The 215,933-nt window shown below is 38.7% G+C and overlaps 5 protein-coding genes, 2 long non-coding RNA genes and 2 pseudogenes across 15 annotated transcripts in view; 5 read left to right on the top strand and 4 right to left on the bottom strand.

Annotated features, from left to right (window-relative positions):
- Positions 1-1,697: 1,697 nt before the first annotated feature.
- On the top strand, positions 1,698-11,155 carry LOC148847640 (uncharacterized). 7 transcript variants are annotated; one of them, XM_088948792.1, is made up of 6 exons: positions 1,880-1,952; positions 2,343-2,403; positions 9,837-10,248; positions 10,356-10,472; positions 10,657-10,695; positions 10,919-11,155. In XM_088948792.1, the coding sequence occupies exons 3-5, from the start codon at positions 9,874-9,876 to the stop codon at positions 10,681-10,683; spliced, it is 519 nt and encodes a 172-aa protein (XP_088804918.1). In that variant the 5' UTR covers positions 1,880-1,952; positions 2,343-2,403; positions 9,837-9,873; the 3' UTR covers positions 10,684-10,695; positions 10,919-11,155. The 7 variants fall into 7 exon arrangements, with proteins under 7 accessions (XP_088804912.1, XP_088804917.1, XP_088804914.1 ...); XM_088948791.1 differs by lacking the exon at positions 2,343-2,403 and having other exon boundaries at positions 1,811-1,952; XM_088948788.1 differs by lacking the exon at positions 10,657-10,695 and having other exon boundaries at positions 1,819-1,952; positions 2,244-2,403.
- Positions 7,020-7,364, bottom strand: LOC148847641 (large ribosomal subunit protein eL33w pseudogene; annotated as a pseudogene).
- A 2,326-nt stretch (positions 11,156-13,481) lies between the features above and the next one.
- LOC148847639 (phenylalanyl-tRNA synthetase class IIc family protein) lies at positions 13,482-33,834 on the top strand. The gene is made up of 10 exons (XM_088948785.1): positions 13,482-14,006; positions 14,410-14,600; positions 20,935-21,141; positions 21,550-21,667; positions 21,800-21,876; positions 25,173-25,352; positions 25,507-25,551; positions 26,024-26,128; positions 33,329-33,442; positions 33,535-33,834. Exons 1-10 carry the CDS (start codon positions 13,805-13,807, stop codon positions 33,583-33,585), a joined length of 1,290 nt encoding a protein of 429 aa, XP_088804911.1. The 5' UTR covers positions 13,482-13,804; the 3' UTR covers positions 33,586-33,834.
- Positions 33,835-40,294: 6,460 nt separating this feature from the next.
- LOC148847638 (uncharacterized) lies at positions 40,295-40,808 on the top strand. Its single transcript, XR_016100486.1, has 2 exons — positions 40,295-40,391; positions 40,477-40,808. It is a non-coding gene; the product is annotated as an uncharacterized LOC148847638 (long non-coding RNA).
- An 11,458-nt stretch (positions 40,809-52,266) lies between these two features.
- On the top strand, positions 52,267-90,443 carry LOC148847637 (serine/threonine-protein phosphatase BSL3). Of its 2 annotated transcripts, XR_016100609.1 has the most exons (22): positions 52,267-53,156; positions 53,453-53,513; positions 53,635-53,713; positions 53,844-53,923; positions 54,005-54,099; positions 54,215-54,314; positions 63,050-63,119; positions 69,601-69,702; positions 69,831-69,912; positions 75,294-75,473; positions 77,429-77,702; positions 77,804-78,047; positions 78,163-78,333; positions 81,394-81,632; positions 82,854-82,938; positions 83,030-83,128; positions 83,242-83,441; positions 83,532-83,607; positions 88,759-88,887; positions 89,242-89,377; positions 89,455-89,594; positions 89,725-90,443. XR_016100609.1 is itself a non-coding variant. In XM_088949161.1 (21 exons), the coding sequence occupies exons 1-21, from the start codon at positions 52,688-52,690 to the stop codon at positions 89,806-89,808; spliced, it is 3,066 nt and encodes a 1,021-aa protein (XP_088805287.1). In that variant the 5' UTR covers positions 52,267-52,687; the 3' UTR covers positions 89,809-90,443. The 2 variants fall into 2 exon arrangements, 1 of the variants encoding a protein (XP_088805287.1); XM_088949161.1 differs by lacking the exon at positions 88,759-88,887.
- A 5,998-nt stretch (positions 90,444-96,441) lies between these two features.
- LOC148847636 (syntaxin-125 pseudogene) lies at positions 96,442-98,856 on the bottom strand (annotated as a pseudogene). The gene has a single exon (XR_016101476.1). The product of XR_016101476.1 is annotated as a syntaxin-125 pseudogene (transcript).
- A 7,028-nt stretch (positions 98,857-105,884) lies between these two features.
- LOC148847635 (uncharacterized) lies at positions 105,885-107,555 on the bottom strand. The gene is made up of 2 exons (XR_016100608.1): positions 106,172-107,555; positions 105,885-106,068 (listed from the first exon to the last, which is right to left on the bottom strand). It is a non-coding gene; the product is annotated as an uncharacterized LOC148847635 (long non-coding RNA).
- A 746-nt stretch (positions 107,556-108,301) lies between these two features.
- LOC148847634 (Tetratricopeptide repeat (TPR)-like superfamily protein) lies at positions 108,302-184,333 on the bottom strand. The gene is made up of 28 exons (XM_088949160.1): positions 183,992-184,333; positions 183,805-183,899; positions 183,004-183,103; positions 182,371-182,475; positions 182,072-182,234; positions 171,113-171,233; positions 170,919-170,981; positions 170,706-170,786; positions 170,480-170,574; positions 170,226-170,376; positions 159,577-159,663; positions 147,956-148,075; positions 147,728-147,859; positions 147,544-147,641; positions 147,033-147,156; positions 143,632-143,739; positions 133,365-133,506; positions 132,286-132,396; positions 132,120-132,204; positions 131,948-132,023; positions 130,140-130,325; positions 122,414-122,524; positions 122,082-122,246; positions 121,820-121,978; positions 119,872-120,099; positions 119,462-119,632; positions 109,187-109,308; positions 108,302-109,081 (listed from the first exon to the last, which is right to left on the bottom strand). Exons 1-28 carry the CDS (start codon positions 184,179-184,181, stop codon positions 108,526-108,528), a joined length of 3,945 nt encoding a protein of 1,314 aa, XP_088805286.1. The 5' UTR covers positions 184,182-184,333; the 3' UTR covers positions 108,302-108,525.
- Positions 184,334-214,245: 29,912 nt separating this feature from the next.
- LOC148847633 (uncharacterized) overlaps positions 214,246-215,933 on the top strand; it is a 1,754-nt gene continuing 66 nt past the window's right edge. Inside the window, exon 1 of the mRNA XM_088952389.1 lies at positions 214,246-215,933. This exon is cut by the window's right edge and continues 66 nt beyond it. Within this exon, the coding sequence (XP_088808515.1) occupies positions 214,396-215,712 (1,317 nt within the window). The 5' untranslated portion in view covers positions 214,246-214,395 and the 3' untranslated portion in view covers positions 215,713-215,933.

Raw genomic sequence — 215,933 nt, 5'->3', positions numbered from 1 at the left:
CTAATAAAGAAATCACAACTACGTATAAAGGGTTAAAAAAATTGGTTGTAAATGGAATTTTTTTTGTTGTTTAACTTTCAAAAATGAATTTTTAAGAAAAATTCAAAGCAATACTAGTTGCTAAGGGATACAAATAAAGAAAAAGGTGAAGATTATTTTGATATTTTTTTTCTCTGGTAAATAGAATTGTTATAGTACTCTTAACTATAACCTCAATACATAAATTAATTATTTATCAAATGGACATCAAAACGATATTTGTAAAATTTTCCGATTAATTGATTGGTTCAATTTGGTTTCGATTCGTGGTATCACTTATCAGTTCGGTTAAAAAACATTGTCTATAGTTCGATTAACTAAAACGTAAGATATGGACTGTTAAAAGAAGTGAAGTCAGAAGAAGGTCACAAGGCATTACTCTACTTTTGTGTAACACTAGGATAGGTCGAAGCGGTGAAGCTGAAAGGTCCGAAAAGCCTTTTGAGATTCTCTTTCTTTTTGTCACTCTTGCCTTTCGCTTTTAAAGAGAAGGGTTTTCTCTATACTCTTTTTGTATAGATTTTTTATAGGGGGCATTATTTTTTTTGGATTTTGAGAGGGGGAAAAGTTGGTCAATGGGATTTTGGTTCCCATTGATCAAGAATTCTATGTTCTTTTTTCAGATTTATGTGGGTGGGGATCAAGGAGAACTTATTTTATTGGGTAAGTGAGTAAGTGATACCCATTTCCTATGTGGGTAAATAACTTTACCATATAGGGGAAAGTTGCAAGCACTTGAGTGAGACAAGAATGCCCCTTTTAATAATGGATTTTTATGGTTAAAATGGTCATTGCCTTATTTACCCAAGAAATAAAAGAACATGGGTAAATACATTTATCCGAGTATTACCCAGGTAAGTAACTTATAAAAAAGCGAACAAGGTAAAGTAATCTTTTCAATTAACTTTACACTTCTGTTTTAGAGAGAATTCCTATGATCAGTACTATCTTACTTGAATTTCTCACAAGAGAGAATTACTATTCTTTTGATTATATTATGATTTATATTTTCTTTTTTTTTTTCAAGAACAGATTTAGTACTAATTATATATTTAATAATATGTATATATACATATATAATAATATAATAATATATTAATAAATACATATACATGTATATGGATTTGTATTTTTAATTTTTACTATACTATTTTATTCCAATTTTATTGTAATTTTTTTTCAAAATTATTTTATTATTTCACATAAAACAATTACATACATCAAAATTCAAATAGAATAAAATTTTAAGATTTTTTTTTTTATCTTTTGTCTACATTGATAATTTATTTTAACATTTTTATTATTTTTTAGTTTTTCTAAAAAAATAATCACCCATGACTCGTCTCAGGCCTTCTTGGGCTTGTGCTAGGCTTCCCTTTTGAGTGGTTCTGGGACAGGCAGGAATGACCCGCCTAGGCCTATTTGCCAACCTAGCATGGCCCATTACAATGTGGGTGGCCCGTAAAAGTGGGTCATGCTGGCCCGGCACAGCCTTCTACAGCACGGGCAGCCTACAAAAGTGGGCCGTGCCCGTGCTGGCCATGGATCACATTACACCTCTAGAGCAAAAACGTCATATGTTGAATCGTTCGACTCGGACGGTTGAACCGATGACTCGAAAATTTGATTATAAAAAAAATCAAAAAATTTGATGGGTACCAACCGATTGGTCACCAACCAAAGAAAGCGAAAATGCCCTTAGCAGCAACCTCTCTCGATGTGTGGTCAGCGATTCTTTAGATATTTTTTTTATTTTTCCAAAAATAACCTCACAGAATTGGGGTTTTGACACATTCTGTCCCATTTCTTTTCGTCTCATCGAACTCTGCTGCTAGCGGTCGAGCATCCTTCACGAACGGCGAGCAGCGGCCATCACTTTAAGCAGTTTTTCTTCGGCCTCTTCCTCGCTACAGGTATCACATGCGCCACAATCTGGCGCTTCTTCCCTTTAAATTCTTCTTTCGGAGTAGTCTAGGGCTTCTGTTGGAGTTTGGTTGAAGCAAGTGTAAGCTTTGTCTTATAGTTGTCGTCCATCTTCTTGTTGAGAAAGAGGGGATTGTATGCTCCTGGTTTCATAATTATTTAGGTTTGACACATTCACTCTCGTTCCCATTCCATGAACTAGACGCAGTGCTTGATTCAAAAATCGATTATGCTTGGTATCTGCCATGCTCAAACGTAATTTCCACCTTGTCATGTCTCAGTTGCTTTCCTTCCTATCAAGAGAATGCTTGAAAGGTCCTAAAGTTCACTCTATTAAGAAGCTGATGTGTTAAAATTGCTCTACTTTGCAACATTAGCAGGCATCATCCCCTTACACTGTTTTACATCGGATTGAAAGCTTAGTCGGTGACCGGAAAAAAGGTTCCACATCTTTTTTTTTCTTCTTTTTTTTTTAAGAGGTTCTACATCTTTGCTTCATCCCCTTAATAAAAATTATTAAAATAAGAACACAATGAATGGTAGGATGCATGGTTGATGTGAATGGGGTGCATGGTCTGGATTGAATGGGACTGACCAATTTACCATTCTGTACTTCAGATGTATGGCCTGGATTGATTACATAATTCTTCTATGGATTAAGGGGTGCATGTAGTAAAGGCATTTAGAGAAGTTATCTAAAATACTTGAATATTACTACTGCGGTTGTATATTTGCTAACTTTCAAGTTCATTGCATATTTTGACAGGAGATCTGCTATACACTTTTGACTTTGTTTGGTAACTTGAGTTTGAAGTGCATCACTTGGATTTTTTTTTCTTTTGTTCCATGAACAAAGGAAATCTGTTATATTTGTTTTTTTGCAGCTTTGTCTTCTTTAGACTGTTTCTTAACGCTTCCAAATCTTGTTTTTTGTTGTTCCTTGATCTGTGATATCATGCTTTCCAAGTGAATGTTCTTAGACTAGTTGCTCTAGCTGTCCAAAATATAATTGTTCTGAATCTCTGATTAGATTTACCCGATAATGCACTAGCTGCATAAATAAACAGTTTTCTTGTTTTATTTGTTTAATATTTGGTCATCCTTTTCATTGGTGTTTAGTGTATATGCCTGCTATCTCTTTCTGTTAGTATTAATATGCCTCTTTAAATTCCTTCTTCCAATGTGATTCAGACAAGAGTCAGTAGGGCTAAAAATTAAACTCTTTGCAGATTGCTCATGATGGATGTCAATGGACTGAAATTTCAAATCATAACTCCTTTCACAATCTGTTAGTGCCTCATATAAATGTCCAATTGCGTGGGTTAAGCAACAGAAATTGATCCTTGTACAGAGCTGAATGAAGAATTTGTTCGTAAATAACTCAATACATATCTCTAGTTTGACTGCTGTTTTGATCATTGGAGTGTAGAGATTTGAAGCATTTTACTGCTAAGATTTGAAACACTCTACTTGGAAGGATAGTGGATGGATGCCACAGGCATCTTTGATTTGTAATATGGTTCAATACATCACTGTTATTGCTCTTTCTATGCTTGATTGTAGTAATTGCCCTTACATAGGGCAGGTATATCTAGTACTAGAATATTAAGGGCAGGTATATCTAGTACTAGAATATTATGATGTAAAGATGTTGCTATATCATTGGAAAATGCACTGGACATAATCTTCAATCACCATCCTTGTCATCATCTAAGCCTTGTCCCAACTATATGGGTTCAGCTAAATGAATTCTGTTTGGCATTCAGTTCTACTTGGTGCCACATCCATTGTTAAACCAAGGATTCCTAATTAATTTCTTCATACTTCAACCTATGCCCTTTTTGGTATGCTTGTAGCTCTTCTAGCCCCTTCAACTTGTAAGATATCAATTATTCTTACTGATGTTGTTGGTGGCCTTCTCTACATTTTGTTGAAACCATCTTAATTTTCTTACCCTCATTTTATCACCTATTGGAACTACTCCTAGGTTCCTTTGAATGAATTTATTTTTTGATCCTTTGCTTTCTAATTTCCCCACTTATCCATCTCAACATTCACATTTCTACAACACTCATTTTTGGATATGTTGTTTCTTGACTACCCAACACTATGCTCTGTACAAGTACACATTGCTGGCCTTGTAACTGTTTTATAAAATTTTTCTTTTAGCCTAAATTGTATTCTCCCATGACATAGGACTTTGGATGTACCTCTCCATTTTTCCCATCGTACCCTAATTCTATGTGTGACAGCCTCCTCAATCTCCCCCTTGTCATGGATTATCAAACTAAGGCAATGGAAGAAGCCACATTGATCCTAAGTTTGGTGGCGACGAGATTTGATCCCAATTCTCTGCTACAACAAGCAAGAGAAATTACCAACTGAGCCAGCATCAGTTGGTAAGACTACCTTGATTTCAATTCTTATTATTAAATTTACATTGCATATATTATGTTTTAGTCCAATTTGTTTTAAAACCTAATGTTTCTAAGGTATTTGTTCTTAAATCTGATTTTGCATATAATCCAAATGCACACAACCTGCACCATGGGACCACATCCTGAATATGTTTATCCAATTCAATCACCATCCTCATGTTGACCCTTAATGGTAGTTTATCTATACTAAGTGCTGAATTTTGGATAGTTGCCTTGGCTCCATGTCAAAATAACCATTAAAAAATTTTAGTTTATTTTTTTCCTCAGAGTTTTAAAAGGCATGGGAGGTGTATGCCTAGAGGTGTGCCTCCAGGCGAGGCACCCCCAAAATGCCCTGAGGCATATGCCTCAAGTGCAAGAGGTGTATGCCTTGTATGCCTTTTCGCCTCATGCACCTCATGCACACATCATACAAAAAGACAAAAAAAGAAAAGGGAAAGAAAAAGAGATAAAAGAAAGAAAAGGAAAGGAAAGGGAAAGGAAGGAAAGAGAAGGGAAAAGAAAGTTTGGGCTGGGGGCTTCGCCCCCAAACCCCCCAACACCTTTTCAATGCAGCCCTTTTTTTTTGTATTAGGTATGCATCTTCATTCTTCTTAATGTAAGACATCTTTCATAAAAAAAAAAAGAAAAAAGAAAAGACGAGTTCCTCCTCATCCCCCTCCTCTTAAGGAGGCTTAATCTCCTTGTGTTCGGGAGGCTTACGGCTCTTACATTTTGAACCATGCCTCAACCTCATGGCTCTAGGTAGTGGAGGTTTATGCCTTGTACCTCTCTCCCCTCTTCGCTTGTGCCACCCAACTAATAGCGATATATTAATTTCTAATTTGTTCACGGACCTTACGTAAAACTCACAAACTATTTCTGAAGAAAGTATGATGTGTAAATGGGGGTAAAGTTGCCATTATTGGAAATTTATTAATTAGGGATGCTGCAATAATTCCTTGTAAGTTGCAAAAGAAAAGACCAACTTGGTCCTTGTCCCCTAATTGGCGCTTTCTGTGTAAGTTGAATGGTGAGATTGCCTACCATCTCTAAATCTCCTATCCTTTCATTTGCTGTATTTGGGAGTGGTTTTGTTCTCTTTTTGGTTATAGGTGGAACCCCCTTGTCAGTTTGTATGGGTTGTTTTGCCCATCTATCCTGAGGAGCACAAAAAAGAATGGGTAGAATTTAGTGGAGATGTACAAGAGCAGTGGTGCTTGGATAGTTAGGGAAGAGAGGGACACTAGAATTTTTGGGAAAAAAGAAAAGAGTAAGGAGACAGTTATTGAACTTGTAACCCTAATAGTTGCACATTGGGTGAAGAAACTAACCTCAGACTTTACAGTGGTCAATTTCTTTAAGAATTGAGGGGCAATAGCTAACTCTTCCTCTAGAAAGCAAAAACTTCTTGAGGTCTGGTCACCCCCAGTTGCCCAATTGGTGGTTGGATGAAATTAAACTTTGATGGTAGCAGTTTAGACAATCCTGGGCCCTCAGGAATCGGAGTTATTCTAAGGAATGAAAGGTAGTAATATTTGTGCATTGTATTTAGGTCCGATAGAATGGGGTGATTCAGTCAGAGCAGAGCTTATGGTAGCAATTTTTGGGGTACAAAAATCTAAAGGGATGGGGATTGTAAGGTTGGTTATTGAAGGGGATTTGAAGATAGTAGTGGGGTGGCTGAAAAAAGGTAAGGGGGTGGGTTGGCATTATTGAAATGAATCAGATATTTAAAGTGGATTTCAAGGGCATTGAACATTCAAATAAGATGGGTAAGAAGGCCAGCTAATTATTTGGCAGATGGTTTGGCTAAGCAAGGTGTTCATAAACGACAAATGTATTCAGTTCAATTGTAACAGGGTGATGGGGTGTTTGTTGCTGTAATGCGTTTCTCTGTTTTCACAACCTCTTGTTGTAACTTTTTCTAATTTAAGTTATTAATAAAACTTTCTGTGTTTCTGAACAAAAAAAAAAAACCAGTATATATATGAGAGACTGGGGTTGATGGGATAACTTTCTTTGATCCCATGATTTCCTCTCCTTTTCTCTCCATCTATCTATTTTCTACCCTATTTCTTCCTCTTTTTATCTTTTGTACCTGCTACAGATCAAATTGCTGGACTACAAATATTTTTATGATGATAATGCTGGTTGTTGCTCTTCAGTTTGTGGAGGAAAAATTGCCGGAGAAATTAGAGAGAGTTAAATGTATTTTGTTTGAAAGTACTGATTGTAAGGCATGTGCATGCATGCGGTATTTATAGTAGTCAGTAAAGATAAAGAGGTCCACATTATATATATTTTTCTGTGGAATACGGAAGTGAGATATTTTCTAGCATTCCGACTCCATTGTTAAGAATTAGGTTCATTTAGTTCTCTCTTTCTCCCTCCCTCCCTCCCTATCTGTGAATCTAGAGGATTCATCTGAATTAGCATTTAGTCAAGACATTTTGTATCTTCATTTGACATTTTTTTGAGTCGTTTGAAAATAAACTACTCTCCATTTAAAACCACCAAAATAAGTTCCAAAATAACTAGAGCTCCTTCATACAAAATTCTTTGAACATCTTAATCGACATCTTCATCGTTAATCGAGGGGGCAAGTTGGACTTGAATGTTGCTCGGATACATGAACACTCAAATGTTGCTTGGATACATGAACACCCGGACCTTCGATCCCATAGATCTAGGGGGCAAGTTGGACTTGAACTTGGCTTGGACAATTCCGCTGTTACCATGCGACCTGGTAACCTTTCCCCAAATGTATTGATAGTGAGTTCCGTTCTTCTTGACCTTGCCCTTGTAAATGTAGGCCAACTGCTTGCTGCAGTACCATGCGACCTCCTCCTTGGTGTTCACACCCTCAATCTGAATCAGTGACATGTTTGGGTACTGATTGGATTTCGACCTCTTGTATCCAAGGGTGGTTCTTCTCACATTCACATAGAGTCTGATTTGCTCCCCTTGGTGTCCCTTCACCATTTTCGTTGAGAGTTCTTCACACAAGTGGTGGAACTAAGAAGTAAGAACCTGCGAAGGGAAAGTTATCTTCATTTGACATGTTCATTTTCCTCAATTTACATATGTTCAGGACTGTTTTTTTTTTTTTTGACTTGTAATTGGTTGGTCTGTACTTAATCTGATCAATTGGGCCAGAGTTATAATATTAATGGATTAGGAGTTATTTGAGTTGGGAAGTCTCACTGCGCTTCCTTTTTGTTTGTGTTCTGTGTGAATTCCCTGCTCAATACCTGGCTATAGCAATGGTAAGATAAGTTATCGGTACTTTTTTTTGGTGGCAATAATTAAGGCAATTGGAATTGTAAATAATAAAGTGGATAGAAATATATGCAAGAAAGTATAGATGAAACCAAGCAAGGCCAAACAGTGGACAAGCTGAGAGCTCAGGTACTGGAATCTCTCCTATAGGGTCAAGGTCAAATAATGTGGAAAGGAATGTGGGAAACTCTTTAAGGGAGGTCAGACCTACTTTGACTATGGAAAAGGAAAAGATCACTTGGTTGGGGTTTCCTGGAGTATTATGTTAAATGGGTGGATTCCTTGGTTATACAGAGAGGATGGAAAATGTGTCAGGTTTGGATTCAGTTCTCTGGTTACCATGTGTGGAAACAAACTAACTGAGAGCAATCACTCTTATTGTAAAGCTCTTGTTTTTTTTTTGTTTTTTTTTTTTTTTGATGATTTGGTGGTCCACTCTTATTTGTAAAGCTTTACAAATAAGAGAGGAAGGAAGGAAAATGTCAGGTTTGGTAGGGCAAGTCTTCTTTCGTAGATGAATTCTGGAGCTTTACAATATTTTCTCAAACAAAGAGGCATGTTTATTTATTTCATAGGTATCAGATCTTGGGACAGATCCAAGATTTGGATAAAGAAGTACAATAATTGAAAAGTTGAGATGATTTGTTCTGGAGAGGAGATAGATCTTAATGAGGGGGTGATTATTCAGTTTGGACATTCCAGCTAAATCAACTTGGAAGTCACTCGTCTTTCTAAAATATTTTCCTTTATCTGGAGTTCTGTTGTGGATAGAATTCTTACCATGATCACCTTCTGGTAGGGAAGATGGGTTCCCTTTTTTTTTTCTCCTCCCTAGAAGCTGTGTTGGAGTTCTGAAGGGTGTTTTCATTATGCATTTGAACCATGGATCATAAGAGTGAGAAATGTGTGAATCTTTTGTGCATGACCCCTTTTTCAGTCTGTTGGTGCAGTTGGAAAGAATGGAAATCACCCATTGTTTACGATAAGACTACATTGTTAGAAGAACTGTAACAGAGAGTGGTTGATTTTGAGTATGCAATGGGAATCTACCTTGGGGAATTTAAGGATATATAGACATCTAAATTGTTTTATGATTGGGATTCCATTATAATTGATGCCACGGAAGTGCAAATGCATTGACTGATGGTCTAGCTAGGAAAGGGGTAAACAGAGACACTATATTTTGTGCTGTTTTGTAATCACTGCATGGTCAGATGTTTTTTGGGTAGCTGGGAGTTAAGAATTTTTAGCTCCCTCCCTTGTAATTCTGATTTTGTATATCATTAATAAAGTTTCACTGTTATTGATCAAAAAATAAAAAATAAAAATTCAGCCTTAACCCCAAATATTTCAGATCAGCTACACAAATCTTGTCTTGTCATTGTGAATCAAGAGTCATTCTTTATGTTTCTCAGATAATTTCTTACCTTTTCAACCCATTGTTTCTTTGGTTTTCCCCTTGTTCTTTTAGACCCTTCTACTTGCACCAATTCACTCTGTTGCAGTCATTTGTCATCTAAACACATGGTTAAACTATCTTGGTTGACTTTACCTCATCCTGCCCTCTACTGGAGCTACTCCCAAGTCCTCTTGAACATACTCATTTCTAAATTCTATAATTTCTAGTCTTGCCATTCATCCACCTCAACATCTTCATATCAGCTAATTGATTTTCTAGACATGTTATTTGTTCATTGTCTAGCATTTTCTTCTGAATTACATTGTTGGTCTTATAGTCATTTTATAAATTTTATTTTTATTTTCATTGTTAAGCATCAGTCAGACAGCACACCAGATGCATTCCTTCACTTCATCCACCATACCCTAATTCTAAGGACAGCCTTCTCTTCAATTTCTCTCTCATTATTGGTAGTTAATCCAAGTTAACGGAAGTGATCAATTTGGGATTTCTCCTTATCTTCAATCTTAATTGTCACAATTATTTCTACTAAAACTGCAAAACATGTTTTTGGTTTGGATGCTGGATGACTGTTGTTTAAATTTGGTTCTGTATAAACTGGTCCATAATCTATTGATACATACATGATATGATATCTTTTTTATTTCTATTTTGATAAAATGTTTTTACTTGAAAAAATTCTGATGATGTGTTTGTTTAGCAGCTTATGATTCTACTTTGAATTTGGGATGTTAAAACTTATGATTCTATATCAGGTATCTACAATAGAGAGAAACAAAAGTAGACATTGGGATGGCATCTGCATCAGTGCCACTATGCATTTCCAATCTATCATACAGTTCAAGAAGATGCAACCCAACGTTCTCCAAACCAAGCTCAGTAGTAAATGATAAACCCCTTGGTCTGTCTATTATCTTTAGAGTTAGCAAAAGCCATCAGAATTGTGAGACAAAGAAGTTGTCTCATAGGTTTGTTGTTTTAGCTATCACCAAAGATTCAGCAAAATCTAATGACTCAGAAGAGACAATTCCCTCCTGGGCTAAACCAGACTCAGATGTACCACCTCCTTGGGCCCAGGATGAAGGAAAAGAGATCGCTTCTCAACAATCCTTTGAGATCCCCTTCTATGTTTATTTGCTTGCCTCGACTATAACTGCAATAGCTGCGGTACTCTCTCCTTTCTTCCCTCACTTCCTTTTTCTTTTTGCTTTTTTTTTTTTAATTCTTAGAACTTGTGAAATAAATAGTTGAAATTGTTTTGAATTTCAATGCAGATTGGTTCTATTTTTGAGTATGTCAACCAGAAGCCTGTTTTTGGGTTGCTGAATTCAGATAGCGTGTTTTATGCACCCTTGCTTGGGTTCTTTGCCTTTACTGGTGTTCCAACTTCTGTAAGCTATTTGACCCTTCTTTTCCATGTTCTATCCTTTTCTTATAATATTACAACACCTGGAGTTTCAAGCAAGCAATAAGGCCTTGTTAATCTAATACAATTATATATGTTTTACATTTAAATTGATAAAAAATGTTTTACATTTATCAAGCCACTAATTTTAGCCTCTTGGAATGTGATAGGGCAAGAAAAGTAAACCAATTTGGTAAATCTATGCATTGGTTAGCTGCTCTCTTTGGACAACTATTAGATATATGGACCAAATTTTGGGTGCTCAGGATCACTGAATTGGAAGAAAATCAAATCTCTGCATATACTCTTAAGCTAATCCGTATTTTAAAGTCTAGCTCAACTATCAGAAGGCTAAGGGAGAGTTATACCATTTATAAATGTATAAGATTCATCAGATTTTAGCCCTTTATCTAATCCACATCTCTTATACAGGCATTCTTGTGGTTCAAAGCTGTTCAAGCTGCTAACAAGGCCGCCGAGGAACAAGACCGTAGAGATGGTTATTTCTAGAACATGGTTGCATGTTGCTGCATGAGCTGCTGTATTCAACCAATTGTAATTAGTATGTATATGCCCTTTGAAAAGAGGTTGTATAACCATTTTTCCATTGTATTTGGTGCCACTCTAGGTAATGTAGCATTAAGCCAGGAAAAATAATTCTCTCTCTCTTTCTCTCTCTCTTGTTTGCAACGGGAAAACTTGTATAAGATCGAGAGGAAAAAGTTTAGAGACTAGAGACCAGATAAAGTGTTAAGCTGATATAACCCCCAGCAATCCACTGTAAGCAAAGTACAACAGAAACCCCAGGCTGCGACCTGCGAGCTCTTGGCTGCTTCTGCCGAAGAATTTGCTCATCCCTAGATTGAAGGAATGGGCTGTTTGCTTTGGAAACCAAATCTAGCACCCCCACCCCCAAAAAGGTATAGATTTTAATTCCCTACTTTTAAAGGTATGCCCATCAAGTCCTAAACGTTACATAAACCCCCTTTTTTGTTACTTCATCAGCTCAAAACAAAAATAAAAGTTATATCATTTTTCCCCGTTATTACAAAGAATTTGTTTTTTTGTCGTTGTCAAAACCTAAATGGGTAAATGATTATTTAAATAAAATTAAAAAGGAAATATATTTTGGCCTTTGGAAGCATTGGTTTAAACATTGCCGGAAGGAACATCTGTGATGGTCATGGCGTCATTCTCAGCCTCTTCTATATCCCGGAGGAAAGAAGCAAAGGTCTTCTACGAGAACTCTTCCCACCAAATCTGGACAGATGCATAAAAAGGTCTGGTAATTTATCTCAATGAGGACAGGAGCGAAGGTGTAAGCAAAGGCAGTGTCTCCGATGGCCTGAAAGACCCTCCACATTTCCTCAGTTGCAGTGACCTCCAATCCAACTTCAACCCCTCTCAAACTAGTCCTTACATTACGGTTTCTCTCTGAAAAATGAAACCTATCCAAGAAAAATGAATAATCCTTTTTGGGTATCTATCCCAAGGTTCAAAGTATTTATATGTATCGCCCGATATATATTGTTTTGGGAGTTCCCCGATATGCCCCTACAGAGGGTGTATCAGGGTTCTGACCGATTCAGGGGGTGAAGGAGCCTTAAACCGTCCCCTGAACTGGTTTTGTAAAAAAAAAAAGTAAAAAAAAAAACATTATTGATATTGCACAATATGCCCCTACTGGTGTATCGGGCATATTGATATTTAGAACCTTGATCTATCCATCTTGTTTCAGAGTTTTATGAATCAGTTACTGAAAACTTACAACTTTGGCTACGAAGAGACCGATTCCTATTAGAGAATAAGAACATGACATAATAGCTGCTATGATGAATAGCCAAAGAGAGCTCGTGAAAATTGGATATTCGAGACAGAATTATTTGAATGCATGCAAAGATGATCATGAAGGGATAGTGTGATGTGTTGCATTGGCATGGTGGCTGTTCTTGTGGAAGCAGTTGGACATTTGAACTGCCCTAATTGAGAAAAGCAATACCAAATCAAAACCAGACATTATCTACAAACAATTAAAGCCAAAATTGAATGAAAAGAAGTTAAGAACAGCATTTAAAGCTTAGAAGGCATCGGATTAAATTACTTATATGCCATACTGATAGATGAGTGATGGTGTATCCGATGGTAGCCCCTACAAAGCTACTATATTGAGCTAATCCACCGAGCTGAATCATTATTCCTCATGAGAAAAAGGGAAAATTAGAAACCCCATTAGGATTCCAGACATTCAAGAAAGATCGGTTTATCAATGTTTTGAACTTGAATTCTGAAGGGTTTGTTTAATTTCTCTTAAAAATCTCACCTAGAATAGACTGGTTTCAGGAACCTTTTCTTTATTATTATTATTATTTTTTTTTTGTTTTAACCTAGTTTGGCTTTTCATGCATCCACGTATGTATAATTTCTCTTCCTGTAACAGGGTTAGGAGACCTGTAACAGTCAGCAAGTAGAACAGATGTGAACCAAGTGATGACAGGGAAGAGTATGAGAGAAGCAGGTCCTACTCTCCAATCCAACTGAGCTACAACCCAAGCTAGGGAGAGAATTCCAGATCCAATAACAGTAGTAAACATGTGAGCACTTGCAGTCATCAATGTTCCTTCATATTTAACTAATTTTTCAATAAGAATCTCAGAACTGTTTTGACAACCGGAAACAATTACCATTCCTTTTTTACGCGTCGCGCCCCTCGTCGTCCAAATCCTTATTTGATATTAGTTTTCTGGTATTACCAGTCATTTTTTTAATTTCTGGTATTAGTTTTCTTTTTAACAGCAAATTTTTCATTTACATACGCTCTGGTTTTAAATTTTAGAATATTATAAATTACACGTCTCATCATATGTATAAAAAATAAATATAGAAATGTTATATATATAATGTAAATATTATATATAATATTTTTATTTTTTATAATAAAAATAAAAAATAATTTGTATATATATAACTTTTTATTTATATAGAAAGCTTATACTTTACAGTCGAATTTAAACCAAACTCAAACTTATGAGTTTTTGAGTTAAGCGAGGTTCGAGTTTTGAATCAAGTCAATTAAGCCAAATTTGAGCTTAAATCTCTAACTCGAATGAGCTCGATCTCGAACTCGAACCCAAGCCTTATAGTCTTCCGGCGAGCCGAGTTCGAATAGGGGTCGGCTCGCTTCAATCCATCCACCCCTAGTCCCCTAGTCGTAAATAATCGACAGCCGCACATACGGGGCATAACGCCGGCAATTAGTTGCTGCGTGAAACACTTATCCGTGGTTCCGAACAAGCGTGTGAGGTGAACGGAGGATTTTCGATGGCTATCTCACTCACACACTCCATTGTCTGCAGACCCTCGTCTTTGTTCCAAAGGTACTGCTTCAGAAACTTCACTGTTCCGTTCTCTTCCACTTATGCAACATCTTCAGCTCTGTCTGCAAATAAGGTTCGGAACCACAAATGGCGACAGCCAGTTGTTTCTGTGCTAGAGATCGGTGGAGTCAAGATTGGAAGAGATGGTAAAATTCCTTCGTTCAATTCCATTTTATGTTTTTGTTCTGTTGAAGTTCTTCAATTCTAGTGATGTATTTCCTTTTTGCTGTCTCTTTCGAGTTCTTTCGGCTGGTTTGATGGTTTGGCGTTCCGTAGATAGGCAAAAAATGGTTAAAAATACCCACCTCACTAAATTGCGTTTTATGGTCTGGGCATTTCGGATTTTTTCAATTTGTGTCTTTGTTTTGTTCTGGGTGGGTAGGTTCGCAGAGATGGTACATACCCATCTTGTGAAATTGCGTTTTGTGATTTAAATATTCATATTCTAGTTATTCTGTGTTGTGTGCTGTTCTTTCTTGGTGCTTTTGTTCTCTGAGACTTTGAAGTTCTTTCAACTGTTTTGATGGTTTTGGATGATTGAGCTTGTAGATGTGGTGAGGGACGACCCCACAAACAATGTTCCAGATACAGTATTCTCGAAGCTTGGTATGCAGCTTCACCGGAGGGATCAACACCCTATCGGTATTTTAAAGAATGCAATATACGACTACTTTGACAACACTTATGCAGAAAAGTTTGATAAGTTTGATGATATTTGCCCCATTGTTTCTGTAAAAGAGGTACAACTATGGATTTGGAATACTATTATATCTTTAAATAAACTGCAGACTTCTTTGGATGTTGTTTCAATATTGCATTATGTTTCTGAAAATGTGGAGAAGTTGTGGCTTTGCATTTTGCTACTGAATGAAATATACAACTATTTTGGCAGTGCTTGTGCTGAAAAATTGTTTCTTTCTTGATCAATAGCAAAAATGATTCATTGATATGGAAGAAAATTAAGCATTAGTAGAACAAGGAGAGATAACCTCTCTTACCTCTCCCAAAAAAGAAAGAAAAAAGAAATTACAGAATGTGGGTTTATCTAGGAATGCCATTTTTTATGGATGAAATATACACTTCTTTATTAAACATGACTTTTGGAGAATGTGGAATGACTTTGCTTCCTTTTTCTTCCTTTTCATTTTGTTATCTTTCTCTAAGTTGTTCTATCTCATTCTATTGTACCTTTTTGATGGGCAAATGATTTCACTTGGTAGAAAAACCAGCAATAGAAAAAGGGAAATAATCAAAGAGAAAGAAGGAAGAAATAAGAAGAAGAAATCGGAATAAGAGAGAGGAGAAGAATGGGAAAAAAGGAGGATGGATATGTGAAGTTCGATCAGTTCTCATTCCCTCTCCTAATTAACTTTTATTAATTCTAATCACAAACTTGAAGTAACTACAAGAATGCCCTTAAGAAGGTGGCTGCTAAAGAAAAGAAATAAAAGTTGTTAACAGGCCCATATGTGTGAGGCCATTAACCTAAAATAAAAAAATAAAACCAATGCTGTCTTCCTATGGACCATCCAACCCATCATTGTTACACTCCCCCTCAAGTTGAGCTTAGATGTCAATCATGCCCAACTTGCTTACATACTATTGTCATTTTGTTTTTGGAACTCCCATTGTAAGTATAGCATCCAACTACTCTTCAGAAGCAATGAAAGTCGGTCACACTTCTCTAGATGCTGCTCTTTCCCTTATGAAGTGTCTATCCACCTCAATATGCTTGGTCCAATCATGTTGTATAAGGTTATATGCTATATCGGTGGTAGCTTGATTTGCCAGAATACAACATGAGTGGTTTAGCGTAACTAATGTTCATTTCCTTCATTAGAGACCACAATCATAATAGTTTTGACACACCATGGGCCATAGCCATAGACTCTTGAGCTCTACTTCAGCTAAAGACCTAGCCACCACTGATTGCTTTCTTGTTTCTCCAAGAAACCAAATTTCTCCCTACCATGGTGCGATATACAGATGTAGACTGCTTGCCATTAACAAACATGCCCTATTTGCATCCATGTAGGCTTCCTGTTTCATATGGACATGCTTCCTAAACAAAACCCCCTTACCTGGTGTACCCTTCAAGTAGCACAAGATCCTTTTTGCTACGACCATATGTATATCCCTAGGAGCATGCGCGAACTGATTGACAACTCACATTTTAGAGTGCACATAACAGAAAGGAAAAGTGGATCTTTTATTAGTCATTGGATAACTATTCCTACAATGCTTTGACAACTCACAAGACTCACAATGTAGACTCGATGGGCTTATTTCTTTAAATAATTTTGAAAACAAATGACTCAAATGTAAAAAAGGACAGATGACCCAAAAGAAAATGGCAAAGCATGATACAAGTGGCAAACTTTGAAGAAGTGGAACCAAAGGCAACTTTCAAAGGTGGTTCTTGGATTTCTTAGGAATATTTGGCAAGTATATACCGTTCGCCTCATGGCCACTCCCAATCACTTTTCAAGACTATAGATCCTAAAAGACACAATGAGAAGGAAAGAAGGTTATACAATAATTTAAAGATTTAACTAAGCTACTAACAAATAAAAGGTTGGTGTTAAGTTTAGGGATATGAAGGACAAAGTTGAGGGTAAAGCCATTTTTGATCTTGATGTCTTCCTTGCCTGAGATAGGGGAAAGAGAGCCATCAACTAGGGTTATTTTATCTTGTCCAAAAAGCAACTTATAAGAACTGGAGAGGGTAGAGACACCAGCCATGTGATCAAAAGCCCTAAAATCAATAATCCAAGGGATCCTATGATTTTTTTTTGATAAATAACAAAAACTTTTATTAATAGATATTAAGAGAAAAAGATACAAGAGGAGGGGTAAAAACTCTTAACCCTCCCAATAAGTACATTTCAGTTTACAATATTGCCCAGAAAAGTTGACTCTTCCCACCCCTTGTTTGGACAATGAATCTGCCAAGGAATTGGCACTCTTAGTCCATTGAAACTTGACTTCCATGTTTTGAGTGAACTGTCTGACTTTTTTTTTCTCATTCAGAAATTTCCACAAACTAAAATTGTCCTTCTGCAGCCAATTGATAGCCAACTTAGAATCACCTTCCACCATTAATTTTCTGATATTCAAGTCTCGGGCTCTTTTTACCCCTTCTAGAACAGCCAGTGTTTCAGCTCTAAGGGAATCCCCCATCTAATAGAACCATAATATATGGCAATAATTCGACCTTCTTCATCCCTGAAAACTCCCCCTATACCTGAAGGGCTTGGATTTCCCTTGCTGCTACCATCGAAGTTTAGTTTTGTGAACCCCCAAGTTGGAGGAGACCAAATTGGATTAGATGAAATCTTCATTGGAGCTGACCAAGCCACTTCTTTCCACTTCCTGATGATGTCTCCTTCTGAATAATTTTCGAAGAGCTTCATAGTCTTAGCCAATGAGCCACCCTTATAGAAATTAGTTCAATGATGGCACCCTTATTTCTTTCTTTCCCATGAAAGATCCTTTGATTCCTTCCCTCCCAGACTGTCCAACATATAGCTGTTCTTACACATCTCCATAGAATTTTCCCTCTCTTCTTCAACCCCCTAATTGAAGTAGAATGGAACAAGCCTTGTACATTTGAGGGAGGGATCCACCTGCAATCTGCTGCTTGCCCTAGATGATAGTCCCGTGTCCTAGCCATCTGCCGCTTGCCCATAAATACTTAAGACAACTTCATCCCACAATTTATCCCTCTCCAAAGTCAATCTCCAAAGCCATTTCTCCAATAGAGTTTCATTCTTTTTCTGCAAATTACCTAAAGCAAGCCCACCATCACTTTTGGTTTTGGTAACTATATCCCACCTGACTCTATGATCTCTTTTCTCCTCTCCTGGTTCCCATAAGAAATCTCTCATTAAATTTTCCAAAGTCCCATATGCTCCCTCAAGCATTTTAAACACAGACAAAAAGTAAACAGGCAGGCTAGCCAATGCTGACTTAATCAAAGTTATCCTACCTCCCATGTTAAGGTAATTTTTCTTCCAAGAATCTAACCTCTTAGTTAACCTATCAATCACTGGATTCCAAAAGCTCTTTTTACTTGGGTTATCCCCTAGTGGCAGCCCCAAATAGATCAATGGCCATTGGGCAATCTCACAACCCAAATTTGGGTCATTTCCTCCACTTCACTATCACTCAAATTAATGCCAATCACACAACTCTTATCTAAATTCACTTTGAGATCAATCACTTGTTCGAACACATTGATCACTAGCTTTAAATTACTAACCCAACTTACCTCATCCCCACCACGGAAAAGAATTGTATCATCAGCAAATTGTAGATGGGTTACTAGGACCCTATCCCTCCCTATCCTCTAACCTTTCACCAAGTTTCTAGAATCTGCCCTCTCAATGAGCTTCCTTAAGACTTTAGCAATTAGGGTAAAAAGGAAAGGAGAAAGGGGGTCCCCTTGCCTAATACCCCTATTAGCCGGGAAGTGATCTACCACCTTACCATTCACCAAAATAGAATAGTGCCATGTCCTAATACATTCTTTTACCCAACTGCAGCACTTCTGCCCAAATCCAAAAGACTCTAGGACTTCCAATAAGACTGACCAATCCACCAAATCGTATGCCTTTCCGAGATCCAATTTGCACACTAACCCTTTCTTCCCACTTCTTTTGAAGTCTTCCACACTCTTATTTGCAATTAGGATTTGATCCACAATGTGCCTATTCTTCACAAAGGCACTTGGATTCAGGGAAATTATTAAGGGATCCTATGGATACTTGAGATAGATGCATGGTTAGCAGTGGAACGAGTACCTGAATGTGCAAAGGCAGTGGACAATGAATTGCTTGAAGAATTGGAAGCTGTAATTGTGTTCTCAAGGTGATTTCCCATACTTATCAAATTTAGGCTTCATTGTTGCTAACTGCTATGCTGTCTTCTCATCACTAGAACCCTTTTCACCATTTGGAGCCATGGCTGCATTAGCATTCCCACTCTTCCCATTTCCAACCTTCTTATTATTGTTGGGATTTTTGAATTGGCTGGCAAGAGGTGTGGGTGTAGTTTCTAGCAAGTGTCCTTTGTATGTTTCAGTTTCTTGCAATACTCACAAATGATATCTTTCTTATCTTCACTTGCTATCTTATGTTTCACCCCACATTAGCAAAATGATCAGCTGTAACTGTCCCTTGAATTTGAACTTGCCTTTTGCTTTCCTCATTGCTAACCATAGCATAAGCTTGGGACAAGATCACATCATCTTTTGCTAAGATATTTTGCCTATATTTTAGATTCAACCATGTCAAGAATTCAAATACTAGAAATGATAGGATCAAAAGGTGGTAACACCAAGTATTTTCATGCAATTGCCAATGGTAGAAGAAGGAAAAATCTTATCTCTTGTTTAGAAATTAAGGATCACAGATCAAATAGAGATAGCTAAGGCTTTTGTGGTTCACTTTTAAATCAATTTATTTAAGGCCTCTGAGAGAAAGATGGACAATTGAAGGGTTGAATTGGGAATTTATTGATGCCTCTTAGAACCAACTTTTAGAAATGAGGTTTAAGGAAGATTAGATCAAGGTCCATGGACAAAGCCAAGGTTCTGGGCCCGGATGGTTTTACAATGGCCTTTTATCAAGATTGTTGGGAGATAATTAAGCCAGATATTCTTAGAGTATTTAAAGAGTTCCTTAGGAGGGGTATAATTAGTCCAGGAATGAATTCAACCTTTATTACCTTGGTGCCAAAAAACTCCAATGCAAATCATCCGAAGGATTTCAGGTCAATCAGCTTGGTTACTAGCATTTACAAAATAATTGCCAAGGGGCTTTTATTCAGGGTAGACAGATTATGGACCAAATTCTTATTGCTAATGAATGTGTGGAGGCCAATGCCCAAAAAAGAGCTAAGAAAAAGGGGGTAGCAATTAAATTGGAGTTGGAGAAAGCTTATGATTTGGTGGATTGGGAATTTCTAATTAGCATTATGAGGACTTGTGGTTTTGGAGATTTGTGGTGCAAGTGGATCAAAGGCTGCTTGCAAACTAGTCATTTTTCAGTGATTGTGAACAGTTCAGTGGAGGAGTTTTTTGAAGCTATTATAGGGCTTAGATAAGGAGACCCCCTCTCCCCTTTCCTTTTCATTTTGGTGGCAGAGGTTCTAAGCAATGCTTTAAAACGCGGAGGCATGATGCAAGGCATTCTACTACCTAGAGGCGTGAGGCGTAAGCCTCCCAAACACAAGGAGGCGTAAGGACGGCTCCTTAAGAGGTGGGGGTTCAGGAGAAAGGAGGAGGAAGAAGAGGAAGGGGGGATCTCATTTTTTCTTTATTTTTAATAAAAATCTTTTATTTTAAGAAGAACAATGATGCATAGCACTAGTTGAAAGGGGGGGGGGGGTCCAAAAATCTTTTGGAGCCAATGATTAGTGTGGCTTTTATTACCACAAAAAAAAAAAAAAAGGTTAGTATGACTTAAAAAGTGGAGTCCTAGGGAAAAGTGCTTTTTGTTTCTTTGCATAATAGAATTTATACCACTACCATGACCTAACCAAATCTTATTGAATCCTTGAATGCATTTCTGATAACTGCCCCTCTATTTTATTTTTTTTCTTTGGTTCAATACAAGTTTCCTATTCATTCTTTTTTGTATTTGAACAATTGAGATTTGTTTGACTACAAACTCTGAATTTGGTTTTACTGCATAGAAAATTCCTGAACTATTTGTACAGAAAGGATCAAACTTTGTTAGATTTACAAGGCATATTATGAGGTGCAGTGACTAAGAGGGCTCATCATGTTGATCTTCCATCATTTATGATTTTTTTTTTGTATTCATTTAGTTTTAATTGCATTTTGTTTCCAAGATATCACGTGCATAAGCATGTGTCTTGTGTCTTTCTGAGTTTGGTCTCAGCATGATATTAAAAATTGTTTTTTTCTTGTTACTGTGTCATACCATTTATCCTCCATTGTTGCTGTTGATCCTTTATATTTCTATTTGAATTCCTAAATTGTTGCCATTGATGGCTGACATGATCTGGAGGTCATATTTCTTCTTGTGATGAGCGGTTTACTTCTTGCAGAACTTTGATGATGTTTTGGTTCCCGCTGACCATGTAAGCAGGAGCTACAATGATACATACTATGTTGATGCACAAACTGTCTTGAGGTGCCATACAAGTGCTCATCAAGCAGAACTATTGAGGAGGGGACACACTCAATTCCTAGTAACTGGAGATGTTTATCGTAGGGATTCTATTGATTCAACTCATTACCCAGTGTTCCATCAGGTGTTACTTCCATTTGATTATAATAATTTTTTTATCAGAAATGATAACTTTCATTAGAGATAAATTAAAACTGAAATGCAGAAGTCAACCCTTTTTAGAAAAGGTTTATTCAATAAACATCAAACATTACAGCACTGCCTAGTAAAGTCTCTCCCTTACAGTCCCTTGTTTTGCTAGGGCGTCAGCAAAACCATTTGCTGATCTCCTTACCCACTTGAAACAAACACTCACACCTCCCTTGTTATGCTAAGTATTTCCCTTATCAGTTGTCTATACTTCCAAATTCCGAGCTGCCCTGATTGCATCCACCCAATTACCAATTGATTATAATAATCATAACTTTCTATTGGTTTGCTTCTCCAAATTTCCTCTTTGTTACCTTGATGTGTTTGTGTTATAACTATGCAGATGGAAGGAGTGCGAGTTTTTAATCCAAATGAATGGGAGGAATCTGGTGTGGATGCCACATCATATGCTGCTGGAGATCTAAAGAAATGTCTTGAGGGTTTAGCAAGACACTTATTTGGTAAACCTGGAACCTTGTCTTGTCTATAAACTTGATATCAATTGGTATTTTCTTGGTCTTTAAAGTAGTATTTTTAAGATATATTTATTTGCCTCTTGAAGTATCTTAAACCAGGTCTTTCGAAATTTACAGGTGCTGTGGAAATGCGCTGGGTTGATACTTATTTTCCCTTTACCAATCCATCTTTTGAACTTGAGATATATTTTCAGGTTAGTTGTTGAACCTGAAAGCATGTGAAGTAGTATTGCATTGTCAGTTTGAACTTCTATTAACCTTTCTTCTTCCTTGATTTGGGGGGAGGGGGGAGGAGTACTGGTACATCTTTTATCTCCTGTGCTGAAGAACTGGGTTTGTCCTAGTCAGGGAGAACAGGGTTTTCCTTATGCCCTTTCTTCCAGTCAGGGAGGACAGGGGTTGCCATTCATGTGCTGCATATGACTCATTTGTTGTATATTTTTGGCAATGTAGCTTTGACCTTTCTTTTATTTATGTACTTTTTGGGTTTGTGCAGTTGCCCTGTTTGTGGATTTTTTTTTTTCGGAAAAGGTAAAGTAAATTTATTCAACGCAAACAAATGCAATTCAGACCCAAATAGGCAGTCTAAAAAGCAGCCGAGATTGCAACTTCCACCAGGAACAAGATTGAAATAATACAGGCAAGCTAATATTCCTGAACACCCCAGAAAAGGAAATCCAAGAAATCAGCTTACCCACAGCTTTCTGAATTACATCATCCAAATCCTTTGGCCTATTACAGAAAATTCTACCATTTCTTTCAGTCCAAATGGACCACAACACAGCAGCTGGGATTGTATTCCACATAAAGCTGCTTTTATCAGACAGATTTGAATGTAATATTTTTGGGATAATAAAGAATATCTAATATGCTGCTTGTATGGAGGATTGTGTTTTGTCATTTATAGATGCTTACACATGCTTCATATTCTAAAATATGGTTTTCTAATATGTGACTCGATGCATGCAAAAGAAAGGTGCCAGCTGGCTCAGCTGGTAAATTAAATGGATGTAGTTCACACTGCCTGATATTAATCCTGTCGTTAACACCCCCCCACCCCCCACCCCCCCTTGGGCCAAAAAAACAAAAAAAAAGGAAGGTTTGCCTGAGAAAAATGATAGTAGATGCAGAAAAAGCAGGGGTAAGAAGGCTCTGTCCAGGAAAAAAAGTGCAAGAAATCATCATTGTTATCATTGTCCAAGCCTTATCCCAACTATAAGGGTTGGCTACATGAATCCTGTTTTTCCAATCCATTCCATTGTTAAATTAGTGGTGCTTAAATCATTTCTTACTACTTCTACCCATGTCCTTTTTAGGCTACCCCTTTACCTTCTAGTTGACTGCCCAACTCTGCTCCATACAACATAGCTGGCCTTATAACTGTTCTATAGAATTTTCCTTTTAGTCTAAGTGGTATTCACCTATCACATAAAAGTCCAGATGCACTGCTTCATTATTGCCCATCCTTCTATAATTCTTTTGAAAATTTTAAAAAATCCATAAAAGTCCAGATGCAAGAACTATGAAGAATCAAATCTGCACCTGACCGAACATGACAATCTAGGTTAGTAGAATCACTAAGATGCCATGTAGCAGAAAGCTTAAGAATTCCAAACTAGCTTAGAGAAGCTACTTAAGTTGGCAAGGCCAAACTCCATGCTACATTACAACAAGAATCTCTACAGCTACAAACACACACGTGAAAATAAAAATGGCCACAAGGAAAAGCCAAGAGGAAGACTGATGAAGAGGATTAAGTTTTCTGTAAAAGAAGAATAACAGGGCCAATCCCCTATTCTATTGATTACTATTTTTTTGGGTGATTTGATCTCAACTTGGATACTTACACAAAGGTGAGATGAGAAAGGTCCTTCATATGTCAGAGTGCCATACTTTTTTTTGATGAATATCTTAGAGTGGAATACTGGGCAAAAAGTCTGAAATTTATTTTCAGATTTTAAGGTTGGAGACTTTTTTTTAGATTAGGGCCTGGGGTGTTATTGCTGCCTCATCATATAGAAGACAGAAATCTGTTGAGAAGTGGTCACCCCCAATATGCAGCTGGAAGAAAATTGAGTTTTGATGGAGTTGTGTAGGTAATCCGCGCCCCTCAGGCATGGGGGGCCATTAGGGATGAGGAAGGAAACATCTTAGCTTTATACTCAGACCTGCTGAGCAAGGTGATGTGGCAAGATCAGAACTATTGGCTGCAGTATATGGGGTTGAGAAGGCTAAAGATTTGGGTATTGATAGATTGATCATCAAGGGTGACTTGAGAACTGTTGTGAACTGGCTGAAGAAGGGGGAGGAGTCATAGCATCTGAGAAATGAATTCAGCCAATTTAAATGGCTCTCAAAGGGCATGACAGTCCAAGTTAAATGGGTGAGGACTGAGGAGAACTGCCAACAGCTTGGCAGGTGGTCTAGCTAAGCAAAGGGTACAGAGAAGTGATCTGTATTGGGCTCAATTGTAATCTTGGGTTGGGTCAGCTTTTCTAAAGCTGTGTTTTTTCTTTTTTCATGACCTCTTGTTGTAACTATGCTCTCTTTTTACTAATGAAATCATTTTTGTGTTGCTGATAAAAAAAGTCCTTTATTTATTTGTTTTTAATCAGGATGATTCTTTTATTTAAGAAGTATTCTGATATCAGTTTGCTTTATATGTAATTAGAAAGAGAGAGGAGAGAGTGGAGAATCTGAAAGAAGAAAAAGAGAAAGAACAGAATGATTAGAGCTTATGAGACTCTTACTAGATGACTGATATTTATAGACTTTAACCAAGTACAATGACTGTTTGTCCCTAATAAGTTTTGGGGACAGAACTTAAAACATAACCTAAACAACTTAAGATGAAGCAACATAAATACCCTTATGGGACATACTTACATACACTCTTAACTAGGGCTGTCAACAGACTTCAAAAGTCCAATTGCAAAGACAATCCTGCTTAGTATATATATACCTAGCAGGTGGCTGGGTATATATATTAATCAATAACGATGTCTAATTGCAATGACAATCCTGCTTGGTATAAAATAAGGATAGGAGTGTCCTAAATCAAAGAAGAGAAAAGATTAAGTTACTTTCTGCCCAATAACACATAAACAACCTATAAAAGGACATAAAAAGGGAAGAAATAAAACACCAAAATAACTCTTGGCAACATCATTACCGGATAGCATATAAATTGGTCATTACCCAATGTTGGTGAGTTGGTCCTGGCTATGTGGGATCTTTGGGGGTGGAGGGGTGGATTAGATTCAATACTTCAGCATATTTTGCACACAGTGGCTGCTATCAGACACGAGCCCACATTCTAACACTTGTCAGCCTGAGTTCAACTAGTTGGTTATAGATCAAATCAAAGTAGCATATTTACTTTTTGGCCATTCATCCAAAAATATATTTACATATTGTCACTTTGATATTGTTGCATTGTTTTTGTAGTACTTTATGAGCCTTATTATCAACTATCTGCCAAATCTTATAGGAGAAATGGTTGGAGGTCTTAGGTTGTGGAGTGACAGAGCAGGAAATATTACAGAGAAGTGGTAAAACTAATAATGTTGCTTGGGCTTTTGGACTTGGTTTGGAGCGGCTTGCAATGGTTCTATTTGAGATACCGGATATTAGGCTTTTCTGGTCAACTGATGAGCGGTTTACCTCTCAGGTATTTCCTAATTCATCACATGATCTCTATATAATTTTGCCTTATTCTGTTCTTCTATGTATTTGTTTGCTGTAAACAAATTCAGCAGACAATTAAAATTCTTAAAAGCTTTAGTATCTATTAATATACCTGATATGGAACTTCGTGTATACAGTTTTCTGAAGGTCAACTCGGGGTCAAGTTCAAGCCATTTTCAAAGGTTAAGCGCCTTAGCCCTTGTCTTTGGACAATGCCATAGTTATACTTGTAATACTATATATTTCTGCAGTTTCACTTGCTCATTGCTATGCCATCACTGACTTATACTGACAAAGTTGTATAGTTAACTCAACCCTTGTAGTTTATGCAGACGAAATTATAGAAGCATCACTTTTATTCCATCGGGTCAGTTATTCTAATTCTGATCAGAGATCAACTCAACTCAATCTTAACCCTAACTATTTGGGTTCCCATATACAAATCCTGTCCCGCTGTTGTGCTCTATCATAATTCCGATCAGAGCTATGTCCTTTACATGACATACAGAAAAGGGTTAAGATGGTTACAGTGCATGGTTAGGCTTGTTTACAGACATTGTGGCATTATACTTGTTATCTGAGCTTCCTAATGCCCTGGTATTTGAGATTACTTTACCTTTATGCTCTAAAAATTGAGAGTACTGTCTTTTACAGTTTCCTCCTTGTTACAAAGACATGAGTTTTTGGATCAGTGACTCATTCACCGAGAACAATTTATGTGAAGTTGTTAGGGGAATTGCTGGGGATCTTGTGGAGGAGGTATGTATTAAGATATTTTTTCCATTTATTTTTTCTTCTGGTTTGTAAGTTATTCATTTTTCTGATTGTAGTTGTTTCATTCTTTCTTCTATTCGAATTATGAGATGCTATAAAATTTACTTCATATGAAATATTAGGTTACCAAACTAGAGCTGATGCTTCAACTCTTTATTTTTTCTTTTAAACTTTCTTTTGGTTTTAAAGAGTCAATGCTTAAGGGTTTAAGATGTTTTTCAATCACCAAGTTATTGCAATTTTATTTGTTGTGAAAAAGAATGGGAAAGAGAAACATGTTTAGAGAGTGTTCACTTTTCAAGCACCTCTTTTAAGGTTTAGCCCCTGATACCTAACCCTTGATTTTCCTGATGCTTTTGCTTACATTAAGACATTCATATCCTCCAGGCGGATAATGCCCAATACAATTGATTTCAGTTCATTAGATGCATTGACTGGGCAATATCAATGGGTCCATGTAAAGGATGTTCTCACTTCTTAGATCCCTGGCCAAGCATCTAACTTATCTCAATATATGTCTGTACTGCAAAGATCTTCAGTCTTTCTTTTTGAGCCATTCTACCATTACCCAATAACCACAATATCTCTGTAATTATTGCATCTTTGTAATTTGTATATAACTTTTGTTCTTATATAGGGACCATTGCCTTGAAGTTTAAACAAGTGGAGGATGGGTTTGAATCGGTGCTTACCAATGTATATGGTCCAAATGATTACAGAGAGAGAAGGAAGTTGTGGGAAGAACTAACCGATATAAGGGGAGTATGGGAAGGGCCTTGGTGTCTTGGAGGTGACTTTAATGTTATAAGATTCCTGGAAGAGACAAATAGTCCGAGGCGGAGATCGACCTTGAGTATGAGGAAATTCAATCAATTTGTGGATGTTTACGAGCTTAAAGAGATCCTATTATCACACAATTGTTTTACTTGGTCCAATCTCCAAGTGAACCCGATTTGCTTTAAGCTGGATAGATTTCTATTCTCAAATGACTGGGAAGAACATTGGGGGAATCTAAGCTCTAGAGCATATCCAAGGGTGACTTCTGACCATTGGCCCATTGTAATCTGTAGGGAGGAAGTGAGAAGTGTTGGTCCTGCTCCTTTTAGGTTTGAAAACATGTGGCTAGGACACCCGGGGTTCATAAAGAAAGTCAAAGAGTGGTGGCTAGAAAGCAATCCAACAGTGAAATGGAGTGGAATGAGGTTTCATAAGAAGCTCTAGTATCTGAAAGGCAAAATCAAGGAGTGGAATCTATTAGAGTTTGGGAGATTAGAGGAAAAAACAAATAGTGACTACACAAATTGAGGACCTAGATGGCAAGGAAGAAAGGGGTTGTCTTATAGAAGAAGATAAGGAGCTAAGATGGAAATTGCATAAACAGTTAGAGGATTATCTTCTTCAGGAGGAAATAAGTTGGAGACAAAAATCAAGGTGCAAATGGTTGAAGGAGGGGGATAGGAATACCAAATTTTTTCATGTGGTGGCAAGTGGAAGAAGAAGAAGGAATTTTATATCAAGCCTGGAGATTGAAGGGGTTACAATATCCACCCAAAGAGAAATAGCAGGGGCTTTTGCAAATCACTTTAGGTCTATCTTTAGAAAACCCCTAAATAGTAGGGTGTGGATTGAGGGGTATGGAATGGCCAACTTTGCAGATGGAGGATAGGGATTGGTTGGAAAGGAAATTTGAGGTGGAAGAGATAAGGGAGGCAATGTTCTCTATGGATAGATCAAAGGCATCGGACTCAAATGGTTTTACGATGGCCTTTTATCAAGATTGCTGGGAGATATTAAAAGAAGATCTATGGATGTGTTTGATGAATTCCACTCTAGAGGGGTGATCAACTCAGGGCTGAACTCCAATTTTATTGCACTAGTTCCTAAGAAGAGGAATGCATGTCACCCAAAGGATTTCAGGCTGACCAGCCTAGTCAACAGCCTTTATAAGATTATCACCAAGGTGCTGTCCATCAGAATAAGGAAAGTGCTCCCAACAATTATAGCAGATAATCGAGGAGCTTTTGTGAAGGGGAGACAAATAACAGATTAGATTCTGATAGCAAATGAGAGCTTGGAGGAGTTTAAGAGATCCAAGAAAAAATGGGTGATTTGTAAACTGGATTTGGAAAAGGCTTATGATTTGGTGGATTGGTCTTTCTTGATGGAGGTGATGACCAACTTTGGTTTTGGGGATAATTGGTGCAAATGGGTCTTAGGTTGTATCAGGAACCACCATTACTCCATACTGGTAAATGGGATAGTGGTCGATTTCTTCCCAGCCTTGAGAGGGCTTAGGCAAGGAGACCCCCTCTCCCCCTTTTTATTTACTTTGGTAGCTGAAATTCTGGGGAGACTAATTTATAGAGCATATTTCAGGGGCTTAATCAGAGGTTGGAGAGTTGGGAGGGAGCTTGTGCCACTCACACATTTGGAATTTGTAGGTGACACCATACTCTTTTGTGAAGCAGGGGACCCTAATAGGATTAGAAATTTGAAGCTCACTATACGACTTTTTGAGCAAATGTCAAACCTTAAGGTGAATTTTGAGAAGAGTTGTATAGTTGGGGTAAATATGGGCGAGGTGGAGATCTCTGAGGCTGCAGATATCTTAGAATGTGCAATAGAAAACTGGCCCCTTAATTACCTCGGTTTGCCATTGGGTGATAACCCTCAGAAAGGTGAGTTTTGGGTTCCGGTTATGGAGAGGTTTGAAAGGAAATTAGCAAATTGGAAGAAAAATTATTTCTCTTGGAGGGAGAACCACTCTAATCAGTTCTACTTTAGCTAACCTTCCTGTTTACATTTTGTCAATCTCCAAGATTCCGACAAAGGTGGCTAGTAGATTAGAAAAACTAATGAGAGACTTTCTCTGGGAGCCGGGGGAGGAGAAGAAGGACCATAGGGTGGGGTGGGAGATGGTTTGTAGGAGTAAGAGGGAGGGAGGTTTGAGTATCGGGAACATAAGGAATAGGAACTTGGCTCTTCTGGGGAAATGGCTTTGGAGGTTCTCATTGGAGAAGGACAAACTTTCGGTGAAGATAGTGGGAAGTATTAATGGGGTTGCAGCAAATGGATGGGACTCCGGGATTCTGGCAAGGAATACAAGAGCATCTCCTTGGAAAGTTATTCAAACTATTCTACCTTTGTTTTCTCCATGGATCAGGTATGACTTGCACTCAGACAATCTCATTAATTTTTGGGAACATGTTTGGATTGGGGACTTCACCCTAAAAGACCAATTCCCAAGCCTTTTTGCCATTTACACTTTTAAAAATGAACCGGTGCCTTCATTCATTGTTCCTTCTAATTCTATTTCCGGGGTCGGCTGGAGCTTGGGCCTGCAAAGAGATATCAGGGACACAGAGCTTGATGGGGACTCCATCCTTCTAATTCTTTCACTTTTGCCTCTTTCTTTAGTGCTCTCACACATTCTTCTTCTTCTAGCTTGTCTTTCCTTATTAAAGAGGTGTGATGTCATCCTATACCTCCAAAGGTTGGGAGTTTCTGTTGGGAAGCCTTTATGGAAAGAGTTAACACAACAGATTTACTTCAAAGAAAACAACCCAATAGTTGTTTTTGTCCTCACTGGTGTGTCCTCTGTAAAGCTGATGGTGAGTCTGGATATCACTTACTAATCTCCTGTCGGTTCACTAACATCATTTGGGAGTGGTGTACTTCTTTGTTTGTGTGTAGGTGGACCCCCCCCCCCCCTTCGAATGTGCAAAGCCTATTCACATTTCTGCCGTTTCAGCCAACAAAAAGGGCCAAGTTTATGTGGAGGTGTATGAGAGCTGCAGTCTGTTGGACTATTTGGGAGGAGATAAATTCACGAATATTTACTGATAAGGAGAGAAGTTTGGATTTGGAAGCAATGCTGGAGATCATACACATTAGGGTTATACACTGGCTGAAAACCTTGGCTCTGTTCGCAGAATTCTCAGTTGATGAGCTGCAAAGAAAGTGGAAGAAGATAGCAGAACTTGTTCCAATGAGGAAGGCCTGAAATGTTTGTTGGATCCTCCCACCCCATGACTTTGTTAAACTGAACTTTGATGGCGGCAGCTTGGGCAATCCAGGGCCATCCGGAATAGGAGGAGTAATAAGAGACGAACAAGGGAATCTGTTAGCTATGTATTCTGGACCAGTTGGGGTGGTAGATTCTTTGAGAGCTGAGATTCTTGCATCTCTTGAAGGGGTACAAAGAATCAAGGATATGCATATTAACAAGCTGATCATAGAAGGAGATTCTGAAGTGGTGGTAAACTGGCTGAAAGAGAATAGTCTTAGACTTTGGAATTACAGTAATGAAAAGAGGAAATTCAAGGGGCTGACTAAGGACATGGAAATCCAATACAAATGGATTAAAAGAAGTGCCAACTCTTTGGCAGATGGTCTAGCTAGACAAGGGGTGAACAAACATTCTATTTTTTGGGCTGTCTTGTAATTTTTGTTCTTTTGATGTGTAATGGTTGTCCTTGGGAGCTAAGATTGTTTAGCCCCCTTGCCCTATAATTTTCTCATATTTTTAATATTAATTCAATCCACAGTTATTGATATATATAGGGACCATTGCCCCTCTACTCCAATCTTTTGGATTTTTTTTTTCTTTTTTGTTTTGATAATCATATTGAGGCCAATCTCACCCTTGCACTTTCAAATTTATCAAGGGCAGCAGTAGCAGGAACCCAATAAGAACAGCAGTCCAATCATTTACAAACTTCGATTATTCTGTGATACTCGAGCCCAATCATTTATATAGACAACCTTATAACGATGCTTTTGTACATTCCAAAGTTCACTGTCCATCATTTACATGTCTGTGCTGGCAGCCAATAAACCCCTTCAAACTCTCATCTTTGACTATTGCATGATATGAGTCGATCATATACATAGACAACCTTATAACAATGCTTTTGCCCATTTCAAAGTTCACTGTCCATAATTTACATGTCTGTGCTTGCAGCCAATAAACCCCTTCAAATTCTAATCTGACTATTCACTATTGCATGATACAAGTCAATCATATACATAGACAACCTTATAACGATGCTTTTGCACATTTCAAAGTTCACTGTCCATCATTTACATGTCTGTGCTTGCGGCCAATAAACCCCTTCAAACTCTCATCTTTGACTATTGCATGATATGAGTCAACCATTTACATAGACAACCTTATAACGATGCTTTTGCACATTTCAAAGTTCACTGTCTATCTTCATCTCAAAAGCCTCTTTACTAGAACTCTGCATTTTACCATAAACTCCAGAATTGGATTGGTGGAGGAAAAACAAAGATAATTGTCATTGATAAAAAAACAAAGATAATTGTAATCAAGTATAAAAGCTCCTGCAACTCCATTAATGGCTTCTTCAAAGATACTCTGTTGTGACTCATAGCAGAGGGAACCCTACAAGAAAGCAAGATAAAACTGAGGGGTATTAGGATTGAGGTAGAGGTTGAACTGTGGAAGGAGTGAAAGCACTTGAGGTCAACACCGTGGTCCCACAAGACCCTTCTTCCTCATCACGGGCTTGCTGCCAGTCCTGTTCCCAAGTCTTCTTGTTGTCCCTGTCCAATTTGGATATGCACAACAAACAAACAAAGCCGACATTGGTTTTCCGGTTTTCCCTGTGAGAAACGACCGGAACTGATATTTTCCATCTGGGTTTTCTGAAGGTTTATTTATTTGGATGTTCATTTTCCAAGTCACTCCACTGTTCCAATAAGTTCTAGCTTCAGAAATGCTGGTTTCCAGGTTGAACATGGTGACATTGAGTGAAAAAAAAAATCTTACTTTGATGTGAAACCAGTGATGCAGGGTATTTTCTACTTTCAATGATTGAAGGGTACAGTTGGAATTATGATAAAATATAATAGGCATGTGACTTCACATGCAAACAGCCCTGAACATTTTCTAACAGATGGCTTATTTGCGTGATGTTGGGCCATCTTTTTTTGAGAAAAGTAAAGTATAATTTATATTAACTGAGAAAAATGTACAAGTATGGTCCTCTGTACAAGAGTATTTTGTACAAAAACACCTTTAAGGACCTCCAAAAAAATTTACACTCAAGAAAATTTAAGGCCCAATAGTATTTATCAAAAAAAATTTAAGGCCCAATAGGTGTGGGGGACTCGCTTAGAGCTGAAGTTTTGGCGCTCCTCCAGGGGCTCAGATGGGCCAAGCAATTGGGTTTCCAACAATTGGAATTGGAGGGGGATTCAAAATTAGTAGTAGGATGGCTGCAATCAAACAGTTTGGGAACGCGGTCCCTTAGACAACAGGTAAGGGAATTATTGAGCCTCAAAAGGGAGCTGGATGCAAAAGTGTATTGGTTTAGGAGGTCAGCAAATGCTTTAGCTGACTACCTAGCATAACAGGGGGTGAATCGGGAGTTTTTGTTTTGTGCAGTGTTGTAAGATTTTTGTTATTCAGGGGTCACCTTTTACTTTGGAAGGTGACAGTTGTTTCTTATGGTTTTATCTAATGAAAGCTACCGTTTCCTATCAAAAAAAAAAAAAAGGATGAGAGATCATCGGGACTGAAACATGTAAGAGTGCCATGCTCTCAACATGCCAACTGCAGAATTGATAACCACCTCCTCCGGATTCGACTTCTGCTAAAAAATTCTACTATTCCTTTCAGACCAAATTGCCCACAACACTGCTAGGGGAACCATACCCCAACAAGCTTTCCCATTAAGTAGTTTCTAAAACTACATATAAGTAGTTTCTAAAATCCATACAGGGTACATATAAGTAGTTTTTTCAAATTTCAGGGCATATATAAGTAATTATAATTTATCCCATTAAAAAATTAGCAAGAAAAGCAAGACCTTATGGATTGTCATCCAATTAGTCATTATGGGGTAATTTAGGGGGAAAGAAATGCTAGAATTTTTTACATCAGGGCATTTCCCATTGAAGCTGTTTGCATAAGTTTGTGGATATGGTATCCTATTGGCTCATAATGAGTTCAGGGAAGTCCTCGTATTTTTCTTTTGAACCCTTGAATATAGATCTTAGTTTTTGGCTTTGTTTCTTGGCAGCCTACTGCTAGGCTTCACAAACTGTATGAGACTTTGTTGTACAGGGGCTTGTTGTTTACACTCACACTCTTTCATAATCTCAATATAATGTGTTTCTGTCCAAGCAAATGGTCCAATAGACAATTTGATCTCTCAGGTACAACTGATTGACAATTTCACAAACAAGAAAGGAATGACCAGTCATTGTTATAGAATTGCATATCGATCAATGGAACGCTCACTTACTGATGAGGAGATAAATCAGTTGCAGGTAAAAGTAAATGAATAAAGGGTTTAGCCTGCATAAATGTTTTACAAATGGAATGACCAATAACCCTGATACTTTTATTGCTTTTGATGCAGTGGAATGTCAGAGAAGAAGTGCAGAACAAGTTGAATGTTGTTCTGAGATGAGATTTCTGTCCCAAGTCCATGAAGCTGTAGTTTTGTCATGTATATTTTATTCATCTGTGTTTTAATTTGCAGGCCATGTTTCCTTGATTAGCCTTTTCCCCAACTTAATTTATCACGACTATTACTTACAATAATAAATTGTTGTAGATGGTGGCTTTGAAGAGAATAATTATTTGAAAGGATTTTAGCCGATAAGGATAATATCTAATTGTTTATTCTTAAATCAAATCCTGTGCTTTTATGTAGAAATCAACGAGGCCTTGGTCCATCATGGTGAGTAGCTACACAAATCATGTTTCTCCATCTCAGATGGGTTATATAAATTATTTTAATATTTTCTCCTTTTCTACTTTAGGATAATGCCTTTGGTACCTTGGAAAATGTAGATCTTGAAGAGTAAACCCAAAAAAAAAACCCAATCGGAGAAATTGCTCTAACATGTTATTTGAGGGATTCAGACCGTTAAAAGCAGGAAAGACTACCGGGGTCATGAATCAGACAGTCCAACCATTTTGTTGATCTAGTAAGTAGTAACCCATTAACATAAAGCTGTGTTTGCCTGTTTGGTTTGATAAAAAGGTAAGAGAGAACGTTGAAGTTGAGGGAAAGTCCTTATTTTCTGTCAAACCAAACATAGCCTAGTTATCGGGTGACATTCTTTGTTGGTTTCCATTGCTCAAGATTCATGTCTTATAAGTAATTTTTTTTTTTTTTGTTTCCAAAAGTGTTTCATCATCTAAGCCTTGTCCAGATTGTACGTATACAATAAACAAAAATGAGTATGACTTGACAATCTATTCACATGCCTGGGTTCTGGCCCAGCCCATGAATATTTTCACTGCTTCAAGCATGGGTTCCAGGTTGGATCCTTTCAAAATTTGACAAAAGTAAAATCCAGGCCCGGCCCATGAATAAGTCTTCCTCTGGTGTGTGTATATATATTATTGACCTTTCAAATGTCAAGTCTAGCAAAAAGAACTAAACGTCCTCAACTGTTTATCAATTTTTCAAACATGCCCCACTTGAGAGTTGAGACTAAGGCCATGCTCTGAAACTGAAGCTGCTATTGCCATGAAGCAGCAAGTAAAAAATACAAAAAACACAACCGGAAAAAAAAAGGAGACAAACGGAATTTAAGATTTTACAAAATTCCACGGGAGATGGACGGCCGAGCTAGTTGAATAGATCATCAATGGGCAGACATGACCTTTGGCTAATTGGCTTCTTACCAATGAGATGTTTAAGTTTAAGTTTTAACGCCATGCCCATGTCGTCAAAAGTAAGTGAAAGTGGTTGGGGAAAAGAGATCAATGGAATGGTTGACTTTAGAGTCAATTGTTGAACTAACTGGTGCCACTCTAGATTCCTCTGGATGTCGTTTTGCGGTGAGATGACGGTGAACATCCTGCCATTAAATTTAAGGTGAGAAACTACAGAAGAAACAGAGGCCTAAGCAACGGTGGTGACAAGTTACCCATGATTTTCACCAAACTCTGAAACTTAAGGGTCCATTTGGCTTGCAGTGGAATTGGAATCAAAATCTCTTGGAATTGAAATCGGAATGATATTTTCTTATAATTTTTTTTGGTTCAGATCAGTGTTTTCAAACTGCTGCTGACCCGGATAGTTGAACCATTTGACCCAGGAATCATTCAGGCAATCAGTTCTATTTCACCTTTAATCCGGTCCTTGGCCAAAAACAATTGATTTAATCAGCGACCCACTGACTCGGGCAGTTAAGGCCATGTTTGGTTCAATTTTCATTCTTACACAAGATGAAATTCTAAAATGGAAAAGAATGGATAAAAATAGGCAGAATGAGAAAATATTGTTATGAACCAAACACTTTTTTTCTAAAATGAATTCTTTCTCATTTGTGCGAGTGTTTATAAAAGTGCTTTCATAAAAATGTTTTTATAAAATTATTTTTGCAAAAGTGCTTTTGTACTTTCATAGGAGTGCTTTCATAAAAGTATTTTTGTAAAAGTGATTTTGTATAAATACTTCCATAAAAGTACTTTCATAAAAGTACTTTCGTGAAAGTGCTTTTATAAAAGTATTTCTGTAAAAAGTGCTTTCATGAAAGTACTTCCATAAAAGTGCTTTTATTAAAGTACTTCCATAAACTTTCATAAAAGTCCTTCCACAAGTGTTTTTATGTAAAAGTACTTTTATAAAAATGCTTTCGTAAAAGTAAACATCTATGACAATAGTTTTATAGGTAGAGTTTCCTCAAAATGAAATGAGTAAGATGGGGTATGATTATTTTTCATACTGCAGGCTAGTCAACTTTTGTGTTATAGTGTTGATTTTTCATTTTAAAAAGAATGTGACCCTTGGCAAGAATTTTGTAACCAAACACTCTAATGTTATTCACTCTTGTCCATTTTTGCCTAGAAGCAAGAATTAAGAGAATGAGGCCCACAGCCATGGACCAAACATGACCTAAACCATTGATCTGTTCAACTTGTTTAATAGTTTTTGGCCATTTTTATTTTAATTATTTTTATATTTTTTATTTTTTAAGTTGAAATGGACCATCCATTTAAACCATCAACCTAAAAATCGGTGGCCAAAACAGCTCTAATTCTGGATCGACATTTAAAACCATCAGCCCAAAATCAGAATTGGAATAAAGTAAAATGGGATTTCATTTCCAAAGAAAAGGGATGGAATGACCATTCCCTCAATGACAATGAAATTCAGATTCTACCCAACAGTTGGGACCTGAATTCCTTTTCCAGCATCATCAACATTACATTCTTCGGTCATTGGTCCTAATCCAATTTCTCCTTCATAGATGACTTTGAAAGCATGGTGGTTCCACCGTTGTCGGTGCTAATCTGATTTCTGGGAAATATGATCAGCCATCATCGGAGAAATATTTGAACCTGACAACGCATCACCAATTCACCGGAATCCTTATTCATAATGGTGAGAATCAACAATGAAGAAACCAGTTCTGTTCGAATTCGATAAATCTATGGGTAATAGTGGTATTACGAAAAATCTAATCTTAACTATTAATGGTCCGCTGTTGGGAAAAAAAAAAAAAACTCACTCCTTTTAAAAAATAATTTTGTAACCGTCATTGGCCCGAATGGTAGGACCGTTCAACCCGGAAACCATCCAGACAATCAGTTCTATTTTATTCAGTGTTTAGAAAACCAAACCGGATGGGCCAGTCAAATCGGTTGAATAATGACCGGGGACCAGGCCGATTCAGTCACACCCCAATAACTGGATTTGCCCAAAACCTCTTATTTCCACAGATTACTTAATTACCACTAAATCACTTCTTTCCTTATGCTAATTAATGACTATTTATTGTACATATTACATAATTATGCACATATCTATGCATAATATCTATAAAAGTATGAATAGATGTGATTGGCTTTTGGAACTTTTATTAGACGTAAATGCCCCATTTCTACATTTTGAATCGGAGAAGGATCAATGGTAAAAATGTGATTTTGCCGTTCCATTTAATGCTTATTAGGAAATGATTTTTCTTTCTCATTTAATGCTTATCACCTATATTAAAATTAACAGTTTCACTCTTTATGTTTTCTTAATGATCCAATTTTTTTTCCTTTCCACTCTTTACTCCCATAAATTCATTCTTCCCAATTCCATATCCATATATTTATCAACATAAATACCTATACCGATATTGAAAATGACAATTTCATCCATTCCGTATGCATTTTCATCCATCATTTCCAATTTGATTCCTATCTTCTTTCATTTTTTAATTAACATCTACTTGCCTCATTAATCTACTAATAATAATCTAGGTGATTACTGGCTAATGAGTGGGGATCTACACAACTTAGTGTGGCTGTTAAAAAATGGGCTGGATTTGTACCATGAACAAACATCAGAGCCCAAAACTTTCTACGTTTGAGTGCCTATCTACGAACCTCAATTTTGAATATTTATTTTATGAAATTTAGGATAGTGACTTCGAAGTTAGAATTGGATTGAGTCTGACTTAGTTGAGCTTAAACATATTGGTTAAGTTTATAGAAAATATGAATTTATTTTTGTATAGACATCTTTTGTTGAGCTTTATAGTTCAATTTAGGAATTGAATTGATTAAAAATATGCAAAAAAGTCCAACCCAAATTTAGATCAGACCCAAGTTTTCTGGCCTAGATACAACCCGCAACCCAAAAACTCAGTCCCAATCCATGCAAAAATTAGGATTGGGTGAGGTTAGTCCCGCCCAAGTTGCAGCACTAACTAGGACAAAATATAGTTTGATTTGAGTTGAATCAATTAAGTGCAACACTGTAAAAAAATGTGCAACCACATTTGGATGAATAAGTATATATTTCTACAAATATCCCAACATGTTGTCTGATAAGAATAAGAGAGATTGAGACTCAAGGTTAATCATGTATAGCAGCAAAATAGGACAACTTGCTTTACCCATTTTCTGCTGGTTCAATTTGGAAGGAATACAAATACAAATATGTAGAGTGTAAAACCTTGTATTTTTTATGTATTTATACTATACACATTTGTATTTGTTCCAAATTGAGATGGAACAATGATTATTTATTGGAAACCATAAGAGCATTTTTTAAAATTTTCCCATAATAAAACCTAGAGATCAAACTACCAAGCTTTGTAACCATTTGTCATGTTGTTTGGGGCCATGAGAAAATGAAGAAAATTTTACTATATGGTATTAATTTGCATTCATCTTCATTGAACCATATATTTAAGGCATTTTTATTTCTTCTCATCATTAATTTCTATTGATTAAATATATACATAATAAATTAATAATTCCAATAACATAAAAACATACTTTTAAAATCTACTTGAAAAAAAATGGTGTTTTCATCTAGGCAGTGGTAAGAAATTAAACCATTTCGGGTCAAATCGGCCAACCATGTCGCCACAATTAAATAATAAAATTCAAAAATAGATAAAATGCAAAAAAATATAGAAATTAAAAAAATGGAAAAATTTTTAACATCATATATTCGACATATTAAACAATAATAAGTATGATAAATAAGAAATGATTTTATTAATGATGGAAATGGAATGTAAATTTTAAAACCAATTAGAAATAAAACTATTTTCCTATTCTCTCTCATTAAATCTCATATTAAGTTATATTCTCTCACTAAATCCACAAAATTAATTTTAATATTATAAAAATAAATATTTTGAAAATAAAATTATTTTCTTCCCTCCAAATGGTGGGTAAGTAATTCAACTATTTTTTGTCAAATGGGTTAATAAATAATGTCATATTTAATAATAAAAAATTAAAATATATACTACAAAAAATAAAAAGAATTGGACATATCCCTAATATTGCATATTCACTATACTAAATAAAAATACATATGAAATGTAAAGTAATTTTATTAATGATGGAAATTGAATGGAAAAGCTAAAATCAACCTATAAATGAAATGATGCCATAGTCAAATAATAAAATTTTAAAAAATAGAAAATATAAATAATAATAAAAAATAGAAAAAAAATTGGGCACATGTCTAATGTTACATATTTATAAAAATAAATATTGGGTATATCTCTAATATTATACATTCATTATCAATGAAAGAAATGTAATATAAAATTTAGTGTCAACCTAGAAATCAAATTATTTTCCTTTTTGGGTTATGGGTTAGTGGTTTGGGTCAAATGGATTATCCGATGATATAATAGTTAAATAATAAAATTTTTAAAAATAAAAATTATAAGTAATCAAAAGAATATATAAAAAAATATATATTAATTATGAAAAGCAAAAATTAAGTATAATAATTAAAAATTATTTATATAATGTAGATTCTATATAGTTTAAAAATAAATCCAAAAGTAAAGTTATTTTCTTACCTAGATGGTGGATCAATGATCCAACTTTTAAAAGAAACTCATGATGTCATAATTGAATAATAAATATTTAAAAAAGATAAAACACAAAATTATGTCGCATTTGGGAAGATTTATAATGTTATATATTCATCGTAATAAATAAAATTTATTTTTATTTATGGCAAAAATTAATGATATAAAATTTAGTAATAATAATAACAACAATAGTAATAATAATAATTGTTATTGTAATTTAAAATTTTCACTGTTTGAAATAGGCAGATTTTCTAGAAATTTTCACATGATGCTGGGGTTTTTGGACATATATTTAACACATCTCACATTTTCTCTCAAGCCCAAATTAAGTCCAAGTTTTGGATCGTTTTCTGATTTAAAACCGAAGGATCATAATTAAAAGGGCAAATTTGAGGTTTTAAAATATTTCAACAATACGTGCAAATAGACCTTGACGAAGTGCTTAGTCCAAGCGAGGTCTTAATCCAATTTGAAAGTAAGAGGAAGTTTCGATATATAGTAGCAGAAACCTCTAAGAGGAGGTCTAAGTCTTTGATCCATATATATGTGACAAAACAACTCGGCGGGTAAAATATTTTTTTTGATAATCCTCCACCAGAAGTAAAAATAAAAAAAAAATAATAATAATAATCCTCTATAAGAAAAAGAAAAATCACCGATTTTCAATTCTTGTACAAGGGAATATTACCTTTTCGTGCCACACAAGATAAATTAATTCTGAAAAGTCAAAATCAAAACCAAAGTCAAGATAATTGCTTGAATAGGCTCGATCTCTCGGGCTTCTCAGTACAATTTATTAGTCCAATACTGCATAGTTTAGATATTGAATCAGGATTTCAGCATGGGCAGTCTCCGGCCAAGGTCATTCTTCCCCGTACTGGCAGTAGTAGTACTCTTTCTCCTTCTAACTACTTCTCTGGTGAGTTTTATTTCAATTTCATACGGTGTTTTCTTTTTCTTCTTCTTCGATCTCTTGAGTTGAATTGTTGCTATTTCCTTGAAAGTTGATGAAGGGGCGACATGGTGTTCTTCTCGCTGTAAGGGAAATCCAAGAAAGTTGGTTCCAGGCAACCATGGCAATGTTGTTGCATGTAAAAGCTAAAATGTCTCCGGCATCAAATCCCAAGGGGGAGGTTGTCTCCGCCACCACCGCCCAAAGGAAATGAACCAGTGAGAACAAAAATGGAAACTCCTCCTCCGCCTCCGCCTCCATCCCCCACCACAACCTAAAATTTGAAGACTTGAGTTCGTAATTAAGTAGTGCACATCATGTACTCCCATCTTTATTTTGGCATCAATTAAATTTAACGCAGCAGATCGCTGCTATCTTATAGCAGAGCACCGCCTCCATAACGATTCACCTACGATTGAAAGTGTATTTGTGATATGCCGGCCTCTACCACTTCCTCCATGTAGCTACCTTGTTAGGCGGCGGTCATGGATTATTCAAGCATCCAAATTAGGAACACTACTCACTAGCTAGTTTAAGTACTTCGCCGGCCGGGAGCTTTGGGTTGGACTTGAGAGCATTTCTAATGTTATATATTCATCATATTAAATAAAAATAATTGTTAAAATAAAATCTATTTTTATCTATGATAGAAATGAAATACAAAATTTAATAACAATAATAATAATAATAATAATAATAACAATTGTTATTTGTTACAAGCATTTAATTTCTATCTTAACTATAATATATCTAAAATTCAATTAATTAATATGAAGAAAAAATTTTCATGTGCAACGCATGTGTTTAATTACCAGTTTTAAAGAAAATGCAAGTTAAAAGACTTAAACCCTAGGTATTTGTTTTGAAAGTTAAGAAACTTACCATCCATCCATCATATTTGAGTACATTAAAAGTTATAAAATATATTATATATAGTATTTATATGATCCGTAGTATATATATGTACATGTCACATCATCACGGTTCAACCTTCCGTCAAACATCTCTCTTCTCTAGTTCTATGCCTGGCCCAATTCTCTAAACATTGGTTTTATCCCAAACCCAGTCCCTAACCAAAAACCGTTGAACTGGTCAATGACCATTGACCCAAGTGGGTGAACTGTCAACTTGTTTGACCCATTTCATAGTTTTTGGTCGCTTTTTATTTTAATTATTTTTTTGTCAAAATGGGCCATCTGTTCGAATCAGACGATTGAACTATTGACCTAGAAACTGGTGTCCATAACGGTTCTAGGTCTGGATTGGTTTTTAAAACATTGGGTATAAGTGCTTTTAACGGTGGATGATAAATCTAGGTCTCCCCCATGATGATTGTACATAGGGGTGAGCATTTGGTTTATTAGATTAAAAATTAAAATGAATAAACCAAAATTTTAAAAATCAAAACTTACAAAAAGATAAAAACTGAACCAAAACCAAATTATTAAAAAAAAAAAAAAACCAAAATAACCGAAACTGTAATTTTTTATTTGATTATTTCAATTAAAACTGAATTTCAATAATATATACACTATATTATACTTAGTAAGTGGACAAGTGCATTTGAACGTGATAGATTGTCATGATAATGATTAAAGTATAAAAAATTAAAAAGAAAATTATAAAAATAAAGCAACATATATACCTCTACTTTGTTGGATTTCATTTTTTTCATCACTGATCGATTTGGACGGTTCATTTGGCAAGACAGTTTCATATGACAGATCACACCCCTCGTCCCGCGTCTTATGCAAAGATTACGAAACACACTTCTGGAACGTTGGTTGAGGATGACCTTACGACACAACCTCAAAGAACACAACAACACTCCCCAATAGGTATTTAAAGGCACACCACACCATCTAAGGTAAAGCTCCTACTCTAACATTCTACCTCTCTTGCTATCTTACTTCACTTGCCTTTCTAACTCTTATTGAAAAATCAGCTTAATTAAGGTCTCTAACATCTTGTAGTCGCAACTTATTAAAACCAATATGTTCATCCAACTCATTATTAGAACATTATTTATTGCTCGCCTACCTCAATTCTAACAAAATTAAGTATATTTATAAATAAGTAAAATGGTTGATATTAATTCTTTTAAAATTTTGGCAACCGGTCATCCCCATTGCTTGATTTAGGTGGATTGCACAATTAGTTTGGCCTAGGGTGAATTTTATTTTTCTTTTAAAGAAACTCCTACAATTTTTATTTTTTAAAAAAAGAAAAAAGGTAAGGTGGATTTTATTCACGATGAAGCAATTATACAAGAAATGGGAGGATCATGAAACATAAATCCCCAAAGGGACTGATCAAAGCTCCCACAGATTGACAGAATTAAGTTAGGATCATGAAACATAAATCACAAACATGTTTGGATTACAAAACACAAGGATGACAAAAAGCCAAGAAGCAAGTCTTGTTAGGTTTTAATCTCTATTATGTGGGCTTACATATTCAATGAAACAATTGCATTGATGGACTATTTCATAAGTGGGCTTAATTAAGTGATTCATCTATGTAAAGCCCATAGACTCTAATAAGTGAGTATGGGGGTTAATGGGTGGATACCATATTTTGACTCATATAGGCTTAATGGTTCCCAATAGGTTAAATCATTCAGCCGCCCTCTATTTTCTCCCCATCAGAGATTGAGAATTGAGAGAACCTCAAGCAAAGGAAGGATTTAACTGAGGAAAACCACACCTGTCGACACAGTCATTTGTTCATTCATTCCGCAAAGGTTCGACTGCTGCGATGGATACAGGTATTTATATTGGAACTTCCTTGATAACTGCAGCATGATGTATCTTGGGTGCAACAAAGTCTCTTGCTCTTGTATGTTCTTTGTATTGGTCTCTTTCTACAAGTCTGACTACAATTTAGTGGATCAGCACCTCCGGCTCCTTCCTCTCATTTCAGAAATTGTTGTTGTTTAGAGTTCAAGGTTGGAAGACTTCATGAACCACTCCATTAAACCTGTATATTTCCCAAATAAACCTTGCTCATGTTCTCACTAACCTTTGAGCTTAGAACTTGGCCTAATAATCAGACACCCTAATTGGGACCAGTCCATAGTTGGAGTTGTTTTCCATGATTGGTGGCTGATTTTTCTTAATTATTAAGAGGAAGATGCAAGTCAAATGGCTTCTTTATCTGATTTATCTTATTTTTAGCCCTGGAAAGCTTTGGGTAGATACAAGTTGGACACAAAATATAACTCAAACAAATGTAAATTGAGTGATTTTCCAAGACTTCATGAACATCTTGTTGAAATAAAAGTTAAAATAACATTAATTGTACCTTAGAAACCTGATGGAAGTTCTTCACTCAATTTGGTTCCGTTCAGCATCTGGATGCCTTTGATCTTGACCCGCAACTTCACATAGGCATCTGAGTCTGAGCAATGACTAGACATGTATTGACATACAAGAAGTCAATATAATGTGCAAAGGGAAGAAGAACGATTGTCAAAAGGAGAAGTGAGGGCCCATTTGATTCACAGGAATAGGGGTCTGTAGTCGAAATCGGAATCCGTGGAATTCTAACTGTTTGGTTGGGTGGAATTAGAATATTATTCCCATTCCCCCATTTAAGGAATGGCCATTCCCTATTCCTTTCTTGAAAAGAAATGCCATTTCATCTGATTCCAATTCCAATTCCTGTTTGAATCAAACAAACTATAAGAATAGATCACTCCATTCAAAGAATTTAAACTCCAACTAAACCAAGCAGACCCTAATTAGTTTTGTGTTCACCTGAATGTGGCCTCGTTGTGGGAACCTTGATACTGCGCGACACTCAGCCAGCCTAGTAAGCTCCCTTTGCCTCTCGTGCTCCATATGCATGAGCATATCAACAATCGCTTTGCGGCCTCTCACCCGAGGACAATTTCCGGCACATGGAAATCTCAATCGTTCTCTTCCTTCCAATGCAACAGAGTGTTCATGAGATGGTGGCGGTTCAATGATGTATGAATGCTCCCCATCATTTTCATCGCTCCAATATGTGGTTGAACTCTGGATCCAATTCCCAGAAGTTAACCTTCTTATGATATCTGCCACTCTACTCTCATTTTCTCTTACATGGTGGCCTTGTGATGATGAGGGTAAATCACATGGAGCTATCTAATCAGACTCCGAATCCGCAAATAAATTCTCAGGAGCATATTATTCATCACCAGAGTCACAAAATTCAGAGCTAACAATAGAGGGTTCTTCTCCGTATGAAGAAAACTGAGGAGTCCATCTTATGAATAACACCGCCTCCCGAGTCATCTCTCATATATTCGAATTTTGCCACAGTACCACCCTCCCAGACAGTATAAAGTTGTAAATTTTGTTATTTTCATTAATTGGAGGTTTTGATTACTGTGGGGATTTAATTGCAGGAAATAGTTTGTGAGAGATAAAAGGGTTTGCAAGAAAGATTTTATGAGAGATAAAACCGTTGGTTTTACAGTTGGAGGGAAGAGTTTATGGGAGATACAACTGTTTTTTTGGGTTTTTATTACAGCGGGAGTAAAGGACATATATGTTCTCTTTATACATAGGCAGGTGAGAATAGAATGTGTCCAATGAAAATTCCAGAAAGTGAGACTATTTGTTCTTTTATAAATAGTATAGATAGATATAGATATAGATATTATAATATTATATATTAAATTTCTAAAAACTGAAGCCGAAACTGAAATATTTATAAATGGAATTAACTAAATCAAATTAACCAAAACCTGGAAAAACTAAACCAAAAAAATCAAAAATAAAAATTTCAGTTCAGTTTTTCGATTTTAACCAAATAATTATCACCCCTAATTGTACCTACAATTTAATAGGATCTCAAGTTCTCTCGTATAAATAAGCATCAAATATTTGTATCGATTCGAAGGTGATGGCTGGAAGCTAGGGCTGTCAATGATGCCAATCATACCTCATTGCACAGGATTTGGATCTGCATCTTGAGTTCCAATTACAATCGGAATGGGATTGGTTTTCTGACCTGATTGACACTCCAATCAATAATGGTTATAAAATTATTATCTTATAGGAGATATATGATATATATTAGCATATGACAAAAATACCCCCAATATTTTATATACATTTCTCAGATAAGATAAGATGTTTAAAATTATCATTTTATAAATGATACTTTCTGGTCAGAATTAGAATTGGAATGGTCTATTCCCATAGTTTGATTGATTCTGACTAAAATCTAAATAAGAATTGGAATCAGTTACAATGGGATTTCATTTCCAAGGGAGGGAGAGAGAATGACCATATTTTTAAATGGAAGAATGCCATTCCACCAAGAATAGGAATAGGATTTCAATTCTGTCCAATCAAACAGTTGGATTCTAATTCCAATTCCAATTCCAAACTCTATTGCAGTGAACCAAAAACTGAAAAAACAAATGATTATAGTAGATTTATTGTCAAAAAGACCAAGCAAAATGCATGTCAAGCGCGATTGGGTCTTTACCAAATAAGACATCGGTTCTTGTCTAATACTTACATGGTTTAGGTTTAAGTGTGTGAGTTTTCTTTTGAGATGGGTCCAGCCAGACCCGGCTCAGACCCACAACCCATTTACAAGCCTAAAATGGTTCAGAAATTATTACCCGGCCGGGTCAATTTTCCAATGAAGGAATCATATTTATAGGTATACTATTATTATTAGCCACAAAATGCATAGATGAAGGGGTCTTTGCTTATGTTGGAATTATCATTAAAGTGGTTTTGTAGGTTTTGGGTTTTGGTCGGATTATGGGTGGCAAGGGGGGCTCCAAATATGGAGATGGGGCCTACCTAAGCTCGGTTTTTTTTTTTCTTTTTTTTTTTTAGCAGGGCCCGAAATCACTGGTGCCCGGCATTGTCTTGGTCCTGTACGGGCGCCTATGATATCATGGCCCGGCCAAGTCGTACAAACAATTGGATGGCGTTTTATACTTTTATTTAGAGCATGTTTAGTGCTGTGGTAGGTGTTTTGTACATAATTCAAGGCATAATTGTTTTATTGTAGTTTCAAACGCATCAGACATCAACACCACTAGGCGCTACATAAGACACTAGACATAGAAATGCCCCCATGAAGAAAGAAATATTAATGGGTGTTTTTTTCCAAAAGTGACTTAAACATAACTTATGCGTACAAGCATTTACATTTTGATTTTGTTCAACCAAAAATGGTTATGGTTGGGTAAAGCCAAAATGCCTATATCGCAATTTCTCGTAGGTGGAGGCTCAACTATAATGGAGTATAAATTCCGGTTCAGAGTAAATTTGTACTTTGGTTTATTTTTGTTTATGTTTGGCAACATTACATTTATACATTGAGAAATGATAGACCAATGTATATTTAAATTGATAATAAGATGTAAAAGTATATCGAAGTAAATTTGCATTCAAGTGGGCTTTTGATAAAAAAAAAAGTATATGCTTTATTGGAATTTATATTTGCATCCATTACAGCTAAAAGTCTGTTTTGGTAAGAAGATAAATTTGTCAGTGCAAAACTAACCCAATTTTGCAATTTATATGAACCGTTTTACGCTACATATTTGCATTCACACTTATTTGCATCATTTCTAAGCGCAGCCTTAATATTTTCATTTTCATAATTAATGTTCTAATTCCTTCCCTTTGTTGTATTTTCATGTATACTATATCCTTTTAAGGCTTAGTTTGGGCAGAGTGAAAATATAAATATGTACAGTGCAAGAAACCCTCTGTATTTGTATTGGCAAGAAATCCTTTAGGAAGAGGGCAAAAATGAAATAAAATAATGCAAATACAAATATGTATAGTCTAAACCTTGAGAAAATCTATGATATGGGAAGAGTTTTGACCAATCAAAACCAACCCATGAATTTTGATAATCTCATTAGCTACCAAATTTATGATACCAGTTGATTGGTCAAAATTTTCAGATATTGTATCTTTCCATATCATAGTCGAACCCCTAAACCTTATATATGATATTGTACAACCTTATATTTGTATTGTACATATTTATATTTGTACTCCTTTCAAATGGAGCCAGTACAAATGCAAATATGTAAAGCGCAAAACCTTGTATTTTGTATGATTTTGTATGTATTTATACTCCTTCCAAATGAGTTTGGAATGAATACAAATACAAATATGTGAAGTACAAATACATACAAAATAATATAAAATACAAGGTTTTCGCATTCTATAAAATTTGATACCTGCCCTAATTACATATAGAGATGCCAAATATAGGTGTAGAGTGTATTCTTGTAATTTTCAACCCCTTAGTCAAGTTTTAGGATTTCTTTTGGCAAATGCTAATGTTTGCGATTTTTTTTCTTCCATATGATATGAAAATAACTATGAGCCACATATCACCATCGTGAATTGTAATCCAGATTCAATCCTCACAACTGAATCCGGTCACCATGAATTGGCGATGCTTCCTACTTTATGATATAAGGGCTTGTTTGGTTTGTGGGAATAGAGGTTTGGAATTGGGAATGAACCAACTGTTTGGTTGGACAGAATCAGAATCTTATTCCAATTCCTAATAAAATGGCATTTCCCAATATAAGGGAATGATCATTCGCTCTCCCTCCTTTGGGAATGAAATCTTCTTCCAACTGATTCCATTTCTCATTCCCATTATGATAAAAACCGAACAAAATAATAAACTATAAGAATAAACCATTCCAATTCCAATTTGGAGGGATCTTGATTCTGATTTCGATTCTAATTTCAACTGTGAACCAAACAGATCCTAAACTTCGATGAAGTGATAAGCTGAGGTTTTCTCTTGCCATTGTATCTTAACACCCCAGTGAAACCCTTTCTTTTATACTTGTTTGAAACTGGCACCTTGGAATTCATGAAGCAAATTCTAACTTAAACTTTGGGTTTTCAATTCTCTTTTTTTTTAATAAAAAATACAATTAAAAGATTTAGAGTTGAATGGATTTGTTGTGGGTTGAACCATACAGGGAGTTGAGGTGGGTTTAGAAACTACATGTTATTAAATCAGGTTACATTGAGTTTAGGTATAAACATTGGAGGGATAGGTTAGGGTGAAGACAAACATGTGCCTTATACCGAAGTTGATCCATTAACATCTCTAATTGTACCTCATAAAATAATATTTGGAGTTCAACCATGGTGCATTCAATGACATTTGGTTGCACATAAATTCTAGATCTTAACCAATCATGTTCAAGACGTCTTACATTTCATTGATTCACAATTGATAGTAGGGGTGTTCACGGTTTGATTGCGGCATTTTTTTGAACCAAACTGGTAGTACCGGTTTATGGAAAATCAGTAATCAGAATTGAATCGAAATTAGTTGATTAACCGGTTGACTGGTTCAGTTAACTGTGGGTTCGGTTTGTCGATTTTTTGGTTTTTTTGTTTTTACAATATATATTATAAAAACATATATAAATATATAATAAAAATTTATAAATATATAAAGTATTATATTTTAAATGATAATAATATATAATATATTATAAATATATATAATGCATCTTTATTACTTTATAATATATAAAAAATAAACAATATACATAAATATATAAAATATATAGAAATATATGTATATACCGGTCGATTTGGTTAACTGTCGGTTTTTATATTGGTTAACCAAAATCGAACTGATACCTTCGGTTTTCTAAAAATTCCAAACCGAAACCGAATGGACCGATTTGATTAACTGGTTTTTTGGTTTGATTTCAGTCGATTTTTTTGGTTGGTTCAGTTTTTTGGTTTGTTTTGCTCACCCCTAATTGATAGTGTACTTTTACATTTAATATGGCATAGTTTGATGTTTAATAAGACATGAATTAAAGATATCATTATTCCACATGCTGCTTACTGCATTGGATGCACCATAAGTCTTGCCTAATATTTATCATAAATTGTTGGGCCATTTACTAAAACACTCATTGTAGTTTCACAAATTTACTAAAACCTACCCTATAGTTTATGCTTTATTAAAACATCTCTAATATACTTTGTATTTCTATCTAAAAATGGTAGTGTGGTCATATAAACAAGGTGAAAAATGTTTAAAGGCATGAGCCTATGCCTTTTTATTCTAAAAGTACCCCTAAAGCTTCATATCAAGATTCTAGAAAGAGGTAAGTTTTGATTTTCTTATGTATCAAAAGATGTTTGGCTTTAGTATAATGAAAAAGACAGAACAATGGTATCCAAAGTTCTTTGGTAGCAATGGTTTGTCTTCCTTCTTCAAACAAACAACAAATTTTATCGAGTAGAGTTGTTGCCCATGTTTTACTAGGGACAAGAATGACATTTTCATTTTTGCTTATATGGATTAAATTTACTTGAAGTGATGTTAAGGTCGAAATTGCCAATTTTCTCTTCCATTTCATGGAAGATTGATTAAGTAAATTGGTTGCGAACTATAGGGTGTGCTTTAGTAAAATGCAAACTATAGGATAGGCTTTAGGGGATCCATGAAACTACATGGGTGTTTTATAGTAAATGACCCTAAATTGTTTTAGCCTAGCCACTAGCTTTTAGGTACAAGACCTAAATCTAGCCCACCCAACTTATGGGATAAGCTTGTCATTTAGGTTTTGTGGCCAGGCTAGACCAAACTTGGATCATCTCATCCTTGCTTGCTGCTTTGAGGTTAGACCCACACCTTTTTGAATGGATTCTTAAGAGGTCTGGTTGTGTTCCAACTTCCAAATCAATGCATTCAATTGCCATAAAGTGTTTTCAACTCGCTGTTGACCTAGTGGGTTGAACTATTCAATCGTTACTCATTGATAATTTTTATAAGATCCTACTAAAACCCAAGGATTGGTCAAAATTGTTGACCTAGTAAAAAATCATTTGACCCAAGCAATTGGCCATTGATCAATTTGACTAGGGATGGCAATTTCTACCCTACCCGATGGGTACCCGCCCCTACCTTCCCCAATGGGGAGTTTTTTTTTTTCCTTAAATGATGGGTTTTGGGGCAAGTATGGGTTTTGTGATTCTATAATCCATATGGATATGGGTAGGGTATGGTATTATGCTAAATCTGACCCTCCCCGATCTGCATATTATTAGAAAATATATAAACTTTATTTTGAATTTTGTGTGAAAGATAATTAATGGTTTATGTATTTTTTTCATTTTTAATCAAATGATTAGAAATCTTGATGTTTATTTGTGTTATTTTACTTATTTATTACTTATACCTGACAAGAAATAATAAGAAATTATATGCAGGTTTTAAACCCAACCCACCTCTACCCTTCAATGCAGAGAGGGTTTTGCACTTTCATTTGCAGAGAGAGTTTGGATTCTCAAAATCCAACCCGCTACGGTTTTTGGGGTGGGTACGGGTTGATAGATTTAGAGAGACAAGTAGGGTCTAGAATTTACAAAACCCTCTTGAACCCGCCCCTGTAAATTCGATTTGACGACTAAATCATGGTTGCACATTAAAACGTGTATGCGAACTTCTAAAAGTCATATCTTTGTGCTCTAGTGTTTGATTGAGTGATTTTTTTTTTTCTTTTTTATCTTGGATAACTCTTTTGGAAATGTTTGATTGAGTGATTTTTTTTTGTTAAAAATCCGTTTTTAACCTTATATATAATTGCAATTTGGAAAATGGATGGTTGAACCAGTGAGCCACGACCCGGAGGCAAAAACGATTCAGCCTCCCGGCCGGTTTTTAAAACATTAATAGGCAACTCTACACGTACAACCACGAGGACCATTCTCCACCCTACATTTATGCGCAAATTTCAGCCCCAAACACTTTCCATCTAATAAATAACAAAAATTAACCCTGGGTGTCTAAACACCACTCAGGAAACCAATCAGTATAAGGTGGGCCAAAGGGCTGACGTGGATTGAAGGATTCAACATGTGCTAAATCAAAAGGCTTCGCTGTCTAATTGTAGCGGTGGAATGGATGGCTCAGATTGGCCGAGTTAAGAGACCGAGTCAAACTCAGTTCACACTCCATCTTCGAAATTCGAACAAACAAACGGCAGTCTGTTCGTCTCCTGACTCCTGCCTCGCCTAATGAAAAGTCAAAGCAGCGACTCGCCTCGGAGTGACGAAGTAAAAAAGCATGGACAAAAGGACAACTGCATCCTGTCCGTTGACACACGTCAACCTATTTGTTGGAAAATGATTCCATGAAGCACTCTCACATGAAGGCTACTAGGGGCACTTTCAATCAACCGTCCTGATTGGGTTCATTCTTTTGTGGGTCCCGCCCACTAGGCAACTTGGATTCAGAACATAAACGACCATGATTGATGCACGTGGGTCCCGCTTGGGTTTGGGTAAACCATGTTAAGAAATCAATCAAATCAATAAAAACAGCTTAAAATGGATAAATAAAAAAATGGAATTACGAGGAATTTAACTACGAGATGTGGACGTGTCTCATGAGTCATATGGTCCATGCCGCCCAGCTGGGTTTACTTAGATCAAACGGATGACATTGCATCACTTTGTCCCCACAAATTTTTTTGATTGGGACCCACAAGGGGGCTTTCCATCTGCTTTGCTGCATGCCTAGTACATGGGGAGTTGGGAGAAGGAGAGAATGATCACCTGTGATCGAGGATACGTGATTCCTATGATAACTGGCAGCGACAGATGTATAATGTGTTCCCTCACTTCCATATTTGCGAAAGACCCCATTTGAAGTACGGAATCTGATAATCATGGTTATTAATGGAACCGATGTACTGGTTTAGCCGGTAAACGGTAAACCAAAAATTTCTTTTCCGCCGTCGCCCTTCTGACGGCGTTCCACGGATTCGTCGGAGTTATGTGCCGTACATATCGCAACCGGATGATTAAGGTAAGGGAGGAGAGAGAAAGAGAGAGAAAGAGAGAAAAGAAAAGTGGAGGAGAGATTGGCATTCGTTTGCTGTCTTCGTGATTTTCTCCTCCTTCCCTCCCCCACCCACACCCGATTTTTATTTCTCTCGACCGCTGCGAGGAATCGAAAGGAGAGAGAGAGAGAGAGAGGACCTAAATTTGATTTTTCCCCGGAGGTCGTCGGATTCTGAATTGTCGGGTTTTCAATTTGTTTTGGACGAATCGGTGATCCAATAGAGGGTTTCATTGCTCTTGTTGATGACCTCGGGCGTGAATCGGGGAAGGTGGGGTTGAATTCTGCGGTGGTTCGATATGTGGATGGGGCAAAGAAGAAATGCTAATCTCGCAGAATCGTAACACCGATCTCTGGAACGGGGAAGATAGCAGAATCGAAGGCGGGAAAGGATGGAGGTTGATTCGTCGATGGTGCCAGAGACCGATCATGATCATGGGCAGAATCACGACCCTGGAGCGATCTCTTCTATGGATGGCAGCAGACACGGAGAACAGCTGGGTGGGCCCGAGGAGTCTGCGGCTCCTGTGACTCCACTTGCGCAGACGCAGCAGTCTCAGGTGCAGCAGCAGCAGCAGTCTCAGCCCCAGCCCCAGCCGCAGTCGCCTCAGGTGCAGCAAGCTTCGGTTGCCGGGCCGAGGCCTGCTCCAACGTACTCGGTTGTCGAGGCGATCATTGAGAAGAAGGAGGACGGGCCAGGGTCTAGGTGCGGTCACACGTTGACCGCAATTGCTGCCATTGGGGAAGAAGGGACACCTGGATACATCGGACCTCGGCTTATCTTATTCGGTGGTGCCACTGCTCTGGAAGGCAACGCTGCAGCTTCTGGGCCTCCGTCTTCTGCTGGAAGTGCTGGCATCCGTATGTTCATTGAACCATTATTCATTATCATTGTTATAGTTATTACAATTATTATTTTTTGTCCTGAATTTTGGTTTGCTATGGCTCCTCTCTGATTTATGTAATAGAACCCTAATCTTATCTTGATTGAGCAATTTCACTTTTAAGTCTGAATTCATGTTTCAATGTAATTCAATTCCATCCACCTACAAATCTCTTCTTATCCACACTCAATTTTCTGAGAAAACTGAAGTTCGTGTTAGAAAAATAACATTGTTTCCAAGTCCTTTTGTGACCATGAGATTCTTGAATTGCAGGACTAGCCGGTGCTACTGCTGATGTTCACTGTTATGATGTTATCTCGAACAAATGGTCTAGGTAAATTTTGCAATGGGGATTCTTTTTTATTATTACCTTGCAAATCGTTGTGGATGATTCACATGTCTTAAATGATTGTAATGTGGCTCTGTATCATGTTTCTTAACGACTTTCTTTGCAGGCTTACTCCTCTTGGAGAACCACCCTCACCAAGGGCGGCACATGTAGCAACTGCTGTGGGTACAATGGTAGTAATTCAGGTTGGTGTGATGTGTGAAGCTAGATACGTATTGTTACATATATTATTGGTTAGTTTAATTGAAAATCATTTATTCCTATATGTAGTCATTACTCATCTTTTCCTTCTTTACTAACTATGATTTGGCTCAGGGTGGCATTGGTCCAGCTGGTCTGTCTGCAGAGGATCTTCATGTTCTAGACCTTACACAGCAACGACCTAGATGGCACAGGTTTTTATATAGAACCGATTGCATATTTCTTATGATTTGAGGTAGATTTTATTTGTTACAGTGAAATTCGTTTTTTTATAGAGTTGTCGTCCAAGGCCCTGGCCCTGGGCCACGTTATGGACATGTTATGGCTCTTGTTGGGCAAAGGTTTCTCCTGGCGATTGGTGGAAATGATGGTAAGGCACTTCATTCTTTTCACTGATATTTTTTACTACCTTCTAAGCACTGAATGGACATTGGGTTGTCATTTTAGATATAAAGATATTAAAAAATTTGGTGCATATTAAACAGGAAAACGACCTTTAGCTGATGTTTGGGCCCTAGACACAGCTGCGAAGCCTTATGAGTGGCGGAAACTGGAACCAGAAGGGGAAGGTCCACCTCCGTGTATGTAAGTTTATTTCCTGACTTTTCCTGCAATATCTGTCCACATGCAACATTAACATTATGCTAAGTCACTTAAATTCTTAAAGTTGTAAATTAACATAAGCTACTGGTTACCTATAAAAAAACATTAATATTATATAATTATACCAATATGTTTTGAACAATTTATATATGTGATGTTTTCCTGGTGTTTGCTGTGATAGTGAGTGATCATATCTATTGATATGTTGTTCACTGGAAATTGATACAAAATCTGTGTTTTTTTCTTAGGGGAGTCCTATGTGAAGTGGTTATCTTGTAGCATTTTTCAAATTTTTTGTAAGGAGTAGGTTACCAGTATCCTTATTTCTTCGTTTGTGCATACATGTTTGTGAATGTTTGATAAGTTGAGGCTAGGAAATTTCCCTGAGTTTTCACTTCCCATTTTAGTTAATAAGGAGAAAGTACTTGGGATGCATATAGCACCATTAATGGGTCACATTTCTCTTATTTGTTCCTTCACAAGAAGCACACTTCCCTTGCTACAACTAAACATTTTAAAAATTACCATGCACAAACCTATATCTATTTGTGTGGTTTAATCTGAATATTGTCCATATTTATGGAATGGTTATTTAATGAGTACCCTAGGATGCCTGTATTTTTTTTTGTTAGCTATGTTCTTTTTTTGTTGGTTTCTAGGTACAAGGACTGGGAGGACAATTGGGGCTATCAACCATCTTGCGTTTGATTAAGGTTAAACGTTTCTCAATCTTGACCCTAATTCCAAGGCCAAGTTTGCCCAACTAAGAAGTGGGGGTTAGTTGGTCATTAGTGACCAAATTCAGAAATCAACAGACACTTAAGATCACATAGAGAATGTGCACATAATACATGGACATAATATAGTATTAATACTTTACTAAAACAACCTGCATGATATTCTAACAGTTGCATTCATGCATGCATTCATACGTACATATACATATACATATACATACATAGATGGAAAAATGCATCCATCCATCCATCCATATGTATGTACATGGCTACATGCATGCATAGACTTGACTGTTTCTGTTTCTGTGGATGGAAGACAGAGTCACTTATGTTATGTCTCCCTGCCTCCCCCTAGAAAGCTATTTCATCTATATCTTCTCTGTTTTGCTTTTTTTTTTTTTTTTTTTCCAGCACATTCACTACGATGTTATTGTGGGCAACAAAGTGTTGTTTTGGGAGGACTTATGGTGGGGAGAGAGACCCTTAAAAATCAGCTCCCGTTGGTTTACCCTCTCTGTTCTCATAACTTAAACCTAACTCTTTTTTGGCCTCCTCTGATGTTGGTTATCTTGGGGATTTTTTCTCAGGAGTGGTTTATGGGATTCAGATATGAACAAATTATTACCATTCTAAATAGTTTGAAGGGAGTTTTCTTGGATGCTTCTCAGCTTGATTCTAGAGTTTGGACCCTTAGCCTCTCGTGTTTATTCACTTGTGCTTCATTTTTGGAACCGATTGGTCTCAATTCTCTCATCTTCTCTGACTTTCCCCTTAAAAATCTATTAGCCTTGGGTTCAGTGATTTAAAAGGCGCGTCTCAGGCACACCTAGGCGCATAGGTGAGGTGCATTTTAGGGTAGGCGCCTCGCCCAAGTCCTAGGCGCAGCCCATTCAAAAGGTGCATACTCGGTGCACCCAGGTGTGCGCTTGGTGCGCCTTGTGCCTTAGCCTAGGCATGTGCCTTTTGAAAATTTGATGCCTTTTTCCTTTTTTTGAGTCTAGCGGCTGGGCCGGGGGCTCTGCCCCCGGGCCCCCGTGCCACACCCCTCAAGGCCAGCCCAAACAAGTCCATTTTAGGGTCTTAAATTCTTAGTTTTCACACAAAAAATAATGATTTTATAGTTTTAATTGCTTTTAAGAAGATATTTTATTAGGATGAATGCATGGATAGCATTACCAAATAGGGGGTTCTCGAAGCTCCGGTGGCCTAGAGGGGCATGGCATAAAGGCGGCTCTTAGAATTAGGAATGCAATTTTTAACATTAGCTACTTGAAATAGTGTAATTGAGAAAAAAAGAGATTGTGGGTTTTATATGCTTGAAAATGTTTTATATGTTTGATTTCATTTTTAAATTCTCATTTGAATATGCTTTACATATTATGTTTATGTATTTTAATTTTAGATAATAGATTTTTTAAAACATTTATTTTAAAAATTAAGTTTATATTTCTATTAATATTATGTTTTTTATTTTATTTTTGCATTTTTTGCATTTTTTTTTGATTTTTTAGCTTTTTTTTTTAATTGCGTGCCTTGCCTCAAAAAGGCACACACCTCGCCTTGCGCCTCAGGCGCAAAATGGCCCTTGCACCTTTCGCTTTTAAAACACTACTTGGGTTGATCTTCCCCAAAATTCTTTTTGTTTGAAGCTACCATATGAAGATCAATAAGCTTTGTAGAGAAAGAGGCCCAATTGGTATTTTTTTCCCCACAAATGCTTTCTATGTGATGCAATTGGGGAAGCAACATTTCATATACTAATCTCCTATCCTCTTGCTCCTTTATCTCTGGTATTTGGAATTGGTTTCTAGCCCTTTTTGTTGTGGTTGGTCCCCATCTGGTGATGTGAGAAATATTTTCTTGCCTTCATTTTTTAACCCCCCAAGGAGAAGAGGGAAGATTTTTTTTTGAAGCAAAGGTAACTTTTTATAAAAGAAGAAACAAACAGAAGAGGGAAGATTACATGGAGGTGTTGTTGAGCTGTCATCCTTTGGTCTATTTGGTAAGAAAGGTTACTAATTAAGTGGTGCAATGAACCAAAGCCTTGAACATATTTTCAGCCAAAGGGAAAGTTCTTTGTAATCCCTTGCCTTTTTCCATCTGCTGGGTTGTATGGAAGGAGAGGATTATCAGAATTTTTGATGGTAAAGAAGCCTCTTTGAAAGCTACCATTGGAAAGATTAAATGGACACTTGTGAGGTGGCCCCAGGCATTGAATTTGTTATCATGTATTCAGGAATAAGTGGGCTTCCATCATTTTTTGATCTGAGTGTAAAAGATTATGCTATATAGTTATACTTTATGTGGATGTCTGTAATTACTCATTTTGTACAGATTGAGGGCTTCTCACTCTCTTTATGGTAATGCAATTCCTTTTACCATTTATCCAAGAAAGACCTTGGACATCTTTACACCTTTCTCAAATGACGATATTATTTGGGGTTGTCAATCCATAAGTGATGTGGGGTGGTGGAAAGAGGGTAGGAATGATGTTTCTTCAGTTACATCTTTTTATAATGCTTTGGCGAGGAACCAGGTGTTGAAATCCAATGTCATCGGGGCTCAGGGAAATCCTGTACCTCCTAGAGTGGAGGATTTTGTGTCTACTGGTCATGTTAAAGGAATATGAATTCACTTGGCTGGGAGATGTTACTTTTGCCTATCTGAAGAGCAGAGTGTGATGTATTTGTATATTGACTGTTGTTTTTCAAAGTATGTTTGGCGATGTTACTTCAGCCATTTCGTCCTTGACTTATGGAGACCAAGGTTGACTCAAGAAATTTTTGGTAGATGGCCTGTGTTGAGGGGGAAGTAGAAACACAAAGATGGTTTGGAGTTGCATCCCTTTTTGCTATTTCTTGGGAAATTTGGAAGGAAAGAAACAGAAGAATTTTTGGTGGCCAGTCAAAATGCAGAGATCAAGTTGTCTTCTTAATGTGGAAAGAGGTTCAGGGATTGGCTTTTGCTTTTTCCAGAATTTGAGGGAATTACAAATGAAGATTTTGTTTGTAATTTTGGTCTGTTTGAGATCTTGATCTTGGGAGATGAAAATCTTGTACTTTTTCCTTTTCTTTTGTTTTGGGGTGATCCCTCATCACTGACTTTGGATGTAATCTTTTTTTTTTTTTTTTGACTAACAGAATTTTATTTTTTGTTTAATACCAGAGAACATTTAAAAAGGAGCATTTGGGATAGGTGGAGTCTTCAGAGATGTCATAGAGCTATGGTAGTATTATACTCTGGTGTTGTTGGTTTTGGGGATTCTATAAGATATGGGATGCTAGAAGTTCTTTATGGAATTAAGATTGACAAGGGGATGAATATGAGAAACCTAGTGGTGGAAAGTTATTATATGACAATAGTGTGTTGGTTGAGAAATGATGGTGTGGGAAGGTGGGATAGGCTTGGTCGTCGCGGTTTGAAGGTTGGGGAATGGAAATGAAGAAACTGCAAGATTTCCCTTGAACTTGTACTGAGAATGGCAATGAGCTTGAGTGGTAAGAGCTGAGGAAACTCAGGGTTTCTCTCCTGAGGAATACTCTTACTTTTCTGAACTCCAAAACTGAAGACTAATGCTTTGTCTGAGAATGTCTAATGATTGTCCCTTTCTGTTGGGTTATCTTTTATAAGTTCTGGAATTTTCTGATTGATGAAAAGTCTTATTTATTGTTATTCTCTGCTTTTGTCTTTTCCTTTGAGTTATTTTATCATTCTGCCAGAGGAATTGTGTGGCTGGGATCATGTTTCTAAGTTGGTTACACCACGTCATATTCTGAGGTCAACTATAGGGACACTTGGCTGTTCTTTCTGTGCGTACACATGTCCAAGACTAAGTTATTTGATTTCTACTTCGCCTTTCTTTGGAAATGTCTGAATAACCAAGTTTCCCAAAGATAACCGAATTTTACATGAGCAAATGTCTGAATTCTGCACTCACCCTAGGGTGGAGATGTGGGTTTCTCATAAGCCATTCTGTACTACGGACTTATGAAAATCTATGCTCTTACAGATGGTCAAGGAACTTGGCACTATCAATATACTTTGAGGAAAATCAAGTATCAAGCAGGGGAGATGGTTCTATCTCAATAGGTTCAGCACCTACTACCTAGATTGGAAATTCACTTGCAGAACAAGGAATGAGTAGGGAGCAAATGTATTGTGGGGTAACAAATAAAAGCTATCTGTAATATCTGTAATTTGAATAGAGGGTGGGGGACCAGCCCTGAAGAGATTCTTACCAATCATTCCTACCAATCATTGTAAATACTACACTTTTCATCATTAATGAAGTGATTTTTACCAATAAAAAATGTATGTATAAATAAAATATATAACTATATTGGGTTTGAGTTGCACCTAATTCATCCCTACCAAGGTTGGCTTCCTGACTTGGATTATTGCACTAGGTAAATGTCTAAGAAGGGATGACCTAAGTAGGAGGGGGATGTCTTCAGGGGCACCAGTCTGTGTGCTGTGTGGTCAGAATGGGGAGAAAGCTGCTGATCAAAAAAAAAAAAAAAATGGGGAGACAACTGCCTGTTTGTTACTTGTGGTTTTTGTAAGGTACATATACAATCATTTCTGCAAGTTAGTCAATTACAGCTGGTGTCATCCAAGGAGTGTAGGAGAGAACTTCCTGGAATCTGGCAGGTTTGAGTCAAGCAGGCTGGATCTTATGGAGCATGGTTCCTCTTGTGGTGACCTGGGTCATATGGAAGTAGAGGAAGCATAGAGTTTTTGAGAATAAGGTGAGGTTGGTGGAAGATGTGGTGCAGAGGGCTATGGCCACAGTTCACTCATGGTTGTCAGCCCATGATCTGTTCAGTAGAATTCCTCATCAGTCATTTTCTTTTTCTTTTTTCTTTTTTATAGTTCCTTGTTTATTTAGGTGCTTAATGGATAGGAGCATTAATTGAATGTTGCAATTTGGGTTGTGGGTCTTGAATGCCTAGGAACTATGGTGTAGGCATTTGACACCTCATATGTATGGTTCCTTTCTGTATATGACTTGTATATGTAAATCTGATCTCATATGGTGGAATGAATACAATACCTTACCTTTTGCTCCAAGAAAAAAGTAACTCAATTTTCATCCCCACCTAATCCAATGTATATTTTTGTTATTAGGATTAAGCTCAAGTTGGCCCAATCCAAGTTACAGCCTAATGGATACATAATACCGACATCCAATGTCTATTTGCCCATGCACTTATAGTCCAAACTTTGGGCCTATGTCATAGATATACTATATTTAACTGGTGTAAGGGCATGTGCTAGCCCGTGTGCAAGTAAAGATCAGGGTAACTTTGGGCCTACCTCATTAGATATACTATATTTAACTAGTGTAAGGGCATGTGCTAGCCCGTGTGCAAGTAAGGGTAAGGGTAAAGATATAAGTATTGACCTTATTCGATACAAAACTCTGATTTAATTTTTGTGACCTGCATGAAAATCAAGACAAGTATTGGCATTATATATTATGAAATATGTATAAAAAATAATGTTATAACTTATATAAATATAATACTTTATCATCTTCAAAGAAATAATTTATATAAATTTAAAATAGTATATAATATATTATATGTGCCAATTTGTAATATTTATATATAATATTTCATAAAATACAAAATAAAACATATATGCATATATAAAGTCTATATATGTAATAAATAAATATATTGTGGGCCAGGCTGGGCCCTGGTCAGGCATCAATTGTTGGGTCCAAGCCTGTCCTAGAAATTATCACCCCTACTCTTGACTTCTGCCTCAGACAGATTTCCTCTCTCCTCAACAACACTTCTCAACTCATTAACAAGGGATTCCTATGAAGCCACAAAGAAAGGAATCAAATTATTCCATGTCTTAAAAAGTGTACTTGCAATGTATGAAAAGATGATTAGTTGTTTCACCTCTTACTAAGGCCTTACATCTGCCATGAAGATGCTAAAATTCCAACATCTGGAGGTTCAATCCAATTAACACCAAACAGCTTTAGCACATGAGTTCAAATTGCATATCTGAATCTGCAATGAATTAAAATATGCTGAATATTCTCTTCTGGCACACCACAGAGAGATCAATAATTCACAAGCACCATTCCCTTAAACCTCAGCACATCTATTGTTAAAATCCTGCCTTTAAGGGCCATCCACATGAAGAAGATCATTTTTTATGGAACTTATTTTTCCCCTCACATCCAACCTCAAGGGACCTTCTTTCCAATTGAGTGAGACAAGTTCATAAAGTAACTGTCCATTTGTAATGCAAAGCTCATGGTTTCAGAGCAGAGACATGCTTGAACCTGAGTCATAAATATTGAATTGCGATTCAGAAATTTTTTGACCTGTGATTCAATTTATTGATCTTCATGTGGGCCACTTTCTATCAAAAGGCCTAGTTTTTTGGTGGCATGGTTAAGGGCAGCCCATTTCAAAAGGCTCTGCCAATGCGGGGTCTGGGGAGGGATAGATGTATGCAGCCTTACCTCTGCACATACAGAGATACTGTTTCCAAGATTTGAACCCTGGTCACCCAGGTCGCAATGGAGCAACCCAACCATTGTGCCAAAGCCCTTTTTGTGGCATGGTTACTGGGTAATAATACATAAAAACATTTTTAAAGCTTTCCTGGTTTTGAAACACTCCCCAAGAAAATGCCCGCCATTTTTGTGCATAATGTTGTTTGGGTCAGGGTGAGAGATGATAGAGAATAATAGTCAATCCTTGCTGTGATAAACTATCTCTTGCAGTAGTATGCACTGGAAAGCTTCTGATTAGGTTACAATATAGATCTAACAGGCTATCCTTATAGTGATCTTATGTAAGCACCCTGATGCCTGGGAAGAGATTGGAATTTTTGTCTGCTAAAATTCTCAGCAAAAAAGAAAGGAGTCCAGCAATCAAAAAAAAAAAAAAAAGAGAAAAAAAAGAGGAGCATACACTTCCACAACAGCTGATCCCTTTTCCATGGGTGCATGGCATCGATTCTTTATCTAGTTGATCTATCCTTCTAGTCAGCTATTTAACACTAGCATCCTAACCAAGTGCTTCTGAATCTTAAGTGGAAAATAAAGGTGAATAAATGAGTTGATAAAATGATTGTCCTTTTAGCCTTGCAGATTAGACTAATGCAATTGAATTGGTATGGTTCATAAGCATTTCCTGTTATTCTTGTAGAAAGGTGTTTGATAAGTGCAGTATCTTCCTTATTGAGTGGGAGTAATGAAATGCATCTATGTTTGGCGACAGTGCTATCTTCCATCTCTTTGCTGTTGCTGTAGAAAAAACATCTGCTGCTTTGCATACAATTGGCAACTCAAATGTTCTTTGCAGTTGCTGATGGCTAGTTATGCATTAATTTACCTTGAGCTTTTATGATTGATATTAATGTACTTTTAGCTTCATTTTTCAAACTTTTGGAAATGGTATGACCAAAACATTCATGTTCCTATTTCGTCATCATCTAGGACTTGATTTGTTTATACATTCTATTTATTTACAATTCTATTCATTAAAATTGATTGACATCTTTTAATATTATCTAAATCTATTTATATTCTATTAATGAATAAAGGCCACCACCCAATGTTGGTCCTAGCTATTTGCCTATTTGTGGTATTGGGAGGGGTAGACTGGATGGGTTCCTAATTTATGGCATTTTTTTTGCAAGGTGGCTTCTCTCAGACTTGAACCTGCATTCTTATACTTACCAGCCTGAGATTTTACCAATTTTCTTTTAATGAAATAATGATATCTATTATTGTTAACATATATTTCATGAATGCTAATTCTTTTTTAGTTTGTATAGTATTTCTTGTATTTCTATTTTATTTAGATTCAATATAATTTTCTATTATTATGTAGTATATTATTCTATTTTTATTTTATTTGCCTTTATCTTTTCTGTACTATATATTCTTTACCATATTCATATAAAAAATTCTAACTCAAGCTCACCATACCTTTAATTCTTGAGCAGGTATGCAACAGCAAGTGCACGCTCTGATGGCCTTCTTCTGCTCTGTGGTGGGAGAGATGCAAACAGTGTGGTGAGCAAAACTAAATCCACTTGAATGATGTTTGATACTTACAGATGCCTGGGATAAATACATTTTGGACTTTTAACACTTAAGTTGTAGCCTGTTCATCTTTAATACTTGACTTGATTTAGAAGACATTTTTAAATAAGCATTTTGCCATGTCACATTGCACCAAATACAATTTTATAGACTACTTTTTGACACAAAATATGGAAAACCATTCTGGATGTGATATATATTCAGAGATTGTGGTACTCATTGAAGTGACATATGCTTAAGCCATCCACCTTAAATTTGTGAATCATCTCAAGAGATTGGTCTGATGGTGGAGATTTTAGGAAGTAGTTGTAGTTTTGCTTCCTAACCCTTTTGATAAACTTTTTTCATGCCTTGTACAAATAAATGAATCAATATTGCATTTGAACTTCTCTTTGAGCTATGTTGCATGGACACAAACATGGGAGTTGGAATTTGACACGCGTTCAAGAGTCTGACTCGGCAGGATGCGAAAATGGACTCGTGGAACATCTATGGAAAAATATATACTATTAAAATAATTCATATTTTTGAACCCTAACATTATATACCTACAAAAATGTTGCCTTACTAAGTTTGACACATAAGATGGATTGATGTTGTAGACTAACTGTTTACACCATCCATTTAGGAGAATCTATGCAACACTATCTTTGAGTGAGTCTGTTGATAATTAAGTGGGCTATGTCTAGTTGGAGATAAAAATAGAAAGTAGGGAATATAGTTATTTGTTGATAGGGTTGATACTTGGCTGTGGTAGGGCTGGCTTGTGGCTTCTTGTTCTCTATTGTTCCATGGTAAAGGGATGTTCTCACTTTTCAAAAGGAAACAAATAAGGTAGGTCAGTCACAAAAGGATGTGACTCAATTTATAGAATTGACAACTTGAGATGTAAAGATAAAATGATTAAATGGATATACAAAAGCTCATTGCCTAGCAACCACATTGTGTTGTAACATGTAACCATTAAATTATAACCTCCCATGAAAATTATCTGTTTTTAACCAGTAGTGTACAGCGGTGTGCATCATCATCATCATTGTCATCATCCAAGCCTTATCCCAACTATATGGGGTTGGCTACATGAATCCTGTTTCACCATTCTGTTCTGTTTAACGCCATATCCATTGTTAAATTATGGGCACTTAAATCATTTCTAACTACTTTGACCCATGTCCTTTTTGATCTACCCCTAGCCCTTCTAGCTCCTTCAACTTGCAACTTATTGCTGCTTCTTACGGGTGCTGTTGGTTGTCTTCTTTGCATGTGGCCAAACCATAGTAGTGTATAGCAGTGTGTGTATCACCCCTAATCCTAAATAGGTAACTGTTTACAATCTACCTTCCTTGGCTAGCTTTCTGTATTTCAAAATTTTAACTGCTTACAAGTTCTTATCCTGGGGGACTAAGCGCTGATGCATCTGATTTCTGTTCCCCTTGTTTTGTCAAACCAAAAGCCATGGTATTGGCTGATATTGATGTCCATCCAAAGAGTGTTCTCAAATATGAGCCAGTATTTTGGTTTCCCTTAAAATATGTCGATATTTCCATGATCCTGCACAGTTGCTTATCCATCACACAACCACAATTTGTATCTTTGGCATTGGGAAAAGAGACAGGAAGTAGCCAGGTTTGTGCCCCTAAACAAAAGGGTGGCCTAGGGGTCAGGAAAATGAGAGTCTTTAATAAAGCTCTCCTGGGGAAGTGGATCTGGAGATTTGGCAAAGAGAGAGATAGCTGGTGGAGAAGCTTGATTGCAGCCAAATACAACTCTGATAGGGGTGACTGGGTGACAACCACTTCTGTTACCTCATTGGGATGCTCTATTTGGAAGAAAATCATGGAGATATTCCCTCTGATAAGTAGGAGCTTTTGGTGAAATTGGGAAATGGACAAAGGGTAAGTTTCTGGAAAGATATATGGCGCAGAAGCTTGCCTTTAGCAGAGGTACTCCCTCAAATTTTTCAGATTTCAGAGAATCAAGAGGTCCTGGTGGCTAACTGCTGTGAGGTTCAAGACAATTTACAGATTTGGTGCCCTTCTTTCAGGAGACATTTTCAGGACTGGGAAATAGAATTGGTTTCTAATCTATTGGAGCTGTTGTCAAATCACAATCTGGATTTACTGGAGGAGGATACATGGAACTGGAGTTGGAGTAGTGATGGAGTTTTCTCTGTTAGTTCCTTTGCTAGAAAATTAGCAACTGGCCCTCAAGCTGAGTTTCCTGCAGAGAAAGTCTGGAACCTGGTAGTCCCTTCAAAGCTAAATGCTCTACTCTGGGCTGTGGCTTTAAACAAATGTCTCACCAAAAAAGAATCTGGTGAGGAGAGGAATCCAGCTCCAGAATCTGTATTGTGTGCTCTGTAATCAAGTGGAAGAGGAGAATAGCCACCTTTTTCCTGCACTGCTCTGTGTCTTATGCAATCTGGAGCCATTTCTTGTCTCTTTGGCAGCTCCACTGGGTCATGCCAGCGATTGTGTGTGATCTTTTGTGGTGTTGGGTGCTTAAGGGACAGTCCAAGATCACAAAGAGTATATGATCTTTCATCCCAGCTGCGGTATTAAGTACTATTTGGGCCGAAAGGAATAACAGAATTTTCCAAAACAAACGTAGTGAAGTGGATCAACTTATTTCCTACACGTTTGGAAAACTAATATCCTGGAATGCGGCTGTGAAAGGACTTCAACCAAGGAATTTAGGAGCCCAGCTGCCGGCTGGGGAGATCTAATTTTCTTTGTACTCTTGGTTTTGGGCTTTAGTGGAAAGGCCCTTTGTAATTTGTATGCTGTTTCTTCTTCAATAATAGTTACCTTGCATTTTTTTCAAAAAAAAAATTGTGTCTCCTTAAACCAGAATATTTCTGAAGTTTAGAGATTTTGACATCCTTATTCCTTGTAATATTGCTCAAATTTCTGTCCTTGTTGAATCACCATACCTAACTGGTCTAGAGTAAAGAGCTAATAGATTTTCTTTCCCAAATTTTGAATACTCCTTCAACTTTGGAGTGACTTAGAATTGCCATGCTGTGTCAATCAGAAATTTGATTGGTGTTTGTGAATCTGTTTTTTGAATTGGCATTACTGTGGCTGTCTATGGGTTAGGGGTGACATTCTTGTCCTGGACTGGCCCAGCCTAAAAACTTCTGGGCCCGGGCCCAGGTTTTTGTGCATAGGTCTGGGCCTGGCTGGTTCCACACCAAGCTCACAAAATTCTGGGCTGGGCTTGGGCCCAGTACTTCAGGCCTGGCTGGGGCTCAGGCCAGCCTGCAATATAGTAAACATAATGTTTTATATTATATTATAGTAATATTATATTATGTATTAAGTATTATTTATAATAAATTATATATACTCAGTATTATATATATTTTATGCTCTATATATATGTATATGCAAATATATTTATTTTATATAAAATATAAAAATTTTAACATATACATATTCATGAATTGACTCATGTGCCTGACAACCTTTCTAGTTGTAACAGTAAGAGAGCACAAAACAGAATTAAGAGTGTCTAGAATGAATAGACTCCCTCCCCAAAGAGTCTCCCTTATATTTATTTATTGATCAATATATGTACAATTACAAGAATGTCCTTACAAGGCTGAAGAGAAAGAAATAAAGAATAAAGAGAGAAAGATACAACAGGGACTACAGCATACAGTACACAAAGTGTTATTAAGTCCTAAAATCTCCACGCTCCCCCTCAAATTGATTGAGGTGCAGACATAAGTATCAATTTGCCAACAAGAAAGATGTCTAGATCTAGTCATAGCCTTTGTGAAGATGTCAGCAATCTTCATGTTTGAGGCTACATGTGGAAGAGTGATAAAGCCAGCAAGAAACAGGTCTTGGATGAAGTGACAATCTACCTCAATGTGTTTAATCTTCTTGTGAAAAAACAGGATTAGAAGCAAGTTTGATAGCACTTTTATATTTTTTGAAACGAGCCTGCGTTCTCATTCTACTTTAGTGCCATTTTGCATCATTTGTGGTCACCCCACTCTACTGAATATTTGAAGGTCAGTGATTTCCTTCTTTTGGAGTCTCCACCCCACCCCCATCTTCTTCCTGCTCCTTTATTTCTTGATCTGCAGCCTTCTCCTGCTTATTACATTCTTTAGTTTGTGATTGCCATTTACTCACTCTCCTTCCTTCAGGGGAACAGATGAACTGCTTTTTTTCCATTCCCAAAAAGTTCTGTTAAAACAACAAACCACCGTTTGTTGTTCTTTTTCCTGTCAGCAAAAAATCTTCTCTGCCCTTCATTTGCTGCTATTTCCAGTCTCCTGAGTGGACATTTGTATAGCGGCTTGCAAGTATCCTTGAAGCTATAATGCAAGCTCTCCTGGCAACATCACCATTGCCTTCTTTGTTTCTCTGATTTTCAGTACTGCTCCTCCTCGTAGCCAGACTTCTTCAAGGATAAATGATTTAACCTCAAACTTGAACTGCTCCCTCCATTTTGTTGCAGGTCGAAAATCTTCCAGCATCTGCTTACTCTCATTCACCATCTTCTCTCCTTCCTGGCAAATCAGAACTTGATGATTGGCTTTATTCCATCTTCATTAGGTCTTTGAAGGTCCAGAAAGATCCCCATTCTCATTATTTTTACTTATAAAATTCTCTTCTTTGATTGTGCTGCTGATGAAAAAGAATCAGGATCATGTTGATAAAAAAGAAGAGGATCAAGTTATGGTTATGCTTTGTGAAGTAGGGCTAGAATAAACTGACACAAGTTGGAAAGAGAGAAACATAGAGAGAGGAAAAAGGGTAGAGAAAGAGAAAAGAGAGAGAAACCCCAAGGAATCACTGCAAGGGTCCTACAACCACTGTAAGGTTTGTAGGAGTCACCCCATAAAAAAAATCTTGCAAAAGAGCTCTCAAGAAATCTTCATTCATTCATTAGCTTATAAAGGAAGAGAATACACCTATTATAGAGTGACTTGTGGTCCGGCATACCGTTCACCATAATTACAAAAATGCCACTTCTTATCTTGTTCATCAAGAAACACAATAACTTTCTACCTACTAATGCAAATAAACTGAACATTGAAAGAGAAGCCCTACTAAACTACAGGAACAAGATACTATAGCCCAGGTCCACATGAGAATGGTCAAAATGATGAAAATACACCTATCCAAAAATACAGAAATACATAAAATTTCAGAAAATTCCAGGTTTGGTTCTTTAGCTCCTGCATTACTTTGGAAAAGTTTTTTTTTTCTTTTTGGCAGGACCTAGGTGGCTTCCGTGTTGTCTTTATGTAGTTTTTTAACTTCATTCTGGTTTTGGTTAATTGGATTTTCTTTATAATTGTATTGTACATTGTTTGGCAATAATAGTGAAGGTACATATCCTTGTTTGGAACAATTGACTCAGAAATTTAATTTTCTTTTCTGACAGAGTTTGGTTATGATCATTGTCAAAGACATTTGTCTAGTCTTAATACTGCCTTTGACTCGGCTGCCTTGTAGTTGACTTCTAATATTTTGGAAAGACTAAACATGCATAATTCATATATACTGTAATTTAAGGTACGAGTAAATAGAAGGGTTGGAGAGATTGGAGAGACAGCTTTTGGTAGGAAATTGTTATGGTGACATAATGTAGTAGTCCAATGTAGCTGCTTTTCTGCTTTTCATGAAAACTGTTAACATGAAGTTTAGGTTATCAAAGCTTCAACTAGTTAACTGACATTCATATTGACTTCATAATTTTTTAAAATAGTTTATATATACTTATTTTTGTGCATTCAGTCTAGTTGCTTTAAGCATTTGTGGTGGTACATGATTAGTTGATGCTATAATAAAAGAAGAAAAGTTTTTTTTTTAATAAGTTTTCTTCTAATAATTGGTGTTTTGTCATGAAGTTGCCATAAACATTGAATAATCAAGGTTGCAAATTTTGTTTGAAATACAAAAGCTATAGCTCCCTATCCAATCCCATCTAGCCTTATCTATATTTGCTTTGCTAAGCAAAGATTGTAAACTAACTTATGTGTTTGTGTGTCTACATATATGAGATTGTGTCGATATATTATATTTTAAAACGTATCCTTGATTGAGCAGTCAGTTCCTGGCCACCAACTTGTCATTGCATCAGTTAGGGAGGACAAAATGAATTGCCTTTACCACATTAGTAACACTATTTGAAGTAGTTTTTTAATTCTTTCATGGGGCTTTTATTGGCACTCTTTCCATCCGATTCTTTATATTATGAAAGTGTACTAGGTAATGTTTATGGGTTATGAATATAATGCCTTAGATTAGCATATCATAGATTTATCTTATTACATTACACAATGTCTTAAACCTTAATTGCCAATTGAAGTGACATTCTGATTTTTTCCTCTTTTACTGATTTTATGAGCATATTTCTTTATGATTACAACAAATTATTGATCCTTTATCTTTCCTCTCTTTTAACTTTATGTTTATTGTTCTTGTAGCCATTAGCTCAAGCATATGGTCTTGCCAAACATAGGGATGGTCGTTGGGAATGGGCCATAGCACCGGGTGTCTCACCATCACCTAGATATCAACATGCAGCAGTGAGTTTCAGTTTCCTTTCCCCTTTTTGCAACAGAGCATTCTTGCCTTTTTATTTCTCTTTCTTTTTTGTACTGTTTCTCTTTGTTTCATTTATCTCTGTTTTCACCTCCATCCCACTTTTTTCTAGGTTTTTGTTAATGCGCGGCTTCATGTATCTGGAGGGGCACTTGGTGGTGGCCGCATGGTAGAAGACTCATCAAGTGTAGCAGGTATTTTCTTTTCTTCACAGATTTCAATCTTTAGGATCCTAGGATAGAGAAGTAATAATATTCTGGAGTTACATTTTTCTTTTTGTCTCTCCTGGTCCTTTCTTTCCTGTTTAATGTAGCCAGCCTGCAATATCTGTTTAATTTCATAGAAGTTTCCCAATTTTTTCTAATGTTGGTTTAAAATTCTTACCAATAAAGAGAAAAAACAAACTCTTGCCTTCATTTTTAGCCAGTCATAGTACCAAATTCTTCATATTGGTAATTATAGTCTATACAAGATGTTCCAATGGGTTTTTTCTAATGGTTGGACTTTTCTGCTTAGAAATGCTTGTGGCTTTGAAGAGGGCTTGTTAATGTAGGTTGGATTATGTGGATCAGTCTACTGTTATTACAAGACCTTTAAAGCATATTTGATAATTGTTAAACACTTTTTAAAATCAATCTCATTTAGTCATGCTTCTATTTTTTGGGCAAATAGGGATTTTCTTGGTTCTGTTTTCGCTACTCTAGGAGCTGGCTTCTACTTATGATCCTTCTATTTTACCTCAACCATGTAATTCTGAAAAGTTTGTTTTTTTTCCTTGTGATGAACAACAATGCATTTTATTTGAAGAATGAAAGAATTGAGTGTAAAGATACAAATAAACCCTCTGACTAGGTGGCCTAGCCACCTAATCCCATCTTTTTAGTCATACAAAGCCTTCCATATCATTACATGATTCAAAAAGCATCTGTTCTCTGATTACAGCCTGTCTGCCAAAGCATCCACCATATTATTGGCAGATCTCCCATACTCAGACATTCTGAAATTCTATCCCTCCCCAACTCCTGAATTTATTTCATCATATTTAGATGATGCCAAGGAATTTGTTTTCTGTTTCTCAAGGCTCACTATTGTAGTTTGTATGTCCTACAATCTGGTTAGAGAGACTTAATGATCTTGCTAATCTTAGTCCTTGCACTACTGCTGTTAGTTCTGCTGTAGTTGATTCCCCATAGCCAATTGGACCTGAATACATGGCTCTGCCTGCACCATTGTTTGTCTCAAAATACCCCCATAACTGGAAGGACTTGGGTTGCCCATGCTGCTGCCATCTTACCTTAATTTGATGTTCTTCAGGTTGTCTCTGTTAGAAGTTATTTGTTCTGTTATATATATTAGTGGCAGGTTAAAAATGCCTATTTTCTCTTTATTACTTAATCAGGGGTAGTTTTGTAATTGCATCTCTTATTATATGATTAATAAAAAAGGCGGAAGTTGGTGAATCAACTAATGTTCAATCTCCTTTTCTCTCATCCCTAGTTTCTTATTTCTTCTTCCCTTTATCTGTTCTCTTATCTTCTTCTCTGATCAGATCTGCTACTGGGACTTCTTTTATTTTCTGGTATTTTGAGGTCTGTTTTGCACAGATTAAGCCTCCATGCATTATGGTGTGCTGTCTGCTACTAGATGAATTGGCTATCAATAAACAATAACTTGTGATATCCTTCATAGAGAACATAAAAAAAGGGTGGCCTAGTGCATGAGGCTCCCGCCAATGCAGGGTCTGGGGAGGGACAGATCTATGCAGCCTTACAAACACATACAACAAGGATTTTCCAAGATTTGAACCCAGGTCACCCAGGTTGCAATGGAGCAACCCAACCTTTAAGCCAAGGCCCACCCTCTCTAACATTCTTAAAGTCGATCCAATTAACTGTCTTGATGGTTATGCTGTTAATAATCACAACTCTCTTTCATTTCCTCTCCCTAATATTCTATCGTTTCCTTTGTCCCATGCTGTCCATAGGCTTCTTTCTCTTCTCTTTCTTGGTTGGAAAAAAGATGGTGAGAACAGACTCATTCCCAAATACTAGCAAGGGGAGGAGGTTAGAAAATGGTAGGTAGACTCACCATTACCCAAGGAAGGAGCACATATGTGCAGGGAAAGAGCCCAATTTGTTTTTTTCTCTTTTTTTTTTTTTTCCTTTTCTGAATCTACTCAGAGGAATTGGTTCTCCCATGAAACACCTCCCAGAAGAAAGCCTTTATTTTAGGTGGGATTGGGTTACTCCAAATGGAAAAGTCTATGAAGAACCTGGAGAGGACACAAGTAGCTTGAACTAGGAATCCCAAGTGAATGTACCAGAGGGGTATTGACTCCTAATTTAACAGTTTTCAAGGTTGGGAGCAGTGTACAGTGTACACAGCTTCCAGTATTTTGAGAAGCTCAGATAAAGAAAGGTACCCAATGTTGGTCCCAACTATCTGGGATCTTGGGAGGGATAGATTGAATACGGTCCTAACCTTTTGGCATTTTTGGCACAAAGTGGCCGCTTTCCGACTGGAGAAACTCACATACTTGAGGAAATTCAAATTCCCTCACACCCCTTCTAAAACCAAAATCCTATGGCACCCTAGTCTGAGACCATGAAATCAGATGGGCGACAGGTTTGTTTTCTTGTGGGATAATAAAGAATACAGACTTGGAAAAATTTCCTTGAAAGTATCCTCCCTCCACAACGAACTTGGGAATGTAGTTTGAAAAAGTTTAGGTTCTAATTGTTATTGTGGATTAATCCTTTCTCATTCATAGCATATGAACTGATTAGACAATCATATGAAATGAATGGAAAATTTTGAAGTCTCTGAATCTAAATTGATAATGCATGTGATTGAGGTAAGATGGATGAATGGATGCAATTTTGTGATGTAATTTAAATGAATTATATTGATACATAAGAGACTGGAGATGTTGAGGTGGGTAAGGGGCACGGCCCGTTTTTTCTGGGGAGGAGAGGGGTTTGCTAGAAAAGCCTTTGAGGAATTTGAAAAAAGAATGAGGAAAGAGAGGGCAAGGAATATCTTAGCAGGAGAAGGTGGAGAAAGCTGGAATGAGGATGATTTAGGGTAGGAGGAAGTGTTTGAAGGGGAGGATTAGGGTATGATTGTTGGGGGGTCTCTGGAGTTTTGTCAGCTAAAGGTTTCTTTGTTTTCTTGGGCATGATGGTGTCTTCAATGATGCTCTGGTCATGGTGGTAGTGGGTGTTATTTGTGTCTATTTTTTAGGTTCTTGTTTTGGGGTTGGCACTTCACTTTACCCATTGAAGCCTCACTTCCATATTCTGTGTCAGCCATCTAAACCTTCTTTCTTCATTAATATAACTCCAGAAACCATTTTTCTCTTGTTGCAGTCAATTAATCACCAGCTTGGAGTCACCCTCAAGGCATCAACTACTAGCTTTCTAATATTTAGCTCCTTTTCCCTTTGCACTCCTTCCAAAACAGCCATAATCTCTGCTATGCGTGAATCACCTGTACCTATTGGCCCTGAGAATAATGCAACAACTTTTCCTTCTTCATTTCTGAATACACCTCCAGTCCCTGAAGGACTCAGATTACCCTTGCTACTTCCATCAAAATTCAGCTTAATGGGACCTTCCACTGTTGGGTACCAAAGAGGCCTGGTTTCTGCCTTAAACGGAGTTGAAATCAGCCACTTCCTTCCAATTCCCAAGCAATGATTTATAGATATACCTTCAAACAGCTCCAAAGATTTTATCCACTACAACACTGATGGAAATGACTTCATGGATAGAAAAATTTTGAAGTCTTAGTCTCCAGTCTTGACTTGATAAGGCATGGGAGTGGGACCAAGCTGTGGTGGATGAGTTATGTAAACTTTATGTGAGAGGTCCATTGCCATGGTAAACAGGGTTGTGAAGCAATGTGCAATGAGTACTTTGTATGAGCAGTCCTAGCTCATGAAGATTGTCTAACTTAGGAATTAGGAGGGGTGGACAGCATGTAAACCCAACTTTAGGCAGTTTTTGCACAAAATGACCGCTCTCAGACTTGAACCTATGTTCCAACTCTTGTCAGCCTGCAGGCACCGTAATAGCCCATTTCAGTGATGATTTGTTTTCTCTTTTTTTTTTGATAAATAACAAAAACTTTTAATAGTAGGTATTAATAGAGAAAGATACAAGAGGAGGGTTAAAAACTCTTAGCCCTCCCAATAAGTACAGTTCAGTTTACAATAATGCCCAGAAAAAATTGACTCTTCCCACCCCTTGTTTGGTCAATGAATCTGCCAAGGGATTGGCACTCCTCTTAGTCCATTGAAACTTGACTTCCATGTTTTTAGTGAGCTGTCTAACTTTCTTTTTCTCATTTAGAAATTTCCACAAACTAAAATCGTCCTTCATCAGCCAATTGATAGCCAACTTAGAATCACCTTCCACCATCAGTTTTCTGATATTTAACTCTTGGGCTCTTTTTAACCCTTCCATAATAGCCAATATTTTAGCTCTAAGAGAGTCCCCCCATCCAATAGAACCAGAATACAATGCAATAATTCGACCTTCTCCATCCCTGAAGACTCCCCCTATACCCGACGGGCCTGGATTTGTTTTCTCTTTTTAAAATGGGATTTAGATTCTGGGAAACATGATTATCTCTTTTTGGGAAGATTGATGTAAGCCATCATGGTGGAAGATTATATTTCTTTAGGAGTTGGGATTTGAAGAGCAGGGCAGGGGTTTAAATGTTCATTTTTTTTTTTTTTATCAATGGATATTTGGTCATGCATGCACTTTCCTCTGAGATGACTGACTGGCATATTTTTTTTTCTTTTCTTTTACTTTTTCCTCCTTTTTGTTCTGAGGGGAATGAAGGGTGGTGGGCAGCCCTAGAGTACCAGGAAAAGGTAGCCCTACCACAACGAGGGTCTCTTCTGTACATGTACGGGGAATTGAGAAAGTACATTTATGTCAGCATGTTAGGACGAGAAAACAAAGCTTCCACTCTTGTCACTCCCCTTCTGGATAATCTGTCAAAAAACTGAACTAGGGGATCTCAGAGCCGTTTTGCTTGAGGGTTCACTCTGGAAGATAGACTCTCTAATTTGATAACATTATAACATCATATGGCCCTATGGCATACTTTCTTACCAGTACAGACTCTCCCCATGAATGAAAATGTACAAGTACAGAGATGTTCCCAATGCACGGTTGCAAGTGTTGTGAGTACGGTGTGAGGACCAACTCTATGTGACCTTACTCTCCATTCCTCAAGACTGCATTCTGTTCCTTGTATTCCTTGCTTGGGTAGCCATGTTGTTGAATGTATTATGTTGTCAAATAGTTAATGGATCAAAACATCTCTGTTACATTGCATACAAAATATATGAATTTTATCACATCTTCTATGCTACTTAACTTTTTATAATTGATTAATCTGTACACAGTTTTTTTTTTTTTTTTGATGAATAATCTCTACCCAGTTTGTTAATCAGGAAAAAAATCTACACAGAATGTTACAACCTTTCTTTTATTTTAGCCTTTTACATTTGATCATACTTTAAACAATCAACTTACAGATACTGGCTTTCATTGTGTAGTGTTGGATACTGCAGCAGGAGTCTGGTGTGACACAAAATCTGTTGTTACAAGTCCTAGGACAGGTAGATATAGTGCTGATGCAGCTGGTGGAGATGCTGCAGTTGAATTGACGAGGCGTTGTAGACATGCAGCTGCTGCTGTTGGTGACTTGATTTTTATTTACGGAGGTCTACGTGGTGGTAAGACTTGAAAATAGTATGGTATTGTTTTGATTTTTTGTACTTTGTGGAAATATCCAAAACGAGACGGTGGATTACTCCATTGCAACCTGGGTGACCAGGGTTCAATTCTTGGAAACAACCTCTGTGTATCTGTAGAGGTAAGGATGCTAACATCTGTCCCTTCCCAGACCCCACATTGGTGGGAGCCTCATGCACTGGGCTCCCCTTTAGACTGGATTGATTTCTGGCTTCAATTGTCATTAGTCTATTAATCTTGATTCTGGTTGTGGTTGTAAGCAGTGTTTTAAAAGGTGTACCTCAGGTGCTTAGGTGGACAAGTGAGACACATGGCACCTGAATCCAAGTGCAGCCCCTTTCAGTTGTGCACATGGTGTGCCTAGTGCCTCAGTCCATTTGCCGCTTTCATTAGTTACCCTTGAATATGTCTATTTCCTATTTGCCCCTTGTTTAGCAAGTGAATTAGCGAATCAGTTTGCTGATCTATATAACCACAAAATTGAGATAACCCCGTCATTTTTTGCTTGATTTCTCTCATTTTATGTCTGTACTGCCATGTTTTTTGAGTTTTATCTTGCAGCCAGCCAACTACCATCTGTGAATCTCCTTCAATGACTATATGCCTCATATTCAGCCTTGTTACCATCCTCAATCCATACAAGATTATTTGCAGCTCGTCTATCATAGAGTCCCCCACACTAACAGGTACATAGAATAGTATAGTACATTTTCATGGCTATCTATAATGATGCCATCAGTGCCCAAGATGCCTGGATTACCCAAAGTCTTGATCCAAAGCCCTAGGGGAGGGGATCCACTCTCTTGCTATGATAGTCCTTGTAGTAGAAGAATCAATCACCACCTGCCATCCTCCAAGGATATCATCCTTTGAGAAGGGTGCAACAATCTCCAAGGTTTTTACCCAATTCACCACTGTATAATTGCTTCCTTATCTTCTTCTCTTTAAAGATTCTTGCATTTCTTTCTTCCAAATGGTCTAAAGGATTGATGCCCTCGTAAATCTGTACAAACCTCTCCCTTTTGGTTGGGTTAAAAAATGAAATTGAAAATATGCTGCTCACATCACCATGTGGGGGCCACCTACAACCACAGAGAGCTATGAACTAGTCACAAATACTAAGAGCTTAGGAGATTAGTAGATGGAAAGCAACTTCCCCAATTGCATCACATAAAAAGCATTTGTGAGTAGAAAGGCACCAATTAGGCCTTTTTTTTTTTTGTTGTAACAAATTTGCCTTGGGGCTGATCATCTTACAATGTGAAAACTGGTTTTCACATCATCTATACTTATAAATTCTTTATGGAATTTATATATTTTATGGAATTGAGTGTTTTTTGTTGGCACCTTGTTTGCACAGATTGAGATACTTGTCTATATTTTTGTTTTCTTTTGTATCCTGGAGTGCTCTATTGATGACCGACTGATGTAGGTCACCCATGAAGGGTGCATGGGTTATTTGTATTTTTTGTGATATGTAGTATTTTCTTGTCTTCTATCTTTAACTAATGTTCTTATTGCTGGTAAAAAAAATACAATTTAGAGTTATCAATAAAAAGGAAAATGGTGAAACACTATTATCTAAAACAGCATTTTGTTTCTGTCATATACTCCCTTTATTTGGTCAAGGGATACAAAATGCTATTTCATCTCTTCACAAACAATGCTTTTTATTTCTTGGCAAGCAAAATAGTCTTCATGTTGCAACCTGATAGTCATAGGATGAAAATATCTTTCTAGAAGAATCTTTGAAAACTTGTAACCAGCTTCTGAAGTCTTTGATGGCTTTCTTTATATCGGAATATGGACTTGGGCATTGCTTGCATGTGTGTACATGTCTTTATGTGGGGGTTGAATTAAGACTAATTAATGAGTGACAATACTGACAAATTGATGGCGTTGTTGCATATTTACTGAAACTTGGATTCTACTATAGGGGTATTGCTAGATGATCTGCTTGTTGCTGAAGATCTGGCTGCTGCTGAGACAACAAGTGCAGCTTCACATGCTGCAGCAGCAGCTGCTGCGGCCAATGTACAAGCAGGGAGAGTAACTGGAAGGTATTCATTTGTTGATGATAGAACAAGACAAGCCATTCCTGAAACAGTTCCTGATGGTGCAGTTGTATTGGGTACTCCTGTTGCTCCTCCTGTAAATGGGGATATGTATACAGATATAAGCACGGAAAATGCTATGCTTCAGGGACCAAGGTAAGGCACCATATACACAAAAGTATAAATAGATAGCACTTGATGCAAACTGTGAAATTTTACCATTTGGCCTTAGGATCTTAATGTAGATAATTCTTCAGGAGACTGAGCAAAGGTGTTGAGTACTTGGTTGAGGCCTCAGCAGCAGAAGCTGAAGCTATTAGTGCTGCATTAGCTGCTGCCAAAGCACGTCAAGTTAATGGAGAAGTTGAGCAAATGCCAGACACGGATCAGGAGGCAGAAGAGACACCGAGTGGAAAACAGATATCTACACTGATTAAAATGCCTGATGCTGCTTTATCAAATAATATACCTGTTCCTGGAGTTCGACTACATCATAGAGCTGTCCGTATTACAACTCCATTTGTCTTGACTATTCATTGTTCCGCTCTATAGTCTCTGGCACGAAAATGCTCTCTTTTTGGCTGTCTTTCATTTTGACTATTTCCTTTAATTGCAGGTGGTTGTAGCTGCTGAGACTGGAGGTGCTTTAGGTGGTATGGTCAGGCAACTTTCAATTGATCAGTTTGAGAATGAAGGCAGGCGAGTTAGTTATGGCACTCCCGAGAATGCAACTGCAGCTAGAAAACTATTAGATAGGCAGATGTCTATCAATAGTGTGCCTAAGAAGGTAAGTTAATGTTGTAAATATAATTGAGTGTTTTATCTGGCTGTCTGGAACAATGATCTTAGATTAGATGCATCCGTGATGCATGCTTTGAGCCTTCGATGTGCTCCTCTAGATGGGGTATCCTCAAAGTTCTCCAAGGTGCACCAATGAGGTGATCAAATTGTGGATGGCGTATGTTTCATTGGTTGAAGGGTGTATGAAGCAAATACTTTTGAGTGAAGTGTACATATTGATATGCTTCCACATTGGAAAGTAGAGATGCGGTGCAACTTGGGTGGGTTAGGGGTCAGTGCAGGCCCAACCCTAAGATTTTACACCTCAGGCTTGGGGCTGGCTAACCTGAGGTCAAGCCTGAGTCTACCAATCTGGATCCAACCCAAGCTTAACCCAATACAACTTGGGCTGGGCTTGGGCTTGGTCATGCCTGGATGAGTGGTGAGGTTTGAAATAATTTTTGAATTTGCATATCCACCTTATGTGTAGAATGGAATGAAAATATGCACAAATTCCATTAATAGCATATATACATATTTTATGCATATACATTATATAAATTGCATAATGTGTGTATATGTACATGTTTGTGCATGGGTGTTTCTTTTGGCCAATCATATACATATTGTAAGTAACTAAATAAACTGTAGGGTTTACATGATAGCATGAAATGTAAGGTACATACATACATACATACATACATGCATTATATATATATATATATATATATATATATATATATATATATATATATATATATATATATATACATAGGCATTATATCCAGTGATTTAAAAGATGAGGAATTATAATTAAACTTACAAAATCAAACTTTTGTGCATGAATTGAGGATTTAGGACACTAGCATGGATTTGTTTGACCTTGCCTCAAGGGGTTTAGTATAAAGTGGCCCCTAGAATTAGGGTAATGTGATTGGGAAAGAGAGAGAGATCAAAAGTTCCATTTGCTTGAATTGTTGAGTGCATGAATATGTTTTATATGCTATATTTAATTTTATTTTTATATTTTCACTTTGAATATGTGTTATATGTTACGTTTATATTTTAAATTTGAGTTAATAGGCTTTTTAAAACATTTAGTTTAAAATATATGTATTTTTTAAATACTATTTTTAAAAGTTTTTTATTTTATTTTTCTTGCATTTTTTTATTTTTTTTAGATTTTGTCTTTGTTCAGAAAGGCGCATGCCTTGCCTTATGCCTAAGGCGCAGAAAGCTCCTTGCACTTTTAAACCATTGGTTATAGACTTATATCGTACAATGTTAGGCAGGCTTGAGTAAGGTTGGGCCGGGCTTGGGCTACCCAAGGCCTTAACCCAAGTTTGTCAGGCCAGAGTTTTCTGTCCAGGTCCATCCCACAGCCCGAAAGCTCAAGCCCAACATGTGCAAAAGCTCGGGTTGGGCCCACCCAAGTTGCTACCATTCCAGGGTGGGATGGAGATGCTAAGTTAGGTTAAATCATAGAGTCCGAAGGAGGTATTTTAATTGTTTGGTGAAATGATATGACAAGATAATGTTACCATTTATTTATTTTGTAAAAAATATGTGTGCTTGTGGGCTCTACACTCCATGCCTTAAGGCTTTATTCCTTATGCCTTAAAGCAAGTAAAATACCTTGCTCCACTTCTCAGCATCTAAAGATGCTGGTATCAGATATATGTTAGCTTTTCTGATTCAACTACTTTCAAATTCAATAACTGCTTTATAGGGTCTCATCATGAGAATGTTTTCTGGACAAGAAAATGAAAGTTTATATTCTCTACTCACTCTTTTTGAGTTTTTTTTTGTTAATTATTTTCAATAACATTGGATGCACTTAATACTTGCATGAAAATTAAAATTTCATTCAGTGTATTTAAAGTTACCAGGCAATGCCTAGTTTTCTTGTATGGCAAGGAAGTGGATGGTTAGGTATATACACATATATAATCATAATTAGTATTATCTAGATACATTTTAATTATGAACTATTGAACTACAAGTTAAATGAGCAAAACCCTAAATGGTTGCTTATATCTCATTTTGAGAAAAAAGAATGAGAAAATTTTAAATAACTTATTACATCTTTTTGATTTGTAATAAAAAAAATGAGTAAAATATACAAATAAGTTGTTCCAAGCACTCTAATAATTAGGCTGGCCCAGCCACCTTAACCATTTGCATCCCTTTCTTTTGATTACATGCCATTGTCTTTCCTTAGGCATAATCATTCAATGCAAATGATTCATGTTACACCTTTTTTGGTTATTGCATCTGCCAATCAATTTGCTCATCTTTTTGTCCATATGAATGTGGTTGTCAGTTCCCTGGCTAATTATATTATTTCTCTCAAGGTTTGTCTGTACTGCTATGGACCTAGACTTTTGTTCTTGAGCCACCCAAGTATTTCCCTGGAGTTTTCTTCCACTATCAGATCAATGTAGTTAAGAGATCTTCCAAATCTCAATCCCCAAAGTATGACAAGTATCTCATCTCTAATTGCATTTCCTTGGCCTATGGGTCCAGAGTAGATTGCCATGATTCCCATATCATAATTTCTGAACACTCCCCCAACAGCTGAATTTCCTGGGTTGCCCTAGCTGCAACCATCAAAATTCAATTTTATTGCATTCACATGTAGTGAAGGCCAAGTGGCTTCAATGTTTCTAGCACCCAAAATGGGTTACACACTCATATCAATACATAAAATAAGAAATTATTCCTCCCCCCCCCCCCACCACCAAAGTGTTTATATTTGTGCTTCTCACCACATTGATGTTGTAGGTGGTGAGACTCCAAGAAACCTAGGCAACACTTTAAGTCTCTGCATCAGTTTCGTGCATGCTGCATGAAATTTTTTCATTTTTTCCAAGTTGGTTCTTGTTAAGTTATAAGTTTGCATCATCTCAGCTGTGTGCTTAGGGTGGGTTTGTTGGTTATACCCTTATATGTCCTGTTTGTATTTTTATGAAGTTAAACTATACTGCTTATTTTTTTAGATGGAGAGTTTCTCCTGTGTGTAATCTTTTTGTTAACATTGGTGACTAATCACCTTCTCAATTTTCAGGTGATAGAACATCTATTGAAGCCTCGTGGTTGGAAGCCTCCTGTCCGTAGGCAATTTTTCTTAGATTGCAATGAGATAGCAGATCTTTGTGATAGTGCAGAACGAATTTTTTCTAATGAACCTAGTGTGCTGCAAATTAAGGCTCCTGTCAAGATTTTTGGTGATTTGCATGGGCAATTTGGGGATCTAATGCGCCTTTTTGATGAATATGGTGCTCCTTCAACTGCAGGAGATATAGCGTAAGTAATTTTATAAATTCAGTTATCTTTACATGTCTTTCTGTTTTAAATGGTTATTTCTCCTCTTGTATATGGTGATATCTTTATGGTGTTATTTTTAAGGGTTGTACTGGTGAACTATTGGAAGATGTTTTTGCCATTGTGATCATGACTGTGCTTCCAAAAACTGAAAATAGGATCAGTCCAGGTCCAAGCATTCTGGCATTGTTTAATTATAGTGGCTTTATTACATTATTTTCTGTCACTTTATCTCTACATGACTTTGATGGACCATTGTATGGCAATGGATGCATTTCATCCAAATGTAAAATAGAAGTTAGCCTTAACATTATAGTACACTTTCATCTAATGTAAGTGATATCTGCCTATCACATAAAACTCCAGATGCATCCCTCCTTTTTTCCCATCCTGCTCTAACTCTATGGGTGACATCCTTCTCAATCTCTCCCTTGTTATGAATTATCAAACCAAGGTACTGAAAAAGGTCACATTGAGTTATGTCTTGGGTTCCACCATGTCTATAATTTTTACAATGTTTCCATTCGACATTTTTGACCTTTCTGACATGTTTCCTATATTTGGATGACCAATATTTCCACCAAAACCAACATTTTAAAAACCTTACATAATATTACAACATATTTCTAGGTGATCACTTGGATCCACAACTTGAATGTGACACCATTTTGAATGGTTATGACTGTAAGAAAAATCTTTCTGAACAGGAGCACCATTGGTAATTATTGATTTCTTCAGCTGTGCATCCTTAGGTGAGAGTTTTGCCATCCTGGGTTATTAATTCAGATATGGATTTCCATGGCTCACAACTCGACTATTGGAGAGAATTGATTGTGCATCTTTAGAATCCATTTACAATCCATAGTTCATTGGTTTACCTAAATTACCTGCTTGTACTCATAGTTTCTTGATCATAGAACCAAGTACATAGCTAAGCTACTTGCTGGATGATGTTGAAGCTTGTTTTGTTCTTTGCTCATCTAGAGGTGGCTTAGCATTACAATTATCTGTATCATTGCTCATTTAGCCACATGTTATGATGGAACCCATCTGTCAAGGTCCCTGATCTGTGTGTGTGCTAGAAAAATTACAGATGTTTGATGTCTCTTCTCATAAGCATCTCTGTGTAAATATAGAAGATGATATTATTTTTGCAATAACATACTTATCTTGTCCATGCTAATGTTATGCTCATGATTACAGTTATATTGACTATCTCTTTTTGGGAGATTATGTTGACCGGGGCCAACACAGCTTGGAAACTATAACTCTTCTGCTTGCATTGAAGGTATCATGTTCTGCCGTCTATTCTGCACTGTAAATTTTTTAGACGTTCAATTTTTTTTTCTATGCTGAATTTAGGTGATCGTTTATTACAGGTTGAGCATCCCCATCAGGTACATCTAATCCGTGGGAATCATGAGGCTGCTGATATAAATGCTCTATTTGGCTTTCGTATTGAGTGCATTGAACGAATGGTATAGATTTTTGTTCTCTCTCCCTCTGATGCTGTTTATGTGTACATGCACATGCTTGCCTTAGTTTGTGTATTAATTTGTTGCATCCATTAATTTCATCCATATGCTAACAGGGTGAGCGGGATGGGATTTGGGCTTGGCATCGCATAAATCGGTTATTTAATTGGCTTCCTCTAGCAGCCCTCATTGAAAAGAAAATTATTTGTATGCATGGTGGCATTGGCCGGTCTATAAATCATATAGAACAAATTGAGAACCTTCAGCGCCCAATCACAATGGAAGCAGGCTCAGTTGTTCTTATGGATCTGCTATGGTTGGTGCTCCCCCTTACTCTTTTTGATAGCTTTCATGTCTTATGTATATCCTATCTATTACGTTACTAATCGTGATTTCCTGTTTACAGGTCAGACCCAACAGAAAATGATAGCGTTGAAGGATTACGACCAAATGCTAGAGGTCCAGGCTTGGTTACTTTTGGGGTTGGTGCATTTTTCTTTACCAACTTAATTATTAAGTATCCATAACTATTGACCTTATGTGTGTAAATGTGTGTGTGTGTGTGTTGTACACTAAATGTCTAGTTATAACTTAGTCACTGGCCTTGTTAGGAGATGGCTAAGGTCAAGCAACTGCTTAGTCCACTGACTTCAGGTAGGCTCTTTCTATTTGTCTTTCCTTCAGGTGAAGGAAAGAGAAAAAATTGACTTCTAAGAGAACATAATAACATTTACTTTTCTTCGAAATGGTGATGGGTAGCAGAGGAGGTGTTGCTGTGATCCAAGGGGAAAGCACCAACCAAGCTGATCTAACAAGTCAACTAGTAACTGCTAAGAATTGACCGGTTTACACCTTTCTTAGGAAAATCAAAATGACTAGGCACTTCCTAATTGCCTTGACTACACTGTCTTCAACTCTAAAAGCTGGGACAGTTGAGTTATGTATGTAAGATTTAATCATTGTGGCATACTGTTGGAACCTGAGCTGACAGGCCAACCTGACAACACTTACCTCACCTTGCTCAAGAAAACCCAATTGTAGTAACTGGCTAGATGAATCAAGTGAAATTGGTCTCTTTATCTGATCAAACCACTTCAAACCACTTTATATTGACTTCAATTAAATAGCCATTTTTTTATTCTGCTTTTGGAAAGAAAATGTGTAGGTTGACCTTTTGGCCACTTGAGTTTGAATGAATTACCTATTTATCAGGTGGATCTGCAACACTGGTTCTTTTTTTTTTTTTTTGCGTTTTAAAATTTGTTCCTAGTGGACAATCTATCTCGCATATTTTGTTTTATAAGTGGTTCTAGTTTTAGTTGTTCTGAAGCTCCAACATGTTAAATAGCAGGTGAGTTCAAAGTAGAGATTCATAATTGCTTTTATCCTTCTCCATTACTAGTTCTATTTTCCTCTGGTGACATCCAGACTTTATTGAAGCTATTAAATTGGTTGGTCACATTTCAGATTTCTCCTATAACTCCTTGATTTGGCGTGTCTTGTGACAAACACTGATTAAAGGGTTATTTCTTGATGCAATGGTAAATCTCAGGCTGACAAGCATGAGAAAATGGGATTCAAGTGTTAAAGTGGCCACTCTGTGGAGAAATACCAAAGGTTATAGGTTCATATCCGGTCCACCCCTCCCAAGACCCAGATAGCTGAGACAAACATTGGGTACTGGCCCTTTGAGATGGAGTCTCTAACTAGTTCTATCAATTGGTCAGGTCTGGTCCAGATGAGGGTATCTGGTCCCAAACCAATAAGTAAATGCGCGAAACCAGTTCCAAACTGGACCTGGAACAGTCCCAATTATTAATTGGGATTCAGGACTATAGGGTCTGACCTGATAAGGCCCTATTATGATTGACAGTTGTACTTTTGATATGTAAATTGATACTTGACAATAAACCCTACTCATTTGTTAAATTGACACATTTGGAATTTGGATATAATAACATGATAGTATTACAAATTTAGCATGAGAAAGATAGGTATTAGACTGGGAGTACCTTTGTAACATGCTAATATACAAATATAATTTTATATATGTAGTTCAGAACCACCAAAACTAATCTCGATCCAATTATAACCAGGACATGTAATGCAAACCCAGACACTAATTTGGTCTGTTTGTTTCGGTTCTGTTGGATCTTCCAGATTCATGATTCTGATAAGATAATGGGCCATGTTGCTAAGATTAGATTGCTCAGTAAAAGGATTATTTGAAATGATTTTATGCCTACTGTTTCCATTGAAAGCTGTATTATATATACTCCTTTTGAAATTTATTTTTTCATTCATTTTCTTCATATCAGGTGCTTGTTTTGTTTACATCCTTTATGGGCACTTTTCTGTAGCTTTAATTTATATTGTGATTCTCCTTCCCTTGTCAAGTTTTTGTATACTGTCATCTTCTTGTACAATATGCTTCATGCTATGTTCAGACACCAGAGTTGGTTTATTTCCTACTATGTGATGTTTAAAATCTTGTCCTTATGACACATTTTCTTTATTTTATTTTTTTATGCATTTATTACACAATTAAGGGGCCATTACTTGGTATAATGGCAATGCCAGAGATTAGTAGATTACATTTATTACACAATTAAGATTCTTGAAGTTCTTGAGAAGATTCCAAATATAAGAAAGTTCAAGAGCCAAAACAACCATCAAATAGTTCAGATGTCAATTTTTTTTTCCAGATTGAGGATGGGATTATTTGGGCATGGGCCTGTTAAGAAGGTGAAAAAAAAACAGAGGTCGAGTAAGAGATTTAAAATCTCTTCTGCTCAAGCCTATGGATGAGATGTTTAGTTTGGGTATTCTTTCTAGGTGGTTTGTGGTGAAGGTAACCTTTTTTTAAGCTGTAGGGAGGTGTTAAATTCATAAAGTGTTAGTAGTGAAGTTGGTTGAGTGAGTTTTGTCTGGTGAGTTGGTTTGCCTCATTTTATGTTGGGAGTTTTACACATGTTGCCGGCGTGGTTTGTTTCCTTTGATTTTGAGGGAGAGGTTTGTGGAGGGCTTTTCTATTTTAGTGGGTGATTTCTTATAACCTCTATTGTACTCTCTTCTTTTTCTTTTAATCTTTTTTTCTTTTTTATTTATTACCAAAAAAAAAAGTGGTTAGGGCCATATCTAGCCTCTCCCTCCCAAAACCCCAGATAGCTGGGACCAACATTGGGTGATAGCCTTCTTCTCTCCATTACACAATTAGGTCAGCTGGTGCCAAACATGACATTTTGGTTCCAACGAATAACTTATTGGTAACCTGTTCTCTTTTTGTTTCAAGCAATATGGGTTAATGAATTAGTATCTCCAATATATTTCATGTATTTTATGGAAGCAAAATTCTGTTGCTTTTTGTAACCTAGTTTTGAGAATAGATGAAGTTCTGTAGTCTATTGTTATGGGGACGACATAAGAAGAGAGGGTGATGTACTTAGTTGTTAGTGGACATAGCTGCTATTGGATCTTGACATGCCTCGTCTTAGTATGCTGTTGTTTGGAGAAGATATTAAGGTGTACCATTTTAACATTAGCAGAGAACACATTGTGCCATGTGGCAGAACAATATAAAGGAAAGCTTGTTTAACTTTATTTATGTGCATGATTTGAAACACAAGTCTGATGTCACCATCATCAGCTAACTTGAGAAGATTCAAGGTTCCGAGGTCTAATAGATTAAATGTTGCTTTTCTGAAATAATGTACAACAGAATAAATTAATAAAGATAATGCATTTTTTCCAGAGAGAACTTGGCATATTTGTTCTCTTGGTTCTTTAATCTCTCTAATCATAGCCATTACTTGTGTTCTTAGATGTTTATTTTGACTGGAAAGCTTGAAAGTTTATGTGGTATTCTCTTCCTGCAACATGTTAATCATGCCCTTTGGTGTTTGATTTCTTTTTCTTTTTCTCATTTTTATCTCAACCATTATATATCTCTTTTTAGTTTTCCCTTGGAAGTATAGAGAGTGTTTTGTATAATCTCAATTTCTTATTACCTGCACTGGCATCTAGGTTGGTGGTAGACAAGAGGTGGTCATCAAAAATACTTTTGAATATTAAAGTGAATGAAATAGCTTTGTTTGTGTATGTGGATTATTAAAGGAAAAAAATGCTGTGGTTTAGGGTGAGCTTTTGGTTCAGGGTTGGTGTGAACATGCCCAGGATAATGATGTTGATATGGATGAGTTACTAGATCAGAATGTATTAGCTTAGAATTAAATGCATTGAAGAGAATAACAGAGTTGCCTGATGTTTGATAACGTTGCATGACATGGTTTATTCATGTACTAAAGATTAATGGTGGAACTGGTGATGAAAGGGATGATTTGATCCAATATGTTAATATTGAATGCACAAAACTGATGACCCATGATGGGCATAAATTGAGAAAGTGAGAAAAGATTGATGTAGGAAAATATTAGCACCTTAACACTAAAAAGTTGGGTTTAGACTCACAAAGGTACAGGTCAATCCCTAAACAGTAAACAAGCCAATAATTGGACTTTACATTGGGCTTCTAATACTGCCTACAATCTCATCCAAGATTTGGCCCAAACTCAAGCCCTTTACAAGGTTTATACCAAAGTTTATGCCCATAACCAAGTTCACATCCTTAGTCAGACCTAAATCCATTACTAGACCCAAGCCCATTGTAGTTTTATGACCCATTTAATATATCTATTACTCGTATACAAACCTATAACCTAAAACCAAAACCTAGATCCATGACTAACCAACCCAGTAACTTAAAACATGAACAAGGAAATAATGCATGCCAAATAAACCTTGGTGTTAGTATTTATTGGAACTGAAGGAAAAATGGAAAATGACAACATACATATTGGAGATAAGGGTGTCAAGTATTTTTCAAAGCTAATTCCCTTCATTAGCGAGCAAGCTTTTCCTATATAAAGGAATTTTCTAGTTTGTTTTCTGGAAAGAGAGAGAGAGAGTTGAGTAAAGTTTTAAGTACTGTGTGCCTTGGTGATGTGATTCCATCCCTTTCTTAGGAGGTCTGACTCCTTTGATTTTTAGGTGTGATTCCAATCTAGAATTAGAGTTCTAAGGTAAGATGCCAATGACTAATTCAAGGCTATGACTAGACCCACTTTTCCCTACTAAATCCTACTCCACATCCAACCTTTCTCAGGTTGCATACCTGGGGTTTCTGACCATGCTGCATCAGAGATTGAGGCTTTTAAAGGCTTGTATTTAAAGGTAGGTAAGCTCCAGTTAGTGATGAATGCAGAAACATGATGATGTTTTTCTTCTGATTGTTGTTCTATTTTGTATGTTTCACGAAACATTACCAAACTTATGAAGGAGCAAGAATAAAGTTCTTGGGCAGTACAGAACCTAAATTTTTAGTTTTCAATGTCTTTATGTGTCAATTTACTTCACCTAATATATAAAGCTATTTCTGTAGTAAGCATTTCATGTTTTGCTATGTAAGCTGTAGTTTTCTCCCATGTTATCTTATGTAAATAGGAAATTCTTCTGGATGCAAAGCTGGTTCCAGGACTTGAAATCAACTTTGGTTCTGGTTTGAATATTTAGTTCAGGTTATGGTTCCTGCTTGGGGTCTTTTCTATACGGCTAAATATTGTCTGGTTCTTGCATAGGAACTTTTCTAAACGGTGAACTATTGTGTCTTCTTCAGACTTCATTTTGTCTGTGCTGCTATCAAGGTTCAAATTTTTGTCACATGTCGGGGCACATCAGGTGTATCGTATCGTATTGGCCCTGCCCCAGTATGTGTAATATTTAAGTATTTTAAAATTTTAATGTTTTCAGGGGTAAGCCTTGCTAAGACCGCCCCCCATGTAAAAATTTAAAAATAAATGAAAAAATAATAGCACTGATGTTGGTCAAACCCCTAATATGCACATTCTGGTGCATCGGGGTGCATCAATATTTTAAACCTTGGCTGCTATGTTGTCGATTGAATCTGAATATCTGCTGGAAGCTTGGTACTGTTGTTGGGCATTGTATTGCCATAGCCAAAGGATCCTTGTGATTGCACTCAAATTTCTTTCTTCTGTTTGGAGAATGCATATGCCATATTGGGAAAACCTTGTTCTCTCTAAAGGGATTTGGTTTTGCAGCCTGATCGTGTAATGGAGTTCTGCAACAACAATGACCTCCAGTTGATTGTACGTGCACATGAATGTGTGATGGATGGCTTTGAGCGTTTTGCCCAAGGACATTTGATTACTCTTTTTTCAGCTACCAATTATTGTGGTAAGTGTATTGGTATCTTCCTTTCAATACATCCTAGGATTCAGTCTTCTAATTCAGATTCTTACCTGCTTCTATAGGTACTGCAAATAATGCAGGGGCCATCTTAGTTTTAGGAAGAGACCTTGTGGTAGTACCAAAACTCATCCACCCATTACCACCAGCAATCGCGACCCCACAAACATCACCAGAACACCATATAGAGGATACATGGATGCAGGTATATATATATTTTTTGTGCTCGCTTGTTCTGACTGGGGATGTAGTGCTTATATTGATTAATTTTCTTTATTGTATATTCTTGCATGGTGTGTGTATTAACTCAGTTCATTTGCTTGGTGTGAGTTCAGGAGCTTAATGCTAACAGACCACCAACACCAACCAGAGGCCGTCCTCAAGTTGCAAGCGATCGGGGTTCTCTTGCCTGGATTTAAGATAAGCTTCAGATTTTTTATATTCTTTGAAGGGCGTAGGCCCCCAAGGCTTGTGTCATCAGCTGAGGTTTCTGGTGATTGTCTTGTACAAAACCTGACAGTTTAACAGGAATTCTCAAGCATGTGATATTGTCCCTGAATCACGTTTGAAGATTTCCGCACAACACAGGAACCCATGGTTTCCTGACACAAGAGACTGGAGGGTCGGGGTTCATCAAGGCTACAACTTAAAAAAGAAAGGCCAAATTGCAGGTGGTGGGATTGGTTAGCGATTCTTCCTATCAAAGTTAACTGCTGCACGCGTTCCCCTGAGGGTCGCCTCCTTGTATATTGAGTCCATAGGCAGGTAGCCATTTAAGTTACAGTCGTTTCTCCCGCGGGAGTGGTAGTAATGCGTTTGTCTCGTTAGTTAATTATTCTTTTTGGTGTTCTTTTCCTCCACATTTTAACCTTTTTTTCCCCAAGTGGACTTTGGGTCTCAAGATGTGATGGTGAGAAAATATGATATATGAATGATATATATATATATATATATATATAGACTCTGGGCATCCATGTATAATAGTGTTGTTGGGTACATTTACAGTGCCTTGTAATTTCTTTTGTTGTTTATACAATGTAACGTTTTTTTTTTTTTTTGTGTGTGTGAAGAGAAGAGGTTTTTTTCTTTTGTTTTTTCGGGTCGAAAGAGATTTTGACAAAACCCTTGGGACGGGTTTTCTTTCCCTTTTTTTTTTGCCTATACTCTTCATTTCTATTTTCTCTTCCCCTCTTTTCTGATGAAGAGAATCGTCCGGACAACTTGATTTCTTAGTTATTTGTTCTTTCCTTTTGTTTCACTTGCAATGGAACAACGAAATGCCGAAATTCAGATGTTTTTAATTGAGTGGGAGTGGGAGTAGGATTGGGACATGTGATATAACCTGCATTCTGTTTGTAATAATTAATAAACCGAAAAGAAAAAAAAAAAGAAAGAGAATAAAATCATTTAAAAATTGCAAATTTAAGTGTAAGAGTATTATTTATAATCACTAAAGACATACTTTTGGTTCTCAATTTAGGCCTGGGTTTGGTTTCGCAGTCGCATTGTGTGGGCTTGATGTTATGATACTTTTCTGTACCATTTATAAAAATGAGGATGTGAATAATTGTCCCAGATTTTACTTTCCCCTTTTACCCTCTATATTTTTCGTTTTCCCAATATTTAACTACCATAAGGCCGTTCGTTGTTTATCAAAGTGGGGCAAGTACAATGGTCTAACACTGCTATACAATTCCAATAGTACCCTTGGAAATTGGATATGAGAGGGGCCAAATAACAAATGCGTTTTTATCCCATTCTCGCCCCTGCAAGGTTGCAAATGCCGGGTTGTCCGGTTGGATGAGCACCCTGATATTAGCATTGGCGAACAGAAGTTTCTCTTCTCCATTGGATGAATGGTTTTTTTTTTTTTTCTTTTTTGTGTGCTAAACAACGAACAAGAGGAAAGTAGCATTATCCTATTCATCATAGGTGATGTGGGATGGACATAGAAAAAAATAGAAAATAAGATAAAAATAACCTTGGAATTAGCACCTCAACTTTTCTATTTATCATAAAACAGGAAAAATGCTTCTTTGAGCTATACTTAAAAGTAAGCAAGTTAGACTGTTTTTCTATTCATCAGAGTTGAATAGATAAACTGCTTTGAGCTACACTTAAAAAAACACAAATATTTTGTTCACCACTCCAATGCAACATCTACTAATTCACATAGCTACTCTTGGAAACATGAAGCATTTAGAGAACTATTTATTAAGATATGTAAGTAAGATTTAGAGAATTATTTCTACCATCCCTTAACAAAGATAGCCATGTCAACAATTCGAGTACAACTTTTCTCTCCAAATAATTATTAAAATATGCCAGCATTTATTATTAATTAATGAAACTAACTACATATACCCAAACTCATCAATCTTATGTCCAATTAGCTGTCAATTCTTTGTAGGAGTTCATCAAGTTTTTTTTTTTTTAACTTTTTTTTTTTTTTGCAAATTCCAAATAGTCTGAAACATGTCTTTTTAGGTGGATTTCTTGCCCCAGTTCTGTTTTCAATTCAATGAAATCCTGATACAAGTAATAAAAGTATGGAATAAGTAGACTTTCAAATTAGTGATTTCAAGTAGAAATCCAGGAATATTTTATCCTATTTAGAATATATCTGAAAAATATTGTTTTATTTTTTATGTGATACATTAATGCTATCTTTGTATTTTGGTTACAAACTTTCTTAATTTAGACTCCCCAAGGAATTCACTATTCATTTGTATCTCCCCATAAATTTCTTATTATATTCCATTATTTCTTATATCTATTGCAACAAGATTTGATTTTTTTTTTGAAATTTATGCAGTATGAATTCATATTGTCTAAAATATCTGCACCTTCATTTATATTTCATTATGATTATATCATCTGCAGTTGATATCTTAGGCTGTATGTAAATGAAGCTAACTAGATATGCCCAAACCCATATGAAACTACTCAATGTTAGGTCCAATCAACTGTCAATTCCTTGTAGGAACTTTATTAGTACTTCTCTTTCATTTTAGCACAAAGTGATTGCTTAAGAAAATTTTACATTTTATTTTCAGCCTTAGTAGTCTTTGCATAGGTTTTTGCTAAGAAAACTAGAAAAGATACCCACATACTGATCTCTGCCCGATGCAATCCTTTAACCTATCAAAAATTTGAATTATTCACATATATATTTGCTTATTATTGAACTTTGCACAGTTACTAGCACTGGTTCAATTGTTTACGAGGAATAGTCTACACTATACAAACTCTTACAAGTATAGATATTAACTTGAGATTGCCAGATGACAATCAATTAGACAATAACAAATCTTCAAACGAACCAATCAGAGAATTCCTGACGGGAAGTCCACTCAACCTCCTTACCAACTTGATACATTGAGGTGTTGGGAATGAATGAGGACCCCAATGCTTATTGTGGTTACTCAACCATTGGTTCAAATACCCCGGGCCATTCTACTAGTTATAAATTTTTGGGATGGGCCAGACCGGGCAACGCGGGCCTGGTAGAAGGTAGAAGTGACCAACCCATTTTATCATACAAGTTGTAAGTTGGTATGTATATAATTTGCATGGTTTTTAAAACCGGAGATCGAACTGGTCAGGGGTCTGGTTATTGGGTCGAACAGTCTGGTCGTTTGAACCGAACGATCGGCCTATTCTGATAAAAAAAAATGGTCAAAACCATTCGAACGATTAATCGCCTGGATCAGCAGTTTGCTGATTAAAATCAACATTTTTGAAGAAATTCCGGTTTTGGGGAAAACTGAACCTGTCACCTAACTGATTCCTGGTTTTTCCGGTCTGGTTTTGAAAACCATGATAATTTGTGTTGATTTCACTTATAATCTTCATAAACAAGTGAACAATAGGTCCGTGTGTATAAATTTCATACTCATAGCCTTCTCTCTCACTAAATGGCAAACTGACAATCAACAGAAAATGCAACATGAAAATGCAACATGAAATTGTACACTTGCTGCCTATCCGATGAAAACCCACAACATACTCATGTCATAGTTTTTTTTTTTTTTCAATAAATTTCATTCAACAATTAGGGATATCTTAAATCTATAATACTTGAAAGATATAATACTACCGTATTAGAAGAGTTTTGACCAATCAAAGTACTCCTTAAAATTTGATAATACCATCTGATTGGTCACCATACAGGTTGATTGATTGAAAGTTTTTCTGGTTATTACTGGTATCGTGTCTTTCCGGTATAGTCGAATCCAAATTTAATTTGTGCTTATTAATTCAGCTAAGGATTGATGAACATCATCAATTTTGGAATACAAATTCAGTTAGAAAGTTAACAAATGAATGTATGTATCTTGGAGTTATTGTGCTGACCCCTAATGTCAATCCTTGCTAGGAGTTATTTGTTCTGGGGGTAATTGAATGTGAATGCAGCTTCTGAGTCGGAGACTGGTCTCCGTGGCTTAGGTTGCGTGGTTCGGAACTCCAGACGAGAGCCGAGAGGGTCTTTTGTGCAAAGTCTTTGAAATCTAAAGCTTCCTCTCAGCTGAAGCCCTGTCCTTTGCGGTTTGGCATTTTTAGAGTTGTAAAGCCGGTTTTAAAAACCGGACTGGAAACAAAATCATTTTGATCACCAGTTCTCAGGTCAAATGCTCTAACCATCTGGTCCGAAGTCCAACCAGATGGTTTTAGGGTCTAAAATCGGACCCAGAGCCATGACCGTTCCCAGTTCAACCGGTCCAACAGTACGGTTTGACTTGATTTTCAAAAGCTGTACAAAGCATTTCTTCTTCCATTATCTTGGTGGAGTTGAACAACAAGACTATGGCGAACGGGCTCTGTGCCCTACTTTGGATTTATTTCCGGTAGCGTTGATTCTTGAATAGGGCTGTAAAATTGGTTGTGCTGTTTGGCATGATTTTTGACTGACCTGGCACTATAAAATGCGGATTATGCTGGGCACAGCATGATCATGCGGGCCGTGTCAGGCTGGGGATTTCATGTCCATCAACCAGCACGACACAACACGATTGTATGTGTCATATCACCTGCAGCCCTGAAGCAGGCCGAGCGTGGCCCGCCCAAGAAACTAGTCGTTGGGGTACCCCTCCCAAGGCTCCCAATCTTGAGAAGACATGAAAATCCTCTTTCTGCCTTTCAGGATGGTTCTGTGCGGCACATTGGGAGAGAACGAAACAAGCTCACCCATGGAGTAGCTTCTACTACTAAATTCTTATCATCCATTGTACTTACTGACTTATTTTCTTCTCTTAGGCCCTGTTCCTTTACAGTAAATAAGTTTGAGAAAGTTGGTTAGTGGGTATCTTTTTTACTTTCGATCAACTTTATAATATTTTTTTAGCATTTACTAATGGATTCATTCCACGGTAAAATAAGCTCCACTTCACGGGTAAAACTTATCCATCTCTCAAGTGGATAAGTAATTTTGAGTAAATTTTATAAAGTAAAATAGGATAACTTTGCCCATTTTTATATTAGTTTTTTATCGATAAAAATATTATTCTATTACTTACCTGAAAATCTTAAAAATCAAAAGAAGACTGGATAAATTACAAAGTTGCAAGCAAACAAGAACTTAATGGCAATAAACGAGGTTTTAGTTTTAACCCATTCATCAAAGAAAGACCAAATAAGGTAAGTAATACAAGATTAAATAGAAAAGAAAGAACCTCTAGAAAGAAAGAAAACTCTGGATAAAGCACTATAGGTTCCACAAGTGGATGCTTTTCTATTTATAATCATTTGGCTTTGTTTGGTTGATTCTTCACAAGATTGTACAGCCCCTTAACTTCGTAAAAGTAAAAGCATTAAAGCATTAGTTAATGCCATCTAATCGGTACCATCAAGTTGCTTTTTTGCCTTTTTTTTTTTTTTTTAACCAGTTTTCTCTTTTTATGAGAAAATTACAAAACCTCGCTTGTATTTAGGGGTGTAAACAGTATTTGGAAAATCCAATTTCGAATTTGATATTTGATATAATCGAATCAAATTCGGATAATTCGAATATCCTATTCATATCAAATAGTTAATTGGATTCAAATTTGGGTATGACCTGATTCAATTCGATAAATATCTAAATTCGATCGATTATTTAATTTTTATATATAATATATAAAATATTTTATATAATTTATATACATAATAATTAAGTTATATAAATAATTTATATATTTTATATTTTATATTAATAAAATATTTATTTTATATATTTATTAATTATCTAAAATAATTAATTAACAAATTCAAACAAAATCGAATATTCAAATATTTAATCGGATTCAAATTCGGATATTAATTTTCAATATCCGTCGGATATTAAATTGAATTCGGTTATCGGATTCAGATTTGGATATTGCTTAACCTGATCGATCTGTTTACACCCCTACTTGTATTTTTCAACAATCCTTATAAATCTTTGTGTTTTGACCCTAACAAAAAAAATCTGAAAAAAGGGTAATAAATACCTCCCATGGATTAGTTTTCTAGATGAAAAACATTGATGTAATGCATTGATTTTTTAAAAATAACAGATTAGTTTTCCAACAAACTTTGTCCAAATGACTTTGAAATCTAGGAAACTAAGAAAGAGTAATTTGAACTTTTTTTTTGATAGATCAAGAGAACATGTCCCAAAGAATTAGAAAAAGAAATAAAACTTGGTACTCTAAGGATGAAGGCATTAGACATCACTCAAGTTAGCAAGCAAATCCGCAGCCAAGTTGCCTTCTCATACTCCATTTGATCCTCCTATCCTTTTATTTTTTTAAAAATTAGGAAAGTTCATTATTATTAACATCAAAACCCAAGAGAGGTTTATAGGATATTAAAAAAAACACAGTTTAGGTTTTTATAATTTTCCCTTTCATGGGCATTTTGGGAACCAGGTTGAGAGAGTGGAATATCAATATCTAAGTATCTACCACTTTGATGATATAAACAAGTTAGGTGGGCAGGTAGGAAACAGCCACCTGGGCCCACTTAAACCTCCGCCATTGGATTGGATATCCAAGACAAGAAAATTGAATGTTGACCAACTCCAAAGAATTCCCTTTTAAGATGATAAGTCCACGTCCTTTTCTGCCCATTTCACCATTAAAAATACATCCAAATTTTGGCTCCACTGATCATCCTCATTCTAAAAATAAAGATAATAATAATAATAACAGCAAGGAAAAAAAATCTGAGAAAATCATCAGATTACATACATCGACGCATCAAGCAACCCAAATAAAAGTAAAAAACAAAAAAAAAAAAGGTAAAATAAAAGTAGATTCAGATCAGAGAACTCACTGCTGTGGGGGTGATGGCGGTGTTGGCGTTGATGGTGCTGAAGTTACCGGGGATGCCGGTGAACCACCGCCTGAGCTGCCCCCCCAATTCCAAGGTTTGAGTGACAGAATAATTATGAGGGCGATGATGAGCAGGAGGGTGATCCCAAAGCAAGTCCATTTCCTAGTATTCTTCTGAAGCTTCCTGGCTGTAACAAGCTTCTCGGTTCCTCCCCTGATGAAGGAATTCGCCCGGGCCACTTGGCTCTCGATGTCGTCCAGCTGCTCTCCCTGTGTCTGCACCAGCACCGCCATGTCCAAGAACACCTGATGCAGCTCCCTCAAGTTCTTCTCTATCTCCTTCACCGCGTCGTGCCTCTCCTGTATCTCCGACACGATGTCCATCACTGTCCCTCTCCCTTGCTCCTGTATCACCTTCTGGAACAAGTTCTCGCTCTGCCCCGTTGATATCAAAGCATCCACCGTCCGGTCATCGGGCTTCTCCCCCGTTACCGTGAAGTACCTCCGTTCCACGGTCTCTTTGTACTCCGTCGAGATTCTCTCCCTCAGCGTGTTGAAGCTCTCCATTTGGTCCTTGAGCTTCTTCCTCAGCCCGCTGACCACGGACGTCCGCGTTCGGTCCGAGGAGCTGCCCGGTCCGCAGCCGGGGATGCTGCGGTTAGCGGCATTGGCGCGTTCCAGTGCCTCGAGGCGGACCTTGATCATCTTGGCCTTCTTGAGCGCGAGGGCGACGTCGGCATCCATCCGGGCTCGGAGGTCCTTGATTGACCTGGCGTTGTGGAGGGTCTTGCTCTCTTCATGGGAATCTTGGAGACGCTGGTGGAGCCTCTCTTCCTCTTTGAGTTCGTCTTTGATCCCCTCCACGTCCTCGAAGAACTTGTCGAGGTTCACTCCCACGGTTCCCATCTGCACAGCTCCACCACCGCCGCCTCCGCCGGAGTACGGCGGTTCATGATCTACGTCGTTGCTTCTGAATCGGGAGAAGGAGCCTGAGAATAGATCGTTCATCTTCTCTCTCTAGCTACCGAAATCGACAAGAGATCAGATCTATCCCGCGGGTACCAATACTAAACTATGGAAGATGAAAACTTTCGTCTTCCTGTGCAACAACTGAGAGAGGTGGGTAGCTGGGCTGCTTGCAGAAATTGGCTTAAACAGAAAAAGAAAGTGTTTGAGGTGGGGGTCGTTGAAACCGCGGGCTTTGTTGATTGGTCTGGTGGTGGCGCGGCCTGACTGCTGCGACTTGTCAAACAAATCCCACTCCAAGCCTCCTCATCTTTAGAATATTCAATAAAATGACTGAATCGATGAATTTCTCTTTCCTCTGTTCTTCTTGAACAGCTACAGAGGATATAGAATAGAAGGATGGATGGATCATGGAATGGAAAAAGACCAGGCTCAGCCTCCTCAGGTCAACTGCTTGAATCAGCTTATCAGCCGTGAAAGAGAAGTCAGAACTTTTCTGGGTGACCCTTAAAATTGAATATTTTAATTCGTATATACACACAATAATAGAATAGAACCAGAGGATATCTTCCTCTCGGAGGCTTACGTGGTGGCAATCTATGTAGGACCACGTCCACGTGTCTAAACCATTGGCTTATGCCAGTTTAAGAGGACTATTTGGATTGCGCAGGTGGGCAGAGTAGAGGAGTCGTTGTACTCTCACCGTGCAGAGAAAGTTTAAGATTTTATCTATCTATCATCTATGGGAGCGGCATGGGAAAGTGTCGGGGAAGGAACGAGGAAATTGGGGAGGAGAGAGAGAGAGAGAGAAGACGTAGTCTTAGGGCACTAACAAAACGCGTTATGACTACTTATGTCTGAGAATTGAGATAGATAGTGTTTCGTCTTCCAAAAGTAATTTCTAGCGTAGGCGAACCCAACCCAAATACCAGTTCCACGAGGTCAGGTTAGAAATAATATGGACTTGGACGGAGGGAGGAAGTAGATGAAGGGAGAGATGCAGCTTATACAGCTTTTAGTTTTAGGTCAGATTAGGATGGGATTCACAGTGGTTTGTGTATTTTGCTTATTTTTTACCAAGCTCTGACCTCTAGGAAGTTAAAAAATTTTCACATGTCAGGGGTGTTTGGTAAGATCACCAAAGACCCTTCACCCCCTCTCATTGACCATAGTCAATAACTTTTAAAACTTTGCTTTTGTCAAAAATGTCCTTCACCACCTCATGCTGAGGGCAGTCGGATTGCGCCGCATGAGGGAGCTCCAGCATTCTCTAAGTCACCGACCGCCTAGTAGGCAGTTCGCTACCTGGCAGTTCGCCCCGCCGACTGACGCAGGCGCCCCTCTGACAACCCGGCCCAGGCGCTGACCTGGCCGCCTGACACAAGCGCCAGCCTGACGACCTCGAGGAGTTCACCACCGTACCCCGGTTCTGACAGGATACGACGAGTCTTACCGTTTGGAGGCTTTTCACCCACCTAACCTGCGAGGACTCCGGTATATGAAGACCTCACCCCCCAAAGGGGAGGGGGAGGAAAAAAGGGAAGTAACCCCTGCTCTCTAGCTCTCTCATATTATCTTCAAAGCTCTCTACAATAAGAGTGCTAACTTAAGCGTCGGAGAGCCCCCACCGGGAAAATACCCCCGGGACCTCTAATTCAATTCTCGCAGGTCCCTCAGTTCCCGTAGCCTACAAAGGAAAGAAGACCACCTCATGCTGAGGGCAGTCGGATTGCGCCGCATCAGGGAGCTCCAGCATTCTCTAAGTCACTGACCGCCTAGTAGGCAGTTCGCTACCTGGCAGTTCGCCACTAGGCAATTCGCCACCAGGCAGTTCGCCACCGAGCAGCTCGCCACCAGGCAGTTCACCACCAGGCAGTTCACCACCAAGTAGTTTGCCACCAGGCAGTTCGCCACTGAGCAGCTCACCACCGGGCAATTCGCCACCAGGCAGTTCGCCAGCAAGCAATTCTCCACCAGGCAGTTCGCCATCGGGCAGTTCGCCACCAAACAGTTCGCCACCAAGCAGTTCGCCACCAGGCAGTTCTCCACCGAGCAGTTCGCCAGTAGGTAGTTCACCACCAAGTAGCTCATCACTAAGGCACGCCACCACCGAGTCAAATAACGAGGTACTTAGCCAAAAAATTTTACATCACAAAACATTGGTACGTGGCCGAAAACGGTTACATCAATTGGCACCGTCTGTGGGAACACGCTACAAAAAGCTAAGTTCTCATCCTACGAAAGCTAAATTCTCATTTGCCAAAACTAAATCCTCACTTTTTAGAAATTGAAGCTATCGCTTTATAGTTTACATTTTTTATGAACTCAGAGACTATGCAAGAAGCTAACGGACTAAGTAGCTCTACCAGCTTTACTTTCAATTCAGATAATGCCACATCAGTCCTCTCCGTAAGGTCCCCCCTACAAAGATGAGCTCTTCGTGGCTTCCGTGGGAGTTGGCGACCAACCGACTACATAGGCGCCCTTACTAGTCGAGCCTTCCAAGGCTCCCGTGTGAGCTGGCAACCTAAAGTTAGTAGTGTTGCCCCCGAAGGTCGAGCCCCTAGTAGCTTCTTGTAGGAGTAGGTGACCGGCATTACGAAGCTGATGCAGGTCAAGCCTACAGGCCACACTACTACTTAAGACCCGGTCGCCTCTCCGGCACGGGCAAAGTTAGAAAAGAGTAGACCACTGGTCACTCCCAAAGCCTACGGGCCACATTACTACTAAAGACCCGGTCGCCTCTCCGGCACGGGCAAAAGTCAAAGAAGAGTAGACTACGAGTCGCTCCCAAAGCCTACGGGCCACACTTGTAATTGGATCAGCACTTACTAGCTCATCGACTTACGGGCCAAAAGAAATCTACTCCCTTCGTTGAGTTACTATCAGCTCGGGAGTGGGGGGCTATTGATGAGGGCAGATTTGGCCCTCCAATGAAATTATGACACATGGCACCTCGTGACAACTAGGAAAACACCCAACCAACAAACTTACGAAGTTGGTAACCCACTCGGGCACCAGTCTGGCTGGCCTGGTGCGACCTGTGCGCGGCCTGACGTGCGCCTGCGCGACCTGCACGCGGCACACGCGACCTGCGTGGTGCGTGCGCAACACGCGCGACCTGCGCGGTGTGCGCGCGGCCTGTGCGAACTGTGCACGACCTGCACGAACTACACACGGCCTGCGCGAACTGCGTGTGGCATGCGGCCTGCGCGACCTACCCGACCTGGACCAGCCTAGCGCATGATCCGGCTAAGCCGCCCATAAGGCACCCACCGACAAACCTGGCTAGACACTGACCCGCCGACTGACACAGGCACCAGCTTGACGACCTGGTCTAGACACTGACCCGCCAACTGACACAGGCGCCGACCTGACGACCTGGCCTAGACACTGACCCGCCGACTGACACAGGCGCCCCTCTGACAACCCGGCCCAGGCGCCGACCTGGCCGCCTAACACAAGTGCCAGCCTGACGACCTCGAGGAGTTCACCACCATACCCCGGTTCTGAGAGGATGCGACGAGTCTTACCGTTTGGAGGCTTTTCACCCACCTAACCCGCGAGGACTCTGGTATATGAAGACTTCACCCCCCAAAGGGGAAGGGGAGGAAAAAAGGGAAGTAACCCCTGCTCTCTAGCTCTCTCATATTATCTTCAAAGCTCTCTACAATAAGAGTGCTAACTTAAGCGTCGGAGAGCCCCCACCGGGAAAATACCCCCGGGACCTCTGATTCAGTTCTCGCAGGTCCCTCAACTCCCACAGCCTACAAAGTAAAGAAGACCACCTCATTCTGAGGGCAGTCGGATTGCGCCGCATGAGGGAGCTCCAGCATTCTCTAAGTCACCGGCCGCCTAGTAGGCAGTTCGCTACCAGGCAGTTCGCCACTAGGCAATTCGCCACCAGGCAGTTCGCCACCAAGCAGCTCATCACCGGGCAGTTCACCACCGAGCAGCTCGCCACTGGGCAGTTCGCCACCAGGCAGTTCCCAGCAAGCAGTTCGCCACCGGGCAGTTCGCCACCAGGCAGTTCGCCACCAAGCAGCTCATCACCGGGCAGTTCGCCACTAGGCAATTCGCCACCAGGCAGTTCGCCACCAAGCAGCTCATCACCGGGCAGTTCACCACCGAGCAGCTCGCCACTGGGCAGTTCGCCACCAGGCAGTTCGCCAGCAAGCAGTTCGCCACCGGGCAGTTCGCCACCAGGCAGTTCGCCACCAAGCAGTTCGCCACTAGACAGTTCACCACCGGGCAGTTCGCCACCAGGCAGTTCGCCCCCAGGCAGTTCTCCACCGAGCAGTTCGCCAGTAGGCAGTTCACCACCAAGTAGCTCATCACTAAGGCACGCCACCACCGGGTCAAATAACGAGGTACTTAGCCAAAAAATTTTACATCACAAAACATTGGTACGTGGCCGAAAACGGTTACATCACTAGGTGACTGGATTTTGATAGGATGCAACTTCGGTTGGTCCCACCAACCCAAACCCAGCACAAACCTAAACCTAATTAAGGTAGTTCCAGACTATCTAGTGACCCAAGCTAGAAGGTGGAATGACCCGGTTGGGTTGGGTTTTGGGTCATCTATTTTCAAACCAATGCTATCAAATTGGTATTGACCTAGACAGTTGAACCATTCAAATCATTTAAATCAGACCGTTCAATCCGTATTTTTGATAAAAAAAAAACATTGATTCAGGGTGTTTCGTTCCGTGGGCGTTTATTCAATAAATGCTGCCACATAGGTGCCACTTCAATAGGTTCTCTCTCTTGTTCTTTTATACGTATTGAGAATAACAAAAATGGACTTCGATTTTTGTGCATGCCTAACATTTGGGGAAATTATTTTTTAAAGCTTCCACAAACGGTCAAACATTTTTTCCACTATTACACTGATGTGGAGCCTAGTGGCGCCTAATTGTCATTATTACTTTTCTCGGTTTTACAAATAAATAAAATACAAACGTTGAATAAACCACAATGACACTTAATGGTGCCTAGTTGTCACCGTTATGCAGACCTAAACGATTGAACCATTGAACCATCTGACATTCTGACCCATGGATTAACCCTAATGTTTCAGGTTAGGGTCAATGATCCGAAAGTGCTGATCCAACCCAACCTGATTGGGAGGTTTATTCGAGGCTACAATTCATTGAACCAAGGGTTAAGTAAGTTTGGCCTGGGTTGAGAGAGACTTATGACCCAGCTGAGAGCCTACTGGGTTGCTGGTGCTAACTGGCCCACAGACATATATATATATATATATATATATATATATATATATATATATATATATATATATATATATATATATATATATATATATATATATATATTGTAACTTGCATAGAACTAATTATTTAGTTTAGATGTAAATTATGTAAGATAATATCTAATTAGAAGAATGATGTAAGTAAAACCTTCTAATGTCATTCAATTTAAACAATTGCAAGATAGATATGTCATTATCCTCTCTGCAAGTTGAAGCCAGCCTGGGCCCTTCAGTACTGGGCACAAACCCATTGTGGGTTTACAGGGTGTTGAGTTGAATTAGGATCATCCAGCCCAACCTGATGTCAACAATCCTTCATGGCACATAGGGAGTGCCCTCAGAAAAATCTGATGGTTTTCCATAAGAAATCTAAATTATTTGTTAATTAGGTCTCTCTCTCCATTAATATCATAACATTTTCAGGCTGTATGGATATTTTTTTCAGGTTGAAATATTGATAATAATAATAATATTTGAAATATCCCAGTGAAAGTATTCCATTCTACAACAAAACAAACTTGGCCTTTTTAAAAATATATCGGTTATTCCAAAACCTCCCCTTCACTCTTTTTTTTTTTTTCATTATACTTTTACCCTGGCTTTTAAAACTTCCCGTCACCCCTGTTAGAGATTGTTTTTGTTATCTAAAACTTACCTTCTCTTGTGTCACCATTATTGACAATTAACATATGCTGTCTAGTTAGGTCATTCATTATTTTTAATGATAAAATTAACCTTGATCCTCTATTATAAATTATTAAAAAACAGATTACAAATGTTCCTTTTTCTGAGCTCTTAAAACCAAAAGGTCCCACAATCATTTAGATGAAGAGATACCGAACTCAGAATGAGGAATAGTATACTAAATTTACAAAATATATAGTTAATCTCTATAAGTGAGGTTTCTGGAGGTTTTGAAAAGTCAGGATAAATTTAAGAGAAGGGTTCGACTATAATATCAAAAAGTTATGATATCTAAAAAACTTGTAACCAATCAATCAGTATTATAAATATGTTAACCAATTGATGGTGTTTATCAAAATTCATGGGTGGATTTTGATTGGTCAAAATTCTTCTGGTATCATATCAAACATTGCACTGCTTCTGTTGTGAGAACACTCCCAAAAGGATTAAAAGAAAAATGAAGGAAACAAAACCAAGAGGAAAATTTAGGCCTGACCGGCAACTCAAGGGTGGGCCATGGAAGGTGGACCTTGTGAATTCTGATGTAAGACCATCTAGAAGAAAGAAAAATTAATATTGTTGAATAAACTGGAGAATCTCCAACTATAGAAACCTACCTAACTTAATAGAAGCCTACCAACAATTCCGGGAAATTGTTTGTCAAAATTCTAACACAAAATACGAGCCTGATCAAATTCTTTCATTTATCCTTAAGTAATCCTTCATTTTGTTCGTAAATAAACAGGTTCCTTTAACCTTGTTTCAGTTCAAACTTCTTCAGAATTTTCTGGAAGAAAAATAAACCATGTAAGAAACTTATAATTAAATTAAGAATCAGATAAGAAAATAGAGCACCTCCGAGCACCTTCCTGCTTCCACATAGAGGTGCAAATGGACCGGATCATGATCACATTCGAATTTGTATCCAATCCTATTTTATCGGATCTGGATATCCCCTAATAATAGGACCCAATTAAAATTGGGATCAAATTAATATGCTTGTATTTTTTTTCTTTTTCTTTATATAGGTTATGTTTTCCCTTTTAATAATTTGTTAAAAGTTTACAAAAAATTAAATTGGATTGGATATATCCAACATTGTTAATGGATTTGAATTCAAATTGACCTTTGTGAGATCGATCAGATTAATTAGATTCATATATACCCAATTCGAATCTGATCCGATCCATTTACTTTCCTACTTTTACTGATTCACATATAAAAGAGAAAACAAGAATGATGGACAATTCTCAACTTTGAACCCACAACTCCCAGAATACATTCACCCTTTTCCCAATTAGAGTTCTATTTTCTTGGTTTGTTCAAACAGGAATCCTTCTTCAGCCACACGAAGGTCAAGGAGCCCTTACGGATCACAAGTCACAACCTAATCTGTAACCTTTGGGACTCTAGTATTGCCACTGAGCCACCTTGGTGCAACAACCATTGGCACTTGACAAAGCTCTTCTAATGACCTCTCATCAGATCAGATTAACCCTGACATGGATACCAAATCTAAGAAGCTGGAAACCAAAGGAACTACACGGACGTCACAGTGATCGCCCCATTGGCATTTCATGTAGTTTATAGTTATTAATTGTCTTTCCTGAAACTTCCATATAGAACAAACTAGAAAAGAAATATTAGAATTAGTTTAGTGACTTGTATGAATTGTTTAATCTATTTAGAAATCTTAAGGTTATTACGAAAAAGTTGTCATTCTAATAATTTATTCCATTGATATGCTGTTGAGGATAAGAATCCTAAAGAATCTTGTCAAAGAAACATCGACTTACATACGTAGGTGAAGATTGAAGACAGTCCACTTGATCTTGATCCTTTCTAGTTTGTAATCATCTTAATTGTATATAAATAAATATAGAAAAGCTGTGATGGGTAAAGAAGATTAAATGGTTGGTCTGTTATTTTGTTTATAATAACAATGAAATGGTACGTGGCGTAGGTTTTATTTAGAAAATTTGACAATACTTAAATGGATAGGATTAGTTGAAACCTTGGTTACATCAGTTGATGGATATAGATTGACTATGGATATATCCATGGACCATTTTATTAGGGCATGGACATATCCACCACTATCAGCAAGCATTAATGGGTGTGCAAAACAGCCACCCAGGCCACTGAAACTTGGCCAAACGTCTTATGATATTGGATGCCTTGATATAGAAATGTAGACGGTGGCAAGTCACCCAGGCTATCAAAGCGATGTATTGATGTGGCCTTACCTTGATTTTTATTTTTTAAATGCAATGGCTAAATTCATTAAGAATGCTAGGAATCTCAAATACAATTCATGAGAGTACAATCAGCAAATAAAGGAGAATCCAATACAGATTACAACAAATCCTGAGCACCAGGAGAAATTCTTATAAACACTCTGCAAACGATGGAAACACCAAAGAAGAACCGACCTCCAACAGAGTAAAACTCCACAAGAAGCTCCTGAAAATGGGGATACACAGAAAAATTGCCAAAGTCACCCCTTCTATGGAAATCGCAACTAAAACTTCATATTTGAAAAGAACAGAGCCAACCATTGTCTCACCCAGGCTTGGACGTAACAATTATCTTGCAAAAGTAAACTCCTTCCAAGGAAAACCGTCCTTAGGCATGAGGCAAGAAACATACCACGTCCCCAGTAAAAGAAGATGGTCCAAAAAAAGTGCCAAAAAACAGTTCCTCCAATAACTGAAATGCTGGACAGTGCCAGAGACTGAACGGAAACGATTGGGCTGCACCTGAAAAAAAAAACGACAGAACAAAGAATAATCCTCCTCCTCACCGAAGAACAACTCAGTGGAATACACCACACCAGAAAGCATCCCAAGTAGAGGATACTCCCAAACATAATGTCGACAGTAAAGCATCCACAAATTTCTTTCTAGAACAGATGTCACCATTCAGAGTGATTTTAGTAACAACAACCTTCATGAAAATAAAACCAATGAAGAACAAATCGAAGAGGATGAACCACTTCTCAGAACAAAGATCAAACCACCGTATGTAAATCCTACAGGGAGAAACCAAAGGAACAAGACAACAATCGACCAACAAAAGAAAACACAAAAAAAAAAAAAAAAAAAAAAAAAAAAAACAACAAAAAAAACACCCTATCTTTCAAAAACCTGTCCTAACAGAGGAAAAACTCGCATCAAGCGATGCAAGAGGGAAACTTGCATCAGGCAATGCAAGAGAGAGACCCCTCCCAGACAGGGAGGGGTTTTGAATTGACTGGAAAACTCTCTGTTGCACACAAACTCTCTGTCTCAGGAGACTCAGGGCCTCACCTTGAATTAGATGAAATGACATTTTGATGGGGTAATAGCAATAAACCTAAGGCCTTGATTGTCGGTTTTAGTCTTTTAGATGCATGAAGACTTGCTAAAGATATCTAGTTCAGTACCAAGTTCACTTGGAATCAGGATCAACTCTTCGCTTAGCACGGACCTTACAGCACATCTCACCGTGCATTGAAAATATCTCCTAGTAACATACAAATACAAGAGATATTCCTGATGCAAGGCTGAGACATATTATGATTATGAGGTTGGTATGAGGAATGCTCTGTAAGAAACAGATCTGAAATCTCTCTCGTGCCTGTTTTCCCATAACTGTCTCTATTGACTTGGCATAACTAACTAATATACTTTCTGATGCAAGATGTTTCCGTTCTAATCGTGTCTTCACCTTTCATGCGACACCCGAAGAACGTACGGAAGAGTAGAACAACCATAAAATAGGGTTAAACTTTCATGGAGAAAAATAACTGAGATCTCATTCTAAACATTCTCTTCGTTACAGACTATCAGGAGAATCAGACATCTAAGAGAGGAACCTCAGAACTCTCACCGCCTTACACGCGTGGAGGGACACAACTTCCTTTTCCTTCAAAGCAAACACGGCCTTAGGGTTCTGCAACTCTTCAGAGCAGGATCCATCGCCCCACATTCATCGTTGTTAAAATCAGTCCATCACTTGGATGGTTGAGATTAATAATTCACTGATAATAGCTTTAGATGTTTGAGTTGATACGGTACATGATTTAGATGTTTGAGTTGATACGGTACATCATTTGGATGGATGAGATTAATAGACTGCTATTAGATCATTTTTTATGTTATGGATGGCAAAGATATTTCAGTGCTCTCATATTGATACATAAAGATGGTGAAGGGGTAGGGGGGGTGATAGAGAAATCTGTGAGAGAGAGAGAGAGGTGCAACCACAAGACTCCCTTATCTTATCCTTTCTTTTTCTTCCCCTTGCTCTTTCCTCTCTAATATGTGACTTGTATATTCTCCTAACCTAACCCAAAATTCCAATCTAATGGCTTGGACTTTGGATGCAATATACAATATAAATTGAGCTCACCCATTTTGACCCATCCAGCCCAGATGGTTGAACCATTCCCAGAACCGGAGGAATAAGTGGTTCCGTTTCCAGGTTGTTTTTTAAAACCTTGCTCTATATGGATAAGATCCAAGTAAAACCAACCTGGAAAGGGAACCACTTATTCCTCCGGTTCTGGGAGTGGTTCAACCATCTGGGCTGGATGGGTAAACGTTGAAAAAGCACAGATTTGTAAATTCCCCTCAAAACAAATACCAACTTGATCATCTGTTTTCTAAAATGGAATCAATAGACCATCTTCTGAAATTCTATACAAGTTGTAAGATGCTTATCAAATTGTGGGAAAACTTCATATTTATCATGATTAATTTTATTGTCCGAGAATACAGAAAGAATATGGACTTCAACCATCCTGTCTATATTGAACTCAACGTGGGTTGCTTGATTCTGTTAAAACAACAAAACCCACAACAATTTCCAACAAATATTACAATTTACAACATTGACATTAACTATTGCATTTAAGATATGCTGGTAAGATTGATGTATCTAAGGGGACTGTAGTACGGTAAGATAAAATGGACGTCCTGGACTTACCCCTGAGGATTGTTGTGAACCGTCTCCAAGTGCTTTATCCTCAGGAAATCGAAGATCCCAGTGTACTCTGTAGTTTGACAGATTGTATGTCCCAGGAGAGAAAACACAAATCTGTAGGGGAATTTCAGTAGTGGACATGGACTCAAGTTCAACACGAGTAGAGCTTGATGCACACCAAACAAATGGAGTTATGCCATCAGGTGATGATGCCTTGCTAATTAGGGAACTTGAGACATCAGATGTGATTTTAATGTCATTCACTAGAGATACATCACGCCACCCTGTTTCGTTTCCAGAAGAAACAGAATATTGAGATGCTGCAGCTACATCACTTAATCGAACAGTACTTGATGTAGCATCTGAGGTGTCAATCCGGACAGAGACAGCGGCATTTGATGAGTTGTGAATGGTCATTCGTAGTCTAATTTCACAAAAAGAGATGGAGAAGTCATGGTTTACAATCCTCGGCCCATCCATTAGAAACCATACAGGACTTGTGCTTGCAATGCTAGACCAAAAACGATAAACACACATCAAGAAGTATTAGTCAGCATGTAGGCTCAATTTAGAATTTGTAACCAAAACCAAAGTATTCATCAATACAAAGTCTTACCTGCAGAGGCATGCATAATGAGAAAACAGTTGTGTAGAATCTGACTGCCACCCAGGCTCATGATTCACACTATTTACTTGTGACTGGGAGATCAAGATGAAATCAACAGTAGTCTGATGCCCCTGAGTCAAGAAAATACAAAAATAAATAAATAAATAAAATACTAAAAAGAAATGGTACTAAGCATCATAATCAGCAAGCTTCGCTTTCTTAGCAATGATGACTGAAGCTTGGCTCAATTGGATAATCATGAACATCCCTTTCATATTTTATTTTTCTTTTCTTTTTTCCAAAGGATTCTATAGAAAAATCTGGCTAGAACTTCACTGCATTTTGTTCTCTCAGTGACCCATAGATATTTGGTGGATTTTAGTCATCATCAGGTCTTCAAGACAATTTATGCTGCAAGTAGAATGTCTCTATGCTCTTCTCTTATTCATACATATGCTACGTAGGTGAGCCATGTGAAAGGATGGTGTGGCTGAATTTAAAAATGTCTATCAGAGCATCAGATAAGGCAGGTTCAGGATTGGTAATGCGTTCTATGCATGAGCAACATCAGTGCTGTACCCTACCATATATCACAATTTTCCTTTAGAATACAAGCAATTAGGAAGGCATTTGGCAAGTCTTTTTGTGTGGTCATTCAGGCTTTTCAAAGTTTGGAAAACCAAAATTTGGTCTTTCTCTGTTTGGCAGTGAAAGATATGAAGCCAAAAAGACCTATGCACCCTAAAAAGCTCATGGGAGCCCAAAATGGCCAAAAATATATGAAGGTTCCTATCTTTCTGCACTTAAAATCTTTCATTTAAACAGCTCTGTGGATCATGGTAGACCAGGATACTTACCAAACCGTCTAGATCTTTAAACTCATTCACATGGTTTCAAAACCACCACTGACCCAGATGGTCAGACCGTTCGGTCCGGAAACCGATCAAGGTACTGGTTCCGTTTTAGTGACGAACTGCTATTTTATTAAAAACCATTGAATTGGTCAATGAACCATTGACCTGGACAGTCTGACTGCTAAACCGTTCGACCCAGACAACAGTTTGCAGTCTAATATACCTTGTTTAAAATTTTCAAAAAAAAAAACAAAAAAAGAGATAAAATAGAGGGAAGCGAGATCGGTCTCAGATCTGAGATCTGAGATCTGAGAGAGAGAGAGAGAGAGAGATCCAAGGGATATATCATATATGAGAGAGACAGAGATATCTCAGAGATGAGATCTTTGAGAGAGATCTCAGAGACAAGATGACAGATCTGCAAGAGAGAGAACTGTTGCTGCTGCAGGTCACTGTCGTCATCACCGGTACATGACACCACACCTCTGCCTTTTCCTCCTTTCTTCCATTCTCTTTCTTTCTCTCAGCCTTCTTTTTTTTTTTTTCCTTCTCTGAGCTGACAGAGCTCTCTCCTCACTTTCATTCTCATCCCCCTTCTCATAACATCATTTATATTCATCTACCATCTTAGCCTAATATTCCAATCCAACGGGTAGCATGAAATATACTGTTAAAAAGTTTGAACCATTTGACCCAGACAGTTGAACTGCTGACCCGGAAACCGACGGCCAAAACAGTTCCATTTCCAGGTCAGTTTTTAAAACCTTGCTCATTCATCTTTTAGCCATCTAATCTGTTGGAAGATCTTCCTAAAAAGAATTGCCAAACGGCACCTAAATTCTTGATAAACCATGGAGGTTTTCTCTCCCTCTCTTTTTTTTTTGATCAATAACCACATAATTCATTAAAATAGGAAAAAAAAGTTACAGGGAAGGGGAGCTAAAGATACTTAACTCCCCAGAAAAGAAGTATAACTGATTTAAACACTCAGACCCTCACAATTGAGCCCAAAACCCAGAATTTCTAAAAACTCCTTGCCTAGCCAATCCATCAGCCAAGGAATTAGCATTTCTCCTAACCCGAGTACATTGGACTTCCATATCCTTAATCAGCCACTTGAATTTTCTTTTCTCATTGCTGTAGCTCCACATCTTGGAAGTGTCTTCTTTCAGCCAATTCACAACAATCACAGAATCTCCTTCTATAAGCAGTTTCTTGACTTGAATTTCTTTGGCCCTTTGTACCCCTTCCAACACTGCTAACACCTCAGCCCTCAAGGAGTCTCCCACTCCAATTGGACATGAGAACATAGCTATTACATTACCTCTCTCATCCCTTAGGACCCCCCCAATACCCGAAGGCCCTGGATTCCCCATGCTACTGCCATCAAAATTTAGTTTGACAAAACCATGAGGTGGAGGGTTCCACATGAGATTCAAAGTCTTCTTCCTTGTAACTGAGCTAGCAACTTCTTTCCACCTTCTTAGCATATCATTTGTTGAAAAATCTGTAAACTCCTTCATTGTCTTCAGCCAGTGTATTACTCTTATATGAATCAACTCTACCAAAGTTTCCAAGCCTCTCTCCTTTTCCAAGAAGATTCTTCCATTTCTTTCCACCCATAGTGTCCAACAAACAGCAGCTCTCATGCATCTCCGCATAATTCTTGATGTTTTTGTTGAGCATTCAATAGGTGAAGAGGAAAACAAGCTTTGCAGACTATTTGGAGGTGTCCACCTGCACCCAAAAAAAGAAGCAAACCAATCCCAAATATTTTTTGCCAAAACACAAGATATTAGTAAGTGATACCGAGACTCACCAGCAGCTTTGCATAAAACACACCAGTGTGGAGATAAACAGCTATTGGGTCTTTTTCTTTGAAGTAGGTCACCTGTGTTGATTCTTTCAAGGAAAACTTCCCAACAAAAGCTCCTAACCCTCGGAGGTATAGGTTTACACCACACTTCCTTGACAGAGAATGACAGACCAAAAGGAATTTCTGGCTGTATCAGGACTTTAACGAAGGATGCACAAGTGAAGGATCCAAAGGGAGACAAAGACCAGATCCTACTATCTGTCTTCTCAAACCCAAGTTCCAAGCAAACTCGGAATTTGAGTTTAGGAAACGAGGAAACTGGAAATTGCTTCATTTTTTAGGGTGGAGATTGCAAATAGAGCCGGAAATTGTTCTTTCAAAGGGGTCTCCAAGGTGATGCTCTTGTAGCTATAGCCAGAATCCCAAAGTCCCAACCATTCTCTGCAAGCCCGTGAATACTACAAATTATCTTCGTCCACAGTTTCTCCCTCTCCATAGAAAACCTCCACAGCCATTTCCCTAGCAAAGCCAAATTCCTCTTCCTAATATTCCCAATGCCTAGCCCTCCATCCTGCTTATTCCTACACACCATCTCCCATCTAACCCTATGATCCTTTTATTCTTCCCCCGGTTCCCACAAGAAGTTCCTCATTAATTTTTCCAACTTACTAGCAACCCCTGCAGGTACCTTAAAGACTGAGAGATAATGGATGGGCAGATTAGCTAGGGTAGAACTGATTAAGGTAATTCTTCCCCCAAGAGATAGGTAGTTTTTCTTCCAAGAAGCAAGTCTCTTTTCAAACCTCTCCACTACAGGAGTCCAAAAACTTCCTTTTCGAGAATTATCTCCTAAAGAAAGATCGAGGTAAATCAAAGGCCAATTCGAAAGTCCACAACCCAAAATATTTGCACACTCAAGGATCTCACTTTCCCCATATTCACACCTACAACACAACTTTTATCAAAATTAACTTCCAGATTGGATATTTGCTCAAATAGTTGAAATGTAAGTTTCACATTTCTAATCCAATTCATGTCCCCCCACCCCTCACAAAACAAAACCGTATCATCTGCAAACTACAAGTGTGTTAGTGGTATACTCCCTTGCCAACTCTCCAACCCTTAATTAGCCCTCTAGAATCTGCCTTGAGATTAGACTCCCTAATACTTCCGCAATCAAGGTGAACAAGAAAGGAGAAAGGGGGTCTCCTTGTCTTATTCCCCTTAATGCTGGGAAGAAGTCTACCACCGTTCCCTTCACCAAAATAGAGTAGTGGAAAGACCTAATACACCCCAACACCCATCTGCACCATCTATCACCGAACCCAAAATTAGTCATCACCTCCAACAAAAAGGACTAGTCTACCAAGTCATAAGCTTTTTCCAAATCTAGCTTACAGATTACCCCCTTCTTCTTACATCTCTTGAAGTCCTCCACACTCTCATTTGCTACAAGAATTTGATCAGTGATTTGCCTGCCCCTCACAAAAACTCCTTGGTTATTTGAGATGATGGTAATGAGCACTTGTCTAATCCTAAGGGACAACACCTTCACAATGATCTTATATAGACTGTTCAACCCTGGGTTAATCACTCCTCTTCTGTGGAACTCTTCAAATACTAACATTAGCTCTTCCCTCAAGACCTCCCAACAATCCTAGTAAAATGCCATTGTAAAACCATCTGGGCCCGGAGCCTTTGATCTATCCATGGAGAATAATGCCTCCTTGACCTTCTCCACCTCAAATTTTCTCTCCAACCACTCTTTATCTTCTTATCACAACCTCGGCCATTCCATCCCCTCAATCCAAACCCTATTACTTAAGGGTTTTCTGTATATAGACCTAAAGTGGTTAGCAAACTCCATAGCAATCTCCCCCTGATCAGATAAGGCTATCCCCTCTATTTCCAAGTTTGTAATAAAATTCTTCCTTCTCCCACTTGCTAAACAATGAAAAAATTTTGTATTCCTATCTTCCTCCTTCAACCATCTACACCTTTGACTTTTGTTTCCAACTGACTTCCTCCTTGAACAATTCATCCTCCAGCTGTTTCCGCAGATTCCACCTTTGTTCTTTGTCCTCCTGTGTTAGCTCTCCCCTCCCCTCCCCTCCTTCCCATCCAGATCTTCCAATTGATCAATTACTGTTTGCTTTCTCTCTTCCAACCGCCCAAATTCTAAGTTGTTCCATTCCTTGATTTTACCCTTCAATAGTTGTAATTTCTTATCGAACCTCATTCCTCTCCATTCGACTACAGGGTCACTCTCTAACCACCACTCCTTGATTTTATTAATAAAATCCGGGTGAAGAAGCCACATATTCTCAAATCTGAAAGGTGCAAGCCTTGTGCTTCCCATCTCTTCCACACCAATCATGATGGCCAATGGTCTGAAGTTACTCTTGGAAGTGCTCTAGAGGCTAAGCTACCCAATGTTCCTCCCAATCCACCGAAAAAAGAAACCTATCCAACTTAGAGCAAATGGGGTTCACTTGTAAGTTGGACTAAGTGTAACTACTACGGGCCAAAAGGATTTCTTTAAGTTCAAAGCTTTCCACAATTTGATTAAACTTCCTCATGCTCCTGGTCACCCTCAGTCAAGGATTATTTGTTTCTTCCGAAAACCTAAGTACATTAAAATCGCCTACTAAACACCACGAACCATCCCACAATCCCCTTACATCCCCCAATTCTTCCCAAAGATTCCTCCTCTCTCTATAATCATTAGGTCCATAGACATTTGTTAACACCCATTCATATCCATCCTCCACCTACTTAAATTTCAAAGAAGCTGAGAATTGGCCTATTAATTCCTCCATTGCTATACACACCTCAATCTTCCATAAAGTTATTATTCCCCCAACAAATCCCCATGAAGGTGCCATAGCCCAACTAACCCCCCTAGTTCTCCATATACTCCTAGCCCACCTAGCATCAAACTCTGCTCTCTTGGACTCCTGAATCATAATTATATCCAGGTTAACCTTTTTTATTGCATCTTTAATTACTGCCCTCTTCCTAGCACTACCCAACCATCAAACATTCCAGCTAACAATTTTCATTTTACTGAGTTATTCTTTTCCCTTCAAACCCAAAGCCTCAATACTTTGCCCCTTTCCTTCTATCCCCCTTGATACCAACATTCTTGTCCCCTCCAAAATCTCTCATCAATTTTTCAACCTCATTCAATTTTTTCTTCCTCACCTTACCCCCCTCCTTTTTCTCCAAAATAAATTTGAGATCATATGGGTCTTTTAATTTGCACCCCAGTTTCCACACAAAATTTGCCACAGTATCCTCACTATCCACCTTCGTAACCTCTCGCCCTTCAGAGCCCCCATCCTCATTTATTTCTTTACCTCCTACTACCCCAGAAATTAAAACTTCTGCCCTCTCCTTTCGTGTGTTATTTTCCCCAAGCTTATCCACCAACCTCCTAAAAATTTCCCAAAGTCTTGTATCTCTATCTCTACCTTCCTCTGCCCCTTCACCTTTACCCCTACCCTCACCACTTCTACTCCTCTCCTTTGTTTCCTCTACTCCACCACGAGCTTCATCCTCTGGAATGGGAATGGAATCTGGCACAACAGACGAGAGACAGTCATTAGTAACACAAAACGAATGGACACAGATACATGACTTTTGCTGAAGCCGAGGAGGGTTGCAGGGTTTGAGAGTGGAATTCAGCACTCCCTGTATTGGTTTGTGAGTGTGTCCTAAACCCTCAAAATGGAACTGGGCTGGTAAATTTCCTCTCTGTTGTAAATCACATGGACTACTCTTTGTACCCAAATGTTCATTCCTTGCTGAAGCATTCCTGTTTTGCCACTGGGAAGCCTCAATTCCTTCCTTACATACATCCTGTCTAGCAAACTGGTTCGGCAAAGGCGCTTCTGTCTTTGAGAGCAAATTTCCTTCCCCATGCACTTGCTTTCAATCCGCTAACTTGACCTCCTCTTCTCCAACGGTTAGGGGCTTCTCACCAAGGACTTCATTTCGAGCTTCTTCCGAAAAGAGGCGCCCTAGGTATAGTGTGTCTTCCACTTCTTCTAGCTGCCAGATCTCTTTCCTTACACTACCTAGACTGGTAGAGCCATCCAATTCATCTTCTTCATCAACCCCCTCCACACTGCAAGCCATCCGATCAAAAACCGCTTCCTTCCCAGCAAACGCACTAGCTTGAGCACTCCTTGGAGTTCGCCAGCCTAAGACAGAATGCTCTTCACCTTGCAAAGCATCCTCTGAGTGCACAGACCACTGCAACTGGCATCTGGAGCCAATCTTCAACGTCTAGTCGAAAACAGCCCTAACAAGCTTCAGTGGAGAAGAAGCTAGACCATTGTTTCGGTCTAGTGTCACATGAGACAAGCCCCTACCCACGTGATCACTTAAATAGTCACGTGGGCCGGCTATAACCTTCAAAGAAGAACCGGGTCTAACCTTGTTTGGTTCGGAGTCACCCATGCACCCCTTATAATTGACCGACCCACCCCTTCTTTTGGCCACGTCAGCAAAGGAAAACCGGCTCACCTTCTCACCAGTTAATTTGAAATTTTTTGAAAGTTTTTCCTTAATAAGATTACTTGACATTTGGTTTTCCTTAGTTAAGTTTTCAGCTTCCCCATGAGGACTTCTCTACGCGCCCCTGTTATTCACCACCGAGTGTACGCCACGTGTGTACCAGCCCGCCACATCAGCATCTACAACCTTGGAACCTCTTCCCCAAAGAGGCGCTTCCACTTCCAAAACTAGCCACCCATGATACCAGCAACCTTCTGAAAAAACTTCAACAGATCTGGGTATCATTTCTGGTTTCACTCCCGCAACCTTGACCTCGGCAGCTACAAGATCTTGAAGGTTAAACTCCACCACAGTTCCTCCCAGCAACGTAACCAGTTTCTTCAAGTTTAGCTCACTCCACAAGTGAAATGGAAGGCCAAATAACTTAAGTGAAAGGCTTCCCAAGTGCTGTTCCATTTCATTACAGAACGGTTTCCACTTCTGGAACTGAAGCAAACCCAGTTCGGATTCAAAGACAGTGAAGTCCCAATCTTCTTCACCAACATCAATTACAGCTTTCCTGTCAGAGAATGGCTTCAAAGCTAAATTAGCCGAAGTGCCCAAGTTACAGGCCACTGTGTCCAGCAGTTTCCTCCAGTTCTTCACCTCTTTTGTAGCTGATATTACCATTCTCCTCTCCCAAATAGTTTTCTCCGCCTCAAACAGGAATCTTTTAACCTCCACCGAACTGCCGAATATCTCTCCACCAGAGGATGACCTCTGTTTTGGAACTTCTAGTACTCCCTCATTTCTGTCCACCGTTATCTGAGTCTTGGGCTTATGCTCACTGGACACCTCCAAAATTGCATCCTGCACCTTTAACAGTCCATCAGTAGTATGCAACAAAAATTCCTGTAACTTATTAGCAACCTCCAACCAGCCCTGTCCCTCCTTCCCTTCTGGAAAGCACACCAACTGTCTCTTCCTATGGATTTCTAGGGAGTTCCTCCAACCTTCCTTCCTCACAGAATAAGTAACTCCATCTATAATACCTTTCAACCAAGAACTGATGCATCATTTAGAATTACTGTCGCCCTTCTGTCTTCTCTAATTTTCAGCTGGTTTCTACCTCCAGCCCTTCCAAAATCAAACAAAAATTGCTTGGCCTCTACCTTCAACTCAGATTTCCACCTGTTTACCTTCTGAAACAATCCTACACTTCGGCCTCTCTCCATTGGACTCAGATTTCAGAGCACCATGGAGGTTTTCTCTTGCCACTAGCAAGGGTCTATAAGGTTAGAACTTACCTCATGAGAACATGAAATCCTTGGACTTTTATAATTAAGAATGTAATAAAAAAGAGTGTCGTGTTTGACACTCTTGCCACAATCAACAAACACCAACATGTATGTTGATTGAACCCTGACAAATAAAAAAATAGTTGGGATTAAGGCAAGACACTATTCATGTAGCCAACCAAATAGTTGGGATTAAGGCTGAATTGAGTTGCACTGATTCAAGTATAGGAGAGGGCAGGCCTCACTTGATGTGCCCTTTTCTCTCTTTACTTCCACTGATTCATTCTCTTCAATTAATAAAGGTTTCTAATCAATAACCAATCCAGAAAAAAAAATCAACTTTTGTTAACTAATGATAAAAGTTGTACACACAACTGAAAAAAAAAAAAAAAAAAAAAAAAAAAAAAAACAGAATAAAATCTATATACAAGGAAGATGTGTCAATCACTCATATTTTCCACAGGTAGCCTCTACCAACTTACCCATCAATCCCCATAATTCTATGTACAACACTAAGGATCATATTCCATAGCAATCATCCTCCAATACAATCAGTCCCTATTATCCCTAGGTAGCATCTGCTCCCACACCCACCAATCCCCATAATTTTATCTACAACACAAGATCAGATTCTGTGGTAGTCATCCTCCAATACAACTGGTCCCTGTACCCCTTATTTGACCAATGCATCCACCAAACTGTTAGCTGATCTTTGTGCCTACATAAATTCATGTACCAATTGTCACACTTATTTCAATATATATCTATGTGCTGCCATGAACCTGGGTCACTATTTATAAGCCCACTACAACTCAAGAACTTCTTTCACCGTAATTTTTCTATAGCTAACAACTTCTCAACTTCAATCCAATGATTTAATGCTAGTAATTCAGACCCCATTGAGTCTCAATGGCCAATAGGTCCAGGGTATAATACTATAATGCCATAATCAGTCTATTACGATCTCTGAAGGCTCCACCTATGACTAAATTCCCTGGGTTAACCAGACTGCACCCATTAAAACTTAGTTTTACATGGTGCAAGTATGAAGGGAACCAATAGAATGGATTGCTCTGCTCTTTATGTAGAAGTAGCCATATTTTACTAACCAGTGAGCTGTTCTCATCAAGCTGTTTTCTACAAAAGCCTTTTTAGTGTGCATTTCTTCCTTAAAGAACCAAAAAAATCACTAATCAATATTTCCTATTTCAGCAACATGTGCAATAATGTAGCCAATCTGAACTGCAAATTATACTAAGCTTCCTTAAAGTGCTAACAAAAAGGCTTTCTTTTGGCATGTGACAAGTGGCTATTAGCCTAAACATGTTACATGAATAGCAAGGTTTATTTATGTATTTTGACAGCCTTCCTGGGCTGCCACCCTAGATTTGTCTGGATAACATTATGGACAACCTACCAGGCAAGCCAAATCTCCTGGGGTACAGAGTTGAGGGATAACAAATTGGAAATTGTATTAAAAATCTTGTCTATTTAAGGATTAGCAAATTTATCCAATATATGTGTACATGTATTTTATATTTTTTTGGTGTGTGGTTGTCTGCAATAGCAGATAATCCAGATATGGAAATGATGGGTTTACAAATGATCCTGAATTAGGATGAGATTTGGACAAAATTTGTGTCATATATGGTATTTCAATACATCATCATCATCTAAGCCTTGTCCCAACTATATGGACCCGGTGACTTGAATCCTGTTTTTCTATTCCATTCTGTTTGAGCACAAAACACAAAATGACAATGCAGGATCCATGTGCATAATGTTCATAATCAGATAAAGAAAGAAATGGGTCAACCTGAATTGACTTTCCAAGGTGCAATCTCTCATAATGGTAGAAATCTTCCAAAACTGAACTAGATATATCAAACAACACTTCATTGCTTCCTTGAGGATCCAATCTTACATCACTTCCCTGGAGAAGGCGGGCAGAAGTAATCGAGCCTTCTGTCAATGGTTTCCTACAATTCTAGAAGTATAAAAACTTTCATGAGCTTGAAGAATAACTCAATTAACTCAGAACTTCAAATGGAAAATTAAATTTTAATAAATTTCAATATAACCAGCACTTAGTGCATGGAGTGCTGCACCTGCACTGTAGGCAATAGTCCTACTAGAGATTAGAACAAATGTTTTCTGCCGCTTTCTAATATTAAACAAAAGTTATACATGCAATTGTTGTTAAAAATAGGATTTTCATGAACAAACCTTGAGCTTAAAAAAGAAAGATAATGCTTGACCATCCATTAACAATTCTGAGGGACAAATGGTGCCATCAGGTTCTAATGATGAAACTTCCCATCCAACAGATGACAATTGATGAAGTTGCAAATTCTCTGAACTGGTCTTGTTGACAACATCCATGCGCACCAGGAACTCTTGCAGTTTTGATGGACAGGGGCTGATTTGGACCGACATTTCCAATGATGGTAGCACCTGTTAAAGGATAAATTAAGCCACTCCAGTGATTGCATTACAGTTCCCACTGATAAGTTAGTGAGAAAGAAGTAATGATATGGCCAAATCAACATGCTAGTATTAATTAAAACCTACAAACCAAAAACTAATGAAAAGATTGTGATGATTGTCAAACAGCAGACTGAGATAACTAGGACCAAGCGAAGTTGAACCAGTCTGAATAAAATTTATGATATTATAAGCAGATGTACAACCTAATTTCTCATCAAGAAGATATAAAGGTTGATTTTTTATGAACCATCTTTGTTACATATATAGGAAAAAACTATGGTTCTATGAATCACCATGAGGTCTGGCTATAAAAGAGTCCAAAAGGAATTATATTCAGTAGCTATATTGCATGGATTTTTAAATGAATGTACCGATCTACATATTTTCTATTTTGACACTCCATGGATTTGGGTTGGGAACTTTGGTTTTCTACAATTTTGCTTCTTTGCTTTTATTTGTAAAGAAATTAAAGTTTACAAGTTTTTGTTTCTACTGAAGGTGACAAAAATAGCATTCTTATAATAATAATAATAATAATACCACCACCACCAACAACAACAACAACAATAATAATAATGATGATGATGATGACAACAATAACATTTTTATATTTCTGTTGAACATCCCATTATTTGCTACTATATAATATATGAAAACAATATCTATCTTATTAAAATATACCGGTGAGTCTATCGTCCTATTCTACAGGAATCTGACACACCATGTTTGTCAGATGCTAAAGCTTGTAGCAAGTGACTGAATGCAAGTTTGAAATTAATGCAACATTAGTTTAATAAAGTACACCTTCCATTAACAAATTACTTTCTGGATATTCATTTTAACACAAGTCAATCATGCACTCCTTGCTCTAAGAAGATTGCCAAAGATGTGTATGCCTATGGGCCTTAAAAGTTTATACCTGCAGAGTTGCAGCATTTATGATAGAATACTCCAAATATAAACAGAAGTTGGACCAAAGGACATCAAAGTCCAACCTGGAGCACATTTTTCTTAGATTATATTCTGTTATAACTGAAAATATTTCAAATTCATGGTGTCAGAAAATATAATCAGAACTTCTCTTCATCCTTGTGGCTAGGCGCTTAGCTGATTTTACTCCTATAAGATAACAGGTAAGCCAAGTTTGGATGCTGCCTGGGCAATCCAGACTCCCAAGGGGTAGGAGATATCTTTAGATATCGGACTGTAAATATCATGCTTAGCTATTTATCAGCTGGTGAAGGAATATATCAAAGGGTCAAATTGCTTAACCTCCTTAAGAATTAAAACTGGAATACTCTTCAGACTGGAACCAACTGATAGAAGAAGGGGATTTGTACGTAAGTAATGATTGGTTGGCTTTCTTTAAGACTATACAGCCCTTGGTCCCTCAGATTTTATAGTAGAGAAGCAAAATCTTTGTCAGCTAGCCTGACCTACTTGTTGAGGAAGACCCCAAGTTGGAAAATAGTAAATAGTCTTGCAAATGCTCTAGATGTAAGAGGTGACAAGGAATGATCCTAGTTTTGGAGGCATCAGGTCCAGGGGCTAATCTGAAAGGCCATGATGTATCTTGTTGTACTGGTCCCATGTCCCATCATTGCAAAACATTTTAGAATGTTGGGGCAATATTACCATTGCTGCATTAATGAAGTTTCTGATTATTGCTTCTAAAATGATTGCCTACCTCCAGATCGTAGTGCATGCGAAGAGTACGGTATTTCATCTCACTCAATACATTTTCCATTTCATAATATATTGTTATATATAAGCAAATGCTTCCAGGAACTGCAGCATGAAGCCAAAGTGGCCACAACAAGGTCTTTCCTCCTTGAATGTCTACATCCTGCAAACAGAAAAGAAATAACATTATATGAGAATATGGCGAATTTCCAAATTGATGTCAATTGCAACAGGACATGCCCTACCAAAACATGTTGTGTACAGACCTCTGGAAATGAGAAACAGCTGTTGGACCCTTTAACAGTATTAGCTTGAACGTGACTGTTTCGACAATTTGCCTGCCTTTCTAGACAAGAAGGAAATTCTACATTCATGTCTTCCAGACTCCCTGGGATTAGAAATCTTGGATGACTGATCTTCATCTTCAGAGTCTGTCGGTAACATGTCAGAAATACATTATTGATCAAACAAACAAACATAATGGAAATTCATGGTGCACATTCAAAAATGCAAGCATATAATTTGTATGTACAAATTTGTATAATTTCATAGCTCTCAGTGAAATCTAGCTGTTACAATGACAGTTAAATGATTTCACCTTCACAGACGATTCAGAGTCATTTGTCAACTCCAATACAAGACGACGCAGATCCCCTGCATATACCCTTTTAGGTAGGTGATGAATACAGCCCCCAAGCTTGGGTTGACTCTGGACATCAAGGATGTAATATTAGAAAATGAATAGGAAAGAGATTAAATTTTTAATATTAGAAAAAACTAACTAGCATTCTGCATCTATTACCATATATAATAGAGAGTTTCACTTTCCCCTTCTGTCAAGTCTCAAACTTTTGATTTCCACTCACAACACTTTTTTTTTCATTTTTCTTATTTCCATTTTTTTTATCAATAACAACAGCTTCATTAATAATAAGAGAAAAGTGATACTATGGATACAAGGGGAGATAAAATATCTCAGCTCCCCATTCACCTCTTGCTTGGCCAACCCATCCGCAAATGAGTTGGCACTCCTCTTCACCCAGTTGTATTGTATCTCAATGTCCCTACACAGCCATAAGAATTATTTCTTTTCAATGGTATAGCTCCACAATCCACTGTCCTCTTTCTTCAACCAGCTAACCACCACCTTCGAATCACCTTCCAGGATCAACCGGCTGATATTTAATTCCTTTGCTCTTTGAATTCCTTCCAGCGTTGCAAGGATCTCAGCCCTAAGAGAGTCACCTTCTCCAATAGGGCCAGAGAACAAAGCAATAACAATCCCTTCCTCATTCCTGAAAACTCCTCCAGTCCCAGAGGGCCCTGGATTCCTTACATTACTGCCATCAAAATTCAATTTTATGAATCCAGAGCGGGGAGGGGACCGAGAGGAAGTAAGAGTTCTCGTGCACCGAGAAGTAGTAGCAACCTCTTTCCAATTTCTTAGCAAGTCATCCACAGGAAAGTCTGAAAACAACTCCAAAGATTTTAGCTAGTGAACAGCCCTTAATAGATATAGGTCTAACAGTTCTTCCAAGATTCTTTCCTTGTCTAAAAAAATATGTGAATTTCATTCTTCCCATAGTGACTAGCACACAGCTGCCCTAATACTCCTCCACATAGTCTTCCATCGCTTCTTAGGCCATCTAAAAAAAAAGGGGAAAACAAACTTTGGACACTCTCAGGAGGATTCCAAGAACACCCAAAGCGGGAAAAAACCCACTCCCATACAGTTTCAGTGACCTTACAAGAGACCATGAGGTGGTAGCCGGATTCCCCATCAGCTTTACAAAGAGAACATCCATTAGGAAGTAGACAATAGTTGGGTCTCTTTCTCTGAAGTAAGTCAATTGTGTTTATTCTTTCCAAAAAAATTTCCAAACAAAAAAAAAAGCCAACTCGAGGAGGAATAGGCTTGCTCCATATTTCCTTAACCGGAAAGGGCAACCCAATAGGGACAGAAGGCTAAGTTAAGGTTTCAAAGAACGAAGCACAAGAGAAAGTACCAGAGGTGGAAGGGGTCCAAAATCTAGTGTATTCCTTATCAGGATTTAGGAAGACATTCTCAAGGATGGCTAGCAAAGGTAACATGTTGTCCAAGTCTATATCCCTAATTGACCTACGTAGGCCTAGGTTCCACCCAAAACCAGAAGTGGAGTCTAAAGGAACCAAGAAAGAAGAAATAGGTTCATTTTTCAAGTCAAACAGAGCATACAGGGAGGGAAACTGGTCCTTCAGAGGTGAATCCCCGACCCAAAGTTATTCCCAAAATTTTATTCGGTTACCAGAGTTTAGACCATACCTGATCCAAGGGGAAAAACTGGAAGCAGATTGTGAATCGATTTCCAAGGAGAAGCAGTTGTAGCCCTTGCCATGATTCAAAGATCCCAGCCATTGTCTTTCAGCCCATGTATGCTAGCCACAACCTCAATCCACAATTTATCCCTTTCCATTGTAAACCTCCACAACCATTTTCCCAGCAAAGCCACATTCCTTTTCTTGATGTTACCAATCTCAAGACCTCCTAGTTTTTTACACCTAGTTACCACCTCCCAACTCACCCTATGATCTCTCTTCTCCTCTTTAGGCTCCCACAGAAAATTCCTTATTAATTTGTCCAAGAGATTGGAGACCTTAGAAGGGATCTTAAACATTGACAGATAGTAGACAAGTAGGTTAGCTAGGGTAGACCTAATCAGAGCGACTCTCTCACCTAAAGAAAGATAATTTCTCTTCTAAGCCGCCAGCCTCTTCTCAAACCTCTCCACTACCGGATTCCAGAAGCTTACATTCTTAGGATTATCTCCTAAAGGGAGGCCCAAGTATGTCAAGGGCCAATCCGAGATTGCACAACCTAGCTCTCCTACAAATTCCCTTACGTCTCTTTCATCCACATTCATTCCCACCACACAACTCTTACCAAAGTTCACCTTGAGGTTAGATATCTGCTCAAAGAGTTGTATTGCCAACTTTAAATTTCGGATCCAATTAATGCCCCCTCCTTCACAGAACAAGATTGGGTCATCTGCAAACTATAGATGTGTCAAACGAACTTCCTCCCTTCCTACTCTCCACCCTTTTATCAGATTCCTCGAGTATGCTCTATGGATCAATCTCCCAAGTACATCAGCAATCAGGGTGAAAAGAAAAGGGGAGAGTGGATCTCCTTGTCTTAGACCTCTCAAAGCAGGAAAGAAGTCAACTACAGTTCCGTTCACTAAAACAGAATAAATGACAAGTCCTGACACAGCCCCAAATCCAATTACACCACCTGTCTCCAAAGCCAAAACTTCTCAAAACCTCCAACAAGAAGGACCAATCAACTAGTTCATATGCCTTCTCCAAATCCAATTTGCAAGCCACCCCCTTTTACTTCGATTTCCTAAAGCTCTCCAAGCTCTCATTGGCAAAGAGGATCTAATCAATGATCTATCTTCCCTCCACAAAAGCACCTTGGTTGGGTGCATTAATAGAGGGAAGCACCCTCTTTATCCTAAGAGAACACTTTCGCAATAAATTTGTACAAGCTAGTCAGCAGACTAATAGGTCTAAAATCCTTTGTTTGTAATGCCTCTTTCTTCTTTGGGACCAAAGCAATGAAAGTTGAGTTCAAACCCGGATTTATTATTCCCCTTCTGTGGAACTCAAAAACTTATCTAAGATCATTCTCCAAAACATCCCAACAATCCTGATAGAAAGCCATTGCGAAGCCATTTGGACCCAGAGCTTTTGTCCTATCCATTGAGAATACTGCTTCCTTTATCTCCTCCAGATCAAAACTCTTTTCTAACCACTCTCTCTTCTCTACACTTAGAGTCGGCCATTCCAATCCCTCCAACCACACCCTCCCATTCAAAGGCCTTCTAAATATAGATTTGAAATGGTTTACTAGGACCTCTGCAATTTCTACCGGGTGGGACAAAACTGCTCCTTCTAACTTCCAATTTAGAGATGAAATTCCTTTTTCTCCTCCCATTTGCCATTGAATGGAAAAACCTGATGTTTCTATCTCCCTCCTTTAGCCACTTACACCAGGATTTTTGCCTCCAACTAATTTCCTCCTTAACAAAGATATCCTCCATCTGCCTCCTAAAATCCCATCTCATCTTCCTTTCTTCCTCTCCAAAGGAACCTCTCTCTTCCTTCAGGTCCACTTCCTCAATCTACTCCATCAAAACTTGTTTTCTCTCTTCTATTCTTCCAAACTCCAACCTATTCCACTCCTTTATTTGTGATTTTAGGAATTGAAGTTTCATGTGGAACCTCATTCCCTCCCATTCTACTACCGGATTAGATTGTTCCCACCACTCTCTAATCTTCTCAATGAAACCGGACGAGTCAACCACATGTTTTCAAACCTGAATGGGGTAGGTCCATCACCTCTCAATTCCTCCTTACCCAACACTATAGGACAATGGTCTGAAATAAGTCTTGGAAGAGCCCTAGAAGTTAGATTACCCCAATGTTCCTCCCAATCTGTTGAGTACAAAAATTTGTCCATCTTAGAGCATATTGGCCTAGATTGAAGGTTGGACCAAGTGAAGTTATTATTTAGAAGTGGAAGTTCTTTAAGTTCAAATGAGTCCACAAATTGGTTGAACTTCCTCATACTTGTTGTCACTCTCTGTCTAGGGTGGTTAGTTTCCTCTATAAATCGCACTACATTAAAATCCCCTCCCACACACCAAGGTCCTTCCCAAAGGCCTCTAATATCTCAATTCTTCCCATAATTTCTCCCTCTGTCTATAGTCATTGGGGCGATATACATTTGTTAGTACCCATTCACACCCATCATCCACCTGTCTGAACTTTAGGGACACAGAATGATCTCCTATTAACTCCTCCACACCTATTAATAATTCTTCTTTCCACAATGTTACAATCCCACCTAAGGATCCCCACGAGGGAGCAGCCACCCACTTTATCTCCCTAGATCTCCACACACTCCTTGCCCATCTACAATCAAAAACCATTCTTTTGGACTCCCAAAGTATTACCACATCCGGATTAAACTTCTTAATCACCTCTTTAATTGTTGCTCTCTTCCTAATACTGCCCAAACCCCTCACATTCCAACTTAGGATTCTCATTTTAACTTCTTAACCTCAACCCTAACTCCTCCAAAATCTATTTAAACCCTTTCCTTCTATCCCCTCTCACCTCAAACTTCTTGTCCCCCTCAATATCTCTTTTCAATCTCTCCACTTCACTCAACTTTCTCTTCTTGAGCTTGCTGTCCTCTTTTTTTTTTTGCATATAGGCTTTCAAGTCATTTGGATTCTTCAGCTTGCACCCCAACTTTTTCACAAACTCTGCAACTGACTCTTCCCCACTAGTTTCCTCTTTCTCTATTGTTCCACTCTTCTCGCTCCTAAGAATCTTCTCATTCCTTTTTTCATTACCTCCACCAATAGCCCTTTCTATCCCCTCTATAATCCCTCTCTGCAGTTCCTTCCCCTCCGCTTCACCCATTAAACTCTCAATGATATCCCAAATCTTTGTCTCTCTACAAGTTTTCTCAACCACTTCCTCCCCATATAGACTCACTGTAGCTTTCTGACCATGGGCCTCTGACACTTGGTTGAGAGGAGAATCTGGAACAAGGGACACAGAGCACTCATCAGTATCAAAAACTGAATTGACAGAGTTGAGGATTTACCTGAGGCCAACTGAGGGTTGTGAGGAGTAAGCAAAAGAGAATAATTGGTTGGCACTTCCTTTTTTGAGGACTTGGAGCACACTGTCTCCCCGGTTTAGGGGAAATTATTCCTTGTCACTAGATCTACACAAAGACCTCTTCCTATACCCAAGTGTGTACCTCTCTGTGTTGTACTCTTGTTCAGCTCTGAGAAAGCCCGAGCTAATTCCTTTTCGGCCTCTTGCAAAGCACTAGAACTTGGGAGGGGCTCATCCGATTTTAGGTTAACATCTCCTCTGTTACAAAAAGAAGTTTCGTTCACCCGCACCTCCCCCTCCTCCTTTTGTTCCCCCACCATATCCCCAATGAACAGGTGTTCCAGGTTGAACATATCCCTGTTCTAATCTTCTGAAAGATCTTCATCTGCCGCACTGCCTAAACTCTCACAACCTTCCGAGTTTTCATCGCAATCAGAATCTGAGCCGCAGCTTATCCATCCTTGGTCAGCCTTTTTCCTCTCTTCAGTTCTGTTTCTCAAGTAGCGCGGGTTCGGGTGATCAGAATCGTGGCATTTCTGTTCGTCACCAGCCAGCTGTCTTACCCAGCTCAGAGGTCAGTTTCCCCCTACCGTTCTCGCCTTCTGAAACCCTTCACAGTCGGCCATGCGAGATTTAGACGATGATAGATGAGAAATTTCATATATCATTGGTGGCCTAACCCTTCCCCGCCCCACGTGATGACTTAAGTTGTCACGTGGGCCTCTTAAAAAACTACCCGGTGCCCTTATTTGCTCACCCGATAAACCAGCCGGCTCGGTCTTCCTTATGGCCGGTTCAGACAAGGTCTTATTAAGAGAGATCGCCCGAGCCTTTCCCCTTCTAGCCACGTCAACATAGAACGGGCCACCCTCTTTGCTCATCCCCACTTCAAAAAAATTTGAATTAATAGCCTAAATAGGAAGGCTTCGAGACTTGCCTGCGAGCTGCGACTGTTCCCCTTCCTCTTTCACTTTTCCACGCGCTACTGGCTTTCCAGCCAGTCCCTGAAAGCCACGTGTACACCAACCTGCAGACTCATCATCTCCTTCGACCTCTGTTCGTCTTCCCGAGAGCGATGCCTCAGCTTCTGAGGCTAACCAGACCTTGTACCAGGCATCTTCTGAGTGAACTTCGAAAGCTCGCGGCAGGTTTTCTGTCTTAATCCCTGCAACCTTAAGTTCCACGGCTCGCAGGTTTCTCATGTTAACCTCCAGCAGAACTCCACCCAGAGCTCTGACGATTGTCCTCGAGGTTTGTTCGTTCCAGAGATTGAATGGAAGTTCTAGAAGTTTGATCAAGAAGCTGCCATTTCTTGGCTCTACTTCGTTGCAAACTGGAACCCAGTTCTGAACCTGTATCATTCTTCCCTCTAATTGAACTGTGCTGTAATTCAGTTTCTTGTCGCTAATATCTAAAATAGCTTTCTTTCCAGCGAAAGGCAATAAGACTGCATCTTCTTCTAGGCCCAGTCTCTCTGCAACTGCTTCTAAGACCTTCGTCCAGTCTTCTATCGCCCTGTCTGCCATTAAAACCATCCTATTCTCCCAGCTACATCTCCCTTCTTCAAGAGCTATTCTCCGATGTTCAGTTGAACTAGATATCATAACTTCAGGGCTTTGCACTTTGCAAGGCTCCGGGGCGCACAGAATGGCTGGGTTACATTCCTTCGAGCTCCTATCAGGTTCTTCTGCCACTCTCCCTTCGACCTCCAAGAGAAAAGCCTGAAGATTAAAAGCAAAAGAAGCCCACCCTCTCCGCTTCTGGCCTTCCGGCATACACAACACTTGCCTTTTGTTATTGCCAAAATGCTCTGTTACCATGATAAACCACCCATTTCCATTCCTCTTTAGAACTGATTCAAATCTCTTACCCCGACAGGTCATCGAGTTTCTCCATCCTTCTTCCCGTAAGGTGTTAACAGTTCCGTCAACAAAACCTTTCAACCACAAACACGCCTCCTCTGGTAGAAGAATCGTCGCCCTTCTACCTTCTCTGATTTTCAGGTGAACCTTCTCCTTCGTCCTGCTCGAACAGGAAGTTTTTGGCTTCAATGATCATCTCCAATCGCCATTTCCCCGCCGGCCTGAAATTTCTCTCCTCTCCCATGCTTCCTTCAACTCGTTCTCCCTCTTCCTTCCCTCTTCAGCTCTTTTTGGAATTTTTTTCCTTTCTGAAGAAGAGATCAAGAGAAGAAAGAAGCCAAGGTCATTGTCATCACTGCCCAAACCACTCGATCCTTTCTTCCAGTCTGAACCCTCTCTTATTTCCCCATCTCTCTTTCTACCCTTTATCCCTATTGTCAACCCTTTCCCTACTACCATTCTCCACTTACAGCCTTTTAGCTCTTTAATATTAGGAAAAGCTAACTAACGTTATGCATCTATTACCATATATTATAGAGAGTTTCACTTGCCCCCTTCTGTCAAGTCTCAAACTACTGATTTCCACTTGCAAAACTTTTTTTCATTATTCATATTTCCAATAATATCCCCATCTCTCTTTCCAACCTTTATCCCTGTTGTCTACCCTTTCCCTACTCTCATTCTCCACTTATAGCCCTTCATTTTTTTGTACCTCCTCAATGGGTTGCACATGCAACAACAAAAAAGAGGAAATAGAGGAAAATTGTAAAGATCAAAGAGTAAAACCTTTATCACAACGAACTCCAGGTTCTTGATTGAAGATTGCTTTCCTTTCCTTCTTCCCTTAACATTTTTTCTCTTTGCATCATCAGAGTCAAAATTTTGATAACTAACTACAGTACCTGACAATTTCCACCTCATCCCAACTATTTTTAGTACACCTTCCACTTTGGGAGTAACAGATAGTTGTACCTGAAAATGGAAAAGTCAATGGTTCAGAGAATTCTTGATGATATTAGTAACTAATAAAACAAGTAACATCAAAAGCATGAATAAATTTCAAGGGGGAAAATGCTTGAGCAATGGATAAGGTTTAGCTATGGTCTTGACCATGTTTATCGTTGATATGTCGGAAATATTTCAGAAGTCATTGATAGACTATAAATTTAAGGTTTAAACTTTTAGAATATGATTAGAAACTTTCTGATATTTCATTAAATGATCATAGTTTTTAAAGTCTTTTCCTAAAAGAACAAATGGGGATTCAGTGATTGAATGAATGGTTTACTATTTTGTTACGATTGACATAGTAAATCGGTATGGTTCAAAAGAAAAAGAACACAACTACAACAGAGGAAAACATATAGAGACAAAAAAGACAAACCTAAAATGGAAAGTAAACAACATACGCAATAAAGAGAAGATAGATAAAAGACTAGAAGGGAGACAGACCTATTTAAGTCTCTTAATCTTCTATATTTGATTCATACATTTGTTTACTATGGTATTTTAGCCTTCAATAAGCATTTATACTTCCTCTAACATTTCCTTTAAGGTTTATTAACAAATTCCATGTTTTAGAAAATTTCCTTGATTTTATTAGATTTTCCAAATATCTTAGAGAAAATAGCAAAATATCCCGGAAATTTCCCCACCTCACATGACAAAATGTCCATCATATTGAAAGTGGGAATCATGGTCTTGACTGGTAGAAATGGAGACAAAAGGATTTAAACAGAGGCTAGTTGTCCAAACAAAAATTTATCCAAGAAGGTAGTTTCACTCCTGAAGAATCATGGAAAGATAGTATATCAAAACCAAGTAGGAAACTCAAGATTTACACCGACACCATTAAAAAAGTGATATAATTTAATTCAAGATTAAATTAAACCCGTACCCCCCCCCCCCCCCACAGACACACCCCACTAATTCAACAGATTAAAATCTCAAAATAATTGGGTGGATGGAGGGGGGCAATGAATCAAGCCCTTGGATCATAATTGTCAAGGCGAAAGCCTAGATGGACATGTATTAAAGAAAAATAACTTTGAACTTCTAATATTTTTAAAGAAACAAACCAATTCAAGTTGGGTATAGTCACATAGGGATAATGTAGAATTGAGGATTGAAAACCTGCCTAATCCAGAGGGGCCCCTATGTGTGGACAGTCTTGATCTGCCACATCATTCCTCCACGTGGCAAAAATAGGACAGGGTTGTATGGGGAATTTCCTACTTGACCCAATTAGAACCTCTACATACACAAATACACCTGGCAGGCCAGGATGTTTGTTTCCACCTGAGTTCTAGGAAAGAAATTAAATAGACCCACAGAATGGGAAAAAAGTCTTCTCATTTCCCTCAGATATTTGGACACCAAACAATTGAAATGATTTTGTCAATAAGCATTGATAATTGCATAAGCTCCAAGTACAAAAATCAAAATATAAAGAAGCTTTATTATAGGAAAGTAGATTACCTCCACTCATTTAAATATATGGCTAATCTAGATGAAACACTAGAACTTATGTCTTATAGTAGGATGTGGAAGGACAAAAAATTTCATACAGAGTTTGTTTCTGCACTAAAACTCACCATGATTGTCTCACCTCCCCCCAACGAAAAATTAACTTCTGATAATGTAAACAAAGAATTGCTGGAATTCTGTTCCCTGCAGTAATGAAGTCACCACTCCCTTTAGAGTGAATAACAAAATAAAAGATGTTTTGAGTAAGAAATGAATCCGAGAATAAGTAGACAGACGTACCAACTGCTGACCAACTTTCTGAATTCTGTATCATTCTGTTGCCTTGAAACAGATACAAGTGAATCTCTATATCGACCACCTATCTCTGATGAAATTCAAAGCACATAAATCATGGACTGACAAATAAGAAGCATCTGAAAACGCAAAAACAAACGAACTTGCTTACCTGAAGCTGCTGCTTCAGATCTAGCAGAGAGCTCACAAATAAGAGAAGCACCAGAAACTGAAATGGGAATTTGAAGAGGGTTTCTAAACTCAATATCCACCTTTATTGCCTCTGCAAGCAAATAAAACATAAATTGTTAGGAAATTTTATCAACAGAATAATGTGGCATAGATTTTCCCTGACCAAACTTCTGAATTACATTGGACAAATTTTGATTTTTATTTTCTAGAAGTGAGCTGAAAGAATTTTGTATAAATTAACAAGGATAGATAGATGAAATTGTCTGTTCCCCCACAATGTTTCTTGCAATCTAAACAGTGGAAGTAATTCTGAATCTCAACCAAAGAGTGTAGCAAGCTAACAGGATAAAAATGCCTAAGACCATGGGGTGTGAAACCTAATTCCATAGGAAGCCCAGACCGGGTATTGGCAGACTCCTTCACCAGATGGGTTTGGGGGATAATTTGTATAATGAATGAAAGAAATTTTGTAACTTTCTCCTGTTTCTCCTTCTTTTTCTTAAATTCTTGTTGTTTTTTACCACTGCAAATAAGTGCTTTCTTGGAACCACCATCTAAGAAATGCAACTGCTTTCTAGATCGTGTTTTCTGACAAATCAAACAAAGTTTCAGGGAAGAAAGTTCTAAGATGTATATCAGACCTCTATCTCCACTGTTTTTGGGCTGGATGTCCGCCAGACATTTATATAAAATATGAGAAAGATGACAGTCCATTTCCAAAAAGTGTCCATGGATTGATAGTATTCAAGTTGAGGAGAATAAGCTGTGAAGGAAACCTATATATTTTGCCAATCACTTCCATTTGTTTAATAAATGGTGTATGCTATAAATTCTCCATACAAACAGGCATGAGTAAGATGCAATGATTTTGTATTTGTACAAACAATCCAAAGCAAGTAGATAATGACCAACAAATAGATTGATAGAACCTATAGACAACTACCTTCAAGTACAATGTGAGGAATTGTATTTTTGTTGAAGCAGCATAACCAGTTCAATCTGAATCTTTACATTTCCTTAAGATAATATGGCTTTAATTGATACAAAAATAGTGCATACCTCCGGCAACACAAATGCTGGAGTCTTTATATTTCTTTGAAGAATACTTTGGTTGAGAATCCAGCCAATTAGTCCTAGAGGTAGGTAAGGATGGAACCATGTTCTCCTCCAAAGACTGCCACAAGCTTTCTCCAACACTAACCTGAGTTTTGGAATAAATAGCATAAATCACAGATTTAATAATATATTGCAACAAGGTAAAACAGTTGTCCAAGGAATGCCTCATATCATCAATGACAATTGCTTGAAAGACTAAAACTCAAGTACATAATAAGTATAGACTATGTTTACATGATGTTGCAGTCAGGATGGGCCTAAGCCCTTTAGCAGATCCATGTACACATAACACCACAAAGTTTCCCTTGGCCCACAAACATATGAAGGCCCTTATATTAAAGGAAAGGAAAGAAACCCAATTTTGTCATTCCCCTGCCAGTTCATGATACAGAAGGTCCATAACCCACAGCCAAATCTTTGGCCTCTGTCCAAGATATGAAGCTCACTCTAGTAACCCCATGCCCAGAAAAGGAATACTCCAGAAGAATATTCTAGAAAGGTATTTGTATAATTTTGCCTGTTTGTAGAAAGCATACTATGCAAGCTAGGGTTTTCTTTCCAAGCCTTGCCTATAAATGGTGCTGCCTCACATTTACCAATTTAAGGAAATATTTGAGAATTGATATCTACAATTAGTTTGTTTAGAGAAGAGACATTCTTCTTCCATGTGGTGAGATTCCAACTCTCCTATTCTCTGGTTTATGAGCCCTTAACCAGAGGATTGGAATCTCACAGTAAGAGCTTTGATCTTTTACAAGTTCTAAAACCTGAGCTACAACACTGACCCAAAGCTTGTAGCCATGTTGCAACATTGCCTTAGGTTCCAAACTAACATCACAAATGGTCATACTGTTGGTTCGAGTGGTTAAGTGTTAATGGGCTTAGTTTAACTCTTATGTTTAAGTTTCTTAGTCTTTTATGGGCCTTTGTTAATGGGCCTAAACCTGTTTTATGTTTTATTTATCTTTATTATGTCTAGGTGTCCCATCACTAATCAGGGGCGTTCTAGTCCTTTCATGTATCTTCTTATTGTAAATATTTATATTAGCTTCTAGGGCCGGCTGAGACATTATTGCCGCCCATTCTCAGATCTGTTCTCTCCTCTTCTTCTTCCTCTTCTGCAACTGCTCTCCAGCAAACACATACCACTTGAGACAGCAGAAATGGTACCACTATCATAGAATAGAAAGTTATATTGTTCCTTTTTTTTTAAATTGTCATAGATCATAGATGTAATATGACTTCCAATCTGATTATAGAAAACATTGGTTTACAACTTTAATCAGCATTTATGTTTCCTGTAATAGAATAATATTGTGGAAGAAGCTAAAAAGAAGTGAATTAATTTGAGTAATTTAATGGGAAAGATGTTTCAGATCCAAAATACGCCAATATTCCAAGAAAATATTTAATCTCAAGTACTTCAAAACTTGAGTATGAGTTTTACTGATGACAGATGCAAATGGAAGTAACCAAGTGCCAAAAAAAAAAAAAAAAAAAAAAGAAAAGTTTTAGGTGACATCTTTACTTTCTTACCAGTCTTGTATTTAGATAGGAAAGAAATCAATAGCAAAAGTGGAGTAGCGATAATAGTAGATAAATAAAGATCTAAAAAATGAAGTTCTAAATGCTAAAAACAATTAAGATAGGATAGTTTTAATGATACTTGTTTTAAGTGAAGAAATCATTAACTTAATTAGTTCTTACACGCTTCAAGCACTAATTAAGTGTGCCTTGTAACTCCACTTCCACTGATCAGTCATCCCCCAAAATTGTGGCCATCGATCAGTCATCCCCATCAAACATTGTTTTCCAGGGAGGGGAATCTTTCTTATTATACATCTTGATTAGATTGAGAATCTTCTTCTGTGGTGCCTTTTTCTTTTGAATTATAGCGACTTAGTGAGTCTAGAACTTGTAACTAAAGGGGAGCATTTGTGGTCCATCCCTAGGATGCACCAAATGTATCATAGGGGTGTCTTTCGTAGATCTTTTGTTGGAAGAGGAGGTGGGAGGCGGAAAACTGGTACAATAGGGCAGGGGTCGATGCGAGGACGAGACCTAATTTTTCCTATAGTAAAGTTGCGGCAGTTGGGGCCTGGCCGGAGTTTGGGAACATTGAGATGAGGAAGGTTGAGCACAAGTTGGTTCTTGTCGCAGAGCTCCAAGGGTTGGAAATGAGAAGGGATTTCCTATGAAATTGCTTAGTGGGGTTTCGCTGGGAGATAGAGGTCAGGAAGCAGAGAACTGGGCCTGCAGAACTTGGAGAATGGTAAGGGGTGCTTAGAAATGGACCTTGGCAGATGGGGAGAAACCCCCTCCTTGTAGACTGGTGGGGCACAAGTCCAGGGTGCTACCCTGAGTCGAAGGGGGATATTGTTCACGACGATTCACTCTGGATGAGAGTCTTCATCCTCCCGTTACTTCTCTAGTGTCCGAGTGTTATGAAGTCCATTGGAGATTTATGTGGTGGCATTATTGAAACGAATGATTCACCATTTGAGCTTGCTACGTGCGAATGGGTTTGAATGAAGGTACGAGGAGGCAATGCTATGCCGGAGAAGATTGAGATTGCAGCTGGTGAAGCCCTTTTCTCAGTTCGGATCTAGCTTGAATTCTTGCCTTCAGTTAGCAGATGAAGGTCAAGGGGGCTGGAGAGTGGAGAAATCCAAAAGCTAGGGGTTTCTGGTCCAGACATCTTAAAAACAGTATTAATAGAAGACGAAGGGAAAAGTCGCCTCTCCAAAGGCTCTCAGAGGAGTGCCTCACCTAACTTTTCGTCGTCTCAAAGGTTCCTATCGAAGGATTCGTCTTTGCCAGTGGTAAGAGGAGGCAAGAAGGAGGGGATGGATAGAAGGCCTCTAGGCCATTCAATCTTAAAAAGCTTGGAGGGTCAAGATGAGAAACCAAGGAGAGGGGACATAATTTCAAATTTGGTCTACTAGGGGAAGCTCGGGTATTGAAGAGTTGAAAACATTAAGGAGTGCATTCGTGAATTACAGGTGGCTCCCATGGCGGAATTTCCGTTGAATGATTTAAATGAGGCAGGGCAGGTGACAGGATCTGGATCTTTATCAAACCTGGATCCATTGAATCAGATCTAGGATATGCAAGTGAAGAAACCCAACTCGACTTCAAATCAGCAGTCTAGGCAATTTCAAAAGGTTGACATTGAGCCCAGAACTCTCTTGCACAGATTAGTTATCAACAGCCCCATCCACTTGGGTCCAGCCTGGCTCAATCAACCCTCAAAGCAAACCAAGGGCTCGTGCCTTGAGCCAACCCTCAAAGTCCACTTGGGTATAATCGGAAATAGAGGAAAGGGGCCACTGCAACAATGGCTCAGTCCAGTCCCCTCCCCCTCCCCTTTAATTGACGACATCGACTCGAGAGCCCTTGTAGATGGAGATCTAGCAACTCCCTCTGGTACAACTAGAGGAAGATCTACTAGAGATTTCGCCTATTGCAGTGGTAGGCAACGAAGTGCAAGGAGTTGTTCAGATTGACAACCAGAAAGAGAATAGCTCGCCTATTCTCTCGGGGCCAAGAACTGAAGTTGTCTTATCCTCTAGCATGAATATTCCGCCAGTGAACAGCAAAGGCAAGTCTATTACTTCAGTGGATCAGAGAGGTAAAGTCAAATGCGTGTTCTTCTTCGTCCTCTTCCTGGGTTTCTTCGAAGCCATTGGGCTTGGGGGAGTTTTGGGGTGTCAATGGGGGAGGGGGGGGGGGGGGGGGGGGGTTGGAAGAGGAGACAATTAAATATTTGAAAGGGGTTGAGCAAAAAATACTTATGGAAAGAGGGAAATTAGCAGCCAGGAATGGGGGGACCTCTTAGAAAAAGAACAGAGAGATGATGAGGCTCACTTGGGAATTCAACGATAAGGTGGGGAGTAGTGAGTGGATTAAAGAAGTTGTAAGAAGTGGACGAGAATTCCTTGTGTCAATAGTGAAATGAACTTAAAAATTTTATCATGGAATGTTAGAGGTTTAGGATCGGGTAGGAGAAGATTGGTGGCGTGTGATGTTCTTAAGCGTTCCAATTCAAAAATCATTTTGTTGCAAGAAACAAAATTGGAAGTGCTTGATGCTTTTATGGTCCATAGTGTTTGTGGAGAAGGTCAGGTTTGATGGAGAGAAAAACTGGCTATTGGAAAAGCTGGAGGTTTGGTGATTATGTGGGACCCTTCGGTCTATAGAGTTATCTCTACTTATGGGCTTGTCAATGGGAATATTATCCAAGTAACAAATGTTTATGGTCCAACAAACTCAAGCCTGCAGAATGCCTTTTGGGGGGAACTGGAAGATTTGAGAGGCTCTCTCGCCTATCTGTGGGTTATATAGGTGGTGATTTCAACGTTACATTATCTGTCTGACCTTCCTCTAGTGGGTGCCCATTATACCTGGACTAATAACCAGGATACTCCTACTTTGGTAAGGTTCGACAGATTTCTTGTTTCTGTGAATTGGGATGATAGTTTCCCTGAATTCAGGCAGATTACTCTCCCTAGGCCGATTTCAGACCATACTCCAATTCAACTAATATGTGGCAACCAGGAGAAAGCAAAGGATCCTTTTAAATTTGAGAATGCTTGTTTTGAAGAAGAACATTTTATCCCTTTATTGAAGGCAGTTTGGTGTGATTTCCATGTGGAGGGAACCAGCTCTTTTATTCTGGCGAAGAAGCTGGGAGCAATCAAGGACAAAACAAAACTCTGAAGGCTAGAAAATAGCTAGACATTGTAAACTGAGAAAAGAGCCTTTCTTAGTGTAATTGAAGATATTGATAGAGCGGAAGAAGTAGGTCCTTTATCAGATGCTCTAAAGCTGAAAAGATCTCAAGCAAAAATTTTGAATGATAAGTTGGCAGTCAAGGAAGAGATAAAATGGAGCCAGAGAGCTAAAACCACTTGGCTGAAGGAGGGGGACAGAAATACAAATTTTTCCACAAAATGGAAAATACGAGGAGTAGAGCTTCTTCAATTAGCAAGCTGGAATGGGAAGGCAGAGTTGGGGATTCAGTTACTGAAATCAAGCTGATTGCCATTTTGTGGACTTACCTTTATCACTCTCATCTTTATAAGGAGAGTTGGGCCTGTAGACCTCTTCCAGTGGACTTACCTTTCAAGCAGTTAAATGAGAATCAGAAGTTGCTCCTTGAGAGGCCTTTCTCGGAGGAGGAGATCAACGCAGCAATTTGTAAGTTGGAACTTGGAAGGGGACAAATCCCCTGGGCCAGAATGGTTTAACCAATCTCTTCTATGTGAAGTGCTGGGATTTTATAAAGCAATGCAAGACTTCGTAAATGTATTTCAGTCTTTCCATTCCAACGCTTCCTTGCAAAGAAATTTGAACGCCACCTTTATCACTCTCATCCCAAAAAATGAAGGGGCTGTTAACATCAAAGATTTGAGGCCTACAAGTCTCCTGAACAGCTTCTATAAGATCTTGGCGAAAGTGCTGGCTGAAAGGTTGAAAGGGGTGATAAGCAGTGTAATCTCTGACAATCAGTTTGCCTTTGTTCCAGGGAGGCAAATGCTTGACTCTGTTCTTATAGCTAATGAACTTATTGACTCTAGAAGGAGAGAGGGAAGTCTTGGTTTGGTGTGCAAATTGAACATTGAGAAAGCTTATGATCATGTAAACTGGAGGTGTTTGGATTTTGTGCTTGAGAAAATGAACTTTGATCAAAAGTGGAGGAATTGGATCAAAGTATGCATATCTTCCCCCAAATTTTCTATGTTGACAAATGGGCAGTCTGCAGGTTTCTTTGAAAGTTCTAGGGGGGTTAAGACAAGGAGACCCTCTCTCTCCCCTATTGTTCATCTGTATCATGGTAATTCTTTCTCTGTTTAGTAAGAGGGCTGCTCTTTCTGGTTGTTGGGAAGGCTTTGTGATTGCTCCAGGGAAGGAAAAGGCGAACATCCTTCAATTTGCTGATGATACTCTTTTTTTTGTGGATGACTCCCCTGATCAGTTGGAGTTCCTTCTGGGGATTCTGAGCTGGTTTGAAGTTGTCTCTGAGCTAAAAGTAAATTTGAGTAAAAGTCTGATTATTCCAATGGGCTAAGTGTCTAATTTGGAGGAGTGTGCGAGGATGTTGGCTTGCCAGATTGACTTCCTCCCTGTTAAATACTTGGGCTTACCTCTCGGGGAAAAATGTTCCTTTTCAGCTCTTTGGGTTCCATTCATAGAAAGGATGGAGAAAAAGTTTTCTTGGAAAGAAAAATATCTCCCAGTTGGGGGTAGAGTGACACTAATTAAAAGCACACTCTCCAACCCTTCAACATACTTTGTCTCTCTTTCCCATCCCAACTAAAAAGGCAAAAAGATTGGAACAATTGCAGAGACATTTTCTGTGGAAAGGTTAGGAAGAAGAGCAGAAAATTTATCTAGTCAATTGGGACCAAGTATGCCTCTCTAGTGAGGAAGGTGGATTGGGTATTAGGAAGCTGAAATTGTTCAATTCTTCCCTTCTCAGCAAATGGAGCTGGAAATTTGCCTTAGAAAGAACTGCATGGTGGAGAAATCTATTAGCTGCAAAGTTCGGGATGGAGTGGGGTAATTGGAGGTCTTGAGATCCCCCTTCAAATTGGGGCAGCTCCTTGTGGAAAGGCATAATGAAAAATCTGCCTATTGTTTTGGAAGGAGTAAGCTTTAAGGTGGGTAAAGGAGAGAATTAATTTTTGGAAGGACGATGGTCCCTGGCTGAGGCATTCCCCCTCCTGTTCTAATGTTCTGCTAGTCATGATGCTTCGGTGGTTGACTCCTACACTGTTTCTGAAAATGGGATGACCTGGACCCCCTCAATTTAGAAGGAACCTGTTTGGCTGGGAATTGGATGAGATTGTGGAGTTGTTGGAGCTCTTACAAGGGCAGGGGATAAATACTAACTTCGAGGGCGAGTGGAGCTGGAAGTGGAATAGTGATGGCTGCTTCTCAATCAAATTTTTGGCCCTCAAGCTTAGCAGTTCAGATTCTACAAGCTTCCCTTTCGGTCAGATCTGGAATCCGATCGGTCCTTCAAAATCTAATTTTCTGGTTTGGACAATGGCTCTAGATAAGTGCCTCTCTAGATCTAATCTGGAAAGAAGAGTTCTTCAGCTTCCGGATATCTCTTGCGAGCTTTGTGGGTCTCAGCCAGATTCTACAGATCATCGTAGTCTTTTTTTTATGGGAAATGGTAACTTTCATTAATAATAATGGATAAAAATTACATCTGCCAGGCCGGATGGAGAACCCTTTGATACAAACTGTCTCAAAAACAGGCCCAAAACAACTCTTGCCTATTGACTCCTTGCTTTGCTAAAGCATCGGCCATACCATTTGCTGTTCTTCTTGCCCAAATAAATCTCACCCCAATCTCCCTTGCTAAGCTTGAGATTTCCCTTAGCTGATGTCTGAAAAGCCATGTGCCCAAGCTTCTAGATTGCAGCCAGCCTACTACAATTTGAGTCTCCCTCCACTTCTATTTGTTGCAATCCGCAATGCTTTGCCAACCTGAGACCTTGGAGTAAAGCAAAAACTTCTGCTTTTAGGGAGTCTCCCACCCCTATAGGGCCAGCACTCTACCTCTCTCATCTCTGAAAACACCCCCTATTCCCGAGGGGCCCGGGTTGCCCATAGAGCTTCCATCAAAATTTAGTTTCACTTTAGAACAAGGTGGTGGGGTCCAACTTTCCTTAACTAATAGGGAGAATGATGAGGAACCAACTATGACACTTCATCCTCTAGTGAAGTCAGTGAAAGAAAAGTCTTTAAAAAGCTCCAAAGCTTTCAGCCAATGTATGATCCTGGTAGTGATGCCCTCTATAAGTGTTTCCTTGGTTCTTTCCTGTCCTTGGAAAGGCCTATTATTTCTCTCCTCCCACACTGACCATAATACAACTGCTCTTGTTGTTTTCCACATCACCCTGCCTCTCTTCTTTGGTAACAGGAAGAAGCTAGAGTTGAAAAGGTTCTGCACAAACAAAGGAGTCCACCTACAACCAAAGAGAGAAGAGAACCAATCCCCAAATACAAGAAGTAAAAGGACAGGAAATACATAGATGAGCCATTGTCTCTCCATTCTGCAGGCAAAGGCAACAGACATGAGGGGAAAGGCACCAGCCTTTCCTTTTTCTTTGAAGTACATCCAAAGTATTGACCTTTTGGAGAACCACTTCCTAACAGAAAGCCCTAACCTTTGGTGGAATAGGAGTAACCCACACTTGTTTTGCAAGGAAAGGGGTAGGCACAACATCAGAACTAAGACATTGAAAAAAGAAGAGCAAGAGAAAAACCCTGAGGGGGACTCTGACCAAATTCTAGTATCTGGGCAAGACTGGTCTAGGAAAACTGCACCCAAAAGAGAAAACAGCTCATCTGCGGAGGCCACTTCTGAGTCTCTCAACCCTCTCCTTAGTCCCAGATCCCAAGAACCCTCACTCACACAAACAGAGGAAATGACCTTCAATTTTTTTAACAAAAGAGAGTACATAACCGGGAAACTGTCCTTAAGAGGAGCATTCCCAACCCAAGCTGCGGGAATCTGTTGGGTTATGCCAAGTATGATTAAAACATTGATGTGTTGTTGGAAGGTGAGGGATCTCAAGAAGAAGGGAAAGTTGGTGTGGAAAACTATTCCAGCAGCTGTTATCTAGTCCATCTGGTCTGAAAGAAACAACAGAGTCTTCTGTAACAAGTTTAAAAGCACAAATGAGTTGGTGCAAAGGGCTGTGAGTAAGCAGATCTCTTTGGTGGCTGCTAATCCTGAATTTAAGCACCTGAATGTGCCTCAGCTGCTTAGTTCTCAATCCCTATGGAGTCTGTAATTTGAGTTGGTCTCTACAGAGTCTGTGTTCTGTTTTATTTCTGGGCCAGTTCTCTTTTGGTGAGGGCCCTGTTGTATCTGTTTTCTGTTTCAATAAAATCACCTTACCTTTCCAAAAAAATCCCATCAAGATACAATCAAGCACCAAATCCCCATTTGTTCTTTCAGGGAAAGATTTTTAATAACTATGTTGATAAATATTGGAAAGTTTCAAATAATATTCTAAAATTTTAAAACTTAAATGTATAATCTACAAATGAAAAATAGAAAGATTTTTGGGAGATTTTACCAACCATGGTCATGAGAGAGATTACTCTGATCCTTTTAGTTAAAGTGTCCTATCTCTCTTTTGTCTTATGCTTTGGACACCATTTATGTCCTTTGCATACTTGGAGGTACCAGTGGTTGGATTGACTATTGCCTGTTGTTGTCTTCTTTTGTGTTGAGTTAATACGACATCAAGTAAGAATTCAAATGCTGGTTGTGTTGAGAAAATATGACATCAAGTAGGAATTCAAATGCTGGTTCTAGTAGAGATATATCACACAAGTGTCTGTCTTCCACTTTGGAGAACATTGGAGTGCAGCTTATTAGCGCAAAACAAGATAGAACCAGTTACTTACATTGGTCCCAATTAGTTAGGATGTTCGTTGGAGGTAAAGGAAAACTTAACTATTTCATGAGAAAGACCGAGGAACCTGATCCTGATGAGGATGAACTGACACATGACAACTGGAAGGCAAGTAATTTAATGATCATGTCTTTGTTGTTGAACTCAACATAACCATATTAATATTAATAGTGGCTTTTTTCCCTTAAGTCAGCAAAGGCAGTTTAGGATGCAGTACCAGAGACTTATATGAAGAATTTTTCTCATAACTCCTCATCTCCCACCAAGGGCTCCAATAATCCAAACAAAGTTCCAGCTCTCTGAAGGTCTTATGAAAAACAAAGAGTTATTATGCTCAATAACTTAACTATTATCCTTTACAAATAGTACGAGGCTCTGTTTTCTTTTTCTTTTTTTTCATAACCATGTGTAAGGGGGTTCTGTTTTTTGTTATTTCCTATTTGTGCAATCTCGCCTGGAGTAATAAGGAGTAAGAGCTTTTGTAGTTTTTTCCTCTACAAGAAAGAATATACATGCATAATCAAGTAATAACGAAAGATGTATCGAAGGGAAAATACAGTGAAGCTGTAAATTATAAGGAAATGATATAGACAAAACTACATGATAACAGCATTGCTTTGTGCAGCAATATAACGCATAGTACAAATTCCTGAACTAGGATCACCTATGAGATAGTGGAATTATATTATAACGTGTCAGAGATCAGGTATATGATCCAACTGCAGAAAGCATCAAGACACTCAAGAAGCAATAACAAGGCAACTTACAGCTGTAGGAGATGCATAAGTCCGATGGTCTTCAAATATAATCTTCAGAGAAGGCATATTGGCAATAGGTAATTGAAGTCTGAATACCTCAAATTCTTTCCCCATTTTCTAAGTTAGACATAAGAACCAAAGAAAGAATGTTAACTTTTTAAAGAACTAGTTTGATAGCAAAAAATAATAATAGAAATCATGGAGTTAATATTTTCTTTATCTGGAAATTAATATAAAATGTATTTATGTTATAAAACAACTATAGGCATGAACATGTGTAAAGGGAGGTTAGAGCTCTCTTCTGTTTTTTTTTTCTTTTTGGTCCATGGGGCTTCACAATGGGGAGCAGCCCATCCCCCAACCCTGGTGCAGGCAGGACCAAGCCTCCACTAAAACCAGAAGAAGGCCTTACCAACCAACTAGTTGCCACCTTGCAAGAGCTCAAAGAATATAAAATAACCCTAAACCCAATTGCTGAAGGACAAATGGACAAGTTCAATGTGTCACAAGAAAGACAGAATGCTATGGCATCAACCATTTTCTTATTCATTGCAAAGTGAATAAGAAAATTGTACTGCACAAGTCAGTACCGCCCATGATGAGCTGGCATAACTAACTTGGGAACCATTCCCAAAAAGAAGAGTCAAGAATTCAATCCGATGTTGTACACAAGCTGCATTGCCACCTTTTAGAGAACCTGGCCTCCTTCTCAGGGACTTTTGGAGACTTTAGACCTCTTAGACATTCAGATTACCAGACCTTTTCCTTAGGTGGTTATTCCACTAACTTAACTCCCAAGCTTTCAGAACAGGCATTCTTGTCCATCCTTCAGAAACTCACAGAACAACACTACCCTATCCTCTTACAACAGGTTGACCAACCCATCCATCAATTACCCACACCCATTTACAACTCACATTTCTAATATGTACATGGGTTGCAACCCAACCTAAACCATCCATCTTGACCATTTGAATATTTAAAACTATGTCGATCAACACTTTTGAGGGAAAAAAAAAAAACAAATCTTTGGGTTTCTCCTATAGTGACACATGTCCCTACCTTATTGATTCAACTCTAACAAGAAACTGGACTTCATAAAAAAGTTATAAAGAAAAAGAAAATAGAGAAGTAATAGATAGGCCTGTAACAGAGCGAATTCGAATTGAATCACGTCGTATTCAAATTTGATTATAAAACTGATTATTCGAATTCAAATTCGATCATAAAACTGATTATTCGAATTCGAATTCAACGGATATTAAAAATTAAAAACTGAATTCGAATTCGACTAGATAATCAAATAATCAAATATTCGATTAATTCAAAATCAATGGATTACATCCTAATTCTTGAAATCCAAGAATGAGCCCTCTTGTTCCCTTTGAATGAATTATGGAGAAAGTCTTAACTTGTTTTCTTTGAACAACCAAAAGATATACACTGTTTCTGTAAATGAAGAAAACGAACGAACAAGGGAAAAATAGAAAAGAAAAACAAAAAACCTAATAAAATCTGGAACAAACAACGAAGAAGATGGACAAAGAACAAGGAGAAAGCAAGAGAGGGAGGGAGGGAGAGAAAGAGGAGAAGAGGGAGAGACTGCAATATTTTTTTGTTTACCATAAAATAAATGGATGACAGCCGCAGCTGTGCTATTCATTTACTGTGAAAATCTCTTTTGTTTCATTGATACGTGATCTTTGCATTCAATATGCGCTATTCTTTTTTTTTTTTTAAATCTCTTCCATGAAAATCAACAAAACCAGATGCCAGGGAGGAAGTCAATGCAGGGGAATGAAAAAATGAGAGATACAAGGGAGGGAAATGGGGGAGAGGAGACGGAGCAGGTTGAAGTAATTAATGCACTTTTATCACCTGTCAACTAATGAAAATATAAGTCTGAACCGAGTGGTCTTATCATGGAAGAAGCAATTAGTTCTTTTTTTTATTTTTCATATTAAAATAAGAGTATATAATAATATAATATAAAAAGTTAAAGACACTTGACCGAGGTCCTAACTTTTAAGACACATATCTTTCTTTTATATTATATCATTATAATAATCAAATTCGGATAATTATCAAATCAAATCAACATGTATTTGAATTCGTTTCGATTATTTAATCGGTACAAAGCATATATTCGAATTCGATTGTTTGCATCATCCAAAATATTTGAATTTGAACCAATTACATCAGATATCAATTCGAATTTGGATTTTCGAATACCATTGACACCCCTAGTAATAGACCCAAGTGAAAGAGAGAATTTATACGAGTAAGGAGAGAAAAGAGACAAATAATCAAATAACATATAGGAGAGAAAAGAAAAAGGATGGATAATAATGAAGAGAGAGAAAAGACAGGAGAGAGATGAAAAAGAAGAGAGAATTTTGGGGGGAGAGAGAGAGAGAGAGAGTAACAATGAGGAGAGAATAGCATACTGAATTTCTTTCACGTTGTTGACCCAAATGGATACCCATAATCAAACCTAACCCAACCCTTTTTATTTGACCCAATCGGTAATTCAACCCACACCTTAAATGGGTGGGTTAGCAATGGATGGGTTGGATATAGGGGTGATCAAGAAAAACCAAAAAACTGAACCGAATCGATGAAACCAAAGGTACTGATTCGGTTTCGATTAACCAATCTAAAAAACCAATGGTTAACCAAACTGACCAGTCTGTGTGTGTGTGTATGTTATATATATTTTATATTATCTATATATTGTAAATGAATATATATGCATTATATATACAAGTATATATTTATAATATGTAATATGTTATTTATTATTTATAATATAATACTTATATGCATTTCTAAAATTTTTATTATATACTTATATATTTATTTATAATATATTTTATAAAAATTGGAAACCAAAAAACTGACAAACCGAACTAGCGGTTAACTGAACCAATCAACCGGGTAAATGATCGGCTTGGGCCAGAAATTGCCAACCCTAAAGACAAGGGCTTGATTTTGAAAATCACACCTACGAAATAGGTGATGTGGAGTAAAATGAAACAAGTTTAAGCCATTTTGTTAAGTCTAAAAACTCACGAAAATCACAGCAGATGTTGCTTTAGATGAAAGGAGAGCCTATAAACATTATTGCTAAGACTTCAAGTGACTGTGGGTAACAGACATCTGTATGCATCATTCTCCACATGAATAGTCATGGTGGCTCTAATTTTCCATTCTCCCATACCTGACACCTCCAAAAGTTCCAATCCCATAACATGACCAACTGAGGATGTATTGAACTAACCTATAAAAAGGAACTATCATCCCTAACACTCTACTTTTACTTTAGCTGTTATAATTTATAAATTTACAATTATTTAACAAAAGAAGAAAAGAAAAAAGAAAGACAAGATAAGTTCCCCACTGGTGAGTACCTGGACAATTTGAAGAAAGTCCCGAAGGAATAACTCTTGTGTTGAGATGGACTCATGGCTACATGCCAGGATTTCCAACATATGCTTGACTGCCACATCAGACATCCCAAGAATAGCATACCACCTGAATCAAATGGAAAAGTTCATTTAGAAGTGAAAATCAGAATTGAAGATTCTTTCAAGGGACAACAGATCAAAGGAATTCATTAAATGAGAAAAAAAAAAAAAGAATGGTAAAAAGCAGGGGCCACTTAAAAGGGACCCAAAAGAATCCCACACAAGAGAGGGGGGAAAGCAATAGAATAAACGAATATGATCAAAATTCTAAACAAAAAGTGATACAACCCTTAACTCTTATGCTGGTTAAGAAAAGGCTCTATACAAAGCCTCCAAATCCCATGCCCAGAAGGTCTACTTGCCACCAAATTAGCATATCTCAGAACCTAGTGGAATGAGTGGTTCAGTGACAAGGTTCATGCAAATTTAACACTATGGATTGCAGATACCTTACCTTCCAACATGATAATGAACATGATCTTTGATATAGTTCCACGAATTTCCCTTGTAAACAGAAAGAGAACTTCTGTATGTCCGAATTGCATGTTTTCTCTGGAATGAAAAAGACCGGGAAACAAACTTACTTCAAAATACTGATAAATGGAAAAACAAAATTTTCATTGTAGAATTGCAGGTACCTGGTCAGATAAATAGTACCGGTTACCCGCAAGAACAAGATGAAATCCATACTTGCGTAACATGGGGGGATTGGAAAACAAGTAGCAGTAAGATGCCTGCTCAAGCATCACTGCAGCATGTAATGAAGGTTCCTAAGAAAGAGAAGAGGGCAGAAGGTAAAGAATGTCAAAAGCACAAAACAACATGCTTGTGTTTCGGAGATTCAGTTACAGGGAATTAGGGATTGCCTCATTGGAAATGCGAAAGTAGACACTAGCAGCCTCTTTATGTTGATCCCTGGCCTTGAGCATTTCTGCCCACCAAAGACCACACCTTGTAGCATTTCGCTGACCAGATGACCCTATTTTCTGCATAGATAACATTCATTCTAATACGATTAAGTATAAAATGCAAAAAGTAACCATAAAATCAATGCATAAATGACAAGTAATTTAACAAACTTGTGACTCCATGTGCATAGATTGTGTAATCCAATTCATAAAATGAAAAACTATCCAAACCTAGCTCTCTTTCATAAAATGAAAAATGTATTTGGTGGAAGGAGTTAAACTTTTCAATGGGAATGAATAGTTACTTGAAAATACACCATGGTTCAAAACCAAAATAAGATGGGGCGCTTATGATCTATCAATGAAGAATATCATACCAATCAGCTTGGTAGGTAGCATCTATAAAATAATAAGGATTTTCTCTTAGGCTTAGAGAGGTTTTTCTTTCTACCACCTCCAAGCATCAAGGAGCTTTTATTCAGGATAGGCAAATAACAGGCCAAATCACTGGATAAACAAGGATATTAATGCTGACTTTAAATGGGTGACAAGGACTGCAAATGGCTTGGCTGATTCACTGGCTAAGCAAGGGGTAATGAGACAGCAACAGTTTTAGGCTGCTATGTAATCTGGGGTTTAGTCTTTTGGACTGGAAATTCTGCCTTTATGTGTTCTAATCTCATTTCCCTTTTATAATAATAAATCTTTTATTTGTTGATCAAAAAAAAAAATAGCAGGCCAGATCATCACTGCCAATGAATGTCTCCAACATCTTTGGAAAGGTAGTGGTAAGTGTTAGGTGTGCAGATTGGACTTGGAAAAAGCATACAATCCTGGATTTTGTCTTGGAGAAGTGTGGCTGCAGTGTAACATGGAGGAAATGGACCAAGGGATTTTTGCAGTCTTGCCACTATTCCATTCTAGTAAATGGATCAGTTGAGGACTTCTTTCCTGCCATGAAGAGACTTCAACAGGAAGACCCTCTCTCCCCCTTCTTGTTCATCCTAGTGGCTGATGTACTTAGCTGTCTCATCCCAAGAGCCAATTCATGGGAATTAATTAAGAGAATTAAAGTGGCAAGGGAGGAGGTCGGAGTTACTCAATTGCAAATGGCTAATAATAACATCAGATTCTTTGAAGATAATGGGATAGCAGTCCAGAATTTTCATCAACTCATCAAATGTTTGAATTTCAAATCATAGAATCAACCTTGGAAAAAGCTGTCTAGTGGAATAAAATGGATGTGAATGTGGTGGATGGATATGATGGTATTTGGACTGCTCAATATCTTCCTGGCCTTTAAACTATCTGGACCTACTTTTAGGTGGAAAACTTAGGACTTGAGCTTTTGGGGCCCTGTTTTAAATAAGTTTGCTAGGAAGTTGTACAAAAGGAAGATCTGTTAGAGAACTTCTGGAATACTTTGGAATTGAATCCATGTAATTTTGATTCATTTTCAGTGTAATTCTGTTAAGCAGATGGTTCGTCATCCAGACAACCAGTACTTTGAGATGTACTGCATCTTTTTCAATTTAATGAATTTCCTTTTTATTCTTCAAAAAAAAAAAGATACATTCGCTAGGATGTAGTATCACCCTTATTAAATTAACCTTGGTTAACCATCTAGTTTACTCCCTATCAGTCTTCATGATTCCAGTGAAAGTGGAAAAAAGATTGGAGGCTTTAATGAGGAATTTTTTTAAGGAAACCTGGGGAAAGCTAATCGCTCACAATATCTCTTTGTCAGAGAAATAGCTTGGGTGCTTTCGACATAGACAAACTTTGGCATTCAGTGATTAGAAGCATACATGGTTTAGAAGCTAATGGCAGGAATGCCAGCCTATCTGCACAATCATTTCTTGTTTCTCCTGGGAAATCTATCAGCTGTCTTTACCCTCTATTCTTAGGTCACACAAGATTCGATGCATCCTCAAGAAACAAAGCAAAATTTTGGGAAGATCTTTAATTGGATGAAGCTCCTTTTAAGTACAAGTATTGAGCTCCCTATGTCATATCATTAAATAAGAACAATTTTTTTGTAATAAAATAAAAAAAAATTATTAAGAAAAAAGAAGATCACAAGGAAAGTAACCAGAAGTCACCCTAGAGAAGAACAATACATCTTCCAAACACAACTCCAAACCAATAAAACCAACCATACAAGAGAAAAACAAACCAACAAACATCAAACTCTCTAACCAAAGAAAACAACCAAACCCAACCAACCACAAAACATCAACTTCCATAGAACAAATACTCACAAACATGAAACTGACCCCACTGAGAAAACAAACAGAAACCCATAAATTCCAAATAGACCTCCTTTTCAATCTAAAAGAACTTTGAGACCAAAACATTTTGGTGTTTTCTCTGATTTCCATATCTTCTCACTGCAAAAGAATTCTTCCTAAAAATCTTCAAATGCATTGATTACTCATTAATCCTGATCTGATTGCAGATGCATTTGGGACTTGGGAGACGCATTGATAGCGTGGATTCTAGAAGATTAATAAGGGGGTGGCGGGTGGGAAGAGAAGAGGTACCGATTATCCACCTGCAGTTTGCTGATGATACATTACTTTTCTTTTCTTTTTTTGTGAAAGGGGGCGATCTTGGATGGGTGAGGAACTTAAAGATGGTTGTGCAACTATTTGAGAAAACGTCCTATCTGAAAACTAATTTTGATAAGAGTTGCATGGCGGGATTGAATATGGAGGAAAGGGAGATTACTGAAAGTGCAGAAATATAGGGTTGTATGGTTTCTCAGTGAGATTGGCCTCATGAGGTAAATAGTAACTTATGGAACATCGTGCTTGACCGCTTCACTAAGAGATTGGCCTCGTGGAAGAATAGTTATTTGTCCCTATGAGGAAAGATCACTCTGACTAAATCTACTTTAGCCAACCTGCCTATTTATTTTTTGTTAGTCCTAAGATTTCGGATGGGGTAAGTAAAGGCTAGAGAAATTGATGAGGAATTTTTTTTTTTGGGGAGCCAGGGGAGGAGAAGAAGGATCACGATCATAGAGTAAGGTGGGAAGTGGTGCATAGAAGTAGGAAGTTGGAGGATTCGGCCTCAGTAATATACAGAAGAGGAATATTGCTTTGTTGGGGAAATGATTGTGGAGAATGCCTCTTGACAGGGATAAGTTGTAGACAAAGGTGATTATTAGTATTCACGGGCTTGTGGCTGATGGCTGGGACATTGGAATTTCGACTAGGGCTACAAGACCTTCTCCTTGGAAGTCCATTTGTGATATTCTTCCATTTTTCTTGCCTTTCTATCAGATAATTCCAAGGTATGGATCTCTTGTTAAGTTTTGGGGTCATGTTTGGGTAGACAATTCTCCTATCAAAACACAATTACCCTCTCTCTATGCCATTTCCAACCATAAGGAGAAACCCATCTATTCTCTTTTGATCCCATCTAACTAAAGTATTGGGTATGACTGGGACTCGGGGTTTAGAAGAGGACTACATGAGTGTAAAATTATCAAGTGTCATGAGTTTGATTCAAACCTTGAGGGGGTGTGTCTAGATACGAAAAAGAGAGATAGGAGGATATGGACTTTGTCTCCCTCCAATTCTTTCACTTGTTCTTCCTTCTTCTCATCCCTTGTTCAGCTGAGTGATAGTCAAGGGTTGTCTTTCCCGATCAAGGAGGTGTAGAGTAAACCTATTTCACATAAGCGGGTGGTTTGTGTTGGGAAGTGTTCCAAGAAAGAATTAATACTTGTGATTTATTGCAAAGAAAAAGACCTAATTGGTGTCTTTCCCAACACCGGTGTTCTCTATGTAGGGCCAAAGGTGAGAATTGGTATCACTTATTAATCTCCTGCCCTTTTTCTTCTTCAATTTGGGAATGGTTTCTTTCTTTGTTTCAAAATAGGTGGAAAAATCCTCCTAATGTACACAGCCCTTTTGCCTCTATCTTTTCTAGCTAGCCATTGAAAAGGGGAAGAATATTATGGAAATGTACAAGGGCAGCAGTCTGTAGGACAATATAGGACGAGAGGAATTAGAGACTTTTTCTTGATAAAAAAAGGAGCAGGGATGCTATCATCGAAGACATTGGATATTTTTAAGAATATCTCTGCAAATGGTTTGATGAGGAATTGGAGGGAGGTTGCATCTTCTTCTTCTATCAAGGAGGTTGTTAGCCCTTCTTGGTCCTCTCCTTCTGGTGGTTTTATTAAGCTCAACTTTGACAGCAGCAGTGAAGGAAATCCCAGGTCCATCTGGCATTGGAGGATTCTTCAGGGATGAGGAAGGAAAGGTCATTGTGATCTATTCAAGTCCAATTGGAATAGGAGATTCATTGAGAGCAAAAATTGTGGCTGTTTCGGAAGGCAGTCAAAAGGCTAAAGAGTTGAACATCATAATGCTTTTAGTAGAGAGTGACTCAAAGCTCGTGATAAAGTGGCCTCGGGAGGAAGAGGAGGTTGGGTGGTGGTGTTATATCTATGAGAAGAGGAAAATCACGAAGTTGTTACAGGGGGGAGAAGTGAACTTCAAATGGGTGAGAAGAGATGCCGATGCTTTTTCTGACACACTTGCCAAACAAGGTGTGGGAAGGAACAGTTTATTTTGAGCTATGTTGTAGCTGAAATTTCTGTTAGGGAGGGCTAAGAGAGTTTCTCTCTCCCTTTTTCATCCATTGTACTTGTTTCTAATTAATGAAATTGATTCTGTTATTGATCAAAAAAAATCCCCCCCCCACTTCCTGACCTGCTGTCCCACACCTCTTTGGATCTTTTTTTTTTTTTTGATAGATAATAAAGAGATTAAAAAAGAGGATACAACAGGACGGAGGGGTAAAATCTCTTAACCCTCCTTGAAAGTTTACTTCATATTACAAAGCTGCCCAGAAAAGAATAGCTCTTCTCACCCCTTGCTTAGCCAAAGAGTCTGCCAAGGAATTGGCACACCTTTTAGTCCACTGAAACTGAACTTCCATGTTTTGAGTCAGATGTTGAATTTTCTTTTTCTCATTTAAGTATTTCCACAAACTGAAGTCTTCCTTCTGTAGCCACCTAATAACCAAGCTAGAGTCACCTTCCACCACCAGTTTTCTGATATTCAGCTGCTGTGCTCTTTTAATCCCTTCCAAGACTGCCAGAATTTCAGCCCTCAGAGAATCCCCCCATCCAATAGGCCCCGAATACATGACAATAATTTGACCTTCTTCATCCCTGAAAGCTCCACCTATACCTGCACACCTCTTTGGATCTTCATCATCTATTTTGTCCCCACCCTTCCTCATTCATGATAGGATGTTCTCTCCCTCCTCAACAGTTGTGTGCATCCAACTTTACCTCTACTGTAATCCCAACCGCCCCAAAGTCTTAGTGAGTTGCTATAATCATGTTAATTAATTCTTGCTCTGGTCCCAACTCTTAAACCATCATGTCGAAAGAAGCTTCATATCACTTGGAGTCATCATCCACCTCTACAATTTCTATTATCTTTTCTCCCTCACTTGGGTCTTTTATCGATTTCTCTTGGTCTTCCCAATTTTCTTTCTTGCCACCCCCTTCTAATTCAATCGATTTGATCTCCTTGTAATTGTATTTCATGATGAACCACCAAAATTCTCCAATCTCAGTTTTTTTGCTTGCCAAAGCGCTAAGCACCTTATCCCTCTCTTGGTCTTCCTTTCTATTCAACAGAACTTCCTTCCAAAGGGCCATATTATTTTTTTGGGCCTATCTTGGGACCACAGGATTCAAAAGAGGTTTAAGGGAGGTTGAGACTTTGCTACGTATGGGCTTGTGTCTCTGAGGTGGGTCTGTCTTGGGACCTAGGATTAAAAAAAGTTTGAAGATGAGATTATACTAGAGATATGGACCTTTTTTCCCGTGAGGGTGTGCTTGTAGATTTGTCTATCTTGAATGAGAGAGTTTGGACCTTGAATTCCCTTGGTTGCTTCTCTTATACTTCCTTCTTTCATTCTCTTCTAGCTCTCTATCTTCAATTTTCCCCCCAAAGGCCATTTAGAAGGGTCTGATTTTGCCCAAGATAAAAGCCTTTTGTTCAAAGGTTGCTCGCCTAAAAATCAATACTTGCAAGGTTTTGCAAATGAGGAGACTTAACTAGTAACTCTCCCCCCAAATGTTTATTCTTTGTAGAGTGAATGGTGAAACTACACTCTCAACTTATTATTCTCCCATCTTTTTTCTTCCAGTGTTTGGGAATATGTACTTTCTCTATTTGATTGTAAGTAGAAGCCTCCTGACAATATGGAATGGGTATTCCAAGAGTCCTCCGATCCAACCAAAAAGAGGGCTAAGGTACTTTGGAGGTGTGCCAGAGCTGTAGGCCTGCAGTGTATTTGGAAGGAAAGCAAGATCTTCAAGGAATAAGCAAGTATCAAAGAAGCAATTATCGAGAATATTATGATCAAGGTAGCTCATTCGGTTATGGTTCTAACCATGTTTGCACATTTTCCTATAGAAGATATATTGAGGGGTTGATTGCACATTTCAAACTCCACCTTTTTTATGACGAATCATTTTAAACTCCATCTAAGCAAGTTTAATTCTCTGTTGCACTTGGGCACACCCATTGCAGCAGCAAATCAAGCTGAATCTTGATGGAAGAAGCAGTGTGGGGAATCCATGAGCATCAGGTATAATGGATATAGCAGCAGGATGACCCTAGCACTCTATTTGGGACCTATAGGACAAGGAAAGTCAACAAAGGCAGAGTTACTTTCCTTGCAACAAGGGCTCAAATTGGGGAGATTATTGAATTTCAAGGATATAGCAGTGGAAGTTGATTCCCTTGTTGTGGTGGGTGACTAAAAAGAAAAATGCATGGTCCGTGGATGTTTAGACATATCTATGCTACTATTAAAAGTATGAATGAGGGTGTGGAACGTTTTCCACTAAAATACCCCTATTTTTGAATTTGGTCCCTCTCTAATTGTGAGGGTAGAAAATGTAATTTGAAATCACTTTCACCTCATTCAATTCTCTCTCATTAAATCATATATTTAAGGTATTAACTCCAATTCTAACTCATTTTTATAATTCATTCTAACTCAATAAATCCTATATTTAAGGTATTTTCTTTTTTTATCAGTAAAAGAGATTTCATTATAAATTTAGAAAGATTACAGAAATGAGTAGCCTCAGCTACCCCACTAGAATTTAGAGTTTGCCAACTATTGACTTCTAATTATCCAGCCTTATAACTGAGCCCAGAAACAATGTTCCCTGTTAACCCCTTGTTTTGCTAGCTGATCTGCAAAGCCATTTGCCGCTCTTGGAGTCCACTGTATTAACAACTGCATGAACTTCTTAATTTCATTTCTATAGAGCCAGGGAGTCTTTTCATTTTGCTTTAACCAGCTTATAACCACTTTGGAATCGCCTTCCACAACCATTTTTCTCACTCCCAACTCCATAGCCTTTTGTATCCCAAAAACCACTGCCTCTAGTTCAGCTGTAGTGGAGTCTCCCCTACCAATAGCGCCTGAGAACAACCCCACCACAGCCCCTTTGTCATTTCTTATCACCCCTCCAATTCCAGATATTCCTGGGTTGCCAAAACTACTTCCATCAAAGTTTAATTTGAGGAAGCCAGAATCAGGGGGATCCCACTCTCTCAAGACCTTTTAGTTGATGAAGAGGAAGCTACTATCCGCCAATTTCTGAAGATAGCATTCACAGTAAAATCTGAGAACAATCCCACAGATTTTACCCACGAAATCCCCTTTATCATGATCCCTTCTATCAGCACTTCCTTGCATCTTTTCTTTTTTTCAAAGATTCTCAGATTTCTTTCCTCCCATATCACCCAAAACACTGCTGCCCGAGTGCATCTCCATAGCATTCTACCTCTTTTTGGCCATCTGAAAGTGGAGTATTCAAATAGCCTTTCCAAACTCATTGGGGTATCCCACCTACATCCAAAGAGAGAGAAAAACCAGAGGTAATACACCGGAAGATTTGCTAAAGTTGACTTAATGAGAGTAATACGATCACCCAAAGAAATGTAGTTCCTCTTCCACACCACCAACTTCCTTTCAAACCTTTCCACTACTAGGTTCCAAAACTCTAGATTTCTAGGATTTGCCCCAAGGGGAAGAAGACCTAGATACCTCAGCGGCCAATCACTCCGTAAACAGCCTAGCTCCCCAACTCACAAGTTAATCTCCTCTTGAGCTAACTTGATCCCCACCACCACACTTTTATTGAGGTTCATCTTTAGATTTGTCACTTTTTCAAATAGATTCACTAGCATCTTTAAGTTTCTTGCATCTAACTCGCCTCCACTCTCACAAAAGATAATGATGTCATCCGCAAATTGTAGGTGAGTTACCACCACTCTCTCCCATCCTATTATCCACCCTTTTAAAAGACCCCTCATCCGCCCTCGAAATCAGTCTACCAAGCACCTCTACTAGAATTGTGAAAAGGAAGGGAGAAAGTGGATCCCCTTGTCTCACTCCTCTTTGGGCCCCAAAGAAATCCTTGACTACACCATTTACTAGAATTGAGAAGTGGTAGGATTTTAGACAACCCTTAATCCATTTGCACCATCTTACTCCAAATCCGCACTTTCTCAATGCCTCAATCAAGAACTCCCAACCCACAAAATCATAGGCTTTTTCTAGATCCAACTTGCACACAATGCCCTTCTTATCCATTTTCTTAAAATCCTCCACATAGTCATTAGCAATGAGTATTTGGTCTGAAATTTGTCTATCTTGGATGAAAGCCCCTTGGAATTGAGAGATCATTGACAGGAGGGTGTTTTTTAACCAAAGAGAGAGAACCTTGGCTATGATTTTGTACTGACTTGTTACCAAGCTAATTGGACTGAAATCCTTGGGATGGCAAGCACCAGACTTCTTTGGGATCAATGCGATAAAAGTAGCATTTACCCCCTGCTAACATCCTTCTATGATAAAATTCCTCAAAGACTCGCATAAGATCACCCTTAATCCACTCCCAACAGTCCTGGTAGAAAGCCATAGAGAATCCATTAGGCCCTGGTAGAAAGCCATAGAGAATCCATTAGGCCCTGGTAGAAAGCCATAGAGAATCCTTGGGATGGCAAGCACCAGACTTCTTTTTCCAAGTACCTACCTATGTACCTTCTAAAACTGGCTAGTCTAATCCTTCTAACTTCTATCTTCCTAATAAAGGCCTTCTGAAAATCAATTTAAAATGATCCACCAAGGCCTTTACAATTTAATCCTGATTAATTAATGTGCCATCTTCCAATTCTAATAGAGAGATCAGATTCTTCCTTTTCCTTCCATTCGCAATCATGTGAAAGTACTTTGTGTTCCCATCCCCTTCTTGATCCAACGCACTCTTGATTTCTACTTCCACATCACTTCGTCTCTTAGGAGTGTAGTTTCTAACTCTCTTCTCATAATTAAATCTCTCTTCCTTATCCCTTGCTTCCACCAACCCTAATTCCTCCTTTTTATTTATTTCTTCAATTCTACTTATCAAAATTATCTTCCTCTCTTCTAATCTCCCAAACTTATTAAGATTCCACTCCTTGATTTTCTCTTTTAGGTTCTAAAGCTTCCTATGGAATCTAAGTCCTTCCCACTCAGCCTAAGGATCATCTTCCTCCCACCACTTCTTGATTTTTTGCACAAACTCCGAGACAGTAAGCCACATGTTCTCAAATCTAAAGGGCTTCGAACTTTCTTCTATCCCTTGTCCGAGACATGTCGGCCAGTGATCCAAGGTGATCATGGGTAACATTTTGCCTACCAGATTAATCCAATGCTCCTCCTAGTCTTGAGAAACAAGAAATCTATCTAACTTTGAGCATAACGAATTCTCTTGGCAATTATTCCAGGTGTACCTATTTTGTCCAGTTTCAATTTCCTTCAACTCAAAAGTTTCTATAAAACTATTTAATCTCCTCATACTGGTAGTCACCCATTGCCTTGGAATATTTGATTCAGCAACATGTCTTATCACATTAAAATCACCCCCCAAGAACCACAGGCCTTGCCATAGTCCTCTCACATCTGCCAATTTTTCCTGCATCTCATTCCTTTCCCTGTATGAGTTAGGCCCATATACATTTTTAGCACCCAACTAAAATTGTCACTTACACTTCGTAGTTTCACAGACACTAAGAATCTTCCTATTAAATCCTCCACGCATTCCACGGTCTCCTCGTTCCATAGAGTAACTATCCCTCTTGAAGCACCACAAGATAGAGCCATGGCCCATCCAATGCCTCTACCTCCCCAAACAATTCTTACCCACCTCCTATCAATGTTTTGTGCCTTTCATTCTTGTAACAGCACCACATCTGGCTTTTCTCTCCTTAATACTTCCTTTATGAGCCTTCTTTTTGCTGCTCTCCCTAATCCTCTTACATTCCAACTTACAATCTTCATTACAACACCACACCGCTTAGCCCCTACCTTACCTTTTGTACTTTCTACCTTTCCTTCCGCTCTTCTCCCCTTCCTTCACCCTCTTTCCCCACCCATCTCTGAGTTTTTCTACCTCCCTGCCCTTCCTCTTACATACTCTTCCCCCGCCAACCTCATTCTTCTTTTGAGTCTTTCCAAACCCAGCCTGGATATTCTTAAGCCCATCCTCTCTGCCCATTTCGACAATGGAACTTCATCGTCAGATTCACCCTCCTTTGGACTTGACACCTCTACCTCATTTGCTCCACCTGCTTCTGCCCTCTTTCCCCAATAGATTCTTTACTTTCCCCTGAAATACCATTCTCTTCTACCCCCCCCCCTAAAGCTACACTTCCTGCCTCTCCATCCTGGGTACCTTCACCAACCTTGGGCTCTCTTTGACAATGGCTTCCTGCTGTAGCATCTGCAGAGACATCACTAGCATCATTAGCAACCAAAAGCGAATTCACACAGTTACCTTGGTTACCTTGTAAACCTGGGGAGGAAGTAGGACTTGGTATTTTCTCACCAATAAATTTTATTAACTAGATCTATATCCAATACTGTTAATAGTACAAAGCCCATATTTTTTAATATTTTTATCAAAAGTAAGTTCCATTACTTGATCTATATCCAATACTTGAAAAATAAGTGTGATAAACAATAATTAATGAAAATGAAATACAAAATTTAAAACTGACCCAAAAAAGAAATTGTTTTCCTATTTGGTGATGGGTCAACAGTTCAACCTTTTGGGTCAAATGTGTCAACCCTTGATGCTATAATTAAATAATAAAAATTAAAAAAAAAAGAGATAAAATACAAAAAGCAAAACAAAGTAAATAACTTTTGTGAGAAACATTTGGGCACATCTCTAATATTATATATTCATCAATTATCAAAAAATATATATATTCATCATATTAAACAAAAATAAGTGTGATAATTGATGAATATCAATTATCAAAAAAAAAGTATCAAAAAAATTATTTTCATACACAGAAATACTATCACCATCATCACGTGCACATTTGCTAGTTCTAAGGGAAGTCAGAAGTGTGGCAATTAGCAAGGGAATTGAAAGATCAATTCTGTGTACTGCAGGGCTGCCTAGGGACTGCTGTGTATTGCAGCATTTTACATATCCATATTTTTTAGTTTTCATAAAAGAACTACCATACCAAGTAGGTACTAAAAGCAGTTTCCATGCAATACTCTGCATCTTTTCTTGATTGATCCAGCATAAAGTAGGCAAGACCCATCATTTCCTGCAAACCAGAATGATACAAATCAAGAATATTGTATTTGTTTGTAGGAAAATTTCAACACAGATCTGCAGAAGCATCATTTTAACAGTAAAAGCTAGTCTCATTGTTCATAGCAGTAATAAGCAAGTAAACTTTAAAAACAAAAAAAAAGTCATTAAAGCAATGTTCTTGTAGGTCGTTTTAGGCAACACATCAGAAAATCTGCTAATCATGACAAGTAAAAAGCAAGATTACAACATTTTGAAACAAACTTATACAAGTGAGGCTCATTTTAGGCAATAATGAAGCATGCAGTTGCCTAGGTGACAGAATTGTACCAAGAAAAAAACCTAAATTCTAGGTTAGTTGTTTAATTTTATATACCAATCAGCATGAATATAAATTGAGCAAATAGCAACGTGCTTTACTCATAACATTAGCACTTTAATCATTTCTTACTACTTCAACCACCTCTTTTTGGTCTGGCCCTAGCCCTTTTAGCCCCTTCAACTTGTAACTGATAGCTTCTTTTTATGGGTGCTGTAGATGGTCTTCTATGAATGTGACTAAACCATCTTAGCCTACTTTCTCTCTGTTTTTTTTTTTGATCAATAATAGTAAATTTTATTAAGACTTTAATTACAAGAGAGGGGGGAAGTAAACTGTCTTAACTCCCCCACCAGAAAATTACAAAGGAAACAAGATTAGAAATGAGCCCAAAACAAAGAATTCCTATTCACCCCTTGCTTGGCTAACCCATCGGCAAGTGAGTTAGCAGTTCTCTTTACCCAACTGTATTTCACCTCAATGTCCCCAGTCAGCCATTTAATTTTTTTCCTTTCATTGCTGTAATTCCACAAACCAGTGTTGTCTTCCTTTAGCCATCTCACCACCACCTCCAAGTCACCTTCAAGAACCAACCTTTTGATGTTCAACCCTCTTGCTCTTTGGGCACCTTCCAAAGCCGCAAAGATCTCAGCCCTAAGAGAGTCTCCTCCCCCAATAGGGCCTGAGAACATGGCTAGAATAAGCCCTTCCTCATTCCTGAACACTCCTCCTATACCAGATAGCCTTGGGTTTCTTAAGCTACTGCCATCAAAATTCAGTTTTATGAAACCAGAGGGGGGAGAGGTCCAAGAGTGACTAAGAACCCTTTTAGCCTGGACAGAGTTAGCTATCTCTTTCCAATTTCTCCGCGAGTCATTCGTGGAGAAATCTATGAATAGGTCAAGGGATTTCAACCAATGTGACACCCTTAAGTGTATCAATTCTATTAAATTCTCAATGGTTCTCTCCTTTTCTGAAAATTCGTGAGTTCCTTTCTTCCCATAAAGACCAACAAACTGCTGCCCTGATACATCTCCACATAACCCTTCCACTTTTCATTGGCCAGCTAAAGTAAAGAATAGGAATAGGCTTTACACATTCAGAGGGGGGTCCAACTACACCCAAAAGGGGAGAATAGCCACTCCCAAATAGTTCTAGCAAACAAGCAAGAAATCAATAGGTGGTAACCAGTTTCCCCATCAACTTTACAGAGATTACACCTATGCGGGGATAAACAAGAATTGGGTCTCTTTCTTTGAAGCAGGCCGCTTATGTTAATTCTTTCCAGGAATGTCTCCCAACAAAGACTACAACCCGAGGAGGAATGAGCTTGCTCCAAACCTCTTTAACAGGGAAAGACAGACCACTAAAAGCAGGAAGCTGAGATAAGGTTTCAAAGAAAGAGGCACAAGAGAAGGTACCAGAGGAGGATGGGGTCAAAAATCCGATGTCTTCCTTAGTGGGATCCAAGAAAACATTTTCAAGAATGGTTAACAAATTCAAAGTACATCCGAGATTTGTGTCCCTAACAGCCCTTCTCAGGCCCAAGTTCCACCCAAACCCAAAAGATGAGTCTCAAGGCTCAAGGAAAGAAGAGATGGATTCATTCTTCATCAAGGGGGAATCCCCAACCCAAGTTTACTCCCCAAAACTTTATAAGGTTACCTGAATTCAAACCATACCTGATCCAAAGGGAGAAGACTGGAAGAAGATCACGGATGGCTTTCCATGGAGAAGCACCTACAGTCATTGCTAGAATTCCAAGATCCCAGCCATTGTCCTCCAGCACATGAATGCTAGCCACTATCTTTGTCCACAATTTTTCCTTTTCCAATGGAAAACTCTATAGCCACTTCCCCAATAAAGCCATTTTTCTTTTCTTGATATTCTCAATCCCAAAACCACCTAGCTTCTTGCATCTAGTTACCACCTCCCAACCTACCCTATGGTCTCCTCTTCTCCTCTCCTGGTACTTTATCTCATTTTATCACCTATTAGAGCTACTCCTAAGCTCTTTCATATGACTTCCTCTCTAACCCTATCCTTTCTGGTTTTTCCACTAATCCATCTCAGCATATGCATTTCTATCATATTCATTTTTTGGATATGCTGTAAAGAAAGCTATAATTTAGTGCTAATAAAAATTTAAGGGAGTAATGAAAATGGAAAAATAACACATGTTAGAGCCATTTTCTATTTAATGTAAGAGAAATAGAGTAATTGTAGAAAAAGGCAGAAACCACTTTTATCCTTCTCTTTCTTTTTCTCTTATCAAAGCCCTTGGATCTTCTATGTTTCAATGGCAAAATCTCAAAACAAAGAATAAAGAATATATTTAGAATGTGTCATCATCACATATACTTTTTCTTCTTTTTTTTTTTTTTGATCGATACATATACTTTTTCTTTTCAAAAAATAAGGTATTGCATTAAATTAATCTATTAAAAAATACACCAGATTGCTGTTTACAAAAAGAGTATCAAGGTTCAAAGTATCAGAAACGCAAGATGTATTGATAAGGCAATTTCAAGAGACATATTAGGATACGCTTTAGCCACACATGGATATGGGCGAAAAATCAAGATATGCATGGATATGCTAGGAAACTCAAATGAATCTTAAAAAAATATATTAATAACAATATATATGTCTTATATAACTACAAATGAATTATTTAAACATAAAAAAATCATACTTTAATAGTTTATATAAATTGTTGATACTGGGAAACAATTAATAACCATTAAAGAATGATGGAAGAACTAAAATTTATATGTAATTGAATATTCAACAACAAAACTAGAACTATCAACTATGGGTGAGCTGCTATCCCACATACTCCAGTTGTGGAACTCATGGGTTCTGAATTCAAAGGATTTTAAAGGCATTTCATTTAATGACCTCCAAAGAAACACTGCAGAGATCACTCCTCTCCTTCCTCGCTAAAAGCAATAGGAAACCTTCATTCAAACTTAGAAGAGGAGGTGACCTTGAATTTCGATGGAAGTGCCCTTGGGAATCCTGGCCTAGCAGGGATTGGAGGTTTCTTTAAGGGAAAGGATGGAAATTTACTGCAGACTTATGGTGGTCCAACAGGGTTGGCAGATTCTACACAGGCTGAAGTTTTAGCAGTGCTAACAGGGCTCCGGATCGCAAGAGATCTTGGATCTCTTCCCTAATTACCAAAGGGGACTCAATCAACACCATCAGATAGCTAGGGAAGAAGAGTGGAGGACCATGGAGATTAGCTCATTATTTGGATGAGGCTAGAGATATCCTGGAATCCTTAAATGCATTCTTGCTTTGGATTCCCAGAGAGTTAAATTCTGTAGCAGATAGCTTGGCTAAAGCTGGAACTCATAGGGACTTTTTACACAGTGAGAGAGTCATGCCCTTGTAATCTGTGTGTGTCCTTTCTAGTGTCTCCTTTGTACATTTTCTCATGTACACTTATCTATTAATGAAATCTATTACCTTTTAGCTCAATATATATATATATATATATATATATATATATATATATATATATGTGTGTGTGTGTGTGTGTGTGTGTGTGTGTCTTAATTTTCATAAAATCAGAATAACGTGTTAATATTTATTAGAATATAAATTTTAATAATTAATTTTAGCATTTATTGCCAAAAATCCCCTAAGAATAGAAAATTTACTTAAGAAGCAAAATGCATACATCTATGACAAGCAACTATAGTATGGCTGGCTTAACAGTGGACTTGTGGTCATCACACACTAATAACCAGGATTCAAATTCTCCTACTTGCTACTTTTTATAGTTAGTTTAAGGCTTTAAGGCATATTTACTGGCATGCTTTAAATTCAAATTTGATTTTCATTTTTTTTTATAGGTAACAGATATCATTATAAACAAAAATGTACAGTGAGGAACAGATATGGTATGAATACCCCTAAAAAAGGTTAATACAACTGAACCCAAAATAATTGCTTCCTAACAACCCCTTACCTTACCTGTCATTCCCCTTAAAAACACTTGATTATCTTCACCACTTCTCAATAAGTACAGGCTGCTTTCTTTTCATTCTTTAGCCAGCTTACCACCACTTGAAAATCCCCTTCAACCAACAGCCTTCTCAAGTTTAGTTTTTCTGCTATTTGTGCCCCACACAGAACAGTGGATAATTCAGCTCTAGTGGAATCTCCTTGAGCAATAGGGCCCTAGAATAAAGCTAAAATAGTACCATCTTTGTCCCTAAAAACCTCTCCTATACCAGAAGGGCCTGAGTTACCGAGACAGCCATTAATATTGAGTTTTATAAAACTCTCAGAATGTGGTTCCCAAACCTGAACTGTTCTAGTTCTTGTAGATGAAAAAGCCACTTCCCTCCAATTCCATCTTATATCATCAAAGGAAGAGGGTAAGAACAAGTCCAACGATTTGACCCAATGAATCACTCTTAAGAGAATACATTCTAAGAATGCTTCCACAGATCTCTTCTCTTCTTTGAATAGTCTTGCATTTCTTTCTTCCTAGACTGTCCATGACACGGCAGCATGGTTGTCAAGGTGCCTAGGCAATGGAATTTGAAAACATAAAATCTATAGATCCCTACCCTTCCTAAGTTGGTTTATTAGTTTTGTATACCAACCAACAAACCTGTACATTAACTATCAGCAACAAAATCATTCAAGTATAAATTTCATGTAAAAACATAAACTGCCATCATATATTCATCATTTAAATATATTAATTTCATTTTTTAACTAACAATTCAATAAAGCAAATAAAAAGCAACTAATCACTAGCCAAAGCCAAGAGGAGAAGAAGAAGAAGAATGGAGTAATGCAGCGGGGAGAGGGAGGGAGAGAGAGAAGGGGCAGAGCCCCTTTTTCATTCAAAAAAAACATTATTAAAAAGAATGCAAAAAAAATAGAGGAAGAATTTTAGAAAGATGGAGAAGAAGAAGAAATAAGGGGGCGAAACCCCTGTTTCATTACCAAAAATATTTCTTAAAAAAATAAGAAAATAAAATACAGGGATAACAGGACGACTTGGCAATTTAAGAAGAAGAAGACGAAGAAATAAGGGGGTGGAGCCCCTGTTTCATTCCCAAAAATATTTCTTAAGAAATATAAGAAAACAAAATATAGGGATAACAGGATGACTTTGACTGTTTAAGAAGAAGAAGAAGAAGAAGTAGAAGAACGTTTGATTTGACTTACCTGGAGGTCCAGGACGACTTGGACTGAAACAATGGAGACTTCTCAGTCGTCTCTTCTCTAATCAGTTCAAAGCTTAAGCCCTAGACAAAAACTAGAAACTTTCTTACTTTTGTTTTATTATAATTCTCATAATAAAAAAGTTATAACATGTAACAAGGTGTGGCCAACCATCTGAATAGGCAATCTAAGCACCCTCCTAGTCGCCTTAGCGTGTACCTAATTACCTAAGCGAGCGCTTAATAGGAAAATCATTTAGCGTTTGGGCAAAGCAACCCATGAAAACCACCCAGTCGCCTAGGCAACACTAGGCACCCTAGTGCATCTCCACAAGATTCTTCCTCTTTTCCTTGGCCACCTGAAAGTTCCACCTACAAACAAACTAGCTAAGCTTGTAGGTAGACTCTACCTACACCCAAAGAGGTCAAAGAACCACTGCCAGATAGAGGTAACAACAGAGCAAGAAATTAGAATGTGACAAGCAGCCTCACCACTTGCTAGAAAATGAGCATCAGTTAGAGGATAAACAAATATTTGTCCTTCTCTTTTGTAGCAAGTCTAGAGTGTTGATTTTTCCAAGAAAGACCTCCCAACAGAATGTCTATATTTTTAAGGGAACTGGTTTGCACCACACCTCACTCACTGGAAAGGAAGACCCATTGGAAACATGAACAACAAAAGACTGAAGGAAGGAGGCATAAGAGAAGGAACCTTTGGGGTCAGGAATCCAGATTTTTTTCATCAGGAAAAGAAGGATCTACAGAAACTGAGTCAAGGATATACAACAGCTCGATTATGACGGAGCACTCAGCCTCTCTTAACCCTGTTCTAAGAACCAAGTTCCACGCCACTCCCTTGGAAATAGAGTAAAAGGAAGAAATAGGTTCATTTTTAAGCAAAGATAAGGAGTAAAGAGAGGGGAAAGCATCTTTAAGAGTAGAGTCACCCGCCAAGAGGTCCTCCTAAAACCAAATTTTAGACCCTGAATAAGAACCATAGCTGACTACATCAAGGAAAAAGGGAACTACCGCATGAATAGCTTTCCAAGGAGAGGCCAAAGTAGCTTTGTTTGAGACATCAGCATCCCAACCATTTTGCAATTGTCCATGTAAACTTGCTATCACCTTATGCCGCAATTTCTCACTTTCCAGAGGGAATCTCCACAACCATTTCCTTGGAAATGCTTGATTTTTACAAGTCACATTCCCACCCTTAACCTGCCTTCTCTCTTACTTTTTCCAACTTCACCAGGTGGTCCTTCTTTCCTTCCCCAAGTTCCCAGACAAAATCCGTCATTAGTTTTTCCAACAAAGTACTGACTTTCTTGGGTATCTTAAAAATAGAGAGCTAATATACCAGGAGGTTTGCCAAAGTAAATTTTATCAAGGTTAACCTACCTCCTAATGAGAAACAATTCTGCTTCCAAGCTGCTAGCCTTTTTTCAAACCTTTCTACAACTGGTGTCCAAAAATTCACACTCCTTGGGTTGCACTCTAAAGGCAAAGCAAGGTATTTCAAGGGCCAACCACTAGTTTGACAACCTAGGACCTCCATATTAAATATAGGAGTTATTGAAAGAGAGGGAGTAATTATTGGAGTTATTAGAGAGAAAAACAGGAGGTAATTATAAAGGTTATAGGAAATAACTATATGAGAAATTAAAGAGAGAAGGAAAGTTTTTTTTTTTTTTTTGAGAAAAGGTTAACCAGATTTCATTAAAACAGCATGAAGTACATGAGCAGATGTACTGCACAGAAGAAAGAAAACCCAAACAGCTAAAGAGAAAAATTACAAGGGGGGAAGCCTATTGTTGTACAGGTTTTCTAGTCTTGCTTCTATTTTAGCTAAGCCATCTGCAATATGATTCAACTCCCTCGGTATCCACAGCAAGTTTGCATTTATATTTTCCAACGAGTCTCTTGCCTCAGCCAGATAATGGTTCAACCTCCAAGGGCCCCCTCCTTGTCCTTCAGCCATTTGATAGTATTAGCAGAGTCCCCTACAATGGATAAGTTCTGAATGCCCAATCATTTTATGAGGTGACATTAAACTAATTAGGTGCAGCTATAGTAATAATATTACAATAAGGTGTACACATTGTGATTCTGCTACCTAAGCAGGCATCTAGTCACCCAGACAGACACCTTTTTGATATAAGTCATGCCATACAGAGCACCAAGTCGCCCAGGTAATGCCTTGACAACAATGGGTAAGTTGTTGGACAGAGGTGGGTAAACCCATATAGCTCATGTCTACTTATCCCTTCTAGTATTTTTTTATTGTTTATGTTGAGTTTCGGGCTGATAACATTTGTTTTTATTTACAAAGCATAGTTCAAGAGCTTTGGGCCCAAGGCCCATTAGTTTATGTTTAAGCTAGGAGTGTTTACTTAGTTTTTACAAGTACCCGACTTACTAAGTGTATACTTGTCTTTGTATTCAGTTTTTATTTATGAGTATATAAGCTAATGAAAGGGGCAGACAGACCTAATTTTGGCTTCTCCCATTCTCTTCAACTTCTCTCCTCTTTTTCTTCTCTGCACAAACCTTCTCTTTTCTTTCTTTCTTTCTCTTACACAGATTTTATATCAAAACAGAACTTTTGCACTTTTCTACTGTTTATTTATCCCTTCTAGTAATTTTTTTGTTGTTTATTTATCCCTTCTAGTATTTTTTTATGAATAACAGTGAATTTTATTAAAGTATTGAAAATTACATAGCAAAGGAACTAAACAATCTTAACTCCCAAATACAACCAATGTACACCCAAAATGTAAAGCAATTACAGCACAGCCCAAAACATAGAGTTTCTGTTCACCCCTTGCCTAGCTAGACCATCTGCCAATGAATTTGCACTTCTCTTTACCCATGTACATTGAATTTCAATGTCCTAGGTCAGCCACTTAAGTTTCCTCTTTTCATTGCTGTAATTCCAGAGCCTAGAATTGTCCTCTTTTAGCCAGTTCACCACAATTTCAAAATCTCCTTCTATGATCAATTTATTAATATTCATGTCCTTGACCCTTTGTACCCTTCAAGGGCTGCTAGTATCTCAGCCCTCAAAGAATCTCCCACCCCAATTGGACCAGAATACATAGCTAACAGATTCCCTTTTTCATCTCTTATCGCTCCCTCTATTCCAGAGGGCCTTGGATTGACCATACTGCTGCCATCGAAATCCAGTTTAGTAAAACCATGAGGTGGAGGGGTCCAGTAGGAACTTGAAGCCTTTTTAGCTCAAGCTGATTCTGCAATCTCCTTCCAACTCCTTAGCAACTCATCAACTGAGAAATCTACAAACAAGTCTAAAGTTTTCAACCAATGTATCACCCTAATATGAATAACCTCCAAAATTACTTCCAAGCTTCCCTCCTTATCTGAAAAAATCTGTGAATTTCTCTCCTCCCAAACAGTCCAACAAACTGCAGTCCAAACACATCTCCATATAGTCTTAGCCCTTTTTGTTGACCAGTTAGGCATGGAAGTGAATAAGCTTTTCACATTCAAAGGGGGAATCTACCTGCACCCAAACAGAGAAGTAAACCATTCCCAAATGACTTTAGCAAACTAATAGGAAATTAGTAAATGGTATCCAAACTCACCATCAGATTTACAGAGGACACACCAGTGAGGAGACAAACAGCTATTAGATCTTTTTTCTTTGAAGTAAATCACATGTATTAACTCTTTCTAGGAAGGCTTCCCAACAGAAACTCCCAACCTTGGGAGGTATAGGTTGACACCACACCTCTTTAATAGGAAAGGACAGTCCAGCAAAAGAAGGTTGTGTTAGGGCTTTAAAGAAAGAGGCATAGGAACGGCCTGCCATAGTTGCCAAGGCGACTAGGTGAGGCTAGGCGACCATGGGGCGCCCAGGTACCTAAGTGATGGAATCTGACCTAAACTATTTTATAAGTTTAGGAACTAGGAAGGGAGTAGGTTTGGCTGTTAAAAATAATAAGTGCATGAAGAAGGAGGAGGAGGAGGGAGGATAATAGGGGCGGAGCCCCTGCTTTTCGGAAAAAAAAAAGCACTGAATTTGGGCTGGAAGAAGAAGAAGAAGGAGGAGGAGGAGGAGTATAGGGATGGAGCCCCTGTTTTTTCGAAGAAAAAAGAACTGAAGCTGGGCTGCAAAAGAAGAAGCCCCTGTTTTTTCGAAAAAAAAAAAGAGCACTGAAGCTGGATTTAGGCGCCCGCGGTCGCCTAGTATACAAAACTATAGGCGTTTGGGCGAGGCGACACTGTAAAACCGCCTAGTCACCTATGCGGCCTGCATTATCCCTTCTTGTATTTTCAGATGCAAGGAACGGCATGAGGCAGTTTACTTGCCAAAGGCATTAAGTAAACCCCAAAGAATGGAGGACAAGGATCTGATTTGTGACTACTGTAAGAAACCTAAGCATACAAGAGATACCTGTTGGAAGCTTTAGTCTTAGGCGGGGGTTCTGTTTTGTTTTGGGTGCTGTATGGTTTTCTTCCCCGGGTTTCTTTGCAGTGTCATGTTGGTGCTTTTGCTTGTTTTGGGGTTAGGTTGTTGAGGTGATTGGATTTTGGGGGGATTGGCATACAAAGGTGTTAAGCTTTAGTAGGTTGTTCTTTGGGTTTTTCATTTCTGTCGGGTGATTGCTTATCACCTTTCCTTGTATCCTGTTTTTTCCTGTTTCAATAAATTTTTATTTATCTTCAAAAAAAATATGTATGTATGTATGTATTGACATCTAGTACATTATATGCATGTACGTATTGACATCTAGTACATTATATGTATGTACGTATTGACATCTAATACATTATATGTTACCTTTTTCTAAAAAATAATAAAAGAAAATCGTTGCAAGAATTAAGCAAAGGTAGAGAGACATGAAGCTTAACAAGGATTAAGATATACAAATACAATGATACAAATTTTATCAACATGACACTTAAAGCATTCAAATAGCGAAAGAAAGTGAGAGGTAAATAAATGTTACTGATCAAAATGAATAATCAGAAGTAAACAAGTTTACCATCAAATAACCACCATAACCTACAGATGGAAGGATAATATCAAGCAATTGAAGCTACCTGAATGCCAGCATAGCGTTTCCAGGCTTTGTCAAGCTTGTAATCTGTTGAAAGCAGTCGATAATTGGACAATGCAAGCTCATAATCCCGCAACATGAAAGCATAGTCACCCAAGACTCTTATCTGAGACTCAACTGAGCTGAACGTATACCTTCAGTAATGGTTATAATGTCTGGATTAGAATAATAGTCAATGCAGTGGAACAAGAATTGAATAATGATATATATAAATAACATAATTGAATAGAAGTTTACATAGCACCACTCGCAGCATCAGGTGTATCTTCTTTTCCCTTTCTCCACCATAAATTTCTTATTTGGTTCCTAAAGCCCTTTCTTGTAGCAGAAACCTAACAGAAATGCAACATTAGATTGTTGAGAACCAAGGACAAAATAAAATAGGTTGAATCACTACAACACTGGAAAAAGCATTACATCCTTCATATCTTAACTCAAGAACCAATGATCTAGAAAGAAGTACCTGCTGATTAAGCATGCGTATCTTTTGTTCCATGTGAGGAATGATATGTTTGGAAGACAGATCTTGCATGAGGTCCTTTATCTATTTTCAATTTTTGCAAACTAACATTTTTGTCAGAATCCTATCTATATAATTGTTTGAAAAGATTATTACTAATAAATAAGGCCTTGACTGGTTTTGAGGCAATGCAGCCAATGAAGGATAAGACAATACCTCATTAAGATCATTTACATTAAGCAAACAACCAAGATCTTCACTAAGTGGCACATCATTTTTCTGCCAGAAGAAAAAAAAAAAAAAAAAAAAAGACAACCTTAACATTCAGGATTTTTAACAAATATTAAAAACATTCTAAATCAAACACAACCATCTTTTATAGAAAACAGATTTCCCAAATGCAGACTTACATAAGCACTCCAAGGGTTATCTTGCTTTTCTTCCGATCCATCTTTTCCAGAGTTAATGCACAGCAATCTACAGTCGTTTGAACCAAATGTACCTCTCATTTCTGTCAAAATATTAGATGCCCTGCAAATAGATAATTAAAGACTGGCTGAAAAACAAATGCAACAGACCTTGACAATATCAACACATAATGAAAGAAATCAGCAACCTTTCCAGTGAAATGTGAGCAAGCTTCAACTGGGTTCCAAGAGAAAATAACTGTTTGGCCGACAGTCTTGCCAAGCAAGGGATCAGCAGAATACAATTGCTTTTTTATCAGCAACAGAAAGCACAGATTTATTAATTAGAGGATGAATTTACAACATCGTGAGTAGCCTCGGCTACCCCAGAACTCAGAAAAAAATTCTTATCTTACAAAGAAGCTCAAAAGCAATTCCCTCTATTAACCCCTTGCTTGGCCAAATAATCAGCAATGCAGTTTGCTGATCTAAGGACCCACTGCATAACCACCAGCATATCTTTTGAGAATCTTTGGAATTTTCTGAGCTCATTTCTGTAATACCACAGAACCTTACCCTCTTGATTCAGGCAGCTTATAATCAGCAGAATACAAATGCTTCTCGGGACCATACCTAGGGGGGATTAATGGAAATGTATATACATATCTAAACAAAGAAAAAGAAGGGTGAGGTAGTGTTACTAGACTACCATGGGTGACAAAGTGTACCTTGTATATAGTACTTAATTCATTTACAATAGGGACTCGCAAGGGGACTCTGAAGATGACTCAGACTGGGAGGATCTGAGAGATGTGGAAGAGGACGAAGTGAATCAGCCTTCAAGTATTGGTAGCCTCGACTCAACAAAGGCCTGTAATTTCACAGACCTCGAGTTCTTGGGAACTGCACTCCTCTTTAGTGAAGATGCTGATACAGAATTTCTGGAACAACAGGAATCGGGGGATGGTGACTCTACTGCAGAAAGTGGGAAGCCTTTAGATGATTCTCAGAGAGAGGAGAAAGTAGAAACAAATCAAGAACAAGGGCAGGGTAGCGGTTTTGAGGAGATGGGTCCCCACCTCAAACCGAACATGGATTCGCTTGAGGAACAGCTCCCCCAGCTGCATGGGTGGTTACTGAACTTGACCTCAAACCATCAGAGACTGTACCTGGAGCAATCGATAGGAACCAGGACCAGGGAGTTTCTTCCCCCCTTCCCCTCATTCCCATCCACTCTTCTTCCCCTCTTTCCTTTCAAAACTCAGTTGATCTTGTTCCTTGTAGTAATCCTCGGGTTTTGGTTTTTGTAGATCCAGATGTTGAAATCTCACTGCTTGCGGATAATGACCCTTGTGTGGCAAGAAAAGAAGGGGGTCGAGAAAAAGACAGGGAGGGAGAAGTAATCTTGAATATGGTCCCAGAGAACCTTGCCACCTTGATAGAACAAGCTGAGAAATCTGAGAAGGAAAATAGGGGAAATGGAACTGCAGTAAGCACAAAGGAACTCAGCCTATTAGATGGGAAAGAAGGTGGGTGTAGAGAACCACCCAATTTGAAAGGGCAGGAACAAAAAGAATCTAATGGAAAGGTCTATCTTAGAAAGGAGGCTGGAGATGATAAAAAAAAAAAGAAAAAGAAAAAGGAAAATGAATGAGGTGGAAATGCTAGCCTGCAAAGTGTCCTATGAGAAGATAGTTAACAGGAAGAGGGAGAAAAACAGAGGAGAATAGGACTTGGGAATAGGAAAGGGTCTAGACAAAAGAGTGGAATGAAGATTCTTTGTTGGAATGTAAGAGGGTTAGGGAGTGCAAAGAAGAGGAGAATCATCAGGAATGTGATATAAACAGAGAGACCAGTAATAGTCATTCTTCAGGAATACTTCTTGCAAAAGAAGTGGGTGTGGAGCAGCTTCTGATTGAAGGGGATTCTAAGACAGTGGTGGATTGGTTAAATAATCCGGAGGATGTCACTTGGGGCTACAAAAATGAGTTAAAGAAATTCAAGTGGCTGACAAGAAATATGTCTATAAAGATACAGTGGGTTGGGAGATCAGCTAATGCCTTTGCCGATGTATTGGCAAAACAAGGGACAAATAGGGAAACATTGTTCTAGGCGCAACTGTAACTCTGATTTAACATTAACTTTCTTGTAATATATGTTGTAGTTTATGTATTTGCTGTTTTGAGAGTTGGCACCTCGCACCTCTCTAAAGGGATTTTCATGTAACCAATTTTTGAATTAACGGAAGATAAAAAAAGTAGCCATGCTTCAGGAAACAAAACTTTTGGATTTGGATGGAAGATGGATAAGAAGTATTTGGAGTAGTAGGGGTCTAAGTTGGTCTTTTGCCCCATCTTGGGGCACCTCGGGTGGTATCCTTACAATTTGGAAGAACAAGGAAGTAGATTGTTACGAGGAGTTGATAGGACAATACTCGGTACCAATAAAAGCCAAGAAGATGAGTGATGGATGGGAATGGATGCTGACCAATGTGTATGGCCCTAACTCATATAAAGAAAGGGATACCTTCTAGGAAGAGCTTGTCGCAATTAGGGGCCTTTGGGACGGAACTTTAATGTGATAAGGTACACAAGCGAGACAAACAACCCCAACCAGTCCATAACAACAAGTATGAGACCCTTCTACTCCTTGATTGACCCCCTAGAACTAAGAGAACCCACCTTGTTACAAGCCTCTTTCACTTGGTCAAATCTTCAAAAAAGTCAAGTGTGCTCAAAGTTGGACAGGTTCCTTTTCTCCATTGATTGGGAGGAGTTGTGGGGAAACTTAACATTGAAGGCCCTTCCTAGAGTAACCTCGGATCACTACCCCCTAAGTCTTTTCCAAGAAAACCTTATTAGAGGCCTTACTAGGGGTGAGCAAAAAAAACCGAAAAACTGAACCAACTGAAAAACCGATCAAAACCGAACCAAAAATTCGGTTAACCAAACCAATTGGTTCGGTTTCGGTTCAATATTTGAAAAAAAAAAAACAACAGTACCAGTTCAGTTTCGGTTAACCAAGATAGAAAACCAACAGTTAACCGAACCGACCGATATACATATATATATATATATATTTTTTTTTTTATGTATATTTATATTATATATTTTATATTTTCTATACATGATAAATTAATAAATATGCATTATATATAAACATATATATATATTTATAATATATAATATATTATTTATTATTTAAAATATAATATTTATATATTTCTACTATTTTATTATATATTTATATATTTTTCTATAATAAATATTGCAAAAATAAAAAACCAAAAAAACAAAGAACTGAACCGGTTAATTGATTGGCTTCGATTCGGTTTCTGTTACCAGTAACCCCGGTTCGGTTTCAAAAATTAGCCCTCGGTTCGGTTAACCAAACCGTGAGCACCCCTAGGCCCTACACCCTTTAGATTTGAGAATATGTGGCTAGAAGTCCTAAACATTTTGCAAAAAGTAAAAGATTGGTGGTCAAAAGGTGGAATAAGGGCTAGAGAGAAAGGGATGAGATTCACAAACAAGTTGGAAAGAGTGAAGGAAAAGGTTAAAGAGTGGAACAGAGAAGAATTTGGAAAACTCGAGGTCATAAAGGAGGAATTAGCCAGGAGGCCCAGGAAAATAGAGGAATTGGTCAATTGGACCAAAAGGAAGACTGTAAAGAGTGTGGGCCAGAGGATAGATTAGAAAGATGGAATTTAAAAGTGCAACTAGAGGAAATCCTGAGGAAGGAAGAAATTTCTTGGAGACAAAAATCAAGGTGTAAATGGCTTCTGGAGGGGAATAGAAACACCAAAGTTTTCCATTCACTAGCAAATGGGAGAAAAAGAAAAAATCAGATCTCTAGCATTGAGGTGGAGGGAAGACTAATAAACTCAAAGGATAAAATTGAAAGGTGCTTTGTGAATCATTTCAAATCAATCCTTGCTTCCTCAGTTGAAAGCAATTTGGAATTGGAAGAATTACATTGGGATAGAGTGTCAGAATCCAAAGCTGCCTTGTTAGAAAGAGTCTTCAATGTAGAGGAGGTCCATGAAGCAATTTTCTCAATGGATAGATCCAAAAGTTCGGGTCTGGATGGTTTCTCAATGGCTTTCTATCAAAATTGTTGGGAAATCATAAAAGATGATTTAATGGATGCCTTTGTTGAGTTCCATCAAAAAGGGGAAATCTCTCCAAGAGCAAATGCAACTTTTATTGCTCTAATGCCTAAAAAGAAAGAGGCCAAAACCCTCAAGGACTACAAACCGATAAGTCTTGTGGGTAGCATGTATAAGATCATTGCAAAAGTTTTGGCTGGTTGACTAAAGACTATCTTGCCCTTTCTCACTTCTTAGAACCAAGGAGCTTTGACAAATAGTGGATCAAATCTTAGTGGCAAATGAATGTGTGGCAACTAAGAAAAAACAAGGTGGCAAAGGCTTGATTTGTAAATTGGATCTAGAGAAATCCCATGATATGGTGGATTGGTCTTTCCTAATGAATCTCATGGAAAAGATGGGTTTGGGTGAAAGATGGAGACTATGCATTAAAGGATGTATTAGCTCAACACATTTCTTTGTCCTTTATGGGGTAGCAAAGGACTTCTTACCAACCAAAAGAGGACTAAGACAAGGTGACCCCTTATTCCCCTTCTTGTTTACCTTTGTTGCTGAGGTTTTGAGTAGACAAATCATCAAGGCTGACCAAGAAAATCAGTTTAAAGGTTGAAGGATTGGCATATCAAAGGTGATGGTGTCTCACCTGCAATTTGCAGATGATACTATCATTTTCTGTAAGAGTTGTAATGAACCTAGTTTGAGGAATCTGAAAATTTTGGTGGATAAGTTTCAGCAAGCCTCAAAACTAAAAGTGAATTGGGGAAAAAGCTCTGTAGCTGGATTAAACTTAGAAGAGGGTGGCATCCAAGTGATAGCAAATTTCCTAGGTCGTGAAGTAAAAAGCTGGCCTCTAGAATACCTAGGTATGCCCTTGCTGGGAAACCCGAAAGCTAAAAGCTTCTGGAATCCAGTTTTAGAGAGGTTCACTAAGAAGTTGGCAATGTGGAAGAGAAGTTATATTTCCTTGGGGGGAAGAATAACCTTGATAAAATCTACCCTAGCAAATTTGCCCACTTATTCCCTCTCCACCTTTAGGATCCCGGTGAAAATAGCCAGGAAGTTAGAAAAGATAATGAGAGATTTTTTATGGGAACCCGGTGATGAAAAGAGGGATCATTTAGTGAAATGGGAACAAGTCTACAAACCTAAGGAGCAAGGTAGCCTAGGTATAGGGAACATCTTAAAGAAAAATGCAGCCCTCCTAGGGAAATGGCTGTGGAGATTCCCTTGTGAAGAAGATAGGTTGTGGCACAAGGTCATTAAAAGCATTCATGGTGAAGCAGAAAACGTCTGGGATGCAAAACTAGCCTCCAATGCAGCTCCAAACTCCCCCTAGAGGGCAATCTTTGCGGTACTACCAACCTTTCTTCACTTTATCCACTTTGATGTTGGGTGTGGCAATAAAGTGTTATTCTGGGAAGACCTGTGGGTAGGGGATTTGCCCTTTAGTGTTGAATTCCCTTACCTATACTCCTTGTCAAACCTTAAAAACAAACCTGTTGTTAGGGTTGGCGTGCTTTCAAACTCGGGTATCTCTTGGGACTTTGGCTTCAGAAGGGGTACGAGGGAAAATGAATGTGCTTCCTTATTGCTCTTGATCTCGACATTAGAGATGGTTCACTTAGACCAAAATACAGTTGATAGCAGAATCTGGTCCCCAACCTCTAACAACTTATTCTCTTGTGCCTCTTTCTTCAGTCTACTCATTCTGAATTTTTGGGGGTGAATTTCCCGGTGAGAGAAATCTGGTGCAAACCAATCCCTCCTAAAGTACAAGCTTTCTGTTGGGAAGTATTTCTAGGGAAGGTAAACACCTATGATGTGCTACAAAAAAGAAGGCCAAACAAATGCCTCTCTCTTCATGTCATCATGTGTGTGTTCTTTATAAGGCTTGTGGTGAAGCCCTACCCCATTTACTCTTACCTTGCTCTTTTGTTTCTTGTATTTGGGAAATTGTTTGTTCTCTCTTTGGATGCAGATCGACTCCCCCACAAGATGTAGTAAGTCTATTCGGCCCCTCTTTCCTGAGGCAGCAGAAGAAAAGAGGAAAGTGCTTATGAAAGGCAGCAAGAGCTGTTGTGGTATGGACTATATGGGAGGAAAGAAACCAAAGAATCTTCTTTGAAAAAACCAAATCAAAGGAGGAAGTCATTGAAGCCATAAATCAGAACTGCACATTGGGTGATGACCATGGAACTATTCAAAAACCTCTCCACGAATGACATTCTAAGGAACTGGACTGAAGTGGCAGAAACAGATGTACCCAATGAAATTGTGAGAGTAGAGTGGAAGCCACCTGCATTAAATAAACTAAAGCTAAACTTTGACGGGAGTTCCTTTGGCAACCCGGGAAGGGCAGGTATAGGGGGTGTGCTTAGAAATCAAGGAGAAGTTGTGGCACTTTTCTCAGGACCAATAGGTATTGGTGACTCAATTCAGGCTGAATCTCTGGTTCTCCTACAAGGATTAAAGCTGGCTGAGCAGATTGGAGCAACGGATTTAGAAATTGAAGGAGACTCATTACTGGTCATTTCTTGGGCTCAAATTTATATATAGAGAAATTGACAATTGGTAGTTGACATTCAAAGTTGCAACATAAAAAGTGAGGGTTTGGGAGCCAGTACATAGCTCACATAACATTGATATAGATGATCCTCAAAACCTCTACTGTTCAACACAGGCTCCTCTTTATCTTAGTGTGAGGACATCGCTATCTTCTTATAGGATGTTTATTATATTTCTTCTTTTTTATAGTAAATATAAAATTTATTAAAAGAAAAGGTAAAGTAAAAGAGATAAGAAATCACCCTAAGGGGAAAAAACAAAAAAAAGCAAAACACCCAACAAACCCCAACTCCATTACAACAAACAACAACACCTGCCCCAAAAGATAAAACAACACCATTTTCCAATTGGTTTGCAATACTCATTGGATTTGGCAATAGCAAGTGTAAAACTTTAGCCAGATGGTAGTGTTGAAGGGGTATAAGCATGATTGATTGCAAAGAGGTATACACAGACATATGGCATTAACTACACTGACGCTTTCTCTCTGGTTGCCAAGATGGGTTTTGTACAGGTAATTATTTAGTTTATTCCCTTGGCAACCCACTTTGATTGGCCTTTGTTTCAGCTTGATGTTAAAACTTGAACTATGCAAACCCATATACAACCTATTGCTTCCTTGGAGGCAAGGAACTGTGACCACAGGTGTGGTTGGATTCAAGAGCATGAAATTTTTTATCCACCACCCTCTTCTAATCAAATGAGACGGGAGATTCATGGACAAAATGAGGTACAAAGTAGAGAGACAATTTTTTTATTGAAAGGAGACAAATGAGTAAAAGAGACATAATGAGAAGGAACTAGTACAAGCACATTTAGCTTTCTAAACGCAATAGGAAGATCATGGTCAGGTGCACCCATCGACAATAAGAGTGATGATGATGTAATAGAAGCTAGGATTGGATCAACTAGTTCTCGTGGTCACTTGGACTACACTCTAGAAAAGATGGTCATACAATCTCCTCAACAGTGGGAAGCTACAAGGACTCCTTTGCAGTAGGAAGAGGAAGAGGAAAGGAAGAAGAATCTACTAAAAGGAAAAAGGGTACACTTTCAAAGAAGGAAACACAAGAAGAACAAAGGACTTACAAAGTGTAGGACTATGACATTTGTAACCCTTTTGAGTTCGAAATTAATTCAAAAATACACACTTGAGGACCTAATGATCAAGTTTATCCAACACAGGACCAAGTCTATGCATAAAACATACACAACCAAAAAAGATGAGGGAGAAAAAACGAAGGCATGGGAAGAAAAAGCAAAAAGTGAGGCTTGCTTCTAAGGGTAGATGAAGGCATATGATATATAAGAAAACAAGAGGTAAGAACAGCATCACTCCAATAAACTTTGGAAACTAACATCTAGATTAATAGAGTTCGAGTTGTATCAAGTAAATGTCAATTCTTCTATTCAACCACACTGTTTTGTTGTGGTATGTATAAAGAAGAAGACTGATGAACAATCCCATGAGAATCAGAATATGATTGAAAATGGCCTTGGAAGTATTCCTTTACATTATTAGAGCAAAACACTTTAATAGAAACATGAAATTGATTTTGAATTTCAGCATAGAATGAAAGATAAAAGTAAACAACTTTGAAAACTCTTTCATTAAATAATTTAAAATCATAAGATTTTAACAACATCTTGACATCCTGAAAATTCAAAAGGAAAAAATGAGACAAACAATTGAAGGTCTTTGTTAATTTACTTACAGACATAAGACCAAAGAGAAACTTAGGAACATAGAAAACAAAGGGCAAATTAAGACATGGGTGAAGGTCACATTACTAATACGATTGAGGGTGTAGTACCATCAACTAGGGTAATAGACAATGGAGAAGATAGAGGGGTAAACAAATCTGAAGACCTAATCATATGGCTTGAGGCTCCAAAAATCTTAATCTAAGGTGGAAGGCTTAGAGTGAGAAGTGGGGCAAGCTACACCTATCTTAGCAAGTGTATGTTACTAGAAGAAGAAGAAGACAATGAAGTTTTTCGTACTTTTTTTTTTGATAAATGAGTAAGTATTTTATTAATCAGAAAATAAGAGTTACAGGCAACCCAAGGAGAGGCATGAAATGCAACCTGTCCTTTAAGATTGATCACAGCATTACAAAATCAGATGAACATAATTACAAGGTAGCCCCAAAATAAAAAATCCCGAGAGACGCCCTGTTTAGCAAGTGAGTCAAGGTAGACTTCTCAAACATGGAAGTATTCTCATTCTATGGATTTGAAACTCTCTTAACCCTTGAAAATACTTTAGATAAAGTAGGAACATCACTACTACCCAGAATATGTGCACAGGTTCGTAATCTCAAACCTGAAAGAAAACATGTTACACCTAAGTGCTCACTCTGTTGTTGCTACACCTTCAGATCAGTTGACGAAGGCTGATAAACATTCAATCCGTTTTTATCACAGGTTCTTAAGAACTGAATAGTATTCTTCAACACCCTTGCCTCCTTGTTGAATAAGGAAGCAATCCCGATATAACTGATAAATCTTTGTCATGGCCTGAACACAACTGTTTTGCATTTTCCCAAATTGCCTTAGCAGTGCCCAGGAACATGAGATTAACACCATTATGAGCCTCCATACTATTCCAAAGCCACGTCATTATCGTGCATTCTCTTGCACCCAATCATTATAGCCATCAATCCCAATCCCTGGTTTTGCACCCTTAATGTCCTTCAGTTTTCCTTTTTTTTATTAGAAATACCTCAACGAACTTCACCCATCTGGTAGATAATTGGTGCCATTGAGTTTCATTGAAGTCATCTGTATGGCCATGAAATGTGGCTGTAACACCAACTTGCCGCAGTAATTTCAACACAAAAACAGTCCTGAATCTTCTTGTGATAATAGCCAATCTTAGGAACACCAAAAACTCTTTCAGCCACACCACATACCATCACCCAAACACAAGAATTGCTACATTCTTCAAAGGTTGAAACAACTAACCTAAACATTCTCCAACTCCTCTTTGAACTGCTGAATAGAGAGAACTTAGCACACCACTAAACTAACACAATCCAACAAAACCGAGGCATGAAAGCCTCCTTTCTAGATGTGATCAGTCCTCTTTGACCCCTAGATAATTGGTGCCATTGAGTTTCATTGAAGTCATCTGTATGGCCATGAAATGTGGCTGTAACACCAACTTGCCGCAGTAATTTCAACACAAAAACAGTCCTGAATCTTCTTGTGATAATAGCCAATCTTAGGAACACCAAAAACTCTTTCAGCCACACCACATACCATCACCCAAACACAAGAATTGCTACATTCTTCAAAGGTTGAAACAACTAACCTAAACATTCTCCAACTCCTCTTTGAACTGCTGAATAGAGAGAACTTAGCACACCACTAAACTAACACAATCCAACAAAACCGAGGCATGAAAGCCTCCTTTCTAGATGTGATCAGTCCTCTTTGACCCCTTTTTAATTCTCCCAGATGTAGGAAAAGAAATCTCCTATGTATAGTTGTAACAATCCAAACCTGTCCAGGCAATGACAGGTGCTCTCATACCATGTGAACAGCCTTGAACAGATCAGAAAATAATTAAAAAAAAAAAAAAGAGATAGAAACAAGTCCAAAATTATACTGCACAGAAAGAAGATAAGATAGAAGAAAAAGATAAGAGAGGGAATGAGAAATTAGGGCTGAAAGCAGAGGAGATCAAACAGAACTACATCTCCAACTGTTGCCCATCTTTATTAATAATATAGTGTGAAATAAAATTATATAACTACCCCTGTTTACATGATGTAAAGGACAAAAAAAATTACCCGGCCACCAATACATATAACCAAATGTATAGCCTCTAACACATGTTACATTCTCTTATCTTGGAGCCAATCCCCCAATACAATTGATTTTTTATTCACTCCTTATGGAGATTTCTTTTAGATTACATTGTCTAAACTATTTGAGTTTTTTCATGGATAAGATGTTTATGATCCCATGATCTTGAAGTTGAAATCCCTACTTTGTTCCAATCTCATTCCTTATGACTATTTATCCAATTTGGTTTTTATAAAACCACACAAAAAGCCTACTATAGATTATTGCTCTAACTATCCTCAATCAACTAGGGCGAGTATCAAATTATTAGTCAATTGCATGACAATTCTCATTACCAATGGATCTCTTCTAAATTTAGAACATGCAAAAGAGATTAGGAGTAGTATACAGCAAGGAACAAATTTCATGTTCAGAAATTGTTTTGGTGTAAAAGGAATGAATGAACACAATGTAATGATAAGGGGTCCTTCAATTACATCTCTGAAGTGCCATCTTGATTATCATGCACTAGTAAATAATACTTCAAAATCTTTGGATCCATTGCACCATCATTAAGGAGAGACGGGAGCTGATTGGTATTAAAAAGGTCAACGAATTTGTTGATAGGTTGTTCATCTTTTGAGGAAACAACTAAAAGACCTGCATGTCAATTTGCAAAGAGAAAACTAATAAGATTCTCCTCAATGATATCTTGAGAAATTTCATAGCTAGGGCTCTTAAAAATTAATCACAAGTGAAAATGGATTACAACGTCTAAATTTAATTCAAACCTTACATGCTACAGGATGGTCAAAGGCCTCATGTTCCGAGAAGGCCAATGTGCGTATGAGTTCTTTATTGAAGATTTTAAACCATGATGGCAAAGCTTCTGGCTTAGTTTCTGCATAGAAAAAGCATCATTTAGCAAACCAAAGCAACTCCAGCAGCAGCATCTCAACAATCAGATCAAATTACAAAAGACCTGTATCAAAATAGTTATTTATAGAGACAAGAATGCAAAAGATGAAAAATCATAGCCAGGTCAACCAATAGCAGTTTTACCATTAAATGCTTAAGAATGCAATAGATGAATTTAAAGAAGATGAATTTCCACACTGATCACATTTTGTAAAAGTAGTGTTAGGTAAACAAATATTGTGTACCCAATTTAAAGTTTTCCACTGTATTGGGCTCAGGCCCTTTCAAATTTTAATAAATGTTCAGCCCAGGCCTGCCCAAGTTGAACCCCCATAAACCAAATAGAGTATGGCATAAAAGGAATTTCAAAGCAAACACAAATGGTTGGAATAAGACTTTCTTGAGTTTGAAATCAGTAAATGATGTACAAATGAAGAGATTTTTCCTATTTTTTAAGGAACTGAAATACAACTATTATTGGAATTCATTCAGGTAAAGGATTATAACTTACGGTTAAGTACACTTTCAAGTTCAGGTGGATCTGAGTGTAAATCAGATACATCTCTCTCAGCAGCATGGACAACAACCTGTTTCAACTGTTCTTCCGCAGCCTAGTAAAAATCGGATAAAAATAAACAAATTGGAAAAAAAAAAGCATAAGCATAACACTATGAAAAGAATTCTCGTGTGGATAAACATTGTTGATTACAACGAAGCTAATTCTTTAAATTTTCCATGTGCACCCAATAGATTCTTCAACTCTTTTGATTTGGAGATTGAAAAAACAGCCTCTCTGTGTATCTAAAGTGGTAAGGTTGGGTATGTCTGTCCCTCCCCAGACCCTGCATTGGTAGGAGCCTCGTGCACAGGGCTGCCCTGCCCTTTTGATTTGGAGATTAAATGAAAACAGTATCTGCACAGTCTTTCTGGTGTTCAAAGATAGTCCAGTTGAACAGGTTTTCAGTTCTCAATGGCTTGGAATCTAGGAAACTAAGAGTTCTGGTTAATAAGAGAGAAGGAGCTTAAAATCTGCCTTCCTTTAGTTCTCCAGTAAATATAGTTTTTATTCTTTCTCTTTTCTTCAGCATTGCCCTTGCCGCTCTTCCATTTACCCAAAGGCAACATGTTGCAATCAAACAATGGACTAATTCGGAAAAAAATTAAAACACTAAACAGAAAGATAAATGTGTGTCGAGTGTGGACTAAAAGCACAAAACATGAGATTTAGGATTTGATAATTATGAACAGCATCACATATATATTAGTTTCTTCTTCCTTTCTCTCTTATTTTTTCATTGAAATTGTCCGGTACCTCCACGTTTGGTTGTCGAACGTCAGAAGCATAAAATAAGCGCAATTTGAACTTGTGCAGCCTGTAGGGTTGGTCGCTCGCAGTACGTACAGGTACTGAAACAAACCAGATCAGATTATCAAAGCTTAAATTTCCACCAAATCAAAAGAGGTAAAGAAAAAAAAGAGAGAGTTTGATTGATTCTAACCGTCGATGTTCTTGAAGAGACAAAAGGGGTGAAGCATCTCAACGAAGTTGAAGCCATTCTTAAGACAAGCTTCTTCGACTAGGGGAGTTCGAAGCACCATCACCACGGGAGTTATCTCCTCCAATAACATTTTCCCCAGAAAAGTCTTCGCCGGATCCACCATCCTGATCTCAGATGGTGCCAGCATCATTCTCAGGTCTGCAACGACGATTACCTTCGTTACTTGCTCTAATGGCGATGTTTCTTAATTATATTATATTTTACTCGGATCTAGCTCGCTCGCTCGCTCGCCCGAACCTAAAAGAATTATATATTTTGTGGACTGAGACTGAGTTTGTACACAGTATCAAACGTGGAGGACAACAGGACTTTGGCAGCTTCAGGGCTTTGCCAGATTCACGGCCTGGCTATCCTTTTTTCTTCGGGGCTTTGCCAGCTTCACCGCCTTCTCTACTCTTTCATTTTACCCCCAATGGTCGTACAGCATGTAGGACGGACAGGGAAAACTTTGGCAGCCTGCGCTGTTTCCGAAGTTGCTGTGAATGATATGTCATAATGAGTGTAGACAAATTAATATTTATCATACAAAACAGCCTGACCTGTTTTCTAAACAGCCAAAGTTGGATCCATTTTATTATCAATCTATAAATATGATATAATATGAACAAAAAATGGATCTACCCCCATCCGATCCAATATAGTTTAATTCCATTCGATTTACATCTATCTATATCCACATAGTCAAGACCTGGGCCTCATGACCTTTGTTGCTTACATCTATTTTTAACATTTGCTAAAGGTTCAGGAGACATGTCCTAATAAGTTTATGAAATTAAAGCCACATTTTCATAATAATTTATTTTTAATAAAAGAAAATTATACTTCAATCTCACAACTACAATAGAGAGAGAGACCAATGAACCCTAAAACAAATAAAAAAATAATATATAGATAGCTACGTCTAAAAATGTTAACTTGAACTTACTTAGAAAGCTAAACCAATAGCACCGATACCTATCATATAAAAGTTTGAAATCATACATAAAATTTAGGTTTTTACTACGTTGTCCGTAAGCTTTGTGCAATAAGGATTGATGTAATGAAAGACTATTGCCAAAACCCATACAAAAGGGCACAAATTATATAAGACCTATAATAATCCTTTAGTAGATGGAAACCCCATTTCATGTCCAAAATTCTAAAACACTAAATAGTCATTGATGAGGGCAGATTTGGCCCTCCAGTAAAATTATGACACGTGGCACCTCGTGACAGCTAGGAAAACACCTAGCTAACAAATTTACGAAGTTGGTGACCCACCCGGGCACCTGTCTGGCCGCCCTGGCGCGACCTGCGCGCGACCTGACGCGCGCCTACGCGGCGCGCACGAACTGCACAGTGCGCGCGTGGCCTAGCGCGCGGCCTGCGCGAACTGTGCACAGCCTACGCGACCTGGCCGACCTGGACCAGCCTAGCGCATGATCCGGCCAAGGCGCCAGCTTGCCGACCTGATCTAGACACTGACCCGCCGACTGACACAAGCGCCAGCTTGCCGACCTGATCTAGACACTGACCCGCCGACTGACACAAGCGCCAGCTTGACGACCTGATCTAGGCACTATCCCGCCGACCTGACGACCTGGCCTAAACACTGACCCGCCGACTGACACAAGCACCCCTCTGACAACCCGGCCCAGGCGCCGACCTGGCCGCCTGTCACAAGCGCCAGCCTGACGACCTCGAGGAGTTCACCACCGTACCCCGGTTCTGACCAGATGCGACGAGTCTTACCGTTTGGAGGCTTTTCACCCACCTAACCCGCGAAGACTCCGATATATAAAGACCTCACCCCCCAAAGGGAGAGGAGGAAAAAAAAGGGAAAGGGAAGTAACCCTGCTCTCTAATTCTCTCATATTATCTTCAAAGCTCTCTACAATAAGAGTGCTAACTTAAGCATCGGAGAGTCCCAACCAGGAAAGTACCCCCGGGACCTCTGATTCAGTTCTCACAGGTCCTTCAGCTCCCGCCGCATACGAAGAGGAGGAAAATATGCAGTTCTCGGAAGTCCCTCAACTCCCCCCACCTACAATGAGGAAGAGATGGAGTTCTCGGAGGTCCCTTAGCTCCCGCCACCTACAAAGAGGAGGAAAAGATGGAGTTCTCGTAGGCCTCTCAACTCCCGCCACCTACAAAGAGGAGGAAAAAATGAAGTTCTAGCAGGTCCCTCATCTCCCGCAGCCTACAAAGGAAAGAAGACCGCCTCATGCTGAGGGCAGTCGGATTGCGCCGCACCAGGGAGCTCCAACATTCTCTAAGGCATCGACCGCCTAGTAGGCAGTTCGCCCCCAGGCAGTTCGCCACCAAGGAGTTCGCCACCAGGGAGTTAGCCTCCAAGGCAGTTCGCCCCCAGGCAGTTCGCCACCAGGGAGTTCGCCACCAGGCAATTCGCCCCCAGGCAGTTCGCCACCAGGCAGTTCGCCCCCAGGCAGTTCGCCACCAGGGAGTTTGCCACCAGGCAGTTCGCCCCCAGGCAGTTCGCCACCAAGGAGTTCGCCACCAGGCAGTTCGCCAAGTAGCTCGTCACTAAGGTATGCGACCCCCGGGTCGAATAACGAGGTACTTTGCCAAAAAAATTTACATCACAAAACATTGGTACGTGGCCAAAAACGGTTACATCAGTCATATTTCCAATTTCTAAGAAAATCGTGATTAGCAATTATCATCTAACATCGATACAGATGAATCTTGTATAAAAGTAAATTGAATCATCTTTCATATACGTTGTAGGGATCATCTTCTTCAATACACCTAGAGAGTATTTTTTTAATATATTATTTTTGTTGTAGAGATCTTGCCTCAACTTAAACCTAGATATAAAAAAAAAAATGAAGAAGAACCAAAAGAGCAAAAGAGCTGCACTTGATGAAGCTACTTCTTAAAATAAATTAGTAATCTTAAATAGGTAAAACAATGCAAATGTAGATAGATAAAATGAAATATCAACCAAAGCTGAAAATCGAAAAAAAAAATAGAAAGTATGGTGCTGGAGATGCAATCCCTACCCCAAAGAGAGAGAGAAGGAAAACCTTCACCGGTGGAGCATCTACAAAAGTAGGGAAATAAAATTGTTAGACCTGAATCACAAAGTAAAAATTAAAAAATTTGTTAAACTTGGACAAAAGAAACACCCCTCTCCTACAATCAGTGAACTCTAAAAGTTAAGCATAACATCTTCAAAAACTCCAAGAAAATTCAATAAATCCTTACAAAGATAGAAATAAATAAATGATTACAAGAGTATGGAAATTAGGAAAACCAAAAACAACCTTCAACCAACTGAACCAAAAACAACCAATTGGATTTAATCCAAACCTGGAGAGAGAGAGAGGACATGCCAAAAAAATGAAAACCAAACAATTGAGTTTAATCCAAACCTGCAAAGCCAAAGATATAAAGAAATGAAAAATCTCTCCCATAAGACAATATTTTTCAACTAAAAAACAATAAATACATAGAAAATTTTGAAAAAAAAAATGAGAAGAGAGAGGTGGACTATGAAAGGAAGCGTTGTATTTTGAGTGAATCTACCTGAGTTGAGCAAACGAAAATCAGTAAATCAACCTCTTAGGGATTTTTAAAAGCTACCAAAACCGACCTCTTAAGAGATTATTAAAGGCTACCATGCAACCTGATGGAGCGCAATCCGGTCGGTCCTAGCTGTCAACGATCTTGCCTCTGACTAGAGCAAAAGGTGCCTGAAATGGGGAATAAAGCGAATAGTCTCCGGGGAGGAACCCGGTGAGAGTGCTCTGAATCTCAAATTAGTATTTCCTCAAAGGCAAGATAAAAAACCAGATGGCGCAAAGTTATCACGTACCTCTCTTCTTGGGGGGAAGGGGGCCTTTTTATAACCACTTCGCCCACTCACTCCCAAGCTCCTGTCAGGTCAGGTATCATTGCCTCTGCACTTCTGCCAATTCGGGTGTCATCATCTCTACTGGGGCAGACAACCGCCACTGCTCTCTTTGTCGGAGCCGTCTCTATAACTGGAGGTGGCGGTGGCAGGTGGCCGTTGAAGTGCAGTTGTCAAGCGTCAGATCCTAAATCAGTCAAGTGCGCCACCTCAGGACACAGACTCCTTTGGTGTCAGGTACGATTGTTTAGTTCGGATAGAAGTATGGCCCGAACTGCCCTATGGTGGGCCAATTCGAGTTTTTGCCCTTTGAGCTTCTCATAAGACTCAGGGTCAAAGGGAGAGTTCGGGCTCCTTTTGGGAAGCTCGGACCGCTGGTTCCTCCTTTTGGAGCTCGCACCTTGAGCATACTGTCGTGTCGAGCTGTTGCTCCTACTAGGTCACCCTCGGTTGCTTCCACGTGTTGGGTGGCCAAGAGGTCGGGCCAAATCTTCCACCATCAATTGCTGGGAGACGTGACAGCGGGCGTTATTTCAAATTTTAAAAAATGCGTCGCTGCCGCCTTCAATGTTGGGAGACGTGTGTCGACGCTGCTTCAGTTTCCAAAGACGTGCGGCCAGTCACATCTCGGTCTTAGGAGGCTTGCAGTCAGCTCGATCATGGGCCATTGGATTCGCCTCGATCAGAGCCTTCGGTTTTCGATCACTGTGGGTATAAATAGTGGGGGACCCTCAGTTGCTTTCCATTGCCATTCTCCTGTGTTTGCTTCTTGAGATCGCGTCCAAGTTTTAGCTCGCGTCAACCTTCCATAGTCTGTTTGCTTTTTTTGGGTGAGTCAGTACTTTCTTCCTGGTATTCTTTTCCTCTCGATGTCTAGCTCAGACAACTTAGACAACTTCTCGAGGGGTTAGATGCAGGTTCTACGAACTGAGCTGCATCCCCTGACGGGCTTAGTGAGCCCGAGGTAGAGCTCGAGGAGGAGCTCGAGGAAGAGATCGAACCTGTAGGCCAAGTTGCCTCAGGTAGTTTGGCATCCTCCTCCCGTCGAGGTCAGACGTTAGACAAGTTCGGGCCCTCAACCATGACACCTGAGGGGCTTTACTCCCTTATCACCTAGTTTAACCTGCCTGGGGAGTATACTTACTTTATACCCTCGGGCGACTTCCCTTAGGAACATGGTCCTGACGAGATCGTGATATTCCGGGAGCAGCTCATCGTCGGGCTGTGCCTACCTTTCCACCCTCTCATCGTTGAGGTTATGAACCACTTCGGCATCACCGTTGGTTAGCTCCACCTGTATTCTATCCGCAATTCAATTGGGACTATCTCCTCTTTTGTAAACACATTCTACCTTTAGACCTGGAGATCTTCTCTTCCATTCTCATGCTTAAGAAGCAAGCGGGTCCCCTTCCCAGGCGTAGGCAGGCGTACTACCTGTCTCCTCGCCCGGGGTTCAAGCTTTTACACGATCTTCCCAACAAGGTCCCGACATGGAAATGGGACTACTTCGGGGTACGAAGTGCAACGGGGTGGCCGTTCCAAATCGGGTAGGGGTTAGCTGCCCCAGACCCCGGTGTTATGCTAGATAGGGAGACAGTGAAGGGCCTCCGGGAATGGGCCCACCATTATCTGACGAAGGCCAAGCTCATCCAGGGCGGCCTGAGTTTGGGTAGGTTCCTTGCTCATAGGCTTGCCTTTTCTTTTGCTTCCTGTTCTTTCGTTTTTCTGATGTCGCGCTCCTTTTGCAAGTGTGATGGACACAAAAAAGACTCGCGATGGGAACCTATTTCATGCCATGAAGATGAGGAAGCGAGTTGCCAAACAGACTCGTGCCGAACTGCCCTGGGATGCGGAGCCCGAGGTACCGGGCTATCCGCTAGTGGATCTGCCTAGGGAGCCCGAGATGGCCCCTCCAATACAAGAAGCGGCAGGGGCACCTTATGCCGAGGCTGCTTATATGGGGGCTCCTTATGCTGAGGCTGCTTATACGGGGGCTCCTTACACTGAGGTTGCTTATACGCGAGCTGGCCTTTCAAGCTCGGGAGGCCAAGGCGAGTTCAGGAGAGTGTTGTCGCCGAACCACACTCTTCAAAAAAGTAGGGAGGTTGTTTACCCTGAGGAGGTCGCGGCGTGGACCAAGCTTCCTTTGAACCACGTAGTCGGGCGTGCTGCCTCTTATGCCATGGTGGTAAGTCAGCGACTTCTTGTCAGGCTCCTTGTCATTACCTTTCTCGCTATTGCTCTTTTAACATTCTCGTTATTTTTCCTTTTGGTATGTGAACTCCTCCATCCATGCTTTAGCGGCCCAAGCGGAAAAAAGCTCGAGGCGGACACGAGATACCAAAGCAGTTTCTCGCGCTACACAGGCCAGGCTGGCAAGGTCTCAGGGAGACACCGAGGCCATGGGAGTGGTGGTGAAGCACATGGTGGACCTGAGGCTGGACTTGCAGCATCAGGTCAAATACCTTTAGGAGGATATTAAGGAGAGGACAAAAGATCTTTTCTCAGGGCATCGAGGATGCTAAGAAGAAGGTCGTTGAAGACTATATCGCCTCGTCGCGCTTTGACGACCTGATGGTGGGTTTGTACATAAGGGTTTTAAACTCAGCCGGTGGATGATCAGGAACACGTACCCCGAGCTCGACATCAGTGCCATAATTACTTCGCGCATCACTCAGGAGATGGCCAACGCGGCTGATGGTGAACCGGATTTTGAGGATGAGGTAGGACCCTCGGGTATCGTTGAAGTGCCTTCCGAGGATGAAGAGTGAGATTGTCGGACTACTGGAATATGTTTTTTTTTGGAATGCAAACAGTATTTTGTAATGAAATGTTCTTTTGATTAAGTGTTGTTTTGTCACCCACTTTTTTTTTCGAACTGATTATATGCCTCCGAGGATGAGATTCTGAGGTCCTTATCAACTCGTTGTTAGCACTTTGCCTGTCAACTTGGTGTTAGCATTTTGCCTTTGCATGCCCATGCCGAAGAGGTGACTAAGTCTTATGGTGTCGAGGTCCTTGTTAGCTCGGTATAATAACCCTGGCTCTGGTAGCGACTCCTAGTCCACTTCGCTTGGTGATTTATAGGTAGTATCGTCTTAAGTTAACGACGTTCCACGCTTAGGGTACTTGTTGCCCTCTAATGTTTCGAGCTCGTACACTCCCACCGAGCACTCTCTTTACTCGATAGGGCCCTTCCCAATTTGGTCCAAGTTTGCCCACGCCGAGCTCGGGTGCCTTGATCTTATGGAGAACAAGGTCGCCGACGCAGAAGTTCTGCTTTTTTACTCTGGCATTGTAGTACTGAGCTACTCTTTGCTGGTAAGCTGCGGTCCGGATGTACGCGAGGTCTCTTACCTCATCCAGTAGATCGAGGTTGGTATATAGCTCGTCTCCATTTGTCTGATCTTCGTATGCTTCTAGTCGTAATGTAGGTACTTCGATCTCCGCCGGGATTACAGCTTCAGTGCCGTAGGTGAGGTTAAAGGGGGTCTCTCCCATGGCGGTTTTTTCCGTAGTTCGGTGAGCCCATAGAACACTTGGTAGCTCATCCGCCCACAACCCTTTAGCTCGATCTAGTCGCGCTTTCAGCCCGCGGAGGATAACTCTGTTCATCACTTCTGTTTGACCGTTTGCCTGCGGGTGCGCGACCGATGTGAAGTTTTTCCGAATCCCCATATCTTGGCACCATTCCTGAAATTTGATGTCCTTGAACTGCTTGCCATTGTTAGAGATCAATACCCGATGTAACCCGAAGTGACATATTATGTTCTTCCAAAAGAAATTTTGTACGTTTCGAGTTGTGACTGTTGCGAGAGGTTCAGCTTCTACTCACTTTGTGAAGTAATCTACCGCCACCACTAAGAACTTCCTCCCACCTATTGTTGGCGGGAATGACCCCAGGAGGTCGATGCCCCATTGCGCAAAGGGACATGGACTGGTGAGATACTTGAGGTTGGCGGCAGGCTGATGGTGGATATTGGCATGCTTCGGACACTTGTCACATTTTCTGATGAGCTCGATGGCTTCTGGCTTCATCGTTGGCCAGTAGTACCTTTGACGAAGTGCCTTCTGGGCGAGGGCCCTACTCTCCAAGTGTTTGTCGCACAGACCTTCATGAGTGTCGCGGAGTGTGAGCTCGGCTTTGGCTAGTCGCAAGCAACGCAGGTAGGGGAGCGTGTAGGATCGTCGTTATAGCCGTTCGTCTATTATGACATATTTGGCTGCCTGGCGCTGCACCCTTCTGGCTGCATTGCGATCCGCAGGGAGGGTCCCATCTAGCAAGAAGCTCGTGAGTGGGTCGATCCATATTGGCTCTGCTTCAAGGATGGGAGCGACCTCCTCTGCCCCCCCCCTCCCCCCCCCCTCCCCCGAGAATGATAGGCCGAGGTAAGTCCTCTATGTACATGGTTCTCATGGCGTTGTGACTGGTACTGGCTAACCGGGACAGGGCGTCGGCCACAGTGTTCTCTGACCTTGGGATTTTCTTGATGAAGTGTGACTGGAAGTTGAGCAGAGCCTCCTTTACCTTTACCAAGTAGGTGAGCATAGTTAGCTCGCGTGCTTTGTATTCGCTCGTAACCTGGTTGACCACAAGTTGGGAATCGTTGCAGATAACTATGTGTTTCGCTCTTACCTCTTGCGCTAGGGCCAGTCCGGCTATCAATGCCTCGAACTCCGCCTTGTTGTTGGATGCCGCGAACTCAAAGCGTAGCACATATTCCAATTTCGTGCCACCCGGGCCATGCATGACTATTCCAGGCCCGTTGCCTTGTTGGACCCGATCTACTTCTTTTATTAGTACCGAACTGACCACCTCGTCGCTTTCCGAGAGGTACAGTTCTAAGACATCGCCCTCCTCGGGCCTAGTTAAGACCGGCACACTAGCGAGGTAGTTCTTTAGCTCATCGAACACGAGCTGGCAGTCTCGGGTCCATTCGAACCCTTTGCCTTTAATTGTTTGAAGAAAGGCAGGCAGCGGTCTGCTGACTTGGACATAAAGTGGCTCAGGGTGGCTATGCGGCCATTTAGCCTCTGAACCTCTTTTACTTTTCGGGGTGGTCTCATATCTAGGATGGCCTTTATCTTGTCTGGGTTGGCCTCAATACCACGCCAGTTGACGATGTATTCTAGGAACTTACCCGAGGTGACACCAAAGACACACTTGTTTGGGTTTAGTTTCATGCTAAATTGACACAGAATTTGGAAGACAGAGTGCAAGTCTTGTATTAATTCCTGCGAAAACTGTGTCTTGACGACCATGTCGTCTACATAACATTCTATCTTCATGCCAATTAAGGGCTGAAACGGCTTATTCACGAGTCTTTGGAAGGTCGCCCCAGCATTCTTCAGTCTGAAGGGCATGACATTGTAGAAGTATAGGTTGAACTCGGCTATGAAGGTGGTTTTTTCCTCGTCAGACTGGTCCATCCTGATTTGGTTGTAGCCCGAGTAGGCGTCCAAGAAGCTTAGCAACTCATGTCCCGAGGTCGCGTCCACTAGGCGGTCAATTCTGGGGAGGGGGAAGCAATCTTTCAGGCAAGCTCGGTTCAAGTCGGTGTAGTCAATGCACATGCGCCACTTGCCGTTTGCCTTTTTTTAACAGAACGGGGTTGGCTACCTAGCTCGGGTAATGAACTTCCCTTATGAAGTCTGTTGCGATGAGCTTCTCGACCTCCTCATCAATCGCCCTCCAGCGTTCTGGGGCTAAGTTGCGTTTCTTCTGTCTAATGGGTCTGACTACAGGGTCAATATTAAGTTTGTGAGTTATAAGGCTGGGGTCAACACCAAGCATATCGGCCGCGGACCATGCAAAAATATCTAAATTTTGAAGTAAGAAACTTACCAGTTCGGATCGTAAAGGTTCCTGGACGGAAGCACCAATCTGTGACGTCCGAGCTGGGTCTATAGCTGAAGTTGGGATTGCGACCGTTTCTTCTGTGGGCGCGGCTCGTTCTTCGCCTTGCTCCGTAGGCCGCTCCAGTTCGAGGTCATCGACCACCTTGGTTTTTCCCTTCAGGGCGGCAACACAGCACTTGCGGGACTCGAGTTGGTCGCCCCGTGCTACCCCCACACCGAAGTTTGTAGGAAACTTCTTTGCCAAGTAGTAGGTGGAGACCACTGCCCATAGGACATGGGAAGGGGGTCGCAATCACCAGGAAATTGTGGATGAGTCTGATCGCTCAGGGCCATGTGCCAACTTCCACAGGTATTGTTATTTTCCCGAGGGGCTTGATTTCATCTCCACTGAAGCCCACCAGAGGAGTGTTTGCGGGCTTCAACTCGCTTCTCTACAACTGAAGCTAGTCAAACGCCGACTTGAAGAGAATGTCCGTCGAGATGCCTGAATCAACAAGCACGCACCTAACTCGAAGTCGCTGATCCTTAGTTTTATGACAAGCGCATCATCGTGGGGGTAGTGGACCCCTCGCGCATTGTCTTATGTGAAGAAAATCGGTTCCTCCGTCTTCGGCCTCTTCGGAGGGTTCTGTTCTTCTCGGGCAGCTTCGTGAACTGACGTCCGGGTCGCTATCGAAGTACAACCTGCTACTACCAAACCTCCCACTATCACGTGGATGGTTCCCCGAACTGGCCTCTCTTCCAGAGGCTGCCTTTGCGACTGTTCGATCGGCCTGCTGCTGGACTCGGGGGCATCCTTACCGTGCTCCCCTTACCGACCTATCTTATTATTATGCTGTACAAAATTTCTTAAGTAACCGCGACGAATGAGTCCCTCTATCTCGTCCCGGAGATTATTACAATGTTCGGTACTATGACCGTGGTCTCTATGGAAACTGTAGTACAAATTTTTGTTCCTCTCGTTTGGGTTCCCTTTTAGGTGAGGTGGTCACTTTACGTACAGGGCATCTTTGATCGTCATCAAGATCTCAGCCTGCTTCGTGTTCAAGGGCGTGTAGTCTGTCCGACCTGCCATGGGAGATTGGAACGAATGGCTTGGTTTCGGCGCCCGAGCTGGATCCTTCCGGCTGTCTCCTTGATTGGGGAGTTCTCTCTTCCTTTTTTCAAACCGGCCCTCAGTCCTTTGATTGATCTCCTCCTTCGTTCGCATGAACTTGTCCGCGAGCTTAAGGAACTTAGCAATGGTCGTGGGCTGGTTGGCCACTATGTGCCACTTGAACTCCTTGTGTGTTACCCCCATCTTGGCTGCCGCTAGCTAAACTGCGGGGTCCAAGCATGGGATCTGTAGGCATGCATTGTTAAACCGCTTGATGTAGCTATGGATGGGCTCCCCTTCCTTTTGGACCATGCCGAGGAGGCTCTCCTCGGTTTGGGGGCACCGCTTGCTAGTGACAAAATGCGCGGTGAAGACCTGCACGAACTGGGCCCAACTCCTTACTGACCTAGGGGCTAGGTTCCTATACCAGGTGTGAGCCACTCCTCTGAAGGTGGTAGTGAAGGCTACGCACATACAGGACTCGCTGGCCCTAGCCAGGTGTATTTAGGACCGGAAGGCATCGACATGGTCGCTGGGGTCAAAGGACCCATCATACTTGTCGAGTGGGGGGAGTTTGAAGTCTCCGGGCATAGGAACTGCAAAGAGTTCTGATGACAGGGGGAAGGGACTAAGAGGATTGGGGCAGCCTTTACCTCTTCCAAGCTCGCTTATTCTTCATCTTGGAGCTCGGGCAGGATGCGGATCGCAGTTCGGTGGCGCCTCTGTTGCTTGGAAGGCCCGACGTTGGCACTGCTTGCCTCGGTGCTCCCGAGCTCGATGGGCCTAGACCGTTAGAGGTAGTCTGCTGCTAAGGCGCTGAATCAGTTTTTGGTGTGCAGGGGCTCGTCCTGAGAGCGTCGAGGTGATGCTGACTTGATGGATCGGGTTCCTGGTTCGCTGGCGCGTGGCGAGGCAGGGGCGGCCGCTCCCTTTCCTACTGGGGGATGAAGCCTGGCTTCTAGAGGGGCTCCGAGCTTGGGGGGCCCGAGCTTGGGAAGCCTCCTGGTGGGGGCGCCCGCCTTGAGGGGAGGGCTTGGCTTGCCTAACGGCGGGGTGTCGAGGTGGGAGTGAACTTTGAGGCAGTTGGGGGAACTGCTGCTGGTAGTGGTATTGGGATACATGGTGCAACATCTGCTGCTGGTAGAGGTATTGGGATACATGGTGCAACATCTGCTGCTGGTAGATTTGATGTTGTTGAAGCTGCTGCATTTGGGCTTGGATGGCCTGCATGCCATGCACTAGGTCATCAAGCTGGTTCTGGCTAGTTGTCGGGGGAAAAATGGTTGGTTCAGCAAAGGTGGTTCCAATAGAGGGAGGAAGCGGGAAGATTCACGGACACCACTTTTCGTGGCGCATTCAGGCTGGGGATCCCATCCACCGGAAGGGGGATGGTGAACTGTCTGATGCAGACCACGGGGACTTGAGGTTGTTCCCCGGTGACGTTCATCTTCGTGCTACGTCTAACATTGCTAGAAGAAGCCATGAGTGTTGGGATTTGTTGGAAAAAAGGTGTTATGAGAGTTTTAGAGGGAGGCTTTTAGAAGCGTATTCCCACAAACGGCGCCAATTGATGGAACGCAATCCGGTCGGTCCTAGCTGTCAACGATCTTGCCTCTGACTGGAGCAAAAGGTGCCTGAAATGGGGAATAAAGCGAGTAGTCTCCGGGGAGGAACCCGGTGAGAGTGCTCCAAATCTCAAATTAGTATTTCCTCAAAGGCAAGATAAAAAACCAGATGGCGCAAAGTTATCACGTACCTCTCTTCTTGGGGAGAAGTGGGCCTTTTATAACCACTTTGCGCACTCACTCCCAAGCTCCTGTCAGGTTGGGTATCATTGCCTCTGCACTTTTGCCAGTTCGGGTCATCATCTCTACTGGGGCAGACAACCGCCACTGCTCTCTTTGTCGGAGTCGTCTCTATAACTGGAGGTGGCGGTGGCAGGTGGCCATTGAAGTGCGGCTGTCAAGCGTCAGATCCTAAGTCAGTCAGGTGTGCCGCCTCAGGATACGGACTCCTTTGGTGTCAGGTACGATTGTTTAGTTCAGATAGAAGTGTGGCCTGAACTGCCCTAGGGTGGGCCAGTTCGGGTTGTTGCCCCTTGTGCTTCTCGTAAGACTCGGGGTCAAAGGGAGAGTTCGGGCTCCTTTTGGGGAGCTCGGACTGCTGGTTCGTCCTCTTGGAGCTCGCGCCTTGAGCATATTGTCGTGTCGAGCTGTTGCTCCTGCCAGGTCACCCTCGGTTGCTTCCACATGTTGGGTGGCCAAGAGGTTGGGCCAAATCTTCCACCATCAATTGCCCCCCACTCCTCGCGCAAAGGATCTTGCCCTGGCGCGGGGAGTTCGCGAGGTGGCAGGTGGATTTGACCCATACTTCAACCGGTTGACTGATGGCACGAAGTGTGCATATGTCAGGAGATTTCCGGATTCCTCGAGCGCCAAAAATTCAGAAAATGCATCAATCCGTCTTTAAATGCTCTAGACGTGATGGCGGGCATTTTATTTCAAATTCAAAAAATGTGCCATTGTTGCCTTCAATGCTGGGAGACGTGACAACGGGCGTTATTTTAAATTTGAAAAAACGCGCCATTGCCGCCTTCAATGTTGGGAGACATGTGTCGGCGCTGCTTTGGTTTCCAAAGAGAGAGAATAGGCAAAAATAAATAAAAAACAAACAATTGGATTTAATCCAAACCTGGAGAGAGAGAGGACAGGCGAAAAAAATGAAAACCAAACAATTGAGTTTAATCCAAACCTGCAATGCCAAAGATATAAAGAAATGAAAAATCTCTCCCATAAGACAATATTTTCAACTAAAAAACAATAAATACATAGAAAATTTTGAAAAAAAAAGAGAAGAGAGAGGTGGGCTATGAAAGGAAGTGTTGTATTTTGAGTGAATCTACCTGAGTTGAGCAAACGAAAATCAGTAAATCGACCTCTTAGGGATTTTTAAAAGCTACCAAAACCGACCTCTTAAGAGATTATTAAAGGTTACCATGCAACCTGATGGAGTGCAATCTGGTCGGTCCTATCTGTCAACGATCTTGCCTCTGACTGGAGCAAAAGGTGTCTGAAACGGGGAAGAAAGCGAGTAGTCTCCGGGGAGGAACCCGGTGAGAGTGCTTTGAAGCTCAAATTAGTATTTCCTCAAAGGCAAGATAAAAAACCAGATGGCGCAAAGTTATCACGTACCTCTCTTCTTGGGGGGAAGGGGGCCTTTTTATAACCACTTCGGGCACTCACACCCAAGCTCCTGTCAGGTCGAGTATCATTGCCTCTGCACTTCTGCCAGTTCGGGTGTCATCATCTCTGATGGGGCAGACAACTACCACTGCTTTCTTTGTCGAAGCCGTCTCTGTAACTGGAGGTGGCGGTGGCAGGTGGCCATTGAAGTGCGACTATCAAGCATTAGATCCTAAGTCAGTCAGTTGCGCCGCCTCAGGATACAGACTCCTTTGGTGTCAGGTACAGTTGTTTAGTTCAGATAGAAGTGTGGCCCGAATTGCTCTGGGGTGGGCCAGTTCGGGTTGTTGCCCTTTGCGCTTCTCGTAAGACTCAGGGTCAAAGGAAGAATTCGGGCCAAATCACCCTCAATTGCTTCCACGTGTTGGGTGGCCAAAAGGTCGGGCCAAATCTTCCTCCATCACAACCGTGACTAATACTAAGCATAGCATAACTAAGCAAAGTGTACCAAATGGGAAAAGAGGGGTAAAAAGGAGATACAATGAATGACACAACTTACGAATTAAAACATTATAGAGGCCTACATGTGAGAATTGTGGTGAGAGGCCTTGGCCCTCCAACATTCCTCTTTATATTATAGAAGACACTTGTTCCACACGTACAAGTATAAATGAGGCTGTCCTGAAGTGAATCCTCACCAAAAATCCGTGGTGATCGCATTTATTTTGGAATTAATTGCCTTTGGGATTTGTTGACGAGTGGTTATGAAGTATAAAGAGATAGTTGTGATGGTGGATTTGGTAAGAGCTTCATGCCTATATGTGATAAGCAATGAGCTTTCCAACTATTGATTTTGTTTTTGCATTTATCAACAATGAATTGCCAGTTTTTTGTGAGGGGATCCCAAATAGAATTCCGTGCCGTTCATGAGCCTCACATCGAATAAATTTGCTAATTTCTTTCTATTCCTTCATTAGACATTATTGCTAAAATTAATAGAGGACTTGGAGAGATTCATTTCCTGCCTCAAATACTTGTTGAAAGCCACTATTAGGTCCTTAATATGTGAAAGTTCAGTTTCCGAGCTCCTGCCAAAAATGAGAATGTCATCAATAAATATAAGGTGATTAATTTTAGGGCAGTTCTTAGCCAATTTGAACCCCACAAGAGAGTCACTCTCCAAATGGCTCTGAAAGAGCCAAGACATAATGTCCATGTAGAGAATAAAAAGGTAAGGGGAGAGGGGGCATCCCTGGCTGAGTCATCTCCAAGGTCTGAATGAAATGCTAATATCACCATTTGAGAAGGAAGTAATTGAAATGCATGACTAAATTAAAGGTGCATTTGACATTCCTTATTTTAAGGATTTATCTACTTTTTGTAATTAAAATGCAGATAAATCCTTAAAATAAGGAATGCCAAGTGCAGCCTAAAGCGCATAATTGTTTTAAGAAGCCCCTCTTGTAAAGGCTCCATAGTAAGAAGTCCCACTCAACTTTGTTGTATGCCTTAAATAGATATAACATTATTTAATTAACTTAAGTTAATATAAATAAACCTAGCACAATTAATTAACCTTAATTATTTAAAATATAATATGTAGCCTTACTTATTAACTAATTAACATAACACAATTAGGCTAATTAGTTAATTATCTAATAAATTAATAATGTTAATTAAACTAATCAATGTTAAGGTTAATTAAGTTAATAAATTAACGCAAAAGTGGTCTTATGATATTCTTAATTGGGCCAAGCCATATTGCATTGGTATTTTATAAAATAAAAAACAAAAAAAAAAAGTATGATGGAGAGGGGAGAGGGAGATGCATACATGGACAATTGCGTTTGAGATACATAGAATAGATTTTTACAAATTCAAAGTCCATTTATGCTCAATTTAAAATAAAAATTAATATAAAGCATGACCACGCGCATTAGGGTTCAATTCGGATTGTAATTAACTAATTAGACATAGTCCATATAAAAACAATGATTGAGTTGGACTTTAACCAATTCCACACAATTAATGAAAGTTATATAGGACTTCTTTTATTTGAATTTTTCTTAATAAATCATGTCGAATGGCCCTATTAGTAAATATAACAAGATGTTTTAGAGAAGGACTTTTTACAAAATAAACGACCAAGTTCGATCATTTGACAAAATTAATTATGTTTTTAAAATAATAACAAAAATAGTAAGTGGGGCAATAAAATCATTTTCTTTGACTAAATTGCCCCCTTTAAATCTGAGATGATTGTAATTATTGTCCATTGTCTTCCTCCTAATACCCAGCGGGGTAAGTCTTCCGCTGACCTCAATGAGAGGAAGGAGACGAAAGAAAAAGAAAGAGGAAGAGGAGGGAAGAAAAATAGAAGGGAAAGGAAAGTGAAAGAGAAAGAGAAAAGGTGCGTGTGGGTGAGAGAGAGAGAACAGATTGGAGAGAAGATGGTCGTCGTTGTGCCTGATTTGGTATTGGAAGGTAGAAAAAGGTGAATAGTGTTCGAATGATTCTTTGGCTTAATAGAAGAGAGATGCCAAGAAAGTAAAGAACGAGGAGAGGGAAAAGTCCCGAATCTTTCAGTTGAGGGTAAAGGATAAAATTAAAAAAAAATCTTTCCCGTTCATTGTTGTTATTATTTTAAAAATATAATTTATTTTGTAAAATGACCAAACTTGGTCATTTATTATAGAGAATTCAAATATTTTCGAAAATAGTTTTCATGGTTATAAATGCTTTTATTAGATATTTAAAATTTACAATTTACAGTCTTTTTTGGGAGTGTAGATCTACTGTTGGCTAAATCATAGGGTTTCTAGCAGATAAGGGCATCAAGGAAGGGCAATGACATTGTCCATTGCCTTCCTCTGCCTCTGTATTCATCCGAATACATAGGATTTGAAACCTTAGTGAAGGACGCATTAATGGCGGTTCTCGCGGGAAATGACGCCGTCCCACTTCTAGTATACCTATTGGAGAACGGTGGTTCTCACGGGAAAAAGAACGCATTAACGACTCTTTATTCATTGTGTTCAGTGAAGGAGAACAATGTCTGAGAACTATTCAAGCAGGGATCATGAAACTGCTTGTCGAATTAATGGTAGGTCTCGAATCTAGTATGGTAGATAAAGTGGCTTTTGTGTTGAGCATCCTGGTTTCTGTACTGGATGCGAAAACCGCTTTGGTCGATGAAGGCGGCATTCCCGTACTGGTAGAGATCGTGGAGGTAGGACACAGAGATAGAAAGAAGTCGCGACGACTGTTCTTTTGCAGATCTGTGAGGATAACTTGGTTTACCGAACCATGGTAAGCCACGAAAGGGCAACACCGCCATTAGTGGCTTTATCTCAGTTTGGCACGACTCGCGCCAAACAGAAGGTTATTATTTCACCCATTTCTAGTTTACCATTACTGATTTCCGGTTTTTCGTTCTCTTTTTTGTTTGGGTTTTTGAGTGCAAGAGATCGAAAGAGCAAAGAACAAAGGGTAGAGGAAGACAATGAACAATATCATTGCCCTTCCTTTATATTTTTGTAAAAAATTACTTTATTTTAATTATTTTATAAAAAATATTATTTGATATTCAGAGCAAAAAGGTGCCCTTATCTGTTAGAAACCCTATATATAACACGACAACCGCACGTCTCTGTAAATGTGTGTATATAACATTTTGTTGTAAGCACTATGAGATCGGAGCTCCTTTTCCGCTACAATGGGCAATAGTGAAGTCATTCTCATTTCCAAAGTTTTCGATGGAATCAATGGATTTCGCGCCATTTTGGAGTAACTCTCCACTTACGAACAACAGGAGAAAACTAGCACAGTTCAATCAATTGAACAGAATATAACACGGAGAAAGAAAAGAAAGAACTCACTTTTCTCTCATTCTTGAATCGAAAAGTTTGATTACATGCAAAAAAAAAAAAAGAGAATCAATAGAAATTTCCAAATAGGAAAGAATCTAACAAGAAAAACTGAACAAACAAAAAAAAAAAAACATCAAGATATAGCGGCAACAGAGACAAAGATGATCAGACAAGAAAAAAAGTTGAGCATCCAAGATTCATCTCTGTTTTCTTATCTCTGGTAGTTTTCTTCGAATGAGTAGCTCTTTTCATCGTCTCCCAGAAAAACCCATTAATCATCAACGGGAAAGAGGGTTTCCTATGAATCTTGAGTACAAATGTAGCACTGATAACCGAAAGAATAATTGGGAATTCAGTACACGAGCACGGTGCATCAGAATGACAATGACCCAGATGTTAGATATAATGATGACTGTAGAAGCATTCTTTGTTCTAGAAATGGACTAAAATAAGTAAAACCGATCTTGAGTTGTTGATTTGAAATTGGCATCCATGGCTGCAAGTAAAATAAGTAAACTTCTAGAAATGACTGCAAGATCTGAAAAACAGAGTATAATGGAGACTCTTCTAGTCACGGTTGCTCTCAACTGATGGATGTCTAGTGTGTGTGTATGAGATTCTATTTGTAGAGTCCGAACCGCCTAGAGGCTCCATCAACCTCTGTTTTACAAACCATTGGAAATAAAACCATGTACTCCATCTCTCAGTGGGAGCCTTAGGTGGGATTCTACACTAACTTGCCGTTTCAGCAGCTAGTTCTAGACACTACTGCATCCCAATTGCTGATTCATCTCAAGCTATAAGTTCTAACACTAGATTCTCTGCAACCGAAAAATGATGAGGATGAGACGCTTCTGGTGGCTCCCTCAGCTCTGGACTTTCTTGTGGCGATCTTGGAACTTGGTATTCGAAAAGCCCGGAGCCGCCTAGATAGAGCAGTTGAGAAGCGAGTGGATTTCATGAACAGAGATTGTGCCATTGGCATACAAGTTGGGCTGGATGATTCGGTTGTCGTCGATAGTGTTTGGTTATCTAGTTTGTATATGCACGGGAAATTTATTAGATTATTTGCTTGCTTAAATATGGGCAAATTTTTTAAATTATTCCTATGGTTTAGTAAATTGACAAATTGTACTTTCACTGTTTAATTATTGTCTTAAACCATCTGACTATTTCTAACAATTGACTAGCTTTACCCCTACCATTAGCATCCCTTAATGTTCTGTCAAAATCTATATACATGTGAAGTATGAATTTTTTAAAACCCAATATTACTCTTTGTCCCCCTTCTGTAAATCGGGTAAGAATCACCGTCTGTATATGTTGTGTCATGGGAGAAGTCTTGCTTCCAAGCAAGTCCTCAAATTCCGGCAACCATGACCTCCTTCCACGTTAATGTCACCTTGCACTCCACTGGATGTGAGTTTTTTCTTGTCACTGTATGCTTTTTTTTCTGTTGAATTGAGTAACTCAGTGAGTCAAGAAATCAATAGCTGAGAACTTGAGATAAAGTGAGTTTAGCTTGTTTCTTTTGGATCTGTAGATTTCTGTTTTATAAATGAGAAAGGACTACTGTTACCAGAGCTACACACAGTATCCATGCGCTCCAAGAAAACAGTACTTCGGACGAGGACCGCTTCAACCATCATGAAATTACAATTATGGAGAGGCTAGAAGAAACATGGGAATCGATGGTTTGGGTTCTCCGGAGACACACTCCCCTATCTCTCTCAACATACTGCACACTCCCTCCCTCCCCCCTCTATCTCTCTCCCGCTCGCTCAGTGCTATCATGAAATTTATAACGCTGTTGTATATAGCAAATTTATAAAAAAAATATATTTATAAATAAATAATCATCTTCTCAAGTTAGATAGGGGTGATCCAAGTTCGACCAAATAAGATAAAGTCTCAGATCGGATCTTCTCAAATTGGACATGATGATCTAAATTTGATCAAATAGGATCAGGTCTCCGATCAAATCAGATCATGATTGACTTCATGGGTAGTCAAATGCTTAGTGACACCGGTCTCAGTTATCACAAGGGTAGTTGATTAGTAATTATGGGTAGTCAAACACGTAGGACTTGATTCTTGGGGTCTCTACACTTAAAATTTTTATACTTAGGTTCATTATAAAGTCTTAGGAATGCCTAGACATTTAACCATTGGTTTTTAAGATATTAGTTAAACAAAGATAAGTCAATTAAACACAACCCATTTGTGTGCATTATTGCAAATGATTATATCATGTCTTTAAAAGGTAGAAAATTAATAACAATGAAAACTCTGGAACTTAATGCTTTGTTCTTTCTTTTATTTTCGATGGTAGCATTTCTCTTTTTCGAAAAATAATCACTTCATTAAACAATCACCTACTTAGCATTTTAAATAATTGAAATTGTTTACAAGAATTTGTCTAACACTTTAACTCAACCAATGAAAAACATTGGATACAACTATACACTTAAGTTCAAAACATTAGTACTCTTGATGAATTTGTTATCAATAAACACATAGGATCAACACCCATTTCATGCCCTTGATAGGGCTGGAAATCCCAACCCTGTTGTCCCCACAAAAATGGGAATCCTCGAATTTGCTATACCTTGCCCTGACCATTGCTAAACATGGTAAACGAGTAAAGATGTAAAGCATTAAAACTTTTTTTTGGAACGTTAAAAGGATTGAAACTATATACATTACTTTGTTTATAAAAAATAATTAAAAAATATATAAGCTAATCTCTTAATGGTAAATGGGTAAACACATAAAAGGATCGATTTTTTTTTTTTTTTCTGGTGAGTTAAAGTCATGAAGGATAAAATCTTTACCTTTTTTTCTGTAAATTCTTCTAAAGGTCCTATTATCTTTATCATTTAATTTTTGATGGGGTATTGCCAATCATTTGATTTATCAATTATCAAGTAACTTTATTGTTCTATCAATTATCAAATAACTTTTGATATACGAATAAACAGTGTCCCTGCCTTATTATTGACCATAATACTTTTGATTTTCCCCTAAATTCATTTGGGTTTCTTTAATTGATGGTAAAAAACCCCACCTGGACCGAGACAGGGTGGGGTAGGGCCTCGTGAGGGGCTAGGTCAAACATCTCTTATTAAAACTTGATTTTTGATAAAATAAACTTAATAAAAATCAAAATAAAATGATAAGTTATTTATATGTTATAATAACTAGTATTGTACACTAGTAGGGGTATTTTTTATTTTTCCTTTGTTATCTGTTATAAACTGTCACCCTAAGTATAAATATTAACTTAGGCGCTGTCAGCCATACAATAGAATAGAAATTCTCTTTCTTCTCCTCTCTTCTTTCTCTCTTCTCCTATTCTCTCTTTTTATCACCGTCGAACTACATGGTATCAGAGCTTTGATCTGAGCACAACCCTCTTAGATCGTGTTCTTCATTTGGAACTGTTTTTTTTTTTTTGGAAGAAAAAGTGAAGATTCCATTGGACTGATCTAGCCTTCAGTCTTCATTTATTCTCTCTTCTTTCTTGTTCGTTGTACCAAGAAGAGGTTTGTGGTGGTAGCTGAATATAGTAAGGAGGCCACCGTTTTGGAGCCTTCTTAAACTATTTTTGGAGCCTAACCTAAAGTCTGGCTTAACCTATTTTTTGGAGCCTTCTTAAACTACAGAAGTACAAAATTTCTATATGAGTCATTTTCTGAAAATTCAATAGTAAAGTTTGTTGGGGAAAATGACTACTGAGGATGCAACAACCTTTGGTATTACTTCCCATCAAGGAAACTAAATGGGGGAATGGACAACATGAATTTCTCTATGTCTATTACCCCCTTTTATGGCCTAAATTATCTGGAATGGTCCAAAGGCATCAAATTTTTTATCACAGCTAGGGGAAAAATTCATTACATAAGTGGAAAAATTAAAGAACCAAAGTCTGGTACTATTGACCATGATCAGCAGGATCAAGAAAACAATATGGTTATGTCGTGGCTGTTAGGTTGCATGCTACCTCATGTAAATAAATTTTTTCATATGGGCTGACACAGCTTGTGAAATTTGGGAACAAGCCAAGGCAATCTATTATGAACAAAGGAATCTTGCCAAGATTTATTAGTTTCAAGCAGAATCATCTACTTGTAAGTAAGGAGACCATAGTCTTTCCACATATTATTCAACCCTTACATCTGTCTGGAAGGAGTTGGACTATTATCAAACTATTGAGTGGAAGAATGATGAGGATGCAAAAGCATACAAAAACTTGTCTCTCGACAACGAGTGTTTGCTTTCTTGCATGGGCTGAATCCTATTTGTGAACCTCTTCGGGTATAGATTTTAGGAAGCAGGGAACTTCCTTCAGTTTAGGAAGTATATGCCTTAGTTCTATCTGAAGATAGCAAAAAGAATCTAATGAATGTTTCTGAGGGGGAGCAATCTATTGCCCTGGCTGCAAGAGGGGTTAACATTGGAATGAAAAAGGGAGAATCAAGGAAAAATGAGGACAAGGACAAACTATAGTGCACTCACTGCCAAAAGCCTAGACACACTCAAGAGACCTATTGGAAATTAGTGGGGAAGCCCAAGCCGGAAACCAAGAATCAAGATACTTCAAATAAGCCTCAGAAGAAATTTAATTCTATAAATCTAGTTGCGCAAGATTATCAACCAAATAATCTAACTATTGGATTTTTCCAAGAGCATCCTAGTGGTTCTGATCCCAAAGAAGACATCATTAACTCCTTCAGAAATTATTTGGCATTGTATTGTAGGACTCTCGGACATATGGATAGGTCGGTTCCTATCCCTTCTACTTTATTTGCTTCTACATCAGGTAAATGTGCTTTTACATTTCATGTGTGTACCTCTACTCCCGAGTCACCTTGGATCATTAACTCAGGGGCATCAAACCATATGACTGGTAAGTCAATTTTATTTTAGACCTACACTCTTCTCTCTGGGAGTGATAAAGTGAGACTTGTTGATGGGTCTCTATCAACTATTGCTAGTCAGGGATATGTATCCCTTCCTAATGGCCTTGTTTTACCCCATGCCCTTCATGTTCCCAAACTTCCTATTAATTTGTTATCCATAAGTTGTATTACTCAATCCTTAAACTATTGTGTAATATTTTTTTCTCATTCTTGTGTTTTCTAAGATTTAGCCTCGGGGAGGATGATTGGTAAAGGAGATGTGGTTAATAGCCTCTACATATTGGAGAATAAAGCTAGTCCTGTAGCATCGACTCCTATAAGTCTTATGAGTTAGTCTACAAAAAGTCAACTGTGCTTGTGGAATAATCGCCTTAGTCATTTGTCCTTTGAGTTTTTGAAAGTTATGTTCCCTTAATTGATCAAGTCTGTGTCTATCACTCATTTACATTGTTAAACATGTCAGTTGAATAAGCATTACAAAACAATTTTTCCATCAAATAATAAAAGATCTGCTTTGCCTTTCCATGTTGTCATTTCTGATGTTTGAGGCCCTGTAAACATACCTACTGAGGGTGGGCACAAGTATTTTATTAGCTTTATTGATGATTATTTGAGATACACATGGATATGTCCTATGCATTCCATAGAAGTAGTACCTTAGATTGTGCAAGATTTTAACTGCCTGGTTTTTACTCAATTTCATGTTGAAATCCAAATTTTTCTAATTAGATAATTCGAAGGAATATTTTTATCATGACTTAGCCGAGTTTTTTTCCTCTCATGGATATTTTCATAAAAGCTCATGTGTCAGAACACTATAATAGAATGGTATTGTCAAAAGGAAGAATCGATAATTTCTTGAAGTTGCATGTAGTATGATGCTTCACATGAATGTTCCAAAATGAATTTGGATTGATGTTGTGATGGCTGTAACTAATGTTATCAATTGTATGCTATCACGCCTCTCGTAGTACAAGGCCCTACATTAGCTTCTTTTCCCTCAATTCCCTTTTATTTTCTATTCATCTACATGTGTTTGGTTGTTAGTGCTTTGTTTATGATTTATCTCCAAATCGAGGTAAATTGGACACCAAGTCAATTCCATGTGTTTTTTTTTTTGGTTATCCATCTTCCTAGAAAGGCTACAAATGTTTCACTCCTGTCACATATAAGTACTTTGTATCAATAGATGTGTCATTTTTTGAATCAGAATCCTTCTTCCAAGCCTCTGCTTAGGGGAAGAATAGTGTGAAGGAGGAGAGGCAAATTCCTCAATTTCCTCTCCCCTCTATACATCTAGAACCATTTGACTCCTTGAAGGAAAATCTAGTTACTCTTGTTCCCCTTGACATTAATGAACCTATTGCTATTGATGATTCTACTAATGATCTTGATGTCCCAATTGCTCATAGGAAAGGAGTTAGATCATGCACTACTAAGCATCCTATTGCTCAGTCATTGTCTTATGAAAACATCACACCCTCATTTCATATATTTTTTACTGCCATTGATTGTGTTTCCATTCCCAAAAGCGTTGCAAAAGCATTATTTATACTTGAATGAACATATGCAATGAAGGAAGAAATTGATGCTCTATACAAAAACAACACCTATGAGTTGGTGAATCTTCCTGAAGGCAAGGAGCCAGTGGGGTGCAAGTGGGTATTCACAGTAAAGCACAGAGCAACTGGATCGATTGAGAAGTATAAGGCCATGTTAGTTGCAAAATGGTATACATTGGTGTATGGGTTTGATTATGTAGAAACATTTGTTTCAATTGTTAAAATGAAAACTATTTGGATTATACTATCTTTGGCTGTTAATTTTGATTGGGAACTCCACCATCTGGACATAAAAAATACGTTCTTGAATGGGGATCTAGAAGAATTTTATATGATTCAGCCTCTTAGGTTTATAGCACAATGGTGTAAAGGGAAAGTTTGCAAATACGTTCTTGAATGGGGATCTAGAAGAATTTTATATGATTCAGCCTCTTAGGTTTATAGCACAATGGTGTAAAGGGAAAGTTTGCAAATACGTTCTTGAATGGGGATCTAGAAGAATTTTATATGATTCAGCCTCTTAGGTTTATAGCACAATGGTGTAAAGGGAAAGTTTGCAAACTAAAAAAATCTTTATATGGTTTGAAACAATCCCCAAGGGCTTGGTTCAACATATTTCACTTGGTTCTTCAACAAATTTGATTCAATCAATACAAATCCCCATTGTTATTGAGTTTGAGGTGAAGGATTTGGGACAACTAAGTTATTTCCTTGGTATTGAGGTTGTCCGCTCAAAAAGGGGCATATTCATTTCTCAAAGAAAGTATGTCCTAAATCTATTCCAAGACACAGGAAAGTTGAGAGTAAATCCTGTAGATTCCATATTGAGAAAAACCATCGGCTTGGTGATTGTACTGAAGAACCAATGACAGATGTTAAGAAGTTTCAAATGTTGATAGGAAGATTTCTCTACCTATCAATGACTTGGCCAGATATAGCTTATGTTATTGGTGTCCTTAGTCAGTTTATGCATGCACCAACATCCTCTCATTTAGAGGTAGCTGATAGAGTACTCAAACATCTATAGAAATATCCAAGAATGGAGTTGCTATTCAAGAAACATGGTCATATGAAAGTGAAAGTCTATACAGATGCAGATTGGCCTGGAGTAGTTGATGATAGGAAATCAACTAGTGGATATTGTACCTTTGTTGGTGGAAATTTGGTCACTTTGAGAAGCAGCAACCGAACTGTAGTGGCCAAATCTAGTGTTGAGGTCAAGTATAGGGCCATGGCACATGGAGTTGCTGAAGTGCTATGTGTCAAAAATTGGATTGGAGAGTTGGGTTTCCCTATTGATAATACAATGTCTCTCTATTGTGACAACAAGGCAACCGTTAATATTGCATCACCTAGTTCTTCATGACAGGACCAATAATATTGAAGTTGACAAGCATTTCGTAAAGGAAAAATTGAAAGGGGGAAGTTTGTTCCCCTTACATCAATTCCAATGAACAATTAGTTGATGTCTTTACAAAGGGTCTCCACTATTTGCGACATAATGAATTGTGTGACAAGTTGGACATGATTTACATATACGCTCCAAGTTAAGAGAGAGTGTTGTAATGTGTGTCATACACTAGTAGGGATATTTTTGGTTTTTTCTTTGTTATTTGTTATAAGCTCTTGCCCTAAATATAAATATTAACTTAGGCGTCGCTAGCCATACAACATAATAGAACTTCTCTTTCTTCTTCTCTCTTCCTTTTCCTATTCTCTCTTTTTATTAGTGCCGAACTACAAATATAATAAATGGCTTTTTACAAAAATAGTCATACCCAACTCAACATTTAAAATGACATTGTAGGTTGGTTCACAAAACTCTGACAAGATGACTGTACATTTCAAGTTATAAAAACTCCCGCCATGTCATTGGAGGATTATGTGGCTGTTGCCAACATGAGACTCTTAATCCTTGTTGGATACAACATGGGTTATTTGGAAATAAAAAAGGGTTTTTACTTACTCTCCCACTCCCTCGGTCTTTGATCTCCCTCCCACTCTTTCACTCTCACAGTTGTCTCTCCTTGCTCAATGATTGTGTGATTCGAGAAAATAGGTTTTACATTCTCTTAGTCAATCTTTCTCATTCTCTCCATCTTTGTCAATTAACCGTTCTCCCTCAATCTCTCATTCTATTTTTCATTTAATTTCTCTTTCTCCCTCATTTTCTCTCTTGGTCGATCTCTCTCTCTCTCTCTCTCTCTCTCTCTCTCTCTCTCTCCCTCCCCACTTCTCCCTCATTTTCTCTATCTCAATCGATCTCTCATTCTCCCTTAATCTCTATCGTTCTCTCAGTTTCTTTCCCGCTCCCTCTTTTGTTCTTTTTTTTTTAAGTTTCTTGCACACTTATATGGTATTAGTAGATCGTATTAAAGAACATAAGACCAACTTGGTATGGTTATAATTCCCTTAGCATAATTTGATAAAACTTCACAATAAACTTGGCTATTAAAGTTACACCAACTTGATAGAAATTTATAACTTGATTGTAAAAGTTGTTGGTCCCTTGACTAACTTATAACTTATACGGTTTGAATAATACCGTACAAGTGTTCTATGAAAAAAAAATGAGGGAGGAAGCAGGAGAAAGACTGAGGGAGAATGAGAGATCTATAGACATATAGATAGATAGACATATATATATATATAGGGAGAGAGAGAGAGAGAGAGAGAGAGAGAGAGAGAGAGAGAGAGAGAGATTTGGTTGTAGACCAAAGAGAGTGAGAGAGACAAAGGGAGTAGGAGATCGAGAGGCAAAGGGAGTATGGGAGGTAAAGAGAGTGGAAGATTGAGAGACAGAGGAGTGAGAGAGACAACGAGAGTGGGAGATCAAGAGGCAGAGGGAGTAGGAGAGATAGAGGAAGCAAGAGATTGAGAGATAGATGTTTTGATTTTGGTATAAAGCTGTGTCAAACATGGATTAAGAGTTCCATGTTAGCAACAACTACATAAGCCTTCGATGACATGGCGGGGTTTTTTTATAACTTGAAATGTATGGTTGACTATTAAAGTTTTGTTGGTTTCTGGACCAACCTGCAACATAAATTTAAATGTACAACCGACTTTGACTATAATTTCCCCCCAAAAATTAGCATGTTTGATATATTGATAAAATGAAATACATTTGGCTCAGATTGGAAGGAATATAAATACAAATATGTAGAGTGCAAATCCTTATATTTTGTATGTATTTGTATTGTACATATTTACTTTTGTACTCTTTTCAAATTGAGCTTATAAACAAACTGTAAAAACAATGAGCATAATAAAAGGATATTTTTTTTTACCAAATTGCCCACCCTTAAATTCCTGCACTGTAGAGGAAGCATCGAAAAGTTGCATCGTCCAACCTAAAGAAGGAAGACAAAGAAAACGGTTGCTGAATGGTGATGTTGTTGTAATGTTGTTCACCAATTCGGCTTGACTAGGTGAGTGAGAACTGAGAAACACAAATGGCTTAGCGATACTAGCTCCGTCATTGACTCGTTCTTACTCTTCAAAGTAGTATCAGACATGGAGCTTAGCGGTTCTAGCTCCACCTTTGACTCGGTTTTATTGGGTTTGCTCGACTTTCGATTTTCTTGACTTCTATTTTCTGTTCCAGCTAATGCTATTGCTATGCGATGCTCAATTTTCAATTATGCTTCAATCATCTCCAAGATAGGTTCCTCAATACTTCAGTCTCATTTCTCTATCTCGTTAGCCAAAAGAAGTTCACTTTTTGGTTTGGTACAAATATATAAAATTTTGAAAATTTAAACAATAACCAAGGGCCTTTTTATCCTTTTAATATTTCCATCATCCTTAACAATTGAAAGGTTTAATTTAGGCAAATATGAAATCTAAAATCTGAAAAGTTAAAAAGATATTAAATGTATTCAAATTCTTAAAAGAGACACTGTTGCTTTTCGACTTTTTTGAGGCTCTAAATAAAGAAGGTTGTTTGTGTTGGATCAAACGCTCACCATCTGAAATTCATTGATTTTACTATTTTACCTCTAAATTAGACTAATTGGAAAATAGTAATAAATTCCATGAATCAATGAAAAAATATTTAATAATTAGAAAAATAATATCTTAAAACTATTAAAATATTTAATAATTAATAAAAATTAAAATAATTAATACAAATACAATCTGTCCAATGAAGAAGAAAGATGAATACAATGAACAATATAACTACAACAACAATGAAGAGGGGTTCTCAATAGTCGTCAGTACTCCCTCAAACTACTACTATTAAAGTTGAATGCGATGATTCCGGTTTTGCTTGCCCACGATCCCACTTTGTCTTCGCTATTGAGAGTTGCAATGGTGATCGAAAATGAAAAAACAAAGGATGGAAGCCATGGGACCATAGAAGAAGAAGAAGAAGAAAAAGAAGAAGAAGAAGAAGAAGAAGAAGAAGGGGGAGAGAGAGAGAGGAATCACTCGTCGATGCTAGTTCGTCACTACGTCAAGTGGAGAAAATGAATGAGGGGTGGGAGAAATACAAGCATGTCTTTAATAAAGGGTATTTTGGACTTTTCACTAGGTTTGAAATGCATTTGAACGCACTCGATGCCTGACCTGTGTCTTATTATTTCAGATTTAAAAATAATTTTCAGATACACTTCCAAACACTTTTGGCATCTGAAAAGCAACATTTTTAGACTTCAGAGGTTTGAAAAGTATTATCAAACGCCACTTTAGTAAACTTAAGGGCATATATTTATTTGGGTAAAAGACTTAAACCTCCCTTCAAAATTCTCTTAAATAATGAAACATTCCCTCACTTTTTAAAATTGACTAATAACTCCATTGCCTTAGTTATATCCAACCAAATCATTAATAAGTCTATTTTTTTCCTTATTAAATCATTAAATTTTCAAAACACGGGAATCGTTTGAAAATAGTAAAAAGAAAGTTCCCCTTTCTACTTCAAATTTCTATCCTATTTCAAGCTATGATAATTGGAACCGGGCAACTCTATCCACGTAGGGGTGTATTGGTTCTTTCTTTACTTTTATTTTATTTTATTTTTCAAAACCGGTTCAAGGGGCGATTTAAGGCTCCTCCATCCCCTGAACTAGTCAGAGCTCTGATACATCCTTTATAGAGGCGTATCGGAGTGCTCCCAATACGATACATATCAGCCAATACGTGTTGATTTTTTGAACCTTGGTTTTAGGTATATTGGGATCTATTGCAATTTTTTCAATACTTTAGGACAAGTTTATTGATCTTGGAAAGTTTTTAGAGATTTTTTCTAATTTTTTTTCATATTTCAGATCTAGCGGTTGCAGGAAAGTTTGGCTCTGCCACTTCCTTGAGAATATAAAAGATTTGTAATTAATGCTCATGGAAACTCAAACCCAATTTAGATTTAAACCGTTGAACCCATTTTGTCAAATGTTCTCTTCCAATTGATTTTCACAATTTGTTGATAGATGATAGGTTTGACATTAACAATCTAATATTTGTTTTGTTATGTTCATATGAAATGTTATAATCTTAGATTGTCCAAGTTGATCTTTACATGTTTAAAGATGCATTTGTAAAACACCTAAATTCCAATTTTGCAAGGGATTGAGTCTTGTTTGCATCATCTAATCTTTCAACGGTTTCAACATCCATCGGAAATATTAGAAAAATAAGGATATCATATTGTTTTGATATTTTTTCTTGCTTCAACATAAAAAGGGCAAAAATGGATTTTTTTGAAAAATTTTAATATAACAGGCGTGTAAATCTTAACAAATTACTAATTGAAGGGTGTTTTTTTTTACAATGATATTAACTAACAGGAAAGGTTTTAGTAGAGGGGAGGTTTCCGTATTTATGTGAAAATTCGAGGGAGGTTTAGTCTTTTCCCTATTTATTTCTGTAATTAACCCCCAGCAAAAACATCCAACTTGTTAGGGTTTTAGACCAGCCAAGACCACCAGAGTAAGCAAAACCTCCAACTCTGTCCTCGTTTCTTGCTGAGAGCCATCGATATCTTCTTCGCTGACCTTCCATGACTTCAAACAACCCTTCTGCTCCGTCGTCTAGGATTAGCTCGGAAACTGTTGGAAAAGCTGTAGACGCTCTGCTGAAATGGATTAATGCCAAGAAAAAGCAGCAAAACGCGCCACTGTTCGAGGAGGACGATTTCGTTTATCTCATCCTAACCCTCAAGAAGATCCCAGAACAAGGCCGCACCAATCCTTACAAGATCTCACTTCCCCACCCTCTCCATGACACCTCCGAAGAGGAAATTTGCCTCATCATTGACGACCGCCCCAAATCCCGTCTCACCTTCGACGCTGCTACTAAAAAGGTTGAAGCCGATAACATCCCCGTCAATCTTGTTCTCAGGCTGTCCCAGCTCAGATCCGACTACCGTAACTTTGAGAAGAAGCGCCAGCTCTGCAACTCGTTCGACATTTTCTTCGCAGATAAGCGGATCATTCCCCTGCTTCCCAGGCTCTTGGGGAAGCAATTCTTTAAGAGGAAGAAGATTCCGGTACCCGTCGATTTGACCCACAAGAACTGGAAGGAGCAGATTGAGTTCGCATCTGGGTCGGCACTTCTGTACTTGAGGACCGGTACCTGTTGTGTTTTGAAGGTCGCTCGGATTTCTATGGGCCGCGATGGGATTGTCGAAAATGTAGTTGCTGCCATTAATGGAGTTGGAGAGATTGTCCCGAAGAAGTGGGTGAATGTTCGTTCATTTCATTTGAAACTGTTGGAGTCTCTGGCTTTGCCGTTATATCAGACTGTGCCCCAAATGGGGATGAAAATCGAGGGGATTAAGAAGAAAGAGGAGGCGAGTAAGGAGGAACTTGGCTCAGGGGTAGAATCTGTGGAGAAAGGTAATGTGGAAAAGAAGGAGAAGAAGTTGGAGAAGAAGAAGGTTTCGAAGAAGGGGAGGATTCATGAGGTTAGGTACATGGATAATGATGAGGAAGCCAATGAAGATAGCAAGTCGGAAACAGCTGAATTGACTGGTAAAAAGAGGAAGAAGGGAGAGATCAAGAAGGAAGGGGTTCTCAATGAGTTAAATGGCGAGAAGCAACCAAGTAAATTCGAAAAGGTAAAGAAGGGAGACACATTGAACAAACAAGAGGTTTTGAATGAAATAAGTGGCAAGAAACAGCAGAAGAAACCAGCTAAAATGAAAAAGGACGACTTTTCTTTAGAACTTGGAGAAAAAGTAGTTGATGAACCAACCTGCGACATTTCTGTGGAGAAGAAGAAGAAGAAGAAGGAGAAAAATAAGCTTGGAAAGTCCGGGATAGGTAAAATGAAAATTAAGGTTAAGAAGAGTAAGAAAATGCAAGCAACAGAGTGATTAATTTTGAAGGAATTATTTCTTTCCATGGTTGGATGGTCTTGTAAGCTTGAACTTTGTGATGGACTCCATGGAGGAATTTCTCAACTTGTAGGGCTTCTTGTAGTCAAGTATGCATGTTTTTACCTTTTAGAAGTGAGCTTTTGGCTTTACCATTTCTTGGGCTTTGTATTTCAAGCAAACTTGTATTTTAAAGTCCCCTAAATTTTGGCAGATTCATC

The sequence above is a fragment of the Nelumbo lutea genome, chromosome 6 (assembly GCF_056320005.1).
Source record: "Nelumbo lutea isolate HS-2025 chromosome 6, American lotus-T2T, whole genome shotgun sequence".
NCBI classification, from domain to species: domain Eukaryota; kingdom Viridiplantae; phylum Streptophyta; class Magnoliopsida; order Proteales; family Nelumbonaceae; genus Nelumbo; species Nelumbo lutea.
This window is presented reverse-complemented; position numbering and strand designations above follow the sequence as displayed.

What these genes read in the sequence shown, in the direction of transcription:
- LOC148847637 (XM_088949161.1), top strand. Translation starts at nt 52,688, where the DNA reads ATGGAGGTTGATTCGTCGATGGTGCCAGAGACCGATCATGATCATGGG. An exon ending in TCAATAGTGTGCCTAAGAAG is followed by an intron (nt 78,334 to 81,393) that starts GTAAGTTAATGT and finishes CTCAATTTTCAG; the next exon opens with GTGATAGAACATCTATTGAA. An exon ending in GTTCTTATGGATCTGCTATG is followed by an intron (nt 83,442 to 83,531) that starts GTTGGTGCTCCC and finishes TCCTGTTTACAG; the next exon opens with GTCAGACCCAACAGAAAATG.
- LOC148847639 (XM_088948785.1), top strand. Translation starts at nt 13,805, where the DNA reads ATGGCTATCTCACTCACACACTCCATTGTCTGCAGACCCTCGTCTTTG. An exon ending in ATTACCCAGTGTTCCATCAG is followed by an intron (nt 21,142 to 21,549) that starts GTGTTACTTCCA and finishes ATAACTATGCAG; the next exon opens with ATGGAAGGAGTGCGAGTTTT. An exon ending in CTGGGGATCTTGTGGAGGAG is followed by an intron (nt 26,129 to 33,328) that starts GTATGTATTAAG and finishes TTGATCTCTCAG; the next exon opens with GTACAACTGATTGACAATTT.
- LOC148847640 (XM_088948786.1), top strand. Translation starts at nt 9,874, where the DNA reads ATGGCATCTGCATCAGTGCCACTATGCATTTCCAATCTATCATACAGT. An exon ending in CTATAACTGCAATAGCTGCG is followed by an intron (nt 10,249 to 10,355) that starts GTACTCTCTCCT and finishes ATTTCAATGCAG; the next exon opens with ATTGGTTCTATTTTTGAGTA. An exon ending in TTACTGGTGTTCCAACTTCT is followed by an intron (nt 10,473 to 10,918) that starts GTAAGCTATTTG and finishes TCTCTTATACAG; the next exon opens with GCATTCTTGTGGTTCAAAGC.
- LOC148847634 (XM_088949160.1), bottom strand. Translation starts at nt 184,181, where the DNA reads ATGATGCTGGCACCATCTGAGATCAGGATGGTGGATCCGGCGAAGACT. An exon ending in ATCTGAAGCAGCAGCTTCAG is followed by an intron (nt 132,205 to 132,285) that starts GTAAGCAAGTTC and finishes GAATTTCATCAG; the next exon opens with AGATAGGTGGTCGATATAGA. An exon ending in GGGGAGGTGAGACAATCATG is followed by an intron (nt 130,326 to 131,947) that starts GTGAGTTTTAGT and finishes TTCCATTTTCAG; the next exon opens with GTACAACTATCTGTTACTCC.